General features: G+C 41.8%; 9 protein-coding genes, 1 long non-coding RNA gene and 1 pseudogene across 27 annotated transcripts in view; 8 read left to right on the top strand and 3 right to left on the bottom strand.

Moving 5' to 3' along the window:
• LOC148686314 (uncharacterized) overlaps positions 1-4,956 on the top strand; it is a 7,310-nt gene extending 2,354 nt beyond the window's left edge. Inside the window, exons 2-3 of the long non-coding RNA XR_015949089.1 lie at positions 1,285-1,403; positions 4,857-4,956. This is a non-coding gene — a long non-coding RNA (uncharacterized LOC148686314). The remainder of the gene's footprint in view (positions 1-1,284; positions 1,404-4,856) is intronic.
• Positions 4,957-26,445: 21,489 nt separating this feature from the next.
• On the bottom strand, positions 26,446-33,165 carry NANP (N-acetylneuraminic acid phosphatase). Its single transcript, XM_035108275.3, has 2 exons — positions 32,223-33,165; positions 26,446-27,513 (listed from the first exon to the last, which is right to left on the bottom strand). Exons 1-2 carry the CDS (start codon positions 32,310-32,312, stop codon positions 26,791-26,793), a joined length of 813 nt encoding a protein of 270 aa, XP_034964166.1. The 5' UTR covers positions 32,313-33,165; the 3' UTR covers positions 26,446-26,790.
• Positions 33,166-33,452: 287 nt separating this feature from the next.
• On the top strand, positions 33,453-46,659 carry RNF212 (ring finger protein 212). Of its 8 annotated transcripts, XR_015949090.1 has the most exons (11): positions 33,453-33,582; positions 35,451-35,512; positions 36,023-36,097; positions 37,458-37,514; positions 38,870-38,937; positions 39,621-39,690; positions 40,384-40,447; positions 41,666-41,738; positions 42,976-43,175; positions 44,467-44,610; positions 46,508-46,659. XR_015949090.1 is itself a non-coding variant. In XM_035108274.3 (10 exons), the coding sequence occupies exons 1-10, from the start codon at positions 33,471-33,473 to the stop codon at positions 46,573-46,575; spliced, it is 825 nt and encodes a 274-aa protein (XP_034964165.1). In that variant the 5' UTR covers positions 33,453-33,470; the 3' UTR covers positions 46,576-46,659. The 8 variants fall into 8 exon arrangements, 7 of the variants coding, with proteins under 7 accessions (XP_034964165.1, XP_060128886.1, XP_088522663.1 ...); XM_035108274.3 differs by lacking the exon at positions 44,467-44,610 and having other exon boundaries at positions 39,645-39,690; XM_060272903.2 differs by lacking the exon at positions 44,467-44,610 and having other exon boundaries at positions 39,645-39,690; positions 42,976-43,184.
• A 3,859-nt stretch (positions 46,660-50,518) lies between these two features.
• LOC148686313 (sulfotransferase 6B1-like) lies at positions 50,519-61,452 on the top strand (annotated as a pseudogene). Its single transcript, XR_015949266.1, has 7 exons — positions 50,519-50,720; positions 51,686-51,830; positions 52,372-52,477; positions 54,113-54,240; positions 55,674-55,756; positions 56,421-56,577; positions 60,854-61,452. The product of XR_015949266.1 is annotated as a sulfotransferase 6B1-like (transcript).
• Positions 56,440-80,205, top strand: LOC118081807 (sulfotransferase 6B1). Of its 5 annotated transcripts, XM_088666532.1 has the most exons (11): positions 56,440-56,577; positions 63,688-63,822; positions 64,454-64,552; positions 64,748-64,992; positions 71,881-72,366; positions 73,711-73,829; positions 74,072-74,161; positions 75,637-75,763; positions 76,186-76,280; positions 77,479-77,635; positions 79,954-80,205. In XM_088666532.1, exons 5-11 carry the CDS (start codon positions 72,165-72,167, stop codon positions 80,082-80,084), a joined length of 921 nt encoding a protein of 306 aa, XP_088522658.1. In that variant the 5' UTR covers positions 56,440-56,577; positions 63,688-63,822; positions 64,454-64,552; positions 64,748-64,992; positions 71,881-72,164; the 3' UTR covers positions 80,085-80,205. The 5 variants fall into 5 exon arrangements, with proteins under 5 accessions (XP_088522658.1, XP_088522659.1, XP_034964167.1 ...); XM_088666533.1 differs by lacking the exon at positions 63,688-63,822 and having other exon boundaries at positions 56,441-56,577; XM_088666531.1 differs by lacking the exons at positions 56,440-56,577; positions 63,688-63,822; positions 64,454-64,552; positions 64,748-64,992 and adding exons at positions 67,911-69,181; positions 69,298-69,759.
• A 3,045-nt stretch (positions 80,206-83,250) lies between these two features.
• On the top strand, positions 83,251-92,867 carry LOC118081809 (sulfotransferase 6B1). The gene is made up of 7 exons (XM_035108278.3): positions 83,251-83,492; positions 84,858-84,976; positions 85,219-85,308; positions 87,583-87,709; positions 88,144-88,238; positions 89,123-89,279; positions 92,129-92,867. Exons 1-7 carry the CDS (start codon positions 83,294-83,296, stop codon positions 92,257-92,259), a joined length of 918 nt encoding a protein of 305 aa, XP_034964169.2. The 5' UTR covers positions 83,251-83,293; the 3' UTR covers positions 92,260-92,867.
• Positions 92,868-99,153: 6,286 nt separating this feature from the next.
• Positions 99,154-122,168, top strand: EIF2AK2 (eukaryotic translation initiation factor 2 alpha kinase 2). Of its 2 annotated transcripts, XM_088666528.1 has the most exons (18): positions 99,154-102,183; positions 104,614-104,754; positions 105,730-105,850; positions 107,734-107,864; positions 108,957-109,083; positions 109,502-109,587; positions 110,815-110,892; positions 111,977-112,073; positions 112,815-112,849; positions 113,001-113,072; positions 113,660-113,779; positions 114,533-114,658; positions 115,824-116,004; positions 116,819-116,953; positions 117,716-117,814; positions 120,281-120,343; positions 120,433-120,586; positions 120,970-122,168. In XM_088666528.1, exons 2-17 carry the CDS (start codon positions 104,633-104,635, stop codon positions 120,571-120,573), a joined length of 1,734 nt encoding a protein of 577 aa, XP_088522654.1. In that variant the 5' UTR covers positions 99,154-102,183; positions 104,614-104,632; the 3' UTR covers positions 120,574-120,586; positions 120,970-122,168. The 2 variants fall into 2 exon arrangements, with proteins under 2 accessions (XP_088522654.1, XP_034964172.2); XM_035108281.3 differs by lacking the exon at positions 120,433-120,586 and having other exon boundaries at positions 99,156-102,183.
• A 6,308-nt stretch (positions 122,169-128,476) lies between these two features.
• Positions 128,477-137,076, bottom strand: GPATCH11 (G-patch domain containing 11). The gene is made up of 9 exons (XM_035108284.3): positions 137,011-137,076; positions 135,565-135,649; positions 133,549-133,775; positions 132,458-132,499; positions 132,249-132,369; positions 131,522-131,612; positions 131,002-131,115; positions 130,289-130,370; positions 128,477-129,823 (listed from the first exon to the last, which is right to left on the bottom strand). The coding sequence occupies exons 2-9, from the start codon at positions 135,612-135,614 to the stop codon at positions 129,768-129,770; spliced, it is 783 nt and encodes a 260-aa protein (XP_034964175.1). The 5' UTR covers positions 135,615-135,649; positions 137,011-137,076; the 3' UTR covers positions 128,477-129,767.
• Positions 137,077-137,116: 40 nt separating this feature from the next.
• Positions 137,117-180,719, top strand: HEATR5B (HEAT repeat containing 5B). Its single transcript, XM_035108283.3, has 36 exons — positions 137,117-137,270; positions 139,134-139,300; positions 139,804-140,015; positions 141,818-141,926; positions 142,445-142,594; positions 143,479-143,650; positions 144,160-144,317; positions 145,313-145,562; positions 146,399-146,554; positions 147,265-147,515; positions 148,442-148,553; positions 149,639-149,791; positions 150,310-150,409; positions 151,030-151,139; positions 152,128-152,291; positions 153,131-153,306; positions 154,332-154,437; positions 154,980-155,170; positions 155,752-155,911; positions 157,324-157,513; positions 158,770-158,939; positions 161,066-161,210; positions 162,887-163,126; positions 164,728-164,979; positions 167,546-167,727; positions 168,645-168,713; positions 170,351-170,530; positions 171,773-172,013; positions 172,691-172,951; positions 173,298-173,425; positions 173,969-174,113; positions 174,637-174,909; positions 176,783-177,007; positions 177,978-178,129; positions 178,752-178,965; positions 180,138-180,719. Exons 2-36 carry the CDS (start codon positions 139,175-139,177, stop codon positions 180,440-180,442), a joined length of 6,228 nt encoding a protein of 2,075 aa, XP_034964174.1. The 5' UTR covers positions 137,117-137,270; positions 139,134-139,174; the 3' UTR covers positions 180,443-180,719.
• A 6,054-nt stretch (positions 180,720-186,773) lies between these two features.
• Positions 186,774-237,641, top strand: STRN (striatin). Of its 3 annotated transcripts, XM_035108286.3 has the most exons (19): positions 186,774-187,251; positions 197,616-197,719; positions 201,126-201,199; positions 201,987-202,065; positions 203,368-203,535; positions 211,181-211,316; positions 211,754-211,889; positions 215,575-215,685; positions 219,595-219,681; positions 220,209-220,352; positions 225,511-225,647; positions 227,787-227,962; positions 228,527-228,574; positions 229,882-230,003; positions 230,428-230,595; positions 232,146-232,286; positions 233,618-233,725; positions 236,354-236,440; positions 236,530-237,641. In XM_035108286.3, the coding sequence occupies exons 1-19, from the start codon at positions 186,958-186,960 to the stop codon at positions 236,697-236,699; spliced, it is 2,490 nt and encodes an 829-aa protein (XP_034964177.1). In that variant the 5' UTR covers positions 186,774-186,957; the 3' UTR covers positions 236,700-237,641. The 3 variants fall into 3 exon arrangements, with proteins under 3 accessions (XP_034964177.1, XP_060128883.1, XP_034964179.1); XM_035108288.3 differs by lacking the exon at positions 219,595-219,681 and having other exon boundaries at positions 186,821-187,251; XM_060272900.2 differs by lacking the exons at positions 215,575-215,685; positions 219,595-219,681 and having other exon boundaries at positions 186,820-187,251.
• An 8,327-nt stretch (positions 237,642-245,968) lies between these two features.
• On the bottom strand, positions 245,969-286,855 carry VIT (vitrin). 3 transcript variants are annotated; one of them, XM_035108289.3, is made up of 18 exons: positions 286,594-286,855; positions 273,792-273,856; positions 273,168-273,230; positions 272,623-272,779; positions 270,912-271,045; positions 268,340-268,414; positions 265,527-265,748; positions 264,506-264,556; positions 263,288-263,326; positions 263,105-263,161; positions 262,309-262,371; positions 260,002-260,049; positions 257,268-257,330; positions 253,645-253,792; positions 251,945-252,048; positions 250,864-251,090; positions 249,037-249,550; positions 245,969-248,428 (listed from the first exon to the last, which is right to left on the bottom strand). In XM_035108289.3, the coding sequence occupies exons 2-18, from the start codon at positions 273,823-273,825 to the stop codon at positions 248,250-248,252; spliced, it is 2,178 nt and encodes a 725-aa protein (XP_034964180.1). In that variant the 5' UTR covers positions 273,826-273,856; positions 286,594-286,855; the 3' UTR covers positions 245,969-248,249. The 3 variants fall into 3 exon arrangements, with proteins under 3 accessions (XP_034964180.1, XP_088522652.1, XP_088522653.1); XM_088666526.1 differs by lacking the exon at positions 286,594-286,855 and adding an exon at positions 285,475-285,576; XM_088666527.1 differs by lacking the exon at positions 260,002-260,049 and having other exon boundaries at positions 286,594-286,732.
• Positions 286,856-287,091: the final 236 nt, after the last annotated feature.

Here is a 287,091-nt window from a genome sequence, read left to right as displayed (position 1 = left end):
TTTCGTTAGAGCACAGCCCCCAGTTATCTAATTAATTTGAGCAATCCTTTTTACATCCATTCCATTTTTTAAATCAGCCTGCCATGTCACAATTACTCAGTTTGAATAATGCAAGTTTCAACTCTCAGGATTCTGTAATTTCTATGATATAGTTGGCCACCCACATTAGTTGTTTCCCAATCAAACGAATAATCTTTTTAAGGACTGGATCGTCCCCATCCAAGAGCTGAGACTAGATTGCCAGTTGTTTTGAGTAGACACATCCATAGCTGCCAAGTTTTCCCTTTTCTCGCGAGGAAGCCTATTCAGCATAAGGGAAAATCCCTTAAAAAAAGGGATAACTTGGCAGCTATGGACACATCTAGGAATGCACTACTATAAATCACTTTTATACCAGTGCTTTATTTGTCTCTTTAAAAATATTCACTTACTTCATGTGGTTTTGCTTGGGGCTATCTAACAGGAAAGTAACTTTGTTTATCCAACTTGTGCAAAATACCATTAAACATTTCACCATATAATGAAAAATTAACCACAATTTCTCAAATCAATACGCTTCTAACACATCTTGTTCTCTGTAGAACTGGCTACGCATGAAACAGTTGCAAACCATGTTTATTGGTTAGAGATTTTTTTTAAAGAAAGTTTTAAAGGGATTGAAAATTTAGGAACTGAAAATGTAATAGAAATAATCTTTATCAAGTGTATGCATTTCATTACTATGGGGGGGGGGGGGAACCGCTGATGCTGGAGCAGTTCTGAATGGCTGTGAACACCAGCCTGAAGACCCTAATTGCAGCCTATTAGAAATAATGAGATTTGCATGGCAGAAGCCAGATTATTACAAGGATAAAAGGGGGAAATCACAATGCAAAAGGTTATTACAAACATATACTGCCGAAAAAGGCAAAAGACCCATCAATTGGGGCCTCATTACTGAAGGCTGACTCACGGGTAAAAGTGTCACACCCAGTTCAAGAGACTTTCCCAGGAGGTTTGGCTGTAGAAGTTACAAAATATAAGGACATAGCTGTGGAAACTTCTAAACTAATGAGAGTTGAAAGTCGTTTGAAATATCCCAATGGCCTCACAGATGGGATGCTGATTAAGGTATCTGGATCAGACTCTGTTTTTGTCTAACAGGCTCTTGCAAAGCTGTGCCGAGGCGTAGGCAACAGTCCGTGAAGGTGTCTCTCTGCTTTCCAACGCAGCTATGGCCGGTCTGAATGAATTCAGAATCAAAACCAATATGCTCACCCAATTTCTTTTTTGTTTCGTTTGCAGACATGTTGGTGGGATAGTGCAACAGAGACAGTCAACTATGATTACTTCATCAACGTTGGCCTCGCTCCTACCTACGTGACTATCTGCTTGAGTGCGCTGGTAGCGAGCCAACTCCAAATGTAGGTCTTGAAAGTCCAAAGAAAAGCGCTTTATATGTATGGGTTCCATGAGGGCTTCAGAAAACAATTAAGCCATTTCTTTTCTCTTTTTTTAATAAATAACAAAAGACCAGCCACTGGGATGTGGGATGGACTCAGTAATTAAAACACCATCCAAGAAGATAAATGTGGGCTTTTTTCTCAATTTAAAATAATTTTGAAACCTGTGGTATGATGGCAACTGTTTGTTGAACCTTAGACGAAATATTAGTTGTGTGTTTGTGTGTGTGTGTGAAAAATTAAACCATTTAACATACAACACTTGAGACTTTTTGTTATTGGTCTCAAGGTTTGTGGTGTACTGTAAAGACTTGTGGGTGGTGCAGTAATATCATAAGGGGGAGATTGTAGGGGTTGAAATGATGGGATATTTGTGAGAGGTGTCTTTGCAATGATACAATTTTAATGGCATTCAAAACCATTATTATTGATCAGATTTTGTACACATATGAACATATTTAGTCACTGATGAAGGATGACTTTTATTCAGTATGCATTAAAAGCTGAATTTATTAAATTTTCAAGTTCTGAAACAATATGAAAACCAAAACGGCTATCCTTTAAAATTCACACTTACCTGAATTTTGTGGTATTTACAAAAATGCATATATTGGGAGAAAGTGTGCATAGAAATGGATGTTAGTGAAAATAACATACAAAACTGCATGATATCCAGGGAAATTGCTTGCCGGATATGTGTGCATCAGTGTTTTTTTTAAAAAAAAAGTTAATTAGGAAAAAGTCACACTAAAATGCTGGTGAATTTTCATGAGGATTTGGTGGTGTTTTTTTTTCTTTTTCCAAAATTGCTGCAAAATGTGGAGAAATGAGAAACTGAGAGAACAAAAATTGGCAGCTCTTTTCATCCCTACACTAAAGTAAGCTGTATGAAGAATGCAACCTAAACAATAAACCATAATGTCAGGGAATTTTAGGATATCACACAAAAGTTTCAGGTGCCACAACCCTGTATATAATCAGTTGCCTGGATTATATAATCAGGCAACTGACATATTGCCTGATTATATAATTTGAGTGACATATCTTATATGCAATATAGCCTTTTATAGAAGTGCAAATGTGAATTAAAAGGTTTGTGCTTATCCATCTATTGAAAGGAGTGGGTTTCTAAAAGAAATTTGTCAGTTTCATCCAGAGTGAGCTGTTATATGAAAGTGCTAACTTGCTTCCTGACAGCATAGCAAAAATAATGAAAACTTTGATTTATTTTTTTAAGTAGCAAAATGTAGCAAGTTAGAAGTTTTGTATTGTATCTTAATTAATAATCTGATTTCAATTCATCAGTTAAATTTAAATGTACATATTGCCAAGATAGCAATAATATCAATCTTTTGGAGAATATTGTAGGACTAGAGTAATTTCCCTTAAAATGTGAAATAACTTACAAATTGTTAAACGAAATTAACTGCTCATTGTAGAAGGAAAGAGTCTCTTTAATGTTTTCTCTTTGATTATTTTGAGAATTGGGAATAGACATCATTACAGTAACATACCGGGGTAAAAATGGGCTAAAAATCAATGTCAGTGATGTGCTTGCTTTAATCTTCAAAACCTTTAAGGACTTGATACCAGGTTACCTGGAAAACTGCCTTCTTCCACATAATAGCTAGCAGAACATTAAGAGCCTCACACTCTCCCTATGGTCTTTTAGGTAACAAGTGAAAACCTTTTAATGACCCAGATCTTTTAATAATCTTTTGTACAGCTTGCTACTTTTAAAGAAAGTTTTCTAAAAAATGCTTCAGATTATAATCTGAGCTGCTAATTGGTTTTATTTTTCTGCTGCTAGAAAGGAAACTTTTTCTAGCTGCATTTTACTGCTTTTATCCTGAACTTTGATCATAGCCATACATTTTAATATAGTATTTAATAATAATGTCAACAACAACATTCATTAAAAGCCTTCTGATACAGAGCTACCATCAGATGTCTATGAGAAGTTGTACAATTATTTATCTCTGACATCTGACATCTCACAGACGGCCATTCAAGTTTGAAAAATAAATAAATAAAATATGCCAACTGATCACTTCATTTGCATAGTTCATATAGGTGGAAGGAAACCCACAGTAATTCTGTCCTGGAATATTACCTAATTCAAATTACAAACTGGATAGAAAAGTTGTCTTTAACATGTAGGAAGGAACTAGCATACTATGTGGGCTGCACAATGGTATGTTGCTCAGTCATGGCACCAAAGATTAAGGGGAAGGGCTGTAATTCAGTGGCAGAGAACCTGCTTTGCACCCAGAAGGTTACAGGTTCAATTCCTAGCATCTCCAGGTAGCAGTGGAAATGTTTCCCAAAAGTATTATAGACAATGTTGTACTAAAGTGACCATTGTTCTGACTCAGTATAAGGCATTCTCCTATGGAGACGAATTTTAATCTGCAGTTCATTTGACTAATTTAGGTTGATTAAATACTTTAATGGTACAATCTTGTGTTAGAAGCAAATCTCACTGAGTTCAAGGGGACTTACTCACAGGCAAGTGTGTATAGGATTATGCCTTTAGGTGATTAACATACTGGTTAAATTAATTAAATTGATTTATTAGCTCTAGAGTCAACCCTTTGTTGTTGACTCCATCATCATCATCATCATCATCATCATCATCATTTATTTCTACCCCGCCACTCTGGGTGGCTTCCAATACATATAAAAACATAACAAAATAGCAAACATTGCTAGTAACAATCTGATCCAAAATAAAAAAGTCACAATAAATTTAAAATAAACAACTTATATCAAATAAAGTAATATTCAATAATCCACTAAATTCTAATAGTAAACAGTAAAATTGAACACCAGCAAATAATAATTGAAGAGTTTACACTTATCAATATATAACAGACTTGCTTCAACAATATTGCACTAAGTTCACTACCGCACAACCGACACCTTTGGGGAGTGCTTTGTATTCATAAGATATGGTCAGCATAAACAAGATACCAGAACTTATTTTTGGTGGCTCCTCAACAGCTTCATATCTTGCTTTCTCTCTAGAGATTAATCAAGTCCAAACCCAAAGGCAAAGATTTGCGCAGCCTTTTCAATGTCTAATGTGCTTGGAATGTAGGTTAATTTAGGGCCAACACGGAGAGAAATGTCTAAACTTTGGGAAACCACAAGGGTGGAAGAACTGCCTTTATATGTCCAGGTGAGAGAATGAAGGTCAAGTTCTTAAGCATGATGAGACCCAGCTGAATACTCCTGCTGTGTGCAAGTCAAAAGCTCTACACTGCGGCAGTCATGGAAGCCCACCCTTCCCCCTGCGCCGGTGGCTAACATGTTGTCTGCTCTCTGTGTGCAAAGCACTTTGCCATTCCTATCACATTCACCCTCACAATAGCCTTTGGAAGGAGGAAAGTCATCATTATTTCCATATTACAGCTGAAGTGCTACAGCCCTACACCAGCAAGATAAAGGTTTTTCTAAGACCACATGATGAATCCTGGAGTGAACTGGGATGTGAACTCTGGCCTCCCACCAGGTTAGTATATATTGGGTCACACTAGCTTTTTAAGTATTTGAGTTAGTGGAGGAATGTATTGTTTGCAGTGCTTTTGCCAGTTTGAGGCCTATCATTTCCGGGCTTCTGGTCCCACCTGCCTTAATGGAAGCAGCCTCCACAACAGCAGGGGATCATCGGTGAATGAAAAACAGGGATGAGAGAGGGTAAATCCTTGCAACTTCCCCCCAGGGATGGGGGAATGGGTTTCACTCGCAGTTCATCTCGGTACCTGGCTCTCGCTCTGGCATGGAATGTGGGAGGCAGGGAGGCGCTGATTGCAAAAGCACCTTGCCTGGCATAAACCCTCCTACGCCACCATTAAGAAGCAGAGGTTTCCCATTTAATCGGATCCTTAATTGGCTTTAAAGAACTGGTGCGTGATGGGAAAGGGTTGAAACAACATACTGCCAAATATACCAGCTACATGGATCAAAGGTTTGAATTGAGATAAGATTTTCTTTGGCGCGAGAGTTGCTTGGGGAGGAGGAAGCCCACAGTTTGTTTACTCTAAGTTTCTTTTATATATTTATGAACCCTCTCCAGAATATAAGATAAAAAGATATTTACTGGTGAGGAAAGGACATTGGAGTAATATTGATTTTAACAAGCAAAAATGGAAACTGTGTGTGATCTGAAATGAAGAAAGGAGGGAGAGGGGAAGATCAAGTATGACTATGTTGGAAAGACAGTAATTTCCCTCACCTACGTTTAAAAATAATAGACAAGGAAAAAGAGACTGAGATTTTTGTGTGCTACTGAAGGAATGTAATCTAAGATGAAGTTTAATTGGGCCAAAAATCTCTTGTGGAAGGAAAAGAATTTGGGGGCTGTGATAAGAACTGCCTACCTTTTCCTACGCTGAGGGGGAAATGGTGAAGATATGCAACATGTTTTACTAGTGAGACAGAATGGTTTCTAGCAGACTGTCGCCTGTTCTGAGACATCGAAACAAGGGACGGAAAGATAAGACCTCTGAGAAACTTCAAGATTCAGTTCCGCCCCAAGGCATGATGGGAGAAGACAACAGCTGGGAAGTGAAAGAGACAACACCATAGATGGACATAAAGAATCTCCATGAATATAACAATTTTCACACGCAGAGCAGAATAAAGATAATTGTTTGAGTTCCTCACTTGAAGCTTTATAAAATTATATATTGCAACATCACGAACTGTTGTTGTTGTTTATTCGTTTAGCCGTGTCCAACTCTTCGTGACCCCATGGACCAGAGCACGCCAGGCACTCCTGTCTTCCACTGCCTCCCGTAGTTTGGTCAAACTCATGTTCGTAGCTTCGAGAACACTGTCCAACCATCTCGTCCTCTGTCGTCCCCTTCTCCTAGTGCCCTCAATCTTTCCCAACATCAGGGTCTTTTCCAGGGAGTCTTCTCTTCTCATGAGGTGGCCAAAGTATTGGAGCCTCAGCTTCACGATCTGTCCTCCCAGTGAGCACTCAGGGCTGATTTCCTTCAGAATGGATAGGTTTGATCTTCTTGCAGTCCATGGGACTCTCAAGAGTCTCCTCCAGCACCATAATTCAAAAGCATCAATTCTTCGGCGAAAGGAAACATCACGAAAGGAAATCATTAATTATGTAGCTGTTGACTAAGGGATTATTATTATAACTGAAATGTAACTGACGTTAATTAAGATTATGGAACGCAGTGATATAAGATTGGAAATGCACCCCAAAACCATCAGGCGGGGAGCTACTTTAACTTCAATATATTAAATGGAAGTTGACTGGCATTTTGATAATTGTATAATTTGGGAATTAATTGTTATTGTTATAATTTGGTTATTATCGGGGGGCATATTGGAAAACTAATAAAATAAATAAATCATAGAGGCATATCATTTCCTGGCTTGACCCAGTTTGGATCCCGTTCGTTGGAGCAAAAAGGGAACTGGACAGAGCAGGCTTGATTCAGCAGGCAGGCTAAAATGGCAAAGCAGCAAAAATTTATTATGCTACAATTTGGCAGCCTGCAGTGAGTTTTCTGTCTCACGCTGCTTTGTGTACCCAGGCCCCTGTTGCTGAGTAGCTTAGAATGATTAATTTAGATGGAAACAAGCCTGTTCACAATGCTGCAACCTGGAATGGTTGAGATGATGAGTTCCTGTTCACATTTAATCACAGCATGAGGGCAGTGCTGTTTTTTTAACCCTAACAAGATCTGTCATTAAAAGTTACTGGAGCTTGACTTTTCTTCATTCTCTGCTAGTCACCCACATCCAAGGCTGTGGGTCAAATTTTCTTTGGAGGCAGCTGAGCTTCTGCTCTGCTGTTCTGCAGTCTTTGTTTCCGCTTTTGCTGGATAATGAAGATCGGCAGTTCTAGTATTCAGTAGTGGATTTGTTCTTTGCATAAAAGGCCTTGATGAATTACGGCTCTCACAAAGGAGGCAAATATATCAGGTACTGGTCATTCTGGAAACGTCTTTTCCCCTACCCCTGCCTATTAAGTTGAAAGTTTGTCAAAATTAATTCATATTTCATCCTCATTTTTTTAAAAAATCCACATTTACTTATGCTTAACTGAATATATTTATATCCTGCATTTTTTTGGGGGGGGGGACTTTCTTACACGGCAGCGTACAATAATATACATAAATTGCAGCACTATTTAAAAAATCATAGTTAAAAAACACACATAAAATCAAACTAAAACACATAAAATAAAACACACAATAAAATCAAATAGCCGCGGCCAGTGATAAGATGAAAACAGCATCTAGCCCAATAAAAGCAGAGATCACAGCAGCACAATAACATCAGTCCAATGAAAGTCATTAAAATGAAAAGGAAACAGTAAACAAATGTTTTTAGGGGCTTTTTAGTTTAGGGGGAAAGTGGGTAAGGGGAGCCATGATAGAGGTGCACGAAGTGGATAGGGAGCAGTTTCCCCCCCTCTCTCGTAATATTAGAACCTGCACCATCCAATAAAACTGAATGCTGGAGAGACAAAAGGAAGTGCATCTTCAGACTGTGCATTGTTAAACTATGTGCTGCGGTGGGAAGGTAAAATGCATTTCTGTGTGCTCTGGCACTCGTCACAGTCCTCTGTGCGCCAGTAGAAGTTTAGTCATGCTGGCCACATGACCCAGAAAACTGTCTGTGGACAAACGCCGGCTCCCTCGGCCTGAAAGCGAGACGAGCGCTGCAACCCCATAGTCGCCTTTGACTGGAATTAACCGTCCAGGGGTCCTTTACCTTTTACCTTAGTTAAACTATGAAAATCACTCTCACAAGAGGTAGTGATAAGCACCAACTGAAATGGCATTGAATTCATGAATGATGAGGCTATTGATATCTACTAGCCATCATAGCTGTGCCACAAGATACCTCCACTTCCTGCTTAATTATAAGCAGCAAGAGTGCTCTTGAATTTGGATGCTGCCTGAGGGCCTCTGTTCTTAATCATCTGGATGCCCACCATGAGAACAGGATGCTGGACTTGATAGGCCTTTGATCTGTTCCAGCCGGGATCTCCTTATGTTCTTATGGGTGATAGCCAACATCCTGCAAGCAGAAGTCCACTTGCTCAATGGGACTTCCTTTTCCTCTCCTGCTTCAGCAGCCCCACACATGCCCTCAGTTCTGCTCCGGATAGTCTCCTCTCTGAAGCCAGTTTGGGACACTCATGGAAGTCCATTATGCTGGCAGGCAGACACAGCTGGGTGCCTTGTTTTAGACCAACTTATGCTGCTGTGAAACCACTAAGTTTCACAGACGTCATGTGTGTGCTGGAAGTTTTTTTGAAACTCAAAAGCTTGGGTAGTTGCACAAGTTGGTTAGGTAAGAGAGATAATTGTGCTCCGTCTCCAGTCTACTACTTGTTCTTTTAAAGCTATCCTTAAGGCTGTCAAGTAAGTAACAATGTTTTACACCCCAATTCTAAACACATTGGCCATAATCCAGAAAGGCCTGACACACCTACTGGAGATTATATACTATTTTTGGTCGCTTTTGATCTCGCACAGTTTTCCTCAACCCAACCTTCTGCTAGGCTGCAAATCATTTTTTTAAAATAGAGAAGAATTTTAAGTACTGTTTCTTTGACTTTTGCTTCCCCTGTGTTGGCATTGAAACGATATACTGACCCCAGTCTTGGTTGTGATCCTTGTGGTAGCAGTCTTGTTCTTTGGGGCATTCTCCTCTCCTGCCCCGCACACCCCCTAAATCTGTTCTGTACAAGATTTAGTTTAATACTGCCCATCTGATTTAATACACAATACCTTTTTGAGTTGGAAGCTGGTGATAGTTAAAGGGGTAAATGGCCTAGCCACCTGCATAGTCCGCAGGGCCAAAATCTGCTTTGGTTTTGAGCAATTTTACAGAAACTCTTGCTTTGTTGGTTTGGTTCCGATAATTTCATGACAAATAAATTTCTCCGAGGAGAAACAAGGGGGTATCGTCTGGATCTAGATCCATGCTGTTCCGATGAACCACCCAGTTGTATCTGCATGTTCCACTTCAAAGCCATAAAATTAAACATCAGAATCTGAAGCTGTGTTGCTTGAAACCCAGAGCTAACTGCACATCTGCACACACACGAAAAGCCAAAACTGCAACCTGGACCCATGTTTCTCATGGCTAGTTAGAAATCGAGCAAAGAGACGGACTACTCTTATTGTTTGCGTATCAAAACTTTCCCCTGAAGGAAAGCAGAAAGTCAAATAAATTCCTTGAGTGAAGGTGGTTTAAGAAAGTGCAATTCAAGCATAATTCTGGTACCATTCAGCTGCAGACTCTAGTGGAATGGAAGTTTCTTGTTTTTTACACGATATAGTTCCATGTGTGGCTCGGAGCTGTGTGTGAATGATTCTGCCATAGACTCTGCACCACAATTTAGCATCTTCAAGCAGTTGCTGGAATCCCAGGATCATGGCTAATTTCAGGGTTTTGTTTTTACACAAATCACCAGTGTAGCGGACATGATCTGAACTGGGAGCCAAGTATTTGAGGTAGTTGGGCTTTAACCCCTATTCTCCACTATGGTCCGAATTCAGATTGGGAACCCTGTGCCTGCTATTTGCATTGGATAAAACCCACCCCATTCACGGCTTTGTATAGTAGGTAATGTGACTTCAGGTTATTTTGCGCAAAATAAACTGAAGTTTGGATTCAGTTTACAAGCTGAGCGACAATCCTTGTGACACCTAGAGGCTGGGGCTTTGTAGTGGAACCTACCCCCCCCCCCCAAGTCACAGCAGGGATTACCAGAGGAAAAGTGGCAGAATCTGAATTCATACTTTAAAAGCTAAACAACTGACCTTTTCTTTTCTTTTCTTTTTGCAAAGTTGTATATTAGTTGGAAGCAGGGCTTTTTTCAGCCGGAACTTACTGGAATTCTGTTCCGGCACCTCTCAGGTGTGCACTATTTCCATTCTAAGAACACAAGGTGAGTTCATGGCGAATTCCAGCATCTCTTCTTCTAGAAAATTCGGTGTTGTTGTTGTTAACAATATTATTGCTATTATTAACAACAACAAGAACAACAACAACAATTTTATTATTTGTACTCTGCCCATCTGACAGGGTTACCCCCAGTCACTCTAGGGGGCTTCCAACAAAATATAAAAACACAGTAAGACACACATTAAAAACTTCCCTATACAGATGTCTTCTAAAAGCCATGCCGTTGTTTATCTCCTTGACATCTGATGGGAAGGCGTTCCACAGGGCAAGGTCTTTCCTCCAAGCATATGAAGGCAGCATATGTGGGTCTCCCCTCCTCACATTTTATCCTCACACCAACCCTGTGAGGGAGTTGAGACTGAGGCCCAGGTCACCCTGTAAGTTTCATGGCTGAATGAGGATTTGAACCTGGGTCTCTTCGTCCTAGTCCAACACTTTCCCTCCACCCTCCAATATCATTCTGACTCTTTGCTAAAATATTTCGAGTCCTCCCTTGCTTTTGAAAAATGATTTTGGTATAATTTTTCTGAAACAATACCCACAATCTGTGATGACCCTTCTTTGTAACTTCTTCCATTCATGATTCAGTACTTCCTAAGGAAATCCAAGCAGATGAGTTTGTCTTCACTGCACATTCATCAGTAGGTTATGGGTTAAATAGATTCATAATGTTTGTTTGAGAGAAACATCTGCCTCATTATCAGTGCAAAATACTATGTTTGCTATAGAACACCAGCCTAGTGTTAGGGTATACTTATAAAATGTTAACCACAGTCTTGTGGTGTTAAACCAACTTTTAATATACTATTTAAGCAACACCTTTTGAGCCTAGAGACAAATTCTATTTTTATTTTGAAGTATGTTCCAATGCAAAGGTGCATAAATATAACGAACTCATTAATGCATGAACTGCCACACAGGTAAAGTTATAAATGAGTTATACTCTAAAGGCAAAAACACACCCTTTCTTGTTTTTAAACTAAGCTTCTTGTGGCATATAAATAGCTCTTTTTAAACCACACAAGACTACTTAATTGTAAAAATGAGAACAAATAGCACGATGCAATTGGAGTAGGGGCCAATATATCTTCCTTTGGCAGCTAGACTAATTCACAGAGGATAAGACTATAAATGACTACTAGTTGTAATGGCAATAGCATTGTGAAACCATTGCCCTCATATCCTGCAAAAATTGGCACGAATAGAAAACTAAACATTAAGGGCACACTTCTTCAACAAGTCCCCAGTAAACATCAGCAGAGTACAGCATCCCAGCCTATGCAATGTGTGAACGATGCCTTGCTAAAGAATACATAATAAGCTTCAAAAAGAATCCATCCCTACATTAATGGTCACAGTCTGCTGCCACATTTTCCCCAAAGTCTCAGAGATGCGAAAGACAAAAATCAGGGCCCGAGTTCTGAAAGGTGATGCTATACTAAGCTAAACCACATAGCCAGCATAGCGTGACTGGCGTGATAAACTCAAGGTGTAGTGGCCTGCCAGAAACTGCCAAGTCTTCTGAATAGGCTTTTGTTATCTCTTAGGCTGTAAGCTGCCAACATATGTGGTTTGGCAGACTGGAAGCGGGTTTCTTGTTTTGTTTTGTTTTTGTTCCCCTGTGTCAACACATTGGACTCGTAGAGCAGAAATGCATTCTTATTAAGTTCTTGCACGCATGAGTTGTTGGCAAATAAAGTGGCTTCCTTATCATTTCAGCAACTGAAAGCCACAGGATATGGCCATGTGATAACTGTTTGCGCTGAGCATGCTGTGGGTTTTCAGACGGACTGAAGTGATTTGCTGATTATAGCCCAAATGAAGAGTACCAAAGTCCGAAAGAGAGGAAAGTGTTTCTCCTTTCCAGCATTTGCCCTTGAGAGAAGTTAAGGATGCCAATCTCACTTCTCAGAGAGACAGGTCATAAATAAAAAAGAAGTGTGCATGCACACGAAAGCTCTTACCAATGACAAACTTAGTTGGTCTCTAAGGTGCTACTGGAAGGAATTTTTTTATCATAAATAAACCTACACTTCTTGTTGCATTTTGCGGGGTGAGATTGTACCAGCAAGGCTGTGTTTGTATCACATCCTTCCAAGTTATTAATCCATTATGGAGTGAATCCTTCCAAGTTATTTGTCCATTGTAGAAGGGCGAATTTTGAAGGATTTTTGTTCTTCACTTCATATATTTGTTTCAGAAAGTGCAAATTAAGTATATTCGCCTTTAATTGTTAATTTAATCAAATTTCTCCCCCATCCCTACTTACAGGGAAGTGGATATGGGATTACACATTGCCTTAGGCTGTAATCCTAGACATATTCTGAGGTTACAAATTACAAACAAACACATATTATACTTACAAACATAAATTATACATTCCAATAACAAATAATACACAACAAACAATGAACATAAAACCAATTATTCTGTTACTTTCAAATTTATATTCTATTATCTAAATTTTAAAATGACTTCCAATTAAACTTGCTGTATTTTGTCTATTATTTAGATGTTTTTGCACAGTTAATATACATATTACTTTTTTCTCACTTATTCATATATTTAAACATTTCTAATATAAATTTGTAATATACAAGGTTCAATCTAGCTCTGCCAAAGGGGTTTATTTTATGTTATTGTTTCTCAAATATTCCTTAAATGCTCCCCATTCCTTGTTGACTTCTTGTTTCATTTGACCTCTCATTCTACCTGTTGTTTTTGCCAGTGAGGTTAGTAAATCCCATTGAATTCAATAGGACTTACTTCTATGTAGAGATGGTTAGGCTTGCACTGTTAGTTATGCAAACTTTCTTCCACATCCTTAAAAATGAAGAAGAATGCAGTAACAACACAGCCCTAAGTTAAGACAGCCTGACAGCTACTTGCATGAGGCAAATAAGCCATTTATTTTGGGCAGGTGGATTTCCAGATTTGCTACTCCAGCTATTCTGAGCAGGCAGACTCTAAAAGTCATTTGGGATCTTTTGGTTGATGTTTTGCAATTATTTGCAAAGCCAGATTGTTTCAGAGTCAGGGTGGAATGTGGGTATTTTAATATTGAACATGCAGAATGAAGCGCTTTCCCCCATCTAGATCTACTATAAAGAACCTACTTTAAAGTCCCACTGATACTTGGCTCTTAATATATCCCTTGAAGGATTAAAAAGTATGTCAAATACATCATTTACTTCATATGCCGGAAATAACATCTCAGAAAAGATAGCTTAATTTTGGTTTTCCCTTTTGTTAAGGGAACACATTATTTAGGTCTGTCAAGATGGGTGTGGTTGGCTGTTCTTCAAACTAAAATGTGCTCAGAAAGATTAAAGCAGAGCTTGGCACGGTTTCAGACAAAAAAAATTCTAGCTGTGTACAAAATGCCACCAAATGGCATGTAGAACAGCCTTCTCCCTTGCAATTACATAAGGTCTTTACACCACATACAAAGAAATGAATTAATTGACTGGGGTTCTTCATACCCTAATGAAACACAGTATGTGAGAAAAACACTGTATATCTCATTGTTTATATGAGGTTTTGGTGCCTATATAGTGAGACCGTGAGAGAAGCTGAATGAGTACATGGGCTACAATGCATCAATCTGATTACGTTGTAAAACTATTTGAATGAAAGCGTAGGCGGAGTAAGCATTGCAAACAATGGTTCGTCTCACAGTTGTGACTGCATCGCAAGCTGAGGTCTCTAGTCAGGATACGAATTCTGTCCTTTCTCTCTCGTTTAATTTCCATCAGAACTGGTACTGATTCAGATTCTCCACCACCTTACTGGGGGAAAGGGGGGCACAGGCGCCTTCAGCGATGGCACGGAACTTACACAACCTGCATGGAATGAGCATAGGGACAAGATGGTACCTCACAGCACCTGAAAAGACAGTTCTTGTGGAATGTAACCATCTTCTGAAAACAGCTTGGATCAGAACCACTACATTCCTATCCTGTTGGAAGTGAAACAGCAGAGATCATTGCATGTGCAACTTAATTCTGTTTGTGTGTATAAGTCAACTAGCCAAAAGGGGGATGAGTGGAGGTGTTCTTAGCAAACAGGCAGAGTGGCATGATCTTTGCTGAGGTAGCACATGCCCTGACTGGTTTTAAAGGAGTTTTCCTCTGCATGTTTGGTTGAATGTCTCCCTGCTATGTATGAGACCTGAAGTAAGAAAGACAAAATTACTCTGTTTGTTTCTGTTCAGTTTTCCTCAGTAAAGTGTTATCAGGACGTTTCTCTCTTGACTCCATACGCATTATTTTTGTGACTTTGCTAACATTTCTAGCTTAGCCAAAAGGATTAATAGTACAGTATTAAAAATTGCTGAGAAGCCTGAAGAAATCGACACTATCTGCCTCCTGACTAAAGTTTTTCAGCCAGCAGAACCAATATGGTTGGTCCCAAATCTAGCCAAAGTTAGTGTCCAGTTTATCAGTTCCCTTCAAGACAACCCGGACCTGACCCGTTACAACCCACCCTACCATATTGCATGTGAAGAGAATATTTGAACTTAGCTTGGCTAAATAAATCTAGTTACAACTTCTTCACTGAAGGTCTTATAGTGGTCTTTTTCAAGGGCCTTGGTGGAATCATCTTTTCTTTCAGACATACATTAACCCAGAAAACAAAACAACATTCTAGAGCTTGTTGCAAAAACTTTATCCACATCTTCGGGCCACAAAAACAAATTCAGCCAAGCAACTGTGGTAGCATGAGGTTCCCATGGGACAATTCTGCGACGACTGTGAACCCCAGGATAGAAGGGATGCAAATGGTTTAATAATAATAATAATAATAATAATAATAATAATAATAATAATATTTATACCCCGCCCTTCCCAGTCAAGACCGGGCTCAGGGCGGCTAACAACAAAAATATCAACACAAGTATAGAAAAAAACAATTCAGTTAAAATGCAGATTAATACAATGTTAAAATTCAATTTTAAAATTAAAAATCTACAAATAAGATAAAACCATTATGAGATAAAACCTTGGGAGAGGGTAATCCCGGGGTCAGACTGCGTCAGTCCAAAGGCCAAACAGAACAGCTCTGTCTTGCAGGCCCTACGAAAAGATGACAAATCCCGCAGGGCCCTAGCCTCCTGAGACAGAGTGTTCCACCAGGTCGGGCCAGTACTGAGAAGGCCCTGGTCCTGGTCGAGGCCAGCCTAACCACCTTGTGACTCGGGATCTCCAGTATGTTATTATTTGTGGACCTTAATGGCCTCTGCGGGTCATACCGGGAGAGGCGGTCCCGTAGGTTATCTGCCATGTGTTTTGCAAATAGGTCCCACAGTGACCAACTAATCACACGTTTCTGGAAATTCATAAGCAGAACATGACGATGGTGGACAATCTCTACTGTTTGGCACTTGCATTGGATCCCCAGAAGTATATCTGAATGTAGAATATTCCTCTTCTCTCTTCTTGCCTTCAGTCCTAACTCCGTTTGGCTGCTTTAGATATGGGCCTGATAAATCCCACAAAAGAGAAAGGCTGGTCACGAGAAGCATGCAGAAGTCTGCATACGCCACCTGCTGTATATTATATCCATTGCAATAAAAATCATGATTAATGAAGGTCTGCATCCAAAATCTGCATGCATCCACCTCAGATGAAAAATTAAGTTATCTAAACATTTCTGAAGCATGTTACAGTAGCGGGTATGCTGAATCCCAAAAGGATATTTTATCCTTTTGAATATTTTATAGTTTATATATCCCAGAGCATAAAAAATGATAAAAGACAGTCTTCCAATTAACTGTGAAGGTTGCATCCTCATACACTCTTTTCCTGGAACAAGTCCCATTGAGCACAGTGAGCAAGTTTACAGATGACACCAAATTGGGAGGGGTGGCTAATACCCCAGAGGACAGGATCACACTTCAAAATGACCTTAACAGATTAGACAACTGGGCCAAAGCAAACAAGATGAATTTTAACAGGGAGAAATGTAAAGTACTACACTTGGGCAAAAAAATAAAAGGCACAAATACAGGATGGGTGGCACCTGGCTTGAGAGTAGTACATGTGAAAAGGATCTAGGAGTCTTAAAGGTAAAGGTAAAGGGACCCCTGACCATTAGGTCCAGTCGTGACTGACTCTGGGGTTGCGCGCTCATCTCGCATTATTGGCCGAGGGAGCCGGCGTACAGCTTCCAGGTCATATGGCCAGCATGACTAAGCCACTTCTGGCAAACCAGAGCAGCACATGGAAACGCCATTTACCTTCCCGCTGTAGCGGTTCCTATTTATCTACTTGCATTTTGATGTGCTTTCGAACTGCTAGGTTGGCAGGAGCTGGGACCAAGCAACGGGAGCTCACCCCGTCACAGGGATTTGAACCGCCGACCTTCTGATCAGCAAGCCCTAGGCTCAGTGGTTTAACCACAGCGCCACCTGGGTCCAGCTAGGAGTCTTGGTAGACCACAAACTTGACATGAGTCAACAGTGTGATGCAGCAGCTAAAAAAGCCAATGCAATTCTGGGCTGCATCAATAGGAGTATAGCATCTAGATCAAGGGAAGTAAGAGTACCACTGTATTCTGCTCTGGTCAGACCTCACCTGGAGTACTGTGTCCAGTTCTGGGCACCACAGTTCAAGAAGGATACTGACAAGCTGGAACGTGTCCAGAGGAGGGCAACCAAAATGGTCAAAGGCCTGGAAACAATGCCTTATGAGGAACGGCTTAGTGAGTTGGTTATGTTTAGCCTGGAGAAGAGAAGGTTAAGGGGTGATATGATAGGCATGTTCAAATATATAAAAGGATATCTGTGAGGGACGAGGGATACAGGGAAGTCCCTCCCATCTTAAGTTCCAGCCCATCCCCAAGCGGGGGAGAGAGTAAGGAGAGCTCTGCCTCCAGCGGAGAGTCAGGAAGTGGTGTCCGAGGCTCAGGCAAGGTTGTGGAGCCCAGGCCGCAGGTGGGACAGGAAGTTGGACGCACAGGGGGGAGGCCAATTCCCCCAACTCCCGAATTGAGACGCAAACGTAGGGGGAAGAGGTTGGGTCTGCCAAAGCTGTGGTGCTGGAAGAAAACGCGCCAATCGCCATTCGGGAGTTCAGACACCTCACCTTAAGGATGCATTTTTACTGCTCTGAACACTGTAAATAATCAGCACTTAATAAAAACCTTAAAAGACTATGCTGGAGTCGTTACTCTAGAGTAGCCATACCAGGCCCTCTGACAGCAACTCCCGAATCTTTTTTTTGGCTACTTTGGAGTGCAGCGATGAGCGCTCAAGAGGCTGAGCATTGGAGGCTGGAGGCCGAAGCAGCGAAGCAGGAGCTGCAGAACCTCACAGCGCACGCACAGCAGCAATTGCATGCCGCTCAGGAGGAAGCGCGAGGGGCGCAGGAGGAGCTGAACAAGCTGGTGGACCAGGTGAGGACAAAAGAGGAGACTGAGAAACAGCTAAGGGTGATGGTTTTGGACCTACAGAAAAAGTTGGAAGAGGAGAAAGCCGCTAGAGGTGGGGGGGTGCCCCAGCCGCAGCTAGTCCAAGTGAGAAGGGGACAGAGCCTAGTCACCAAGTTTAGCGGCGACCCTAGGGAGTACCTAGGATTCGAGACAGAAATAAATTATGCGCTGGAATTGCATGCAGCAGAATTCCCAGATGACGCGCACAGAGTCTCCTTTATCATAGAGCATTTGACGGGGGCCGCCCGAGAATGGGTAAGACCGCTCATCGCGCAAAAAAATCCTTGCATGAAGAACGCAAAATTATTTCTAGAAGCTTTAAAAATAATGTACGCTAGTGACAGTGAAATGGAGGCCACTAAAGAGGAGCTTCATAACTTAACACAAGGAAAATCGACAGTTAGGGACTACTGGGCGAGATTCACCATGCTGGTGCACAAACTGGGGTGGGATCTGCAAAGTGAGCCAGTGAAATCAGCGTTCTACATGGGTTTGCACGCAGACGTTAAGGATGAGCTGGCAAGAGGTCCCAAACCGCGAACTATGGATGAGTTAAGCAAAGCGGCGCTAGCGGTGGGGGTGAGACAGGAATCCAGATGGAATGACAAACAAGCGACGCGCGCAGCAAAACCTTGGTTCCCACGCTCCCAGGACAGACCACATCACCAAACCCCACCCCAGGGCCCGCCCCCACACCCGCCCAGGCCAAGCCCAGAGCCGGAACCGATGGAGATCGGAGGAGCGCGCGCGCGGGCTTTTCAAACCCCGGCGGCGCCAAGACGCAAGGAGGGAAGAGGCGGGAATTGCTTTCTCTGCAACTCCCCCCGGCATCGCGTCAGAGACTGCCCTCATCGCAGAGAGTGGCAAGGAAAGGCGGGAACGGTTGTACCTTCCCCAGCTGACGCAGCACCACAGCAGGGAAACGAGACAGCCTGGCTGCAGGAGACAAGGGGGAGCGGCCAGGCACAGTCAGCAGACAACAGCCCCCGCCCGCCCACCCGCACAGAGAGGAGCACAGCCAGCCCACCCCTCCCAGAGCAGGAGTGGTTCTAGAAGTCACGCTCACGCTCCCAAATGGCTATCCCCTGACAGTCCTTGCCTTAATTGACAGTGGTGCCTCAGCCAACTTCTTCTCGAGAAACTGCGGAAGAGCACCAGATCCAACTTCTGCAGCTGGATTTTCCCCTGCACGTGGCCACCATTGACGGCAGAGAGCTGCTGGGAGGGGCCATCACGCATCAACCCCCCCCCATGAGAATGACGGTGGGAAGGCACTCAGAGACACTGGCATTCAACGTCACCACCATCTCCGACCCCCCCATCGTCTTGGGCATGAGCTGGCTGACGCGCCACGACCCCTCCATAAGTTGGCACCAGAGATGCATCACTTTTGGATCGGACTTTTGTCTGGAACATTGCATGCAGCACCAACCAGGGGAGGGGCCTCCGATAGCCACGGTGGCCACCATGCACGTCAAGGGGGGTGAGGCAATACCCAAGCCGTACTGGGACCTGCAGGAGGTCTTCAGCGAAGCAGAGTCCGACCACCTACCCCCACACAGGCCTTTTGACTGCCAGATCAACCTGGTGCCAGGGGCAACTATACCCCCAGCCAAGCTGTACGCCATGTCAGATCAGGAACTGGAGGATCTGCGCGCTTTCATCGACAAGAACCTCAAGCGGGGGTTCATCAGAGAAAGTAAGGCAGCAGGGGGCAGCCCGGTCTTCTGGGTGGACAAGAAAGACACGCAACAGCGCCGTCTTGTGGTGGATTTTAGACGGCTGAATTCGGTGACAGAGCCAGTGGCTTTCCCCATGCCCAGAGTGGATGATCTCCTGACAGCGGCACGCAGGGGCAAGATCTTCACCAAGCTCGACCTAAGAGGGGCGTACAACTTGATCAGGATCCGGGAGGGTGATGAATGGAAAACCACGATGTTCACACCTCTGGGCTCTTTTGAATATCTGGTGATGCCCTTCGGGTTGCAAGCATGCTTCCAGGCCTTCATGCACCACGTCCTGGGGTCCCTCCTCTTCAAGAACTGCTTGGTCTTTCTGGATGACATCCTTATCTACTCCAATGACCCAGTGCAGCATGTGAAGGATGTCAGGGAGGTGTTGCAGCGCCTGAAGGACAACCACCTGTATGTGAAGCTGGAGAAGTGCAAGTTTCACACCAAAGAAGTGGACTTCCTGGGCTACAAGCTGTCAGACAAGGGGCTGGCGATGGACAAGGACAAGGTGCAGGCCATCCTGGACTGGCACAGCCCCAGGACGCGCAAAGATGCCCAACGCCTACTAGGCTTCGCGAACTTCTACAGGAAGTTCATCAAGAACTTCTCTCGCGTCACGGCTCCTATCACCGACTGCCTGAGAGGCAAGCAGAAGTTCCGGTGGACACCAGAGGCGCAAGCAGCGTTCGAAAGCCTCAAGAGGGTATTCGCTTCAGACCAGCACCTGTTCCACGTGGTGCAGGATGCGCCCCTACGCCTGGAGACAGATGCTTCGGACAAGGCTCTGGGAGCGATTCTGTTGCAACTGGACGCCAACAGAGAGTGGAGACCCTGTGCCTTCTTCTCCAGGAAGCTGACCCAGCCGGAACGCAACTACACAGTGTTTGACAGGGAACTTCTCGCGATCCACGCTGCGTTCCAGCACTGGCGACACTTCCTGGTGGGCGCCAAGCACCCCATCCAGGTGTGCACAGACCACAAGAACCTGGAGTTCTGGAGAACTGCCAGGGTGCTCAACCAGCGGCAGATACGGTGGGCAGAGTTCTTCTCGAACTTCAACTTCTCCATCCACTACATCCCGGGAGAGCAGAATGTCAGGGCGGATGCCCTCTCCCGCAAGCCAGAGTACATGGAGGAGGAGTTGCCACCGGCACCCAGGCATATTTTCCCCCCATCAGCATGGTCCTGCGGAGCAGCAGTGGTGAGCGAGGCAGAACTCACAGCACTGACAGCAGCTGATGAATTTGCCACCCGCATCTTCAGAGAACTGAGAGGGGGGGGGGAGCAGGCCAAAGACTTTGAGGAAAGGAGGGGTTTGCTTTTTTACAAGGGAGCCCTGTACCTGCCAACCAAACAGCTGAGAGGTAAGGCCCTCAAGCAGATGCACGACAACCCAACGGCGGGTCATTTTGGAAGGGACAAAACCACTCACCTAGTCATGAGACACTTCTGGTGGCCAGGGGTGCGGGAGGATGTTCGGGATTATGTAAGGGGATGTGACACCTGCCAGCGAGCAAAGGTGGTCAGAGCGCCACCAGCAGGTTTGCTGGAGCCCTTAGCCACACCGCACAGGCCGTGGGAAGTAGTGTCCATGGACTTCATCACAGACCTGCCGTCGTCCAGGGGCAAGACCGCAGTGTTGGTGGTGGTGGACCTCATGTCCAAAATGTGCCATTTTATACCGTGTGCCAGGGCGGTCTCGGCAGAAGAGACGGCCAAACTGTTTGTTGACCACGTATTCAGACTGCATGGATTGCCTTTAAGGGTTATTTCGGATCGTGGCCGCCAATTTGTTTCCAGGTTCTGGCGGCGGCTCATGAACCTCCTGCAGGTGGAGGTCAGCTTGTCGACGGCTAGGCACCCGCAAACCAATGGACAGGCGGAGCGGGTCAACGCCATTCTGCAGCAGTACCTGAGATGTTACGTCAGCCAGAGGCAAACGGACTGGGTGGATCGCCGGCCACTGGCAGAATTTGCCTACAACAATGCGGTGCACGTCTCCACAGGGGTGTCGCCCTTTAAGGCCAACTACGGGCGCGACCTCAGATCTTTCCCGGAGAGGGAGGGGGAGGAGGAGGAAGAGGGCCCACAGGCAGAGGATTGGGCAGAGGACCTGGAGACGGTGCACCAGCAGCTCAGAGAACACTTGGAGAGGGCCAAGGAAGCGTACAAGAAGGGGGCAGATCGCCACAGGCGACCGGGAGAGGTCATCAGGGTGGGGGACAAGGTTTGGTTATCCTCGGAAGGTCTTCCCACCAGGGGGCGATGCAAGAAGTTAGCACCCAGGAGGCTGGGCCCCTTCACGGTCACGCAACAGGTCAACCCGGTAGCCTTCAGGCTAGCACTGCCGGAGGACATGAGAGTGCACCCAGTGTTTCATAGATCGCTGCTGTCGCCGTACAGGGAAAGTACCAGGTTCAGGGACAGCGATCAGCCTCCAGAGGGAGGGGGGGAGACGGGAGACGCCCGACAGCTCAATGAGGCAACTGAGATTTTAGACTCAAGGAGAGGGGTGAGAGGACTGGAGTACCTGATAGCATGGGAGGACACTCCGCCGTCCCACAATGAGTGGATACCGGCCACAGAAGTACCGGAGGAATTTTTAGTGGAAGAGTTCCACGCCCTGTTCCCCCACAGGCCCAAGCCCTGGCACATGGAAAGGGAGGGAGAGGGGGAGGGGCAGGAGGAAGGGATAGCAGGCAGCAGCTCTCCATGGAGATGGGAAGCGGAATTTGAGGACACGGAAGAAGAGGTGTGGGTTTCACCGAGGTCAACGACGTCAGAGGCAGGAGAGGACTGGCAGAACATTTTTACTCCCACCAGCTCTGACGCCACTGACTTCTTGGGATTCCCGTCTTCTCAGGGGGAAGGAGAAAGATCGCAGGATTGGGGGGAAATTTTTACACCCACAGGCTCGGATGCCACAGACTTCTTGGGGTTTCACTCGTCCCCAGCAAGCGGAGAGCCACTAGGAAGGGGGGGAGAGGAGCCTGGGAGGGGGATGGATGTGAGGGACGAGGGATACAGGGAAGTCCCTCCCATCTTAAGTTCCAGCCCATCCCCAAGCGGGGGAGAGAGTAAGGAGAGCTCTGCCTCCAGCGGAGAGTCAGGAAGTGGTGTCCGAGGCTCAGGCAAGGTTGTGGAGCCCAGGCCGCAGGTGGGACAGGAAGTTGGACGCACAGGGGGGAGGCCAATTCCCCCAACTCCCGAATTGAGACGCAAACGTAGGGGGAAGAGGTTGGGTCTGCCAAAGCTGTGGTGCTGGAAGAAAACGCGCCAATCGCCATTCGGGAGTTCAGACACCTCACCTTAAGGATGCATTTTTACTGCTCTGAACACTGTAAATAATCAGCACTTAATAAAAACCTTAAAAGACTATGCTGGAGTCGTTACTCTAGAGTAGCCATACCAGGCCCTCTGACAATATCATATAGAAGAGGGTGAAAGGTTGTTTTCTGCTGCTCCAGAGAAGCGGACACGGAGCAATGGATTCAAACTTCAAGAAAGAAGATTCTACCTAAACATTAGGAAGAACTTCCTGACAGTAAGAGCTGTTCGACGGTGGAATTTGCTGCCAAGGAGTGTGGTGGAGTCTCCTTCTTTGGAGATCTTTAAGCGGAGGCTTGGCAGCCATCTGTCAGGAATGCTTTGATGGTGTTTCCTGCTTGGCAGGGGGTTGGACTGGATGGCCCTTGTGGTCTCTTCCAACTCTATGATTCTATGATTCAAACATGCAGTTTGTTTAGTAAATTTCAATACCATTCTTCACCTGAGGATTACACAGCAGATTCTAGATTGCAATGAATCGTGTCCAATAACAATATGCCTTATCACATAGGTCCGGTTTTTGGCCACCCCTACCCCACACCATATCCAATTCTTTCCAACCCTTGGAAAGTCCAAAACAGCCAAAATCAGAAAAAAACACATTTAAAGGGGAAAAGGTTTGAGGCAACACTGAGATGGGGTGGAAATCATAATTAAAATATGTTAAGTAATCCTGAGTATGCATAAGGCTCTTACTTAAGAATACAAATATTTTATGAGATCAGATCAGAATTCTATACAAGGATTCCAGTTAGTTGGTCCACTGGAAATTTACCAGCAGTCCACTAGTTCAAAACATTTGGAGGGAAACATGAAAGAAAGAGTGTTGTTAGTATCAATGGAATGAGAAATATACTTAATAACCTAAGCAAATCTGGAGCCTGCCTATGATATTTTACCGCCTGAGGCAAAAAAACAAAATGTTCTTCCATTTATACAGAAGCCAAATAGACTGGCAGTTCAATCTTACTTCAACACCCACAACAGGAAAGCACCCTTTAATGCACCTGAAGGAAGGATACTAATTTCGGGAGTGCAGATGTGCTACATGGTACACACAACTCTGCCCCTCAATACCTCTCTACCACTCTCTGCTCCCTACCAGCCATATGCCGTGCTAGGTGGCTGCCTCACACTACCTACGGTAATGGCAGGACCTGGTAAGTGTATGCTACATGGAAAGCTGAAATTGATTCACAGCCAAAAGACAATCCGACATGCTGGGGGTTTGGTGATGGCAGAGAATCATTCAGAGAAAGTTTGGTTTGACAGAGAGTGCAGTATTTAATTAAGTTTCACTTGGCGTGGACATGACTAAGTTAGGTCCCTTTATTTCAGTGGGTCTAACTTGAGTAAAACTCGGTTGAATGCCACCCAGATTTTTTTTTAATAGTTCACCCTAATTTTAAATGCAGACATAAATAAAAAAACTGGATACAGAATAGTTTTACTGCTTTATTACAAACAAAAAGATTTCCGCAAGAAATGGTTAATACTACAATACTGAAATAACATTTCACAACAGAATTATTGAAAGGTTTTAAACACTGTACAAATGCATTAGAAAATGCATCTGTGACTCAGATATAGACAAATCAGTTACTTTCAACGTAACAGATTTAAGTTTAGAATAGAAGCAAACAGTGTGGTTGTTTCATCCAGTTGCAGGCAGGAAAGAAGCTAGTCACTTCTGTTGTTGATGCATTTTCATACTGAAAACAAAAAAGAGAATATTCAGGACCCTTCTCAGTAAAATGCCCGCAAAAAGACAGTGGAAAACATCAACAGTTTGGAAAACAAAAGCTTGCAACATGTTTGTGGCAACTGCTCTCATCCCTAACGCTGGCAAGAAAGCCTATATATATAATCATGAAAAAGAAGTCATGTTAGAGCATAAGGGAACAATAATTAAGGTACCATAATATGTAGTTAATTTAGAAAGGATGAAAAGTTAAATACTAGAACTTTGGGGTGGGGGGGGGGGGAAGACTCCAAATACTTTTTAAAGAGTAATGCTCATGGAAAGTAAAAGTTTAAATAAATAGACAGACAGACACCCTAGTGATGTGTTCTGATGCACATACGGGCAACTTCAAATACTCACAAGTGATTTCATATGCAGAGGGGCATCGGCATCACCCTCGATTGCACCAACTGTTGTCACCTTCTCACCAAGTGTCTTGTAGTCCAGCCCAGCCTTGTGCAGGTCTACAATCTTGTCCCTGGCATCCTTGGACAGCTCTTTGGTCTTGGTCATGGTGGCTACTTTGGAATCTGCTGGATTGATTGCTTCTGTTGACAGGTGTCTTTCGTACAGGCATTGTAACGAGCTGGGATTACCAGGGCCGTCTTAGGCACCTTTGGCGCCCTGGTGCCATGGTGCGACGGATCCCTCCGCCGCCCCCCACCGCCCCATTTTCCAGTGCAACGGGCGGGCGGGCGGGCTCAGTGCACAGCACGGCCGAGGGCACTGCTCTGTGATGGGCGGGCGGGAGCAGCTGCGTGGCGCCCCCCCCCGGCGGGCCTGCGCCACCCAGCCTGGCCGTAGAGCCGGCACTGGGGATTACAGGTAAAACCTCTCCCTTACAGCAGGTGCTTCTAATCTCAGCTCGTTACATACAGTGAAGATACCAGGTAGCCTGACATCTGGCTGGTTGATAGGGGATCAAATACTCATTATAATGCACATCAATCTCTGACTTTTGTCTTCTGGGCTTCTGGGGGTTTTCCTGTTGTTATTCTGTCTCTCACACAGGGCCGTCTTAAGCATATCTGGCGCCCTGGTGCGAAGATCCCTCTGGGCCCCCCCGCCCCATTTCCGAGCGCGGCTGTCTGGCGGGCGTCGCAGCACGCCCCCCCCCCCCGGCGGCCCGGCGCCACCCAGCCTTGCCTTAGAGCTGGCCCTGCTCTCACAGCTACAATAAACCTGCCATTAAAATTATGTACTGGTCATTTCTTCACCAGAGGGCAAACGGGCAAATTTAGCAGGGGATCAAATACCTTTCTCCCCTCACTGTAGCCATGCTGGCCAGGACTGGTGGGAATTGGACTCCAACATCTGAAGGGCCCCACATTCCCCAGTCTCACTTTGCATTATTTTCTGAAGCATGGCATAGTCCCAAAGCAATCATTGCTATAACTCGTATTATAACTAAGCAGAAGTATGTGTAAGTGAAGTAATAATATAATATGTCCTTGTCTTACCCATGCGTCTTAGTACTCCCTTCTTCTGGGGCCACCCTGTGCTTGTTTTAGACTGCAAGCCCCTTGCGGCAGTGAGCTGCCTCACCTACTGGTATGGTTTTTCTAAAGCATCACTTATACATAGAGGGCACACAAAATTGCCATCGTAAGGTGGAATAAGCTGAACTCCAAAGAGCCACACATTTGAGGAAGTTTGAGCAAGCCAAGGAAGGCACGTCCTCTCGGATTATATCACATAGGGATGTCATCTAAAATGCTAGAATTAGTCAATGTTAAATATCTCACAAAAAGCAGATTACTTAATATCTCTGATAAATGGGTCTGCATATATACAAGGGCAGGGACTATTTCACTGACGATGTTGAGACCATTTTATTTGAGAACCATCACTGCAAAACACAGTAAAAATGAATGAGAGAACCCAGAATTACAAGAATATATAAGAGGACAAAGCTGGAGTGTCCAAACAGGGTTTCGAACAATTAGGATTTAATTCCACAATCATAAAATAGATCTTTATACTGCCTTCTACATTTCTGCATGTAACTGAGATGCTTTTCATTCTGTTTGTGCTACATGCAAATACTCCTACTGTAACAATGTAGAAATCAAATGTACATTGAAACCAATTGAAGGTATTTTACTTAGTAACAAGCTGGTTCAAGCTTCATGCATAAAAATGCCCTTTAAAATGAACCCTAGCAGGTTAAAGTCCTAGGTTCATCAGTGGAATTATCGCACACGTTAGAAATACCAGCCAACCGGTTAATTTCTAAGTTAGCATCTCCTTTGTTTAGTAAAAGTCCTGGAAGATCAAGAACAGAAGAAATAATATAGTGAGGGACTGGAGAAGTGTCTTTTGGGGGTGTGACAGTTTTATTTATCCAAACTGTTGCTTTAAAACCTGCATTCAGGCCTCCTTGAATGTCTGTATCTAAAGAGTCACCAACCATCACACAATCCTCAGGCTGAACCCCTAGAAGTTCACAACAGTGACGAAATATAGACGATGCTGGTTTCTCTTCTTTTTGCTCTCCCCCCACAACAATGGCATCAAAGTATGGCTGGCAAGCACAGGCTTCAATCTTTTCTCTTTGTGTCTGAGTGTCTCCATTTGTCAGTAGAAGCAAACGGACATATTTTCTAAGGTTGCTGAGCATCCCCCGTGTCTCTTCTGCCAAGGTCAGATGTTGCAGGCGGGTAGTTTTCCAAAGGAAATAACATTCTGTAGCTAGATTGCGGTTGGCTGTTCCTCCCTTTATTTCTTGTATAGCTTCTTCCCAGTGCTGAATCCTTAAGTCAGTAATACACATCTTAGAAGGATCGTGGCACTCTTTGAGGAGTTTGGCTTGGACTTTATCACAAATCAGGCGAGCTTCTTTTTCATCACAATGATGCTCTGACTGCAAGACATTTATCACCTTTGAAGTGAAAGTTAAAACAGAACAGGATCAGTTTGGTGAAGGTTCTACTGGTTTGCTCTGTACTGGACAACAGCTTATTTCTAAAAGATGTTCCACCGGCATGTGCAACAGCATGGATCCAATAACCTGCCACATTGAATGCAATACATCAAAGACCGCCTCCATAATTACTGACCTGCAATCATCATCTGAGGGCCTTCTTCATGTGTCTCCTCCACGAGGGGTCTGGAGGGTGGTAACATGCAGTGGCTCCCCATTTGTGGAATGAACTCCCTAGGGAGGCTTGCCAGGCACCTTCATTACATATCTTTAGGCGCCAGGCAAAAAACATTCCTCTTCTCACAGGCCTTTGGCTAATTAAACAATCTATGGCTTTTTAAACTTGTGTGTGTGTGTGTGTGTGTGTGTGTGTTTTGTTTGTTATTATGTTGGCCGTTGTTGTGCTTTTATATTGTAAACCACCCTGTGATCTTCAGATGAAGGCCAGTATAGAAATTTAATAGGTAAAGGTAAAAGGGACCCCTGACCATTAGGTCCAGTTGCGGACGACTCTGGGGTTGCAGCTTCATCTCGCTTTATTAGACAAGGGAGTCGGAGTACATGACAAAGCCGCTTCTGGCGATCCAGAGCAGCGCATGGAAACACCATTTACCTTCCCGCTGGAGTGGTACCTATTTATCTACTTGCACTTCGTGCTTTCGAACTGCTAGGTTGGCAGGAGCAGGGACCGAGCAATGGGAGCTCACCCCGTCACGGGGATTTGAACCGCCGCCCTTCTGATCGGCAAACCCACAGCGCCACTCACGTCCCATAGAAATTTAATAGATAATACTAAATAATAATATGACGATGAATGCAGCAATGCCACACAGCCCATATTCACAGACACCATTTTCAAGAGCACAACTCCTATTGTCTTGTCTTTTAGTACTCATTCAGCCATTACTTTTGGATGCTTCATCAATTCCAGGGGTAATCTACAGTGTAACACACATCGAGAAATTCATGTATTTCAGCCGTAACAACTTATAGCTTATTTAGAAATTGCTACAGCCCATACCTACAAGTTCTCAGTTGTCCTCTTATATTGTCCAACCGAGTCAGCAAAGCAGCAAAAACTAAATTAAAGGACCCTGCACCTGCAGTCCTCTAATCCACATCCTGAAACAGCAATGCTGCTATCTATTCTATTCTACATTTACACAAGAGCTCTCCTTTTGTTACAATGTGAGTTAATTTCTGCAAGGTGGGATGTTGGAACACTAGAGCTTTCTCTATGCAAGGACACAAAGCCTTTTAACCACTACCATAATAGAGCCCATGTAAATGACATTAACCCCAGTAAGCATTTTGATTTAGAATGCCCAAATCAAATCATGGCATATTTTGTGAAATACAATTATGCTGCATATCCAAGGAGCGACACTATTTTCAAGTTCTTCATGTGAATTCTAAACTACTCTGTCTCTCACACACTGCATTTTTTTTTTAAAAAAAAGCAAAGCCTTTATCCTACTGTGCATAAAGTACATAAAGTATCAAGGTACATTCTCTTCTTCTGAAAAGAGACCACCAACTGGAGAGTCACCCACCAGTCAGTGTATCCAATATGGATTAAGCTAGACCAGGCATGTCCAACAGGTAGATCACGATCTACTGGTAGATCACTGGATGTCTGTGGTAGATCACTGGATGTCTGTGGTAGATCACTGGTAGATCACCAGCTCCCCCCAAAGAAGCTCACCAACTTTGGCTCCTAAAAAAAAGCACATTATCTTTGCCCTGCACCCCCCAAACAGGGCTTTCCTCCTCCCTAGAAAAGCTCAACAACATTGACCTCAACCCCAAAAAACAGGGCTTTCCTTCCTAAAAAAAAAGCTCTGACCTGATCACTGCCAGTTTTTAACTCTCTTGGGAGTTGGCCACCCCTGATGGTCAGATTCAGTATAAGGTTGCACCCCGCGGGGTATCCCTAAACTTGTCAGCATTCTTCACATGGCCCTCAGACGTGAGCCGTTCAGGTACAAAGATGCCCTAAGAGAGGACATGCAAAATACCCACAGCGCTTCCTCCCCTACAAAGGGCAACAAGGGCCTTTCCTTGAAAATCTTCAAGAAAGAGAAAGTCGTGTCTGGGAGTGAATGCTGGCTGTGTGACATTTCTGCATTCATCATCATCATCGTCACATTATTATTATTCTTTATTATTATCTATTAAATTTCTATACTGCCCTTCATCCAAGGATCACAGGGTGGTTGACAATATAAAAATACAAAAATACGTAACACAGGGCCTCTCCCCCCCCCCCCCGTTTAAAAGGCCATATATATAGTTTAGGTAAAGGTAAATCTTTCGAGAGTGGATTTAAGTCCACTTATAAACGCCATCTCCAACTCCTCAAAAGATTCCATCAACGGTGTCTCCGAAAATTTTTACACATCGCTTGGGAAGACAGGGGTGGAGAGCAGGCACGCAGCCCCCAGTGACGTGGTGCGCGTTCTGGGGGCGGGGCGCACCATGCGCAATGACGTGGTGCACATTTTGGGAGCGGGGTGGGCAGCGGCGATGGCTCCCCTGGGATCGCATTGCTCAGGGCGTCCCACCCCCACTGCCCCTATCTTCCTATGCCCCTGAAGACAGGCGAACTAATATCAGTGTACTGGAAGAAACAAAGATCACCAGTCACAGTGTTGAAGCAATGATTCTTCAACATCAACTTCGTTGGACTGGTCATGTTGCGCGGATGCCTGATGATCATCTTCCAAAGTAACTACTCTATTCCGAACTTAAAAATGGAAAGCGTAATGCTGATGGTCAACAAAAGAGGTTTAAAGACCGTCTCCAGGCAAATCTTTAAAAATGTAGTATAAACACTGACAACTGGGAAACACTAGCCCGCGAGTGCTCCAGTTGGAGAACAGCCTTTACCAAAGGTGTCATTGGGCTTTGAAGAAACTCGATCTCAGGAGGCAAGGGAGAAACGTGCTAAGAGGAAGGCACGCTTGGCAAATCCACACCGTGATCAACTCCCGCCTGGAAACCAATGTCCCCACTGTGGAAGGACGTGTGGATCCAGAATTGGCCTCCACAGTCACTTACGGACCCATTGTTAAAATCGTGTTTATGGAAGACAATATTACTCGGCTACGAGTGATCGCCAAAGAAGAAAAAAGATATATAGTTAACTAAAGCCAATACTGATTCAACACTGGGTCCCCTTAGCACGAGATGTCCGGGAGATGGGAGTCGCAAAGTACTTTACTTCCTTAAAAACCCTAAAATCCACAACAGATTCAGAGCAGGAACTCTCTGGCAATAAGGCTTTATAGCTTACTAGTGGTTTTCAGCCCGTTCAATAACGGGCGCTAGAATCCTGGGGTTCGGAGAAGCGCTTGCGCAGCGCTTCTCCGAACCCTGGGACCTGTCCTTGCTGTCGGCGGCAGGGGGACAGGAACGGAGGAGGAGAAAGCGCTGCTTTTTCCTTCTCCGTTCCTCTCCCGCAGCCGCCGACAGGAAGCAGACATCCCAGGGTTCGGAGAAGCGCTTGCGCAGCGCTTCTCCGAACCCTGGGACCCGTCCTTGCTGTCGGCGGCAGGGGGACAGGAACGGAGGAGGAGAAAGCGCTGCTTTCTCCTCCTCCGTTCCTCTCCCGCAGCCGCCGACAGGAAGCAGACATCCCAGGGTTCGGAGAAGCGCTTGCGCAGCGCTTCTCCGAACCCTGGGACCCGTCCTTGCTGTCGGCGGCAGGGGGACAGGAACGGAGGAGGAGAAAGCGCTGCTTTCTCCTTCTCCGTTCCTCTCCCGCAGCCGCCGACAGGAAGCAGACATCCCAGGGTTCGGAGAAGCGCTTGCGCAGCGCTTCTCCGAACCCTGGGACCCGTCCTTGCTGTCGGCGGCAGGGGGACAGGAACGGAGGAGGAGAAAGCGCTGCTTTCTCCTCCTCCGTTCCTCTCCCGCAGCCGCCGACAGGAAGCAGACATCCCAGGGTTCGGAGAAGCGCTTGCGCAGCGCTTCTCCGAACCCTGGGACCCGTCCTTGCTGTCGGCGGCAGGGGGACAGGAACGGAGGAGGAGAAAGCGCTGCTTTCTCCTCCTCCGTTCCTCTCCCGCAGCCGCCGACAGGAAGAAGACATCCCAGGGTTCGGAGAAGCGCTTGCGCAGCGCTTCTCCGAACCCTGGGACCTGTCATTGCTGTCGGCGGCAGGGGGACAGGAACGGAGGAGGAGAAAGCGCTGCTTTCTCCTTCTCCGTTCCTCTCCCGCAGCCGCCGACAGGAAGCAGACATCCCAGGGTTCGGAGAAGCGCTTGCGCAGCGCTTCTCCGAACCCTGGGACCCGTCCTTGCTGTCGGCGGCAGGGGGACAGGAACGGAGGAGGAGAAAGCGGCGCTTTCTCCTCCTTCCTTCCTCTCCCCCAGCCGCCGACAGGAAGGACGCGCGCACTCTTCCCCCCCCCCGCCTCCTCCAACCGCCGCTCCGGCGGGAGCGGCGGTTGGAGGAGGCAGAGTGGGGGGAGAGTGCGCGCGCGCAGTCTCTGCTGTCCAATCCCTGTATCCCTGGGGCACATGCGCAGTGACCCAGGGACACACGGGACATCTGGACGCAGGGACAACATGGACATTATTATATAGGATTATACTTGCACTTTCTAGTCGATGTGTTTTTTAACGGAGGAAGACCCGAAGGGAGGAGCTGGGTGCAACCGGTACCTCCTCAATGGCTCTCCTGCCTGCGGCGGCGGTGTCGATCAGCGTGTTGTCCAAGTCAAAGAAAACAGCCTTGACCCCTTGCAGCCCCATAGCAGCAGCAGCAGCAGCAGCCCCACTGGAGTCGCAGCGGGTCTCGCAGGTGGAGGAAATAGCCGCGTCCGCCTCGCCAGCTATGCAAGCTCAGCGGGCCGATTCATTCGCTTGCGTCTCGCGAGAACTGGCAACGCCCGAGAAAAAGCGAGACCGCTCTGAAAGGGATGCGGGACGTGCCCGTCGGGACTTCGGTCGCTGTGGGATTCTCAGATAGACCCAGACGTATGGACTTGTAAGTTTAGAGTAACGCACACAGCCAATTTCCGGGTCCTTCCGGGTTGCGTTTTTGGGAAGTGTTGGCATGGGCTCCGTTTTGAGCTGGAAATGTAAGCCAGCCTCAAGCCCCTTAACGGTGGTCCATCGTAGCCTGACCTCCCCCCCCTCCCCCTGCAATATGGTCAACGGATCACACTGTAAGGTTATTATTTTGTAAGCTTCTCTCAGCTTTCATACAGCACTCCAGGGCGATACAGGGGCCAGAACTGTTGGGACCGGATTTGGACAGGCAGAGGAGACTCAAAAATAAAATAAAAAATACGACAATAATAAAATAAAATAAACTACGATTATTTCCCACACGGCCTGACCTTGTGTTAAAAGAGAAGGGGCGGGGAACTTAATTTACTCCCCCCTGTTGCCACATCACATTTCTCCATCGATTAACATGTAGCAGCTCTCAGTTCCGCAATGGTGGGCATTGAAAAAATGCTTTGTCCCCCCTATCTGGATCCAGAAACGACCTGTCGCAGCAGTGACAGAGTCACTCTATATTTTTAAGCCGTATCTCTGCGGCCTCCCTTCACGAGGGAGGAGCCAAAACTTTCGCGTCACCTTTGCCTCTTCCCCGCTCCCTTCCTGACTCAGCGCTCTACCTGGTCTTGTCGGGGAGGGGCGCAGCGGCGCTGCTCATTCTTGCGGGGAGGGGGCGGAGGACGAAGGCGGCTCTTCCTTTCTACCTCAGGCGCGCTGCCTCGTCCGCGCGCGACGAGGAGGAGGAGGAGGCGGGTCTCCTGGGCGCCTCGGGAGGGGTTGGAGAAACCCTTTTCATTTGAATGACCTAAGGGGCAGCGCAGGTTTCCTCCTGGCCGTGGCTCCGGCTATGGGTTGTAGATAAAAACCCGCCCGCCCGCCCGCCCGCCTGTCTTCCCTTCCTTCATGGCTGCCCTGGTGTTCTGCAATGCTTGCTTCCAGAAGCCCCAAAGAGCCTCTCAAAAGTTCTGCCTGACCAACTGCGGCCATGTTGTCTGTGAGCAGTGCCTCCGGAATGGTAGCCTCCCTACAGCTCCCTACTCTACAAATAGCTACTTTTGCGAGAAAATACACGATTTGGGGGAGTCTTGCCTCTTAGGACAGGTGTGCTGAGCCTTTGGCCCTCCAGGTGTTGCTGGACTACAGCACCCATCAGCCTCAGCAAGCATAGCCAACGGCCAGGAATGATGGGAGTTGTAGTTCAACAAACATGGAAGTCTCCCCCCCCCCCCACAGCTGCTCTAGAGGAATATTACATTGTTGTTGTTTAGTCGATTAGTCGTGTCCAACTCTTCGTGACCCCGTGGACCATAGCACGCCAGGCACTCCTGTCTTGCACTGCCTCCCGCACAATTTGGTCAAACTCATGTTGGTAGCTTTGAGAACACTGTCCAACCATCTCGTCCTCTGTCGTCCCCTTCTCCTTGTGCCCTCAGTCTTTCCCAACATCAGGGTCTTTTCCAAGGATTCTTCTCTTCTCATGAGGTGGCCAAAGTATTGGAGCCTCAGCTTCACGATCTGTCCTTCCAGTGAGCACTCAGGGCTGATTTCCTTCAGAATGGATAGGTTTGATCTACTTGCAGTCCATGGGACTCTCAAGAGTCTCCTCCAGCACCATAATTCAAAAGCATCAATTCTTTGGCAATCAGCCTTCTTTATGGCCCAGCTCTCACTTCCATACATCACTACTGGGAAAACCATAGCTTTAACTATATGGACCTTTGTCGGCAAGGCGATGTCTCTGCTTTTAAAGATGCTGTCTAGGTTTGTCATTGCTTTTCTCCCAAGAAAAGGAGAAAGCCTCAAGTGAAGGTCAAAGGCAGAACCTCAGTATGAACCCAAGTCTACCTTTTAATTCTCAAGGCAGTTCATGGCACAGGATACTGGCAGTTATTGGAGGGTGGGTCCTTCATAAAAATTGGTCCTACAAACTCGCCCTGAAGTACCAGTAGCTGCAGCAATGCAAACTATAGCATGCGCCACTCTCAATCTCGGGCATCCTCACTTCTATCTTTTTTGTGTCAACAAGCTTGTCCATTGTGTCCAATAGTATTAAGCTTTTAAGATGAGTCAGTCCTTTTAATTATTGTTCTGTATTGTTTTTAATAGTATTTTATCTCATCGTGAATCTTGTTGTATACCACTCTTTACGTAAGGGGTTAATCTATAAATAATTTTATACTGTAAATAAATGTATCTGAGAAGTGGGTAGAGTTGCATGGCTTTAACAACCTCCATCCCAACTCTGTACTCTGAGAAACAAATACTGTAAACTGTTGTTTCTTTCCTGTGGCTGAAAAGTCATGAAGATATCGCTTAGGGGCATCAGTTATTACAATAACCATTATTTACTTATCCCACTCAATTTTTAGCATTAGCACATACAAAATAAATTAAAACCATTTTTTTTGTAATTTATGTGCATCTGTCACATTTTAAGAGTAACACCAGCATTGTCCGTATTTTAAGTCAAGACAGACTTCAGTGGGAGTATTGCAATATCTGGACTTAAAATATAATCCTGTACATGTCTACTCAAAAGTAACTCCCAATGGTGCTTACTCCCAGCTAAATAGTTACGACTGCGGCCTTAACATCCTGGCTTGAATCCTAAATTCTCCACTTGCAATGCAAAAGCATCCCATCTGCAGAATTCTGCTCACAGGATGTCTTGCTGGCAAGTGAGGTGATTTTCAGCAGCAAAACCAACAAGAGTCTGGTAGCACCTTAAAGACTAATATATGTTATGCCTTAATAGATTTGTTTATCTTTAAACAAATCTAAACAGGAGTTTCTGATGTATTTATATTTTTAATTCATCAAAGGTTACAACACACATTTGCTAATCAAAATAACATTTACTATGCATTGATATTTATTTTATAGGTAAAAAAGATGAGTGTGTGATTTGCAGAGCTCCTTGTCGTACAATAGTCCTTTCCAAAAAGGTACAGAAAAGCAGTTGCTTGAAACTACAATGTCTGGTGATTTACAAATGCTTAGTAACATAAATATTTTTATTGTTATCTTAAAACTTAGTTAATTTGTCCTCTTGATTCTATTGGAATCAACAGGAGAATTTGTCCTGTTGATTCCACTGGAACATAATTTTTTAAAAAGTGTATTTTGATTTTGATCCCAGACCAACTACCTAGTTCTAGAACTGTTCTGTAACTATTTTTTAGTGGTTCACAAAAGAAACACGGGAAAACAAATAAATGTACAGTGGAGTACTCAGGGTTGGTTGTAAAACCTTTTCTAGTGTAATTCCAAAGTTGTGCTGGCACTGGGACTAGAGCCTAGATTCAGTATTAGTATCATGGTAGCATTTTGAGATTGCCCCTTATGTTCTGTATGCAAGTGAGTGTTTTTGTTTTTGTTTTGCAAAGTAGATTATTTTTGTATATTTCAAAAACATTGATAGCCTTTGAATTTTTGGGGGTCATGTTTCTCTGCAGGTGAATTCAAATATCCAGTTGCTGTTTACGGAAATAGATGGATTATGCAAAACATATTCCAAAGAAATCACACAAGTGAGTTGTTTGTCATCCACAGGAGTGATTTTTCATCAGGAATATGCTAGAGATGATTTTCACCATCAAATTGTCAACAACCCAGAAGAGGAAATTCTTTAATTGATTTGGTATTGCCAATGAATATAGAATACATCAAATAGTTATTAGAAATTCCTTACAATGTAATATTTTGTGCAATAAAATTGCATTTTGGTATAGAGCATAGGTATGAGAAGTTTAATTTAGTTTTAAGTGAAAAATTAACACAGTTATTCTCATCTGAATAATATTCGAGTTTATTTCATTTCTTACATTAATGGTTTGTTGCAAATTTAAAATATGTTAATAAAAATGTAGTTAAAATAAGAACTTGAAATTATATATAATCCAGTAATTACGAAGTGGCCTTCATAATTTGATCCAGCAATTAAAATTTCTTTGGTGTCCCCTCAAGAACAATTCAAACTAGTTTGGAACTTGACCTTTAGACATGGGTAGTATATTATCAAGAGATCATGAAAAAGTTTCCTAAAATGATTTTTAAAATGGTTCTTAGGATAAAGGAGTGAACAGAAGGTTTCACACACACACAAGGCACTTCCCCAAATTGGAGCAAAGGTACAGAAAAGAAAACTAGGTTTAACTGCATCCAGTATTTTGATCAAATTTACAGTTCTATGCTGTAACTTTCTTGCATAGACTTGTGTTTATTCATTTCCCTCCTGCATGGGGGTGTGCCTCTTTGTCTTGCTCCTCCTTGAATCTGAAACTCAAAGAAGTTCCTGACTAATTATAGCCTGCAGATGCCTTTGATTTGTATTGCAGTACAAAGGCTTCAAAGAAACAATGGCCACTGTCCTTGATAGACAGGGTTTAATTATGACAAACTTTTCTAATTAAAAAGTGACATCTATCAACTTGTTTTTTCAGATGGTGAGAAAGCCAACAACTTAAACCCATAATCTCCAAACAAATACAAACAATATTTTTTAATCAGCTCACTTTCTTCACAGTTCTTAATGTGCATGTACACACACAATATTCTCAGGAGACACTTGAATGCTGCCACAAGTGGAGGCCTTGAGACGAGCAGGTCACTTGGTGATCCATTGTGAAGTATGAGAGGTCCTGTCCTTTAGCGAAGCGCGGCCATAGAAAACTTTGTCTTGCAAGTCACCAAAAACATCGCAAAACGCTTTTGTCTTGCGAGTTTTTCGTTGCGCGAGGCATTCGTCTTGCGAGGTACCACTGTACGTGCTGCTGTTTTAAAAGAAAGGATATGCTAATTAGCATTAGGTATATAATTTCTGTTGTTTATTGTTGTTCATCATGGCAACATAATTAAATGACATGTAATCTTGTTTTTCTTCCTTTCTAGATTGCCCATTTCCAAGAAAAACACAGAAGACGGTTATTAGCAAACTACAAAGGAAAGGTATTGTTATATATATATATATATATATATATTATACCCCCTTTTCCCCCCTGACGGGACTCAAAGCAACTTACAGATAAAAACAAGAACTACTAAAAACATAGAAAAATAAATCATTAAAATGCAATTGAACACTGATTAAAATGATATACATATATAAAATATGTGTAAAACATGTCCACAATTACAATAAAAACAGCATGGCTCCAGCCCTTTCATTAAAAGCAGATAATTCTCCAAAGCCAGTTGTATCAAGATAGTCTTCACTTGCTAACGGAAGGACAGCAAGGAGGGAGCAAGTCTAGCTTTCCTAGGGAAGGAAAGTTTGGGAGCAGCCACCGAGAAGGCCCTCTCCCACATCCCCACCAAGTGTGCCTGTGAGGGTGGCAGGATGAGAGAAGGGCTTTCCTCAAAGGTACCTTGAACTCTGGTACCCAGGTGGCGCTGTGGGGGACCCAGGTGGCGCTGTGGGCTAAGCCACTGAGCCTAGGGCTTGCTGATCAGAAGGTCGGTGGTTCGAATCCCTGTGACGGGGTGAGCTCCCGTTGCTTGGTCCCAGCTCCTGCCAACCTAGCAGTTCGAAAGCACATCAAAATGCAAGTAGATAAATAGGAACCGCTATAGCGGGAAGGTAAACGGCGTTTCCATGTGCTGCTCTGGTTTGCCAGAAGCGGCTTTGTCATGCTGGCCACATGACCTGGAAGCTATACGCCGGCTCCCTCGGCCAATAATGCGAGATCAGCGCGCAACCCCAGAGTTGGTCACGACTGGACCTAATGGTCAGGGGTCCCTTTACCTTTACCTTTACCTTGAACTCTAGTTGATTTGAAATACTGGAGGGAGGTTAGGGGAAGTTATATTTATAGTTTTATATTATACTACTAAAATGCAACAGATTGACTAACACATTCGTATTATTAATATTACATTACCGCATTGGCCTGAATATAAGCTGCACTTTTTTCCCCAAATTCTGACTGTGCGGCTTATATTCTTGACTTTATGCTGCCAGCAAAGCGGCACAGCTCCCCCCCCCCCCCAGTAGCAGCCCAGGTACTGTATTGTCTTTTTTTTCTTTTCCCCTCTTCAATTTTAAAGGTGCAGCTTATTTGCGGCTTATATTCGGGCTAATATGGTACATGTCAAGAGATGGGATAGGTGCAATGGGTTCTTGTTTTAGAGATGTGATTGCCCAGTCCAGCTCTTTGTTTCATCCACTGGTCAGAATATTATGACTATGAACTGCAAGCCACTTGCTCTCAATCTCGTTAAGGACAATCGGACATTTGTAGTGGGTTGTGGATGACAAAATAAATCACAAAGGTTAAATTACTGAAATACATTATTCTATACAGATTACAAAATTGGAAGGATATCTTAAGAAAGCAACACAACAAATGCAACATAAACAGCAAGTGCAACAGTAAGCAACATTTTAATTATTAGCCTGACCACTTAATTGTTGATAGTATGGGGTAAAGTCTTCCTACCCGTTTTGTCTACTTCTTGGAAAATATTACACTGAATTGGATGGAACTTTGGTATGATAAAACAGAAATAATGTACATATTCTTAAATGGAAAGGAAATGTATTAAATCCCGTCAACATTCAATTACAGTCTCATGAGAGTTTTATTTTTTGTGTGCAGTTTTCAAAATCAACTGCAAAATTGCTTCATTGGAATTCAGATAAGATATATATTGTGATCTAATGGAATTGTTTGCTTACCATTGATAGCAACTTTAAAAGTTGCAATCCCACATCCACTTAACCGTAAGCACCATTGAACTCAGTAGGCACACTTCTAAGTAGGCATGTAAAGGATTGTACTGTAAATCTCTAATGGAATTATTAACCACTGAATTATTCATGAATGTATTTGAAGAGTGCAGATATGCCTGTAGCCTGTTAGAAAGAGGGCAAATGGCACAAGATCTTATATAGTTTCATATAAGAAGTTCACTCCAAAAAAGCTTTAATAGGGTATAGTTTTACATAGAGATGCTGCAATATTCTATTGTTTATAACTAAACAAATTTAATATAACATAGCAAGCTTAGTTGTTTAAAAATTCTTTAATTGCATTATTTTATTTTAACATTTAGCACCTTGCAATCTCAAATCATTAGGTCTTCACCAATGGAAGCAGATTATGTGCCATCTTCAGTGAGGAAAGTAAGTGTCCTTCTCTTTTCAGTATCAAATAGGTGTAATTAGAAATCTTCCACTCTAATTCCCAGATAGATAAAGTGATGTGTCAGCAGGGAGAGTGGCTTCAATATGAGGGAATACTCAGTTTGGGCAATAGCAGCGTATGGATTTGTGCTTGGGGGTGACACTGGAATAGGTTTTCTCCATGTGGGTCGCTTTACATATTCCAATCTTCTTTTCCTGATCCCATTTGCACTTGGATTGTGAACATTCAGAAAGGTGTTTATCACCTTAGTAACAGTGAGAAACAAGAGTTACATTGAGACTGTGAAATGAGCTTTGTAATTGCTCTTCTTCTGGAGGGTATAAAACCTTCCCCTTCCATTCTGTCTTCCATTCTGCTGGCTAATTGTTTTGCTTAGTGCTGTTTATGTTGTTTTTGCTTTTTAATTTTATTTGTTTTACTTTTTTGAATGATAGCTTGAGCCTCTTGGAAGCTGGATAACAAATTATTTAAGTAAATACACAATATGTTAATAAAGCACTTTATTGAATTTAAGTAGTAGAAGTTAATAATATCTCTCCTTGTCAAGAAACAATCAAATTACTGGCAAGCTAAAATGTCCATGATACAGCAGCAGTTTTTTTAAAATACAGAAATTATTTCTTTTCTATGTTTTTGCATATTATGCTGTCAATTTTTCTGAATACATCTAGACTGAAACAGCTGCTGGACCAACCAGGATATCATTGATAAGCCCGCCTCAGAATGGGCATATGGGTAAGAAGATATCATGACCATTTTTAAAAAGCTGAGTAAGAATAGGTATAATTTGGCTTGCACCCTGATAATGGTTTTGTTCATGCACGCCTACCACTCCTTGCTACCCTTGAGGATGGGACAAGGTAGAAGGTAGCCAAGGAGATATTTTAAACCAGGGCTCCCCAAACTTACCTCGCCAAGGGCCGGTGCTGCCAGCACCGATAGCGCTGCGGGCCGGAGCGCATGCCCATGTGCATGCGCACACGTGATTTCTGGTGCACCTCTGGGTTGTCGGAACACCGGAAATAGCTTATGCGCATGGGCCTCCTCCGGCCCGGAAGTGAGCTGGAAATTGCGCATGCGCATGCGCACAAGCTATTTCCAATGCTCCGGCGACGTGGAAGTGGGCAGCCGCGCCACGCTGCGTCAGTGAGAGCGGGTGGTGGCGGGGGTTGCCGGGGGCCACATAAATGAGCCTCGCGGGCCACATCCAGCCCAAGGGCCTTAGTTTGGGGAACCCTATTTTAAACACTCAAAAATTCCTTGAAGGTTTTCAGGAATTCAGACTGAATACTTGAAGGAGCCAATTGCTTTTAGAGAATCATGCAAAAATTTGTTCACCCAGCTCTAGAATAAATGTCTAACAACCCTACATTCTGTTCAAAGAGTAGCTTGGCTAGTCTGCTCAATACTTTTATATCCTATATGTCAGCCTTTAGATACTAAAATTCATACAGGTGAAAAGTTTTCAGACTTTTCTAATAAATATAGTGCTTTGGATTATGTCGATTTTAGTTTCTAATTGTTGCGGTAGAAGGACTGTTCTCATTTTCATCATATGTAGAAGTATTTTAACAAATTTGATCCATCAGTATACAGTATAAGTGAGGTCCAGAAGAACATAGATGGTTAGGAAGATACTAAAAACCCAAATTACAGAAAAATAATATAGGAGTAAATCATGGTTTTTTATGTTATCATTGGATTTGTAACTTTTTACAAAACCATGGCCCATTTGTAATAGTAAAAACATTGTTCCTGAAAGTTTTGCTGTCAATCATCTTGCTGGCTTCAAATGTAATAGATAATTTCAAGTAATCCAAAGGATACATTGACATTTCACTTTTTCAAGAGGTATATTATGTTTATGCATTTCTGGATACGTACTTTCAAAATAATGTAGTATGCCATCTAAATTCTTTAATGTTTTAATATAATCAGGAATGTTATTTACAGGTAGTGTTACATGGAGAAGTTCTCAGTTGTCTGGAATGACTTCTTCTCAAAGTAGTACATCAGGCTCTGTAAGGTAACTAAAACCAACTTAGCAGTAACAGTCAACTTTTGAAACGCAAGGGGCATGTTTTCTCACCTTGGGCTGCAACCCAAGCCCCCTTATGCAGGACTGCGAATGCAGGGCATTGGCTTGAGTGTAGGCATCCCTCCACTCAATTTTGCCAGCCAGTGGCGCAAGCCTCTCCCTTCTGCCTGCCCACAGTATCCACATCAAGAGAGCCTGGTGGTTGGCCCGAAAATGGGGTGTTTTGAAGACAGGGTGGGGGCAGGGTTTCACCTGTCCAGGACCCCAAGCTACTCTCACAGCCAATGCTGGCTGGCATTGGGCCTGATCTTGGCCCTGTTGCTTCACCAGCCTGAAGCTGGCCTAGGGATCAGACCCAATCTGCCTGGCACTCACTCATGTGTGAGTGGCTAGGCTGTGGGTGCATCAATAGCTGTGCAAAGCAGCAGTGGATTGAAGTTTTATTTATTTATTTAACACCTTTCATCATAAGATCTCAGGGCGGTTCACATATAGGAATTTTGTTTCTCCAAAGAAAAAAGTTATCATTCAAATTGGCCTCCGTTTTCAAATATATCCTGGTTGAACTTTTTATTTGTGAAACTTTTATTTATTGTGTTAAATATTAATAAAATGTTTACTTTGTTGAAAACTAAGTCCTAATCTTAATATTGCCATTCTTTTTTATTCTGACGGAATAAAACTTCCAAGAATACATTCACCAAATACGTAGAATGTATCTTTGTATTTTTTTTCTCTTGTGGGGTATCTCCTAACAGTACAGTACAACCTCTACTTACAATCATAATCTGTTCCGGAGGCCCGTCTGCTAGGTGAAACCGGACACTAGTAGAGGCACCGCTGTGCGCATGCATAGAGGCAGCAGCCGCTTGTGCACACGCGCAAATGGCAGAAGCTGCTGCTGCGCATGTGCAAATCACGGCAAACCCAGTGTTTACTTCCGGGTTTGCCGCGGTCACAACTTGGAATGTCTGCGAGAAGAGGCGGATGTAAGTCGAGGTTCCCCTTCAGGGCTCCACCAGCCATATTTATCACTTTTTCGTTTCGTCATTTCCATAATACACAAAGTTTACTAAATATTTAACGGGCTATAAATGAGCAAATAAATAATAAAAGCCATGCCTCTTGCTAAACAAAAATGTACATCCTGCTAGAATTGATTATACAATAGGCCTACCTTTCTCAAGATGTGATATAGACACAGTCTTGTCCTTCTACTTTTTAGGTCATTGTCCTTAAGAATGCCAAATAGGGAGACTTCTTATATGTCACCATTCGTATCAACACAAAATAATAGAGATCAGACGCCAGATGGATTTGGACAAAGAACTATGCAGCATTATCGATGCACCTCAACACCTTCACACTCATCAGTGACAAGACATCCAATCAGCCTTCCCAATCTTTTACAAAGGCAGAATTTAGGTAAGCAAGGTTAGTGAGTGACAGAAATGACCATTTCAAAAATTAAATGTATATTTAGGGTAAAGTGCACTGTATTGATTGGTTGGGGCAGTAATACCACTGTGTGAGCCTGGCAAGCAATTGCCTTCTGAAAATAATACAAGCGAGGCTACCATCCTGTGGTCCCTGGAGTGGCGGCAACCTAGAGCCCAAAGGATAGAACACCGCTCCCTCTCTGTATATCATCAGGAGAGGCCCGTGGACAGAGGAGAAGGTCCATCCTGGGAAGCCTCCCTGTGGCAAGAGCAGGAACCTCTGCTACCCATGATGCATTACCGTTGGTGCTCCTATGGTGGCAGCAGCAAAAAAAGGGGGATACCATGGGTGGATTAGGAGGAGGCTTTTCTAGATCCCCTGACACGGAAATAGACCCTGAATAGGGAAGGGAAACACAATAGCCTTGTGTCCTTATTTTTCTGCCAATGAATGAATGAATGAATGAAGTTCAACAGTTTATATACCACTTAATTGTAAAAGTCACAAAGTGGTGTACAGATAACACCATCCCAGTAAAGAAAAAAGAAAACAGTCAAAACTAGGGTTAAAATACCTGCTGCTGCTGCAGCAGCAACAACTAAAGTCTTCAGTAGGCACCAGAACTTCCATTGGCAGGAGAAGATAATGGGAGGGGAGATCCAAAACAACTCTCACATCCAGTGGAGGAAGAAGAAAAGCAGAAGATCTACCTCTTGCACTGCTGGTGTAAACCTTGGATTCTCCTCCTCCCACACCATAGGATTGCTGCGCTGCTCTGCATCACAAAGAACCCTATCTAGCATCTTCACAAGCCTGCAGCCACCAGAACTATAAATCAAATCAAATCAATAACCTTTATTAGGCATGACAAATTCAGAAGCTTCAGAACAAAGTTATGAATAAAACATTCGCATTATAAACTTCATGAAATAAAATACATATTAATTGAATTAATATTTTAGAACAATATATCAATTTTCAATTAGCATCCCCTGGTCCTCTCCACAGTGGCCCAATCTCTCTGCGTGAACCGAGCACAAAAACTCAGCCACCACTAAAGTAACTCCATCATTATTATCTGACAATAACCCCTGAATAGTTGGCATTGCTGCGATCGATGCATCCACCTGCAAAGCATCCAGCAATCGTCTTCTTGCATTAATACCGTAATTACAGGAAAAGAAAATGTGGTCCAATGTATCTGGTTCATTCTTCCCGCATTTACATAAACATTCGGCTTTTGGGAGAGCTAGATATCTTCCTTCTGTCTCCATAGAGGGGAACACATTGAATCTAGCCAACATGAAGAGCCTGCACCCTTCCTGACTCTTCAAGTTTGCCATATATCCCCCTTTAAAGTCTCTGCACATTGGGAGGTTCAGGTGTAATGGGGAGCAGGTGCTGCGCCCCGCCATCTCAAGTAAGTAGAGAGTGCTTTTCCCTATAAGAGTCTTTCTAATAATTTTCCAGACGTCTTTGGGGTCAACGTTTTCAAAATCAGTTATCTTTAGTCCTATTGAGTTCAACTTTCTCCTGCAAGTCAGTGATAGGTTATAGCTTGTATTATCACTTAAAAGGTCGTAAAGGAGAGAGTTAGGAGATAGGGCTCTATTATGAAGGAAGATCCAGTATTTCAAAGTCCTCAGCCATGCTCTTATTGATAGAGGTAGTATTCCTAGCTCGCAGCATATTGACTCATAATTAACAGAATTTGTAAGTCCAAATAGTGACCTCAAGAGGGATGCATGGAATTTGTCCAACTTCTTGAGGTCACCTGAAATCCATAGTGGGGCGCCATATAAAAGTTGCGGGCCAAGTTTCATATCAATTACCTGCAATGCCGCTGGAATATATCTATTTCCTTCAGGGGAGAAAAAATGAGATTTGATATGGTGGGCTGTCCCTTTGGCCTTGGCTATTGCCACAGAGATATGTGCATTCCAGTTCATGTTATTTTTAAATAGAATCCCCAGATAATTAATCTGCTTCACTTCCTGTATTAGATGTCCACTAATTATATAGTCTTTTGGGTTTCCTCTCTCTTTAAACTGCACAATTTTGGTCTTCCCGTAATTGATTTTTAGACTATTAGAGGAGCAATAGTTTGAAAAACTCTTAAGTAATTTTTTTTAAACCCAGCGCAGAAAGTGAAATAATTACTGTATCATTTGCATATAGCAAAAGAAAAACTGGAATATTATTTAAATGAGGAATATGAGAAGTTACATTCTGAAGAACGATTGGTAAATCGGATAAAAATAGGTTAAATAGGGTAGGGGCGAGGACACATCTTTGCCTAACTCCTCGATTATTCAAGATTGGACCAGCAAGTCTACCGTCTTTTGAGACTTTAACATATATTTGGTTATTAGAATGTAGGCTTTGAATCAGGGCAAGTAGATTCTGGTCTATGCCAAGGTGTTTCATTTTAGTCCACAGTTTGTTACGATCGATAGTGTCAAAAGCACTTTTTAAGTCTACAAATGCCACAAAGAGTCTTCGCTTATTTCTCACGACATATTTGTCTACTAGATGGCTTAGGACTAGGCAATGGTCGAGGGTTGAAGAGCCTGTCTTAAATCCAACTTGTTCCTTGCCAGGCAGACCTTTAGTTGACATCCATTGATCCAATTTGATAAGGAGGGATTTGGCGTAGATTTTACCTATACATGGTAACAGGCTGATAGGCCTGTAATTCTCTTGGGAGTTCCTATCGCCTTTTTTAAAGATCGGAACCACTATTGAGTTATTCCATGATTTGGGTACAAGGCCTGTGCAGAACTATATATTAATTTATTACCCAATATAAAAACAACAATAACACATATTGCAAATGTGTTTGTTCATGTCTTTGTATGTGCACATGTAAAAACTAGTGCATGATAAGGTCTTGATATAAGGAACTCCAATTGTAGGTGTTTTCTTTATTTAATACAAGTTGCTTTCTTACATGTAAATAACTACTGCATGTCATTCCTTAAATAAAGTACCTGGTTTAAAAAATGTAGTTCGCAGAACATTACTGTACTTTACAGTTGATCAACATGCAATATGACTATTTGGAGAAAAATATATTAAATGGCATTTTATGATGTCAAAATTATATCTGGCATTGGCCACATGCAGAATTGATGCTATAAAAATGTGAACCTTCCTTGTTTTTAGGTTGAAAGCGAGTTTTTAAGAATTTGTGGCTCAATATGATTTCTTCCATTTTCAGTTTGTTTATTTGCTATTACGGTAATTAATGTGTATAAATGATGTATTTAATTTTGGGTAATGAAATTTATTCTAGTTTTAATTCTCTCCTTTTATAGGTTCCACTAGTCTTCCAGGGCATTCATTACACCTGCAAACGCCATTCAACAGAGAACGCATCCACTGAATATTTTAAAATGTATATAAAAAGCATATAAAGATTCAAACCACTGTACAGTATCTAGCTTGATTAAAAAGTTATTTTTTGTCATTGCTTTTTATTGTGCTATTCTTTCGGGGAAAACAAAACTACAGTATTTATTCCTTTCCTGAGACCTTGCTCTTCTTCACTGGTTAAAAGTTCCTCAATAAGACTTGCTAAGTAGGCTGGAAATATTATTAACATTTCCTTGAGAGGAGGGAGAGCAGGTAAGCAAAGGAGTGTCCTCTCCTCCTTTGCCAGACCCTGCACCTCTCTCCACCCCTCACTGGAATAGGGAGAAGGGGGTCATTCTTGCTCCTCGCACCCCAATCAGTTGTACTAAGTTCATTGGGTCTTATTCCTATATAGGTTAACTTTAGTACTGCAGTCATAGATGACTGCCCATCATCGTTTATTTCAATAATCAGAAGGTATGTTCACACATCATACTAAGTCAGGCTTGCTGGTTTATTGATCAGGCTTGAACAGTATGCTGATGCTTGTTTGCTCCTGCTTTGCTTAAGGTAAAGGTAAAGGGACCCCTGACCATTAGGTCCAGTCGTGACCGACTCTGGGGTTGCGGCGCTCATCTCGTGTTATTAGCCGAGGGATCCGGTGTACAGCTTCCAGGTCATGTGGCCAGCATGACAAAGCCGCTTCTGGCGAATCAGAGCAGCACACGGAAACGCCGTTTACCTATTTATCTACTTGCGGTACCTATTTATCTACTTGCACTTTGACGTGTGGTACTTATTTATCTACTTGCACTTTGACGTGCTTTTGAACTGCTAGGTTGGCAGGAGCTGGGACCGAGCAACGGTAGCTCACCCCATTGCGGGGATTCAAACTGCCAACCTTCTGATCAGCAAGCCCTAGGCTCTGTGGTTTAACCCACAGCGCCACCTGCGTCCCTCATCCTGCTTTGCTCGCACCCCTGGTAAAAGTGGAGAAACAAAGCAGAAAGCCTCCATTAAGCTGGATTTGTCTAGCCAGGCTCTGGGAGGTGCCGCTTGAAGGTAGAGCTCATTCAGACCTCACCTTTCAGGATACAAGTCCTTAGAAGGTGGCTTAGAGGTAAGAAAGATACATGAATGAAATCACATTAAAATATAGCAATTCATCAGGATTATTTCTTATAAGGCCTTGACCACCAGCTGCCCTGTGGAAAAGGGTTAAAGATTAGCTGGAATTTGCTCTAATGTCGTCTTTGCCCTCTCCCTCACCCCCAATCTTTGCTGGGATATATTTTTAAAAATTAACAGTACTTCACAACTTCTTATTACAACATAACATTTTTGAGTGGACCTGTTAAGCTTTACAAACTTAATGTTGTTGGCACACTTTTTAGACATGCATCATTTCGCGACACAGTAATTCAGTTTTCCTAGCAAACCAGAAGTTAAACTAATCCCTTTCCAGCCCCCGGAGCATTTGTGTGACACATCTGCACACTGCAGCTGACACACTAATGTATCACAACACACAGCTTTGAAAGCTCTGGCCTAGTCTAATTGTCAGCAATTGTGAATATTGTAGTTAATTCACATTTGTTCACCCAGGATGCAAAAATAAGACGTGTGAATTTGGACAATTCTATCAAATTAGTTTAAATACAAGATCTCCATCTGAACTTACTTGCAGATTAGAATGTTTGTCCTAAAAGGGGTGGGGTGGGGTGGGGTGGGGGGTAGCAAAACCTTTAAAAGATAAATCTGATGAATGAAAATGCAGAACATGGCCAGTTTCAGAGGAGGTTTGGTTTCCTTGAGAAAATCTTAGTGACTTGCTATTTGTTAATCCTCTGTTACTTTAAAGCTTGCTGATATGCTGAGAATTTCAGCTGTAAAGCAAACATGTTTTTTTTAAGTTACTGGATGCTGTTACGGCCTTGCCAGTTTGATATATACCTTCATACTTCTCCTTTTTCAAATACTATTTCACACTGCAAAGTATGCAGACTTGTTACCATCATAAAAGTTTGTAAACATACATTGCAACCCCGTGTCTACTCAGAAGTAAGCAATGTTGAGTTTTTATGTCTTTCTCTGAGGCATTCCTTTACCTGGGAGTAAATCACATTGAGCTCAGGTTTATTTCTGCGAGTCATATACTGTATACTGTATGTAGGAAGCAGCAATAATATTTTTAATTGTGAAAGATGGATTTTTGTGTGTTTGTACCTACCAAAATTCTGAGAGACGGGGATAAATATTTTGTATTAAGAAATCCTTAATGTCTGAACAATCATTTAATTTTATCCTCTCTAAAAATAAAAATAAAGCAGCCATGTCTAATTTACCCTGTTGAGTAAAATGCCCCTCAAATCTGGGCCTTTTTAATTGCATCAGTTTTGAACGTGAGTAAAGTGCTGCAGTATTGGCAGACACATTTTAAGAAGGAATAATATAATAGCTATAATAGCTATTAAAGACTAATTTAACTTCTCCAAATCTTCCATGCTCCATCCATAAAAAGAAGTCTTTTATTTATTTATGTTAAAAATTATTATTATTATTATTATTATTTTACAAACAGGAGCTTATGGGTGGAATTCAACATTGCACTAAGGCAGACATGTCCAAAGTCCGTTTCGGTGACCTAATCCGGCCCACTGGTTGGTTTAATCCGGCCCCTGTGGCAGTTTATTTCCTGCGGTAAAATCTTAAAAAAAAACCTCAACAACTTCAATCCTAAAAAAAGGTCAACAACTTCGGTTGGCCCTTTGGTTGGCCCCCACGGCCCTTCACTTCATCAAATCTGGCCCTCTTTGAAAAAAGTTTGGACACCACTGCACTAAGGTGATAGTTCCATCAATGAGGTATTTCTGCATGGCAGACAGAACAATCTCCCTGCCCACCGGTGTGTTTGAGCTGATCTTGCCCTCCAAAACTGATTTTACAGCACAATGTGCATAGCACAGCCCAAGACAGTGAGCATAGTTCCAAACTCTTGCATTAATGTACACTAAGTAGCTCTGCTGCTGCCTAAAGCATTGGCCCTCATCCATATGGATCATTCCTGACAATAAGGCAACAACTGGTTTCACCAGAAGCGGCTTAGTCATGCTGGTCACATGACCCAGAAAAACTGTCTGCGGACAAACGCCGGCTCCCTCGGCCTGTAAAGCAAGATGAGCGCCGCAACCCCGGAGTCGTTTGCGACTGGACTTAACTGTCAGGGGTCCTTTACCTTTTTATGGGTGGCGTTACTGGCACACTACGGCTGTAATCTTAAACACACTTAATAGTTATTTCTTTAGTAGAATATATAGCTTCCCACCCCTCCAATATACTTCCCAGAGTGGTTAACAAAGGGTGCTTCCAGATGGATGGTTAGGGCTCTTGTGCATGCAAGTTTTTTTCAGGAACCAAATGATGCCATTGGCAGCAAAAATAAGAGCCTGCATTCTCACCCCATCCCATATAATTGGAAATGAACCTTTCTGTGGGAATCCAGTAAGTGGATTCCAGATATGAATGCCAGAAACCTGTTTAATATCTCACTATGCACTTTCAAATTCTAGAGCACATTCTTAAGCTCGATAATGCTTGTGTCACAGAGTTCCCAAAGGATCCCAAAAGAAGAAAGGATGCACTCTGCTATAATTATATAAAGAGACAAGGAGCTACTTAACCTGTCAGAGTGAATTCAGGTTGTTTTTCTCCCCCTACAGGGCCTCCGGTGTTGCAATATCATTCCCAAGTGATTTTCCCCCTGAGCTCAGCCAATTTTGTGTACTTCATGTTTCCATAAAATGGGACTGTTCCAAGTCAGAGGCGTAAATGGGAACATTGTGTACCAGCTCCTGTGATTCAGAATTGCTACGTCCTCCAATATAACTTTATAGTGCAACTACTGGCCATGCAGAACTCAGTCTGTCTCTTGAAAGGGAATGTGACAAGACCGCGGCAGCCTACAAGAGAAAAACATGGCTAAGAAAAAGCCGCGTTTTGTGGAAAATATAGACAATATTTTAGCTGCAACTCAAACAAAGGAGAAGAAGGAGCTGCTGTTTACATTCAGAGGAGTGCTGTATCCAAAACGCCTTTGGAGTCTTGAGACCTTTGAAGCAGTGGCAGCCATGGAAGCCAGGAAGGACGATAGGCTGATTGTTGCTTATCCAAAATGCGGTGAGTATAGAGTTTTTAATGGAATTAAAGGGGAATGGATTTGGTTACCAATTGCTATTTGACCACATACGATTCATATGTCTATTTCCCCCATGTAATCTGGATTTACAGTTTCCATGTTCTGTTGTGGCTTTTCATAAATGGTAAATGGGGATTTTATATGCAAAATCAGCAAAGCTGAGCAGGTGACTCCACAATGAATAAGCTGCTGTGTGGAAGTGCCCTCTATTAAAGTTTGAACAAGGAAACCAGTGTGTATTTGATACCCAAAATGAACTGAAATGGGTCCCAGGTGAATACGTTTTGGGGTGCCTGGATTCACTCTTCTCTCAGTGGCTGAGCACCCCAAAACAGCCATGAGCAGCAACTCAAGGCCCTCTTTTATGTGGAGAGGAGATGTATGCCTCATAAGCCCTTGGCTACAACCCATCCTCCATGTGGCTCAGTGAGGCCTCTGAAACTGAAAGGATAGTCTCTTCCAAAGTCAGGCAACCTGTTAGCAACAGCAGGTGGGGAGGAGGCTGTGGCAAGGCTGGGCTGGGCCCTAGTGGGGAGGAAGCTCTCTCACATAAGATAAAAGACTGCAGTCTCCAGGGCCAGCCAAGGGGCTTGCATGGTGGCGCCAGCCATTTAATCTGGATTTATCATTTCCATGTTTTGTTGTGCTTATCAGAAATGGATTTTGGATGCCGTTGAAAACCTGCATGCATGAGTACCTGTGTCCACAATGAATAAACTGTCATTTGGAAGTACCTTCTGTTGCAATTTGACAAACAAACCTTGCCTGGTGTCTATGGCTTTGTTGTGACACCTGGTGTGGTCTTGTGACCCACCTCTGGATACCAACCCACTGGTTGAAAATCTGTGCTTTAAATTGACTGGCATATATGAACATAGCTTTGCATTTGGTTGCGTAACTTACGCTCCAGCAAACCATATATGTCTCAATTGGTTTTATGTTGTAGGTACTAACTGGATGCTCAAAATAGTAAATGACATGATAGCTGTGATTCCAAGTTACAAGGACTTACCACCACTAGAAAACTGCCCGATACTTGAATTCGGACCGCCCACAAAACTTCAGGTTGGCATGATTTCCAAATTACTCTAGCAAATTATCAGTGCTTACGACTGCAAGAAGATCAAACCTATCCATTCTTAAGGAAATCAGCCCTGAGTGCTCACTGGAAGGACAGATCGTGAAGCTGAGGCTCCAATACTTTGGCCACCTCATGAGAAGAGAAGAATCCTTGGAAAAGACCTTGATGTTGGGAAAGATGGAGGGCACAAGGAGAAGGGGATGACAGAGGACGAGATGGTTGGACAGTGTTCTCGAAGCTACGAACATGAGTTTGACCAAACTGCGGGAGGCAGTGCAAGACAGGAGTGCCTGGCGTGCTATGGTCCATGGGGTCACGAAGAGTCGGACACGACTAAACGACTAAACAACAACAACAACAACATGTGCCAACCAGAAGGCGGACACTTTACAGCTATTATATGTGATTGTGTAGCATACATAAGAGTTAGAGTTAGATTTGTTGAACATTGAAGCCAATTTTCGATAAACACAGAAACTATACTTCATTTATATCAAATTTTTATAGACCTCTTTTCATTAAAAATCACAAATCAAATTACAAATGGAAAGCAAAATGGAATATGCATGTCATCCTATGTTCCTCAGAGGACATAAGCATTCACTTGATGGAGGTGCTTCTCAAAACAGTGAATTATCCCTAATAGCTGTACTTTCTGTATTTCATTTTCCCCCTCACACTGCTTTTTACAGCCACACCGCTCAAGCATGTATACTGTAAATATAATTGCAACGCAGGATAACAATGTTATCTGATGAAATGGATTGTAGTCCACAAAACTCATGCTAAAATCTGTTAGTCTTTAAGGTGTGGTAGGGAAGTTTTTAATGTTTGATGTTTTATTGTGGTTTTAATATTCTGTTGGGAGCCACCCAGTGTGGCTGGGGAAACCCAGCTAGATGGGCTGGGTATAAATAAATGATGATGATGAGTCATCATTTTTGCTGTGAAAGGCTAACACTGCTATTCCACTGGGAATCCTTGCTTCTAATATTCCTGTGCTTCCATGATGGGGGAAATGATATTTAATAAGTTTATGAGATAAAATGGGAGGGTAGGAGTATTTAGAATCATACTTGTATAATTGTAGTAGTGCTAATACTCCGAACGCATTGTTTACTTTGTTATTTTCTATTTTCATCATGAAACTCAAAGTACTAATCCCCCCCAATTGTATGAATCAATAAAAAGGAGGAAATAACAACTTCCCTAGACCCCGAAACAGTGATGGGCAACCTTTTGAGCTTGGTGTGTCAAAATTCGCCCAAAAACCGAGCATAACTCAGGTGGTGTGTCACTTCGAGAGAAAAACCATAATTTTGCAATATTTATAGTTTGAATAACAAAAATGTATAATTGTAATATATAACTGTATTTAATAAACCAAAAACTAATTATTTAACCAAACCAAACCAAAAAACCCTTATTTATCATAAAGTGCCCAGAGTTGTTGAGCTTTTTGGGAAGAGCTGCTGACCAAAGTTTTGGAACTTTTTTTGGGGGTGCAAAAGTTGCTTTGCCTTTTTGGGGGGATGCCCCAAAGCTGCTGCGCTTTTGGGGGGGGGGAAGAGAACAGAAATAAATGACGAATAATACCTTCACTGGAACTAACACGCAGCACTGACATAGCCTGCCAAAGCGCCAAAAAAACACAAAAAAACAGCACAGAAAGGGTTAAAAAGCGCCAAATAAAAACAGCACAGAAAGGGTTAAAAAACAAACCTGCTGCACCCAATCAGAAACATCCACTGACTCAGCAAATTGAATAACAGACCAATCACTGAACACAATCTCTGGCTACCAGGAACAACAACAAAAAAAGGGATTCGAGGAGGAGCGAGAGATCAAATGGGGGAAAAACAACAACAGCGCTTCGCGTGTGCCAGCAGTGAGGGCTCTGCAAGCAAGACACAGGCATCTCCAAACTGCGGCCCTCCAGATGTTTTGGCCTACAACTCCCATGATCCCTAGCTAACAGGACCAGTGGTCAGGGATGATGGGAATTGTAGTCCAAAACATCTGGAGGGCCAAAGTTTGGGGATGCCTGGCATAACAGCTCTCTGCCTTGCATGGGTCCATTAGCCTACTTGATGCTCCAGCCCTGGAAGGTTAGGGGTGTTTACACAGGGGAGGTTCTGGGTTTGTTGTGGCTACACAAGATTTCAGCTTCATATGCAATTCTCGGAACCTAACCCCTGTGCAAGTTGCTAGTCGACTGTAGTTCATATCACCGGATGACATAACTTGCTTTAAGCAACAAAATCGAATATCTCTTTCTTTCTTTTTAAATAGATGCTAGTGGTATTCCGAAATCCCAAAGATGCCGCTGTATCCTATTACCATTTTTTACAACAAAAACCCTATTCTTCCAGATGTCGGTTCTTGGGGTGATTTTTTTCAAAAGTTCATGAGTGGCGAAGGTAGGTTAGAAGTTCTCACTTTCCGTATTTCTGAAAATTCCCACAAAGTATTTGTGTACAATGGCCTTTCAGATGAAAGGGAAACGGGTTTCAAATTACCAGGGCTCTTGATTGCAGGAAAAAGCCCACAGTCGATGTTCCTTTTACTCAGACTTGCATCATCAGTTGATAATGAGATTGTGTTGTTATTATTATTATTTATTAGATTATATATTGCCCTTCATCACAAGGTCTTAGGGCAGTTCATATTACGGTATATAAAAAAACTGGAATCTTACAGTGGCACAGAGGGCTATTTCCTACCACAAAGGAGGAACCCAATTAATTTGAAGGAGAATTGGAGCTCAGACTGATTCCCCCCCCCCATGTTTCTAATTTCAGATTAGTCAATGCTGAACATAGTTATGCAGGATTTCCCCCATGACATCAGGACTTCTGCAGCAATCATATCATTTGTTTTAAGAGCTTAACAAATGGCAAATTCTAAATAGTCACAACCACCTTTGTTTTGTGACCTGTCCATTTTAAGAGACACACGCACGTTGGTCTCAATAACTGGACAACTTAAAAATAGTCAACAACCTCAGCAAGCAAAACTCTGGCTGCACTTGCCCTCTTCTGCATGTATAATATCCCTTTTCTTGAGACATTAAGCAAAGGTATTTTATACCAGCCCTTTAGTATAATAGGTATAGATGACCCTCATGTCCCTTTCCAATTCTACAATTGCATGGTTCAATCATAAGAATGAACATTATGTTCATTTATATGAGCAGCAACAGTTTTAAAAAGCCCTGCAGACAGGCCACATAGGGTAAAAGACATTCCCCTCGCCCTTCTTTCTATTCCGTTAGGGGCCCAGGCACCTACAGAAGCTCCGTGGTAGCATCTGTTTCGTATGCAGAAGGTTCCAGGTTTAATCCCCAGCACCTCCAGGTTCGCTTGTGGAAGAGCCCATCCAAAACCCTGGCGATTCACTGCCAGTCATAAATGCCAAAGTGAATTTAGGCATCCTTTCAATTTCTGATGATTTGTGTACAGATTTTACGTCATGAAAATAGCTCCAGCGTTGGGTTAAAGTGAATGAATGAAGCGCTGTACCTTGGTTCTCGAACGGAATCCGTTCTGGAAGTCCGTTCGACTTCTGAAAACATTCGCAAACCAAGGCACGGCTTCCGATTGGCTGCAGGAGCTTCCTTCACTCAATCAGAAGCCGTGTTGGACGTTCGACTTACAAAAAAATGTTCACAAACCAGAACACTTACAAGGTTTGCGGCCTTCGGGAGCCAAAACGTTCGAGTAACAAGGGGTTTGAGAACAAGGTACGACTGTATTCTTATTGTATGATATGTGGAGCTTGTGCCAGAAACTGATGTCAAATCCCCCCCCCCTGCTCCCAGTCTTTGAAATATGCTGTTTGCATTTCATTTCAGTTTGCTGGAAATCCTACTTTGACTATATCCTTGCTTGGGATGAAGAAAATGTCATGATCATCACATATGAAGAGCTGAAAGAGGTGAGCATTCTTAGAAACTGAAATAATAATTTGACTTTTCTTCTGTTGTGGTTACTTTTAAGTACGAATATTTTATTTTATTGTATCTGTCTGTCTGTCTGTCTGTCTGTCTACCAGTATCTATCTATCTATAATTCTATTTTGTTAGCAGGTTTGGATATTTAAATGTCTTAAAATAAATTTTAAAAAATATGGTCCTGCAGTTCATTAAATACTAAGCACACCACTATGCCAGTGTTTTTTTATAGTTTATTTGGGACTTTTTTCATTGTTTATTTGGGACTTTGAATAACTAAGTTTATTTTTTAATTAAAAATAATATGGTTGATTGAATATATGACACACTGGAAATGGAAAAGATCGGTAGCAGATATTTCAGGGAAAATGCTTTTCAACGAATCTAAGTTACAGAAGAAAATAGAAAGTTATAAATGATGCGCCTTTGCTGTGACAATGTTTCTGTGCTTCCTTTCACGTTGCACTTATTTTGCTAATATCAGATGTACCTCTTTAGCATAGCTATAGCACATACATTTATGAATATAATTATTCAGATGTTTAGCCTGCCCCATTCTTGAGTCCTAGGGCAGATTCTAAATTAGAAATCTACCTTAGTACCAAATATATTTATGAAGTCATAGCTAACTTTATTGTTATTTTCCAGAATCTTCACGAAGGAGTGAAGCGAATAGCTGACTTTTATGAACTACCTCTGTCTGATGAAATGATTAAGTCTGTTGCTGAGAGCTCTACCTTCCAAGCAATGAGCAGCAAATCTGAAGAAACACATGGTCGGTTTGCTCCTGTCCTTTTCAGGAAAGGTACTGCAGTGTTGATTTTATGCCACTCTCATAGTTTACACTGAATTCTATTTCTTCCAGTAACACAAGCACCCTCTAGTGGTGCCATTTATTGGGGGTGGGGTGGGGGGGGGACAACTAAACATTATATTTAGTCAATATCTTGAAAATAGTTTTGATCCATTTCCCTCTTCCTCACTCCCATCCCACATATAAAACCAAACTTCAGAAACACTAGAATCCCTTAAAAGACCATTCTGCTTTTCTTGCTATAATTAGAACAAGGAAGCCTTATGGTCCAGAAGAGTTTGCACGTGTCACGATTTAAATAGGCCAAATCAGCTGTTTATAACAAAACAGCTTCTGCAAAGGTGGAAGTTACCTGTGTCATGGCATCACAGTTTTCTGCATTGTCTCCTGCCAATAATAGCCAGTTATGTAGAATAAGAAGCATTAAAGCCATGAGCCAAGAGCAGCAAATAACGAAGCAGTACAGTTTAGAAATTAAAAAGCAGTTTAAAACAACTTTCTGAAAAGAGTTTTGAAAAATTCTAAACACGGTGGACTGCAATCCTGGCTATGGATGATAATCTAACTTTCCACAATCTATGTCTGGTTCAGGAATATTAGTGTGCTGCTAGGTGAAGTTTGCTGGTATTAAAAATGTTAGCACTTGGGTGGGGCTTGGAAATTAAAGTATTTCAATCAAGGAACAGAGCCCAAAGCAGATCCAGGGATGGAATTGGAGCCAGTGGTGTAGCGTGGGGGGACCATAGGGGCTGTTGCCCTGGGTGCAAAATTCGTAGGAGCACAAAATTTCCACTTCTGGCTCATCTGAGCTCTTGAAACTGCTGAGCCGCAGCTGCACCCCAGAGAGAGAAGCCACTCGGAGAGAGAAGCCACTCAGCATCCTCCCCCCCCCCCGCCACTCCCCTACAGCCACAGGAACCTGGTTCTGCCTCAGAATTGAAGCTGTGCAGCAGCGGCAACACCCACATGGTGTTTAAGGTGGCATGGAAGGAATCCCATTTATTTACTTCCTCTTCACCCCCCCCCCACTTTCTGGCCATCCCTCTGCATCACAGCTAAAAAAACAACCCCTCTGCGCTTTTTCCATTGAAGCACCACAACTCCAGAACTTTGTGTGCCTCCAAATAATAAACCCGCCCCCATATGGAGGGATATGTGGGGTGTGCTGTTGTCCTGGGTGCTAGCAACCCACACTAAACCATTGGTTGGAGCTCAGAACCAAAAAGGTTTTCAGATAATCTAGAGGCTGGGTGGCCTGGGGCAGCTCCAGGGTGGGGAGATAGTTGCAAAACTATCTGTTATCTAAGAGTAACAAAGTTAACCAAGATGGGAAAACTGGTCTTTCCACATTGCTTCACCAGCAACTTACCTAAAAGCAAAATATTAAACAACTGCCAACACCCAATCTAATACACTCCTTAGCCTTAGCTTCTCTCAAAGATATTCCGCAAGGCAGCTGAGGCTTAGGATCAAAGTTTTCCTTCCAACTCCCATCTCTTGTAGGGGCTCAATTAGTTCCAGCGCCTTCTGTCAAGAGTTTGGGTGTAACCTTCGACGCCTCCCTTTCCATGGAGGCGCAGGTTGCAGCCACAGCTAAGGTGGCATTTTTCCATCTCCGCCACATCAAGCAGTTGGTCCCTTACCTTTCTCGCCCTGATCTGGCCACAGTGATCCATGCGATGGTCACCTCCAGGCTTGATTATTGTAACTCGCTTTACACGGGGCTGCCCTTGAAGCTGACCCAGAAACTCCAGCGGGTGCATTCATCCCAGTGTTACCAGCTGCACTGGCTCCTGGTGGAGTACAGGATCAGATTTAAGTTGCTGGTTTTGACCTTTAAAGCCCTATGCAGCTTAGGACCCTTGTACCTACGGGACCGCCTCTCCTGGTATGCCCCTCGGAGGTCTTTAAGGTCCACAAATAACAACATTTTGGAGATCCCAAGCCATAAGGTGGTTAGATTGGTCTCAACTAGGGCCAGGGCCTTTTCAGTACTGGCCCCTACTTGGTGGAATGCTCTTTCACAGGAGACCAGGGCCCTGCGGGATTTGACATCTTTCCGCAGGGCCTGCAAGATGGAGCTGTTCTGCCTGGCCTTTGGGCTGGACTCAGTCTGACCTCTATGTTTTCCTCCCTCGTGGTTTTGATTTGGCCCACTTTAAAATGAGGCTGCATTTTAAAATTTTAAATTTAAATTGTATTTTAACCTGTATTTTGACCTTGAGCCAGACCTTGACCTTGAGCCAGACATCTTGGAGAGTGAAGTCAAATGGGCCTTAGAAAGCATTGCTAATAACAAGGCCAGTGGAAGTGATGATATTCCAGCTGAACTATTTAAAATTTTAAAATATGATGCTGTTAAGGTGCTACACCCAATATGCCAGCAAGTTTGGAAAACTCAGCAATGGCCAGAGGATTGGAGAAGATCAGTCTACATCCCAATTCCAAAGAAGGGCAGTGCCAAAGAATGCTCCAACTACCGCACAATTGCGCTCATTTCACACGCTAGCAAGGTTATGCTTAAAATTCTACAAGGCAGGCTTAGGCAGTATGTGGACCGAGAACTCCCAGAAGTGCAAGCTGGATTTTGAAGGGGCAGAGGAACCAGAGACCAAATAGCAAACATGCGCTGGATTATGGAGAAAGCTAGAGAGTTCCAGAAAAATGTCTACTTCTGCTTCATTGACTATGCAAAAGCCTTTGACTGTGTCGACCACAGCAAACTATGGCAAGTTCTTAAAGAAATGGGAGTGCCTGATCACCTCTTCTGTCTCCTGAGAAATCTCTATGTGGGACAAGAAGCTACAGTTAGAACTGGATATGGAATAACTGATTGGTTCAAAATTGGGAAAGGAGTACGACAAGGTTGTATATTGTCTCCCTGCTTATTTAACTTATATGCAGAATTCATCATGCGAAAGGCTGGACTAGATGAATCCCAAACCAGAATTAAGATTGCCGGAAGAAATATCAACAACCTCAGATATGCAGATGACACAACCTTGATGGCAGAAAGTGAGGAGGAATTAAAGAGCCTTTTAATGAGGGTGAAAGAGGAGAGCGCAAAATATGGTCTGAAGCTCAACATCAAAAAAACCAAGATCATGGCCACTGGTCCCATCACCTCCTGGCAAATAGAAGGGGAAGAAATGGAGGCAGTGAGAGATTTTACTTTCTTGGGCTCCTTGATCACTGCAGATGGTGACAGCAGTCACGAAATTAAAAGACGCCTGCTTCTTGGGAGAAAAGCAATGACAAACCTAGACAGCATCTTAAAAAGCAGAGACATCACCTTGCCTACAAAGGTCCGTATAGTTAAAGCTATGGTTTTCCCAGTAGTGATGTATGGAAGTGAGAGCTGGACCATAAAGAAGGCTGATCGCCGAAGAATTGATGCTTTTGAATTATGGTGCTGGAGGAGACTCTTGAGAGTCCCATGGACTGCAAGAAGATCAAACCTATCCATTCTGAAGGAAATCAGCCCTGAGTGCTCACTGGAAGGACAGATCATGAAGCTGAGGCTCCAATACTTTGGCCACCTCATGAGAAGAGAAGAATCCTTGGAAAAGACCTTGATGTTGGGAAAGATGGAGGGCACTAGGAGAAGGGGACGACAGAGGACGAGATGGTTGGACAGTGTTCTCGAAGCTACGAACATGAGTTTGACCAAACTGCGGGAGGCAGTGGAAGACAGGAGTGCCTGGCGTGCTATGGTCCATGGGGTCACGAAGAGTCGGACACGACTAAACGACCAAACAACAACAACCCGTATTTTAATTAATTGCTTTTCTTTCTTTTACATCTTATTGCAATTTTACTGGTGTCAGCCACCCTGAGCCCGATTTTGACTGGGGAGGGTGGGGTATAAATAAATTATTATTATTATTATTATTATTATTATTATTATTATTATTATCCTAGATGGGCTACCTTTCCAGGCTGAGAAACCCAATCTGCCTCTCACTTCCTTCTACAGCACATGCAGAAACCGCCTCCTTGACCATTGGACCCACTGTTGGTCTCATCTGCTTATATATCCCTCAGTTGTTTCTGTCGCTCATGGTTGACATCTCCAAAGCCCCAATCTGATTCATGTTAGTAATGCCTTTTCTTGGTTACTCCCAAGCAAGTGTGTATGGGGTTGCAGGATGAGAAATATGACAATACATTCACTTGTTTCAACATTCAGAAACCATAAATCTGATCTCTGAATCTCCATACAGGAAGGCACATATAGAGAGATTCATTTTTCATTGTTTCTTAATAGGTGCTGTGGGTGATTGGAAGACATTGTTCACTGAAGCTCAGAGCCAGGAAATGGATGCAAAATTTGAAGAGTGCTTAGCAGGAACTAAACTGGGTGCAAAACTAAAATATGACCAATATTGTAAATTTTAAAACCTTGGATTTGGATTTGAAGCCTTTCGGTTAAGAATAAAATAATGTTTAAGTGCTAGATACATTTATGCACAGGAAAAAAAATGTTCTCATTCTTTATTGCTTTCAAATCATGTACTCAAATTATTACATACTAAATGGGAAGAACATGAAGATGTGCTATGAAAGAATTTTGTGGCAGTGATCTCTTCTATTCTTTAATGACTATGTCCTATTTCATATCCTATTCTTCTCACGCCTATTGTGGAGCGAAAACCCACTGTCCCATTTTGTTGTACAATTCTGCTGAATTACTATGGCAAGTTCTTAAAGAAATGGGAGTGCCTGATCACCCCATCTGTCTCCTGAGAAATCTCTATGTGGGACAAGAAGCTACAGTTAGAACTGGATATGGAATAACTGATTGGTTCAAAATTGGGAAAGGAGTACAACAAGGCTGTATATTGTCTCCCGGCTTATTTAACTTATCTGCAGAATTCATCATGCGAAAGGCTGGACTGGATGAATCCCAAACCAGAATTAAGATTGCCGGAAGAAATATCAACAACCTCAGATATGCTGATGACACAACCTTGATGGCGGAAAGTGAGGAGGAATTAAAGAACCTTTTAATAAGGGTGAAAGAGGAGAGTGCAAAATATGGTCTGAAGCTCAACATCAAAAAAACCAAGATCATGGCCACTGGTCCCATCACCTCCTGGCAAATAGAAGGGGAAGAAATGGAGGCAGTGAGAGATTTTACTTTCTTGGGCTCCTTGATCACTGCAGATGGTGACAGCAGTCACGAAATTAAAAGACGCCTGCTTCTTGGGGGAAAAGCAATGACAAACCTAGACAGCATCTTAAAAAGCAGAGACATCACCTTGCCAACAAAGATCCGTATAGTTAAAGATATGGTTTTCCCAGTAGTGATGTATGGAAGTGAGAGCTGCACCATAAAGAAGGCTGATCGCCAAAGAATTGATGCTTTTGAATTATGGTGCTGGAGGAGACTCTTGAGAGTCCCATGGACTGCAAGGAGATCAAACCTATCCATTCTGAAGGAATCAGCCCTGAGCGCTCACTGGAAGGACAGATCATGAAGCTGAGGCTCCAATACTTTGGCCACCTCATGAGAAGAGAAGAATCCTTGGAAAAGACCCTGATGTTGGGAAAGATTGAGGGCACGAGGAGAAGGGGACAACAGAGGACGAGATGGTTGGACAGTGTTCTCAAAGCTACGAACATGAGTCTGACCAAACTGCGGGAGGCAGTGGAAGACAGGAGTGCCTGGCATGCTCTGGTCCATGGGGTCATGAAGAGTCTAACACGACTAAACGACTAAACAACAACAAGGTACCAAGAAGAACTGCGAGTGAAGCCCATTTCCCCCATCCCTGGGGGAAGTTGCAAGGATTTACCCTCTCTCGTCCCTGTTTTTCATTCACCGTTGTATCCCCCCTATATGTTTAGCATAGTCTTTATGGGACTGAATTGTAATCAGTTCATGTCTTACATCGGCTATCAGCTAGGTGGTCTTAGACTAACCATTTTCTTTCATCTTGAGGCTTTAGCTTTTCATTTATTGATTAATAATCATAATAATAATATATTTATACCCCACCCATCTGGCTGGGTTTCCTCAGCTACTCTGGGTGGCTTCCAACAAAATATTAAAATACAATAGTCTGTTAAACATTAAAAGGTTCCCTAAACAGGGCTGCCTTCAGATTTCTTCTAAAAGTATGGTACCGTAGTTGTTTTTCTCTTTGACATCTGGTGGGAGGGCGTTCCACAAGCAGGTGCCACTACCGAGAGGGCCCTCTGCCTGGTTCCCTGTAACTTGGCTTCTTGCAGCGGGGAACTGCCAGAAGGCCCTTGGCACTGGACCTCAGTGTCTGGGCAGAACGATGGGGGTGGAGACACTCCTTCAGGTATACTGGACCAAGGCCGTTTAGGGCTTTAAAGGTCAGCACCAACATTTTGAATTGTGCTTGGAAACGTACTGGGAGCCAATGTAGATCTTTCAAGACTGGTGTTATGTGGTCTTGGCAGCCACTCTCAGTCACCAGTCTACCTGCTGCATTCTGTATTAGTTGTAGTTTCCGGGTCACCTTCAAAGGTAGCCCCACATAGAGCGCATTGCAGTAGTTGAAGCGAGAGATAACTAGAGCATGCACCACTCTGGCGAGACAGTCTGCAGGCAGGTAGGGTCTCAGCCTGCGTACCAGATGGAGCTGATAAACAGCTGCCCTGGACACAGAATTGACCTGTGCCTCCATGGACAGCTGTGAGTCCAAAATGACTCCCAGGCTGCACACCTGGTCCTTCAGGGGCACAGTTACCCCATTCAGGACCAGGGAGTCCTCCACACCTACCCGGCTCCTGTCCCCCCAAAACAGTACTTCTGTCTTGTCAGGATTCAACCTCATTCTGTTAGCCGCCGTCCATCCTCCAACATGACTTTCATTGTTCAAGGTCTTGGGTATGAACCATGAAGGCACGTGAAATAGCAGCGTTACTGAAATTGAGATGTGGGATGGGAGGTTTTTTTTGAAAGGCACAGCATTTAAAAAGAAAAGAAAATAAGAAGTTGAGATGGTTCAGACTCTGCAGGATAAGTGTTGAACTGGACTGTGCTGACTCATCCAAATCTTATTAATTTGTATGTCTGAATATAGGAGTGGCTTTTAAATTTTGTTTTTGTCACACACACCCCAGCAGCCAATCAATAAATTCATGTCTGGAGAGAATAAAATAAAAATTGGTGGTTTGGGGCTGGTAACCACAGGTGTAGATGACCTTTCAGTACAGAGGGCAGAAAACAGGGGAACAGTACCATACATGGCTCCTGAACAGGTAAAACTTTTAATATTTGATCCATGTGTCTGCATTGACTTTTTTTTAATCTCAGGGCAGTTGTTATTTTGTTCTGTGTACACATGTATAGCGATTTGCAGTATTGTGTGATTCCAGGTCATATTCTCTACATAGTAGACACATGTGATTGCTGGTCTGATCACACACCAGAAACCTTAACCTAAAAACCACTGGAGTTTTGTACTTCTCTAAATCATTACAAAAACTACGGGGGACTCCCAGGATGTTCCCCAGACACTTTCTGGTGATGTGCATCACATCATGTATTGGTTTAAAAAAAAATGGATGATGCCATTCACCCTTCCTCGAAGGGCCTCATTTAGGGCACAGCAATTTCTCCTCCATCATTCCCAACACACACACACTTTATTATCGCACCAAACCCTGTAAGTTAGGTTAGACTGAGAGGGAGTGACCATCTCAAAGCCATTCTGTTAGCTTAAAGTGGGGATTTGAAGCACTCATTTGGGAAAGAACCAACTACCTTGACCCTGTAGTCAGTTTTCAGAATAAAATGCCAAAGTGTACTTTAAAGTGCTTATGGTTAAGCTCTATGAAAGTTTCCTGTTAGAGCATGTTCTTAATGTGTTTAGGTTTGCATTGTCCACAGCTGGGGAACATTTACGGAAAGGAAGTGGATATCTTTCCGTTAGGATCAATTTTATGTGAAATGCTTTACAGATTCCAAACTGATCATGATAAAAACAAGGTAAATCTGAAAAAAAGCTTTTTTTAATGGCATGTACTTTATCACAGAAATGTATAGAAAATATGTACGCACAACTGGGGCTCCAAAACAGTTGGAGTGGATGAAAAGGGGCAGGACAGAAGGGAGAAAGGTCATGGTAATTAATTATACAAAAAGTTATTTTTAATTGCTTTTTATTGTGTCATTTTTTTTCAGAGAGAAAAAAGTACAATATTTTGCTACTATTGAATACTTTATTCCATTCCTGAGACCTTGCTCTTCTTTGCCGGTTGAAGTAGCTCCGGAAGACTTGGCTAAACGGGCTGGAAGTATTATTAACATTTCCTTGTGAGGAGGGAGAGCAGGTGAGTGAAGAGGTGCCCTCTCCACCTTCGCCAGAACCTCTCTTTGCCACCACAGCAAAGCAACTCCAGTAACTCACCCTTCACCAGAAAACCGAAGTGAGTCACGGCACGCCAGTCAGTTGCATTGATTTCAATGGGTCTTATTCCTACGTATGTAAGTGTACATTAGGATTGCAGTCACAGATTGATGTTCACCATCATTTATTAGAATAATCAGAAGGCATGTTCACACATCATGCTGAGTCAGGCTTGCTGGCTTCTTGTTCAGGCTTGAACAGTATGCTAATGCCCGGAAGCTGATTGCTCCTCTTTTGCTGCGCCCCTGGGAAAAATGGGAGAAACAAAGCTGATAATCGCCATTAATCTTGGAGGGTGTGTGCAGCCAGGGCTCTAGAAGGAGGTTGCTTGAAGCTAGAGCTCAGTTGGAATATCTGAATCTATCGCCTAGCACAGGGGACCTCTCTTCCCAACATGCCAAAAGGGTAAAGGCTGGGTGGCCCTTGTGGTCTCTTCCAACTCTATGATTCTATGAATGCCAGTGACTTTCAAGGGAAAAGAACTCAAGAAAATGCGAACAGGCTTCAGCAGAATAGGCAGGGCCTCATCTAAGAGGGGCCCCCCACCCCCCACCCCACCCTGTTGAATGCAATGGAAACTCTGAAAGAACTAGATTTAATCTTGGCTACTTGTTATACTCAAACCTAGGATTATGGTTTGTTAATCCCTAAAAAGCCTCATCAGGTAAGCTATCAACAAACGCCTGATTTAAAGGTATGATAAATGATAATGTTGCTTTTTCACATAAGTCATAATGCTGCATCAGCAAGACAACTTCAGAGAGCCCAGACTGGCTTAGTTAGAACAGCTTGTGGATAGGATGCTTGTAAACAGGACAGCTTGCGGCTGGAATATGGTTTTTTCGTAGGCTTCAGCAGGTAAAGAACTTGCTTACACCTGTAACTGGGACAACTGGTATCTGACGAAGTGTGCATGCACACAAAAGCTCATACCAAAATAAAAACTTAGTTGGTCTTTAAGGTGCTACTGAAGGAATTTTTTTATTTTGCTTCGACTCAGACCAACACGGCTACCTACCTGTAACTGGGACAACTAGTGGTCAGGATGTGGCTCTGTCGCTTGTGTTGGTGAAACAAGAATATTGAGGAGTCCCTTCAATGGGTTCAGCTTCTTAAGGGAGACTGGACCTTCGGAGAGAGTGTACCTTTTAAGGCTCAAACTGGTCGGGAAATAAACAGAGACCAGGCCAGGATATACAAAAGCAAAGTGGCTAAAAGCCTGATCTTTATTAAAGCTGTTAAAGCTTTATTAAAGCTATTAAAGCAACAGGGTGCTCCCCACACATGCAGGAGCGAGGAGGAGGACCCCAAGCCATGTGCGCAAGCCCTTATAATAGACATTTTAAATTGCCCACCCTGGAGTCCAAGACCACCCCCAGAAACATCATACATACATCACAGAAGGGGCGGACTACAACAGAAATCTGAGTGCGTTATTTTTTCTCCTGTCTGCCAGGTTACCTGATTGGATTACCTGGGCATCCTTGTGCTGATGGAACAATCTAAAGAGTGTGACATTGAATTCTATTGTGTGTAGACTCTGCAGATAATAATAATAATAATAATAATAATAATAATAATAATAATAATAATAATAATATTATTTATACCCCGCCCATCTGGCTGAGTTTCCCCAGCCACTCTGGGTGGCTTCCAGCAGAAATATTACAATACAACAATTTATTAAACATTAAAAGCTCCCCTAAACAGGGCTGCCTTCAGATGTACTCTAAAAGTCTGGTAGTTGTTTTTCTCTTTGACATCTGGTGGGAGGGCGTTCCACAGGGCAGCTGCCACTACCAAAAAGGCCCTCTGCCTGGTTCCCTGTAACTTGGCTTCTCACAGCGAGGGAACCGCCAGAAGGCCCTCGGCACTGGACCTCAGTGTCCAGGCAGAACGATGGAGATAGAGACGCTCCTTCAGGTATACTTCAGATATAAAAACATGAGAAGACTTACAGTTAGCTGCAGGCCAGTCTGACATATTAGCCAGCATAGCAGAATTTCTCACCAAATAATTATCTGGTGAGAAATACTGCTGTGCTAGCTAATATGTCACACATTATAATGTGTGTTTTTAATTGTGTTTTTAATATTCTGTTGGGAGCCACCCAGGGGGTCTGTGGAAACCTAGCCAGATGTGTGGGGTATAAATAATAAATAAATTGTTGTTGTTGTTGTTGTTGTTGTTGTTGTTGTTGTTATGTGTGATGAAATCGGCTGGGTTGTCTGAGAAAAACCTCTGCCAAGTGAAAAATGTAATAATGGTGAGTAGAAAATGACTACGGGATAATTTTGCTCTATGACATGGCCTTTAGGTATAAGTAATCATTAACTAGTTTTCAGCTTTTGCTCGGAAGACAAAAAGATTAATTCATTGGTTATGTTGGGGGAGGGGAGCAGCAACATCATCATATTTTGGTGTTATCAACATGTTACCAATGAGATACAACCAATTTGATTTGCAAACAAGAATGTATTAATTCAAGAATATGGGACAAACATTCAGACCCAACCTTTCAGAATACAAGTCCTTACAAGGTGTCTTAGAAGTAAGAAAGATACATGAATAAAATAACATTAAAATATAGCAATCCACTTCCCACAGGGACATTGACCACCAACTGCCCTGTTGGGAATGGGTTAAAGTTTAGCTGGAATACGCCACCTAACCCCGCCCCTATCTCTTCTGGGATATATTTTTAAAAAATTAACAGTACTTCACAACTCCTTTGTATCTAACATCAAGTTCATAGAACAGGAGTTTGAAAAATCCTATCTTTGTCCCAAAAGGGGGTTTAACAAAACCTTTAAAAGATCAACCTGACGAATGAAAATGCAGAATGTGGCTAGTTTCAGAGGAGGTTTGGTTTCCTTGAGAAAATCTTAGTGACCTGCTATTTGGTGTGTATATATATATATATATATATATATATATATATATATATATATATTCCCACTGCCTGTGCGGATGTAACACCCTTCCTCCATGACCGCTGAACTGAATTCCAACAAATTTGGCCACAACATTCCATGCCCATCAGGGAGGGATCTGGCGTAATTTCCCCCCCAAAAAAGCACACCTTTCACACCTAAAATAATGATTAAACACAAAAAGTGGCGCCCAAATTACACATCACCAGCAGAAGGTCTGAAGATTCCAACAGCATCCAAAGAAAGACAGGTCGCATGCTGCTGCCTCCAAAGCTGCGCCACCAGATGACACCACAAAATTCCACAGCAACCAACTGCAGCAATAAGGCCCAGCATTGCCCAGCAGACTGAATAGGCCGCAGCAGACTAGGCCGCTTTCCAGACTAGGCCAAGTGGAGGTAGGGGCCTGCCTGGGGTGGGGATGGGGCCCCCGAATCGGTCATAGGTTGGGACAGGGAGGGACAGAACGGGGTGGGGGGAGACACAGGGATGCGCCTATGTAAACATAACACACATAAAACTGGGGGACTATGAAGGTGAGGGGAGTCTGAAGTGGGACTCTGAGGCTCCATTTAACAAACTGAGCCACCGCAACGCGTGGCAGGGCCAACGTGTGTGTGTGTGTGTGTGTGTAAATGTAAAATGTCCATGTTTGTGTACGATGACTTTTCTCTAAAACTGCTTGACCAATTGCGTTCAAATTTTGACACAACATTCTGTTCTAATATGTGAGTGTTTGCATAACTTTAGATTATACAGATGTCACACCTGTCACAGGTAAAAACATGATTTTTTTAAAAAAACTTGCACCCTTACATTACCATAAACATCCACAACCACATTCCCCCCCACTAACCTACAGACACACAATATGTCCGGACCCCTGACCAGCTCCATGTTTGAGTGAGTCTCCAACAGCAATGACACCCCACCCGCCCCTCCTCCTACACCTTCTATCTCCCTGTCGAGGCCTCCTGCCCTGGCCGCAATGGCGGTGACCCCACCACAGAGCCACTCTGGCCACCACACCCTCACTCCCTCGCTCACTTGGTCATTTGGAGGGGACTTTGGGTGCTCCTGCACAGGCACACCCTCCGAGGTTCACGGACACTGTGCCTACACAGGAGAACCCAAAGCCGCCTCTGACTGACTGACTGGTCCATGCGGAATGCTTCGTCTCCAAAGGCACACGCTTGCCACAGGATGTGGGGGACAGCCTACAGGAGGCCGGGATCGGCGCAGGGAGAAGGCTGGGACAGGACGCCTCGAGTTGAGGTAGGAGGAGGAAGGGGGGGCGGGTGTGGGGTACCGGTCCTGCTGGAGACTCAGGGAAACATGGAGGCGGTAAGGGGAACTTCCACTTTCTCTTTCCATTCTTCTCAATTTCACAGACTTAGCCACAGCAACGCGTGGCCGGGTACAGCTAGTCCTGTTATATTAAAGCTTTTTGATATGCTGAGAACTTCAGCTGTACTTCCGCTTGGATCACCGTAGAAGATGGTTGAAAATTCCATCTCTCCGACCCCCATGGGGAAATTTACAAGGCTGTAAAGGGGAGTATGCAGCCTCCCGAAGTCTCCCCAGGGTATGGGGAGATGCACTCTCCTCCGCAGTTGCCCACTACCAGCTTCGACTTCAGAAGGAGGGAGAAGCTGGAGGCTCTGGATGGTAAGCCCCCATTGGAGCCCGGATCTCCCAGACGTCATCTCTATGAGCAAAAACAGGCTCCACAACAAGAGAAAGATTGGATATAAGCTGTGAACATGCTTCAGACAAGGAAAGAAGATTTATACTGCCAAGCTTAACCACTGAGAGAACAAAAGATAACAGAGGAATGCAATCAGCAAGAAATGGTATGTGACAGACTGAAGGAGAGAGTGAGAACTTTATAATTCTGCTTTATTGTGCTTTACAATTCACTTAACAAAACTCTCACCTGAAGAACCATAAATAACATTTATAAAGCAAGCGAGATTGGAAAGTGGGAAATTTACTGAATTAATATGGTCTTTTTAAATATATAAACTGTGTGAATTGAAAACATAAATAATCAAAGTTGTACTCTAGGATTCGCTTGGAATGCATAGCTGCCAAGTTTTCCCTTTTCTCGCGAGGAAGCCTATTCAGCATAAGGGAAAATCCCTTTAAAAAAGGGATAACTTGGCAGCTATGTTGGAATGTGGTTGGGGATTCCTCATGATATATCAAAGAGAAGCTTTCACATTAGCGGTTGGAAACTTGTCAAGAAACTTTTGAGTTATGACGCAGCTATAATTTAGAGTCCCCCATGTTGGTAATAAAGCCGGCTATGATATTAGTCAAAGGGGGAGAGAGCCATAAATAAGACATTAGATTCGTGTTTACAGTTTTGGTCTGGCAAATCTCCCCTAGAAAGACTATATTGAGTAGCAATCTGGAGCGATCTGGAGAGAAACATCACAGGAGCTTAAAGATTTGATTTATGGGGACTGCTCGAAAGATGGCTGCTGCTGGCTGTGAGAAGGATCTTTGGATTTTTGGATGGATTTGGCAAGATACCAGCGTGCGAAGAGACAGTGCTAATTTATAGAGGAATCATAGGCATGAATTCACACAGAAATATATGGGTTTGGTTAAATTTGCTTGCTTGAAAAAACTCAGGGGCTTGAAAGAAGATAGAAGGATTTTAAAAGATTATTGGATAAGATCTGGATTTTATTGATTAGAAAGCATGGCTTTCTAGGCCTTTCTAGGACTAGGCTTTCTGAGTCTGAAGCATGGGAAGTCAAATTTAAATTAGTATAATTTGGCAGAAGATTTGGATTAATTGTTTAATTGATATTTGCATGGGCGTAGGAAGATAGGGGTGGTGGGGGTGGGATGCCCCGAGTGGCGTGATCCCGGGGCGCCATCACAGCTGCCCACCCCGCCCCCAAAACACGTGCGCCACCCCTGCATGCGGTGTGCCCCATCCCGCCCCAAAACTCACGTGAGGTGGCGTCACGCTTGTGGGTGGCGTGACGCCCCTCGCTGGCCCACCCCTCACCTCCGTACAGGGAGAGCACTTGTTGCAGCAGGGAGAGCACGTGTTGGCTGAGCAAGCCCCTGCAGCGCCTTAGTGAGGTTTTCGCCAGGTGGCTGCCGGGACCGGCTTCCTCGGCCGACGCACGCTCTCCCTTCCTGCTGCCACGCGCTCCCCCTGGGTGGAGTTGAGGGGCGGGCCAGTGAGGCGACGCTTGTGATGCCCCTCGCTGGCCTGCCCCTCAACTCCGTCCAGGGAGAGCGCGCATTGACCGAGGGAGCAAGCCAGTCCCGGCATCCGCCCGGCGAAAACCTCGCTAGACGCTGCAGGGCTTGCTCAGCCAACGCACGCTCTCCCTGGATGGAGGCGAGGGGCGTGCCAGCGAGGGGTGTCATGCCTGTGCGTCGTGATGTCATGACACTGCAGAGCAGCACCCCACACCCGGGGGGGATGCCTCCGCTTTGACGCCCCGGGTGCGAAAGCGGCTAGCAACGCCCCTGGATATTTGTATAATTTGAAAATGGATTAGATGTTTAAATTGGAAAATCTAATAAAATGTTTATTTAAAAGAGAGAGAGAGAACTTCAGCTGTAAAGCAAACATTTTTTTAAAGTGACTGGATGGTGTTATGGCCTCACCAGTTTGATATATAGTTCAGAATTCTCCTTTTGCAAATGCTATTTAACACTGCAAAGAATGCAGACTTGTTACCATAATAAATATTTGTAAATGTACATGGCAACCCAGAAGTAGGATTGAGCCATGAAAGAATTCAGTTTACTTTGTGTTTTTCACCATTTTTAATGCACTTTCAAATACTTGAGAAAATGAAAAATGTCCAGACTTTTAAGACCTATGAAGTTTGTGTCACAGAGTTCCCAAAGAATCCTAAAAGAAGAAATGATGCACTCTAATTTATCATTAGCTACTTAACCTGTCAGAATGGTTTCAGTCTGCTTTTCTTCCCCTACAGAGCCTCTGGTGTTGCAATGTCAAGTGATTTTTCCCCCCTGAGAAAGCGTCCTGCCCAGCCCCTCAAATAGTGGGTAATTTACATATCCAGAAAATGGGGCTGTTCCAAGTCAGAGGCAAATGAGAACCGAGTTTGCAAACTCTCAGAGGTAAATGACAGCATAGTGCTTGTGATTCAGAATTGCTACCTCTTCTGCTATATACCTTTATTGTACAACTTCTGGACACACAGAAGCAAATCTGCCTTTTAAAAGGGGTTGTGACAAGACTGAGGCAGCCAACAAGATGGCCCAGAAAAAGACAAGTCTTGTAGAAACAATAGAGAATCTTTTAGCTACTATTCAAGTGGCGGAGAATGAGGAGCTGCTCTTTACTTACAAAGGAGTGCTGTATCCAAAACTTGTTTGTAGTCCTGGGACCTTTGAAGCATTGGAAGCCATGGAAGCTAGAAAGGATGATAGGCTGATTGTGGCTTATCCAAAATGCGGTGAGTATCAAGTTTTTAATGGAATTAAAGGGGAATGGAGTTGGTTACCAATTGCTATCTGACCACATATGATTCATATGTTTATTTCCCCCATGTAATCTGGATTTACAGTTTCCATGTTCTGTTGTGGCTTTTCATAAATGGTAAATGGGGATTTTATATGCAAAACCAGCAAAGCTGAGCAGGTGACTCCACAATGAATAAGCTGCTGTGTGGAAGTGCCCTCTATTAAAGTTTGAACAAGGAAACCAGTGTGTATTTGATACCCAAAATGAACTGAAATGGGTCCCAGGTGAATACGTTTTGGGGTGCCCGGATTCACTCTTCCCTCAGTGGCTGAGCACCCCACAACAGCCATGAGCCCTCTTTTATGTGGAGAGGAGATGTGTGCCTCATAAGTCCTTGGCTACAACTGATCCTCCATGTGGCTCAGTGAGGTCTCTGAAACGGAAAGGATAGTCTCTTCCAAAGCCAGGCAACATGTTGCCAACAGCAGGTGGGGAGGAAGCTCTCTCACATAAGAAGAGGGAATAAAAGACTGTGGTCTCCATGGCCAGCCAAGGGGCTTGCATGGTGGCGCCAGGCACTTAATCTTGATTTCTCATTTCCATGTTTTGTTGTGCTCATCAGAAATGGTACAGGGGGATTTTGGATGCCGTTGAAAACCTGCATGCATGAGCACCTGCGTCCACAATGAATAAGCTGCCATTTGGAAGTACCTTCTGTTGCAGTTAGAGCAAACAAACCTGTGCTGTTCCTTTTTCAATCAGGGGGAATCACTTCTGAAGGGGCAACTGGAGTATCGGTGAGGGTTTTCTGCTATTTGTTGCCCCTTTGTGGGAGAAGCAGTTCTTTCTTTCTCAAACGTTAGTGCCCCCTTTTCGCCTTCTTTTACTTCCTTTTATCTGCTGGTATTGTCTTTCTGTCGCCACCTTCTCTGCCATTTTAATTCACTCCTCTTTGACTCTTGTTCCTGCGTAATGTCAACTTGCCTGAAAACAAACAGGATTCATGGGAAAGGTTTCTCACCCTTGGAATCTAATGTAAGTGGCAACTGCTCTTTGTTGCCCCTTTGTTGGATGAAATGTGAAGAAGCTCCTTGGATTCTTGCACAATGAAGTTTTTGTTCCAAAAGAATCCCCCCCTTCATTTTCAAAGTCTTGACCATTTCCAGCTTTGTCGTGGCTTTCCTGGTGTCACCTTGTGACCCACCTGCAGGTCCCAACCCACTGGTTGAAGACCTACGATTTAAGCTGACTACCATATACGAACATGACTGTGCATTTGGTTGTGTAACCTATGCTCTTGTGATTCTTATAGGTCTCATTTGCTTTTATGTTGCAGGTACTAACTGGGTGCTCCAAATGGTCAATGACATTGTAGCTGCAACCCCAAGTTACAAGGACTTACCACCACTAGAAAACTTACAAATGCTTGAATTTGGACTGCCCACAAAAGTTCAGGTAGAGAAAAGGTGGGAGGGAGAGAAGTGAATACCTAGAATCAAAGAATTGTACAACTTGAAGAGACCCAAATGGTCATCTCCTCCCAACCGCTTTGTTTAGTTTGTTATTCTTCTTCTGTCAATACGTAACTCAAAGTGATTCCCCCCCCAATTATAAAGCTCAATAAAAAGAAGGGGGGAAACAGCCCCTCTAGATCCTGAAACAACAACAGGGTAACATTCCTTTCATTCTTATTCTAGGACATGAACAAGCAGCCTTCTCCACGTATTTTTTCTACACATTTTCATTATGATAATATTCCCAAATCTTTTTTTGAGAATAAGGTGAAGGTAAGTGACTAGCTTCACTACTATTATGATTGCCTAATATTCTAACAGCATTTAACCATAATCCTGAGTACTTAATAGATGTATCTTAATTTGACGGCTCTTGTCATATTGTCAAAGCAAATTCTACATCAGTTGGCCTAAATCCAGGCTAACAGAGCATGCCAACCCTCCCTTGGACTGGGCTGAGGATTTGCGTGTGGACTTAGCAGTTTTTCCTCTGCCTGGCTCTCCTGGCTGCTTTGGATTGCTCTCTCCTGCTTTGGCTTAGTTACTCATGACTAAACCCATTGATTGCAATGGGACCTAGGTATAACTAAATCTGGATCCACTGGATTCACTGCATTCTTTGCATTTGCTTTATGTTATCTCTGTGTGAGGTAAGGGGCCTTTGAAACTCTTCTCTTCACATGCGGGTCTGTCATAGTTCTGTTTCAGGCATAGGCAAATTGGCCCTCCAGGTGTTTAAAGACTACCATTCCCGTCATCCCTAACCACTGGTCCTGTTAGCTATGGATGATGGGAGTTGTAGTCCCAAAACATCCAGAGGGCCGAGTTTGCCTATGCCTGTTCTGTTTCATGAGCCAATCCATAGAATAAAGTAGACAATCTCCTTTCTCCGTCTTCTTCCTCAGAATAGGTACCGGTAGTCAGGTTTACCTGGGGGAAATTCAAAACACTATGAAGCAAAAGCTATCCCCCAAGTCTCTCCAAGGCAAAGTGTTATTGGAAGTGATATCTACTCTGCTAAACTTCCTGCCTTTTGTTGTGGCAGTTTGTGATGTCCCAGAAACACAAGCAACTAGTTTAAGTGAAATGGGCAAGAACAGGGTATATTGAATATACAGTACATTGGGTTCCATTGGTGGTTGGGACTCCCAAAGTCATTTTCCCTAGAACCCTGTGCCCCCTTTTAATTTAATAAAATATTTTGCCAATTCCATAATAATAATAATAATAATAATACTTAATAATTTATTACTTATACCCCACCCATCTGGCTGGGTTTCCCCAGCCACTCGGGGCGGCTTCCAAGAAGAGATTAAAAATATAGTAAAGCTAAATGAGCATAAGTTGCAGGCTTACTCTATATAAATACTGTTGACTTGCAACTTGTCTGCATTTAACTTGTGCAATCACAGCTTTACTTGTTTGGTCAGCATTCAATGGCACGAATTAAACGCACACAAGGCAGAGAGCTCTAAAGCACTTTTCCTGTCACAGAAAGAGCTTTTAAGCTCTCAGCCTTTCTTATTGGGCTCTGGGAAGGTCTCATATATGGGCTGTGGGAGGCTCCTGGGAGAAACTGTGGGAGCCTCCTAGAGTCTGTGTGAGAGGCTCCCTTGCAGAGCAAGGCACAGAGCTTAAAAGCTCTCCACCTTAGGTAGGGGAGAATGTGCCAGCTCCAGAAAGTTAGAGATGTTTGCACAGGGGAGATTCCAACAAAATCTAATATCTCTTTCTTTCTTTTTAAATAGATGTTGGTAGTATTCCGAAACCCCAAAGATGCCGCTGTATCCTATTACCATTTTTACAACAAAAACCCTGTTCTTCCAGATGTTAGTTCTTGGGATGATTTTTTTCAAATGTTCATGAGTGGCGAAGGTAGGTTAGTAGTTCTCACTTTCTGTACTTCCCACAAAGTATTTGTGTAGACCTTCTGTTCCGATGAAAGGCAAACAAGTTTCAGATCACCAGGGCTCTTGATTGCAGGGGAAAGCCCACAGTCGATATTTCTTTTACTCAGACTTGCATCGTCAGTAGATGTCCTTCAGATAGTGGTGGATAGCCAGACTCATCACTGGTGGGTAATATGAATTTAGGCATCTTTTTAACACCTGATGATTTGTGTACAGATTTTACATGTCCGTAAAATGGCTCTGGTGTTTCTCGGTGTTGGGTTAAACGGAACGAGCTAAGTGTTGTATTCTCATTGTATGATATGTGCAGCTTTTGCCAGCAACTGGTGTCATTTTGTGTTCCCCCCCCCCCCGGCTTTGAAATATGCTGTTTGCATTTCATTTCAGTTTGTTGGAAATCCTACTTTGACCATGCTCTTGCTTGGGACAAACATATGGATGACGAAAATGTCATGATCATCACATTTGAAGAGCTGAAAGAAGTGAGCATTCTTAGAAACTGAGATGATGATTTTGTTGTACATTCATTTTTCTTAGATGGCCTATATCAAGCAATATGTGGAAATTAAGACAGATGTATTGATGGTTGCTGAATTGGAAAAGGGAGAGGTGTTGTTTTGGTTTTCTGTTTCTGCTCCCTTTCCCCCTCCTCATTGCCTTTGGTTTTCTTTTTCTTAACAAACCTGTAGTTACTATGATTAGAATATATAGATATATACTGTGTGTGTGTGTGTGTGTGTGTGTGTGTGTGTGTGTGTGTGTGTGTTAAGTAGTTTTGGATATTTCAAATGTTATAAAATAAAAGAAAAATTACAAACCTGGAGTTTATTAAATATTAAGCACACCAATATGCCAGTCTGAATAAGTATTGTGGTGTAATCTCTCTGGGTGTTCTCTTTCACAGGCTAACTAAGTTTATCAGAAGTAGTGTTCCAAACTTTTAATCATCTCAAACATTTCTGAGTTAAAAGAAATATACTGTAGATGATTAAGCATGACACGCTGGAAATGGAAAAAAATGGGTAGCAGAAATCTGAAAAAAAAAATGCTTCTCAAATCTAAGTTACAGAAGCAAATAGGTAAAGGGTAAAGGGACCCCCGACCATTAGGTCCAGTCATGACCGACTCTGGGCTTGCGCGCTCATCTTGCATTATTGACCGAGGGAGCCGGCGTATAGCTTCCAGGTCATGTGGCCAGCATGACAAAGCCGCTTCTGGCAAACCAGAGCAGCACATGGAAATGCTGTTTACCTTCCCGCTGTAGCGGTTCCTATTTATCTACTTGCATTTTGACGTGCTTTCGAACTGCTAGGTTGGCAGGAGCTGGGACCAAGCAACGGGAGCTCACCCCGTCACAGGGATTCGAACCGCCGACCTTCTGATCAGCAAGCCCTAGGCTCAGTGGTTTAACTACAGCGCCACCTGGGTCCCACAGAAGCAAATAGAAAGTTGTAAATGTTGTTGTGACAATGTTTCTGTACTTCTTTTCATGCTACACTTATTTTGCTAATATCAGATGTACCTTTTTGGAATAGCTAAAGCACATACATTTATGAATATATTTATTCAAATGTTTAGCCTGCCCCATTCTTGAATCTTAGGGCTGATTCTAACTTAGAAATCTACCTTAGTAGCAAATGTATTTATGAAGTCATAACTAACTTTATTGTTATTTTCCAGAATCTTCACGAAGGAGTGAAGCGAATAGCTGAATTTTATGAATTACCTCTGTCTGATGAAATGATTAAGTCTGTTGCAGAGAGCTCTACCTTCCAAGCAATGAGCAGCAAATCTGAAGAAACACATGGTCTGTTTGCTCCTCTCATTTTCAGGAAAGGTACTGCAGTATTGATTTTATGCCACTAGTTTACACCGAATTCCATTTCTTCCAGTAACACAAGCACCCTCTAGTGGTGCTATTTATGCAGGGGGTGGGGTGGGGGGTGGGACAACAACTAAACATTATATTTTGTTAATATCTTGAAAATAGTTTTGATCCATTTCCCTCTTCCTCACTCCCATCCTACATATAAAACCAAACTTCAAAAACACTAGAATCCCTTAAAAAGCCTGTGTAAGACCATTCTGCTTTTCTTGCTATAATTAGAACAAGGAAGCCTTATAGTCCAGAAGAGTTTACACATGTCATGTTTAAAATAGACCAAATCAGCTGTTTATAACAAAACAGCTTCTGCAAAAGTGGAAGTTACCTGTGCCATGGCATCACAGTTTTCTGCATTGTCTCCTGCCAATAATAGCCAGTTATGTAGAATAAGAAGCATAGAAGCCATGAGCCAAGGGCAGCACATAATGAAACAGTACAGTTCATAAATTAAAAAGCAGTTTAAAACAACTTTCTGAAAACAGTTTTAAAAAATTCTAAACACGGTGGACTGCAATCCTGGCTATGGATGATAATCTAACTTTCCACAATCTATGTCTGGTTCAGGAATATTAGTGTGCTGCTAGGTGAAGTTTGCTGGTATTAAAAATGTTAGCACTTGGGTGGGGCTTGGAAATTAAAGTATTTCAATCAAGGAACAGAGCCCAAAGCAGATCCAGGGATGGAATTGGAGCCAGTGGTGTAGCGTGGGGGGACCATAGGGGCTGTTGCCCTGGGTGCAAAATTCGTAGGAGCACAAAATTTCCACTTCTGGCTCATCTGAGGTCTTGAAACTGCTGAGCCGCAGCTGCACCCCAGAGAGAGAAGCCACTCAGAGAGAGAAGCCACACAGCACCCCCCTTCCCTGGTGAGCCCTCCCCCCTGTCACTCCCCTACAGCCACAGGAACCTGGTTCTGCCTCAGAATTGAAGCTGGTGTTTAAAGTGGCACGTTTCTTTAACCAGAACCATTTTGACAGGGATAAGTTTCCAATTTTGTTTTTGTTTTACCATTGGTTTCAGTCAACATAGTATTTCCACAGATGAAAGCAAGCTTCTCTACTCTTTCTTGTGTTTGCATTTTTCTTGATTGGTATCAAACTCCCCCCCCCAAAAAAAAGAATAGTTTTTTTCACCTGCTGCAAATATAAGAGCCATCCACATCAGGTGAGATGGTTTGAGAGCTCTACAAGTTTACAATACAGTGATACCTCGGGTTACAGATGCTTCAGGTTACAGACTCCGCTAACCCAGAAATAGTACCTCAGGCTAAGAACTTTGCTTCAGGATGAGAACAGAAATTGTGCTCCGGCGGCGCGGCAGCAGCAGGAGGCCCCATTAGCTAAAGTGGTGCTTCAGGTTAAGAACAGTTTCAGGTTAAGAACGGACCTCCAGAATGAATTACTGTAAGTTCTTAACCAGAGGTACCACTGTACACTGAAATTATAATTATGTTAAATTCTTATATAGCTACTAGAAGAGCAGCCGGTGCATTACAAGGAAGTTTGAATGATATTTTTAAAATCTTGCCTTAAGAATACGTCGGCCATCATTGTAAGATCATATATTTTATGATGTTTGTGTGTGTGTGCTTCTTTTAATTCTCAGAAATCTCTTAGGCTTGGGAGGAAATGCTATGTTTCTTTAATAATGGTACGGCTGTATTATTATTAAAGAAACATAGCATACCTCGAAAATCAAATAGAATCCATTCTGGATGTCCATTCGACTTCCGAAACATTCGACTCCCAAAGCGCAGCTTCAGGAAGATCCTGCAGCCAATCAGAAGCCACAGAAGCCCTGTCGGACGTTCGGCTTCCAAAAGAACGTTAGAAAACTAGAACACTAACTTCCAGTTTTCGATCATCCAGGAGTCAAAACATACAAGTTCTGTGGCGTTCAAGAACCGAGGTACAACTGTAACAACAACAACAACAACAACAACAACAACAACAACAACAACAACAACAACAACGATGTTAAAAGAAACAGAAATATTTGAAAATGAAAACATTGCAACTGCATGCACATGCACGCATATACCCCTCAAATGTTTCTGTCACTCACTCTTCACATCTCCAAACAGCCCATTCTGATGCATGCTAGTAATGCCCTTCCTTGGTTACTCCCAAGAAAGTGTGCATAGGGTTGCAGGATGAGAAGCATGACAATACACCCATCTGCCTCAACATTCCAAAACCATAAGTCTGATCTGTAAACCTATATATAGGGAGGCACAGATAGTGAGATTCACTGTTCATTGTTTCTTTATAGGTGCTGTGGGTGATTGGAAGACTTTATTCACTGAGGCTCAGAGCCGGGAAATGGATGCAAAATTTGAAGAGTGCTTAGCAGGAACTAAACTGGGTGCAAAGCTAAAATATGACCAATACTGTAAATTTTAAACCTTGGATTTGGAGGTTATTATCTGAAGCCTTTTGATTAAGAATAAAATAATGTTTAAGTGCTGGAGACATTTATGAACAGAAAATAAATAAAATGTTCTCAGTCTTTCTTGCTTTAAAATCATGAACTCCAATTCCTAACAAACTAAATGGGAAGAGCATGAAGATCTGCTATGAAATATTTCTGGGGCAGTGATCTCTTCTTTAATGGCTATGTCCTACTTCGAAAGATATGCTGTACTTGTTTTACCTTCTCAATCATATTGTGGAGCCAAAACCCACTGTGCCAATAACCACTACACCACATTGGCTTACCAAGCAGTGCATGATGGTCCTGAATACTTGAATGGTCATCACAGTAACAACAAATGTAGAAAGCTACCATGGCAAAGTATGTCAGGTGTTGAGAATCGTTGACCCTCCAGATGTTGCTCCCACCATCCCTAGCCATTGGCTGTGCTTGGAACAACATCTGTAAAGCCAAACATTCCCCACACCTGAAGTAATGTGGCACCCTAGGCATGCTGCTGAGATGGAAGACAGCTAGGATCCCTAATCCCAATACTCAAGCCAGTTTCGGCAAAACATTCGTTCATTGATACATATCTATGCTGCTTTATAATTTTAAGAATAAAATCTCCAAGAGGTTTACAGCCTGCATCAAACCATCAAAGAAAGCAATGCAAAATAAAACATTGCAGAAGAAAGTCAAGCTGCATTCAAAACAACAAAATAAAATGAAGACATTACCATAACCATTGCAAAATAACATTTTATGAAAGGGAGTCAGATAAAGTTGGATGACCAATGATTCAGTCAGGTATGCCCCCGTTATGTCTCTGAACCAGAACCCCTTTTGAGGCGCAGTTATAAAAACAACCAAGAAGGGGGGGGGGGCTCTGCTAGAGACCAAGTGAGGAGACCAGGCCAGAAGCTCTAACAATGGAACTGGTTTTTCTTGTTGGGCAGGGCGATATTCACCTAAAAAATCCCACCAGTGGAAGCCCTGGGCAATGACTTCTGCCTGCAAAGCAAGGCTTTCCTCTCTCTCCTCCCCCTGCGCACCCCCATGCCCTTTCCAAAATTTGTTGTGGGGGAGAGCCAGGTGAACCGCCAGAACAGCATGTGAGGGAAGGAGAGGAGGGATTGTTCTGTCTGGCAAACTGAAATGCTTGTGCTGATGAAACAATCTATAAAAACATGAGAAGACTTACAGTTAGCTGCAGGCCAGTCTGACATATTAGCTAGCATAGCCAAATTTCTCACCAGATAACATGTGTTTTTAATTGTGTTTTTAATATTCTATTGCGAGCCGCCCAGGGTGTCTGGGGAAACCCAGCCAGATGGGCAGGGTATAAATTATTATTATTATTATTATTATTATTAAGAATATGTGAAGATGAAATTGGCTGTGTTATCTGAGAAAAACCTCTGCCATATGAAAAATGTAATAATGGTGAGTAAAAAATGACTATGGGATAATTTTTCTCTATGACATGGCCTTTAGGTATAAGTAATCATTATCTAGTTTTCAGCTTTTGCTCAGAAGACAAAAATATAACTTCATTGGTTATTGGGGGGGGAGCAGCACCATGAATAAAATAACAACATTAAAAAATAGCAATCCACTTCCCACAGGGACATTGACCACTAACTGCCCTGCTGGGAATGGGTTAAAGTTTAGCTGGAATACGCCACCTAACCCCGCCCCTATCTCTGCTGGGATATATTTTATAAAATTAACAGTACTTCACAACTCCTTTGTATCTAACATCCAGTTCATAGAACAGGAGTTTGAAAAATCCTATCTTTTGTTCCAAAAGGGGACTTAACAAAACCTTTAAAAGATTAACCTGAGGAATGAAAATGCAGAACATGGCCGGTTTCAGAGGAGGTTTGGTTTCCTTGAGAAAATCTTAGTGACCTGCTATTTGGTAATCCTGTTATATTAAAGCTTTTTGATATGCTGAGAACTTCAGCTGTAAAGCAAACATGTTTTTTTAAGTGACTGGATGCTGTTACGGCCTCGCCAGTTTGATATATAGTTACCTTCATACTTCTCCTTTTGCAAATACTATTTAACACTGCAAATATGCAAACTTGTTACCATAATAAAAATTTGTAAATGTACATGGCAACCCAAAAGTAGGTCATACTTAGTTTATATGTCTTACTCTCAGGCATTCCTTTACCTGGGAGTAAGTCACATTGAGCACAATTGGGCTTACTTCTGAGAGTCATATATATGTAGGGAGCACGGTAAATGTTTTTAATTGTGAAAGATTGACTTTTTATGTGTACCTACCAAAGTTCTGAGAGACAGGGGTTTAGATATTTTGTATTAAGAAATCCCAAATGTCTGAACAAACATTTAGTTTTATCCTATCTAGAAACTAAAATAAAGCAGCCACGACTAATTTGCCCTGTTTGACAAAAACAGGGAGGGGGAAACAACTGGGTCTGATTGCAATTGGAAACAAACTATTAACCCTTAGCAAGCTGCTTCAGAACAAATAATTGCACCCACAGAACAACTCGCATAAGCACAAATGCAACTTCCCCTCCCTCCTCTCCTTTGAATGCTCCTCAAATCTGGGCCTTTTTAGTTCCATCATCTTTGAATGTGGATACGTGGCTGCAGGATTGGCAAACACATTTTTACAAATAATAGTTTAAGTTCTCTGACTTTTCCAAGTTTAGTTCCAAGTTTATGTGTCTAGGATTGAGCCATGAAAGAACTCAGTTTACTTTGTGTTTTTCACCACGTTTAACGCACTTTCAAATTCTTGAGAAAATGAAACATGTCCAGACTTTAAAGACCTATAAAGTTTGTGTCACAGAGTTCCCAAAAATCCTAAAAGAAGAAATGATGCACTCTAATATCATTAGTTACTTAAGCTGTCAGAATGGTTTCAGATTGCTTTCCTTCCCCTATACGGCCTCCAGTGTTGCAATGGCAAAAGCTTCGTGCCCAGCCCTTCAAATAGTGTGTAATTTACATATCCAGAAAATGGGGCTGTTCCAAGTAGGAGGCAAATGAGAACAGAGTTTGCGAACTCTCAGAGGTCAATGAGAGCATAGCGTGCGAGTGCTTGTGATTCAGAATTGCTTCCTCTTCTGCAATATACTTTTATTGTACAACTTCTGGTCACGCAGAAGCAAATCTGCCTTTTAAAAGGGGTTGTGACAAGACTGAGGCAGCCAACAAGATGGCCCAGAAAAAGACAAGTCTTTTGGAAATAATGGAGAATCTGTTAGCCAAGACTCGAGTGGAGGAGAATGAGGAGCTGCTGTTTACTTACAAAGGAGTGCTGTATCCAAAACTTTGTAGTCCTGGGACCTTTGAAGCATTGGAAGCCATGGAAGCTAGGAAGGACGATAGGCTGATTGTTGCTTATCCAAAATGCGGTGAGTATCGAGTTTTTAATGGAATTAAAGGGGAATGGATTTGGTTACCAATTGCTACGAATTCATATGTCTATTTCCCCCATGTAATCTGGATTTACAGTTTCCATGTTCTGTTGTGGCTTTTCATAAATGGTAAATGGGGATTTTATATGCAAAACGTGCAAAGCTAAGCTGAGCAGCTGACTCCACAATGAATAAGCTGCTGTGTGGAAGTGCCCTCTATTAAAGTTTGAACAAGGAAACCAGTGTTTATTTGATACCCAAAATGAACTGAAATTGGTCCCAGGTGAATATGTTTTGGGGTGCCTGGATTCACTCTTCCCTCAGTGGCTGAGCACCCCACAACAGCCATGAGCAACAACTCAAGGCCCTATTTTATGTGGAGAGGAGATGTGTGCCTCATAAGTCCTTGGCTACAACCCATCCTCCATGTGGCTCAGTGAGGTCTCTGAAACGGAAAGGATAGTCTCTTCCAAAGCCAGGCAACATGTTGCCAACAGCAGGTGGGGAGGAAGCTCTCTCACATAAGAAGAGGGAATAAAAGACTGCAGTCTCCAGGGCCAGCCAAGGGGCTTGCATGGTGGCGCCAGGCACTTAATCTGGATTTCTCATTTCCATGTTTTGTTGTGCTCATCAGAAATGGTACAGGGGGATTTTGGATGCCGTTGAAAACCTGCATGCATGAGCACCTGCGTCCGCAATGAATAAGCTGCCATTTGGAAGTACCTTCTGTTGCAATTAGAGCAAACAAACCTGTGCTGTTCCTTTTTTAATCAGGGGGAGTCACTTCTGAAGGGGCAACTGGAGTATCGGTGAGGGTTTTCTGCTATTTGTTGCCCCTTTGTGGGAGAAGCAGTTCTTTCTTTCTCAAACGTTAGTGCCCCCTTTTCGCCTTCTTTTACTTCCTTTTATCTGGTATTGTCTTTCTGTCGCCACCTTCTCTGCCATTTTAATTCACTCCTCTGTGACTCTTGTTCCCGCGTAATGTCAACTTGCCTGAAAACAAACAGGATTCATGGGAAAGGTTCCCCACCCTTGGAATCTAATGTGTGGCAACTGCTCTTTGTTGCCCCTTTGTTGGATGAAATGTGAAGAAGCTCCTCTGATTCTCCCACAATCAATTTTTTGTTCCAAAAGAATTCCCCCCCTTCATTTTCAAAGTCTTGACCATTTCCAGTTTGCATGGTGGTGACAGCTTTGTCATGACTTTCCTGGTGGCGCCTTGTGACCCACCTGCAGGTCCCAACCCACTGGTTGAAGACCTACGATTTAAGCTGACTGTCATATACGAACATGACTGTGCATTTGGTTGCGTAACTTATGCTCTTTTGATTCTTATAGGTCTCATTTGCTTTTATGTTGCAGGTACTAACTGGGTGCTCCAAATGGTCAATGACATGGTAGCTGCAACCCCAAGTTACAAGGACTTACCACCACTAGAAAACTTACAAATGCTTGAATTTGGACTGCCCACAAAAGTTCAGGTAGAGAAAAGGTGGGAGGGAGAGAAGTGAATACCTAGAATCAAAGAATTGTACAACTTGAAGAGACCCAAATGGTCATCTCCTCCAAACCCCTTTGTTTAGTTTGTTATTCTTCTTCTGTCAATACGTAACTCAAAGTGATTTCCCCCCCAATTATCAAGCTCAATAAAAAGAAGGGGGGAAACAGCCCCTCTAGATCCTGAAACAACAACAGGGTAACATTCCTTTCATTCTTATTCTAGGACATGGACAAGCAGCCTTCTCCACGTATTTTTTCTACACATTTTCATTATGATAATATTCCCAAATCTTTTTTTGAGAATAAGGTGAAGGTAAGTGACTAGCTGCTTCATTTCTATTATGATTGCCTAACACTCTAACAACATTTAACCACAATAAGGTAAAGGTAAAGGGACCCCTGACCATTAGGTCCAGTCATGACCGACTCTGGGGTTGCGCGCGCATCTTGCATTATTGACCGAGGGAGCCGGCGTATAGCTTCCAGGTCATGTGGCCAGCATGACAAAGCCGCTTCTGGCAAACCAGAGCAGCACATGGAAATGCTGTTTACCTTCCCGCTGTAGCGGTTCCTATTTATCTACTTGCATTTTGACGTGCTTTCGAACTGCTAGGTTGGCAGAAGCTGGGACCGAGCATCCCTTTAACCACAATACTGAGTACTTAATATGTGTATCTTAATTTGACAGCTCTTGTAAGGGGCCTTTGAAACTGTTCTCTTCACATGCTGGTCTGTCATAGTTCTGTTTCATGAGCCAAGCCCCAGAATAATATCTCCTTTTCCCCTTCTACTTCCCCAGGGGCGTTGCTAGCCGCGCCGTCACCTGGGACAGCAAACACGGAGGCACCCCCGGGGGCGGGGCGCTGCTCCACAGTGTTGTGACGTCATGACGCATACGTCCTGACGTTGGCTGAGTAAGCCAAGCCCTGCAGCACCTAGCGATGTTTTTGCCGAACGGCTGCCAGGACCAGTTTGCTCCCTTGGCCGACATGTGCTTTCCCTTCCTGCTCCGGTGTGCGCTCTCCCTGGGTGGAGTTGAGGGGCGGGCCAGCGAGGTGATGGTTGTGACGCCCCTCGCTGGCCCGCCCCTCAACTCCGTCCAGGGAGAGAGCGCGTCGGCCGAGGGAGGGAGCAAGCTGAGCCCGGCCCGCCGCCCGGCAAAAACCTTGCTCGGCGTGCGGCGGCGGCTGGCTTGTGATTGCTCTCTCGCTCTGCCACTGCCGGCTCACACTTTCATTTTTTTGTTAGTTTTTCCGGCTGGGGTGGGCCCTGGGCGGAGCCGCGTGCAGAGGTAAGGGGCATGCCAGTGAGGCATCACGCTTGAGGCTGGTGTGACGCCCCTCTTTGCTGGCCCACCCCTCGCCTCCACGTGCGGCTCCACCCCCAGGGCCCACCCCAGCCAGAAAAAAGGAAAGCGCGAGCCGGCAGCGGCAGAGCGAGAGAGCAAGCACAAGCCAGCCGCTGCCTCACGCCGAGCAAGGTTTTGGAATCGGCTGAGATGGCGAGTGTCTGTCACCCCCTCCAGGGCGGTGCCTGGGGCGGCCCGCCCCCCCCCCCCCCGCCCCCTGTAGTGACGCCCCTGCTACTTCCTCAGAATAGATTCTCTGTTTTACTTGGGGGAAATTCCAAAGAGGGAATTATGAAGCAAAAGGCACGCCACAAAGTCTCTCCAAGGCAAAATGTTATTGGAAGCAATATCTACTTTTGCTAAACTTCCTGCCTTTTGTTGTGGCAGTCTGTTATATCCCAGAAACGCATGTCTCTCCCCACAACCAGTTTAAGTGAGATGGGCAAGAATAGACAACATTTTAAGGCACCAGCTTTTGCAACATTTCAATTTCAGTTTGCATTGTTATGTTACTTTCAGTACACTATGTCTGCAACCTACCGGTATTTTCTGGGGATTGCACCTAATGCCAAAATTGCATATGGTCAAAACACATTGGGTTCAATGGTAGTTGGGACTGCCCTCCAGAACCCTGCCCTCCTTTACTTTTTTAAAAACTATTTTGCCACTTGCGTAAAGCTAAATGAGCTCAAGTGGCAGGTTTACTCTATATAAATACTGTTGACTTGCAACTTGTCTGCATTTAACTTGCACAATCGCAGCTTTACTTGTTTGGGGGCTGGCCAGCATGCAATACCACAAATTAAACGCACACAAGGCAGAGAGCTCTAAAGCACTTTTCCTGTCACAGAAAGAGCTTTTAAGCTCTCAGCCTTTCTTTATTGGGCTCTGGGAAGGTCTCACATATGGGCTATGGGAGGCTCTTGGGAGAAACTGTGAGAGCCTCCTAGAGCCTGTGTGAGAGGCTCCCTTCCAGAGCAAGGCACAGAGTTTAAAACAGGCATCCCCAAACTTCGGCCCTCCAGATGTTTGGACTACAATTCCGACCACTGGTCCTGTTAGCTAGGGATCATGGGAGTTGTAGGCCAAAACAGCTGGAGGGCTGCAGTTTGGGGATGCCTGGTTTGAAAGCTCTCCACCTTAGGTAGGGGCGAATGTGCCAGCTCCAGAAAAGTTAGAGATGTTTGCACAGGGGAGATTCCAACAAAATCTAATATCTCTTTCTTTCTTTTTAAATAGATGTTGGTAGTATTCCGAAATCCCAAAGATGCTGCAGTATCCTATTACCATTTTTACAACAAAAACCCTGTTCTTCCAGATGTCAGTTCTTGGGATGATTTTTTTCAAAAATTCATGAGTGGCGAAGGTAGGTTAGAAGTTCTCACTTTCTGTACTTCTGAAACTTCCCACAAAGTATTTGTGTAGAGCTTCTGTTCAGATGAAAGGCAAACAAGTTTCAGATCACTCTTGATTGCAGGGGAAAGCCCACAGTCGATATTTCTTTTACTCAGACTTGCATCGTCAGTAGATGTCCTTCAGATAGTGGTGGATAGCCAGACTCATCACTAGTGGGTAATATGAATTTAGGCATCTTTTTAACACCTGATGATTTGTGTACAGATTTTACATGTCCATAAAATGGCTCTGGTGTTTCTCGGTGTTGGGTTAAATGAAATGAGCTAAGTGTTTTATTCTCATTGTATGATATGTGCAGCTTTGCCAGCAACTGATATAGTTTTGTTTTTTGTCCCGTCCCCCCCCCCCCTGGCTTTGAAATATGCTGTTTGCATTTCATTTCAGTTTGTTGGAAATCCTACTTTGACCATGCTCTTGCTTGGAACAAACATATGGATGACGAAAATGTCATGATCATCACATTTGAAGAGCTGAAAGAAGTGAGCATTCTTAGAAACTGAGATAATGATTCTGTTGTACATTCATTTTTCTTAGATGGCCTATATCAAGCGATATGTGGAAATTAAGACAGATCTATTGATGGTTGCTGAATTGGAAAAGGGAGAGGTGTTGTTTTGGTTTTCTGTTTCTGCTCCCTTCCCCCCCCCCATTTCCTTTGGTTTTATTTTTCGTAATAAACCTGTAGTTAATATTTATTAGAAATGCATTTATTTTTGACTGAGGTTTGGAAGTTCTTTCTCATCATGCTGTGAAGTCTTTTTCTGCCAGTTTTATATTTCAACTTTTCTTCTGCTACAACTATTTTTTTTTAAAGAGCATGAGAATTGTGTATGTGCGTGTGTGTTTCTTTAGCAGGTTTGGATATTTTAAATGTTTTAAAATTAAAAAATAAATTACAATCCTGCAGTTCAGCAAATACTAAGCACACCAATATGCTAGTCTGATTGTGGTGTAAACTCTCTTGGTGTGTTTGTTCACAGGCTAAGTTTATCAGAAGTAGTGTTCCAAACTGTTAATCATTTCAAACATTTCTGAGTTAAAAGGAATATAGATGATAGAACATGGCACACTGGAAAAGGAAAAAATTGGATAGCAGATATTTGAGAGGGATGCTTTTCAAGGAATATAAGTTACAGAAGCAAATAGAAAGATATAAATGATGCACCTTTGCTGTGACAATGTTTCTGTGCTTCCTGTCACGCTGCACTTTTTAGGGCAGTAAACCACATACATTTCTGAATATATTTCTTCAGATATTTAGCCTGCCCCATTCTTGAATCTTAGGGCTGATTCTAACTTAGAAATCTACCTTAGTAGCAAATATATTTATGAAGTCATAACTAACTTTATTGTTATTTTCCAGAATCTTCACGAAGGAGTGAAGCGAATAGCTGAATTTTATGAATTACCTCTGTCTGATGAAATGATTAAGTCTGTTGCAGAGAGCTCTACCTTCCAAGCAATGAGCAGTAAATGTGAAGAAACACATGGTCGGTTTGCTCCTGTCCTTTTCAGGAAAGGTATTACACAACTAGTTTACAATGAATTCTATTTCTTCCAATAACACAAGCACCCTCTAGTGGTGCCATTTATGGAAAAAGCCAAACCTCCTTCTTTCTCTCTCCCATCCCACATATAGAACTGAAGTTCAAAAACACTAAAAAAAAACCCCTTATAAAGCCTCTGTAAGACCGTTCTCATTTTCTTGCTATCATTAGAACAAGGACATCTAACGGTCCAGAATAGTTTACACATCTCATACTTTAAATAGGCCAGGTTACAGGTAGGTAGCCGTGTTGGTCTGGGTCGAAGTAAAATAAAAAAATTCCTTCAGTAGCACCTTAAAGACCAACTAAGTTTTTATTTTGGTATGAGCTTTCGTGTGCATGCCAAACTTAGTTGGTCTTTAAGGTGCTACTGAAGGAATTTTTTTATTTTAAATAGGCCAGATTAGTCTGCAAAAGTGGAAGCTACTTGTGCTGTGACAGCACAGTTCTCTCCTACCAATTATTTCCAACTACCGTGTTTCTCCCAAAATAAGTCACGTCTTATATTTATTTTTTCTCTAAAAAAACACATTGCGGCTTATTTTCGGGGGATGTCTTATTTTTTTATTGAGCATGGTACGGGGCTTTCTTGCGCCGCCCGCTGAACCCGCTGCCGGGTCCCTGGGCTTCGTGCGGTGCGGCGCGTCGTGGCTGGGGCTGCTGCCGGCTCCTGCCGGCTACTGCCACTTCGCGCGCCGCCCGCTGCCGGGTCCCTGGGCTTCGTGCGGTACGGCGCGCTGTGGCTGGGGCTGTTGCCGGCTACTGCCGGCTACTGCCACTTCGCGCGCCGCCCGCTGAGCCCGCTGCCGGGTCCCTGGGCTTCGGGCGGTGCGGCGCGTCGTGGCTGGGGCTGTTGCCGGCTACTGCCGGCTACTGCCACTTCGCGCGCCGCCCGCTGAGCCCGCTGCCGGGTCCCTGGGCTTCGGGCGGTGCGGCGCGTCATGGCTGGGGCTGTTGCCGGCTACTGCCGGCTACTGCCACTTCGCGCGCCGCCCGCTGAGCCCGCTGCCGGGTCCCTGGGCTTCGGGCGGTGCGCCGCGTCGTGGCTGGGGCTGCTGCCGGCTCCTGCCGGGTCCTGCGGCTTCGTGCGCCGCCCGCTGAGCCCGCTGCCGGGTCCCTGGGCTTCGGGCGGTGCGGCGCGTCGTGGCTAGGGCTGCTGCCGGCTCCTGCCGGGTCCTGCGGCTTCGCGCGCCGCCCGCTGAGCCCGCTGCCGGGTCCCTGGGCTTCGGGCGGTGCGGCGCGTCGTGGCTGGGGCTGCTGCCGGCTCCTGCTGGGTCCTGCGGCTTCGTGCACCGCCCGCTGCCGTGTCCTGGGGCCCGTTCAGTCGGAGCTCGGCGCGTCTCTGTGCTGGGGCTCCCGCTGGGCTGGGGCTTGGCGCGCGCTGCTGCGTTTGCCGGCTCCCGCTGGGTCGGGTAGGTACCGGTACCCCCAACATGTCTTATTTTTGGGGGATGTCTTATATATTTTTGCCTTTAAAAGATCGTGCCATGGCTTATTTTAGAGGCACGTCTTATTTTAGGAGAAACACGGTATGTAGAGCAGGGTTCCTCAACCTCAGCCCTCCAGATGTTCTGAAACTACAATTGCCATCATCCCTGACCACTGGTCCTGCTTGCTAGGGGTCATGGGAGTTGCAGGCCAAAAACATCTGGAGGGCCGAAGTTGAGGAATCCTGGTGTAGAGTAAGAGGCATAAAAACCATGAGCCCAGGGCAGCTCATGTTTTATTATGTGAATAATCAAACAAGATAGTTAAAACTGTGAATAGTGGTCTAAGTGATCTGGGAGTTGATGGTCCTATTGAACTTGAAAGGTTCTAAGTAGAAAAGCAAAGGACTGCACAGTGGGATAGTTGGAATTCAGTGGGGCTTATTTCCAAGTAGGCTGGGAAATAAATACGTAATGCCTGAAGTGCTATGACTGAAAACAAATTAGCCATGGTATAAATTACTTCACTGTGTAATTTAAACAACACTATTGTTTACAATACTACCACATCACGTTACTTTAACCAGAACCATTTTGACAGGGATAAGCTTCCAAGTTTGTTTTTGTTTTTCCATTGGTTTCAGACAACAGAATATTTCCACAGATGAAAGCAAGCTTCTCTACTCTTTCTCGTGTTTGCATTTTTCCTGATTGGTGTCAAACTCCCCCCCCCAAAAAAAAGAATAGTTTTTTTACCTGCTGCAAATATAAGAGACATCCGCAGCAGGCGAGATAGTTTGAGAGTTCTTCAGGTTTAAAATAGACTGAAATTATAATTATGTTAAATTCTTATATAGCTACTAGAAGTGTAGCCAGTGCATTACAAGGAAGTTAAGATATTTTTAAAATCTTGCCTTAAAAACATATCAGCCATCATTGTAAGATCATATATTTTATGTTTGTGTGTGTGTGTGTGTGTGTGTGTGTGCTGCTTTTAATTCTCAAAAATCTCTTAGGCTTTTCTTGGGAGGAAAAGCTGTGTTTCAATAATAATAATAATGATAATGATAATAATAATAATAATAATAATAATAATAATAATAATAAAATATTAAAAGAAGCAGAAATATTTGAAAAAGAAAACCTTGCAACTGCACGCATGCATGCATATACCCCTGAAATGTTTCTGTCACTCACTTGTTACATCTCCAAACAGCCCATTCTGATGCATGCTAGTAATGCCCTTCCTTGGTTACTCCCAAGAAAGTGTGCATAGGGATGCAGGATGAGAAGCAACCCATCTGCTTCAGCATTCCAAAACCATAAATCTGATCTGTAAACCTCTATATAGGGAGGCACATATAGGGAGATTCACTGTTCATTGTTTCTTTATAGGTGCTGTGGGCGATTGGAAGACTTTATTCACTGAGGCTCAGAGCCGGGAAATGGATGCAAAATTTGAAGAGTGCTTAGCAGGAACTAAACTGGGTGCAAAGCTAAAATATGACCAATATTGTAAATTTTAAACCTTGGATTTGGACTTGTTATCTGAAGCCTTTCGGTTAAGAATAAAATGATGTTTAAGTGCTAGATACATCTATGCACATAATTTTTTTTAAAAAATGTTCTCAGTCTTTTTTTGCTTCAAAATCATGTAATCAAGAAAGAAGAAGGTGGAAGAGGATTGGACGAAATTTAAGATTTATTTGGAAAAGAATTATAAGTTAAAAAATGGACAATAAAGGTTGTGGAAGTACAAAGATGCTATAGAAGCAATAGTTTAAAGAAATAAGGAGTAAGATTTGTGATTTTTAGATAATAAGAGTTAACATATAAATGTATAGATTTATAACAAGAATTGGGATGGAAATAGTTATAAGAAGTTTGGTATTAGAAAACATGAAGAATATTGAAAATGTGAGCGCTGAAATGGTTACTAGTAGAAACGTGGAGGGGGGGGAAGGAGGAAGTCACTGATATGAGAATTGTAATAGTAAATGATGTATGAAATTTTTGGTTTATTTTTTCTTATTCTTTGTTATTGGTTTGTGTAGTATTTTTCTTGTGTGTTTTTCTATTTCTATTTTGTATTCCTTTTTGAAAAATTAATAAAAATAATTATAAAAAAACAAAATCATGTAATCAAATTCTTAACATACTAAATGGGAAGAGCATGAAGATCTGCTATGAAATATTTCTGGGGCAGTGATCTCTTCTTTAATGGCTATGTTCTACTTCGAAAGATACGCTGTACTTGTTTTACCTTCTCAATCATATTGTGGAGCCAAAGCCCACCGTGCCATTATGGCATACACAGTCTATGCCAATAACACTGACCCACCTTGCAGCAATGTTGCAAAGATGACTGAGGTACTCTCTGCAACGTGCTTTATAAGCACTTATAATACTGAACATTTACTTATTTCCACAAAACATTTGTCCTCAAAGACAGCAATCCTAATTCCACATCTCACAACTGTCTACATCCAGCCCATACATTTAAAGCACATGGCTCCCCCAAAGAATCCTGGAAACTATGGTTTACGCCCCACCGCACAATTCCCAGCACCCTTAACAAACTGCAATTCCCAGTTACAGGTAGGTAGCTGTGTTGGTCTGACGTAGTCGAAACAAAATAGAAAAAATCCTTCCAGCAGCACCTTAAAGACCAACTAAGTTTTTATTTTGGTATGAGCTTTCATGTACATGCACACTTCTTCAGATACACTGAATTAGAAGTCCCCAGACGCTTATATGTAGAGAAAGGGTGGGGAGGGGTGGTGGAAATGGGTGATAGACTGACTGATAGCTGTTGACGACTGCAAAGGACTGCAAATGGAGACTTCCGGTTTCTATCGCCACCGAGACGGCAGCACCCTCTGCGAGCTCCGCAACAGGGTGATTGCTGAGAGAGGATTTTTGGGGGTAACGAGGGCTGCGTGACCCCAAAAAAGACCAAGGGGGTGACTCTTGGTTGATCGTTTCCAGCGGCGTCGGACGGGGCTCTTGGCATTCTCCAGCCTGCGGCAAGAGAGCGAAGAGACCCAGACGCAAAAGGGAATTCAACACCTCTCAGCAAGAAGCCCCTAAGCCTGAATCGGCGTGAGAGCGGTAAAAACCCCTTTTAATGTTAAACCCGAGACGCGCTCTCAGCACTGAGAAATAGCAAGGTGGTGAAATACGGAGGAAATTGGAGAGTATAAAAGGGAAGGGAAGGATAAAACAAGCAGTGCTGAGCTGAGAAGAAAGACTTTTAAAACCGGGGGATAGCGATTGCTAAAGGAGTTCACTTCTCGGTATACAAAACAATCGGGCACGAAAACTAGAGGCTCAGTTTTTGTTCGAAGGCCGATAGGAGAAAGACTCTCTGGATTAGAGCTTAAAGTTGGAGAGCACAGACTGTCGTTATTTGCTGTTAACAAACTATTTGTGAAGGCGGTGGAGGATTACTCAGCGTATTGCCTATAAACTGTAAAAATAAAGGAAGGGTCCCGCAAAGCGACGGAGCTAAACGGTGTGGATCTTAGAATGGAGAGCTATTAAAGTTGCGAAGTTAATCCAAGAGTGTGGGGAAAGCTGAAAGAGTTACCTGAGACAAAATGGAGCAGCGTGGGACGGAGTTGGGCGGAGGCTATTAGAACAAACAGGAAATTAAAGGACTAACAAAGAACAGCGACGTCAGAGGCGGAGAGAGGAACGGTGGGGAAGAGAAAGACTGTGTAGAAAGGATAAACAACGGGAGAGCAGAACAGCGACACCAGCGACCATAGCCAGAACTGCAACAAGAGTGTGACAAGGGGATTAAAGCGGCAGGAGGAACTGTAAAGGGACTTAAAGTCTTAAAAAAAAAAAAGAAGGAGCAACAACATCAGAGGTTAAGTCGGAGGCTTAAAATGGGAAGCAAAAAACTCAACCAAAGCACACTGTTTAACCTGCAACAAGGAAGAAGGAACTCCGGACAAGAAGGAGATATGGAAGTGAAAGAGCTCATCCTTAGCTTGAAGGGAGACATAATGGAGATGAGAAAAGAATTTGGTGAACTCAAATTAGATGTAAATGAAAAGATGAGGGGGTTGGAGGAAAAATTGGATAAAGTGAATGAAAAAATAGAAGGGAATTCAAAGTCTATAAGGGAATTGGATATGCAGGTGAAAAAGTTAGAGGAAGAAAAAATAGAGATGGGGAAGATAACCCAAGAGAATAAAGAGAAGGTGCAGCAGGTGGATGACTTGTCAAAAAAACCTTGAAAGAAGTAAGGGATGGTAAAAAGGAGTGGGAAAAAGCTAGGAAAGAAAGAGAGGAACAAAGGATACGTCAGGAAGCTACATGGGATGCGTTGGCCTTGCTGCAGATGCAGGCCCAGGAAAAATCGCTCAGATTGAGGGGTGTCCCAGAAGAGTTAGGGGGGAATCTGCAAGAGGTAATCATAAAAGAAATAGCAGCATGGCTAGAAATAGAAGAAGAAGTGATGACAGGAAGTGTAGAGTCACTCTTCAGAGTGAACTCAAAGAAGGCCAAAGAAAACAACTGGCCAGGGGATTGTCTAATCACCTTCTATACAAAAAGACTGAGAAATAGAATGTTGCAGAAAAAAAAGGAAAAGAAATTAAGAATTGGAGGACAAAAAATTATAGTGATGAAGGAGGTGCCTCCCCGCCTCTTGAAAAAGAGGGAAAAATATCAGTTCCTTGCAAAAGCGCTCAGAGCCAACTCCATATTCTTTAAGTGGGAATACCCTCAGGGTTTGTCATTTAGCTACAAAGGAAGGTGGAGAAAATTTGTAACCCCCGAAGACGCTGATTTATTCTACAGGAGATACAGGTCGCAACTAGGTGGAGAAAAAACCCCAATAGAAGGAGAAATTGATCAGGAAATAGAGGAAGGGGAGGAAAGCGAAGAAACTGAATAAAAAGAAGAGTTCCAACCCCCTTTTCCTATTTCTAATTTTGGCTCCCCCTTATTTTTATTTTTAAGTTAAATCAATAAATAAACGAGTAAATAAATATACAAAATTTGTGAAGGTAACGCGTGTTGGAATTAATATTAATAACAATATGAACCTTAAACTAACAACGTGGAATGTTAATGGCTTAAATGACAAAAAGAAAAGGAATAGAATAAGACATGTATTAATCAAACAAAAACTAGACATCATATGTCTTCAAGAAACACACATTAAAAAAGAACATCAAAGATTGTTGATAGACCCAAAACTAGGAGTGGAGTTTATTGCAGCGGACGAAAGGAAAAAAAGAGGGGTGGTGATTTATGCGAAAGCGAACCTAGAACCACAATTACTATACGCAGATCAAGAAGGCAGAATAGTAATAATTCAGATTAAATATTTGGGAGAATCAATTGGTATAACGGGTATATATGCGCCAAACGAAAAAAAGACGGAATTTTATAAAAAAGTTGAGGAGAAAATACAAGAATATATTGAAGGGAAAATGCTATTAATGGGGGACTTTAACGGAGTCTGTAACCCGATGATAGATAAAACAGGGACTGGGAAAGGGAAAAAGAGGGGGAAGTTACCCCAGACGTTTTTTGAGATGGTGAAGACGCTGGATTTGATAGATGGTTGGAGGGTCAAAAATGAATTTGAGAAGGAATATACTTATTTCTCCAATGCAAAAAATGTGGCAAGTAGAATCGATACAATATGGTTGACATCTGAATTGCTAGGAAGGATACAAGAGGTTAAAATCTTACCTAAAACCTTATCAGACCATAATCCAATAATTTTACAGTTAAAACCAGAGTGGAAAACCGGAATGAGGAGGTGGAAATTGAATGAATCATTGTTGTATGATGAGAAAATAATAGAAGGAGCCAAAGAAACATTAAAAGAATTCTTTGAATTGAACAATAATAAAGAAGTGGAAAATAGAACTGTGTGGGACGCCAGCAAGGCAGTAATCAGGGGCTACTTCATAAAACAAAATGCCATAGTAAATAAAGAAAAAGAAAAAGAAAAAAAGAAAATAATAGAAGAGTTAGAGAAAAAGGAGAAAGATTTTAATAAAAACCCGAATAACGAAAGATTAAAGAAAGAAATTAATATGTTACGAGTAGATTATAAAACCAAAATAGAACAAGAAATGGATTGGAAGATAAGGCTATGGAGACAGAACACTTTTGAATTTGGTAATAAACCTAGCAAATATCTGGCCTGGCAATTAAAGAAGAGAAAAAGTGAGAAAATGGTAAATAGAATAAAAGAAGGGGGAAAAGCAATAGACAAGCCACAGGAGATTATGAAGAAATTTGTAAATTACTATGGAGAATTATATAAGCAAAAAAAGGAGAACAGGGAAGAAATAAAACAGTATTTAGAGGCACATAGATTGAACATAAATATAGAGGAAAAAACAAAAGAGATAGAAAGCCCAATCACAATACAGGAAATAAAAAATATAATGAAGAAAAGCAAACCAGGAAAATCGCCAGGCCCAGATGGGCTGCCGGTAGAGTATTATAAAAAATTGGAAAATATTCTCCTTAATCCGTTAAAAGACCTGATGAACCAGACACTAGAAAAGGGATTAATACCAGAGTCGTGGAAGGAAGCATATATCACGTTATTACCAAAACCAGACACAGATACAGAAATAATCGCAAACTACCGACCGATATCCCTCCTAAATAGCGATTATAAAATCTTCGCAGGAATAATAGCGCAAAGAGTAAAGAACATCCTAAAAGAAGTAATACACCCGAACCAGTCAGGATTCTTACCAGGGAGGCAGATAGCGAGTAATATAAGAAATGTAATTGACATCTTGGAATACTTGGAATTCAAAATTGATAAAAAAGCAGCATTAATGTTATTAGACGCCGAGAAGGCATTTGATAATGTCTCCTGGGAGTTTTTAAGGAAACAGACAGAGATGATGGGATTCAAGGAAAAAATACAAAATGCTATAGGAGCTATCTACAACCAGCAAAAAGCCAGGTTAATATTGAATGGAAGGGTGTCGGACAGTTTCTTGATAACAAAGGGCACAAGGCAGGGGTGCCCATTATCCCCGTTGCTATTTATAATGGTACTAGAAGTTCTATTAAATAGTATCAGAAATGAAGAGATGGTAAAGGGCATAACGGTCGGTAAAAGGGCATACAAGGTTCGTGCTTTCGCGGACGACATAATAGTAACATCGCAGGACCCCATCCAAAGTATCCCGAAAGTATTAGAAATTATCAACGAATATGGGAAGGTAGCGGGGCTAAAAGTGAATTATAAGAAAACTATGTTATTAACTAAAAACTTGGATAAGAAAGAAAAGGAAGAACTACAACAACTAACAAGTCTAGAAATAAGAAAGAAAGTTAAATATCTGGGGGTCTGGATTACGGCAAAAAGTCTGAACCTATATGAGGACAACTACAAAAAGGTGTGGAATGAGATAAAAAAGGACATGGAGAAATGGAGTAAGTTACAACTATCACTATGGGGCAGGATATCTGTAATTAAAATGAATGTACTCCCTAGGTTAATGTACTTATTTCAGGTAATACCAATATTGGGAGGAATGAAATGTTTTGCAGAATGGCGTAAAGACATGTCGAAATTTGTTTGGAATGGTAAGAGACCCCGTATTAAATATCAATTACTCACAGAAAAAAAAGAAAGGGGGGGCTTTGCGCTACCAAACCTTGAACTCTATCACGCAGCAGCAGGCTTGGTATGGGTGAAAGAGTGGATCACCTTGGAAAATCAAGAACTACTAGACTTGGAGGGAGCGGATAATCGCTTTGGATGGCACTCTTATCTATTACACGAGAAAGTTAAAGCGCACAGGGGTTTCCTAAATCATTTGGTAAGAAAATCTTTATATGCAATATGGACGAAATATAGAGGAATCTTAGAAACAAAAATACCTCTGTGGGCCTCTCCAATAAACATGATAACAGTTAAAAAAACAAACATGGATGAGAAATTGGCTACCTACAATGATATATTGGAAATTAACCAAGATGAAATTAAATTGAAACGATATGACGAAATTAAAGATCACCTTTCAGTCTGGCTCCAATACTTCAAAATAAACCAAAGATTTAATGAGGATAAAAAATTGGGTATTGCCAAAGAAAAATCTAAATTTGAAAAAATCATAATGAATAAAGAAGGCAAACAAATCTCACAAATATATGACCTGTTGCTTGAATGGGACCTCATGGAAGAACAAACTAAACCTTCAATGGTGAGATGGGCCCAAGATTTTGGGTATAATATCCTCGTGGAGCAATGGGAGAGGCTGTGGAGACAGGACCTGAAGTTTACCGCCTGTTACAATCTAAAAGAGAATATTTTAAAAATGATGTACAGGTGGTACCAAACACCGGATAGATTAGCCAAAATATACAAAAATCAATCAGATAAATGCTGGAGGTGCGGAACAGAAACAGGCACGCAAATACATATGTGGTGGAAATGCCCCATGATAAACAACTACTGGAATGTGATCTATGAGGAACTTAAGAAAATGACAAAAACAACAATTAAAAAGAAACCAGAGGTATTTTTATTGAATATAATGCCTGAAAATGTAAAAGGCGCGAACAGAACGCTGATGATGTATGGAATAGTCGCGGCAAGGATCCTGTTAGCGAGAACCTGGAAAAGTAACATCATACCCAGCAAACTTGAGTGGCAACTGTTAATGAAAGAGTATGCACAGCTAGCAAAATTTACAGGAAGAGTCAGAGGACAGACGAACCAAAAAATTAAAAAAGAATGGAGGTTATTTTACGAATATTTAGAATCTAATTAAATAATTAAGCCAACCAGCAGAGCGTACCTGAGCCCAAATGGAACATTTGAGGAATAAGATGTAAATGTAAATTAAGATTCGTGCCATGAAATAGAATGTAATATATGAGGTACAGAGAAGTAACGGGAAGTCAAATTTTAATTTTTCTTTTTCTTCTCCCTCTTTCTCCTTTTCTTCCCCTTTTTTCTTCTTGATTTCTTCCTTCTGTTCATCGTTGCTGTTTTCTTCTTTCCCTCGTCTTTCCTGAGTGTATCAGACGAGGCATACACTTTCACTGGTTTACTGGTTTACATTTCGTTATTGTGACTATGTATTTTTTTTCCTTTGTTAGATTTGTACATGACAGAATTTTTCTTTGGTTCTTTTCTTTGTAATATTGCTGCAATACTGTTGCATTGTGTGATTTTTAAATGGAAAATAATAAAATACTTTTTACTCTGAAAAAAAAAAAAGGACTGCAAATGGACTTGCATGAAAAAGCAAGGGGTGAGGTGGCTGAGGATCGCTTTATCATGTATAATGAGATAAAAATCCAAAGTCTCTGTTCAAACCAGGTCTCTCCATGGTTTTAAGCTTGGTGATAAGTTGCAATTCAGCAACTTCTCTTTCCAGTCTATTTCTGAAATTCTTTTGTAGTAAGACAGCTATTTTGATATCTTGTATAGAATGTCCTGGGAGATTGAAGTGTTCTCCTACTGGTTTCTCTGTCTTGTGATTCCTGATGTCAGATTTATGTCCATTTATCCTTTGGCGTAGGGTTTGGCCTGTTTGTCCAATATAGAGAGCTGAAGGGCACTGTTGGCATTTGATGGCATACACAATGTTAGAAGATGAGCAATTAAATAGTCCTGAGATGGTATGTTGGATGTTGTTGGGGCCAGTAATGGTGTTGTCTGGGTGTATGTGGCAGCAAAGTTGGCATCTGGGTTTATTGCAGGCTCTGGTACCAGTATCCATGTTAAATCTGGTGGTTGTCAGTTCCCAGGATTCTTTGAGGGGAAGCCATGTGCTTTAAATGTATGGGCTGGATGTAGAATCGCAGATGCACTTATTCTCACAGCAACTGGCAAAAGCATAACTCCTGATAGAAGCTTACCAGGCAGTGCATGATGGTCCTGAATGTTTGAATGGTCTTCACAGTAACAACAGATGTGGAAAGCTACCATGGCAAAGTATGGAAGGTGTGGGGAATCGTTGACCCTCCAGATGTTGCTCCCACCATCCCTAGCCATTGGCTGTGCTTGCAGCAACATCTGAAAAGCCAAACATTCCCCACACCTGAAGTAGGGAAATAAAGGCATTCTGTGCATGCTCAGAGGCACTTCTCTGTATTTCACTCTTTCAAGCTCAGCTCAGAAATGATAAACATGTATTAGGTTTCAGCCTCCAGAAAATCCTATCTTAAAGTAAGCCTTGTATCAATCTGGCTTTGCTATTAGATGACACTGACAGGTTTATTAACCAATTCTCACTGACCCAGTTACTAGCACAATTACATTCTAGGACTGATTCTTCTAGCTTCCTTCACAGTTAGACCTAACAGTGCCATTACAATACTTTACATTACAACCCTTCAAGGCTTGTATCAGATCTGTATACAGTGCAACATGAAGCACAGTTCTAACCATGTTTAGTCATCCCATTGACTTCATTGAGTTTTACTCCCAGGTTAATTGGGGTTAGTACTGTGGCTTGAGCTGTTCAATCCCTACTGATACATGATGATCATTGTTCATGGTCTTGGGTATGCATATAAAGGCACATGAAATAGTGACATTATGGAAACTGAGATGTGGGACAGATGAACGTCACAACAGGAGATCACCTGGGAATACCCGGTGCAGTTTTTTGTCGTCCCCCCCCCCCTGCTGTCCTGGGCTCCTTTGAGAGGAAGGCCAGGGTATAAATCAAATAAATAACAACAATTCACATTAGTTGAGCCTTGAAATCGAGGGATGGGTCTGCTCAATGCCAGATTAAGCCACCTGACTCCCTAGGGCTGCTGAGATAGAAGACAGCTAGGATCCTTAATCCCATTACTCAAACCAGTTTCGGCAAAACATCCATTCATTTCTATGCTGCTTTATAATTTTAAGAAGGAAAAAAAAATATCCAAGAGGTTTACAGCCTACATCAAACCATCAAAGAAAGCAATGCAAAATAAAACATTGAAGAAAGTCAAGCTGCATTCAAAACAGCAAAATAAAATGAAGACATTACCATAACCATTGCAAAATAACATTTTATGAAAGGGAGTCAGATAAAGTTGGATGACCAATGATTCGGTCAGGTATGCCCCCCCCCCCAATGCCTCTGAACCAGAACCCCTTTTGACGCGCAGTTATAAAAACAACCAAGAAGGTCGGGGGCGGCGGCGGGGGCCGGCTCTCCTAGCGACCAAGCTGAGCGGTGAGGAGACCAGACCGGAAGCTCCAAGGCCGACACGTTCCCGGTACCGCCAGCGGCGCGTTTCAGTTTCGATTCTTGCGGTGGCCGCTTGTGCCGGGGAAGGAGCGGAGCCCGTTTGCTACGGGACGGCTGCAGCAGGGAAACGAAAGCGGAGCAGCAGCGCTTCCAGCAGACGGACGAGTCTCCCGCTCGGAGCCAGTCGTCTGCAGAGGGGGCTCCGCCGCTCTTGGCCCGGACTTGCCCACCAACCACCCCGGGGCGCTGGTGAGTACTCCGAGGTGGTCCTGACCCCGCTCTGCAGCCTCTGACAGGAGGCATCCAAAAGTCGGCTCCCGGGGGCGGGAGGCGCGATAGGAATCCCACCCGATTCCTCGCTCGTGCCAGCCTGCTTAGTTCCCGCGGGGCTCCTTCCGAGGACGTGGGCTTTGGGCAGAGGCAGGCGGCCGCCCTCTCGACACCTGGCCCTGCAGGGGCGCGCGAAGTAAATAAGTTACTTCGTGCTTAATTGCCTTTTTGCTGCCACTTCTGGAAGGTTCTTTGCCCAATAATTTTCACGACCTCGCACCTTGATTCGGGCAGGAAGGGTGAAGGGCGCGCCGCTGTGCCCCAGGGCAGGCGCTCCTCCTGTGAAGAGCATTGCGGCCGCTTTGGCCAGCCTGGGTCCAGGGGACGGCGCGGGTGACCCTGGTTGGCTTCCCCCCTGGAAGTTTGTTTTGGCCATAGCGTCACCAGTCACGGGGCGCTGTGCTCCTTATCAGTTGGTTCACGATGTCCCAGGTCACAGGAAAGCGAGTTAACGTTTGAGTTAATCTGAACTCTTAGGCTGGATAGATAGAATTGTCGAGTTGGAAGGGACTACGAGAGTCATCTAGTCCAACCCCTGCAATGCAAGAATCCTTTTGCCCAACGTGGGGCTTGAACCCACCACCCTGAGATTAAGAGTATCACGCTCTACCGTCTGAGCTATGCCTGCGGCTGCTCAGTAATAATAATAATAATAATAATAATAATAATAATAATAATAATAATTTTTATTTATACCCCGCCCTTCCCAGTCAAGACCGGGCTCAGGGCGGCTAACAACAAATAATATCAACACAAATATAAAAGAAACAATTCAGTTAAAACAACAGAATAATACAATGTTAAAATTCAATTTTAAAATTAAAAATATACGAATAAGATAAAACCATTATAAGTAAAACCTTATAAATAAAACCTTAGGGGAGGGTAACCGTGGGGTCAGACTGCGTCAGTCCGAAGGCCAAACGAAACAGCTGTGTCTTGCAGGCCCTACGAAAAGATGACAAATCCCGCAGGGCCCTAGTCTCCTGAGACAGAGCGTTCCACCAGGTCGGGGCCAGTACTGAGAAGGCCCTGGTCCTGGTCGAGGCCAGCCTAGCCACCTTGTGACTCGGGATCTCCAATATGTTATTATTTGTGGACCGTAATGTCCTCTGTGGGTCATACCGGGAGAGGCGGTCCCGTAGGTACGAGGGTCCTAAGCCGCATAAGGCTTTAAAGGTCAAAACCAGCACCTTGAACCTGATCCTGTACTCCACCGGGAGCCAGTGCAGTTGGTAAAGCACTGGATGAATACGATCCCGCGGCTGGGACCCTGTAAGGAGCCTCGTTGCGGCATTCTGCACCCACTGGAGTTTCTGGGTCAGTTTCAAGGGCAGCCCCGCATAGAGCGAGTTACAATAATCAAGCCTAGAGGTGACCATCGCATGGATCACTGTGGCTAGATCAGGTTGAGAGAGATAGGGGACCAACTGCTTAATGCGGCGGAGATGGAAAAATGCCACCTTGGCTGTGGTTGCAACCTGTGCCTCCATGGAAAGGGAGGCATCCAAGGTTACCCCCAAGCTCTTGACAGAAGGGGCTGACACTAATTGGGCCCCAGCGAAAGATGGAAGTTGCCCCCCCCCGTCCCATGTCATCCCGACCCAGCCAGAGGACCTCTGTCTTCGAAGGATTTAGCTTCAGCCGACTCCCATGTAGCCATCCAGCAGCAGCTTCCAGGCACTTGGTCAATGTGTCCAGGGCCGAGGCAGGACGGCCATCCATCAACAGATAAATCTGGGTGTCATCAGCATAAGGAAAGGGAAGGTTGAAAATTGTCTATTGAGAAGTTTGTAATAGAATTTTTCTTCTTGGCATCTAAGCTCTTCTCTGTATTCTTCCTATAGAGCTGCTGACAAGCTTTCTGATAGGGGAAAAGGGAGAGGATTGTGGGGGCTCCTGGAATGTTATGTTTAGAGGGAGCAGAGAGAGCCACTCTCATGCCCCTTTTGGCCCCACTACATGGACTAGCAGATTGTTGCTAGTCTGGGTGGTGGTGGGATAAAAGAAGTGTGAGAGAGTCACTGTTCATTTCTTTTCTTGGGGAAATGTGTTTGCTTCCACTCCCAGTTTCCCAGTGGCAAGGCTTCTGAGCAGCTTCCAATTCTACAATTCTTTGATTCTACGATTCTGTGTTTGTGTTTGGGCCTCCTGGGGAAGTGGTGGTGGAAACCACTCTTGTGTGCGGTGCCTCTACCGCCATGGTGTGAATGGGAGGGTTAAAAGGGAACCCCTCATGGTCTCTTTCCCAGAGGGCTCTGGTTTTTCCCCTGGTTTCTATACTTATAACGTAAGTGGGGTGGGGAGTGTTGTTAATAATGCAGTGTTCCTCCTTCAAATTTATTTCAGTTTCCTAGGCCGTACCAAAATGGCAGACAACCAAGCTGTTCCAAGATTTTACATGGCGAGACTTAATGAATATTGTCAGAGACAACGTTTACGATTGGACTATAGGGATCTTGGTTTTGAAGGCCCACCTCATAATCGTGTGTAAGTGAATGAAGAATGTTGGGAAGTAGGGACAGGGAGGAGTGAGGAAATTCACACTTCTCTCTAGATGCGTTATATGCAGCAAGTAAGCAGGGCAGGAATATTGGTATGGCAACTAAATTAAAGGATCAGTTTTTTTGGATAGCCTTTTCCCCACACCTATACTGTATACAGTCCTACTATTGAAACACTTCCTTAACCATCCCAGTTTCTTAGTCCACTAAGATTTTTCAACTCTAGAGATAAAGCATAACATACCGTAGAACCAGGCTTCCCCCGCTCCCAAGACCTGACATTGCTTTTTATTTCTCATTCCAGTTATAAGGGTGGGAGAAAGTAGTGCACTTTCTGTGTTGTTTTGCTTCCTTTCCCCTCTCTTGCAGTCAGTGCTTGATTGGTGGAAGGCATCTTGTCTTCTTTCCCACCTGAAAGAGAACTCATGGTATGATGTACACTGGGATAAACCGAGAGAGAAATATGTGCCTGTTGTAAGCGCTACAGAGGGAAAGGGAGTCTGTTTCCTACAGCATTTCATGGACCGCATAGGTTTTTCTTGGCCTAATACTTGCAGATAGGTTAGCAAACTTTCATTAGAAGCTGCACTGTTGAACCCTCCTACTCGCCAGACAGCTGCTTGAAACAGCATCTAATTTAGTAGGATGGCTCACTTGTTCCTCTCCAGATGTTGTTGGACTCTGGCTCCCAAGGCAGCATGGCTGATTGCCAGGGATGATGGGCATTGTACTCTAAAACATATAGAGGGGCATGGTTGGTGAATGGAGCCTTATAGGACAGAAAAGGGAAGCTAGCATTAGGCACACTTTACAAATAATAGGAACGAGAGATTTACAGTAGCAAACTAGCCAGGTATTTCCCATTTCTGTTTATCCAGTATCCAAGACTTAAAGCATAGAGTTCAATCTGCAAGCATATTTTGCAGACTGCGGGCATTTAACTCTCTCTTTTTCATTGCAGATTCACTGTAGCAGTTGAAATAGATGGAAAGCAGTTTAGCCAAGCAACAGGTAAAACCAAGAAGGAGGCAAAAGATCAAGCAGCATTCTTAGCTTGGGAGTCCATACAGCAAGAACTGCCAGTAAGTAGACCATAAAGGATACATGTTGTGGCATACAAATAATTAGAAAACAGAAAAGAAAGAGCCTTTGATCTTGAGGTATGCTAAAAAAAACCAATCTTATATCTCATTCTGTTTTAACATCTGCCTGAAGCTGCAAGGATATATGCCATCTGTGGGCAGGGGTAGCTGGAAAATTTTTGAGTTGATAGGGATGCACCTTTTAACCTTGCTGCTTCCATCACAATAGGATTTAGGAAAGTGTGCCATTGTACATGTGCAGAGTGCCATTGTCTCCTCTCTTTAATAAACCCAGTTATTATCTATGGATAGGGAAAAATATTCCGAGTACGATTTTCAGACAAAATTGACTTGATGCATCTTTTTTAGAAATTCAGCGATACCACATGTGATAAGTTTTTGAATCAACTTTTATTATGTCTGAGATTTGGGAAAATATATTCCAAGTTTGTGGAAGGGTGTGGCTTCATATCTAGACAGGCATAGAAGCAAAACTTTTCATTTTAGAAATTCACTGAGAAACCCACAAAAGAACAAAGTAAAAATAATACTGATAGGATTTTGCTCCATCCCTGTGCATTTAAGATATATCCCCCATGGGTGGGGGAGCTTGTTGAAAGCAGATCTATACAGCATTTCTGGAAAATACTCTGGAACTGCTTGTGACTCAGATTTGCTTCAATTAGTCATAACAGTTTTTCTGTTTTGAGACTCATGGGAGGGACCTCTTTGCCATAGATCAGGATTGGCTGAGTGCTGCAGAGAACAGGAGATTGACAAATGTGCCTCTGTAAAGTCAAGGAAGTGTATATATAATGTCTGTGGACCAGGAAAGAGTTTATCTAGACTACACTACTACTTCCAGGGGCTGCCTTGGAAGATGGTTTGGAAATTTCAACTGGTGTGTTATATTACAACACAGAATGTCATAGAATTAATATTACATTACAATAAAATGCAATGTAAGAAGTAAAATAAGCAATAAAATGCAATTAAAAATCAGTATTTAATGTGAGCATGCTGTGGACCACTTGAATGTAGCTTGTGGACCATTGGTGGTCCACATACCAGAGTTTGAGAACCCATGTCCTTCTTACACAGCTGATGGTGATGAAGGTCTTTCAGGAAGCACTGCCGTCTCTTAAGTTGTACAATCATTCTGGGTCTGTAGATGCATACTATGTTGTCTCTCTTTGACCTGGACCTTTTGGTGTCAGCGTTCTGGCAGGTTGTGGGTGGCGTCACCACCTCCTTTGAAAACTCTTAGTGTTCTTCTGCAAGTCTTTCTGTGGAGGGTCCCTCAAGGAGATCCTCAGTGGCAATTCCAAGGGACGCTGCTTGCTCCCCTAGGTCTTCAGTCTATGGGGAGTTGGATTCGTATATACCCAGTACCAGGTCAGAACTAGGAATGACACACACCTATCCTGTATCAGGTCTAGCCTTCTGGCCTTTGCCTTGGATGTGTATTGTTGTTGCCATGTAACATTGCTAAATAAGAATAGTATTTTATGTGTCCTGCTGCCAACTTGGAACATGAAACCCAAGTATAGATCTCCCCATACCATGTAATAAAGAGGAATTCAGTGAGAAACTGCTCACTGTTCAAGCAGACTGATTTAGACCTATTGTTTACAGGCAGATCCTGTTTTAAGAAAATATAAAGTAAATTGAATTAAAGGAAGTAATAAGAGAAATTAGGTTAAAGAACGATATATAGTATGATTTAAAGATGTGATTTTGAAATTGCTAAAGATGAAATATGATGAAGCACAGATAGGGGGGTTTCAAGGAAGTCACCCTAAAATGTTAAGAAAAGAATAAGAATTGAGAAAGTTACATCCTTTTCTTTTTTATGTTTTATTTGTATGTCTCCACTATCTCAGTTGCCTGAGCCTGCTGCACTACCAGCTTCTTTACCTAACTTTCTTACCTTGCTCAATGAATATTCATCGAGGAACAAAGTGGTGGTTCGATATGATGTGGTTTCTAAATCTGGCCTGGATCACATGCCAATGTAAGATGTCAATAATTATTGATTATTATTTTTTTGACTACTATTCTTGGCAACTTTTTTTTTAGTTATACCTAAAGCTCTTAGTGATTTGTAGACAATAGTAGATGTCTTTTTGTAGTATTTGGGTGCCAGCTCATAATGTGGCTTTTTAACTCAGGCTTTTGGGAATGGTCTGTGACGTTTAGTAATTTCACCACTACTACAACTACTACTGGGATGTGGGTGGCACTGTGGTCTAATCCACTGAGCCTCTTGTGCTTGCCGATCAGAAGGTTCGCAGTTCGAGTCCCCATGACGGGGTGAGCTCCTGTTGCTCTGTCCCAGCTTCTGCCAGCCTAGCAGTTCGAAAGCACACCAATGTGAGTAGATAAATAGGTACCGCTGCGATGGGAAGGTAAATGGTGTTTCTGTGCGCTCTGGCTTCCGCCACAGTGTCCCGTTGTGCCAAAATCGGTTTAGTCATGCTGGCCACATGACCCCGAAAGCTGTCTGTGGACAAACACCGGCTCCCTCGGCCTGAAAGCAAGATGAGCACCACAACCCTGTAGTCGACTTTGACTGGACTTAACCGCCCAGGGGTCCTTTACCTTTACCTTACTACTATAACTACTTTTATTATTGATTAAATTTATATACTGCCCATCATTTATCTACCACTTTTGGATCCCCGGGCCTAAATAAAATGAAATGTAGGAAAATGATATGTGAGACAGGTGGCAGTGAATTTGTAGTTTTCCATAGCCAAAGAAAGGCTTGAGGTCCCGCTGCAAGGCTTTTTATTTCCCTCCACTTCCCTGCAGCTTCCCACATGCCCTCAAAATGGAGGACCCTTCAGAGATTTTTGGAGCTTGTGCAGGGTGGAGAGAAAATGGAAGTGCCACTATGCCTGTGTGGACTCTGCTCTGGCCACCCAATTTCTGACTCCTGACCATATGCACACTTTTGTAACATGGACACCAAAAAGTTTTGCTTGAGGTCATTAGAACTTGGTATGGAGAAAGGGTTCCTGCCCAAGGTCTATAGGATTGTTGCCTTCGTCTACAACAGTGAATGCTAACTTATTTCCCCTCTCCCCTCTGTTATGCCTTCTAGTTTTCACTGTGTCTGTAAAATTGATGATAAAGATTTTGGTGAGGGAACAGGAAATAATAAACAAACTGCAAAACGGATTGCAGCCAGGCAAGCGTATGAAAAGTTGAATGACCAAGCAACTTCCAGGGTATGTATTGCATTTTAAAGGAAAACAACAGACTGTGTTTATTTGTCAGTGTAGCAATTTTCTTTGCAGGAAGTGTCCTATGAACGGTTTTGCCAGCTCTCGCTAGCCCTGCCAGCAATGTGATACTCGATAGGGGTGATGAGAATCTTGGAGTCATAGAATTGTAGAGTTGGAATCTACCACGAGGGTCATGTAGTCCAACCCCCTGCATTTCAAGAATCGTTTACCTGATGTGGGGTTTGAACCCATGACCCTGGGATTAGGGTCTACCGACTGAGAGTTATAGTCCAGAACATCTGGAGTGCACTGGGTTGGCCAAGGCTGGTTTAATCCCTTTCATTTCGTTGCCATTGTTACTTTTTGTTGCAGTAGATTTTTTAAATCCATGATTAAGGTATAATTCCGAATTGTTTTCCAGGCAGAAAGAAGTGCTTCCCTTACAAATAGTTCTAGAAATCCACCACACAGTAATTCCCAAGAATCATCACCAGAGGCATCTGGGACGTAAGTTAAACATTTAATGATGTCTCTTTAAAGTACTCTTATTTTAATTTTTTGTTGTTGATTTAATAATGATGCTGTACAATATAGCATTCCATAAGGAGCAAAAGGGACACTTACGTATAACATAGCCTTGTAAATGGCAAGGAAGGTGTGATTGGTAGCAATTGAAACAGTGCCTTATTAATGGTAATATCACAGCTGCAGCCCTCCTTCCCATGGGAGGTTAGATTATCCTCCTACTTATTTTGCAAACTTCTAATGTATTTTAATCTTGCCTGCATGTGGATCTCTTTTATTTCATGCCTTGGGGCCCTTTCTAGGCCTTAAAAGCAGTACGTAAGTGGGCTTTTAAAAACAAAATAAAAACAAAAAGTTTACAACGTTCATAAGCCGAAATAATCCCTAGAGAAGCTTTAGTCTCGTGCATGCCCTCCTCTGATCTCCCCAACTAAGAGAAGGACTTTGCTAGTGTTTAATTGGGATTCACAAAACTCCTGCTGCATGTTACATATAATGAGAGATCACAATTTAAAGCCAACTCTGGTTAGTTAAAACAAGCCAGCTTCAAGACCCATGGGTTGAAGTCTGCTTCTTCTGAAACTGAGCAGTTTCTTAGAGATTGAAAGAAAAAGGGTTTGGCTTTGAGATAGGAGAGGCCATAGGGGCTCCTCATGAACCCAAGGCTTTGTTTGCAATGATTCTAGCTCATTCTAGCTGGTGCACGTAGCACCAAACCATGGTCTAGAGTGAACTGGGCTGCTCTTTCGCTTTATACAGTAGTTAAAAGTTCTTCAAATGGATTTTATACCTGTCTAATCTTTTGAGTTGTCTGTTTTTTGGAAAATATTGAAACAAGCTGAAAATATGTAAACAAGCTTAGAAAAACCTGTTCATTATACACCTCAGTTAATGTTGTTATCACTGCTTGAAGGTTTTGATTCAGACATTAAATCCATGGAGTTGCTCCTCATCCTCTCTATGGTTTTCCCCACAGGATATGCAGAAGTGAAGAAAAATAATTAATTAACTTTATAACCCAAACTATTAAAATAGAAACTTAAACGGTATTGAAGAGTACTTGAGAACCATTGAGAATTGGTTTTACTTCATCATTTATTGTTTACTTAAATCATTTTTGTTCCTATCTTCCTTTGGTTATAAATTAAAACCAAAAGGAAGGAAAACACTAAAGAATTCAAAACTGCTGTTTGGAAACTTGTATTTCAGGTCTGCTCAAGAGGCTGTGGACTTTGCTTCCAACAAATCGGATAGTGTAGTTTTCCAGAGCTCCGGTATCTATTCAAAGTAAGGAACCATTTCATTGTCAATTTAAAAGTGGAGAAACAAATGGTGCTTGAGGAGAGAGTCTGCAGTCTTTATCTAGTCTACAATTTCTGTCATCTTTTTGGAAGGATTAGGAGGAGCATAAGGAAAGGTTTGCATCCAGACAGGCAAGGGGATTCCTGTAGTTCAAGAATACATTCCAGGCTAGGCAAAAGAACCGGGGGAGAATGTGGAGCAGAGCTAGTGAGGGATGTCATCTAGAGAGGGGCCCAAGGGCCAGCTAGCGAGACCTGCACTAGTATAAAAACAGACTTCTCTTGACTTCAGAGCATTTATGGCCCTGAAGTGGATTTCTGGTTGTTCAAAATTAGGAGTTCTTTGCATGACCTAGAGCAGGCATGGGGATCAAATGCACCCCTCCAGGCCTCTTGGAAATCTCCCCAGGCCACATCCCACATTGGCCCAGCTTCACACATCCCCCCCAGTGTTTCTGCCTGGCTGGAATACATCATTGAACTCTGGTGATGCCTTGTGCTAGTCTGGGTGCAGGATACAGAGGTGCATGTATGTGTGGGTAGAAACTAGCTTCCTGTATCAAGGTAACATTTGCATTCCTTGATCTGCCAACTTTTGCCTCTGGTGCTGCTGGCCGTGGGCATGTGGCCCTCCAAAGGTTGCCCAGTAGGGAATGCGGCCCTCAGACGGAAAAGCGGTCCCCACTCCTAAGGTAGAGGAGATAGCGAATGTGGAAGAGCAAGTGTTTTCCAAAAACGTGAACTAAAAACAAAACCTAAGAGAGCCTGGGCGCAACCGAGGGCTTAATGAAAATGCTTTTATAATGTTAAGTTACACTGTGGTGTTTTTCATGTGCTTTGTCTCGCTTGCATAGTTGAGCAGGCTTAAGTAAATATGTTAAGCTCACAGGGATCATAATGGGCATGCTTTCTGGTGCCTATATTTTATTTGGTGCACCACTTTTATACTTTACCAAAAGAAAAAAAACTGAGCTACCTTCCCACCCTAAACTTCACTTCAAGATAGCACTCCATAAATGGCAGATAAATTAAACACATAATGCTGACATTCGTTTCAAATATTTCTGTAGTGGTACAGGTCGGGATTCCAGCTGTAACCATGCATCTGACAAACTTGCTAATCAGTTTGGTGCCATACAGCTCAATGAAGCTTCTCCATCCTCTCTGGTATGAAAACTTAATTTTCTCTTGCCATTACAGTATTAACTATTTCTTCTTGTTTGTGTGCGCTAAAATATTAATCCTGCTATAATTTCTTATAGGCCAGTACTGAATTGAAATACATTGGTCAGTCTGATGTAATTTTGAGTATACTGCCATTGTGCCAAATGGCTCCTAGGGTGGTACACCAAGGAAATAGACAGAAGGAAAACTGGCAGGCAACAGTCTGGTTCCCCTCAGTGATGAGCAGGGGATGGGCTCATTCCATTCCATTGGAATATCAGAATATGCCTTATAATGAGTTAGACCAGTGGTCCATCTTGCTCAGTGCTGTACACATTGACTGGCACAACCCTCCAGGGAAGTGTGTAATCCAAATGGGTCAAGTCTGTCCATTACAAGAAATGGATCAAATGAACTTCTACATCCCTAGCTAAGGGGCAAAGTGCAGAAGCTATAAAGCAGCTAGTGGCATGGGGTTGATTTTCCTGGGTTGTTTAACTCCTCAGATCTGGGAAGTTTGAGTTGAGGACTGTGCAGCTCCAGCCAGGGGGAGCTTCCTCCTAACCAGGACCTCGTATGGTTCAGGAAACAAGAAATTATTTCATGATCTGTAGTGGTTCTGTTTTTGAACTCTGATGCCTGACAATAACTGCATTCTGATTTTGAGTGGTCTTTTTAAGTTTTAAGCATTTGGCACTGTGGTAGAACTTCAACATTAATTGTTTCTTCTTGATTTTGCCATAGGCAAGTCCCAAAGATTCTGCTGTGAGACCTAAAAAGTATGTATTTATCTTTTGAAATGGATGCCCTTCATTCAATTGATTTATCCGTTAGTTAAGGGAAATTATTTAACACCTCAAAGAAAATGGGTACTTACAGGTGTGCTTAAGTGTTACAAAGTTTCATTTCCACTTTTTTTCCTTTCCTAAGAAGAGAGACGCCATTGGCACCGAAATTTTCAAAGCCGAATCGAAAGCAAAGCAAGTACACCATCAATGAAAAGTAAGGGTAGCCTTCAAAAGTCCTGCTGATTTATTTATAAGTTTCGCCTTTTATACCTTTGACGTTTGAATTGAATTGAGACTACCTGGAAAGATGGTTTGTGAAGTACTGAGAAAAATGCAACTAGTCGTGTCCATGTTAGTGGTAGCTGGGGATTTTAACGCACGCATTGGTCCATGTCCAAGTACACACAGGCCTTTCCATTTGCTTTCATGAAAAGGTCTGATCAAATTACAACAGTTGATCTCCTTTAACAAACTGGTAGTTTTATTGAGTGGCTGTTCTCTGTGTGTGAACTATGGTAGTGTGTGTGGTTGTTTTTAATATTGTGTGTTAGGTTGTGTGTGTGTGTGTGTGTGTGTGTGTGTGTTTGTTTGTTTTTTACTACCGGTATTGATTACTGATAGCTGCCTTGTGCATTCCATGAATGACAGCAAATATACCCACTCCTAGACTGCTTGGATACCTCAGCTGTGTGCCTTTATTTCATCATTAAATTAATAATAGTTGCAGGTATATTGCCATTGTAACCCTTTTCAAGAATTTTGACATTTAACACTAAGACTTGCATTCATTTTTGGAACCAGGTTTCTGGACGATTTTGAAGATATACAGAAAATTAAATCTGGTGGATATGGAACCGTTTTCAAGGCAAAACATTTCATTGATGGTCGATTATTAGCTGTTAAACGAGTCAAGCTTCTTGTGTAAGTTATCTTGTGCTTCTTATTATTTTAATTAAGCTAATTTAAGCTTTAACAATTTGTGCTGTTTTGCACATGTGAAATTATTTTAGTCCTAATTTTAGAGGAATTGCGGGGCACTGTAAATCAACATTTAAAAGAGTTAGGCTTAACCGTGGCTTAGTTGCTTATGCAGGAGTTGTCAATGTAGTGCTATCCAGATGTTGTTGGACTCCAGCTTCCATCATCCCTGGATGACCAGGGCTGATGGGAGTTGAAGTCCATCAACCACTGTCCTAATGCATGAACAAGTGACTGGGTTAAGGACATGCCATTTTCCTTTCTGTTGCTGGGCTCTATGTTGTAACTAGAATAAATATGGTTGTATCCAAGTAAATTCTATTCAGAGTCAACCTAGGCATTCCAAATCAGAAGCATTTTTTTAAAAGAAGTGGTATAAAAATAATCCTTTTTCTTCTTTACAGTACAGGCCACTCTCAACTTAAGCTGGGGTTACATTCTGGGTATAGCATGTAGAACCAAAATCACATATAGTCAAAATACATTGGGTCCAATGGAAGGTGGCATTACCAAAGTCTCTTTTGCCTGCCCCCTTTTTATTTTTTATTTTAATTTGCCACACACATAAAGCTGAATGCACACAGGTTAAATGCATGTAAGTTGTGAGTTAGCTGTACAAGTATTCAGGGTTTGCTTTGCATACATTTTAACAATACTCTTTTCCCCTTCTGACCCCCTTCGGCCACCCCACACTAGAGGAGAAGAGGAATCAAAAAAGGAAGTACAAGCCTTAGCAAACCTTGATCATGAATATATAGTTCGATATTTTCATTGTTGGATCGGGAAAGATAATATCCCATCGCCAGAGGATAGTGAACAGAGGTAATTCCACTGCGTATTCAGAACCTCTCTAAGGTGACATGTATTGTTGTTTTTTGCGTAAACCAGAGGTGGATCAGATTTTGGCTCTATGGGCCAGATCAGCTTTGTGACATCATATGTTGATAGTTGGGTTATCTTGCCCACCTGTCAGAATCACTTGCATAGGGTTCAGAAGTGCCTGACAGTCAACTGGCTGTCAGGCCTGTGCTTAGTACTCAAAGGACCGAGCAAAAGGCTGGCAAACTCGCTTTCTCCTCCTCCACCCCCTCCCACTAGCTGACGTTTATTATTTTTGTGGGTGATCATTTTTATTGGGTTCCTATTCTAAATTTTGCATTGTTAATGTTATTGCCCAAAGACCCTTAGAGGCCTTAAAAAAATAGAGACAAATTAAAGAAATAAATAATAAACAGCATTTTGGCAGTGGCTTCACTTTAGGAACTGGCATTTTTTTTATTTAATTTTATTTTGCTTGTCAGCTCACTTCCTAACTCTTAAGAACAGTTGTAGCTGTAGGTAAATTCTCTTGGTCCCAGAATCAATTTCCATAAAGAAATATGATGCTGCTAGGATCCAACTCTCACTAGAGGCCTTGGTGACCTCAGTGGCTAGGCGGACATGTTACCAGCTGAACAATAATAATAATTTAGAAAAACTTAGACTGAGTTTTAGCAAACATGAAAAACTTAAAACAAATCCTTATTTCATGATGAATAGCCTTTAGACTATAATGTAACTTAAATAGAAAACTATTTTAGAAATATTTACTCCTCCAAAAGAATTTTATTTTAATAATCTGATTAAAATAAAAAAACTGATTTTTTAAAATAAACTTAATCATTGATTTTTATCCACCCTGCTTTGGTGCCTCAATTGCATCCTCATTGTGCCATCCAGCATAGATTTTCTGGGTAGTGCAGGGCCTCTTATAGTCTGGCCCAAAGGAGGTGGCAAAACTGATGGTAGCTGTCTCTGACTTGTTTGCAGAGTGTTTTGAGGATAAAAATCGCTTGCACCCCCCGGGATCATGACTCTGCTGTTACAGCAGATGAATCTAAAGGTTACAGAGCACTGTTTAGTCTTGTCGTGTTGGATGAGTTAGTAAAGCTCGAGGATGTGAACTAGGTGCTTGGATCAGTCATCTGTTTTATTTTATTTTTTGCAGGGTGCAAGGTGACTGCCTTTTCATAGTGATGGAATATTGTGAAGCAGGAACACTTAAAGATTGGATTAGTAAGGAAAGTGCAAAGGAAAGCTATCATGAAGATGTCAAAATTAAATTCCAGCAAATAGTGGAAGGGGTAGCATATATCCATTCTAAAGACTTAATTCATCGAGATCTCAAGGTATGCAGATGAGACAATTACAATATCAGGTGTGAATGATAAAATGGAAATATGAACAGAAGCTGCTAGCTAGGAATATTCTTACTGAAAAGTTCAATTAGTCTTATCATAGGTGCTTGGGAGAGGGTACATATAAAGGAGAACACAGGAGAAAAAAGTATCTTACTTAAACTATTTCACTTCTTCAATTCCAAATAAATTGATGCATTTATTTTATTTTATTATTTCAGTTGCATGGGGGGGGGTCTTAATCTGGAATATACTTCGAGTACAAGGTGGATGTTTTCATCTGGAGGGGAAATTGAAAACACAGCAGATTTTTTTTTAAGCAAATAAGAAGCTGAGGGGGTTCAGACTCTGTGGGATAACTGTTGAGGAGACTATGGTGACTTATCCAGAGCTTAATGACTTGTAAAGGTAAAGGGACCCCTGACCGTTAGGTCCAGCCAGGGTTGACTCAGGGTTGCGGTGCTCATCTCGTTTTACTTACCGAGGGAGCCGGCGTACAGCTTCCAGGTCATGTGGCCAGCATGACTAAGCTGCTTCTGGCGAATCAGAGCAGCACACGGAAATGCCATTTACCTTCCTGCCAGAGCGGTACCTATTTATCTACTTGCACTGCGTGCTTTTGAACTGCTAGGTTGGCAGGAGCAGGGACTGAGCAACAGGACCTCACCCTGTCGCGGGGATTCGAACCGGCGACCTTTTGATTGGCAAGCCCTAAGCTCAGTGGTTTAGACCACAGTGACACCTGCGTCCCTGAATGACTTTTATATCTGAATATTTTGGTTTTTGTTTCTCTCTACCCCCCCAGCCAATAAATATATTAATATCTAGAGACAATAAAATAAAAATTGGTGATTTTGGGCTAGTAACCACAGGTGTAGATGACCTTTCAGTACAGCGGACAGAAAAGAGAGGAACAGCACAATACATGGCTCCTGAACAGGTAATACTTTTAATATTTGATCCATGTGAATGCAATGACACTTTTCTCCCAGGGCAGTTGTAAATTTGTTCTGAGTACACAAGTACACACTCATAGTGACCACCACCACCACCTCCTCCATCCCCACAATGCCCCTGTGGAGATGGGAGTACCGAATCGGTGGTGTATGCCCTTCTGGCTTACCCTCTTTATTAAGACTTGAGGAATGAGATTATCACCCCTCTTTTATTGTCCATTCCGGGTCGCCCAACCACTGCCAGAGTGTCCTTTCTATTGTCAGATCAAGATGAGCAGGTGACAGCAAAGGTTGCAAGGTTTTTAGCTGGGGCAATCAGAATAAGATCCACTATTTGACTAGTGATTCAAAGCCCTAAAATGTATTTTATATAATTGACTTTTTATTTCTATTCTTTTTATATTATATTGTTGTTTTATTGCTATGGCCGATGGCTGATGCAAATAAAGATTCATTCATTCATCATCAAACACCCCCACCCCCATTATTATTACAACAACAACAACAACCCCTGTAAGTTAGGTTACACTAAGAGGGAGTGACCATCTCCAAGTCATTCTGTTAGCTTAATGACTGAGTGGGAATTTGGGAAAGAACCAACTGCCTTGATCCTGTAGTCAGTTTTCAGAATAAAATGCCAATATATGCTTTGAAGTGCATAAGGCCTATATGATTAAGCTCCATGAAAAGTTCTTGTTAGAACATGTTCTTATGACCTAATGTGTTCATGTTTGCATCGTCCACAGGAGGGGAACACTTATGGAAAGGAAGTGGATATCTTTCCGTTAGGATTAATTTTATTTGAAATGCTTTACACATTCCAAACTTATCATGAGAAATACCAGGTAAATGTATTTTTTTTAATGGCACATATTTTTTCTCAGAAATGTATAGAAAATATGTATGCACAACCGGGGCTCCAAACAGTTGGAGTGGATGAAAGGGACAGGATAGAAGGATGAAGGGGCATGTTCATGTGTCTATGCATTCTTGCTAATGGACAGTGGTCTAGAAATGCTGACCTCTTGGCACTCCTTCCTTCATAGTCTGGGGAATAGCAGCAGAGTTGTTAGGGGGACAGGGGAGGTTTTGTTTGGGAGAAAAACCAACTGGCCACTGCCTCCCCCATCCACTTACTACAGAGCATGCCGGAAGCAGGTTTGTTGCCTTAGATGCTGGCAGTTGTTTTGCGTGATACAAATGCAGCTTGTATGAATGGTACATTTCTACTCTAGGTCGCCAGAAAGTTGCTTTGCTCTTGTCTTTCTTGCTCCTGCTCTGTCACTCACTCTCGCAGATATACACCATGAGAGAGCAGGCCAGATAGAGCTTGTTGTGCAGGGGGATGAAAGGCAGTGGGTTGCAGACGCATTGCCTCCCCCTTCCCAATTTGAGACCAGGAATCTCCACTACACCACCGCCCATCAAACATCATCATGGTTTTTAGCAAGCAAATTATATTTTTAAAAACAGATATCTGAAAAGCATTATGTTTTAGATTACTGCTTTCTAAAGAAACCCAACACTTTTCAGGAATTGCCACCAACTGACCTGCTCAAGGAAAGGTTTGCTTCTATAAATTCAAGAGGTTGCTTCTGAGGCGGGTGCCTTTTTGCAAAAGGAACCTCAATGCAAATTTATTAAGCTCCCAGTACCAACCTTTCCTCCTGTTGAGGAATGGGAAATGCAAACCAGCCATTCTCTCCTTCCTTCAAACAGGTCCTTAAGCAATGTTGTTTTACTAAATTGGAAAATGGAATTGAGACATAGAACATTGAGAGTCTGCAAGTGTTCCAGCTGTTATGGAGTCCTACTAATGTATCTCTTTCAAAAGCATTTTTTTTTTGCAGCCCAGTATTTTGCTCCCAAATACTATTTTTTTAAATAAAAAAAATGAAAAACATCCCATTTGCAGACTTTGTTGTAATCATTAACTCTCCCTTCAAGCATTTTTCTCACTTGATTTATGAATGGGCAATGGCACGCTCTGCCCCTCCCTTTTCATGTGTCCATTAAATTCCTGAAGGAAGCCCCTTTGAGTACACATGAGGACCCTCCAATAAATGTGTGACATGAAGGAGTTTTTTTATGTTTGTTTGTTTATTTAAGACCTTTATATACAGCTTTTCATTTACAAATTCACACATCTCAAAGTAATTTGCTCTCTCTCCCCCACACACTTTATTAAAACTAAGTTAAGTAACCTTGAAATAGCAAGTTTTCAACACAAGTGGAACAAGGATGTCTCTGTCTTTGGATGCCAAATATCAGGGCTTTTTTCAGGACTCTTAACTCATTAGGAAGTTCCTTATCTATTTCAGTATTCCTGGTGTGTTGAACCTCAACTGAATCTTGAGTTGCTTCCTTCATGTATCACTGCTACAAAGTTTTATTAAACTGCCGTGAAACTTGGGGCATTGTGTGTTTGTAGGGAGAACAGGGTAATAAAATGCAGGACCTTCAAATACTGTTTGCGGTAAGTGCTGTGAGTCTCTGTTGCTGAAAGAACCCAGGCTTCATTTTGAAGAGAGTGGTGCATGCTCTAGTTATCTCCCGTTTGGATTACTGCAATGCGCTCTATGTGGGGCTACCTTTGAAGGTGACCCGGAAACTACAATTAATCCAGACTGTGGCAGCTAGACTGGTGACTGGGAGCAGCCGCCGAGACCACATAACACCGGTCTTGAAAGACCTATATTGGCTCCCAGTACGTTTCCGAGCACAATTCAAAGTGTTGGTGCTGACCTTTAAAGCCCTAAACGGCCTTGGTCCAGTATACCTGAAGGAGCGTCTCCACCCCCATCGTTCTGCCCGGACGCTGAGGTCCCGTGCCGAGGGCCTTCTGGCGGTTCGCTCACTGCGAGAAGCCAAGTTACAGGGAACCAGGCAGAGGGCCTTCTCGGTAGTGGCACACGCCCTGTGGAACACCCTCCCACCACATGTCAAAGAGAAAAACAACTACCAGACTTTTAGGAGACATCTGAAGGCAGCCCTGTTTAGGGAAGCTTTTAATGTTTAATAATTTATTGCATTTTAATGTTCTGTTGGTAGCCGCCCAGAGTGGCTGGGGAATAATAATAATAATAATAATAATAATAATAATAATAATCTTTGAACTTTGCCAGTGAAAATTGTGTCACGCGAGGTATTCTTAAGTGACAGTTGAATACACTAAAATAAAAAAATTCCTTCAGTAGCACCTTAAAGACCAACTAAGTTTTTATTTTGGTATGAGCTTTCGTGTGCATGCACACTTCTTCAGATAGGATTGAATACACTGTAGTTGAATACACTGTGTATTTATTTTTCAGATATTCAAGGACATAAAAGAAGGCAAATTACCAGAACCATTTACAAAGGAGTTTCCAATAGAGGTATACTGAGGCAAAGGATTTTTATAGGTTGTCTTTTCCATGCTTGTTGTAATTTAAAATAAAAAAAACAATCTCTCCTTTGTTTGCAGGCATCCCTAATTAAGAAACTGCTTTCAAAAGTGCCGTCTCAGAGACCATCGGCATCTAACATTTTGCATTTTTTAAGGAAAAAGCAGTATCGCTTTTTCCTTGACTTGTTAACTAATATCCGTCCAAACATAACTGCATAATTTTGGTCTAAAGGTAGTGGTTCCTTTTGCTGTTGCTAATGTTGAAAATCTCATCTGAATCAAAACTGGCACATGGATCCACCAACTCCTTGGGAAACTTAAATCTGGAATTGCCTCTTCCTATATGTTCTGCTGTGGCCTTTGAGGGGATCTGCAAGGTGCTCTTGTGGAGGCAAAATTTCTCTGAAGCCAGAACTAGACACCTGTGCCTTGAACGTGTGGCTGCCTTTAAAAACTGTCCTGCTCTCTCATGGGAGGCTCAGCCTCAGTGGCTAGAAGCCCATTTTACAAGCTGTGACAGATATGGTCATGGTATACTGAGGCAAAGGATTTTTATAGGCTGTCTTTTCCATGCTTGTAATTTAAAATAATAAACGATCTCTCCTTTGTTTGCAGGCATCCCTAATTAAGAAACTGCTTTCAAAAGTGCCATCTCAGAGACCATCGGCATCTGACATTTTGCGTTTTTTAAGGAAAAAGCAGTATAGCCCACACACTTGTTAACTACTAATACCTGTCCAAACATAACTGCAGAATTTTGGTCTAAAGGTAGTGGTTCCTTTTGCTGTTGCTAATGTTGAAAATCTCATCTGAATCAAAACTGTGGCAGGTGGATCCACCAACTGCTTGGGAAACTTAAATCTGCATTGCCTCTTCCTATATGTTCTGCTGTGGCCTTTGAGGGGAGCTGCAAGGTGCTCTTGTGGAGGCAAAATTTCTCTGAAGCCAGAACTAGACACCTGTGCCTTGTACGTGTGGCTGTCTTTAAAAACTGTCCTGCTCTCTCATGGGAGGCTCAGCCTCAGTGGCTAGAAGCCCATTTTACAAGCTGTGACAGATAAGGTCATTCCTGGACTGAGAGAACTTGACCACAGTGGTTCAGGCATTGGTGACTTCAAGGTTAGATTACTGCAGTGCACTCTGTGAGGCTTCCCCTGAACTTGGTTCACAATATGCTGTTAGTGTACAAGAAGAGATGCTCTGCATAGAACAGCTTTGCTCAAAGAACTGCACTGGCTGTCCATTTGCTACCAGGCCAGGTCCAAGGTGTTACTATTAGGGGCAGGATCACCTTACAAGATCTGCATTAACTGGCACTGTTACAGGTGCCACATAATAAGAAATCAGTCTTTACTGCAGTGGCACCTTCACATTGAAACTCCCTGCCTGTGATGCAGGTGCTTTCACGACATTCTTTTTGGCATCTGCTTAAAACACATTTCTTTAGGTAAGCCTGTCCAGATACGTAGAAGCCACGTGTGCTTTCTCTCTTTTTAGGTATAGGTTATTTTAATCAACTTTTCAATGTTTTTAAATACTTGTGCTTTTTATTGAGAATTTTAAAGTGTTTTATTTCTTTTTTTGTAAACTGCTTAGAGGTTTTCTTATAATCAAGTGGTATATAAATTTTGTTCTTTTAAAAATATACGGTCTTCAGCTGAGCTGCAAACTGATTTATCTGGCGTCTGCAAGGAGAGTTCTGCAAGATATCTGCAAGATTAAGTGTTTGTTTCCAAAATTCCACCTATTTTATTGACATGCATTTAATTATTACTTGTAATAAATAATAAAGGAAAATAATAGGAGTGACATAATATGAGGCTTTTGAAGTAATCTAGGTTCCTGCTTGGCAGGGGGGTTGGACTGGATGGCCCTTGTGGTCTCTTCCAACTCTATGATTCTATGAGGTTTTGGAGCTCTCTCTGCTTAGAAGCCTGTGTTAAAATCCTAGCTGCGGTTTGGTAAGACATAGGAAGCTGCTCATACACATTTGACCCATTGGTTCATCAATATTGTCTACTCTAAAAGGTAAAGGTAAAGGGACCCCTGACCATTAGGTCCAGTCGTGACCGACTCTGGGGTTGCGCGCTCATCTCGCATTATTGGCCGAGGGAGCCGGCGTACAGCTTCCAGGTCATGTGGCCAGCATGACAAAGCCGCTTCTGGCAAACCAGAGCAGCACATGGAAACGCCGTTTACCTTCCCGCTGTGTTGTTGTTTAGTCGTTTAGTCGTGTCCGACTCTTCGTGACCCCATGGACCATAGCACGCCAGGCACTCCTGTCTTGCACTGCCTCCCGCAGTTTGGTCAAACTCATGTTCGTAGCTTCGAGAACACTGTCCAACCATCTTGTCCTCTGACGTCCCCTTCTCCTAGTGCCCTCAATCTTTCCCAACAGCAGGGTCTTTTCCAATGATTCTTCTCTTCTCATGAGGTGGCCAAAGTATTGGAGCCTCAGCTTCACGATCTGTCCTTCCAGGGAGCACTCAGGGCTGATTTCCTTAAGAATGGATAGGTTTGATCTTCTTGCAGTCCATGGGACTCTCAAGAGTCTCCTCCAGCACCATAATTCAAAAGCATCAATTCTTCGGCGATCAGCCTTCTTTATGGTCCAGCTCTCACTTCCATACATCACTACTGGGAAAACCATAGCTTTAACTATACGGACCTTTGTCGGCAAGGTGGTGTCTCTGCTTTTTAAGATGCTGTCTAGGTTTGTCATTGCTTTTCTCCCAAGAAGCAGCCGTCTTTTAATTTCGTGACTGCTGTCACCATCTGCAGTGATCAAGGAGCCCAAGAAGGTAAAATCTCTCACTGCCTCCATTTCTTCCCCTTCTATTTGCCAGGAGGTGATGGGACCAGTGGCCATGATCTTGGTTTTTTTGATGTTGAGCTTCAGACCATATTTTGCGCTCTCCTCTTTCACCCTCATTAAAAGGTTCTTTAATTCCTCCTCACTTTCTGCCATCAAGGTTGTGTCATCTGCATATCTGAGGTTGTTGATATTTCTTCCGGCAATCTTAATTCCGGCTTGGGATTCATCTAGTCCAGCCTTTCGCATGATGAATTCTGCATATAAGTTAAATAAGCAGGGAGACAATATACAACCTTGTCGTACTCCTTTCCCAATTTTGAACCACTCAGTTGTTCCATATCCAGTTCTAACTGTAGCTTCTTGTCCCACATAGAGATTTCTCAGGAGACAGATGAGGTGATCAGGCACTCCCATTTCTTTAAGAACTTGCCATAGTTTGCTGTGGTCGACACAGTCAAAGGCTTTTGCATAGTCAATGAAGCAGAAGTAGACGTTTTTCTGGAACTCTCTAGCTTTCTCCATAATCCAGCGCATGTTTGCTATTTGGTCTCTGGTTCCTCTGCCCTTTCGAGTTCTCGGTCCACATACTGCCTAAGCCTGCCTTGTAGAATTTTAAGCATAACCTTGCTAGCGTGTGAAATGAGCGCAATTGTGCGGTAGTTGGAGCATTCTTTGGCACTGCCCTTCTTTGGAATTGGGATGTAGACCTATCTTCTCCAATCCTCTGGCCATTGCTGAGTTTTCCAAACTTGCTGGCATATTGGGTGTAGCACCTTAACAGCATCATCTTTTAAAATTTTAAATAGTTCAGCTGGAATATCATCACTTCCACTGGCCTTGTTATTAGCAGTGCTTTCTAAGGCCCATTTGACTTCACTCTCCAAGATGTCTGGCTCAAGGTCAGCAACCACACTACCTGGGGTGTACGGAACCTCCATGTCTTTCTGGTATAATTCCTCTGTGTATTCTTGCCACCTCTTCTTGATGTCTTCTGCTTCTGTTAGGTCCTTACCACTTTTGTCCTTGATTATGGTAATCTTTGTACGAAATGTTCCTTTCATATCTCCAATTTTCTTGAACAGATCTCTGGTTTTCCCCATTCTATTGTTTTCCTCTGTTTCTTTGCATTGCTCATTTAAGAAGACCCTCTTGTCTCTCCTTGCTGTTTTTTGGAAATCTGCATTCAGTTTCCTGTATCTTTCCCTATCTCCCTTGCATTTTGCTTGCCTCCTCTCCTCCGCTATTTGTAAGGCCTCGTTGGACAGCCATTTTGCTTTCTTGCATTTCCTTTTCCTTGGGATGGTTTTCGTTGCTGCCTCCTGTATAATATTACGAGCCTCCATCCATAGTTCTTCAGGCACTCTGTCCACCAAATCTAAATTCTTAAACCTTTTCCTCACTTCCACTGTGTATTCATAAGGGATTTGATTCACATTGTATCTTACTGGCCCAGTGGTTTTTCCTACTTTCTTCAGTTTAAGCTAGAATTTTGCTATAAGAAGCTGATGATCTGAGTTACAGTCAGCTCCAGGTCTTGTTTTTGCTGATTGTATAGAGCTTCTCCATCTTTGGCTGCAGAAAATATAATCAATCTGATTTCGATGCTGCCCATTTGGTGATATCCATGTGTAGAGTCGTCTCTTGTGTTGTTGGAAGAGAGTGTTTGTGATGACCAGCTTGTTCTCTTGACAGAACTCTATTAGCCTTTGCCCTGCTTCATTTTGAACTCCAAGGCCAAACTTGCCAGTTGTTCCTTTTATCTCTTGATTCCCTACTTTAGCATTCCAATCCCCTGTAATGAGAAGAACATCCTTCTTTGGTGTCATTTTTAGAAGGTGTTGTAGGTCTTCATAGAATTGGTCAATTTCACTTTCTTCAGCTCCGGTAGTTGGTGCATAAACTTGGATTACTGTGATGTTAAAAGGTCTGCCTTGGATTCGTATCGAGATCATTCTGTCATTTTGAGATTGCATCCCATCACAGCTTTTGCCACTCTTTTGTTGACTATGAGGGCCACTCCATTTCTACTACGGGATTCTTGCCCACAGTAGTAGATATGATAGTCACCCGAACTGAATTCGCCCATTCCCTTCCATTTTAGTTCACTGATGCCCAGGATGTCGATATTTATTCTTGTCATCTCATTTTTGACCACATCCAGCTTACCTCCATTCATGGTTCTTACATTCCAGGTTCCTATGCAATATTTTTCTTTACAGCATCGGACTTTCCTTTCGCTTCCAGGCATATCCGCAACTGAGCGTCCTTTCGGCTTTGGCCCAGCCGCTTCATCAGCTCTGAATCTACTTGTACTTGTCCTCCGCTCTTCCTCAGTAGCATGTTGGACGCCTTCCGACCTGAGGGGCTCATCTTCCAGCGTCATAACTTTTATATGCCTGTTGTCTTTGTCCATGGAGTTTTCTTGGCAGGGATACTGGAGCAGCTTGCCAGTTCCTTCTCCAGGTGGATCACGTTTAGTCAAAACTCTCCACTATGACCTGTCCATCTTGGGTGGCCCTGCATGGCATAGCTCATAGCTTCTCTGAGTTATTCAAGCCCCTTCGCCACGACAAGGCATTGATCCAGCTGCAGCTGTAGCGGTTCCTATTTATCTACTTGCATTTTGATGTGCTTTCGAACTGCTAGGTTGGCAGGAGCTGGGACCGAGCAACGGGAGCTCACCCCGTCACAGGGATTCGAACCGCCGACCTTCTGATCAGCAAGCCCTAGGCTCAGTGGTTTAGCCCACAGCGCCACCTGGGTCCCCTATTGTCTACTCTGATGAGCAGCAAGTCCTGAGGGTTTCAGATGATGTTTTCCCAGCTCTGCTAGGAATTGAACTTGGGACATTTTTTGCATGCAGAGCATATGCTCTGCCCCTGAGCCCTTTTTGTCTGGACACTAAGCTTTCAAGCATAAGGATGACAAAGGGAAACCTGTTTTTCTGTCATACTTAATTCCTTTCCTGCAATACAGCCTAGAAAAAAAATGGAAGGTATTCAAATCAGAACTTAGTTTTTTTAAAAAAGAATGATTATGATTTGGAATAGATTATATTTATAAAAACGGGATGGGGGTGTGTGCTGTGGGTTAAACCACAGAGCCTAGGGCTTGCCGATCAGAAGGTCGGCGGTTCGAATCCCCGCAACGGGGTGAGCTCCCGTTGTTCGGTCCCAGCTCCTGCCAACCTAGCAGTTCAAAAGCAGTTCAAATAGGTACCACTCCGGCGGGAAGGTAAACGGCATTTCCGTGCGCTGCTCTGGTTCGCCAGAAGCGGCTTTGTCATGCTGGCCACATGACCTGGAAGCTATAAGCCGGCTCCCTCGGCCAATAATGCAAGATGAGCGCCACAACCCCAGAGTTGGTCACGACTGGACCTAATGGTCAGGGGTTCCTTTACCTTTACCCTTATATTCATAAAAAAAATTGTATACCACTGCATCATTTTACACACACACACACACACACACACACACACACACACACACACACTGGTACCTTGGTTTACAAACTTAATCCTTTCCTAATGAGGCCTCCCTCCCACTGCCGGTGCCCTTCCACCGTTCGGATTCCATTCTTAGACCAAGGTAAAGTTCTCAAACCGTTTTGTGGAGTTTGTAAACCAAATACTGTAGTTCTTAAACCAGACTGTTCTTAAACCGAGGTACCATTGTATATCAAAGTGGTTTACAGCAAAAAAAATTATAATACAATAAAAAGTTAAACGGGCATTAACTGACCATTGCGGAAAGATGTCTTGTTAAATGCCTTCATAGGCTGAGAGGAACAGAAACATTTTCAGCAGCCGTTTAATAGTTGGCAGAGTATTCCACAAGATTGGGGTGATGACTCTAAAGGGCTTCTTGTCAAATGAGCCTCACCAACTTTGGGAACAACCCAAGATGCTCCTGCAGGTGATCTCAGTGATTGAGCTGGGATAAAAGAGTTCCAGGCAATCCCTGAGGTGCCCTGAACCTAAGTTTTTCAGGATTTTGTAAACACACACAAGAATCCTGAGCAGTAATGAGAAGCCAGTACAGTTGTTGAACGATGCTGTGTTGTGTGCTCTCAAGCAGAGCCCCAGCAGGAGCTTCTGAACCAAACCCAAGGGCAGCCCCACAAAGAGCAGCATTACAGTAATCCAGCCTTGAGGTTACCAACACATGAGCTACAGTAGTCAGGCTATCTCTGTATAGGAATAGCCATAGGTTGTGAAGCACACGAAGCTGGTAAAAGGCACTCCTAGCCACAAAGTATGCTTGAATCTTGGGTGACAAAGATGTATCCAGGAGTATCCCCAAGCTACATGCATACTCCTTCACAGGGAGTGCAACCCCATCTAAAACTAGTGACTTTCCAAACATGGGAATCACCCATCCAAAGAGCCCCGGTCTTGCCAGGGTTCATGTACACTTTATTGACCTCATCCAGTCCACCAGTGCATCCAGACAACAGTCCAAAGCTTTCATAGTCTCTCTTGATTTGGATTTTACAAGCCATGTGAAAATAACTTGAATGGTGAAATCTGTGCAGCTTGTGCTGTGAACAATTCATTGCAAAGGGATGTTTTTAACAGCTAGGATTTGATGAGTTTTTTATACCATAAAGCTGCAGCTGTGTCAACTTACTCCTGAGTAATTCCATTGCACCTAGTTCACAGGGAACTGCTTTTTGGTGCCATCATCCAACACTAGAGGAGAATATTTATACTGGATTCTAAATGAAACCTACCGGTAATCTATTCTAAGTCTTTAACTTGAATTCTTTCATGGAACTTTGTAGTGAATATTAAATTTGTTTTTAAATCACTGGTACAGTATTGAGAAGCACATTTTACAATATAATTTTTCAACCGAAGCATGTATTTCCCATATCTTGGGAAATTGTAATGTTTTTATTGTGCATGCACAGCTTATGTTACTGTTCTATAGCTGCTTTCTTTCCTAATAAATGACGTGCATTTAAAATCCCCACATTGTTCATTTCTTTTAGAAGCTACATGGCATACAAAGGAAGAGGCATGTCTGTATGCAGGAAACATCGACAGCAATGATTACCTTAAAGCGCATCTTGGCCATGCACTTGAACCGAGACACCTCTCGGGTGCAAATCTTGGTAAAAATCTATCCCTGTGCACAATTAGTAATGAAGATGCCAAATGCAGCCAGCAATGGGTGCTACACCGTGACTGCTTAATGCAAATAATTGTGTTCTATATAGAGTCTGGCAGGTGGCCCACTTTTAGATTATCGAGGAAGGTACAGTGAATCACATTGTATATAAAGGAAAGGAATCAAACTGTAAGGAGATGTGTTATTTCCTTTTTAATGCACACTAGTATTACGTGCCACCCTTCTGCTTTCATTAGTACTGTCACAAATTCTTGCTCCTGATAACTTGAGGCACAATCTAGCCAAACCTGAACACTTTGACAAGCCATTGAGCGTTTCATCTACTTGAAACTTCCCCACTGAAAAAGACAACACTTTTACTCGGGTGTAAGGGCTACTGAGTCCATTAGAGGTTACTTCCATGTAAAGCTAGCTGTCTGGTTCACACTTTACCTTAATGTTGGCTTGATCTTGCCATTTTCCATGGGCAGTAAAGTGGATTAACCTTAAACAGAAACTACTCGAGCCCACCAACTAATTTAGCCAGAAAGGCATTTAAAAAAACCTTTTAACCAAAGAACCAACTCAGAAGAGAAAGGGAGGCTGGCAGAGTCAACATCAGATGGACTACAATAACATTAGTTACCACCTCCTGTTTCAGTGCAGGTACCATAGTTATTTTTGTTTTCAGTACTGTATGGAGTTCTCAGTATGCCTAGTGTATTTTTTATACATTTGAGCCAATTTGCAGATTAGTAAAAAAAGAAGATATAAATTTGTTTAGACATACACACACAACAAATGTATTCAGCTGTAAATAGTGATACAGAAACTCAAAGCTACTGAACAGTTCCAACATTTGCTGTTTTAAGCCTTTGCTGACATTAGGAAAGTGGATTGAAAGACCTTTGGTATAAAACACCAAAAATTACAAAACTTAGCAGTTTGGTCAACAGTAAAAGGCATATTTAGAATATTTACAATGAAGGTCAACAGGACTTACTCCTAAGTTAGTACATGTAGTATTTTAACCAAATGTCCTGATCTTATTTTTGGCCTCTATATATACACATTTTGGACCTTTCCAGCCCTCCTGTTCTATTTTCTGCACTAGATCAGTATTCCACTTCTTCCATAATTGATTGGGGTGTAAAGGAGGATCGACCCAATCCTGTTTGCTGCATTTTTCACAAAAATAACAAATGAGCTTTGTTTTTAAAAAAGAAGAGTACCTAAAGTTCACAGCTCAGAGTCAACCGATTATGCAGCTCCTAGAAGATTTTCTTAGTGTACAGCTTTGGGAAGGAGCACCTTTATATCCATACTTCCAAATGAACAGGACTTCAGCACAATTCCAGTGCTACAATATATACATAAATACATTTCAAAAACCTTTCCCCTACAAAAATATATGTGGTCTTCTGAACTGATCGATATCTTTATGCTGGATTGTTCTTGCAGCATTTACTGTTCTTGCTTTAGGAAAGTTATTCATGGTCTGCAAAAGTGTCTCCAGGACAGTTTGAGGATAAATCTTCTTTATCTGGAAGATTTTTTAAAAAGAGCATTATACAATTGTCTGAAGAAAAGCACACTGGACTGAGATACTAAGCCTTTTTTTGGGGGGGGGGAGAGCTGTAAATTAGAAAAGATAAAACAAGCCACACACAGTGATACTAAACAGGTTGTTGAAAATAATTGCAGATATGGCCTGCAGTTATCAAGAGCAGGGGGGGTTTCCATTTATGGTGAGCATCCCCAAACAGAAGTACATTAAGAGCATCATTCCTTTTCCTCTTGCAATCAACTCAAAAGAAAAAAATTGGGAATACAATAACCTTTAAGGTTCTCAAAGAAACAAATTTAGGTTTATATTGCATGAAGACTTTTGTTGTGCAAAGGTGACTCATGCATCTTTTGGCCAAGGCATTAGATACTGTTAAGTTTCCATTAACAGACCAACTAAAGAGGAGGGCTCAGCTATATTAATACTTGGAATTTTTCTTACCATCATAGGTTGTTCCACACCAAATGCAGTAGAGGTGTTCTTCCCTTAGATATGCTGTCAACATGATTAACTTTTCTGATTCCTGTTTGACAAATGAAATACACCTTTAAGAATAAACGGATTATGCATTAATTTTGAAATTATTTTAGCTTATTAATTTAGATCAGGGGTCAGCAAACTAAGGGCCGCAGGCCAGATCAGGCCCAATTGCCTTCAGGGGATTCTGCTCGTTTGGGTTGTGCCATTTCCACCCCTGTGCATTCCATTCCCCCCCTCTCCCTCACACACACTGTGGCCGTGCCTTCTCCCTCCCTCCTCCTGGCTTCTCCCCACCCTGCCTAGAGGAGGAAGGGGGCTGGGCTGAGCTGAGCTGGCTGAGCACCATTTTAAGCAACCCCTCTCCGGACCGAGCCCTTTCATGCTGCTCATCTTCCTGCTGCTGCCGCTCTAGTGGGCCAGAGAGTGGAGCGGAGCGGACAAGCTTGCTTTGCCTACTCATGAGAAGCAGCAGCAGCAGCGGCAGCCCCTGGGAAGGTAAGCGCAGTGGCTGGGGCTGAGGGGTGGGGAGGAGGACTACTAGCCCCCCTCACCTGCTTCTCCGGCCTGCCACAAGGTCCGAGGGACCAGCCCATGGCTAAAAAAATTTGCCGACCCCCGATTTAGATTATTGAAGTGCAATGCAGTTTTCAGTGGTATCTAAACCCTACACTTACGTCAAACTCATCTTCCTCTTTTTCTTCCTCCTCCTCGTCCTCTGCATTCACGTCATCTTCTTTTTCCTCCTCCACCCTTAACCAGAACCACATCTCTTTGGGGGATTCAAGGCCCTTTAAAGCAAAAGTTTGGCAGTAACAACCAAAATACCCCACCCCATCAATTTCTTGGCAATTTGGAAAGAGAAAAAGGTGCAACTTTGCACTCCTGGAAAAGCATAATGCTCAAAAGCTATTTTCTGGAAAAGATGGGGACCGTGTCTAAGTTGTATGTAGTTCTTAGACAATAAAAACAGGAAGGCAGGCAGGGAAGTAAACCAGAAGAGAGTTGGTTCTTTTTTGCTTTCAGCCTGTCAATGCAGCACACTTGACTTACGATGATGTGGGTGGATGGACAAGCTCATTAAAAAGTTGGTCTGGTAGGCTATGCATAATTACTTTCAGTAAATGTTACTCATCCAAAGTCTTTGGGTCACAAATGCACAAAAACGCTTGAAAAGAATTATTTATTTAAACTTACTTTCTGCATATCTAGTTGCTGACAGGCTTTCTGACTTTTCACAAGGTCTCGTTTTACTTGCAGTTGCTCCTGTTTGGTCTTCAATCTCAATCTTAAAAGTAAAATGAAATAATAACCAATAAACATAACTTGGACTAGCTGAGATATTACACTGATAGTTTATATGTAGCTATCAATTTGTTTTGTTCACCATCGTGGGAGTTGTACGATGGGCAGTTTAGAAGTGCTACAAAACCAAACTACTATATTACACACACCTTATAGGACCCAGATCACTGTGAGCAGCTCCCATCATCCCTGACCTTTGACCATGCTGGTAGGGGCTTGTGGGAGTTGTAGTCCAATAACATGTGGAGGACTCTATGCTAACTACCCCTGGTGTAGTTCATACTGGCAATACCTGATGGCGATATTTGATGGGAAAGATAACCCCACACAGCACTGTTCCTCAACCTAGTGCTCTCCTGATGATGTGGACTCCAAATCCAATCAGCCCCAGTGGTTCTAGAAACCACTACGCTGGCTGTCGCTGGCCTCAATTGACTGGCAGCAATTTTCAGAGTTTCAGACAAGAGTCTTGCCCGGCCGTTTCTGCAGAGGTCATGGATTCAACATGGGACCTTCTGCATGCAAGCAAGTGCTCTACCATGAAGGCACAATCCTTCCCATAAATAATACAATTCTTCTTCGCAAAGAGAAGAGGAGGAATGAAGCCCTTGCACATTACTTGAAGAGGTCAGCCGTCTGTTCTTCCGCTTGTTTCCTCATATGCATTTTTCTCCTGTAGTTTTCCAAGTTTTCTTCAGCTTTCCGTTTCTTCACTTCTTCATGGCCAAGCCCACTTCTGCCTGTTCCAAGTTCAAAGCGCTAGTTAACACTTCAAGAGGCGCCGTGTTTGAACTTTACAACATTAAAAAGGAGAGAATGGACACAAACCTGTGGTAATGTTCAGAGGAATAGGCTCGACAATCCCCTTTCCTGCAGAAAACAAGAAAACAAGAAAACACATGATCATTGCTATTAGACGCATTTGTGTTCCTTTCATCACAGGAGCTCAGAGTGGCTTGTAATGGGGTTCTCACATTATCTTTACAACAAACCCTGTGAAGTGGGTCAGACCGTGAGTTAATGACACACCTTAGGCTATCTGCTTGGCGTCTGAACAGAGATTTGAGTCTACCCTGGTCAAAGTCCACACTGCAAGTATTGTTTTGCACAGGTTCTCTGTATCTTTCATGTACATGCATCATTTCAAACAATATCTACTGGAGAAATGAAATTTACTGAACAGATAACAGGCCTTCGCCATAACTTGAAAAAATAACAATTATATGATTAACAAAGGGTACGTGAAAGAAAACAACGTGAGAAACTACATAACTTTTACATAACGTGGTACTCCTTTATTACGGTACATATGCATCAAAGAAAGAACATGCATTTAAACCACCTAAGACACATGGAAGCATGTGGAATGATATTTTTTAAACCAGCAACTGTAGAAATAATTTTTTATTTGACTATATTACTAATGTGAATATCTGGATGTGGTTGGGGCTGTTTTTGAGGGGGGTTGGGGAAAACTGTATTTGATTGCTTGTACTTGATTATATGTTGTTCTTATATTCAACTAATAAAATATTTTTAAAAAAGGAAAGAAATGATAGGCAAAAATTATAGGTCGTCTTATACACGGACAGTGACAATTTGGCATGTGATTGGTTGCTGCAGCAAGGCCTGCTGATGATTGGCTGTGGCAAAAACTGAACGATATATTGAAAAATCACTCAGGTCTATTACACAGACATTCCCATGATGTCTCAACCCAAGCCTTCTGTTTTAATTGGATTGTTTGTGTATTTTAATTTTATATTTTTATATTTTAATGCTTGTGTCATTGGTTTTTATACTTCTAAACCACTTTGAAGCCTATTTTGGCATTAATAGGTATATAAATTAATAATAAAACAACAACAATAATACCATGAAACAGTCTTATTCTGAAAAAGGGAAGCTGAGAAACTCACCACTTTTGCCAAGAGGTTGACCACTTTTATAACCCATCTTCTGAAGCATAGCAAAGCCTTTATTCTCGTTTCCCAAAGCAATGTTTAAAACAGTATCACGTTGTTCTTTCTCCTGCTCTTTTATACTCTTTTGCCGACTTCTCTCGTTAGCTTCCTTTTGCTTTTCTTCTTTCTTAAACACTTCCTTTGTACGCCTCAGCATTGGCATGCCTGGTCTGATGTCCTGACTGAACAAGTCCAAATATCAAACTATTATATAGCAATTACAGAGAGAAATAAATATAGTTTTAAGAGCATTTTCAGTGAACCACATGTAATGCTTAACAGTACATTCCTCAATGTTTTATGGGGCTCACTTCCAGGTAAGGGTACATAGATTGCAGGGTGAATACAGTTTCCAAACAGAATACCACCAATTTTTATTGGAATGATCATTCTTGCATTGGAACAAGGATAGATTACATGCTATGATAAAATCACCACAGTGGTAATTCTGTTGCTGTAATATGCTCACAGAACACACTGTTATATGAAAAGCATGGCAAGGAAATTGAAGGGAAAACCTAGGTGGAATCAGTAGGGAGTTGTAATCCACAGTAATATATTCTGGAATAAGTGTGGGAAGCTTTTGGCACTCCTGATGTTGCTGAACTACAACTCCCATCAGACCCAGCAAGCATGCCCAATGGTCAGAGATGATGGGAGTTGTAGTTCAGCAACATCTAGAGGGTCAAATGTTCCCCATACCTGTTCTAGAGGCTGCTACTTCTGTGCTAGGTCTTACTGAAGGAGACTATAGAAGGGGAATATATTAGAGGTTGACTAGTTCATTGCCGACAAGAAAGGACGGTGGGAAAAGCAGTTGCTGTTGAGAAAGAGTGTAGTCGAAGAGTTAGTCTATGCAGGGATGGGCTTAAGATGGGTTAGGTGGCAGTCTGAATCTATTCTGCCCTCCAGTTCAAGTTCATTTCCCTGGATTTAGGAATAAGCAATTCCTATGCCAGTTTCATGGGCCACTTAAAACATACTCCTCAACCACTTAAAGCCATGTAGCTGGGCTAGAATCATTGAGTTCAGTCACTGTGGCACAGAGGAAGGTATCCTACATTATATGAGGGTGCCAAACTGGAGCTGTAACTCAGGAATTGGATAGCTCTGAAGTGGCAAGAGGAAGGGTGCACAGTTCAGCTTTCAGTTCCAAATGTCACTGGTCATGTTTGATCAATCATCCAAGGCTTCACAAACCATGGGTTATGAAGCTGTAGACAAGCATCATGGCCCTGCACCATTCCCTTGCTCCACCTGATGATCCTCCAGCTGCGCCCCAGATTGAGCACAAAGAGCCTGGGTTGCAGTAAGCCAGAGTTCCTGATACACCAGAACTAGGAAGCTCTGGCTTAAAGCAAGCCAGGATCTTCACACCTCAGCCAGTATGCAGCCAGAGAGTGCAAAGCTTTGGCACTTGGTTTATTCTTTATAAGGTTTTGGATGATCACACATATGCAGCCATTGTGCCTCTTGGAAAGTCCTTTTCTCTGGTTTCCAAAAAAAACATGATACATCCAATTTAGAGATGGATAAGTGATTAACACTCTTCTTGCCCAAAAGAAAGGACTGGTGGAAAAGTTGTTGATGCAGAAAAAGAGTGGAGCAGTCAGTACAGTTAGTCCATGCAATGGTGCACTAAAGGAACTGACAGAAGTCAGAACAACGTTTGCACATAGTTTGAGACTGCAAGACCTGGGTCCCCAGATGTTGTTGGACTACAACTCCTATCATCCTTAGCCAGCTTAGCCAATGGTCAGGGATGGTGGGAGCTATAGTCCAACAACATATGGGGACTCATGGATGAAGAACCCTCTTCTAGGTGATATCAACTTGAAGCATTTTAGCCAGACCTCTTACTCAAAAATAATTGAAAAGTTCTGTATCTGAGACACCACAAATAGCTTCAATTATTAGTGTACGTGTGAGGCACTGGCAAGTTTGATAAGTTTAGAAAAACATTGCACTTACTTAACATTAATAAAGGAATCCGACATGTAGTCATCTTCTTCATCACCCATGATTGGTATTAATACTCCACTTGCAGCCCTCTTGCCTATAAACAATATTTTTCTAGCTTTTAGAATGCATTGAAAATAGCTAAAGTTTTCACTGATTTTTTGGGGGAAAAATTATTTCGTGTACAGTATTTATATCTAACTTTCTCTCAGCTTGGGAGAACTTACAATTAAAAACATTATTATAAAATACAAATTAACAAAAACAAACTGTAACTTTGTTACAGCTAATAGTTGCCACAATTTTCAGAGTGGTCTGGTGGGAGAAACAGTAAGCTGTAAACTGCCCAGAATGGCTGGGGAAACCCAGCCAGATGGGCATGGTATAAATAAAAAAAAATAAGAATAAAAATTATAATTTCATTTAGTGTTCCTAGAAAGAGAGTGAACTTTAGGGGCACTGAACCTTTAGATAAATGTGGTGGCTCAGTTAGATGAAATCCCACCTAGAAACAACTGAAAAGCAAAAGCAACAAATAGCCTTGTGGCACCATAAATACTAGAAAGTTTATTATGACTGATGCCCAACATCATCATGCCAATCAGGCTGCTCACCCCCAAAAGCCTTATACATCAAGTGGGATTGTAGCCTGGCATATACAGCACAATTCTGGTTTATCTATCAAATGAGCAAGTCCCACTGGATTCAAGAGGACTTGCTCCCTGCTAAGAATGCACATTAGCAAGGAAGAGGTGTCATACATTTCAGATATTAAACACAGCCCCTCATTATTACCCGTCTCTCCATATTAACTGAATATAATAAGAGCCCTGTCCAATCAGATGAAAAGTCTATCTAGCCTAACATCCTGCCGTGCATAGTAAAATAACAGAACAATCTTGCTTAAGGACTAATGCATTATTAGTCCTTAAGCAAGTCCTTAAGCCACCCTCTGATCTCTGGATGGAGGGCAGTATAAAATAAAATGATCCAGAGATCACAGGGTGGCTTACAATATACAAAAAAACAAGAATACATACTACAATAACAAACAAGTGCAATTACACCCCCTGCCCCTACACAGGTGTTATTATTATTAACAGCACCAGCTTTCGTGAACTACAGTCCACTTCATAGGATACATGAAGTCGTATCCTCTGTGCTGCAACTACGCGCGCGCGCACACATATATAGTGGGGTGGAAAACAGCCCTCTCGCCCTGGCGTTCCCCCAGCAACTAGTATTCAGAAACACGCTGCATCTGATCGTGGAAGTTGCATACAGCCATCCTAGCACCACAGAATTGCAAGGGAGCCTTAGGGTCATCTAGTCCAACCCCCCTCCAAGCAGGAACCCCGTGGCTAGCAGCTGCCGATAGCCTGACCGAACAACCTGCCCAACATTCGCCAGCAACGCTCAAATCTGCACCATCAGCTCTTTATCATTGGTATTCCCTACCAGCCTCCGCGCGCCTCTCCCATCCACCGAAGTCTTGCTCCCTTGTGTTCCAGTCTCTCGGCAACTGCGCAGGTGCGCATGCGTACCTCCTACCGGCCAGCTTCCGGGTATGGAATGCGCTTGCGCGGCGGCCGGCGCTTCCTCAGCTGGTGGGGAGAGAGGGATTCGGTTACTGAGCGGTGCGCTATGGCGACGTCAGGTGTTTGCCCCTTTCTGTCAAACGTCGCAGTGGTCTGCGGTGCCGTGAACTGTCGGAAGAGGTGGGTCTGGGAGACGAAGGACTTACTTGCGGTGGGGGCGGGGGAGAAGAGCCGCAGGGCCAATATGCAGGGGTGGCGGTTGGGTGGCGTAAGGGGGAAAGCACTTTAACTGGGTCCCTGTGGGGGGGGGGAGAACAACGGTGGCTCCTACGGGTGGGCAGCGGGGTCAAGTTAAGGTGGTGCGCTGCTTTCGCGGCGGGGTGCTCCGGCCTTTAGGGCAGGCAGGCGCTTTCGAGAGGGGCGGGCAGGTGTTTTGAGTGGCGGGTTTCCTTATCGCTGTGGCTGCCTGCCCTTGACACCAGGGTGGCAGGCCTTGGGGCTGGATATCCGAAACCGCCGTTTCCTCTGACTGGCAATGGCCCCTCGGGGATCTCTTGCCACTGGGGGTTGATAACTCGCACCTTCTGCATGCAAATCAAAACACACGAGCTTATTTATGGATCTCCCTCCGAAACTGAGCGGGGCTTTAAAGCGCTGGGGGGGGGCATCCCCAGGAGCTACAGCAGTTTCACACCATTTATGCAGCAGCAAGCACTAAGCAGGCAGCTGTCGATAGTCTGGGCTCTCTGTTGCTGATTCCAGTGGTGCAGTTCTCAGTTTATTATTATGTCCCATTCATAGCTCACCCTGTCCTTATGAGGTGGGAAGCGATGAGCAATGGAGCCTTTTCAGCAGCAGTACTCATGGCAGTGGAATCCTCTCCCGGGAGACATTTAACTGGCACTTACTCCTCCTAGCTTTTAGGCACCTCGCGACAAGCAATTTCCTTCCTACAATTTTGATGCTTCAGGGTTTAATTCCGCCTTCATTGCCTTGCAGTTATTCTCCCCGACCCTCTTTTTTATATCCATGGTTTATTTTGTTCCTATCTTTTTGTATACTGTATGCAAATTGATATTTTATTTTATTATGGTTGTTATTTGACTTGGAAGCTTCTGTGGAGAATATTTTAAATAAATTCAGCAGAGGAAACTGAGATCACAAACTCTGGTTTCACTCTTGTCTGAATAATATTTTACTTATAACAGTAGCGGAGGATCCCGCATCCCTTAGGTAAATGAATACAGGACTGCAAAATAGAAGTTCCATAATCATTATTACTAGCCTGGCAGTGCGCTCTCTCTCTCTCTCAACACTTTCCTCAATTGCACTATTATCTTTAATTAACCCATGTTTACCCTTGATCCTGTGCCCTCCTAATTACCATCTCTCCTGTCATTATCACTCATTATGTTATCCTATCTTTTTCTTCCTCTCTTCAGCATTTGAATGCACCACTGTTTTCCTTATTAAAACAAACCAACTCTTGATCCCTTTTCTAGGTCTGACTACTCCTGCTTACTTTCATGAGCTAAACTTCCTTTTTTCCAACTCTGTTACTGGCCCCCTTCCAGTCTTCCAGCTGCATGTCACTGCTTTTGCCTCCTCATCACCAAATCCAAAAGTCTCTACTCAGTTCTCTTCCTCTTTGATATCTAGGTACAGTACATCACTTTCTCCTACTTGTTTCACTTTGCTTTATGTCCTGGATCTCCTTGATTTTGTTTTCAGATGGCTCTCTTTCTGTCTAGTTGATATTTTGGTGTTTCTAGAGGGGGGAAGCTCTCTTTGTTTTCTTTCTTCATTGTGGTTTCTCAGATTTCTGTGCTTGTATTTGGCTATCTGCTATTCTGTCCCTATACAATGTCCCTGAGTAACGTTATCACATATCATGGCTTTCAGTACAATACACTGATGACACCCAACTCTACCTAAGAACTTTCTTCATTCTAGTGCATTTCTAAGTGTGTATTTGATATTTAAACTGCCATTAGGAATAAGAAAATAATAATAATTATTGTTCTATGTTATGTTTTCTCATAGGAAATAAGTACGCCTGTAACAAAAGTAGATTTTAGCCAGCCATGGAGCTTGCTCACAGTTTGTTATTAAATGAAGAAGCTTTGGCTCAAATCACAGAAGCAAAGCGACCAGTTTTTATCTTTGAATGGCTGCGGTTTCTTGACAAAGTGCTAGGAGCGGCTAACAAGGTATGCCATGTCCCCTCCCACCAGTCTTTGGTTTTTATATAGTCCTTTTTCACTGAGTTTCATGGGGCTTGCTCCCAGATCAGTGTAAAGGATTGCAGTCTAACTCCATGACATTATTATGTAGTTCACTAATTCATATATTTAAAAGATCTGATTTGCCCATAATTTGAGATGAATGTTATGTCCTGAGCTGTAATTCCCTTTCCAAGTTTGTTTTAAGTGAATTTGTATCAGCAGTTTCAGAGAAATGCCAGAAGCATTTAGGCAAATGGGCCAGTGGATTAGGCCAGTACCAGCTTCATTAAATAAACCTCCAAATATCATGAATGTCAGGACATCTTACTGAAAAATAAAATGACTCATGAGGAGTGGCTATAGCTCTACTAGCAAAAACATCCCAGAAATAAAAATACTTGAATAGCAATCATCTGAAAGAATTAAGCATTTGAATGTTGAATTGTGAAAATCAGAGCAAATAAAATTTTAATTTGTTTTGTTAACAGACGGATGTAAAAGAAAAACAAAAAAAGCTTGTTGAACAGCTAACTGGTCTTATCAGCAGCTCTCCTGGGCCACCCACCCGGAAATTGCTTGCTAAAAACCTTGCCGCTCTGTATAGCATTGGAGATACTTTTACTGTATTTCAGACACTTGATAAGTGTAATGAAATTATCAAAAGTAAAGATGATACATCAGCCTACTTACCAACCAAACTGTAAGTAACATACAGGACGAGAATGTTGTTACAAGTGACAGTTAACTTGTTAATTTCTAAGAACACCGAAGAAGTAGCTGAGCAGATTTGAATGATTTTTGTGATTCATGCTTACAGAACCCTCAGGGGAATATACCTGTTTAGAAATGACTGATGCCTTGAAGTAACAATGGAATCAATTTCCTACTGTTTTTTGTCACAATATTGGTTGTGACAAAAATGATGCAACTGAGGGTGGGAGGGTAACTGAGAACATAAGATCCTGCTAGATCAGACCATTTAGTTCAGCATCCTAGATGATGGGCAGTAATATTTAAAGCAGGATTATGTAGATGCTGCATGATATCAGTGGAAGAAAGTGTTCGTTTGATTAGCATTAGTCTTTAAGCATCCACACTACAGTGAAACCTCTGGTTACGTACCGTCCCCCTTATGAATGCTTCGGGTAATGCGCTCTGCCAACCTGGAAGTACATGCCCCTAGTTGCGACCTTTGCCCCAGGATGCAAAACTCCATTAGCAAAAGCGCGCCTCATGTTAAGAACGCATTACGTTCATAACCGGAGGTACCACTGTATTATTGCAGGAGGAGGGAAGATGAAACAATTCTATAAATGTCTACTTGGAAATAAATAAATTCACTGGGCCTGTAAATCTCCGAGTACATTGCCCACTTCTAAAAGAGCTCTGTTTAGTTTTGTCAAATCACTGTGCTGGCAACATGCAGGACTTGATAGTGTATTGTTTTGCATGTTTACTAAGAAGCAAGTCCTATTGGGGTTTATAGGCAGGCAAATGAGCATAGGATTGCAATGCCGAGGAGTGCTGCTGCATTCTGGATTTGTTATGTGCAGCCTCTGATAGAGAGGCTTTCTTCCATGTGAAAAAGCATGCTTATTGTATTTCTAACACAACACTGTCAAACCGATAGTTACATAAATTCAACTAACGAGTTATGTTTATATGATGTGTGAAGAATTTATATAGTTAAACACAGCCAGTTACGTTGTGGATATATTTGTTATTGTATTTCTAAGTCTAAACATACCTGTGTTTACAGAAGAATTGCAAATGTTTTCTAGCTGGAATATCACTAGAAGTTGTTCTTGATTTGGCTTTTGTGCAGGAGGACAGCAAAAATAAATCTTAATTGAGCACAGTTATATTCCTTCACATGCAGCAATCCAGACTGGATTGATATCTTAGTTTTTCTAAGTGATTACTGAAAAGCAGTTTGAAGGAAACTGAGCCAACCCATTACGTGACATAATTTTACCAGTCACTGTGAAAATCACTTAGGGAATTCTCAGGAGCATCTTCTAGGAACTATATAGGTTATCAAACTACTTGGAATTAAATTCCATGCTTTCAAGACTAGTATGTTATCATCAGACATAAAAAGTCTGAGAAGATTGCATTCTATCCTCATAAAATACTCTTAAAATATTCCAAACTACAGTTGGTGAACATGCTACATTCATTTTGAAATATGTGAGAAATGTGAGTCATTCTTTGGGCGAGAAAAATCCTAATGAGCCTGAGAGTTGAAAAACTTAATGAAACTTGGCATTCGTTTTATCTGTCACCTAATTGCTAATGCATGTGAATTTTTACCTTCTCATTTCTAAAACTATATCTGTGGCCAAAATATAAGTTTGTAGTCTCTGATTTCCTTACAAAGTATACATATCACATAAAACTGCCCTATCTTGCCTGAAGATATTTAAGTTTTGATTTGATGCTTCTATTTGCTTGCATGTTACCTAGAGAAAAAAGACTAATGCTGATTTTGCCTTTTTGTAGCACTGCAGTGGCATGTGTTGGAGCATTTTATGAAAAAATGGGGAGAATGCTGGGTAGTTCTTTTCCAGAAACAGTTAACAATCTCTTAAAGTCTCTGAAAAGTGCTGAGGTGAGTGAAAGCGGTGTTGTAAAAAAACACAAAATCATATTTTTCACTCTTTTCCATATTTAGTTTGTTAGTCTATTTTTTAAAGGACTAAACCCATCAATTAAGGCTTAGAAAAATGTGACTTAAGGCTATTCTGCTGTGTTTTATTTATAATATACGCTTTGTTTAATTAGGATGGCTACATGTCTGTAATTTCCAGGACATACCTGGAATACTGCAGTTTGAACCAGTATTCAGGTGGAAATTGGCAAAAAAATGTCTGGGAAAACCTGGGCATATGGCAACCCATGTGGGCAGTGTCATTTTTTGCCAAATTACCTTAAAAATACTTCAGAAATGCGTCATGACACCAGTTGTGTGGTATCTCTCTCTTTCATACATGAATTATGAGCCATCTCCCTTTGCCCCTCACTTTTTAGATAATTCTCGTAGTTACATTATGAAGACACAAAACAAGTTGTTTCTTATTTCTGCTTCATTCTCTCTTTCTCCCTTTCAAATCCCAATGCAATTTGTAGTCACAGGGCCGGAGTGAAATATTAATGAGTTTGCAGAAAGTCCTAAGTGGGCTGGGTGGTGCTGCAGCATCTTGCCACCGTGATATTTATAAGAATGCGAGATCTCTCCTGACAGACAGAGCTATGGCTGTGCGATGTGCAGTAGCAAAGGTAGGTTTATATTCTTTTGCTATTTATAAACATGCAGGGTTTGTTTGTTCACTAAATCTTCTGTTGATCTTTCCTAAGTGTGTTGTATTTTGACATTATTTAAAATAATAATAATAGTAGTAGTAGTAGTAGTAGTAGTGGTAGTAGTGGTGGTGGTGGTGGTGTCTGGGGTCAACACTATTTCTCCTGTTGCAACCATCACTGCTAGATGTGTCACAGAGTCAGTGTGCACAGTGTAGTTGGGATGTGGGTTTGGTGGCTAGCTTATCTAGAAAGCATTTGGGCTGCCACAGAGCAGTTCCCACATGACATTTTTATTATTTGGCATTAATCTTTGTACAGTACAGTAATGGGATTCTGAATTGTAGCAGGAAGGACTTGTTCCTCTTACTGAGGAGAGAATGCTACTAAAGCAACAATGTAGCTTTCTTCTCCCTTCAAAGCATTGAAACTGACATTTTATGCAGGGAGAGAGAAAAGTGGACTGTTTCTTTATTTTTTTCTGGAGCTGAGATATTTTTTGGTGGGGACAGATTTTAAACTGAGAGGTGGGAGGCAGCCTCCCCTCCTCTCCCCCTGCAATACATTGAAAATTAAATGCCACTGATGTGTTTGTAGACAGGAATTGGATGCTTGCACCCTGTGATTCAGTATTACTCTCCAATCCCATATCTTATAATAATGTTTTTGTATGAGCACCGATGGGAAAAATAGATTTCAGTGTAACCTTTCTGAATGTTTTTTTAAAAGTCATTATGCCAATCATATCTCATAAGTGGGATAAATGACAGTGATGATCGTGCTGGCTCTATTCCCAGAGTGGATGGGTAAGCATTTTAGAAATATTAAACAATTATTGGTATGTTCTTCCTCCTACCCCTCAGTGCCTACTGGAACTACAAAATGAGGCTGTATTTATGTGGACAGCAGAACTGGAAAATGTAGCAACACTTTGTTTTAAGGCTCTGGAAAACTCAAATTATGGTGTACGAGTTGCAGTATCAAAACTTTTGGGAACAGTTATGGCTACAGCACTGATACCAAAGCAAGCAGCAGGTATTAAATATTGAATTGTCTATGCAATCATTATTCTATAATTTCACAGCAATAAGCTGGATAAATTTGTGTTCTATTTGCAAATCCAGGCAGGGTCTGCTATGGTTTCAAATTGGATGGTGGACCATAAGTTGAGATTCCTGAATTGCAGGGAGTTGGACTAGAAGATAATCCTCAGGATCCCTTCCAACTTTACAATTCTGTTATTCTATTCTAGAATGGTATTGTGGAGATTGTTGTTTTCTCTGTTTTTACAGCTAGCCAAAGTTAAAGCAATTAATCTACACAGGGAAAGCATTGCGATAGAAACCCTTTGTGAATAAGTTATGTAATCATTTGTAATCGTCTGAAGGCTTTTACATATATTTAATGATTGGAAACTCTACTAGTTTTGTTGCCTTTGTTTCTGTAACAAGACAGGCTACTTGTCAAAATCACAGATGTAATATGAGTCCAAACAATTATTTAAAAGTATTCTATTAAATTAAATTACTTTTTTTTTCTTGAAGTGATGCGCCAGAATGTGAAGCGGGCTACACTGGAAGAGGTTTTGGAACTCATGGCCACTGGTTTTCTAAGAGGAGGATCTGGATTCTTAAAGAGTGGTGGCGAGATGTTAAAAGTAGGAGGATCTGTCAACCGAGAAGTGAGAGTTGGAGTTACACAGGTGTGTTTGCTTTCTTACTCTTCAATAATTTTCACAGTGTTATTTCTGCCTAGGCAAGGACTCAAATAGCTTCTGTTCCATAGAAAATGATCATTTTAATATTCATATCCGTTGACTAAGCATGTCACAAATGTGCAGTTTTTTCATGCCATATAAGTCAACCAGACAAATAGATTTAGCACATCAATAAATGAGTGAAACCTGTATAACCAATTGATGTATTCCTAGCCTCTCAAAAGAGTACCTCTGTGCAGGGCTCCAGTCAGCCTGGACCAAAGGGCCTTGTTTTTGGACTTGCAAAGGATGCCTCCCTCCTTCAGCGAACCAGCGTGGTATAGGAAAGCCAGCGTGGTGTAGTGGCTAAGAGCGGTGGACTCGTAATCTGGTGAACCAGGTTCATTTCACCGCTCATCCACATGCAGCTGCTGGGTGACCTTGGGCTAGTCACACTTCTCTGAAGTCTCTCAGCCTCACTCACCTCACAGAGTGTTTGTTGTGGGGGAGGAAGGGAAAGAAGATTATTAGCCGCTTTGAAACTCCCCCCCTTCCTCCTCTTCACACCTCCACAGAGGCCTTAGCCTGCTGTGCTAAAAGATAGAAGGTGATGTGAAAGATCTCTGAACTTCCTGCTATTAGAGAGAGTAGATGCTTACTGCACTTGTCTGACCTGCAAGTCCTTAAGATATTGTTATATTGTGGTGGGAGAAGGGGTTCTCCAGAGTCAGAAAAGGGGAAAGTATCCCTTCCTTTTATTTCGTTCATCATGAATCAAGGTAAGCAGTGAATCATAATGGTAGTGAGGGCTGCCCTTCCAAGACATCATATATGTGAATCCATCCCTAAAATACGGTCATTTTGCCTCAAAATCTTATAAAACCTGGGTCATTTAAGTCTTCTTTTTAGTGTTTCCCTTTCTTTGCCCCTCCCCTCCATTATGGAAATGTGTACAAATCCTCCCTTTCTGTGGCTGTAATATTTGTATTTTGAATTTGCAGGCTTATGTTGTCTTTGTCACAACATTAGGAGGTCAGTGGCTGGAGCGCAATTTTGCTACCTTCTTGTCACATGTTCTAGATCTGGTTTCTCACCCTCGCGCAACGCAGACTCATGTAGAAGCGGTGTACTCTCGAAGATGTGTCTCTTTCATCCTCCGAGCCACTGTAGGAAGTTTACTGGGGGAGAAGGCACAGATTGCAGCGGCCAAAGATATATGCCAGGCAATTGGTAAACAGATGAAGGCAGTAGGTAAGAATGTTAAGGTTAAGGTCCAAATAAACATAATATATTCCTGTCCCATAAGTATGAAGGAATTTTTAAAGCTGCAAAGAATAGGTCTATGACAGATAATCAAACAATATTATGTGCCCTCACAACATTGAGGTGCAGGCACAGTATGTAATAATCTGTAAATATGCTCTAAAATATCTCACTGTGCTGACTGAATATATCTTTCAAATGCTAATTGCACCACAGCAATGAAATACAAAAGTATGTTTACCCAGAAGATGAAGAATGTTTAGGGCAGGCTCTCAAACCCCACCCCCAACATGCATATGTGGCATATAGGCATCAAGCTACTTGTGCTTGAGATCAGAGAGCTGATTCTTAAAAATATTTTAAAACTGGTAGTAGGTAGGAGTCAAAACTTGGAAAATCAGTAATCATGAAGAGAATTTAATGCTTTGGTTCTCTCCCTTCAGTTTTCAGACTCATCACTATTAGACATTTTTCATAAGCTTTGTTTCCATGGCGCAAAAATAAAAACAATGGCATATTTCTAGACAATATTTTCTCATTCCTTCAGTGATTATCCAAAAAGTAGCTCTCTTGTGATGAAATATAAAATACTTGTGATGGAAAGGCAGCTTTTAATGTAGGTTGCCAGCAAGTCATCTGAATGTATGCTAAAGCAATCTCTGTTCTGTGGCGTCTCTGACAAACATATGCAGCTCAGTTTCTTAGCTACTGTGTACAAGCAACTATTGCATTTCTATAATTCTTTATACTGATATTCTTCTGAGTACACCTCAAGTTTACAAGAATGCTGGATGACACTCTCTCTTCTCCCACTGCTTTGCCAGAATCAGTTGTGAATGATGCTAATATTGAAAACAAATCAGGAGCAGCTGAAGTTGCTGCAAGCCAGCATGTGATGGTTTGTGCCCTTCAGGAGCTTGGGAGCCTAGTTCAGAGCCTAAGTGCCACTGCATCACCTCTCATACAAGAGCCTTCAATAGGTAAGTTGTTAAGACTGTAATTTAATATACAGTTGCCTGTATAGAATTGTACTGTTCAATATTCACTTCTGTCTGCCAGCTTACTTGATTACCACTAGATTCTGGCATGAAAAACAAACCCAGCAAGACGTGAAGATGTAATCTAGCAAAATGCAAGAGCATTTACTGCCACTGGTTTCAGCAGGATGTAAGCAATTCTGAGATTCTCTAGCCTGCACTCATAACAGCTAAACAAATGGCCTAATAAAAATGTATTTGTGCATACGGTTGTTGAATAGTTACAAAATTTCACCAAGTAATTATCAATATAGTTTTCCCATAAGAACCTAGAGTCTGGAGAGTTCTGGTGAATGCCTCATTGTGTGTTTATTGAAATGAGAAATAAAATGGAAATTTAAAAGCATAAGTGAACTAGTTTTAAATTTCATTCTGTTGAGTAAGATTTAGACAGCTTGACTTACTATTAAATGGAGTGAAAGGGGACTGAATGGTATAGCACAGGCACCCCCAAACTTCGGCCCTCCAGATGTTTTAGACTACAATTCCCATCATCCCTGACCACTGGTCCTCTTAGCTAGGGATCATGGGAGTTGTAGGCCAAAACACCTGGAGGGCCGCAGTTTGGAGATGCCTGGTATAGAGTATATCCTAGTATAGAAATCCATTACTGATTTCCTTTTAAGACTCACTGTTGTCTGTGTTGATTTCAGGATTGCTTGAGACTGTTACTTCAGTTCTTCTTCATCCAAGTATGGCTGCCCGGCTTGCTGCTGCATGGTGCCTGCGTTGTGTAGCTGTGGCCTTGCCTTTCCAAGTGACTCCTTTCTTGGACCGTTGTGCCGAAAGGCTCAACAATTTGAAGACCTCACCAGAAGCTGTTAGTGGTTATAGTTTTGCAATGGCTGCTTTGCTAGGTGGAGTTCATCAGTGTCCTTTGGGCATTCCCCACGCAAAAGGAAAGGTGAGATACTATGAGCAGATGTGGCTTCACATATTAAGTTCAAATCTTAATAACATAATGGCTACAGAAATAAAATGGACTTTGCTTCTGCTGCCCTAATGCTAAACACATTCACTTGTTAAAATTTGTTGTTGGAAAGGGTCTGGCTGGCTACCTCCTGACTATAAAATGCATTTAAACAGAAGAAGAAAAGATGCTACAGCAGCCAGTATAATCACCGGCGGGCCATGGTATATCCATGCCAGCCCAGGTGCTAATGTCAGCCCTGTTTGCCACTGCAACATCATCATCTGCTCCTCTCTTTGGGGGCCCTGTGCTGTGAGTCCCTAAACTCTGACCTCTCTTGTGTCAATGAGAGAAGAAAATAATTTGTGTTTCACTCCTTACATTACTCTTTCTCTTAAATCTGTTTCCTAAATTTCGCTATCTTTCTGCTTTCATTTGACCCAAAGAGTTCATTTGCATCCAAACACCCCCCTGGTTAATCTAGGCCACTGTTTCAGCTGCCAGATCCCTACTACCATTTCCCATTCCTTATTTAGTAATAGTAGGATTTCTCATTTCCTTGCATCTTTAAAATAAAATTGGTTTGGGTACCCTATATGTACACAGGTTTCTAGTTTTCTTTACTCTTTTGTAAATATTTAATTTTTGTTGAGTAAAGTCACACAGCCATTTTAATCTTTATGGCATTTTGGCGTAACGTGTCTTATTTTGAACCCAAATTGGAAGTGTTATTGCTAATTCATTAAGTAACTAAATAATTGAGAATACTGTGCAACTTCTTGTGACATACCACAATTCAGGTTTAAAGATCTGAAACTATTGTGGCCCCATGGTTACACATGTAAACTTTTGTGTTGGCACGTAATGTGTGATTAGGAATGGGTGCATAATTGGTAACAATCTCCTCCTTTTGTTTTCAGATGGTTGTTAGCATTGCAGAGGATCTCCTACGATCTGCTGCACAAAATAGCAGATTGTCTTTGCAGCGAACCCAGGCTGGATGGCTTTTGCTTGGTGCTCTGATGACTTTAGGTATGTAAAACAGTGGCTGGCTTTGTCACTGTGGTGTAGGATAGTCCTGGTATTCTTAATAAGGTTGTCTGATTAGTCTTGACAGTAAAAAATCCTTAAAGTTGTTATAGTCAGCAGAATAAACCAAGCTCTTCAGAACTTCATATTTGTAACTGGGGAGAGGCATGTTTGACTGGCACTTTAATAATGTGATGAGAGGCTCCAAGAAAACAAATCTAAAAAAGTCTGTTAAAATATAACTTTCAAGGAAAATAGAAATTACAGTAAGTGATTATATGTCTCTCTCTTTTGTTTCCCAGTCTTTTAAACATAGCTATAAGTAGTAGACATTTTATTTTTCTTTCGTCTTGTTTTCTTTGTTTGTTTTGGGTTGGAAGCATTGTGGTAAAAACATTGTCTTATGTTAAGGTAATCCCATTTAAATACAAATTGGACTTTAATAAAGAATTGAGAGCAGCATGAAGAGAAATAACAGTATTTTATCAGTTGATAGCAGTTACTACTTTCTAAAGAGTACTTGGCAGCCCAATATTCTTTAAATTACCTTTATTTGATTAAACTTTTAATGCTAAAGACTAATACATAATGTGTAAAAATACAAATATTCCTATAATCGTACATCACATGCATTGGTTACATTGAGATTAATTCTACAGTAGTACCTTGGGTTACGAACACGATCCGTTCCGGATCGCGGTTCGTAACCTGAAAAGGTCGCAAACCGAGTGCCGCTTCTGCGCATGCGCAAAGCGTGCGCGCCGCTTCTGCGCATGCGCGGGATGCGTGCACGCCGAAAACACTTCCGGGTTTATGGAGTTCGTAACCCGAAGTGTTCGCAACCTGAGCGGGTCGTAAACCGAGGTACGACTGAACTTGTATAGCAGTTTGCAAAAGATATTTAATTACTGACTACCTTTCCAAGTAAAAATGGCCAAAGTGGCATACAAAATGTGACTTGAAAAGAAAAGAAAAGAAAAGAATGGTACACAATAATGGCATTGGAATATTTTTAGTGTCATTTGGTTATTTTTTGTTTGTTTGTTGAGAATTGTTTAAAATATACAGTAATTTGCCTTCTTGGTTAGGTCCATCTGCTGTTCGTTACCATCTTCCCAAAATGTTACTGCTGTGGCGAAATGTATTTCCCCGATCTCTAAAGGAGTTGGAAGCAGAGAAAGCTCGTGGAGACTCCTTCACATGGCAAGTAACACTGGAAGGGCGTGCAGGAGCTCTCTGTGGTAAGAATCTCAGAGATATAGCTAACAGTTCCTGAATTATTTCAGTCGGTTTTACCTGTAACATTGTGAAAAGATTCATGTTCAAATCTGAACACTAAATGGCCTTGAACATGTCCCACTTCCAGTCTCACAGGGCCTTGTAAAATGCCCTGAGATCCTTGGAGAAGTGCTGGAATAAGTGTTTGGCTTATTCAGAAGGCTGAGAGATATATATATAAAAGATTCACTCATAGTGGTACATGTGACTCCTAAGGGAAAGATGCCTGATGAGGGAGACAGTTGGGGAAGTATTTGATTCTACCTGCCCTTCCTATAGCAATGCAAGCTTGGCTGAAATAATATAGACAGGTAGCAATAGTGGATAGCATGGGTTCACCTGGCTTCTTGAATGTCTCTGCTGATTAGGGGAAGCATTGGCCTTTCTTCCAGCAGCTGAACTGCAATTTCTTTTTGAGAGTTAACATTTCCTTGTTTGCTTACATAGTTTAAAATGTGACCAATGCATTTTTCATTATTAGCTATGAGAAGTTTTGTTGCTCACTGTCCCGAACTTCTAACAGAGGATGTTATTCGAAAACTGATGACTCCTATAGAATGTGCTATGACAATGATGTCTCAGTAAGTATAATTTTTACAATAGTGAAGTAATTTCCCCTCGAAATCCTCTGTAGTCTGCATAACCAGAAAAAGTCAGAGAAGTTCTCATTTTAAATTCAAAATGAAGAAACAATCGACACTAACTTCTTAAAGTTAATTTTATGTCCTGTCTTACTTTATTGATATTTAACATTTCCATTTTTAAACCAAATATTATTTCTTGTTTTATGGAAGGCACAAATCTTCTTTAAAAATACTTTTAAAAATAATTTATTCTGCATAAAATGAAATTGTGTGCATATCACATAGCAACTCAGGGATAGACCTTGCTTATAACAGTATTAAAGGTTAGACTCCAACCTAGTGCATCCTACCAGAAAGGTTACCACTAGCACAATGGGACTTCCCCCCACTTCTCTCCCCCCCCATGTGCTCCCTATGCTGTCCCCAGATCTTCTCTAGATGGTTGGAGGAACCTCCAGATTTTGCGGGGGCAGGGGAGTTCTGTTGTGCAAGGGGAAATCATTCCGCTGATGGAACCTTAGTCTTACTGTTATGTTGAATACAACCCATTGCATCAACAGTTTACTATGTCATGATTTTTACTAGTAATTAATCTGGACTTCTTTTTAACACAATAGCATTCCCTCTGTGATAAAAGCCCATGGAGCACATCTGAAGGCTAGTGCAGCAATGGTCCGATTAAGACTTTATGACATCTTGGCTTTGTTACCACCAAAAACATATGAAGGTACTTGCACTGAATTGTTGCTTATTGCTCTTAATGCTTGGGTCCACATCCCTTATATTCTTATGTAGGCTTTTAAAAACTTTAAAGTAGTCACAAAATTGAAAATAGTCACAAGATTGGTAGCATTTCTATGAACAAATAATGTATTTTTCTAGAGGACATCTGACAGAATCACAGTGCTCACATATACACATCTGCACACCTTTACAAAGATTAGAAATAACTCTATACAGTAATATTCAGTAATGCATATACCAGCTATGCCTCTAAGCAGTGGTCCTGGGTAACTCACAAATACAATGTGGGATTGTTAATGATATCAAGCAGCAGGAGTCTCCCTGGCCTTGGAGTGCAGGGTGTCTAGTTAATATCTGAAACTTCAGTTTCTCTCCAAGCCCCTCTACTCTCTCTCTGTCTCTCTATACACACACCACCACCACCAACAACAACAACAATGTAATAATAAATAAATAAATAGAAATAAAAATGAGCACACCACCCCCGAGACCATTCCATTATAACTATCTAACTCCTCTACTCTTCTATTGACTGAACTCCAGCTTGGAGGATAATTACTGGATAGTACCTTTGATTTCTTCAACCCCAGTCTCAGTGAGGTTTAGTTGGAGACATAAACTACTTGGAAAAGCTTTTACTTTTCTTTCTGGTATTTGGCTGGTTTCCGCTAGATTTTAGTTTCTTGGCACCATGCCTCTCTGGTAGTACTGTAGTAAAGCAGTAGAGTTCTCTTCGCCAGTGGACACTAGAATCACTGCATCTAGCTGTACAAGACTACATGACTTTTCAGGCAGGTGAATGTGGGCTTCTCATGGGCTATATCTTCCCAAGAATAATATTAGTACTGATTTTCCTGTACTGCACCATCCTTCTTTGGGAACTATTTCTGTTTCATACAATGTCTGTTGATTCACAGGATGTAAAATGTCTTATATTTTGCCATTTCCCCCTTCCAATTATTTTCCTTCAGGGTCATTTAATGCACTTCTTCGGGAGCTGGTGGCAGAATTTACTTTGACAGACAACTCTGCTAATACTACGACATCTCTGCTTAGATCACTTTGCCATTATGATGACAGTGTTCTTCTTGGCTCCTGGCTGCAGGAAACAGACCATAAATCAATTGAAGATCAGGTATCAAACCCTTAAAAAGCATTCCACAAACATCTAGTTTTCTGTCTTTTTCAAGGCTCTTGAGCAAATCCACTGTTGTTATTTTTACAGTGCCCAGGACATATTTGCAATACTTCTACTGATTTTTAAATATAAAAGTTTAAGTTAGACTCAGTTATAATTTGCATTTCCTTAGAGTTATGAAAAATGTTGGATCTTGTAGAGTTTGTGGGAGATGCCAGAACAGAATCAACCCTAAACTTGAGCTCTTAAGCATGCTATAGCAGAGCAGGGGAAGATGCCATAGAGTTAGAAAAGAATAAAGTCACATAATAAGCATGTTTTTGAAAAAGAAAAAAGGCAGTGGACCCTGCTGCTGTTGCTGCTCAAAGTATTACAGTAGGACATCTAATAGCGTAGTCATGGTGTGCGTTTCCTTCTCATACTTTCCAAATGAAACTCTTTATGTGAGACTGCTTGATCTGTAATTGCCCTTATTGTGTGTTCCGTGCAGTATTGGTAAACACATGACTGGGCACAAGCAAAACAATTTTACTTGAATTATACATATTGGCTCAAACCTTCCATGGATGTAGTTAGTTTGATGAACTGAAGCTCCTTCCATTAATACATCCATGGAAGAACCCATTCCTTTAAAATGAGCATCACAGCGCTAAAAGCTAGGATCCATGCCTTAGAGTTGAATCTCCGTTTTTGTACTTGAAATAATGGAGACACTGCAGAAGTAGATAGGTTCCCTTGAACAAGAATAATTTAGAAAAAAAACCTTAGAAAATGTATAATACGAAGTGATAAATGTTACATGTTTATCATATTTCAAGTGTTCTGATGCTTTACAGCTCCAGCCAAACAGTGCCTCTGGGAGTGGTGCTCTAGAACATGATCCATCTTCCATTTATTTGCGCATCCCTGCTGGTGAAGCTGTTCCTGGTCCTCTACCTTTGGGAGTGTCAGTCATAGATGCCTCAGTTGCTCTCTTTGGAGTGGTTTTCCCTCATGTTTCCTACAAGCACAGGTTTGTTTATAACCAGGGTGGCTAACCTTTGTTGGCCTTAGAGCCACAATGACAACCTTCTTGAACTTACAAGCCACACACACATAGATACACCATGCAAATTAGCTGAGGAGTGTCATTATTGCTGCGTCCTCTGCTCATCAAATGACCAATCAAATGATTGAGAAAAGGCTGACGCTTGTACCGGTATTCAGATCAGGGCACTGGATTTTGCTCAATGCAGCACTGTGTTTACTTTAATTTTTGTTCTTTTTGCTGCTGCTACCAAAATTAGTAAGGGCCAAATTGGGGGGGGGCAGGAGATTAGGGCCCCTGAACCTAGGTGTAGCCCCCCCCCCCAGCAAAGTCTGTTTGTGAATATGTCATTATAGTGTTATTTAATTAAACAGTTGTTGTTGTTTAGTCGTTTAGTCGTGTCCGACTCTTCGTGACCCCATGGACCATAGCACGCCATTAAACAGTATCAAGCACGCCATTAAACAGTATCAAGCACGACATTAAACAATATCAAGGCTTAAATCCTATTTAAAAGTTAGCTATTAAGAAATTTGTCGACCTTTTAAAAAGTTTGTGTTATCTTTTGACTTACAATCTTCATTATATTGGGTTTTATCCAACACTTACTGTTGTTTTGACGCAACGTAAAGTTCCCCTCCTCCCTTCTTTCCTCTCCCCTGCAATCCCACACCCTTCAAAATCTTCTCCAGAGGGTTGAGGTGATGTTAAAGAGGAAGGAAAGTCACATTATTTGAGTGGGGACAGTTATTGCCAAGCCTAGTTATGAATCCTACCAGCAGCTTCCCTGGTGAATTCGTTTGTTGGCACTGTTAGATGAACAAATAGTCCAAGAGCAAATTTTGCTTGAAAGCACGGTAACATAATTTGAAGTACATTATATCACATTGTGGCATAGTCATTTGCCACACTGAGGCACCTTACAGCCATCACCTTTGGAGCCTGTGGGTTTTATAGCTCTTTTTCTATTACTTCAAGGAATATCTTTCTCATAATGTATGTATTTACAGGCTACAGATGTTGGATCATTTTGCAGAATGTGTCAAGCAGGCAAAGGGTGTTCGTCAGCAAGCTGTGCAGCTTAATATTTTTACTGCTGTTCTTAGTGCATTAAAGGTAAACCTGCTTTAAGAGGTATAATGCTGTCTTTTTGCTGTGTGCTATATATTTCCTATCCTACTGTAACTATAACAAGGCTGCAGTTGTGAGGCATAGAATGTTAATGTATGCATACAAATTTATTTCTGATCACTATTATTGCGCTAATATCAGTGCCCTCATATCAAAGGATCAGAGGTGCAGAGATAACTTTAAAATGGAGTCCATTAACACTGTTCCATAAACTTGTTATGTGATCCTTAGTGGAAGACTTTGCACAATGATGTATCAGGAGCTGAGTCATAGCATGCAAAATATGATGTATCACCTATGCTACAGTTTGAAGGTGTTGTGCCCTTTTTACCAAGTCAAAAAAGCCCCACTTTGAGTGGAAGAGCACTTTTATGCTTCTGGTTATGTGACATCTGCCAAAACGTGTGAAAGCTTAAACCTTTCCCTGACTGGAAATGTAGGAAAGTCATTTGCAGAAACAGTAGTTGTGGATATGGGTATTATATGGTGTGTATCTGTAAAACTTTTTATGTTGTCTTCTGTTAAAGGGCTTAGCTGAGAATAAAAGTACTTTAGGGCCAGAAGAAGTTCGCAAGTCTGCCTTGACGCTAGTTATGGGGGCCCTTGACAACCCTAACCCCATTCTGAGATGTGCTGCAGGAGAAGCTCTTGGCAGAATGGCACAAGTGGTTGGAGAAGCAACTTTCATTGCCAGAATGGCTCAGTACAGCTTTGACAAGTACGTTGAACTTTTTGCTTGAAGCAAAAAGAGAACTTTGTTTGCTACATCTATTTTCCCTGTGTGACAGGGGAATATAGTTTTATATTGAATATAGTTTTTATGGAATATAGTTTGTTTTGCTATGCATGCAAATATGAAAATGTGCACGGCTTAAAAACTGCATATAATTTCTAATTTTGGTTCTTAATACCTTAAGAAGGAAGTAACATGACTGTAAGCATTTAAGTGTAAAGAGCTAATTGCTTTTGCCCATCTTGGTCATTTGAAATGTTTTCTCTTTATGTGATCTTGAAAAATAATACAGTACACATTTAACTTGTGCACATTCAGCTTTATGCATGTGGCAAAAGGGGGGATGGGTGGGGTTCCAGGAAGAATGACTTTGTCAATCCCACCTGCCATTGAACCCAGTGGGTTTTGACTATATGTGATTTTGGCTTTAGGCGCAATCTCTGGGAGGTAACCCTTATGTAAGTTGTGGACTTGCTGTATTGCATTCTTTGCCTTTATTTCACATCAACAAAAATGGTATTAGCTACAGATTTAACAAAAATTAAACTTTACCAAAATCTTGATAGGCTGAAATCTGCTAGAGACGTCGTAGCACGAACAGGCCATTCCTTGGCTCTTGGCTGTCTCCACCGCTACGTTGGAGGAATAGGTTCTGGGCAGCACTTGAAAACCAGTGTCAGCATTCTGTTAGCACTGGCACAAGATGGAACGTCCCCTGAAGTCCAGGTAAAGCAGATATATAATATTCAGCACAGTATAATAAGCATTATACACTTTTTAATGCTTCATTCTGTATGCAGATGTTTTTTAACAATATTATGAATGGCAAAAGAATCAGGCATAAAATTCTGCAAACTTTTTTTAAACAAGGGTTTCTGAGCATAAGCACCCATGTTTTGCTGCTTCAACCGTTTTTCAGTTATAAATAGCCTTGCTACCTATTTGGTAAACAATCTGAAAATGTTTCTCTGTAAGCACTACCGGTACTCTAAGCAGGTAGTACGCACAACCCAGCCATAGTTTATTTCTCTATTACTTTCTGTTCAACTGTTTCTCTAATGAGCTCTAGGTAACATATATGATCATTTTGTGCCCCTCCCTTTCATATGTTCTAAACAATCTTGCAAAATAGAATGCTCTTCTAAATGCCTGAATTGGGAGACTGGACAAGTAACTGGACAAAGTGCTTTTCACCCTTAATAATCCCCTTATAGCTTCCTTCCTTCACCAAGGTCAAACCTGCTTGGATTCAGTCTGCTAAATCTTGTATTGTGCACTCTCTGTTCCAACTGAATTAACTGATAGCATTCTACTTCATTTCCCTACCATGGAATTCTCAAATCTTTCTTCAAGTGGGCATACTTAGAAGTCACACATGCTTATTTCAGTATGGGGGAGCCTGAAAATTATCATCTTCTTCTTTGGCAATCACTCGTAGTCGAGTAAGATTGTCTTCCATAAACACAGTTTTAACAACGAGTCTGTAAGTGACTGTGGGGGCCAATTCTGGATCCACACATCCTTCCACAGTGGGGGCATTGGTTTCCGGGCGGGAGTTGATCACGGTGTGGATTTGCCAAGCGTGCCTTCCTCCTAGCACGTTTCTCCCTTGCATCCTGAGTTCGAGTGTCTTCAAAGCCCATGACACCTTTGGTAAAGTCTGTCCTGAAAATTATAACACTTAGAGTAAAAGCATTATGATAAAAAATAAATAAATACTAACAGCTTGTTAATAGATAAATTTTAATACTGTTGCTGTGGGTGAAACCCCCCATTATCAAACTACTGAAGTCTCGGGGAATAAAAATGACTTTATAATTTGGGTATGCCCACTATTTGTTAGTGTTTCATTAACGTTAGTGCTGGTGGTCCACTTCACAGAAACCTTAAACCATGTTGTGGGCCCTGATGGCTCTGCTTCCTCCCTTTTTAGTTCTGTGTGACATGAGCAGGGTCTGTGCTTCGATTTCCTTAATAATAGTCAAAAAGTGGGGCTTCAGAGTTACTTTTCCAAGCCAGAGAGAGAGAGAATGTGATGAAGACTGGGAACCACTGTGCTAAAGTGGCAACCATACCCTACCAAAGTCTTAGTGAACTGTGCCAAAGGTATATGACTAACCTGTTAATTATTCTTCCAGACATGGTCTCTTCATTCACTTGCTTTAATAGTGGACTCTAGTGGACCAATGTACCGTGGATATGTAGAGCCTACTCTGTCTTTGGTTCTCACACTACTTTTGACAGTGCCTCCATCACATACAGAAGTACACCAATGTTTGGGTCGATGTCTAGGTGCTATAATAACAACGGTTGGCCCGGAGCTGCAAGGTTAGTGTACAAAACAATAAAAGTGAGGGCCGTAATACTCCAGTTAAGTTGCGTGCAAGTTATATTACACATTTTAAAAAATAAATCCAACTTTTTTCAACTTCCAAACAAAGATACCTAAGATTGCAGCCTTAAAGCAAAATCCTATTCATGTTTACTCAGAAGTCAGTCCTATTGAGTTCAGCGGGGCTTACTCCCAGGCAAGTGTGGTTAGGATTGTGGCTTTAGTCCTGTTCCAGTCTCTCTCCATTTTATATCTTCTGCCTGAGGCCATTCTGGTTGCTGGTGTGAATCCTAATGTAGCTGGTTGCCATAGCTGTCAACCCCCGGATTTGAAGATAAGGAATCCTATGGGGTTGTCAACTCCTGGATATGAAAGTAAGGGTGCTGAATAAGGGAATTTCCCACAAAAAAGGGAAAGTTGACAGCACTGCTGGTGGCACTGTGTGGTCTAAACCACTGAGCCTCTTGGTCTTGCTGATCGGAAGGTTGGTGGTTCAAATCCGCATGATGGGGTGAGCTTCTGTTGCTCTGTCCCAGCTCCTGCCAATCTAGCAGTTTAAATGCATGCCAGTGCAAGTAGATAAATAGGTACCGCTGTGGTGGGAAGGTAAATGACATTTCCATGCACTCTGGCACTCCTCGCAGTGTCCTGTTGCGCCAGAAGTAGGTTAGTCATGCTGGCCACATGACCCAGAAAGCTGTCTGTGGACAAATGCTGGCTTCCTCAGCCTGAAAAACGAGATGAGTGCCGCAACCCCAGAGTCACCTTTGACTGGACTTAACCATCCGGGGTCCTTTACCTTTACCTTTTACCTTCTGGTCTAACAGGGACAACCAGCAATAATGTGCAGATACTGTAGGTGTGCTATAAGGCTCCCTTGGCTTCGATTTATGGTTTTTTTCCAACTTTCTCTTTTTTTATTATATTTTTATTTGTTGGAGTCTCAGCTGCTCTTTTCTTAACATTTTTATTTGTGACTGGGCTGCAGTTTTCATGCTGCTGTTTCGGGAATGTTGGTGTTTTGTCTTTTATATAGTTGGGGATATTATTATCATCATCATCATCATCATCATCATCTACTTTGTGAGACCTATGCCCTATAATCAAGCAATTAAAGCTTATAGCCTTGGTGTATATTACATTTTGAGGCAAGTGACAAGATAGAAAATTAAATGCATCCATGGAATTGTGACTGAAATAGAAAATTGTGTAGATATTTTAGAAGTTGATTTGATAACTTTAAATTTGATAGGTAATGGAGCTACCATTTCCACCATCCGCTCCTCATGTCTGGTGGGATGTGCAATTACACAAGATCATTCAGACTCTCTTGTTCAGGCAGCTGCCATTTCCTGCCTCCAGCAACTTCACATGTTTGCACCACGACATGTTAACCTCTCCAGTCTCGTTCCCAGCCTTTGTGTGAGTATAAGCTATGCCTCTCATTTATGTTTCAGTACTATAACATTTATATAGTCTGATACTTGGGGGTGGGTGGGTGAGAAATGTTTGTCAGAATAATCAATTGTATTCTCTAGTAGTGGAGAACACACAACCTTCTTCACGCCTTAACCCTTTCTCTGAACTACTGTGGCTTCTTAAATAGCCATGGTCCAACCAAATAGTTAAACTCTAAAAATAATAATACAGGTTTTATTGCAAATTTTCAAGAACATAAATACAGAAACGGACAGGTCATTCAATTATAATCAGCTGTAGTCTCACAAAATAGCAATAACTAATAACAATAAAGCTTTCAACCTAGCAACTACAGATCACATTGCCATTTCTCCCATGAGTATTAGGGGAGATGAGTGGAGGAGGTAGAAGAGGGGGAGGGAATCAAATACTGTAAAGTTATATGATTCTTATGAAACGATAAATAGATGTACTTCTTTCTTTTATTTATTAATTGCATTCATATGCTGCCTTTCAGCCAGGCAGCCAAGGCAGGTCACAGTTTAAAACATTTCTTCATTAGGAAGAAAATATTTACCATAAATGTTTGACTTTGTCTCTAAAGCATATTTAAGTTTGCTATAAACAGCAGTTTGCACTCGATAGTGGAAGCTGTTGATAACATATCATGTGAACTTCAGCTGCTCTTTGTTGGTTTTCTTCATAGAGCAGTACTGTTCTTAGCAGCTGATAGCATCATTCAGATCAGATGATGGTAAAATACTAACCCTATTCATGTGTTCAAAATAATGCATGAAGGCATTATTGAGGGCGAGTGGATATGCACGCACTAGTCAAAACAGACAAGTGCCTACACTTGAACTCTGGTGAATCTCTGGTCATAAAGAGTGCATCTCTGAAAGCATCACTCTATGGGTGCAAGGGCACAGCTATGGCATCATAAAGAGACATTTTAGGGGATGGGCTGTGGCTTAGTGGTAGAGTGCATGCTTTGCAGGGGGAACATCCAGGGTACAGTCATCTGTAGGGTTGGGAGAGACCATTGCCTGAAATGCTGGAGAACCACAGCCAATCACAGAGATAGATGGTCTGTTGGTCTGACTCAGTACAAGGCAGCTTTCAATGATCCAATGTAACAGGCACCAACTGCGAGGCAGCAAGGGCCCAAAAAAATTTTCAAGGAGGCATAACACGTCAGTACGTGTCATGACCTTGGCATGCCCCACGGCATGCACAAGTGATGTCAGTATGCCCCATGGCCCCCTCATTTGTAGGGGCAAGCCAGTGTGCTTGCTCTGACAGTGGAGGTAGAACTTAACCATCAGATGCATTGTCTTAGTTTCATGAAGGCCGTGTCAGCATTTCTGTTGTCCATGGTCTAGAGTCCAGGCAGATAGACAAATTTCTGCCCTTATAAAGACTTTCAGCCTTGTGCAGCCACAAGCCAGAGTTTCTTGAACAAAGGTTGCTTCTACTATACTCCATAGCTTGCTGTGGCAATCACCTAGAAGCCATCCGAGCCACTACCACGCCGCCAAATGATCCAAGTAATATGCACAAACACAGAGACCCCAAGCCCCCTTTTCGCAGCAATCATCATATTGAAATGTGTATTTGGTTTCATGTGAACATAAGAAGAGCCTGCTGGATCAGGCCAGTGGCCCATCTAGTCCAACATTTGGTGTTCACAATGGTGAACCAGATGCCTGTAGGAAACCCACAATATGCTAAACTGCTATTTTAATTGATTCATGTACAGTGCTACCTCAACTTACAAAGGCGATCTGTTCCACAGCGCTCTTCGTAAGTCGAGGTTTTCGGTTGTCGAAGCGCCCGTTTTGTGCATGCGCGAAGCGTGATTTTTGCGCTTCTGTGCATGCGCTGACCGCGCACGCCACTTCTGCACAGGCGCAGAACGTGCACGGGGTGAAAAGACTTCCGGGTTTGTCGACTTTGGAAGTCGAAACCTTCGGAAGGCGAGTTGTTCAGATGTCGAGGTACCACTGTACTTTTTCAATTAATAAAAATATTGGTTTACTGAGTAGCTAATTTTAATTAAGCAACAGTACCTATGGGTTCTTTCAAGTCACCCAGCAAGTTTGATTGCTGATTTATGACTGTGGTTGCAGGTTCACCTATGCAGCTCCCATCTTCTACTTCGTCGGGCTGCAGTAGCATGTCTGAGGCAGCTTGCTCAGAGAGAAGCAGCAGAAGTGTGTGAATATGCCATGAGTTTAGCCAAGAATGCTGGAGACAAAGAAAATAATGGGATGAGTAAGTTTTGCTTTGCATGTTTACTTTCCTAAAGACCAAATGAAAACAGCTAATGCTGTAAACTTTTGAAGTGCATTTCCTGAACTATATTTTCACCCGCATGTTGTCCGACTTCATAAAAATGATATAAATTTGTTTCATAATAAAGTATTCACTTTTGACAGTTTTTCTCCCATGGTAGACTATGAAAGTGCACACTTTCCACATATGATGGCCAGATTGGATCCCCAGCATTTTGAATTGTCTTGATTCTGTGTAGCAGAGCTGGGAAAGATGTCTGCCTAAAAGCTTCAAGAACTGAGCTCAAGGCCCATTGTAAATTATACTTGACAGGACAAGGCTAGAGGTGCCTTTGTTCTAAGTTTGCAGAAAGCTTCCCTTCCCTTCCCCCCTTACATTCGGGTGGCTAACCTTTGGCCTTCCAGATAATGCTTTACTGCAGCTCCCATCATTGGCCATGCTTGCTGGGATTGATGAGAGCTGGAGCACAACTTCATCTGAAGGGTCACAAGTTAGCTACCTCTGTCTTATGTCCTAAGTATGTAGTGATACAGTTTTTGATTGGGTGACATTTTTTCTACTGTCCGCCATCAATAACTTTTTTGAGTTGGACTAATTCATGTATATGTTAATTTATTTAACCCTTTTAAAAGGATTTGAATAAGTTGCCCAAATATGGAGCACTTTATTTTATATAAATAATTTGATGGAATATGCAACAACTTTGGACAGGCAGGTGTGTTTAAACAGCATTACATGGCATTACATACATAGGTTACTTATACTGGTATCAGATAATTTCCAGGGAATCTGACCTTTATATCTTAAGATTTTCCACAGTTGAAACTAAGCTGAAGTATGCGCAGCTGAACTTGTTTGTCGCCCGTTGATACTGCTTTTCCCTTCCCTACTTTTCACAGGGCAGGGACTGGCCTTTTTGCCAAATTGCTCTGTACAGTGTAAGGAACATTTATAGTATTGTATAAAAGGAATTAGAGGGAGATTTGGTGTGCTCCTACTAATTCTTCATAAATTAATTTTATATTTGTGTTTTGTCTGATTGGGACTGTTCTTCAATACCTTTCAATTCACATCATACAATTGATCTTCCACTGGATTGGAGATAGCAGAATACATTCTAGACCAGGTATGGGGAACCCTTTTCAGGCAAAAGTAGGCAGATTAAGATAAAGTTTACCTTTGTACAGTAGGCAAGTTTCTGCACATGCTTGCATACCCCTCTCTATTGTCCATCCAGACAAGCAATAGGCATCATTAGAGTTCAAGTTCACATTCCAGACAAGCAAAAACACTCAGGGAGGTGGTCTGAGGAGTGTGGGGTATGGTATTGGGAGTGTTGGCCAGATAGACTGGAAAGCCCCACTTGGCTGTGGTTTTCCATTCCTGCTTAAAACATAGAGATATAACATTAGCTTTAGTTCAGGGGAGGTTCTCTAAAGTCCAAAACTATGCCATATACTTCTCTAGACTACTAACACATTAGTTTCTGCATTGTTGGTGTTTTATCATATTAAGTACTGCATTTTAACGCAGATGTCATTGTGTTAGTTATTTGGATCATATGGAGGCATAGACTTTTTAGAAAAATCTCAAGTTGCTATTTTGAAGGGAAAAAATCCTGTTAATGTAAAATGCCTTTACCATCTGTTTTGCAGATATGAATTCTTTTGCTCCAGGAGTAGGCTCCCGGAGGGATATTCATGGCCGACATCAGGGAATCAATATCACAGAGACTGGACTTGAGGGAGTCCTTTTTGGAATGCTAGATCGGGAGACTGATCGGAAGTTGTGCTCTGATATTCATGATACCTTGGGACATATGCTTTCATCTTTGGCAGTAGAAAAGCTCTCTCACTGGCTGATGTTATGTAAGGATGTCCTTGCAGCATCCAGCGGTAATTATCTGAAAATGACTATGTAAATCAGGCACCCCCAAACTGCGGCCCTCCATATGTTTTGGCCTACAACTCCCATGATCCCTAGCTAACAGGACCAGTGGTTGGGGAAGATGGGAATTGTAGTCCAAAACATCTGGAGGGCCGAAGTCTGGGGAAGCCTGATGTAAATTATATTGACTCTTGTAATTCCTTTAGAAGCTTTTTATTTAGCAGACTTTTCAATCAAGTATGCCTATGGCATTAAAGGAAGTCATGGTCCAGCCTCTACTGAAGAAAACATTGTTAGACATCTTGCAACAACCATTTTCCAATGTCTAATATTCATCTTTTGGGTTGTTGTTGTTGTTTAGTCATTTAGTCGTGTCCGACTCTTCAAGACCCCATGGACCAGAGCATGCCAGGCACTCCTGTCTTCCACTGCCTCCCGCAGTTTGGTCGAACTCATGTTAGGTCTTGTTAGATGCATAGGTCACGTCAGTGATGAGGAGTGCCTTTTTCCAGCTATGACTGGTGCACCAACTGCTACACCCCCACCTAACAAAATTGAACCCTTCTATTCATGCTCTAGTGACCCCCGATAAGGCCACTGGAACACGCTGTAAGGACTAGATGCACAGTAATCTAACTGAGGTCACATCCGTCTGGAATGATGTGTTATTGGAAGCTATTTTTCCCAGGCTGTAAAGGTCAGCCTTTAAAATTTTATTTAGGTGCTGATTTGTGTTTTCACTAATACACAAGTGCCTCATAATTTCAGTGGAGCCTGAAGCATATTAGAAAGTCACTGCTACAGTGTTTTATAAGTAGCTTAGGAGGTGCTTGGTGTGTTGATAAAACTGTCTTCAGAGGGTTATTTATGAGGTACTAATATGCAAATGAAAGAACTCTTGAGTTATTGATCTGTTGATCCCAGTTTCTTCTAGGAACATTTCTTCTAGGAACATTTCAAATAGATGTTTCTGCTTGGAGCCAGGGTATGAATTGGGCTATTGACGTCTCCTGAATTTTGTTACCGGTAGCTTGTATTAAACAGTGCTATGGAATCATTCTAAATTCTTGCTAAATATTTTCTTGTAAATATAGTGCCCTGCAAATATTTGTATCATAGACTAAAAGAATTGTGGTGAGACTTTACATATGTTTTAAAAGGCCCTGATATTGTCTTGCTAGATTGACTTCAAAGCGCCATCTTCATCATTTTTGAGGTGTAAGCATGCATTTCTTACTATGTCTCTTTAGAGAAATAATTTTTTGCTGTAAAATACCAAAATGTTTCTGGGCTTGATTGTGAAAAGAATGATAGTTCAACAAGTTTCCCACTGTTATTTCTTGCATTTGTTACCTAGTGTCAGTTTTCCCCAATGCAAGAATAAAAACTTTGCTACTCTGATATTGGACTGAATTAAATTGATATGTCCGCTGATTTTCAGTGGGTCTACTCTTAACTAAATTTAACTATTGTTTATTGTTTTTTAGTACTGTTGAACTAGTTTGGTATTTTTTCTGTAAAAAAAAGTCCTATGGAAAGGTTTTGTTATGCTTTTTTAACTGGGATAAAAATGTTTTAAATAAATAATGGATCCTTTCTTATTTTGCAGATATGACCACTACAGCTCCTTTGGGAGGTGAAAAAGATGAAGATTCAGAGAAAAAAGATGAAATGGATGATGATATGATGTTTACTACACTGGGTGAAGAAGACAAAACAAAGCCTTCTGTAGCTCCTCGCTGGGCTACTCGAGTTTTTGCTGCTGATTGCCTGTGTCGAATTATTATGCTCTGTGAAAATGCAAATAAAGCCCACTTTGATCTAGCTCTTGCCCGTTCTGCCAAACTCAGAAATCCTAAAAGTAAGAGAGACTGGTGTCTTTTTCTCTATGTGTTTCTTCTCTAGAATAACTACAGTAGTTAATTATAGGTAACTATAGCCCCTTATCTGATTCTACTCTAATAAAATCCTATAAGGGAGACAGTTGAAAACTCAAGGTCCCTTAATGAGCCTCATCTCTGATCAGGGATTCAGTGTGTGTTTGTTGTCCATGTTTAGGTTTCAGGTGACTTTTTCCTGTGGATGTAGACATGTTTGCACTCACACAGAGAGGCTAAGTGTTAACAATCCATTGATTCTGGCATTTTTATGAGCAGAGGCATTTTTTTTGTCCAGTTATCATTTTTTTCTAAGATCGGCAATTAAGAGACAGTTGGAATGACTATTAGTCTGTGAAAAACCGTTGTGCCTTTTCATTGTGACATTTTCTTGCTTTACCTTTTGCCTGTTGTTTCTGTTGAGGGGTCCTGGGGCAGGGAAAAGTCCATTCTGTCTTTCTGCTCTCTCTGCTCATGGTTGCCTTGTCAGCCAGGATGCTGCTGATATTTCCAGAGGAGGAGGAGAGTGGAAACAGCTGCTGCTAATTGACTTGCATTCCAGCCCACAGACTGAGATAGGAGGGCCAAGGAAGTGCAGACCTTTCTGAGGTTGCTGTGAAGGCATCACCATGTTTTATTTTGTACTGTTGAATGTGCTCAGTAGGAGAATGTAAGTAATGTATCATAGGGTGGCAACAGGAATTATATATTCGCTGCCCAGAGTAAGAGACTGAGTTGTAATGCTTCTGTGTTTCAAAGTTGCTTAATTCTAGTTTGGTCCTAACTGGGTGAGAGATGGAGTGGTTTGGGAGTGGTTATATTGCTGTTTCTACAGTACTGCATTGCCCTAGTAGGTGAATGAGCTGGTTGTAAACTATGCTTAATACAGTCATGTATTCTTGTAGACCAGATGTTCACTTTGTAATAAATAGTTAGGGATAAGCTGTGCATTATCTATATGGTTGGTGGGAATGCATGAGGTATGTTTGTATGTGGATGGTTGCTAAGAATGTATTTGAGATATGTTGCTGTGGGGGAGTGTAGGAGCAGCTTCTATTTCAGTCATTTGTGTGGTTGCTAATGCTGCTGTTTTGTAGGGGTTTGTTGTATTTTTGTATATATTTTTAGTCTGTAATTTTTTATGTTTGAGAATTTTGTATTTGATTTTCATGTGCAATATTTTATTTTGACATTTTGTTATGCTTTATGTGATGTTTTAAGCTAGGTTGTAAACCACTTTTATTCTAATTTAAATAAATGGAAATCATTTAAATAAATACTGGTAGGAAAACAGAAGAGTCAACGGGAAAAGCAGTTTGTAACCTGAAAGCTAAGCTGCTGTTGTGGGCATAGGCTGTGGCTACTCTTGTAAATATCTGGAAGGGAAGCTTCAGTTGGTACATCATGATGACGCGGCTCCTTCCATTGGCCAAATATGTTTTGACATAGTTATATTGGTGTATTATGTATGTGTCTTGTGCATATGCCCTTCTGATCTCTGATCTCTTATTTCATTTCCTCCTCCCAATGTGTAATTGAAGATATCTAGGGTGAATTAACCATTCCCTGTTATCTGAACCAGGAAACTATACTTACCAGATTTGGATGAAACTAGGGTCTGAAACCACAGTTTGAAGTTGGTTACAGTTCATGGTTTAGTCTAAGTCCAGTAAGCATAGGTTCCTGGTTCAGAAATAATGGGAAATTATGGGTAAAACATCCTGGAAGTGATTGCTGACTTATATGTCCAGATTCGGAGGTGGTATGCCTCTTAATACCTTTTCCTGGGTGGCAAAAGCAAGGAGGTACAGCAGCGGGTTGCAAGCAAAGCAGTTTACTTCAAATCCTGCTTGTGGGTGTTTCAGAAGCATCAGATAGGCTACTATTGATAATATGGATTGTAAAAGAATTCTAAAAAAGTTAGGCACATTTTACAGTTTAGATGAAAATAATGTTGGAAATTTTGATTATTGCTTTTAAAGCCTGCATATTGAAATAGGTCATTCCACTGACTCCTTGTATTGATGATTTCTTTCAGATTCAATTAAATGGCAATAGAATTATCTGCAAAATCCTATGCAAATTCAGTTTAACATTGAATAAGTGTGTGTGTGTGTGTGTGTGTGTGTGTGTGTGTGCCTCCTGGCATTCTTTCAATAGATCTGTTTATGGTCTGAATTAAGCTTTTGTTTCTTGTGTGAATGAATTGTTCCTTTAATCTAAAATATCCAATGGGTGAACCTTAGAAGTGATCACATGCTCTGTTGTAAACAATAGGCACTGTGAATTTGTTAACTGCAGTTTAGATTTTCCGTAGATGCAATGTTGTTATCATTTCAAATCCTATTTTAAGAAGGATAGTTCAGAATTCATGAGAGATATTAGCTCTTAAGGTGGTACTGTACTTTTGCTCATTTTTTTCTGTTTTGCTTTGCTTAGACTATATAATATGTGTATTTTATAATGTAGTTCTTTGGGGTGAAAGATGTGTGTAAGTTTGATCAACAGATGACTTTTGAAACTTCTGCTTTTTCTTGTGTCTCTTTTCAGATGACCTTCTAGTTCTTCACCTCTCTGATCTTATTCGCATGGCATTTATGGCGGCAACTGACCACAGCAACCAGTTGCGAATGGCTGGTCTCCAAGCACTTGAAGACATTATCAAGAAATTTGCAGCAGTTCCTGAACCAGAGTTTCCAGGCCATGTGATTCTAGAGCAGTATCAGGCTAATGTAAGCTTATCTATGTGCTTATGCCATTGCAAAAAATCAGTTGTGAAACAAAATGTATCCCAGCTGAGAATCATCTTGCTTTTGATGGGCATGAAAAGATCCTGTTTGTCACAGGTGCTCTGTAGGCATGCATGAAGCTCTCATACAGGTCTAGGCTCATTATATGTGAAGATTTACAGCTCCCCGTTTTAATCTTCTCAACCTACCAATTCGCATTTGGAAAGTCATAGAAGTTGAGTCAGTAGCCATGGCTAGGTCAGCCTGAATGGTGGTGAGCAATTGACTCCCTTTCTCCATGATTTATAATGTTACCACAGTCAGCATTATTTGCCATAGCAAATTGCAAAACGAAACATGTGACTTCTTTGGAGACACATTTGCTTCTAAAATTAGATGTCTTTTTCCACTGAAAAAAATGATTAATAGTGTCTGTCATATAATTATGACAGCTACAAAGGTTAATTGTAAGATCTACTCTTACTTCTGGTAAGATCTACTCAGGGATGCCCACTGGGGACGGGATTGTATGGGGGAGGCATACAATTCCTTGATTTATTAGCTCAGGCTCCAATACTTTGGCCACCTCATGAGAAGAGAAGAATCCTTGGAAAAGACCCTGATGTTGGGAAAGATTGAGGGCACTAGGAGAAGGGGACGACAGAGGACAAGATGGTTGGACAGTGTTCTCGAAGCTACGAACATGAGTTTGACCAAATTGCGGGAGGCAGTGCAAGACAGGAGTGCCTGGCGTGCTATGGTCCATGGGGTCACGAAGAGTCGGACACGACTAAACGACTAAACAACAACAACAACAACAAAGGTTAATTAGCTGCAAAGGTTAATTAATGCAGTGTCTAAATTCCTGTTACAAGAGTGGGTGTAGGGCATGGTTTCATCAATTTTTCTTTCTCTCACAGGTTGGAGCTGCTTTAAGGCCAGCTTTTTCACAGGACACCCCTTCTGATATTACAGCAAAAGCTTGCCAGGTACAAAGAAAAACATGGTTGCTTTTAGAAAAAAAAGGTGTCATGTGGAAGGAGAAATGAATACTATCCAAACATTTAGTTTTGGATATTGTAAGACTCCTGGGAGGGTGCATCATATTAAGAAAGCATCTTATCTCCTTGTGAATGAAGATAGGCCTATGCTGGCTCTTAGGACTGGCATTTTTAAAGGTTTTGCAGTAAATAGTTAGGTTTTGCAGCTCTTCAGAGTTGAGCCAGTTGGGCAAGCTAGTTGGGCAAGAAGTGGCGAGGAGTGCAAGAGCAGAAGACGTAGAGGAGGAGAGGAATGGAGCATGGAGCAGGAACAGAAATGCAGGCAAAAGGGGGGCAGTGGGAGAGGAGAAGAGGGTCCCTGGGCCAGTCTCAGATAGTGCAATGTCTTGCACTGGGTCTGTGGAGGTGATGTGAAAGACTTGTGCCTAAGAACCTGAAGAACCATCTGCCAATCGGAATAGATAATACTGGGTTTCGATGTGCAATGAGCTGACCTGGTATAAGTCACCTTCCTTTGATCTCTAGCCAGATAAGGGTTGTGAACCCTCTGCATTGTTGAGCTGTATTTGCCCTATGTGCATTTTCTGGTAAGATCTACTCAGGGATGCCCACTGGGGACGGGATTGTATGGGGGAGGCATACAATTCCTTGATTTATTAGGAAAATGAGGAATCCAGTTATATAGCAAATTCATGATCTGACTTCAAGTTATTTTATTGTGTTCAGTCATATAAAGGGAAGAAGATCATTAAGCACCACTGGATTTCCCTTTAGCTAGCAGGTAAACTGTGCTTAGGATGCACCATCTGATCAAGGAAGGAAGGGATGCTTTGGAAGTAGGCTGCTCCCATGATGCACTAGTTTGCATCTCGCTTTAATTGAATACAATCACCAAGTGTTTACGCTCCCTTGTTATTTGTCTTCAGGCTTGTCTTTCTGGTTGTCTTCTTCCTTTTTACTTCTGTTTTATATTTTGTCTGATCTTTCTGGTTTGCCTTATTTTCTGGTTTACTTCATGTTTCTTTGAATCTACACAGTATCATGTTCCTTCTCGGTCCACCCATCATGTTTGGTTGCACTGTTTTTCTCCTGTTCACCATTTTGTTTCTCCACACTTTCAAAAAGCATTTTAAAAACTGCCGAAAAAATTCATTTCCTCCCAGTTTATTGTTCACTTTGTGCCTATATTTTTGGCCATTTTCCCCCTTTGCCTTCATTACATTTGGTACACTTGGGCTCAGTTCCCCATAGTACCTTGCCAGTTGTGAATTGCAGATAGTATTGTGTAATGCAGTCACATTAATGTTTGTAATTAAAAAGAACCATGAAAGTGTTTCTTAAAACAATTTGTCAGAAAATATTCCTGTGTTGAAAGTTCTTAATTTTTCCTTAAAACTGCTCTGATCAATGCAGATTTGTCTTACCTCAATTGTATTGGAATTTCCCATTTTATGATTGGGACATTTTGGTGAGTTGGGCTAGGTTGAGAAATGGAAATTAGCTCTAGCTCACACTCTGGTCTTAATATTTGGGTGGAGTTTTGAGCCTAGACCAAGACTGATTGGTTCTCTGTGTGGAGGAATGCTTTCTTAAAAGGCAAGCTGGCTGTTTATATTGATTTTTAGGTGTGTAGCACCTGGATTGGAAGTGGCGTAGTAAGCGACCTTAATGATCTTCGCCGTGTTCACAACCTCCTTGTCTCTTCACTGGACAAAGTGCAAACAGGCAAGGGGTCTTCCAGCCAGCTTTACAGGGAGAGCGCTACTACTATGGAAAAACTGGCAGTACTCAAAGCTTGGGCTGAGGTAAATATTTAAAAATAATAATATAAAAGCAGTTGCTTAGTCTTGCTTTTCTGTGGATTGGAAGGCAATAGATGAATAAATCAGTTGATCTGATATATTGTTTATTTGTTACATTGCATGGAACACACACAACTACATGTAGTAACTCAATGGAGTATATAATACAGGTTGGCTTGCTGCTGTTTGTAAACATTCCAATAATATTCTTCAGACTTTGAATGCAAGACAATGTATCTTGAGGTTATTTGAAAAGGTTTCTAGCTGCTACTTGAAATGTCTGCATAGAAGTTAACATATGAAGACATAAAGTGATTTATTACATAGAATTTCATTGCATATAAAAATAAAATAATATGTGAGCTAGCATGATCCAGTATGTGAAGTGTTGAATTCAGAACTGGAAACATTCTAGCTCAGGTGTAGACTTGTTGTATGATCTTAGATAAGTCACTTATCTCAGCCTCCCTTGCCTCTAAGCAAAACAATGTCAACAAAACAGTGAACTACTTGCCAGGATGAATGGAAGGAGGTAATGAAATCAGTTTTCCTGGTAAAAAAAATGCTGAAACAATACTTTAACTATATTAAGTATTTCTGCTGGTTTTTATATTTGCATAAGACACTTTATTAACATGTTACTTTGTGGTATTTCCTAGAGTTGCTGAGGCCATCAGCCAAGTTCTCTTTTTATTGTTTATAACTGGATATATTCAGTTGGAGGAATTCAATATTGCACTAAGGCAAATGTTCCACTAGCACAATCATTTCAGCTTGCCAATTCTAGGGGTTCTTCCAACACACACATCCCAAGCCATGGGAAGCATACAGTGGGGAGGAGAGGGGCAAAAGCCCTATTGTGCAAGCAGAAGTCTTTGCACAGGGCTTCCAGTCAGGACTCGTTAGGTGAACTCTGTCCAGGGACTTTGAAATATACAAAAGTGATTCTCTTGATCACGACTTTTCAACACCTTGAGGATATATACTTCTTTTTAAAAGGGTTTGTTAAACCTTATGGGTTTGAGAATGGGGTTGAAAGTGTGCTGCAGAATTAATCTTTCCAACATACAATTTGGGTGACCATATCAAGAGGTGTGGGTTTTATTAGTGCAACGTGCCTGGGATTTAAGTGAAACATATATTTTAAGGATGGGTTACATTAATGACACTTAATGGCACACAGGGAAGCTTTATTTGTGTTGTCTATATATGATTGTAATACTTTGCATGGATTTTTATCTAAAGGTGTATGTAGTAGCTATGAAGATTAAAAAAGAAGCAGAAACTAAACCAAAGAAAGCAGTGAAGAATGGAGGTGATGATGATGATGATGATTATAGCACAGTAGATGAACTGCCGCCAGACAGTTTAATAACACTTGTGCAACCAGAGCTGCCTACTCTCAGCCGCCTCTGGTTAGCTGCACTTAAAGATTATGCTCTTTTGACTTTACCAGCAGAATTTGCAAGTCAACTTCCTCCAGATGGTAAGCTGTTAATTTAGTTTAGAATACAGTTATTATAATAGTTTTGACATGTGGGTAGAAACTTTAAAAGACAAAGTTTGGGAAGGCTGAACATTGTCCATACCCTTGTTTTGCTGTCATTTATAGGAAAAGACACAACAGCACATTCCCATGGCACATAGCATAAGCCTAATTTTCTTAACTCTGTAGCTCTTGAGCCAGAGTTGGAAGGTTTCCCTGACCATGGTTTGGAAGCTATCTCGAGTTTGTTTTTTCATGTTTGCCAAATCAAATAGTAACCTTTAATGTCTGAATGAAATCAAACAGATTTTTCATATCATCCTACATAACCTCAAACATAGTGTTCTTCAGTAAATTTGGTTCTTGCAATCATCTCTGAAATGGTGGGATAAATGAACAAGTGATGGATTGTAATATGTGAACTACGGTAGCCCAGGGTGCCATGCTTCTGGCAGTGGGACGGTCAGAATGATAGACTGACTTCACTGATAGTAAGCCACCATGTGAAGAATTCTATAAGCATGTGAGTTTGGGCCTAGCTTGCACACGCATGTTAGCAGAAATTCTAAGGTGTAGTTGATATTAACAAAATATTTAAAATGATAATGCACTTTTTACTCAGTTCCTTTCTGCCTCCATCGCCATGCTGAAATCTAGTGTAATATTTTGCCTGACAGGTGGAGCATTCTACACTCCAGAGACAATTGATACAGCTAGACTGCATTACCGGAATTCATGGACTCCAATTCTACACGCAATTGCACTGTGGTTGAATAGTACAGGATTTAATGCTTCTGAATCAACAGAAGATGTGTCAGCAGCAATACCAAATCCACAGAAACGTGCCACATCCATTATGTTAAACCCAGCACCAGGAACACCACCTTCCACCAAACCTTTGCAAGAGATAAACAAAGATCGAATGCATTTGATTTTGGGTAATACGTTGTGCTGTTGTTTCAGAATTCTGTAGTGGTACTACTACTTTATATCATCAGGTAGCAATATTTCCCATTTTGATGGACTCTAGCTTTGTGACAGCACCAGAAACAGAAGCATTCTAGCTTTCAGAACTTGGGATGCCTAAGTGTTTGGGTTTCAGCCTAAGACTCTTGACTTGCTGATGGCTGCAGTAGTATTGTGCGCAGTCATCTCATGTAAAAATGATTAAAACTAGTGTTTTGTGTATGCACAGCAATATGCAATAATAGTTTTTTTTAATAAACCCTTTACTAGTCAATGTTCTTCTGTTTTGTCTAAAATCTAAAATACTTTGCTTTTCAGGTGTTAGTATACAGTTTCTCTGCTCTCCACGACCAGAAGAGCCTGTTGAACATGTTACATCCTGTTTACAAGCTCTGCACACTTTATTGGATTCCCCTTGTGCTAGAACCCACATTGCTGAGGATCAGGTATTATTATTGAAGTCTGTAACTGCAAGCTAGGATAGCCATCTGATTATGCAGGAAGTAAAGCAGATTGCTGGAACAATCAGTTAAATGAAGGTTTCATGTATTGGTCATGGAGTGGAAAAGTTTGTGAAATTGACTAATTGATTAACATTGACTAATATGTTTTGTCCTGATTTTTCTCAATTTAAATATTAATTATGAGAAAAAACAGAACCAAATTTGTACTTTCAACCTTTTATTCAATAAATGCCAGCTCAGACACACTGAAACAGGTGCAATGGTTTGAACCTAATAAATGTTTGGGCAAAATCTAATCAAGTTAGCTGAGGAAGTTAAGCATATCGGAAATAAAAATGCTTAACTTTGGCTGAATGATGCATTTGGTGAGTGCTTTCTTTAAAGTGGTGAAATGCTCAGAATAAGTCTTTCAGATGTAGATTAAATGAGACATTATAAGGGATTACAGCAATGTAGGATAGCTTTATTATGAAAGCTCATGATCATAGGCAACTTTGGGGAAAAACCTTTTTTTTTCCTTGCTAGCTCCTTGGTGTTGAACTTTTGAGTGTGCTGCATCGACTTCTCTTGACCTGCAATCCTCCTTCAGTCCAACTGCTAGTTACTGGTGTTGTGCAGCAGATCATAAGAGCTGCTCAGGATCATCTACAAGAAAAAAGAAACACTCTGAGTAAGATATGTTACCTTAATTTTGGGTTTCAGAAATAATGAAGTACGGTATATTAGAACAAAGTTTTGTTTGTGAAGATAGGATATTTCAAACTGTATCCTTTTCCATCCTATTTATATTCTTTATTTTGCACACTTAACAAACCTAAACTAAGTTGAATCATTTAGTATACTTTCATGCATTTGAATGCCACAAGAGAATCAAAATATTTCTATATTTCCTTACATTAGTAAAAGGAAACAGCATTAACACTATTTCAGTTGTTTAGCTGATAGCATAAGCAGAATTGTGGCACCTTTGATTCTCTACCCACAGTTTCTAACAGTAAACAGAAGCTGTCTAGTTACTAAATATTAATGTATACATTTTAAACAATTTTATTGTTGTAATACTATGTGGCTATATTTACACTTTCAGTATTTATTATGCATTATTTTGAATCCTTTTCTGCATTGGCATTTATGGATTCCGTATGATAGTCACATTTTTAACACATACTGCCTTTTATGTTCTTATTTTGTAGATGAAGAAGATGTAAAAGAAAAAGACACAAGCACCATGTTGGGCGAAGGAGGAGAAAGTGGGGGTCTTGTGCCAGGAAAATCTCTTGTATTTGCTGCCATGGAGCTCCTAATGTTTATCCTAGTACGGCACATGCCACATTTGAGCACAAAAATGTCAGATTCTCCGAGTCATATCTCCAGCAGAACCCAACAGCTTCCAGAAGAAAGTGCTCGTCTTGTAGCTGCCACAATTGGAATTCTGTCTGACCTGCCCACTCTCTGTTCCCCAGCTGGTAATGCAGTAGATCTTTCTTAAGATGCATGGACAAGTAGGCTTTGCAGAAAGTGTATCCTGGATAGTGAAAGGAAAGCATGACAGGTTGAAACCTGTTTTAAAAATGTGGAAAGTGTTCGGAGAAATGTTTATGATGGTGGCACAGACAAGCAGAACAGGCTCTAATGCAGCCTTTCCCAACCAGCACTGTGCTGGCTGAGGCTGATGGGAGTTGTAGTCCAAAACATCTATTACTTATTAAATTTGTATACCACCCATCATCTGAAGATCTCAGGGCGATTCACAGTATAATTTCCCCCTTCCCCCGTGGTTCCTTGAAGGGACAGAATTCCCATTCCTTTTTTTTTAACCCCAACTGCACATCAGTTTATGGAGTACCTTTAAACTTCAGAGATTTGCTTCAGTAGAACATTCTTGAAATCTGTACGCATTCATTTCAATAAACTGCACCCAGAACTTACTTGGTAAATGAAAACATTATATGCAGCTTTGAGTCAGATTTTAATATTATAAAGGTAAAGGGTAAAGGGACCCCTGACCAATAGGTCCAGTCGTGACGGACTCTGGGGTTGCGCGCTCATCTCGCATTATTGGCCGAGGGAGCCGGCGTTTGTCCGAAGACAGCTTCCAGGTCATGTGGCCAGCATGACAAAGCTGCTTCTGGCGAACCAGAGCAGCACATGGAAACGCCGTTTACCTTCCCGCTATAGCGGTTCCTATTTATCTACTTGCATTTTGATGTGCTTTCAAACTGCTAGGTTGGCAGGAGCTGGGACCAAGCAACGGGAGCTCACCCCGTCACAGGAATTTGAACCGCCGACCTTCTGATCAGCAAGCCCTAGGCTCAGTGGTTTAACCACAGCGCCACCTGGGTCCCTATTAATATTATATCCATGCACAATCAGGAAATGCAGCTATTAGGACATAAGGTAAAGCGACCCCTGACCATTAGGTCTAGTCATGACCGACTCTGGGGTTGCGGTGCTCATCTCACATTATTGGCCGAGGGAGCCGGCGTACAGCTTCCAGGTCATGTGGCTAGCATGACTAAGTCGCTTCTGGCGAACCAGAGCAGCACACGGAAATGCTGTTTACCTTCCCAGTGTAGCAGTACCTATTTATCTACTTGCACTTTGACGTGCTTTCAAACTGCTAGGTTGGCAGGAGCTGGGACCGAGCAATGGGAGCTCACCCTGTCATGGGAATTCGAACCGCCGACCTTCTGATTGGCAAGCCCTAGGCTCTGTGGTTTAACCCTCAGTGCCACCCGCGTCACTGCTATTAGGACATAGTTACTTCCAAAACGACATACGTATATAGGATACTTTAGTTTCACTAGGAAAGTGAAAGAGCAATAGAGTGCATAAGAGAAGTCATGTCAGAGGTTCATCTAGTGGGCAAATAGATGCCCACAGGAAGCCTGCAAGCAGGTGCTGAATGCAGTAGCAGTAGCAGTCTCCCCATTTGTGATTCCCATCAACTGGTATTCAGAAGCATGCTGCCTCCAACAATAGAGGTAGAACATAGTAATCATGCTTACTTCTATGGTTTGATATGAGCCTCTCTTTCCCTTTAATTCCACAATGGTAGTCAAGGCGCCAGGACAGATTGGAAGCATCACGTGTAATGTTGTATTTTAACACGTGGTGTGGGATGGACACACAAACAAAATCCAGTGGTTCTGGAGTGCACAGGTAGCTGTGTGCCTACAGTGGCTTTTCTGTTATATGACTCAGATATGCTTTGTGTGTAACAGTGGGCCGTACTTGCTCATGTGAAATGCTACATAGAATATAGCACTATGGATCATGCCTATGGTGTAGCATTTTGTTCTTACACTTGTGTGCAAGTAAATATGTTTTATCTTTCAGGATGCATGACAATTTTGCCCACAGTCCTGTTTCTATTAACTCAAGTGTTAAAAGATACTGCAGTGAAAACAACAGGAAACCATGTCCCACCGCCAGTCTCCGCAGCACTTCAAGGATTGAAAAATATTGTAACTCTTCCAATGACAATGAATGAAGAAATACACAAACAGTGGACAAATCTTATCCGCAGCACCCTGGCCTCAATCTTGGAATACTCTCAGCCAGGTAATTTGCATACAAACACAGCTACTGAAAAAATAAGCAAAAGGGAAAGCCAGTGTGGTGTAGTGGTTAAGAGCGGTAGACTCATAATCTGGGGAACTGGGTTCGCGTCCCCGCTCCTCCACATGCAGCTGCTGGGTGACCTTGGGCTAGTCACACTTCTCTGAAGTCTCTCAGCCCCACCCACCTCACAGGGTGTCTGTTGTGGGGGAGGAGGGGAGAGGAGATTGTTAGCCCCTTTGAGACTCCTTCGGGTAGTGATAAAGTGGGATATCAAATCCAAACTCTTGTTCTTCTCATAGGAACCAGAACTGGTGTACTTATTTCAATAATCACATTGCTATTTCTGTTAGATCTATAGAATTAAAAGAGAAAGGAATAAAGATGCACATGGGGGTGTCCAAATCTTCTTTGATGTATTAGTGCTTCTTTGTAGAGCCCAGCATCCTCCTTTAATGCCTTAAAAACCCTATGTTTGTTGAGTTTGAACTTCTCCATATACGGCATAAGTATTAGGATACATGAGCAATTCAGCTCTTTTATTAACAAAAGGGGACTAATTTGACAAAATAAATGTGTGTTGCATATTTTTAATAACAATAAAAAATCAGAACAAACAGGTATACTGGATTATTAAATATATCAATATTTTTAACAATTACGTTATTGTGAGTCATTCTGTATGTTGCATATGTCTGTGGAATGTAGTTTTTAAAATCTCATGTGGATCTGCTTTTCAGAAACATATCAAGTACAAACCACTTCCATGTTATATCATAGGGTGGTGGTTGTTTTAACCACAAAAAAACTAGGCTGAAAGGGTTGTGCAATAAAATATCATTACTATTTAAATCAGAAATATTATGTTTATTTTCCAGTATTTTCTTACTTTGTAACTGAGCAGTTTCATTTTGCCTATTTCAAAACCGTTTTAGTATAAGCTCTCAGCCAGTTTTTACTGGATTTTTTTCAGAGGCCTCAAGGCCTATTGTGGATGAAGTCAGCATGCTTACAGCTATTGCACTTTTCCTTTGGTCTGCAAGCACAGAAATAATTGGAGTGCAGTCATTACAGAATGGCTGCATGAACAGATTCAAAATGGCACTGAACTCATCTGATCCTTGGGTGAGTATTCCATTTTTGCCCCAATGACCCAGCATTAATTAAAAGTTCACTCTCCCTAAAGCTACCATTTGTGCAGTTAAAAAAACCCCTACATGTAGTCTAATTCCCCCGTGCATGTAAGATGTTTGCAAGTGGGACTTCATTTACACAACTCAACCTATGTATAGCCATATATTAACATAAAAAACATTTCTGTTTTGGCTTCTGGTTCAAGATTGGTTAATGTGGTGTAACATTTTAACAAACCTAAGCTACCATCTTACTCGAAAAGACAGGGATTCACTTTATACTAGCTATGCTTTCTTACAAAACTTGCTGTGTTACTAACTGAATCCTCAGCAGTAAATGAAGTTTTACCATGTCTTGAACTGTGATTTTCAAATATGGAACAAAATCAATTATCCCAAATTATTTGCACTCTGTGTAGTTCCAGAGTTTGTACCATGACAGATACTGTTTATTAAACAGATGAAATGACCGAGGACATAATGACCAAGTAACAGTATTTCTTGACCATTTGAATTGCCTTGTTTTCACTTTTCTTTCAGGAACCATTATTAACATTGTGATGGTTTCACTACCAACTATAAACTAACACAGCAATATTTTTTATTGTGATTAGGTTCAAGCCAAGTGCTACCAGCTTCTACTTTCTGTATTCCAACACACCAATCGAGCCCTCTCAACCCCATATATCCATTCACTGGCACCAATAATGGTTGAGAAACTGAAAAGTGTAGAGATCAACCGCCCAAACAACAAAATGGAACTTTTAGCAGTTCAGGAAGGAATCAAAGTTCTTGAAACACTGGTAGCTCTTGGAGAAGAACAGAATAGTAAGTAGCTTGAATAATAATACTCAAATTGTACAGTAATAGTTCTTTTTCTAAAGCTAATTGTCACAGTGGGAGGAATGGTTTCATAGACTGTGGCTGGGGAGAGAAGGATTAAACTTACACCTGGTATTTAATTTTAAATGCCATACAGCATGATTGCTAATCATGTCATTAATACACTGAGGATATGCTGGAGTTTCCTAGTCCAATCAGTGTCATTGCTAACAGACCTAGTGGACTCCCAAAAGTAACATCACCTTCAATTTTAATGAAGAAAAATAAGTAGTCCCAGGTTTGGAGCACAGTACCCTAGAATGTGGCATTTCCCCACAGAAATTAGGTCTTGGAAGTTATGAATTTATAGATTATGGACTGTATCCAATTGTGTCCCTTCAATCACAGTAGATTATTTGATCCAGTGAAGGCTTCCATAAGTGGAAGAGTGAGTCAGCAAAAAATACCTGCCTTCCTTTCCCACTGTGTGTCTCCATCTCTGCCAAGAAATATCTGCTCCAGAAGATTTGACTAACTCCAAGGAACAGTGTAGGAGGAAGCACAGGCAGCTGCAGGAGAAATGGGGGAGGGTGTGTGAAATTCACTTTCCTCCCTCTTCTGTTCATGGGAGATACAATTCAATATATCCCATTCACCCTAATCTGAATCTACAATAGGCATGGAACTCTCAAACTCTAAAAAGCTAACATATTTGTTTCAATTGATGAAGCAGATGTGCATTATTGATTTTTTAAAACCAAGATGGTTCTTTCAGTGCAGAATGTTCACATGTGCTTCAGAGTGCACACGGCAAACAAATCTGTAATAATACGGGTTACATGCTTTGTGATATGCTATGATAATTCAACAGAATCAAAAAGAAGATATAATAAATGCCACCTGTCCTTTTTCTTCTATTGCTAAATGTAGTTTTATCCTATATCTGCCCCCATGGTAACACAGTACCTTAGGGAAACATTTGGCTGTTCTGGAACTGAGCACAGTGTGGAGTTGCGAGGCGGTCCTAAAAATAGTTCTTCAACTTTCCTTTTTGGATTTGTATTAGTCAGAAATGGAATGAGATTTTGGAGTTTTTATTTTTTTAACAGAAATAAATGAACATGATGCTCTGAGTTCAAGTCCATAATTTTAAATCTGTTCTTTTTTTCTCTCCATAGGAGTCCCACTGCTTGCGCTTCTTGTTCCCACCCTTATTTCTTATTTACTGAATGAGAATGCTTTCTCTTCTGCATCTATGGTCTCAAAAGAACTTCATGAGTTTGCCCTCCAAGACCTAACACGGATTGGACCCCTTTATCCTCATGCATTCAAGACAGTCATGGGAGCAGCCCCTGAATTGAAAATACGGCTGGAAACTGCAGTGCGAGCAAGCCAGGCGAGCAAAGCAAAGGCAGCTGCCAGGCAACCACCACCCACAGTACATTCCACTCCAACAATTAAACTTAAAACTAGCTTTTTCTGATTTATTCTTGTTGGAACCAATCATAAAATCGATCACCATGCAATATATCATTCCTTTTGTGTTACTGAATAGCACTCTCTGTATTTTTGCATTGTTTGTCAATGGCTATCCACTAGGGGTTTATGTTCCTAGGTGTGTGTTATAACTTGAAATCTGTGCATTTTAAGGGACGTAATATTATCTATATGTACATAGATTTTTATGAAATGGAATAAGTTTGATCATGCATCTGAGTCTGTGTTAAACTATCTCCTGTAACTAAGTGTTTTGTGTATTACTTGGTGGCCTTTATTTTTAGACTTCTAGAAATATCAGGTTCAGTATGTGATTATAAAAGCTGCGTATATATTTATTTTCCCTGGGCAAATTCACTGATGTGTGAGGGGGGAAAGGGCAGGCCTGCCCATAAGGCCAGGTGAGGCAGTCGCTTTGAGTTCTCCACTGCTAGCAGAAAAGCCACTGGTTTCCAGCAACACAGGTAAGGGAGGCGTGTGGGGTGGCAGCGGGGCACCAGCAGAGTCCCTGAGGGGGAGAGTAGGAAATTTGTGTACATTAGTATTTATCTAGTAAAGTCAGATGCGGTAATGCATTTTTGTACTAAACATGCACATACACAATTTGTCAAACCTGTTATGTCATGTAGAAAAAAGAACCACTGGCTATAGCCAGATTCGACAGGGATAGCCATATTTGTCTTGCTACAAAAACAAGAAGACATCTTTGGTATCTTTTAAGACCAACACATTTATTGTAGTATAATATTGCATTACCTAAAATCCACTTTGTCAGATGCATGCTATGGTGGATAGATACCTCTTTGTAATGGGCATAATGTGTGGATATCATTTACAAAAAATACACACAACATTGCAATCAAAACTCCATTGTGAAAAATACTTAATAGAATGAAAATGTGACAAAATTGCACTTATTTCTGCCAAATGTTCCTGTCAAGACTACTATAGACCAAGATGACCCATGGAAAGACAAACAAGAGGCCAAGACCCTATGTTTCTTTCCCCCCACATTATTTGGTTCTTTACTAAAAGAGGTGTACTCTTAGGCAACAAGTTTATTGCCAATTATATGACACAAACACAGTTGACACCAGCAGCTTGTTATCTAGTACAGAAAGCGTTTTCTATAAGGAGATAAACTTGATTTTCATAATACTTCTATGTCCTCTGTTAAAAAAAGGACCAGAAACAAAAACAGTTTCACTGAACAACAGAATCTTCTGCTTCACAAAGGAGCCTTGCTTTCCTCTGGTAAAGCTAGTACAAGATCGTGAAGTGAACGGGCAGTGGATGGTGTTCATTCTCTGCTAACACTAAGCCTCTGTTGTCTGAGCTTTCCATAATCTAGTGTGATCTTAGAAACATTTTCATGCTTCTGGTTGAGAAATGTCTGCAGGCCTTGCACATTACGTAAGATCAGTCCTCCAAGTTATGGATTTTTCTGAAGGGTAGGGCTGTTTTGTTGTCATAGATTCCTGAACTGTTTGCAGTAATAGTGGGGGAGTTACTGAATGATCTTCATAACTAAAACAGGCTGGACAAGATTATATATATATATATATATATATATATATATATATATATATATATATAGTCCAGCCTGTTTCAGATCATATATATTTTTAATGATTCTCAAAACTTACAGATCCCTGACAATTTTAAAGATGAAATTGTTATTACCCAACTAGCCTGATAATCTATTTTCATACTTTAAACATACTGAAAGTGTTCTATGAAAAATGTGAACCATTGTGGCCCACAATGAAGATAAGAGATGAATGCAAACAGCGCTTGTATGAAAGCCAGCTGGCAGGGCTTTTTTTATATGCATAGAATTGCAACCAAACTGCACAAAGAATGCATGTAGGAGACAGAAGACTGGATATGGTTGTCACAGCAACTCCTAATACCAAAATAGCTTATTGGAAGGAGACTGGTTCATGACAGTGGTAGGCGTAATCCGCTGCCCTTCACCATCTCTGGTGTATAGCTTTGGTCTATTCCTTCTGATTATGAGACATTATTCCGACTCTGCAAGCTTCCTAACCAAGCTTCCTTCAAGTAGGATGGGGGGGGCAGGGCTTGAGACTTCTGAACACCCTATCCTACTTGAAAATCCCTGCTTGTCAGAGCTCTAATTGTGACAGCAAAGCACATACTGCAGTACTTAAGCAAACCAACTGTGACAGTAAATGAAAACATATATTTTCTTAATAAGTGATCATTACGTAATAATTGCAACTCTTTGAAGTTAATTTTGTTTTTAACTTTTAGGCTGTAGTTTTTTGTTTGTTTTTAGTCTACTAATTCCAGTTTTCCATTTATCTCAGTAAAACCACCCTATAAAGTGGGACTGGATGACTGGGAGAGGCTGACTTAAGCTGTGTCTTTGTTGGCACAAAAAAATCAGGTCAGTTTAACAATGATTGCACCATAATATGCAACTTGTTGCGATCTTCAGGAATAGTGTTGCATGGTCATTCTTAATCTTAGTATCTAGATTCTAGAGTTAGATGTTCCTGACCCAAAACCTCTGTGGTCCAATCTAGCGGTAAGTCTATTTCTACTCAAATCTGCCCAATATAGCATATAAATAGTGAAGGACCAAATTTTAAAATAAAGGAGACAAATGAATGCGGGTGTCTAACCACTGTCTACAGTTTACTCCCCGGAAGTCTCTTCTTTTTCCTCAGCTGAGCTCCAGACCAGTAGTCTCTGCTAAAAGGCATTGCTAAAAGAAAGGCACAGAGCCACTTCCTTGGTTGCCTTAACAAAGCTTAGCTAGAAGGCCACTATCACATCAAGAAGCGAGCCTGGTTGTTTCAGGAATTTGAATCCTGAACTCAGAATAGTTGCACTGGAGTACAGGAGGAGTTAAAATGTAGTTTGCACACTTTTAAAATGTATTCATATCTGGTGGTACACAAAGGATAAGCAAACCAGAATAGCTGTTATGAATACAACCAAGTTTTTTAAAATGCAGTATTTCTTGCAAACAAGGTTTAAATAACACAAACGAATTTTAGATGCTTTGAAACTGCTGTGAGCTCAGTACTGCAGGAGGAGCTCAGTACTGCGGAGGAGGAGTCGAGGAGACAAATCCAGGAAATCAATATAGAGGAATAAAAGAAATAAAAATACCCTAAGAATATCTCACAGCTGTTCTATGAAGAACTAACCCACAACCTGAAGGGTGGCTGATCTAATCAAAGAAGAATGTGAAATTCTGCATAGGATTAGTTCTCCAGACCTTCTCTTAGTCAAAGAAATGAACAAATAACTAGTGAAGATTTTCAGTAAAGTGTCTGGATTGGGCTGCATTGTGAAGGTCTTTCGTGGTCAGGCTGTGGTTTAGTGGTTAGAATGTTGGACTAGGAGACCAAAGCACAAAATCCTGCTCAGTCAGGAAGTTCATTGGGTGACATTGGCCCAGTTTTAGCTTAACTGACCTCACAGCGTTGTTTTCTGAGGAGAAAATGAGGAAGAGGAGGAGAACCATGAAGCTTAGAGGAAAGGTGGATGCAAACACAACAAAAGTATTGGAGCCTCAGCTTCAGGATCTGTCCTTCCAGTGAGCACTCGGGGCTGATTTCCTTCAGAATGGATAGGTCTGATCTTGCAGTCCATGGGACTCTCAAGAGTCTCCTCCAGTACCATAATTCAAAAACATCAATTTTTCAGCAATCAGCCTTCTTTATGGTCCAGCTCTCACTTTCATACATAGGCATCATTTATAGACTTAGCCCCTTCATGGATCAATGCCTTGTCGTGGCGAAGGGGCTTGAATAATTCAGAGAAGCTATGAGCTATGCCATGCAGGGCCACCCAAGATGGACAGGTCATAGTGGAGAGTTTTGACTAAACATGGTCCACCTGGAGAAGGAACTGGCAAGCCACTCCAGTATCCCTGCCAAGAAAACTCCATGGACAAAGACAACAGGCATATAAAAGTTATGATGCTGGAAGATGAGCCCCTCAGGTCGGAAGGCATCCAACATGCTACTGAGGAAGAGTGGAGGACAAGTACAAGTAGATTCAGAGCTGATGAAGCGGCTGGGCCAAAGAAGCTACAGTTAGAATTGGATATGGAACAACTGATTGGTTCAAAATTGGGAAAGGAGTACGACAAGGTTGTATATTGTCTCCCTGCTTATTTAACTTATATGCAGAATTCATCATGCGAAAGGCTGGACTAGATGAATCCCAAGCCGGAATTAAGATTGCCAGAAGAAATATCAACAACCTCAGATATGCAGATGACACAACCTTGATGGCAGAAAGTGAGGAGGAATTAAAGAACCTTTTAATGAGGGTGAAAGAGGAGAGCGCAAAATATGGTCTGAAGCTCAACATCAAAAAAACCAAGATCATGGCCACTGGTCCTATCACCTCCTGGCAAATAGAAGGGGAAGAAATGGAGGAAGTGAGAGATTTTACTTTCTTGGGTTCCTTGATCACTGCAGATGGTGACAGCAGTCACGAAATTAAAAGACGCCTCCTTCTTGGGAGAAAAGCAATGACAAACCTAGACAGCATCTTAAAAAGCAAAGACATCGCCTTGCCTACAAAGGTCCGTATAGTTAAAGCTATGGTTTTCCCAGTAGTGATGTATGGAAGTGAGAGCTGGACCATAAAGAAGGCTGATCGCCGAAGAATTGATGCTTTTGAATTATGGTGCTGGAGGAGACTCTTGAGAGTCCCATGGACTGCAAGACGATCAAACCTATACATTCTTAAGGAAATCAGCCCTGAGTGCTCACTGGAAGGACAGATCCTGAAGCTGAGGCTCCAATACTTTGGCCACCTCATGAGAAGAGAAGAATCCTTGGAAAAGACCCTGATGTTGGGAAAGATTGAGGGCACTAGGAGAAGGGGACGACAGAGGACGAGATGGTTGGACAGTGTTCTCGAAGCTACGAACATGAGTTTGACCAAACTGCGGGAGGCAGTGCAAGACAGGAGTGCCTGGCGTGCTATGGTCCATGGGGTCACGAAGAGTCGGACACGACTAAACGACTAAACAACAACAACAACATAGACTTAGCAATAAATGTCTTCTGTTTATCTAGGGCAGTGTTTCTCAACCTTTTTTGGGCCACGGCACACTTGTTCCGTGAAAAAAATCACGAGGCACACCACCATTAAAAAAGTTTAAAAAATTAACTCTGTGCCGCCCTATATTATAATTATGACTGTAAGAAACACTTGCCAAATATTGCTTTCCGGTGGGTCAGTGTTGTGCATTGGCGGCCGCCAGGCTCGTTTGCACTGAGCTTTGGGAAAGAGGAGGAGAAATATTGCTTTCCGGTGGGTCAGCGGTGGCCGCCAGGCACGTGACAATGCAAATCGCCCCTCTCGTCGCCGCACGTCGCGGCACACCAGCCAGCGTCTCGCGGCACACTAGTGTGCCGCGGAACAGCGGTTGAGAAACGCTGATCTAGGGGAAGAGAGGAATCAATAATCAAACAATGTCTCCATTAGACAAAAGCAGAAGCAGCTACCTCAGGGAGTCAGGTGCTGGGACCAGGGGCCAGCTTATGAAGGACAGAGGTGTGTGCGCAGCTAGGTGGCCAGTCCTTCACCTGCAGTGGAGGACACTGTTTCCGCTATTGCCAGTGGTGTAGAATGAGTCAATTCCCAGTTTGATCAGATTCTGTACTGGAAAGGGGAGACCTTGTGTCCTTTGTGCCGGCGCCAAACATTCATCGCTTGTAGCAGTCGCCTCTTTTTTTGCCTAATAGCACCAGCCTTGATTTTAGTTTCAAAGAGGCTCCTAGAGTATCGATAGGTTGTGTAAACAGGGATCAAATACAAGCGTCTGGATAATTTCTTTTGTAAGATGCCATGCTTGTGCACGTGTAGCCTCTTTTTTTCCTTTTTAAAATATGTGTTTGCATTTAAAATATTTAAAAACCCAGTACACCCGACCGTAGACGATTCAGAAGTAGCATGTTCAGTCAGTCCTCAATGAAACTTCAGAGCTTTTAAGTGATATTTGGGGACGGGGCTTTCACCAGCATAGCTTCCTTCCTTCCCGACCATGAATGATGCGCAGTCAACTCTTTCCTGTTTACAGCCATTTAATCCTGAGCAGAGAAAACGGTGCGGAAGGACAGTTGGAGAATCCACTTGCGACTTGAGACCTGCATATAATAGCCTTCGGACGCTTTTACCACCTCGCTCTCGATTTTAGAAACCGGAGACGGAAAACAAAACGGACTCCATTTCCCAGCATGCCCCGGGCCCGCCGTCTCAACGCCCGTTTCCCTCCCTCTGCCATGTCCCTAGCCGCGCGCCGTAGCAGCCGGCGGGGGCGGCTGTCAGGCGTCTGACGGCGGGCAGGACGCGCCCAGTTTGTTGCTGCTTCCACTGAGACGCGGCTGCCTGACTAGCGGGGCGCGGGCGTCGTCGGTCGGCGTCGTCAGCGGCGGCGGCTCCAGGGGCTGCTCGGCGGTGGGGACTGCGTGGCGGCCTCGGGCCGCGACGACGGCTCCGGCCATGGACGAGCAGGCGGGGCCCGGGGTCTTCTTCAGCAACAACAACAACAACAACGCGCTGCTGCTGCCGCCGCCTCCGGGCGGGGCCGGGCAGGGGCTGGAGCCGGGGGAGGCGGCAGCGGCGGCGGCTGCAGCCGTAGCGGCGGCGGCCGGAGGCTCCTCGGCGGTCCCGGCTCCGGCCTCTGCGGCGCGGGCTCAGTACAGCGTCCCGGGCATCCTGCACTTCCTGCAGCACGAGTGGGGCCGCTTCGAGGCCGAGAGAGCCGAGTGGGAGGCGGAGCGGGCGGAGCTGCAGGTACCGTCCGGCCGCTTTCCCTTCGCCTTTCGCTTCGTCCGGGCCGCCGCCTCTTCTCGCCGCGCCTGAATGCAAACATCTCCACACGCGCGTCTCTTCCTTCCCCTTCCCCGCCCGGACGTGTCTGCTGTTCTTCTCTCCCTCCCCCCATCTCTCTCTTCTCCGTGCTTCCCCATCGGTTGGAGGGTTTAGCCTCGGAACTGTGGAGGAGTAGTGTGCCTCTGAGCATATGCAGAGCGCCTTTGCCGTGAATGATCATTGTCAGCGCGCACTCGCAGCCTGGGGTTTGCGGGGAGGGTTTCTAGCTTGTTGTCTAAGCTGGCGGGGTCTTTCTTCTGAAGAAGCAAAGCCCTGGTTAGTGCTAGGTGGGAAGGGGGCCGCTAAGAAGAGAGCTTTCTTCTACAACTGTTAGCTTGGGTCAGGCTTGCCTACAGGATGCACAGATGCTTGGTGCCTCGATAATATAGTTTTGGTCCCAGCAGAACACGAGTTGTGTATGTGCCTCCTTGCTCCACATGGGAATAGAAAAGGAGAGAGGATGTGATCTGGTAGTTGCTCTCCCAAGTAGGCTACTACCCTTTTGAGAAGGAAATTATCAGGGATTTGTGTGATGTCTGTTAGTTATCTTTAACCAATACGGTGTAGAATTGATGTGTCCTGCATGTAAAACAACTTTGCTTTGGAATGTTGACTCAATATGTGTGAACATTTTTCAAAGCACATCACATACATTGTCTGAGAAGTACTTAAAACAGCCCTGTAAAATAGAGCAATATTGTATTTATATCCTCACCTGCTGAAGGCAATTTCATTCAAATGGCAAGGGCCTGCTCCGTGTTTCTCTGTGCCCATTCACCCATCTTTCATGGAGGCCAGTAGTGGTGTAGTGGTTAGAGTGCCAGACTAGGACCTGGGTTCAAATCCCCACATGGCCATGAAGCTCACTGGGTGACTTGGGGCCAGTCACTGCTTCTCTGTCTAACCTACCTCACAGGGGTGTTGTGTGGATTAAATCAGAAAAGGGAAAATCATTTACAGATACCACTTTGTACTCTTTGGCAAAAATGGTTGCACCAAAGCGCCACAATATGTTGGCTGAATGAGATGCAAATTTGGCAGTTGGTTTATTATGGGGAAAGTGTGAGGTCAGTAAGGGTTTTTTTCTGATGCGGCATTTAGTTTCTTTGGATGATGGAAACAGGGCTCCCTATTGTAAGGAGTTGTAGCAAGGTTTAGGATTCTCAAGCATTTCAGAAGCACTTCATTGATGTGTTTGTACCATGTGTGAAAAATCTTATGTCAGACTAGTTGGTAAAGAAGTGGAATGGAAGGATATACACATGCATGTTCTGTCAGTATGGGCATACATGTGCAAAATTAGACAAAACCTGCAAGGTGTGGAGTTTGCTGCATGTTCTTAACATCTTGGGATATTGTGACAAGCCTTTGGACCCTAAGTTGAAGGAAGGTGGGGGAGAATCACTGACGCTTGTGATAGAAGGCTTTAAGATCTCCAAACAGCATGCTCTGTAGTAGACACACCAGCTACAGTGGGAGTTTTGCTCAGCGGGTAGTTCAATTACTGTGGCCTTTATGAGATATTTCAATTTTTAGTGGGTTTTTAAAAGCCTTAAATGTACAAGTGCAACAGGATGAAGATTCCTTCTGCATTCCAGAATGTGCAAGAAGCTACCAACATAACTTGGAATTGGTAATATAGGCAACTCCCCATTTATCCAGGGATTGCATTCTGGGTCATTGTGTATGAAATTGGGAACCCATCGGAAAAGCCTGCATAAAGGCCACCCCTCCCCAGTTCCTGTTCCTCCCTTTTAGTGATATTTCAGTGATGTCATTATGACGTTTCTGGGTTACTTCCGGGTTCGGAATATGTGCACTTGTGCATGATCGCGCACGTATCAGTTGCGTCCAAAACGGGAGCTGCCTATAAATCTTCGAGCCTAACTTGTCATAGGCTGCATAAAGTCCCTGGTGAAGGTACTGATCTCTGCTGTGTCTCCTTTTTTCAGGTTGAGCAAAGACTGATTGAGCAGTTCATGGTTATCTAATATTGTAGAATAGTCTCTGCTATTATTCCACATGAGAGGTTGTTGTGTCATTTGAAGCAAAAAAAAAAGTGCACTTCACTATCATCCATAGATAGCATGAGTTCTGAGATGCTCATTAGCTGTACAGCGGATGGTAGGTTGCCACAGAGATGGTTGGAAAAACAATCAAGGATCAATAACAGATTTGCATTGAAATGGCAAATGTGAATCATGTAAGCAAGTATAAGCCACATTGGGGCAAAACATTGCAACTTCACATACAATATGCTTATATGTGACTGGCCAGGAAAGAGAGAATTAAGAAAGGAATTGAAAATAAAACTGCCCATGTCATAATGCCATTTTCAAATCTATGATACAACCACACTTGGAGTCCTGTCCTGCCCTGCTTGCAGACTTCTTGCAGACTGTGAGAACTTGCAGACTGTCAGAACAGGATGCTGGACTTTTCATCTGACCCAGCAGGGCAGATAAATGCTAGTATAGGTGCTAGCTAGCATTTGAATATGCAGAGAATAAGGTTATAAACCCTTTCTCTCCATCATTCACTGTATTTTGTTTGTGCTGCTGATTGGTTTAAGTGTTTGTTTATCTATTAGATTTTTTTTCATAGAATCATAGAATTGTAGAGTTGGGACCCCAAGGCATAGCTGCCAAGTTTTCACTTTTCTCATGAGGAAGCCTATTCAGCATAAGGGAAAATCCCTGTAAAAAAGGGATAACTTGGCAGCTATGCCCAAGGGTCATAAACTTGAATTCATTGCTTCCTAGCCTCTGGAGTAGGAGAAAACAAGCTTGTTCCATCCTCCGTGTGGCAGTCCTTTAGATATTTGAAGATAGCTATCATATCTTCTCTCAGGCTAAGCATACTCAATTCCCCCAACTGTTCCACATAAAGCTTGGTTTGATCATCTTGGTCACCCTCCTCTGTACACATTCTAGCATGTCAGTATCCTTTTTAAATTATGACACCCAGAACTGGACGCAGTACTCCCATGTATAGTCTGACCAAGGCAGAATAAAGCAGGAAAGTTATTTCTCTCGATCAGGACACTATACATTTGTTGATGCAGCCTAGAATAACATTAGCTCTTTTTGCTGATGCATCACACTATTAACTGATGTTAAGCTTGTGGTCTACTAAAATCCATAGATTCTTTTCACATGTACTACTGGCAAGCCGGGTGTCCCCCATCTTATATTCGTGTAGCTGGTTCTTCCTGCCTAAGTGTAGAACCTTACATTTGTCCCTATTGAAATTCATTTTGCTAGTTTCGGCCCAGTTCTCCGATCTGTTATGGTCATCTTGAATCCCAATTCTATCTTCTGTGGCATTGGCTACCCCTCTCAGTTTGGTGTCATCTGCAAATTTGAGGAGCATCCCCTCCACACTTTCCGTCCCATATTGTGATCCTGATTATTTGAGCTTTGAAAAGTGGAGGAATGTACCTCCATGTTTGCTCAGTGCTACTGGTTAAGCTTGCTGTAAAGGTGCAGTCCTTTATACATTTACCAAGGAGTAAGCCCCATTGTACACAATAGGATTTGCTTTCAGAAAAGCCACGGGTATGATTCTGTTGCAACATTACCAAGACAGATAAGAGGTGACAATAGTGTAAAGTGTACTCTCTTATGGGGTTATTGTGTTCGTTAAAATTTCATAGCCCGAGGCCCTACAAGGTACTATAATTGTAGCAGAATTAAGAGTCCTAGTCTGTCTGTTGTAAGCTTCATATTTTTAGTTGCCTTCCTACAATTGAAAGTGTGCAAGTAGAAATAGAAAAAAATCAAATATTCCTATTGAACTAAGAAGTGAAAAATCAGGTTAAATTATGTTTCTCACCTGTGAAGAGTAAGTGACATGCAATTTGTGGAATAGTTCTGTGACTAGCTGCCACTTCTCTGGTATTCAAAACTGTCATTCTAGATTCAGGATAATCTAGTTCAGTGGAAAATTAAATTTTACTGCCTGTGCAGGCGAGTAGTGTCATTTCAGGCAGTGACAATAGGGTTTGACTGACATGTGCGTCCATGTTTGTGTTCTTTGTATTATGTGCACATAGGAATATAGGAAACTGCCTACTGAGTCAGACCATTTGGTCCATGTAGTTCAGTATTGCCTATACTGACTAGCTTCAACTCTCTGGGGTTTGAGGCAGGGTTCTCTCCCAGACCTACCGGTACCTGGATAGCAGATACTGTACCTACCACTAAACTACATCCCTTCACCTAATGCAAATAGAGAAATCTAACATGCTATATTTCAGCTTATGCTGTGTTTCTCTTTCACAATTACGTATTCTACATGAGCAAGTGAGACTTAATTGAGTGCTTTTAATATTAATGGGCTATAGAGGAATCTCCTACCTTGTTTGGCACATAGGACTACAGACTCCTATTTTCTGGGGAATGGCAGACCCCCATGTCACATGATCAGTTTTAAAACTTGAGGCAGATGACTTAGAGATCTGCTTATTTCTGGGAGATCCCAAGTACCATAGGATTTTCTAAATTACCAGAAGTAGCTTTCAGGATTGCTGTGGTTGATTTACTGCCATCATCATTCAATGATATTCTTTTGAAGTCAAAGCATTTAACTAAATGCTATTCTATGCACATTTATTTAGGATTAAGTTCTACTGAAGTGGGCTTGCTTTCGGAGCACTGCATAGAATTTCTCTACCTGCTAATGGTTCAAGAATGAAATGGAATAAATAAGAGTTAACACTAGCGATAGAATATTGGAAGGTTCTGCTGGAGCAACTGCTACTGTAATTGTGCAGATTTTATTTTATTTTCTCCTTGGGAAAGTACATCAGATTGGAAAGGTGACATCTGAAAGTTAATTTTCCTCCTCTAGAAATAGCACTCTGTAGATTACAGGCAGATGGTACTATAAATGCAGATGTACTGTTTGTCCCACTGTTTGTGGGAGTGGGAAATTCTCATACCATAATAGTGATGGTTTTTGAGAACACTGCTTGGTTTAAGCAGTCTTTGGTCACAAGTGAATGGTAATTTATGTCTTCAAAAAAATCCTCTTGATGGCTGCTTTTGCTTCGGTGCCGAGAAAATGAGTTTTTTTGTAGAGGTTTATAGCCCTATGTTGGAATAGTGTATTTATTACTGGAGGAGAGCCTGATTTACTCCTAACAGTGTGCTCCTGTACACAATCAAGCAAAGGGTTACTTCCTCTTAGAAAGCAGAACAGAAGACGGCTCATGCAAACAGTATTGCCCTGTTTATTTACTTAATACATTTATCCCCCACTCTTTCACAGAGTAGCTTACAAAATAAGGTAAACCATCCATATAAAATACAAAACAACAGAGTAAACACAACAAATGTTAAAAGCACCAGGGAAAAGCACTGCCATTTTTCAGGGATAAATACTGTATGTTTTTTTTTAAAAAAAGCTTTTTTCCACATGGCAAAAAAAGACAGCAGAATTTCACCAGCAAGTTGCCATCATTCAAAAAGCCTTCTGTTTGATTACTACCTGCCACACCTCAATCAGCAGGCATATATGAGAAATCAATTCAAAGTTGACTTCCTTCAATGGGCAGGCCAACATTGAGAGGTACTTAAGGTATCTAGAAATTGATACTGTAATTACAACCTTAAACTTTATTTAGTTTTTTATTATTTTAAAAATATGAGAAAAAAATAGCCTTTTATAAACTGTGGGTGTAGGAAACCAGCACACATTTATCAAAGATAGATTAGGGTTAATGCTTTCCTGTGCTTTAAAAAATGAAGCAGATTTTGTGTGTGTGTGCTTTGCACAGCAGCACATATACTCAAAACTCAAATTGCCTTATGGTCTTTGTTTCTTATAATATGCATATTAGGGTCAGTCAAGTAGTAATCCTTTCCATTATTGAATTATTTTTTACTGACCCTTATTCAGACTTGTCCCTCCACTAATGGAACGGCTTCTTCCATTTGTGGAAGGGATGAAGATCCAGCAGAGGCTCCCAATGGATGAAGCGAGGAGATTATTTGTATTGATTCCCCCAGCAGTGTATCCCATCCTTTTCTGGAGGGTCACACAATCCTTCTGAGCAGCACTGTAGGGGAAAGGAGGAATCAGTAACAATGGCCTTCCCTTTCCTTCATTGAGAGTGTCCCAGGAGCATGGCTACCTCAGGCAGCTGGTTTTGGGTGTCATGAATGGGCAGGAGGTGGTTAGTTACCTGGTTAATTTTTATTGTGTATTTACTCAGAGGGAGAAGCACTTAATGACATTTTCTGTCTCGGGTGCCAAAGTCAGTTGGCCAGCCTTGCACCTTGATGTGGGGTTGAGGTGCAATTTCCTATTCCGCCTGTGGCAGCATAATGTCTTGGGCCATCCCTGCTCATGAGAACTCTGGATCTAACCCAGACTGTTAATTGCTTTCCAGATAAACCTTCAAACAATATAAATGCCTTGCGCAGGTGCTGTGCAAAAGCTGCATTTTGTATGCAATAGCATACGAAAAGGACTACTGTATGTACTAGAATTGAATACAATAAAAACTGGAGATTTAAACCTGAACACTTCATTGACCACAGCCCTTTTAGTATGAGTGGCTCTGAATGCTCTGCAAAAGATAGCAAACTACACTCTTAGATTAGTGGGAGAATCATTGGTTGATCCAAGAGATCATCATGGGAAAGCTGCACTTAGAATAAGCCTTCCACACATGTATCCACCAGGGTAGTTTCAAATCTGCGTCCCTGTTCTTATTGCTAGCTCACATTGGGGTTTCTGTCTGATGGAGGTGCATGCCCCTATCTAGACCCACCAGTTTTTAAGCTACAGGTAGGTAGCCGTGTTGGTCTGACTCAGTCAAAATAAAAATAAAAAATCCTTCCAGTAGCACCTTAGAGACCAACTAAGTTTGTCATAGGTATGAGCTTTCGTGTGCATACACACTTCTTCAGATAAGCAGATTAAGCACAACTGAAAATGGGGCTTGTATCAGTTTGCGATTTAATGCTGTTCTGGCATATACTTGCTAGTGATGTTTTGTTTATTTGATTTTATTTATTAAATTTATATCCCACCCTTCCTCCCAAATGAGCACAGGGTGGCAGACAGTAAGTGATAAAACATCTTTAGAACTATTCCAGTACTGTACAGATGCAAAATGGGAAAGATGCTATAACCTGAGCAATTTAATGCACTTTTCCTCTTTCTAATGTGACACTTTAAAAAAAACACACACACAACTACCTGACCCAAGCCAAAGCTGTCAATAAAAAGCATTGGAATAGAGTGTGCTCTGCATCGTTCAAAATCTTATGTATTGACTTAAAATGCAAATGTATTTGAAGCTTTTGCATCAACTCTTTAGATCGCAATTTATTCTGTCTTCTCTTGTTTTTGTAATCATCGCCTGTTCTAATAATACCACAGTCCTTCAGGCTATATATAATAAACACACTGCTGGCAAACAGCATTGATAGCACTCCAGTCATGTGATTCCCCCCCCCCTAAATTTATTGCAGAAATGATTAAATGTCTAGAGCACAATTAAATGCATAGTATGTGCACATGTGTGTATGTACATGTGCACAAATGCCTGTACTGTATGCATTTGGCTAAATATGGAATCACTTTGGTTCTTTCTGCTAACACAGCAAAAACAACACGAGAGGCAGCAGTTATAGGTTCCTGGTCTCTGCAGGTGCTGTGATTCTCCAGCGGCACACTCTATTGTCTCTTTAGACAGCTGGATACCAACAGGGCTGGCTCTAGGGGTAGGCTGGGTGGTGCAGGGCGGCAGGCCGCTGGGCTGGCAGGGGGGCACCGCACGGCGCCCACCAGGGCGGGGGCGCCAGAGCGATCTCCGCACCACGGCGCCAGGGCGCCTGACATGCTTGAGACGGCCCTGGATACCAACAATTGGCAAGCTAGACTGTGTGCAAAGGAAGGTGACCAAGATTATCTAGGGTCTGGAAACTACATGAGGAACAGTTGAGGGAGTTAGATAGGTTTAGCCTGTAAAAGAGGAGATAGAGATAATAATAATAATAATAATAAGAATTTATTATTTATACCCTGCCCATCTGGCTGGGTTTCCCCAGCCACTCTGGGCGGCTTCCAACAGAAAAATGAAATAAAATAATCAATTAAACATTAAAAGCCTCCTTAAACAGGGCTGCCTTCGGATGTCTTCTAAAAATCTGGTAGCTGTTTTTCTCTTTGACATCTGATGGGAGGGCATTCCACAGGGTGGGCGCCACCACCGAGAAGGCCCTCTGCCTGGTTCCCTGCAACTTGGCTTCTCGCAATGAGGGAACTGCCAGAAGGCCCTCGGTACTGGACCTCAGTGTCCGGGTAGAACGATGGGGGTGGAGACGCTCCTTCAGGTATACTGGACCGATGCCATTTAGGGCTTTAAAGGTCAGCACCAACACTTTGAACTGTGCTCGGAAACGAGAGAGGTGATATGATAGCCTTCTTCAAATATCTGAAGTGCTGTCACATGGAAGATGGAGCAAGCTTGTTTTCTCCTGCTCCAGAGGGCAGGACTGAACCAATTTATTCCAACTATGAGAATGGAGAGCCCAAGTAAACATTAGGAAGATTTTTCTGACTGTAAGAGCTGTTTGACAGTGGAACAGACTCCATTGGAAGGGAGTAGACTCCTTCAATTGAGGTTTTTAAGCAGAGGTTGGATGACCATCTGTCAGAGATCCTTTAGTTGTGATTCCTACATTGCAAGTGGTTAGACAGATGACCCTTGTACAATTCTATGATTCTATTAACTGTATAAGGAATGTTGGATCTTAAAGCTTGGGCCATATGCTTTAATAATTGAAATTTTAACGAGACTTTGTTAGATTGTTTTGCCCTTTAAACATTTTTTAATTCTGAAATTCTTACTATCCATTATTCTTCTCTCCCCACCCTCGTCCCCTGATATTGAGCTGAGAGAGATTCTAAGGTGTATTTTATCTTTGATATTATTGAATGAGGTTGGACTGGAAAAAATGTAGAAAATATGCTCTCCCCTGCCCTCCCCCCCAATGACTAAAGCAATTCAGTATCTCTGCTCCATCCCTTCCCCACTTCCAGGCCTTTAGGAATTGCTGCAACTGACTGAACAATGACCTTATAGCCAAGAAGCCTTTGCAAAACCTGTTGGTGATGTTTCTAGGGTGTGTGTATAAACTGGAATGTCGCGAACAGCCTTGGGAGTGGCTGCAAAACAACCTTAAGGGGCTGTTAGTCCTAGTACATTTCAAAATACAATTTGCATTCCTTTTGTTAAAATACTAAATATTCAAGTCTGATTTTGGTTTAGGCATCTTGTGTGCAACCAGACACTTGATGGTTAGGCCAACCTACCATATTGTAGTTTGCGGCTTTTCCTCCTCCTATTTTTTTTAAAAAATTTTTTTTAAAGTTTTATTACCAGGTTTACAGTTCGCTTCATTATTGCCAGTACGGCTGTTTATGAAAGCCTTTGAAGCTTGCTTATCACTGATGCGCTGCTTGTCATTTTGCAGTTAAACCATGTCTTCCCATGCCAATAACTGCCTTACCAACGCTTAAGGTTTAGTCCATGGTGCGTTTGCATGTATGGTGATCACGGTCGCAGGCACACCATACATCTGAAGTGCATTTAAAGCATATGGTTTCTCCCAAATTATTCTGGGAAGGTAATTTGTAAAGGGTGCAGGGAATTGTAGCTCTTTGAGGGGTAAGCTACAGGAGTCTTAGGCATAAGTCATAGACTTTAAATGTGTCACAGCCTAAACTATTGACCATGTGGCATTATAATACCACCTTTTACCTTTCTGTGTGCTAGGACTCAGTTGCTTTTTCTTAGTATTGGGACTGCATAATGTGAAGACCTTTCCTTTAAGCCTACTCTGAAAAGAAGTATCCTATGGTACATCTTTGATTTGTATTAAGTATTACATCTTCCTTCCAATATTGGGGGGGGGGGAATAAATCCTTGTTTCCTTTCCTTTCCTTTTAAAAATAGTAAAATATTAACTCCTGCCACTTAAGCTTCAAATGCCATCAAACCTCCCCAGCAAAAAGTATATAGGGAAATTCATGTCAGTTTGGTAAGTGGCAGGGCTTAGAGAACGTGAGGTCTGCTGTGGCAAGTGCATTGCCACTGCTTGAGGTACTGCTCCTTGCTTGGTTACAAGCGGGCAGACCTTCTGTTTTGCAATTTAACATGTTGAAGAGCGACTTAACTTTCAGATTGCAAAATTGTCCTGGAACGTCTGTGGAGAAGCAAGTTGGTTTTTTTCTTTGAAAACTGCAATGTAAAGTATTGTCTCTTTCAGGCCCAAATTGCCTTTCTTCAAGGGGAAAGAAAAGGTCAAGAGAATTTGAAGAAGGACCTAGTGAGGAGAATAAAAATGCTGGAATATGCTCTTAAACAGGAAAGGTATGTGCCAGTTTTCTAAACCCTGAATTGTTAACTGTGAGTATAGGAACTGCTTCTCAGTCTTGGAAAGGCAACAACACTGACCTTCTGGACCTATTCATGCCTTCACCACAAAACAGCCTGTAGCTACCGGTAAGTGCAGGCTTTTCCAAACCGTTCAGCAGAAAATATAATTTTGCAAAAAAAACCCTCAGCCATACTTAACTTTATAGATATTAATATTGTTGCCCATCCTTGAGGCCTGATGAGAGAGAAGGAGCAGAACCCATGTGTCAAGTTATTTTAAAAATGTCTGGTAAACTAGAGAAGAAAAGAAAGTACTGAATAGTCAGTCTGAAGATGCAGAAAATATGATATGTAAGGAATCATTCAGTTATTTTAATTTCCACAATGTAAGTTAGATGTGCTAAAATCCACAATAAAATTAGAACAGGCTAAGTCAAGATGGGAAAGTCAACAAATAAATTACTAATGTGCATTTAAGCCAGACAGTTGACCAGTGCACTTGTTTATAAGACAGTGTTGACAAATGGCATCCTGTATCAGAATAAATCAATTGAACTGCTATATTGATGTCAGTTGAGCTGCTCATTGCTGACTTGCAGCTGAACTATGTTTGGGAAAAGACCTAGGGCATAATTAGACTTAAAAAAAATTACTAGTCCAGAAAAGGCTTGAAAAAGCACACAAGCTGTCAGGTGATGTGGGAAATAACTCAGAAAAAAATAGAATCATAGAGTTGGAAGGGACCATAAGGGAATCTAGTCCAAACCTCCCACAATGCAGGAATCTTTTGCCCAGTGTCGAGCACTTTGCTTCCTTCCCAGAAACTAGGGCTGGATTCAGAGAAATGTCCGCCTCCCAGAAGCTTTCAGAATGTGCTCCGTCCAGTTTTCAGATACCCAGTTCCTTCCTCAGTTCGTCATGTCATAGTCCTCCCCATTCAACAGAACCATATAACCATTGGGAGAAGCTTTCTTGGCTGCTTGGAGGGGGATACCAGATGGAGGAGGAGAGTAGATCTCAGCTTTCCCATCAACTCCCTTCCATGGGTGTTTCTCTGGATCTAATTATTTGCTTCCAGTGTAAATAGAGTAAAATCTAGACCCCTAAAGAAAAAAAAAATCTAGTAGAGATTTGCTTGAGAACACGGAGGACCACATCACAGACCCTGTACTAGCTAGTTGTGATTAAGTTCTTTTGAATGGGATTTAAATCAGATGTGACTTAACATGTTCCATTAATTTAGCTGGAAGTAAATTCCACTGATTTCAGTGGGGTTTATCTCACAGTAAATATCTTCAGGATTTCATCCTTAATCACAATGAACTGTCAGATTCTACTCACAATTAGTTACACTTAAACTCATTTGCTTCAGTAGCCTTGGGCAAACCTAACTCTGAATATGATCAGGCTGCACCTTAGCAGGATCAGAGCCAATATACACAACTTGGATTTTACTGGATTAGATACTCTTATCACATGTGCACATGATTTTCCTATATGAAATATCCTGTGCTTAGGAATGCCCTAAGAAAAATTGCACTTGCAAAGCAAAGCGAAAGATTCAGAATGGTTTTTTTTAAAAAAAGAATTAAGAGGAAACTAACGTTAGTTTCCAAAATCTCTTGCTCATACACACACACACACATGCACACAGAATATGCCAGGTTCATTCAACCTTTATTTTGATTATTGGACCCATCCTTTCTTTAAGAAGCTCTGGGTGGCATAAATGGGGTATCACACTTCCCCCCCCCTCATCACAACCCTTTGAAGTAGGAGCTGCTGAGAGTTAGCCAAGGCCACCTACTGAGCTTCATGGATGAACGGAGATGTGAACACCTGTCTCCCACCATTTTTCAGGATGTTGGCTAGTTCTGCATTTTGCATGATCGTTAGGTGACTGATCTATCTCTGTGTTGTGGAAAGCTTTGAGTTGCAGCAATCAAGGAAAATGCAAGCTTTGGTACTGGTGTTCTATCTTTTCTAATGCCTAAACCCAGAATGCTCTAATATAATTTAGTTTAGGTTTGTTGTTGTTATTTAGTCATTTAGCCGTGTCCGACTCTTCGTGACCCCATGTACCAGAGCACGCCAGGCACTCCTGTCTTCCACTGCCTCCCGCAGCTTGGTCAAACTCATGTTGGTAGCTTCGAGAACACTGTCCAACCAGTGTTTATATTCCCATTTATATCCAAAATTGCTGCTTTATGGTTACCTCCAAACTGAAACTGGCATCACCTCTGTGATAGGCAAACAGTTAGCAGTATGTTCAGATGGTCTCCAGGCAGGAGACTTAAATTGCTTGTGTGAACTCTCAAATTGACCAATTCCTTTGGGGTCATTTAGGGTGACTGCTTTTACTGAACATTTTGAAGATTCATAAAGGACAAAATTTGTAGAAGTGTTTTTTAAAAAAACATTTCTTTATAATTTGTGACTCAAAGAGCTACTTTCAGCAAGCCTGTGGACTTGAGCTAACCACATAGAAATGTTGACTTGGAGCAGCAGATTGTGATGCTGTCATAAACTGCCTCTGTAATTTTCAAGTTCCATTGGAGGGAACTGTTTAATTTAAAAGTTCACTTTCCATGACAGCAAAGAAGTAGCTGCATGGCTCTTTGGATTCTGGGCTGTATTGTTGGTCTTGTGAGTAATTTTATGCATAGCGTTGGATCCAGAGTTTCTGTGAGCAGAGCACTGCTCCCAGGATACTCCAGCAAGTTACAGTACTATATCTGTTCTAGTACATTTCAAAGCTGCTCTCGTATATTTCAGTGATAACATTGTCAGGAGATTAAAATGTAACAATAAATAACCCTTAAAAGACACCAATCTTTTTAGATGTCATACATGCCCACAATCAGTCTCACTCACTTTCATACCTTAAGTACGATACTAAAGAAACCCAATACCCATATTTGTATGTAAGCCTTTTGGGTTATGTTTCTGGTCAGTGCGAGATTAGAAGCTTCTTCTTGAGAGAGCTCCTGCCTCAGTGCTTTTCCTGGCAGCGTTGCTTGTTTATGTCTCTTGGTTTGGCAGCAACTCCTGCATGTTTGGCAGACTTGGTGAGCACAGCTGGATTGGATTTTTCAGGTCTTTAGATTGCAGGTTTGGCAAACTAAACTGGTCCTTTCAGCAGAAGCCGGCCTTGTGAGATTAATTTGCCCATTGATAGTTATTCATATGTCAAGCATATATGAATGACAAAAAAACAACAGCAAAGGCTCATAATGCTTCTGATGTTTAAAAAAGAATGATTTAGAGAAGGCATTTCTAGGAAAAATGCATGTATTTTACACTGAAGAAACAAGTGGGAGCAAAATATTTTCATGTCCTTTTTCTAAAGGACAGGTAGCGTTTTCACACACTAATTTACTCCTTTTCTTTTCCTTTAAAGAGCTAAATACCACAAGTTAAAATATGGCACAGAGCTGAATCAGGGAGACATGAAGCCTCCAAACTATGATTCAGGTAAGGATTGATTTGTGTAAAGGAAAACGAGACTGGGCAGAAGAGAAAAAGCTGCCATTTTGAGAAATGCATTGACTTAGTCTGATATGTATGTAAGGGGGGTTGGGTGTGACTACTGGCCCTGCACATCCTCTGCCTCTTCACGTGCAAATCTCTCTCTCCCTCTCCCTCTCCCTCTCTCTCTCCAATTAAGTCTGTCTAAATTTAACCTTAGCCTCCATAGCTAGCTGTTGTCCCCCTTGGCTTAAAATGAAACTGCCTGTATGCTGCCAGACCCATAATATATAAAACAATGTTAAGGAGGATTCTTATTGTTAGTTTTAATTCTTGTACGCTCTTAACAAGCAGTTTGCTGGTCCTTCTGTCCTTAGTGGGAGATTTAAGGAAAGTTACATTAGGAAAATACTTATTAGCTAAGTATTCTCCTGTGCTGGCATGCTGCATATGCACCCATTGCTTCAAAATTTCCTCATTACCGAAAGCAATTTGGTTTCTTTCTCTTTTTGAGGGAACATGAAGCTTTGTGAATAGGTGGAGAAGGTAGACTGTTGTTAAACTTATCACAACTTTTTATGTTCCTGCTCTGAATTCTTATGTACAGTTTGCATTTGTTCTCCTGTGTTGTATAAGTCCTTGCAAAAACACAGATATATAGGAATTAAATGTGTATTATTCTACAGATGTAAATAATTAAGAGAGTGTAACTATTTTATTTTTTAAGCATGCTATAATGCACAAGACTGCTTAAGAAAAGTGGGTTTCAAAACTATTGGTTTTAATATTTCAGATGAAGGGAATGAAACTGAAGTTCAGTCACAGCCAACTAGTCAGTTAATATGGAAACAAGGACGGCAGCTGCTCAGACAGTAAGTGACCTAAAAACGGGTTTCAGATGAGGGTCTTTCAGGGGTCAGCAACCTTTTTCAGCTGTGGGCCGGTCCACCGTCCCTCAGACCATGTGGTGGGCTGGACTATATTGTGGGGGGGGGGAGAAATGAACGAATTCCTATGCCCCACAAATAACCCAGAGATGCATTTTAAATAAAAGCACACATTCTACTCATGTAAAAACATGCTGATTCCCAGACCGTCTGCGGGCCGGATTGAGAAGGCGATTGGGCCGCATCCGGCCCATGGGCCTTAGGTTGCCTACCCCCTGGTCTTTCCTATCTGGGACTAAACCTTGGACCTTTTTACAGACAAAACACATGCTCTACTGCTGAGCTTTGCTTCTTCCCTGAGGATATATAGCAAAATTATAACGAAGGCAGGATGAGGTATTGATTAAAACTTGAATAGCTTGTGATGAGAAAAATAGGGTGGGGTTAAAGCGTGTCACACTTGATGGATGGTTCTTAAATTAGTTCTGGGTTGTCCTGATAGCAATAAGGATTGGGTATGGAAGGCTGCTCATTCCATTCCTCCCCACTTGAAAACCCCATGTTAAATGTTCCTGTTTGGAACTTCTGGTTCTAGATTGAGAGAACTGGAACTCCTTTCACCAAGAGCCTTGAGTTTACTGGAAGTGACCAGCAGGGCTGGGTGACAGGTGAGGGAATTCAGAAGCATGACAATATTTATTCTTTGTGGTCATTGCAATAATGTTTGAAACCTTTTTGCTCAAAAGTTTTAAGGATTGCAAAAAGATTAAAAACAAATTTAAACAATTCCTGACTTTATTGTAAGGCAGTATTCATCTGAAAAGGGAAGCTAGAAGGAAATGCCGTTTGGTGGAATAGACAGTTAAGAGAACACAAGTTCTTACAAAATTGCCTAATGGCCAAGAACGCTTTGGTAAGGCATTGGTTTTGATTGTGAAAAATTTCTTATAAAGAGCTGCCTATATAAAAGTAACTGTATTTATGATAAAAAAATGGGTTGAACATGGAGAACTTTTGTTTCTTTTGGCAAGTATAATGAATAAAGTATTGTGTATATGCAGACAGCAGAGCTCTTTGCCTTTCTTGGGGGCTGTAGAGACTGGTACTGCAAGAGACAATCCCCTCTGAAACTGGTACAAGAAGATTTCTAAGCCTGTTGTGTCAGCACACAGCTACATTCTTCTTCTTACCCCAAACTATTGGTTGATTTTGGGTGGATTGTGACGATTGACTGTAACATCTTTGCTGACAGCTCACAAGCAATTGGCATGGTTTCTATATATACAGATATCTGCAAGAGGTGGGATACACTGACACCATACTGGATGTGAAGTCAAAGCGGGTACGAACTTTACTGGGTCTCTCAGGTGATGGTCCAGACAGGGAAAACGACAAAAACCAAGAATCAATGGTGAATGGCACAGATGCTGAGATTAAAGAAAAGGTGATGATTGGGTAAGTGCTTTTGACAGTGGGTTGCTTCCAGTGGTACAAATTATGCTTTTGAACATAATGTGCTTAAGTACATTTTCCAGTGGTGTCATATACTGCACCAGTTTATTACATTTCAACTTTGTGTGTATATATTTGCTGGATTTTTCATTCTGTTCCTTGTAAGCTAAGCAACTAAATTTGCTTAGTCTAGGAAAATTAGTGGACTCTTTTTTTTCTTTTTCTTTTTAGTATTCTAGTGGGTTACATCAAGCTCAGTTTTGGCTATTGTTAGGTTTGTGAGTAGCCTGTTCATCTATGCAGATAATATGCAAGTCTTGAAAGAAGTGTCATGTCCTGAGATGTAACATGCCTCTTGCATCCCAAACTGTAAACACAACAATTGAGTGCACTTTCATAATGTATGTTAGTAGTTTTGCTGATGGCTTAGAGCAGATTTGGACGGAAACTGGAGGGAGAAAAGACTTCAATTGTTCATATGAACTTTTGGTTCAGGGGAATCCACTCCTGTGGAATTCTTTATTTTTCTTTGGTGACAACTCTGTTGATAAGAGTGCGTGCTTATTTACTATTATGAGAGTAGTTCTAAATCAGCAAGGATAAATAACAAAAGACAAGAAAACATTTTCAAGAGCATTTCTTTAATTCTGCTGCTTTCTAAGGTGATGTAAAAATGTCATAATGCTTCCTTAAAGAAGAATTACTTGTTCTGTCCATGGAAAATTTTATGCAAGTCAATGTATTTGCTAATGTACAGATCCCAGTGAAAACTTTTGCACTCAAGAGCATCATGTGGACTTGGGATGTATCCTGGAAGATACTGAATCCATCAGTGGAAACATTATCTTGATAGTTTGACAGTTATAATCTTACTCACACATGTTTCATAATGTTTACTGAAAGAAATGGTTCACTACTTCAGATCAGCACACTGGTGCTATAAAAGATAAGTACCACAGCTCAGCATGACTGAACACAGCAGGGGACACTAAAATAATTAACCTTTGTATTAACATCTAGCATTTCCAGTGTTTGCCGTGGATGTAAAAGATGCACTTTGTCATTAACATATTTGGCAGAAGAAAAACAAATGAAACCGGGTGTAGCCTTGCGTGGGATACCAATTAGTTCTCATTTTAATACCCGCTTCTTTAGTTTAATGATGTTACCTTTTCCTTTGCAAGTTAAGTAAAAAGTTGGGGGAATTGCATTGTTCTGCTATCTGATGCACAGTGTGTAGTAATAAAGCCCAGCCCATGTAAAATTTCTGATTTTCAAATTGACTTTGGAGCATTGTTATAAACATTTGTAAATCTTATTGGGTAATATGTTTACGGTGTTTTTCAAGCAATAAATGCTTCTTTTTTTGAAAATGCGCCTTTCAACTGTCTTGCAAATTGACATACTGTAACGTTTTAATGTGTTTCGTAATTGATAAAAGTTGTTAGTTGACTCAACTCCAACTTGGAATTCCTTCAAAGTGGTTCATGGTAAAGCTGAATGTACACAAATACCAGAACTTGTTTTTTTTTTTTTAACATACTTTTTATTAATTTTACAAAATACAAAAAAACAAAAAAACGGTACATACTTAAACCCCTTTTCCACCTCCTTCCTACCCACCCACATGGGTCCTCCCCTGCCACAGAAGTATCCCATGTTTGTGAACAGTCAGAAATGGTCCATTTTATGCTTGGATTTCTGTCCTCCTCCCCCTCCCCTGACCCCAAAGCCCCCCCCTGCCACCAGGGAGCTCCAGCAAACCAGGGCAGTACGCAGGAGGACATCCATCCAACCATCTATTGTTATACCAAAAAAAGAGAAAAATAGAAATAGGAAAAAAAGGGGAAAAAGAAAGGGCGAAGAAAAAAAAGAAAAAGAAAAAAACAATACAAAACAGAAAAATTTTTCTTGCATTCATAGTTGAAAAACCATATTTTATGGGCTTCCCCTCCCCCCCTTCCCCGGTTTTCATCCCTTTTTTATCATCTGCAACAGTTTCTTACTTTATAAAAATACACCTTTGTATCTTATACAACTTATAAATCAATTGTTAACATTTTCATCTAATATTCAAATCACTGAAAATTCAAACTCCCATTTTCTCTTCCCGTGCCTAATTTTTTTTTCTCCCTCTATAAGCCTCCATATTTTCACATTTTCCAAAATCCATTCACTTTTAAAACTATAACTATTCTCAATTTAACCTTACATCCCCGATTACCGGCTCCACCCCCCCCAATCCAGCAAATTCCAAAATCAGCAGACCAGTTATAAACCTGTTAATCCATCCTTATAATCACAACATCACTTTCCCTTCACCCCACCCCCTGTTTACAGTCTCTTGCCATCCAGGTCACCATACAGGACCCCTGAATTTCTTCTCTTCTCTGCATATTTTTTCCTTCTTCCCTGTGGGCGTTCTGGAGTTCCAATAATACCAATCGTGCCCCCCTCAAAGGCAGGGCACTCCATCCAACTTTTTGTAGAGTAGAGTCATCATTTTTTTCATGGTGTGTTTCATTTTGTGTTGAATCATCACAGTCCTCATCTTCATCTTTTCCTTCCCCATCATTGTCATTCTCACATTGCTCTTTTTCAGTGTCAAAAGCTTCATCTCCTAGAAAATCATATTCCGCCATCACCTCCTGAAATTTCTGCTGTAACTCCTGTCGTCGTGTCTCCTCTTGACATAACTCTATTCTTGTTTCCCACATTAAGGTCAAAACAGACCGCTGGAACTCAGGGGAACACTTTTTTGTTGACATATTTCAGTCCTGCCAAGGTCAAAACTTATCACGTGGGGTGGAATATGATCACAGTTTATTTTCTCGACTCCATTTTAACAAGCTGGCTGCATTCTTCAAGTCTTGTTAACAATAAAGTTCGAACTCACATTTCACAAGCACTTAAGCCAAAAAAGAAATTCCACAAAGTCCAGAAATACAAAGTGAAGTAAAAATTGACTTATAAATCCTGATCAACTCACTGAATTGCCTAGGCTGCCGGCTCCCGAGGGAAAGAAAGGTTTTTCTTAGGCTTTACCTCATTGCTGCAGGGCAGTCATAAACCACAGTCTCTCTCCCCTTTTCACCCTGCATCAAAGGGGATATTCTCTTTGATGCCTTTGAGGGATCCTTTTGAATTACAAATCTTCTGTTTATGGCTTCGGGTTTCTATTTACTGTCTCTTTGTTGCCGTGGGGGGGGGTGGCTTCCTCTTTTCTCCCCTCTCTCCCAGACCAAATTGTTTTATAATCCAAATCGTGAGGTTACTTACAGTCTTTTCCAATCATTTTATTTTCGGAAGAATCCAGCGCTCTCCGCCTTCGGCTTGAAGCTTCTCCCTGCTAGAATAACGTTGCCGCTCAAAATGGCCCCCGCGACTTCTACCCTCCTCGCTCCAGAGCTCTTATTAGAGCTAACCGAAGAGTTGGGGAGTCCGGATTGGGTCTGTGCCGAGCGAATTGCCCTCGGGACGCCCTTCCCGAGGTTCTAAGGGGCGCAGCGTTGCTCTCGCTGCCCTCCCCACTCCTAGCAGAGACGGGCCGTCTCGGAGACGAGACGAAACCCCGCCGATCGACGCTGGCGCTGAACCCGGAAGCCAAATACCAGAACTTGTTAAAGGATCTTGCAGTAATAGTAATGTTAGTTTTAAAGTTTTCTGTTCTAGAAAGCTGAGACTGATTTTTTTAAGCTTACATTTTAAGATTAGGGTTGTGCCAGGTATTTTCCAGTTCATACTAACATGCCCAAGGACTAGCGCTTTGCATATATTATTTTCATTTATCTATTTGATTCTGTTTATAAATCACTTCCCATAAATATGTCAGAACCCTTCACAATGAGAACTTCAACAATGAAACTAATTAAAAATGAATTCTGTATATATAAAAAAATTCAAATCTGATACAGACTGGGATTAAAACCTTGAAAAAGGAAGGTCTTCAACAGGCTCCAGAAGAAGATAGTGTCTCTCTGTTGTGTAACGGGAGGCAGTTTCCAAAGAGTAGGTGCTACCACTCTGAAGACCCAGTTCCAGACTTCCGGCTGTTATTTGCTGCCTGAGGTTCAGCTAAAACAAAATAACTTGCATGAGCTGAAAACACTTCCAGTTGCCCAAGGGGTGACATAGGTTTCTGCTGATCTCATCCACCCTGGCCAATAGCTGCAGATTCTTGTACGATATGAAGTGTGCTCTGAGGTCACAAGATGCTGCACAGGCAGGAGGAAGTAGGAAAGCCACTTTCTTTGAGCAGAACATTAGGGTTCTATATTGCTATTTTAGTGCTTTTTTTCCTTATTACTGCCACTTGATGTTCCTGGGACTGACCAAAAGCCAGTCAAGAATCATGTTGTAAATGAGATGACATCACTTAGCCAATCAGATTTAGCTGCATTGCAGCATCAGAAAGCCAATTCAAAGTGAAGATCATGTTTCCTGATCTCACATGGAATGGTCTTAGTGATGACATCATGCGACAGTTAGATTTGGCTTTGTGACATCACAAAGTCGATTAGCTGAATGCCAGAAAGGGTGCGCTTGTTCATAGCATTATTGGAAATATTAATGAGCACTTAGGCTTATAAATTGATTTAAAGCACAAATAATAAAAGTTGTAGCTGTATCAGAGTCTCTTCCACATTCATGCCCTTTCTGATGTTTTAGGGATTCTGCTGTTGTGCTGTCTCTACTCTCCACCTCAAGTCTTCATCTGACAAAGAAACTATAGAATTGAAATCCTTTTTAAAATTTTTGAGATAAGACCTAAGGAAGGTGTATAGAAAAGATGTAACAAGCCCTTTTCTGTGTAAATCATAAGTACTGTATGTAATAGAAGAATAAGTGTACATGTCATATAGTTATTACTTTTAAAAGATAAACCTTATGATACTTCTTGGATTTTGCTGTGTGATGTTATCTGATTTTCAGTATTAAGGTTCTGCACATTGTGATATTTCTGTTTATCTGGGCAGTAAACTTTAGCAGCATTTTAAAAGAATTTTGCATTAATCAATATTGTGATATTTGCATTATTTGTTGGGCAGTGTTATAAAAGAATTCAGAATGTGTTCATCACTTGAGACTTGTATGGGACAGTGAATATCATTTCTTTAGCAAGATTTTCGCTTTAACAGTGTTAGAATGATTACTGTTGCTTCATGTCCACCATTTATGCATACCTGCCAGTGTGTAAAGTCTGCATAAAGTGGAGAACAGGATCACTTTGTGTGCACCTATCACTTCCATAGACTGCCTTGTGTTCACATAGAAATCTTTACCTAAACTCAACTTCATATGTATGTGGGCCTCATCGGCATTATCCTTACCCCTAATATTATGTGTGTAGGGTTGCATGTGCATAAATCCCATTTAAATGTTATATCCAATTCATAGGTTCCAAGTAGACATAACTTAGGGGCAGGCAGCTATTATAAGAATTTTCTGCCACCACATCTCTGAAAAAGGTTATACAGTTTTGTAATGTTTCTACAACAGAAGGCAACTTGTTTTATGACGTTTATAGGACACACAATAGCAAAGTTCTCTGGGTGGCTTACAGTTAAATCCGAATGTATGTTTCCAGAACCTTTGAGACAAATTGGGCTGCAATCTTATGCACTTTTGAGCATCAGCTCCATTGAATACTTCTGAATAAACACACATAGGATTGCACTATTAATATATTGACAAACATGCATGGGATTTTTTAAATTGAAATTTCAGATTTTAAAAATTGTAGCCTTGCTAACTTTCCTTTCCTTTTTTCTATACCCTGACTGACATGGCATTAATTATGACCTGGCCCATTTTCCTTGTTTTACTGCCTTTTGTTACATAATGAAAAATTGCTTGTCTGCACTGCCTTGGTTACCCACACAGCCTCCTAGTATGCTTGAGGCTAGATTTTAAATGAAAATGCAGCATAGAAATAATAACAAATCCTCTCTCATTTTAGTGTTTAACTAGTAATTGGAATCAAGTGACGGGTTACATTAGAGAGGCTTGTAGCTTGAAACTGTGCACATTTAAGAACAAAATAACAAACTCTGGATCCAGCAGTGTTATATTCTCAACTTTCTTCATAGTTTTAGACAAAGAAATAATACAACTATCTGGATAAGAGAAAATGTATTTAATAGTTACCAAGTGAATGAAGAAAACAGCAATTAGCTTCTTTAGGAAAACCTGCAGAAAGTATTAGTAAAGCTAGGTGTTTGGGGAGCTGTAGTTGCAGCTTCATTTATTTTATTCTTGTCCAAGAAGGTCCCCCTCACCGTGTGTTGAGAATCTTGAAACCCAGCAAGTTCTGCTTCTTCTTCTTTTTTTAAAAAAACAACACTCCCCCACCACTGTCCCAAGTAGTAATCTAGAAACTTGAGGTTTAAGCACCGAACTATATCAGTGAAGACATTACTTTCTAATCTCAAGAAAAAAGAAGACAATTTCAGGTATCAATGTGAGAATTGTGATATTGCTGATTAGTAGTAGTTGGCTAGGCTGTTGAAATGTTGTGGATTCATATATGCTCACATTCAAAAGTGCTTGTGGTGCTGTGTGTGGTGCTGTGTGCGTGTGTTTTCTTCTAAATGTGGATAATTTCAAAGTTTCACTTTTCACAGTATTTACTCAAGTGGAGTCCATGTTAAATGAAGTGTGGTAAATAAATTTAAAGAGTTTGGATCAAGAGGTAGCCTTCTGCAGACGGAAGAGCTGACAACATAGTGGAGGCTGCTATTCACAGAAAGAGGAAGAGGGAATTCTAACTTCCTAAGCACATTTTTAGGGGCACCAGTGGACTCTGCTCATGCGATCTCTGGATCCAGCCCAGAATGTAATAAAAGGCCCCTTCATCGTCATTTTTCATGGGAATAGCTGTTTAAGTCTTATTCAAGACTAACAAATTCATTATGTCACAAGCTTTTGTGAACTCCAGTTGCTTGAACTGCAATCCTAAGTAGACTGAGGAGTGTGTATGTGTATGTATGTACACAGACACAGACACACACACGTAAAAGAAAATAGGGAAAGCTGGAGTTAAGTGGTAATGAAACACATTAATTGTTGAGTAATCAACCAATTGCTGCTGTGGTGAAGTATCACTGCATATTTTGCATACATTTAAGTTTTAATTGAATAATCGGAATATACAATTTATATTTCACTGTAATTTAACTCAAAACATTTGCAGTTTTTTCCTTTGCTTGTGTGTGTATACCTTCAAAACAAGAGTTATTCTTTGTGCATTGAATTGAGTGGACTGTAGTCTATAAAAGAGTGTGTACTGTCATTTTTTTTAGTCTTGATGGTGCCATGAGACTCATTCTAGTTTTTGTCGTGCACCACAATATACATTTATGAATTTGAAACTGAAGTTCCAGTAGCACACAGAGAGAGATCGCTTGGACTAATGATAAAACTCTTTCAAACCAATGCTGTGTATGGATGCCAAATTTTTATTGTTGTAAATGTTTGGTTTTATTATGAAAATAAATAAGAACATTTATATATAAAAAAGAAAATGCAGATCCAGTGGAGAATGATATCATTTCCCTTATATTTTTAGGTGTGTTTGGCTTTGTTAAACATAATGAAGATAGAAAAACAGACAAAATAACCCTTTGCTGCTATTTTAATTTTTATCTAGGAAACCAGATTTGACAGACTCTGCTTCGCTGCTAGAGACATTTAAATTCCTTGAAAATGCTGCAGCAGAATTTAGTGATGAGGACGAAGATGATGATATTGATGGAAGAGAGAGAACAATCATGGACACTTCAACGGTGGGCTGAGAACTCTTAATCATAGAACAAGACTTTCTGTTATGGGATCTTAAAAATCATGATATGGCATATATTCCAATCCTTATGTGTGAGCAAGTGCAAGGATTTAATCGTGGCACATTTTTGCAAGTCAGTCTGATAAATAGTATTCTAGTACTGTATTGCTACCTCCTGTCCAATTAAAAGAAGCCTAGCTTGGCCTCCTCCTCTACATTTGTATGATGCAAGTACAAATTACACATGGCTTTGATTAAATTAGATTAAATTTCCTAGTGTCCTACAGATTATATAGTACATTAGTATTTAAGTTAGATCTAAAATGAACAGTGATGTATATATTCTACTCTTCTGTTCACCCCCCTCCCCCTGCTAGAGTGCAGGGATATGTAGAAATAACATAGACAAAAATGTTTAATTTCATTTTCTGTCCTTCATAGATTGTGAGGAAAAGGGTGATATCAGATAGCAGTGAAGACAGAGATACTGAAGAGGCCTTGAAGGAGTTTGATTTCTTGGCTACATCCGATGAAGGAGATGGAGAGTCAAGAAGTTCAGGAGACGGCACAGACTGGGGTAAGGAAGTAGAAAGGAATTCTTCAGAAATGCAGGAACTTGGTTAAATGGGAAAAAAATTATAGCGGTTGTAATATTGTTAAGGATATGCTGCTGTAGCTCTGGGGTGACCCAAGTCCTGCCAGATCCTCCCCACCTTTATATTTTATCTAGATAGAATAAATAACTTTATTGAAGCTATTATTTTCTATTAATAGTTTGAGTTAGTTGTAAGGTGTAACTTTTAAAACTCTATTCTGTAAGGAAATTGGCTATTCTTTTGGGATGCCACTAAAACATTATACAAAACCTTCTAACTCCTTAGGAACATGACAAGATACAGTGTCTTAGCCATGCAATGCTACGGAAACTGGCTATAGAGGTAACCCAGTAGGAGAACGCTATCATGACTTTATGTGTTTCATTGGTTGTCCAAGAGTGAAACAACTCTTGGTCCAATCTCATTACATAAGAAACGACCAAGACATAGACCAACTCCACTTCTTGATACTTCTCAGCGTTAAAGCCCTTGGGCCAGAATAAGCCCCACAGACTCTGCTTTGGCATTGGCTTCATGACTTCAAGTAGTGAAATGATAGAGTAAAAAAATAGAATAAAATGGCAGACAATTTGAGCCTGTGTCAGGGCAAAGTGGCAAGATGGGAGTCTGACATACAGTGTCGGGGCTTCCCATTCCTTCTGAAGCCAGTTTCATATGTTGCGTTCACTTTCATTCTCCGTACTCCCTTTGCCTACTAGACCAAGATTTATTTTTAAGAATGTATAAAATGCTTAATATAGAATATCTGTGAGTGGTGAACAAGAGGACACAAGAATAAATAATATAAGATCAATCAAATCAAAGCTATGAAGCATAATTCAGCTTCTTTTGTAGATTGTAACTCTGCAAACTCAAAATACAACTGGGGAAGACCAGAGTAATAAGAGAAGTTTTCAGCAGGTGTCTAAAATGCAGAATATCTGTCTCCTATCTCCTTACATGTCAGTTGTTATATACATTATTTTTACTTGGCACTTCCTTGATGGCATCCTTGATGGCATTTCACTTCTTCCAGAGTGGCCAAATACAAATAATTTGAAACGGGATTGAAATGGTGCCTTTGCCTTTACAATCTGTTTCTGAAGAGTCCATCATACTAACCCATTTCCTGCAGATATTCTTGTAATCCTTTATAAACTCATACTTATCCATATTTACTGTTCCTCTGAGGCAGTGTGTGTGTGTGTGTGTGTGTGTGTGTGAGAGAGAGAGAGAGAGAGAGAGGGAGACGTTTCTTTACTTGGGAGCTATCCTCCCTGTCTGATACTCCAGTTGCTTCACTCTTAGCCAGTTTCTGTTGCAGTCATGATGGTTTGGTCCTTCTTATCCGGCATTGTTGTTGTAAACTCTGCACCTGTTCCTACTTTATTAGCTACTTGCTTCCTGACGATCACTTTTTGCTTAGTTTCCCAGCCTTTGTAACCGCCATTTGCTGAACTTCCTCTGCTCCATCCTGTCCACATCTGGCTATGTTTTGTTTTTCTTTCTCCCACACCTGTTCAAATGGCATAGGTTGAATCCATCACACCTTATGCTCCACTGACTCTGGCAGCCCAATCACATGCATGCTTTACCTGGAGGAAGTCCCACCAAATTCTGTGGGGCTTAATCCTAGGTAAGTATGCATATGCTATGGACGTGAAATCTGAGAGCTGGATACTGTTGTGCATCAGTATTCAGAAATGGAAGAAAGAAAACATCTGAGTCATCTGTATACGGTAGTTTATTAGAGCAAGATTTGCCTCCTGTGACAAACAGACTTTAAAAACAAAACGAAACGCTGGAACGGGTTACTTTTCAAAAAGCCACTTGAATGGATTTTTAAATGTGTTATCACAGGTGATGTATAACCAGAGGTAAAAACATGTTAGGACAGGTCAGAATTCAATTTCTACACAATATCTGGGGTTATGTGTAATTATAGCAGCTCCCTTTTCCTTGTGACCCTCCCAAAAAGGTAGCAACAGGTGGAATGCCATTTCATAAGATCTACAGGGGTAGCAGCAGTGTTGGGCACCTGACACGAACACAGTCAGGTGGTTGGCACCAGGGACATGAAACACAAACAATCTATACCTTTTTATTGGCTTCCTGCTGATGAGAATAAAGAATAATAATAATTGGGAGGGGGTGTTGGTTTTTGTTATTATGTTATGCATTTTTGTGTTTTTATTATGTAAACTGCCCTGTGATCCTTGGGTGAAGGGTGGTATAGAAATTTTAATGATGATGATGATAATGATGATGTTACAATGCTCCATGTTGGCTTCATTGTGATACAGACAATTTTGTATAAGCAGATGGCAAGTTGCAAAATTATTCTGAAGTTCAGACTGCACTTGGAAAACAGTTCCCAAAATGCTGTGTTACATGTCATTACAGAACGTACATTGAAGTGTGCTTTCAGATGGAATCCTTTGCAAGTGTTAAGCATGCTCACTTGGCTTATGCGACACCAGCATGACATATGAAAATGTGCCAAGTCCTGTGGTAGACTTTGCTGCTCTGAATTGACTTGCAGGATCAGTAATGTGGCACTCTCCAAATCGGTTATTAAACGAACCTAATATTAGATGATACCTCTGGGCTTAAAGTACCTTCATTCCACTTGCTTTCTCATGTTACACTAGTTGGGAGGTGCTTGTCATTTTGATGCAGCCTAATATTAAGCCTTGGTGTAAAGTGTGGTTTGTGGAACCATGAGCTGTACAGGACCACTGGGTTGTGTGCCTTCTGCTATCTATAGCTGGTGTAAAATGTCATAATTTGAACTGTATGAATGAGACCAGGTTATTCTTACAGCTCTTGAACACCATTATTTTCTTACTAAATAATCTAAGTAATTTATTTTTATCTATGTTGTGCAACATTAGAGAGACCCAGTCAAAAGTAAGTGGGTATTCAAAGACTCAAGTAACATAGACAGTGAAGACTGAAAGAGGAAATGTTTGAAGTGATTACCAATTACATTAAAAATGAAGTATTTTCACTCAGAATGAATAAAGGGTTGGGATCAGAAAGTGGCTATTACTAACACCAACCCCCAATTACTTTTTTGAAGACTTCTGAACAAGTGAAGTAGAAGGGCACTTGGGATCAAATGAGCTGTGGTGGAGCCAGCTTTCATATTTTGGCTCAGTCCACATGTAAAGCGGAGAGGGGTGGGTGGATCTTATTTTTAACAGTACAAGCTGTGCAGCGAGGGGGGGGCACTGAACTTTCCCCCCACTCTCTGCAGTCAGTTGCTCTAGCAGCTTTTATCCTATTTCTGACTCTGATAACAGCAGTGAGCCGAGAACAGAGAAAAGGAGCTGGAACAACACTGAGGGAAGGCATGGCATTGAGTGGGGAAGCGTTCAAGGCTCTTCTCCTGTTGCTCTGCTAAACAACACTCCCCCTTCCTCACCCATATGAACAAGGTGAACATGCGAAAAGAAGCACATACCTTTTGCATCTAGTTTGGCCTTCAACTGCAGCACTGTTTATTGTTGCCTTACAAAAAACCCCAAACGTATAGATCAGCAACCTCTGCCGCCTTCAGTGCAAAATAAACAAATTACTTATAGATCAGCAGCTGCTGCCTTCTTCAGTATCAAATAAATAAATGACATAAAGAGGATGTTTCATTTGTTTTACTTTGTCTAGAAAAGGAAGACCAGTGTCTCATGCCTGAAGCCTGGAATGTGGACCAGGGAGTAATAACCAAACTGAAGGAACAATACAAAAAGGAGCGCAAGGGGAAAAAGGGGGTGAAGAGTAAGTGGAAAACATTGCACCTTAAAATTCATAAATTCCTGCCTCTTTTCACTTCACCAATACTATCTTTCTTTCAATGTTTTCCTCAAACTACTTACTCTTTTACTTTGCTGCTCCTGACTGCTTTCCTGTTCACAGTTACCAGGGGTGGAAATTAATGATACTTAAAATCCAGAGGTGTTGGGGTCATTGCTTTTATCCATTTGGATAAAGTATGGGGGGGAATGCTTTTAAAATATTAAATATTTAATTTTTGGCTACCATAAAACACTTCTTGTTAAGGTTTGTCCAAACCAGTCCATTTTTGCCTGACTTAGAGACCATAGAGGCTGTAGTTGATTGTCTGATCTCTCCTGGTTTGTATTTCTGGGAATCTTTGTGCGGAACTTAATGCTTCAGTAAATGATTGCTAATCATTCCATCTAATTTTTGAAGTTAGTTTAGTCTGTGCGTGCACCCTGTCATTTACAGTGGGCAATGCAACTTGGTTCAGGAGAACCATTCAGCTATTTCCATGTACCCAAGGATTTGGGTTTGCATTTGTTTTTACTGAACAGCCTTCCCCAATGCTACCTGGCAAAATGCTTTTGTAACTGAGGGAGACTGAAAAATGTTTTTGGACTAACCTGATCCCATCACTCGGTACATTCAACTGTTTATTTCCCTTTGGCAGCCCTGAGACAACTCCTTCCAAACAAAGCAAACAGCTTTGTATGAAGTTATAAACTTTGCCATCCAGTGGAAATACCTCATTTCCCCCCGCCCCCCAGCACACCTGAGAAGTTAGGGTGTGTATATAGGAGGGTGTACAGTGCATATATTTAGCAGTAGTTGTTTTTTTAAAAAAAGAAATGATATAGTTCTGGGAGGAGGAGAGGATATGGATGTACTGGAAACCTGTAAAGAGCAGCTCATGAGACAAGCAGACAGATAACTGAATCTTTGGTCTGGACATCCTCTTAACTAGAAGTGAAAGATAAAAGCAAATTAATTTCTACCCTTGTTTCTATGTAATGTTTGCTACATGCAATTCATGCTATCCTCATAATTTGAATGCAGGGCTCGAAATGGGGGAGGGGAGGGGGAATCTTAACAGGCTTTTAGTAATGTCAGTAAGTCCTCATCAAACTTCACCTAATTTGGTTGAGTGCTATTTTTATACCAGGCAAACAATTGGATCAGTATTTGAAGTTTAATTTCTAGCCCTGTGTGTCATACTTCCTTTCTGTGTTACATCTCTTACAATATAAATCCATTACGTAGAAGATGTGCGCTCAAAATGTGCAATGCAACCCTTTTGGATGTTTAATATGGAAACCCTAGGTTTATATGTCATAAACAGCAGTTGTATTCTGAAAATTTGGGTAGCAATTATATGGAACAAATGCACACAGAAATCAAGATTTACAAAATAAAATGTAAGATGCTTAATTTTTAATGTTAGTCTTTGCAAAATTGATTTTAAAATTACAGTATTAGCTTTCCCCATTATTCTTGGGGAGGACTTTGCTAAATGCTAGCTTTCAGCATGTTGCAGAGGCTTTTGGTCTGTGCAGCCTTGTGGTGTTAGCACTGTTAAGATAATAGAATAGATAATTTTTCAGCTAAAAAGATTATGATTGGATCACAGTACCAAATTTTGGTAGTGTTAAAATGTATTTAGTGATTACTTGTGGGCCTAATGGCAAAAGGCATGATAGAGTCTGAAATTTGGGTGAATATACTTGGTATATTCCTCTATTTTGTTGCTCAAATTGGAATACTCATTCATTATGCATTTACAAACCTGAGAGAAAGTCCTCTTTACAGCAGCTATTTCTTCTGTGTTTACTATGGTAAACTCTAAAATATGATACCTGGCAAATTACCTGTATTTCCCCTAGATGCAGGTCTCCCTCCTTGAATTTTTTGAGAGTGCTTTACTGAAGCATAACCACTTCATTGATTCCCTGTATTCTATATATGAGTATTGAAAAGATGGAAGTGGATAATCCTATTTATTAAGTTTTTTGGTTATGGAGAAATGCTTCAGCAGCAATAACGCAAGTAACTTGTCCCAGTCACCTTGCAAACCATTCTTTCAAAATGCTGTACATTGTGTATTCCTGCTCCAAAACATAATTTAAGGGTTAGCCACTTTTCTGGGACAATGTCCAGATCTCCTGGCAGCCTGCCACATTCTGTTTTGTTTTCAAACCCTAAGGCTTCTGCCAGCCCACCCAGTTCAGCTAAGGCAGGCATCCCCAAACTTCGGCCCTCCAGATGTTTTGGACTACAATTCCCATCTTCCCCGACCACTGGTCCTGTTAGCTAGGGATCATGGGAGTTGTAGGCCAAAACATCTGGAGGGCCGCAGTTTGGGGGTGCCTGAGCTAAGGAGACTGAGACAGGATTTACTCTGGCTGAATGAAGTCCTATCCACTGATCCTAAGGCCTACTTCAGGGGTATTCATTCTCCTGTTCATCAGTGTTAGCCCATAGTAAGGGGATATGCTCTTGCCTTAGTCATTGCTACAGGATCTAGTAATTCAAGTTCTTTACTAGATTCCCCATTGTGAGGTTTGACAAATTGCTTTCCCCTTTTCCATACATTCCTCGCCACCCAAAAAAATCTCAGAATTTGGGACTCACTACAAGCTTGTTAAATGTTGAGACTCATGCATAGAACATGGATGGATACGTGGTCTGAATATCATAGGTAGCATAGACCACAGGAGTTTATGGCACTTTGCATTAGAGCATGGGCCTCTGCAACTCGGCATGCTGAATCCAGCCCACTAGCAACATAGGCTGGAGCTACATTGATCTGTAAAACCATTAATTAAAAATAACGTTATATAGCAATCAATCCATTTTTCCATTGCCGGCTACTCGCAGCTCTGCAGCGCCCCCTAGTGTCACATTTTTATAACACATTTTTAACGTTATAACCTACCAGTGTAGGTTAGTCCCTAGTGTAGCCTGCCAGAGGCTCTCATTTTAAAACTATTTTTTGCTCCCTACCTGAGACTACAAGAACTGAGGTGGGGGCTGCCAAATGCCAGGCAGATCATGGTTGGTGGAATGTGTTTCATTTGGTGAGTAGCAAACTGTTGATCAGGATGAGATAAAACTAAAACACAGGACTGCATGAAGGTGGTGCTCAGTAGAGTGGCACACCTAGCAGAAAATAAATAAATTTTTAAATTTGAGATGAAACATTTGTTTTGACTGGAAATTATTATGTGTATAAGCGAATTGGGTTTTAAAACCATGCCACTATTCTTTCTGAACTAAAGAGCTAAATGTTTAAACAAGAGTAATGGATGAAAGAATGGAATTTGCTTTCCCCTCTCCCAGCTTTCCCTGATATGAAAAATAACTGGTTATGAATCTTAATTAAATGAAATCAAGTAGCTTTTTGCCATTACAGAAATTAAGCATCTGCTCAGGGCCAACACTCTTGGAAGATGCATCAGTTATACATAATCTAGAATAGTTTGTAACTGTGATAAATCAGTATTATTTGGTGACAGAAAGGTTAAAAGTGGAAATCTAGGGGCATGAATGTTCAGCTGTAAAGCATATATAACTTTTAATGAATGTGCACACCTATAGAATTTTGTATATTTGCAGACAAGCACTTCTGTTATAGTCTTGCAAAATTCTGAATTGTTTGTCTGAAACAAATACCAGTCGTTACAAATTGTTGTTATTATTATGGCAGGATTTAGACCGAATAATTTGAGGAAAGTGCTGTGATTTTGCAAGGCTGTTGTAAAAAAGTCCTTGTGAAGTGTGCTAAGTTCAGACCTGTCTTAGAATACACTTTAAGGTGACTAGAAATAGTTGTATTATTTAGTAGATTAGGAAAAACGGTTATGGACTGTGGGTAAGATATTTTCCCATTCTTAATTAAACTTACAACAGGAAAAACTACCGAAGATATGTTTCAGCCTCAGTCCTATATAAAACAGTCAAAACAGGGATGTGGGAAAATGATGGAGCAAAATGCAGGTAAGTTTTGAGAAGGGCATTGGGTTTTCACCACATGTAGTTTCAGGAAGAACAAAACCAGCGACTCTTGCTTGATTGTTTTTGTTTTTCAATTTTTTAAAAAGTAACTGTCATTGTTTAGATTGTGGCACAGTCACAGTCCTGCACAATTTTGTGAAAGTTTGAAAATTTGTGCAAAAAAATTAATTCACAAGTGTTACAGTCTTTGGAAAAATAAAATTGATTTTTGTTTTATTTGCTGTCACTTGGATGCATTTTACATTTCTCAAGCAAGTCCATGCAGTGAACAGAATTGTGTGTGCAAAACCTCAGTTTTCATCACTTCCTTCTTAAAGCACTTCATTTCATGCCATAAATTTAGTTACTGGTGGAAGTAGGAATCATTATTTGACTCAAGTTCATCTTTTTCTTTTGCTATAAATAGCACTCATTGTCATTATTGTTGGTGCAACATGTTAGTTAATAGTAACACTACTTTTATTAATGTTTGCAAAACCTTTTCCCCACATTTTGTTGTTTTTGGCCAGGGCCCAACAGGTCAAAACTACAAGATATGCTTGCTAACTTGAGAGATGTTGATGATCTGCCTGGATTACAACAGTCAGCCATGTCTCTCACCAGATCCAGTACTTCACGGCTTATTGAACAAGAAATCAATAGAACAGATGAAGGTGAGGGCTCTGTGTGTGTGTGTGTGTGTGTGTGTGTGTGTGTGTGTGTGTGTGTGTGTGTAGGGGGTGCATTAGAGCTATTGCTTGAGAAAAGCGAGGCCTGCCAGACCTCTCCATTTTGGCCAAACGACACCCTTTGGGGCCCTAAATTGAAAGGGTGTTTTGCAGGCACCTTTGATGGGTTGATCAAGTGGTGCTTGCAAAATAGGGCTTTGAAAGGTGCTTCTGAAGGCCTCTGCAGTCACCTGACATCATTGTAGCATTCAGGCCTGACAGGTCTGATGGCTGGGGAAAATAACAACCTGACATTTTTGGCCAAAAAGGGTCCCTACTCCTGAATTAAAGGAATCTGAACTAGTTGATACTTGAGCTTTTGCCTATTATTCTGTCAGCTTTGTATATGTGTTCTGAAGTGAAGATGATTTTTAGATGATGTGTGTTGTAGCAAGCATAACCTTACAAGAAGTATCCTTCCAGTAGCACCTTAGAGACCAACTAAGTTGGTCTCTAAGGTGCTACTGGAAAGATTTTCTTTTGACTACGTCAGACCAACATGGCTACCTACCTGTAACTTACAAGAAGTAATAATCCTTCCTTTGTGAAAACAAAGGGGAAATCACAGGATGGAGCTTCCTACCTGTATCTTTTATAATTATTTGTATTACAAATACATATGCTATACATTTCTCTTTAAAAAGAAATCTCCCCCAATCTGTTGTCCGAATATTTGGGGGCATCTTTTTAGCTGATCAAATGTTCTTAACCAGGTACTCCAACTAATCAGTTGATTAAATGCACCATCCTTTCTTTGTATACATACTAGCAAACTTCCTTGCTTGCAAATCTGCTGTTGTGCATGATAATTCTTCTGAGTAAAGTGCCCTGGGAAAATCCCAAGACTACTATGTCCTGAAAATTTTAACTTTGCTAGCAATTTTTCAAGCACATGGCGAATTATAGAACCAATGCTTAATGCACCTTACCAATACATAAAGCAGGAGTGGATTGGTGGTAGATCTGGATCTACTGGAAGCTCTGGATGATTAGAAGCAGAGTGACAAGGATTCTGACTAGTAATGGCAACAAAATGACCTCCTTAAGTTATCCTGCTTGAATGAAGAAAATTGGAGGCAAGGAGTATATTAGAAGAAAGGAAGGAAGGCGGGTGGGTGGGTGAAGAGAAGCAAGCAGCCAGGAATAGATTTTTGTGTGGAAGGACTGTGAGCTTACATAAGTTTTGGTGCTCAGAATAAATGTTTGGATTCAGAAGACTTTAATTCTAAGGGCTTATCTTTTGCACCAGTCTCTAGTTGATAGATATTGGAGGGAAAATTAGGCAAGTCCTGAAAACCTGAAGACAGTTCCCCTTGGCTTATATAAAAACGTCACCATTCCACTGTCAACAAGCTAAAAAATTGGTTTTCTTTAACATGTCTTCCAAGAAAACCCTTTTGATTTCATGTTAAACTTAACCTTGCTAAGTTTAAGGGGCAGTTTACACTTGATGAGTATCTCCTGACCAGCATTCAAATGAAGGTACCATTTGTGTAGACCGGCATGTCCCCATGGGGGCTTTCCATTTCTGTTATTGTGGGTGACACTTTTTGAGAGGCTGCAGTGCAGTTGCAGAAGTTGCAGCTGATTCTGCCTCAGAGATAATAGTGCCTCCAACTTGAACGCTGCCAGATACTGGCCCTGAAATCTCTCAGTTGCCAATTGCAAAGCCAACTCTAGTCGTGAACTGGATCCAACTTCCTCTGTTCAAAATTGCTGTCTAGGCATATTTATAAATAGAAAATATGTATTTGTCATGTAATGGCTACTAGTCTGATTAAAACAGCTTCTGCTGGCTGCATTTTAAGAAGTGGATGTAACACACTACATAGAACAAGTGCAACAGAACGATCAACAGCCCCCACATGCTTAAAATATATGCTTTGAAAGACAAAATGTTACTTAACAACACTTTGACAAGTGGGGGGAAATCTCCTTTTGCTTGGAACATTTTTTTTCCATCCCACGTTGGGTTCACTGCTAGAAAGACCTAGGTGGTAGCTTTTCCACGATTGCTCAGTTGGATAAATGAACCCCCTGGGTGTCTTGAGCTTTCAGTCTCAGCATTGCTTTGACCTTCACACAATTGGGCTGAAGGCTACCTTCAATTTTTGAATGGGTGTTTGATGTTTTGACAAACTTTATGGCAAGATTTAGTGCTTTTACAGGTGACCCCCCCCCCCGCCCGCTGCCATGTGCTGTTTTTACTGTGTTGCATTTTCCTAGCATTCAGAATGCAATATTTTTATTTTTATGAAAATATTACCGGTATGAATGTGACCCACCCCCTTTTCAGCCCCATTGAATTTTGGGCTGAATATTTCATTCTCCCATTGGAATCAATGGGACTACCTGAAAACATAAGAGTGAACTTGGATCAGGCCCATCTAGTCCAGCACTCCGGTCTCACAGTGGCCAACCAGATGCTCCAAAGGATGCTTACAAGCAGAACCTGAGCACAGCACTCATCCTACCTGCGATGCAACTGGTATGCAGAGGGTGTGGTGAAACTTAGCCTCTGTGGCTAGTAGTCACTGATAGCCTTTTCCTCTATGAACTTGTCTAATCTTTTCAAGTCATCAGAATTAGAGTGGCCACCCCTGGCTCTTATAGGAGTGGGTTCCATAGTTTAATAATAATAATAATAATAATAATAATAATAATAATAATAATAATAATAATAATAATAATAATAATTTATTTGTACCCCGTCCATCTGACTGGGTTGCCCCAGCCACTCTGGGCGACTTCCAGCATATATAAAAACATAATAAAACATTACACCTTAAACAGCTTCACTATACAGGCCTGTCTTCAGATGTTTCCTAAAAGTCATATAATTTCTCATCTCCTTGACATCTGAAAGGAGGGCATTCCACAGGGTGGGCCGAACGATGGAGGTGGAGATGCTCCTTCAGGTATACAGGGCCAAGACCATTTAGGGCAGGGGTCCCCAGACTTACCGCGCGGCGGGCCGGAGGGCAGGGGAGTGCGCGCGCAGCGGGCCGGAGGGCGGGGGAGTGCGCGCCCGTGCGCATGCGCACACGCACACGGTCGGGAAAAATCGCCGAAAATCGCTTGTGCGCATGCGTATGGGCCTCCCCCAACCCGGAAGTGCATCGGAAATGACCTCTTCTGGGTCGGGAGAGGCCCATACGCATGCGCACAAAGGATTTTCGGCGATTTTTTGCCGATTTTTAAGATCGTCGCTGCGCTGTGCCGTAAGAGCGGGCGGCGGCAGCGGGCGGCGGGGGTCGTCGCGGGCCGGATTGGGAGGCCGATTGGGCCACATCCGGCCCAGGGGCCGTAGTTCGGGGACCCCTGATTTAGGGCTTTAAAGGTCAGCACCAACACTTTGAATTGTGCACAGAAATGTACTGGGACTGGTGGCCTTTCAAGGCTTTTCAAGACTGGTGTTAAGTGGTCTCAGCGGCTCCTCCCAGTTCCCAGACGAGTTCAACTATGCACTATGAGATAGAGCATAGTTCTGTAGAGCATGAGACTCCTAATCTCAAGGTTGTGGGTTCAAGCCCCACATTGGGCAAAATATTTCTCCATTGCAGGGGGTTGGACTAAATGACCCTTTCAACTCTACAGTCCTATGATTCTAAGTTCTTTCTTGTGTCTTCCAACATTTCATTGGCTGTCCCTGAGTTCTGAGTGTTATGCAAGGATGTTCCACCTCTCAAATCAATTCTACGGATGCCATTCATTTCTTCTTACTATCCCAAGATTACTTTTCTTCCCCTTAAAACCAGAGAAAGTGCAAAGGATTCTCCTTTGCCATCTCCTGACACTTGCTTTCTCCTCCTGCCCCACTGTACATATTTGTATTGGATCTGGCACCAGTGTTGTGCCAAGAATGCCCTAAAATTTTGCTGTGTGGAAATAATTTGTTAAAATATTTATATCTCCCCACTTGCAAAGTATATTGTAAATTTAAAATAAAACATAAAATACAAAATTATAAAACGCACAAAACAGGAGACAGTTGCATAAGATCAGATAGGAATAACAGATACTTTGTAGCAGTAATCCTATATAATAAAGTGCAAGTGTCTCTGCGTCCAGTCCCTGTGTCCGCGCTACTGCGCATGTGCCCCACGGACACAGGGATTGGATGCAGAGACTTGAGGCACACATGCGCGCGCTCTCCCCACCCCCCACCCCTCTGCCTACAGTTTCCCTCGCAGTCCTCAGAAGAATCGCGGCCTTCTCCTGGGCGCCAGCTGCGCTCAGCGGAGCGCCCGACAAAGCAGCGGCTGTGGGAGGGGCCAGCCGCCGCACCCCGCGCCGCTGCCACAGAAAGAGGCCGAAGAATCGCAGCCTTCTCCTGGGCGCCCGCTGGCCAGCTGGGCTCAGCGGAGTGCCCCGACGAAGCGGCGGTCGTGGGAGGGGCCAGCCGGCCCCCCCACGCGCTGCTGCTGCCGAAAAAGGCCGAATTTATTAAACAACAACAACAACAACAAAGCAAACTGCAGAGGGTGCACCACTACTGAAAAAGCTCTGCTAAGAAAAAATTATAATTGGGTTCTTCTTTCTTTTGAGTTACTAATTTCCATTAACAAAAAAATGAATGTCAGTTGTGATTTTGTTTTGTTTCAGTATTCTTTTTTATATATAAAAATCCAAATTACTTTTCACCTTTATTTATGTATGTATTAATTTTTTACACCTTGCCTTCCTTCAAAGGAGCCCAGGTTGGCAAATACGTAAATTCAAAAATATATATCCTTCCCTAGAACTACAAAACACTTGAAGGAATCAGGTGGGAGAGGAGTGGGCAAGCAAGAGTCAAATCCATAGCACCGTTTTCCTTTGTAATGAACCAATAGACCCTGGAAGTCTCTTGCACAAATACTAGTGCAATCAGCCAAACAGTATTTCCTTTTTTAGTGCTTAACAATTCTGAAGAAATCAGCTTCCGAGGTATGTGTATTCAAGAACTTTATTTCTGGCAAAAATTGGATTCTGCTGGTGCTGATTTGCGCATGTTAATTTCACTTTGTTTTGTAAAGAGCTTACTGCACTGAATTTCAATTGAACTGCTTATTCCAAGCTTCTGATTGTATGGAGTACTTAACTTTCATTTCTTCTCTTTCAGTGGAAGCTTTAACATTCCCTCCTTCATCTGGAAAGTCTTTCATTATGGGAGCAGATGAGGCCCTTGAAAATGAGCTTGGTCTTGGGGAATTGGCAGGCCTTACAGTAGCCAATGAGGCAGATTCTCTGACGTACGATGTAAGTGCTAGTTTGTCACTGTTGCCTCTATTTTTCAACAGGTAAAAATTGTGATAGGAAAATAGGAAGAACCTGCCTTATAATGAGTCATTGTTCCATCTAGCCCAGTCCTGTCTACACTGACTGGCAGAGGCTCTCCAGGGTTTTGGACCAGAGTCTTTCCCAGCCCTAATGGAGATGCTGGGGCTTGGACCTTCTCTGTGGAAAGCATGTGCTTTACCACTGAGCTATGGTCCTTTTGATCTACCTATAGGATTGTTACAAGGACATTTCCTTAAGGTAGGAGTGATGCATGGTGCTCTGAAAGTCATGATAAGCCCGAAAGTCTGGCTCACTGTGACACATAAGCATGGCCAGTGGCTGCTACGGCCTTCTTCACTCCCTCTGTTGCTTCCGTGATCTCTTTGGCCCCATAATAGTGGACAAAGTCAATAAGAGTGAGCCTGCGCCGACCTTGTCTGTCCACAGAAGTGGAGAGGTGCATTCACAGCATATGAACATGAAGGCCCACGTCCAGCGAAAAGATATCTGGAGATTCATGTTTTTTCGCCTACCTCATAGCAATCCATCACAACTTTTGGTATTGGCGGTTAGGCATTGGATTATTCAATATGTGATGTATCTGTGTTGTGTGTTGGAGGTCAGGTTAAGGCCATCACCTACCTCCTAGGGGTATCCCGTTAAGAGGATCCGGCGGTTAAGAGGATCCCGGTGACGTCAGCGGAAGCTTCCAGTTGTATTTGCATCAACAAGCTCCTCCCACTGTTTGTTAACCTTTAAGTGTCTCCACACCAGTAGGATGGAGTCATGTGTTGCGTTCCCATCCAATGCCTAAGCCAATACCACTCACATGCTATAACTAATAAAGTTGTGGCCTTTATTTACCCATTAACCTAAAATCACGTGTCCTTGTGTCTTATTTACTCCATGTGGGTGATGGGTCATCGACACGCAATGTTGCATTCCTGTACAATGCATAGTTTTTTTTGGGGGGGAATCACAATTTAACATGTAAGATTAATAAAACATGCAACCATGTAATTATCCCAATAAGGATATGTGAAAGCTTGCATTCACAAGGGCGCTCTGCCATTTATCTCTTTAGCAATTTATTCTCATAAGTATAATCTGCTTACAGCCCTACAAATGATGTCTATGCTGTGCTGATCCCTGAACTACCTAAAGCTGCCTTAAGTAGAGGATGTTCTTTTACAGGACAATACTCTGATGTGGCAGTGGTTATTTTAAAATTGGAAGTGGCTGCTCTTTCTAATGCATGGCCAAGATAAATGATTTATTGCTGACCATTTATTGCTTTTCAGAGGCACTGAATGGGTTACTTTCCATATGAATTTATCAACTTGTCATCAGCCGAGGCCTTCCTTTCTATCTCACCAGCATTGGTGTTGCCTTGAGACAGGGCTTTTTCAGGAGCAGTGTTCAGACTTATTTTGCCAGCTGTTCATTATTGATTAATGATTGCATTGTATTTTGCTGATCCATGCTGTGCTTTTATTACAGTTTTCATCTGGTATTTTAATGTAGTGATTTTGAAAAAGTGGAATATATATGAAATAAACGGTGAAGCGTGTTTTAAAGAAGGAATAAGAATGAAGCTATTTTTGCAGATATTTAAAGAAGCCACCTCTTGTGTGGATGAAATAGGGAGGAGGGCAGAAAGTATGCCGACATCCAAGAATATACATAAGCTTTTATGGGAAAGGGGAGGCAAGCATAATAATTCAGACCAAAGAGAAATTGATGAGAAGAGGGGAACAGGGAAATGAGGGGCAGAGTTTGAAGTCTATTGATACAGCTGCCAACTGTTCATAAGGCTGCTGTGTATTGCTTAAAAGAGAATGCTTGTCCCCTCAATGTTCCATCTCACGCTGTTTTGCAGGCAACACTGTTAGAATGAAGAGATACAGGTTGTACAGCTCTTGACGGTTTTTGTTGTTGTTGTTGACTTTAATGACTGGAGGGTTAACTTTAATAGGAAAAAACAGTTGCATCTCTGTTTTTTCTTTTTCTGCCACATGGTCCGAACTCTGCATTTGATAGCAGGAAAATGAAATGTCTGTTTTGATATTTCCCCGCCTCACATTGGCTAAACCGAAGCGGTTGTTTTTATTACCACAGATAGCAAACAATAAAGATGCACTGAGGAAGACCTGGAACCCCAAATTCACCTTAAGGAGTCATTTTGATGGAATAAGAGGTCTTGCTTTCCATCCAGTTGAACCTGTGTTAGTTACGGCATCTGAAGACCGTACATTAAAAATGTGGAATTTACAGAAAACATCTCCAGCAAAAAAGTAAGATTGTGATTGTTAAAAGTTATGTGGAGATTAAATTTTTTAGACTAATCTTTGTAGAAACATGGTAGCAACATAATGACTAGTTTAGGCCTGATTAATCCTCTCCAGGATAAATATTACCTGCTGACTCAGTTATTGGGTTAAGGAATATTGTTTCTCTTCCAAAATGCATGCCAGTTATAAACATTTATAAGTCTTATAAATGGCGCGTGTATATGTATATATGTGATCGTGTATCATATCAAATTATATAAAAGCAAATAAAGGTCCTATTTAAGTAATAACTTGTTGCCATTATAAGAAAAGGGAATTTACTCATAGTCTTCAGTATTCTTCTATATCTCAAGAATCTTAGGAAGGATCAGTTGGTATTTACAGCAAAAAAAGAAAAGAAAAGGGGGCAGCCATTGCTGCAACAAGAATTGCTTGGTTCTGTGAATATTCATTAGAATGCTGCGGGTAGTTTGCCTATGCCTGGTTTAGGCCAACCTGGAAGCTAACTTTTTCATGCCTTTCCAAATATTTTCTGAACCTGTGATTCTGCTTTTTATTTTTGTTTAGGAGTGCCTCTCTTGATGTTGAACCTATCTACACTTTCAGGGCACACAAGTAAGTAAACATTCAGAAACTTCTTTCTGTTATCAGAGAATAAAGCTGCAGCACTTGACAGAGTTCTCCTTTTATGGGATAAACAGTGTGTTGACTCAGCCTATCAAATGGTCATGTGGTTTCTTCATCTTGTGGCTCAGCTCACTACTCCTCTAGTATGCTAGTGAACTCTTCCTTCCAAAAGGGGTGGGGTTGATAAAAGCTGCAGCCTGGCAGTGTGATGGTGCAATCCGAACTGCAGTTCAGCCTCTGGTGAGGCAGATTGCATTAGCCTTTTTCTTTTCTTTTCTTTTCTTTTGCTTTTTTCTCCTTCCGCCTTTCACTTGTGTGGTGCTAGTGTTTTGCTATGTACCACGCAGGGCACAGATATAACACTTACTTACCAAGAGGGACTTTCTTCACATGTCTTCAGCGTGTGAATGGGAGAGGAATAGCCAAAGAGGTTGATAAGTGTGCAGCAGGGATAGGGAAGGGACAATTTAAAAGTGGCTGAGAACGGACTAAAAAGCGAGGTTATGGCCAGAGCCATCCCATGACAATGTGCCCCCCCCCTGAGGTGGGTTGCTGCCAGTTTCCTCCCCCTGAACGATCAGCATGAGCACCACCAGCGTTTCCAAGGCCATCTCATTGAAGAGTTCTTCGCAGCGCCAGGCATTGTGCGTGACATGGCCCTGGAGAGCAGCTTCACTACCTCCAGTGCTTTCTTGCAGTGTTGGCGCATACTGCTTAAATTCTTAATGTTAAACAGTATTTCCTGCAGTTGCAGCAGAGCTGTGCTCTCGTGAGGCCACCTCGCCCACAATGCTTTGCTCAGAGCGAGGTGAAGACCCAGCACTTGGGAGGCAGCCTATTTGAGTGCTGCTGGCCATTTCCCTGCAGAAGCAAATACTGTTTTACTTACCACAAGCAGCAAGAGTGAAAGTGGCGCTCTGCAGGTGGGTGGCAGCCGTGGCAGATAGCGCCATGGGCTGCTGATGGGGGTGTGATCCGCTGCCATAGCCCTGTATCTTATGACCTCATAGGCCCCGTTATGGCAGTTCCGTAAATACCTTGTCGAGGGGATCATGTAGAGGAGGAATGCATGCCAGGGGGAAGGAGGAAAAATGTTTCCTGTTAATGATGTTGCTTTGAAGGTATACTTCATATTTCATTTTCTTCAGTAATGTTTTATTGTGGATTGTTTTATTCGTTTTTTAATGTGTTGTAAACCACTTTGAGATTTTTTTCTTCTTAAAAATTTAAAGCGGTATAGAAATGAAAATATTTGAAATAAAACTCCACTAAATCAGTATTGCTTCCTCTTGCAGCAGTCCTGTGCTTTGTGTGGTGATGAGTAATACTGGTGAGCAGTGTTATAGCGGGGGAACAGATGGCCTCATTCAGGGCTGGAATACTACAAACCCAAATATTGACCCTTATGATTCCTATGGTAAGTGCCCCCCCTTTTTTACAGGTTTCTCTTTTGGGGGGGGCAAGGGAACACATTAAAAGTGTACAGCTACTTGTTGAATGCAGTGCAGCTCACTATGAAAAAGGAAAAATGGTTCTATTCAGAAACAAAATGCAGCTTGAACTGGGTGAATGAAAGAGATCACACGAGATAGTTCTGTAATTTGGAAGCAATCTTGGCTTAGGATCCCAGTAACAGGAAAAAAGATATGGAAGAAGGCCATGGTGCATTATTGCTTTGGAGGTAGACTGAGTCACCAATCAGTGTTGTCAGGAATTCTGCAGTTAAGGAAGGACTAGAGGGTTTGTAAACAGGTAACTGGCATTAGAGCATCTTTACAGCACACAATAATTATAAAGAAATCCCATTTCCTCTTGCATTGTGCATTTTTTTCATCCCACAGATCCTTCAGTCTTAAGAGGTGCATTTGTAGGCCACACGGATGCAGTGTGGGGCTTGGTTTACAGTGGAGCACACCAGCACTTGCTCTCCTGTTCAGCAGATGGCACTATCCGTTTATGGAAAGCTTTGGAGATCTCTCCAGCTCTGAGCATATTTAATGATAATCAAGGTATTTAATAAATCTCCTGGATTGTAACACTATCAAAAGGGACTTCGCTTTTAAGAATCCATGCTTCTGTTTATAACCGCACTGACATAATTGTGCAATACAGGTAGGTTTATTTTAGTATGCCATGGAGTTTTAGTGGATTCCCAGCATCACTACTGGGAAAGCATGAGGTGAGAATCAAAACCCCACTTGCTGGTTGCATTTGTTTTGAAGGATGTGTGTGTTGCAGAATCTCACAACTGTGTTTTTTTAATATATAAAGTAGCCACTGTTAATAGAACATGTTGATTGCTATATTTGTGGCATTATAATGAGAGATTCATTTTTTAAGCAATAATGCAATAGTAAGTTTACATAGCAAACCACTATATTTGAATCTTGCTGTTTTCCACCTGAGGCAATGCATTAGAAGTTTAAAAATGGAAAAAAATGTACAACTATTATTGTAGCACACACACTAGAGAGCAGTGAACACTTATTGATCGTTAGATTCTAGGTTCATGCTTAAGAAATATTTTGGCTTCAGGGAAAGCCTGGACAAAAAAGCAAGGCTTCACAAGATGTCTGAAACAGTTGACAACGGCTTTGCATATGGAAGAATGAAAGGCATTCCATAGTCAGGGGCAATATGAGAATGTGCCTGATTTGCGTCGGTCGGAATCCATTCACTGGTTGGCAGCTTTTGGGCCCCCCGAGACGGTTATCGTTCCCCTCCTATGGGAAGGAACCCCCCGTTACACCTCTGGGAAGACCATAGCATTCTGGGAGGCAGGCATCTCCTCTCTCCATTTTTTTTCTCCTGCCAATGGAAAATGCCTGTTTCCATTCAGGTCACCGCCCTATGATGTGTGGTGCATAGTTTACCAGATTTCCTGAGAGATTCTGCTAGAGGACATGGGCCTTGCAGCAGAGTTGCTATAACCTAGACCCGAGCTTTCCAAACTGTGTCAAACACGTTAGGGTGTCGGCTGCGGTGTGTTGCGCGAATGTTCCCCATGCTCCTCCCAGGACTGGAAAGGGGTTCGTTTAATCTCTGGTTTGCTAGTAAAACTGAATTACTGTGTTGCAAAATTATGTATGTCTAAAAAGTGTGTCATAACGTGAAAAGTTTCCAAAGCTCTGACCTAGACTCTTTTTCTTGTCTACCTAGAGCCCTTCTGCCTTCCCATCACCTTTGTACTTGCCCACCCAATATTAATACATATGACATTTGTGGTGCATTAGTCAGTATACTAGTTCTTGCTACTCTGCTCTTTTCGTCTTGCGCATGGTGGGTGCGCAGGACATCTCGGGTTACAGCAGGTGCTGATACCTATGTAAATGTAACGGGTTTGAGGATTGATTGACTCATTACTGAAACAGAGTTCTAATATTCCAACACTCACACATCTGTTTGGACACTTGAGAAACCATATTTATTGCTTTTACCAACTTGGCTGGAAAATTAGAAATGACTTCTAGATTAGTGCCAAGAAAATGAATGAATGTGGCTGCTTTCAGGTAGTGTCTAATGGACCAAGCTTCCTAACACTCTTCTGTTTTTTTTTTAGAGATGGGGATTCCATCCTCTGTGGACATTGTGAGCAGTGACCCAAGCCACATGGTAGCATCCTTTAATAGTGGCCACACAAGCATATATAATATGGAAACAAGACAACGCATCCTTACCTTGGAGTCCAATGCAGATACTAGTATGTATCCAAAGGGGTTATTTCTATGTGTTTTCATTGTTTGTGTTTATATTGATAAAGTTTGAGACCATCATGCATAGAAGGGAATTCAATGAAGTGTACTTCCATTTAGGATACCAATGTTTGCACCTAATCGTCTTTGATGGACTGCTGGCATCAGTCCACATGGGACTCTAATGCATACAGGGGAAACAATTCTGAAAGAACAAATATGAAGAAATAGCAGATTAGCTCTCTTATCCTCCCTGACCCTCATCATCCACTTGCCATGCTTCCTTATATGGACTTCCTTAAAGATTAGGTTTTAACCATCCTCTATGCAACTGTATGGCATTCCTGAATTACCATATTTTTCGCTCCATAGGATGCACCTGACCATAGGACGCACCTAGTTTTTAGAGTAGGAAAACAAGAAAAAAAATATTTTGCTTTCTTGAATTGTCCTAGGCATAGCAGCCAATTCCTAGAGGCCTAGGTGCCTTTGCCCCCTATTAAATATTTGAGGAAGCTTCTTTTGCAAAGGGGGCTATCTGCCTTTCGCCCCTGGGCAAGTTGGCTCCAGGGACCACGCATTCGCTCCATAAGACGCACAGGCATTTCCTCTTACTTTTTAGGAGGAAAAAAGTGTGCGTAGCTTAGTTTGAGAAGCAGGTTGACAGTATATTGAATGTGCATAGTAAGGTACAAGTAGATTGAGTGGACTGAACATGTTTGGATTTTTGCACCAGATTGGCCTGCTAAATTAGGTCGTTAGTTTTTCCAATAGCTTATGTCAGAGGTTTTCAACCTTTTTGGGTCCATGGTTTCCTTGACTAACCACATTCTTTTTGCAGCATCCCTGTGGAGCTCAGGAGCCCAGTTATGTCACCCCTTGCCTGCAGAGCCAGTAGTCCCTCAACCTTTTTCGAATACCCTCCCTTGTGGAGTGCCTCCTCTCTGCTCCCCTCTCCTTGGGGCTGTTCTCTGGGCAGCTGCAGCCGCTGCCCTTGGTCTTTGAGTTTCCACCCTGGCCCAAAGAGAGGTGCCTCCTCACACTGCCCCATAGCGGCCTGGGAAACACCCCCTGGCCAGCCCCAGAGGCACCTGGGGAGCTTGTAGCCAGGGCTGCTGCAACAAACAGCTGTGCAAATATTTGGCAGGCAGAGACGCAAGATGCCATCAGAGGGAGGGAGCGAGGGAGGGAGGGAAGGAAAGAAGGACAGAGGCCAGTGTTGCCTGCAGCACCCCTGATCATTCAAGGCACCCCAGGGTGCCACAGCACACTGGTTAAAAACCACTTGCTTATGTGAATGAAATAATTTTTCTGTGTTTGCACTTGTTCATTCCTTTAGCTGTCACCTCTTCTTGCCAAATAAACAAAGTAATCAGCCATCCAACTCTTCCAATTAGTATCACAGCCCATGAGGATAGACACATCAAATTCTATGACAATAACACAGGTAAGCACAATTCTTCCCTCAGTAGGTCCTAACATAAAAAATAAAAATATCATGAAATTGTCTGAAGTCTTAACATCTACCCATTTAGAGAGAAATTTTGAAATTGAGGTTTGAAAGTTCTATGACTTGTAAAACAGATGACAGGAATACAGTGGTACCTTGGTTTACAACCATAATCCGTTCCGGAGGTCCGGTTGTAGACCAAAACAGGTTGTAACCCAAAGTGTGCTTTCGCCAATGGGGCCTCCCCCCCAAAAAAAAAGGGTTCTAATAAAAAAAGGATTGTAATCCAAAAAGAGGGACACGCACTTCCGGGTTTGACGTGGTTGTAATCCAAAACGGTTGTAATCCAAAGCGGTTGCAAACCAAGGTACCACTGTAAAGGCTTATTGGCTGTGCAAAAGGAAATGGTGTGTCTCAGCATTTGAGTTACAGCTTTAACATCCTTCCCAGCCAATCCTGATGTTTGTCTTTGCTACAGAAAAGTGGATGGTCCACAGGATAATGGAGGGAAATTTATGCATCCCAAATTTCCACACTGCACAAGATGGAATTGCTGTCAAAGCTTATAGATGCTTGTGTGTGTTTGTCTTGGTGCGTGTGTTCCCTTCTAAATATCTGAAAGAGGAGCACTTAGACTCTTTGCCCTTGTTCTTAAAGCTCCATGTTCTCCATGTTCACCCATAGTGAAGGAAAATATGTAAATCATAACTGTTAGAAAACCTGCAGTCATTTCGATTGGTATCTTAATTATGTGCTTAAAACAAAAACACACACAATGCATCATTTTCCAAAGCTAGGCGCCGTGTTAATGAACTCTTAATTCTAGAAATTTTGGTCTAGGTGTTTCCTGCTTAGTTTGGCAAAGGATCAGTAGGCAGAGTTAATACAAGCAACTTTGTTAAACCTGAACCACTAGATAACTTCAGCCTTGTGAGGTTTGCTTTCAAAAGCTCATATCTAAGCTGCCCAGGAGTTCAGACTGTTTTCCATGAATTGAGCTACCTTTTCTTTGATGTAGCAAACTGAGCTCAGGGTAGGTTTTGCTTTGCACTTGGAACAAAACAAAACAAAAAATGAATGATTAACATACTATATAAAAGCACTTTTATAAATCTCTGCTTTATCTCTGCATAATATATGGATATGGCAACTAAGGCAGGATTGGGTCTTTGCTTCCATTTTAAAGGGGAATGTTGAAGGATTTATTTGCAAGTATTGAGCACAAATGATGGGTGGTAATTATACATTTTGTATCTGATTATGTGAGAATCCACCCTTCTGCAGTTTACTTCAATTGATAGTAACATTATTCAGGATAGGGATTTCAAAGATATGTGCCAGGACACACCAATCTGCTGTGAAAAATGCGGAAGTGCGCCTTGTAAAAACTCATGCACTATGATGAATGCATTCTACCTTTTCTCCATCAGAGTAGTGTGACCCAGTGCATTGTTAATTCTCCCACCCCCATTACTATATGGGCAGTGACATCACAAAAGAGTGAATAAGGGTGCGCTGGGATGTCGCCTGTCCAAGTAAAACCATTACCCTGAAACAACCTGTTCCATCCCTGATTGACTGGGCAAAGTAGGGAAGTGGGATGCAGAGCAGCAATGATCTGTATGGCAGCTGTAAGGAAGATGCCTGCTTATTTCTGTGGGAGCTAATGAGTAAAAACCTGTCTAGGCCAGGGGCGGAGCAAGCGGGGGCGGGGGTGGTACGCCCCGGGCACCGCCCTGGAGGGGGTGTCACTTGGGGCCGCGCCCCGCCCCGCGATTGGTGCCTCCAAAGCCATGCGCCTCGCTCCAGCTACAAATTGCAGGTAAAAAGCCTGCTCAGCGTGGCGGGTGCGCTGAGTGGGCTTTTTCCCTGGAGTTTGTAGCTGGAGGCGCGCGGCTTTGGAGGCGCGGGGTGGCAACGATACCCCTCCACGTAACGACGCATGCGCAGCATCCCACGCTGCATTGTTACATGGCAGTGATACCCCACCATGTAACGACACATGCGCAGCATCCCGCGCATGCGGCGTTACATAGTGGCGCATGCGTCGTTACATAGCTGCGCGGCACCCAACCGGGTGCATGGCAATTTGCTGCCCCGGGTGTCGCAGCGCCTCGCTACGCCCCTGGTTTAGGCTGTACCTAATGCTGCAGGAGCAGAGTTCCACTCTTGCCCCTAAAATCTGCTCCAGGCCCCCAGAGCTGATTCTGAGGGTGTGCAGGGGGCTGGAGGGAACAAGAGAGGAACACATGCATGCACAAAAATATTGTGCAAGTGGAGCTGCAGTGTTGGATAGAGCCCTTTGGGGCTTTTTTAGTGTGAAAGTGAATGCTGCTTTCACTTTTTTAACTGTGGGGAGGGACTTGAACCAGGTACCAAGTTTGGGAAGCAGAGTTCTAGGAAATAACAGTGAAAGTGAAAGTGACCAACTCACAGGGACACAGTCACGTGATCACTTTCCAAAGGGAAGGGGCTATGCTCATATTCAAAGATCCTCTGTTTCAGTGAGAATAGTTGCTAGTACGCTGGATATCAGTATTATTTCCCATAAGTTCTGTTAAAGCTCTGTATTGTATTAACTGATGACAAGTTGCTTTTAAAAAAAAATAATCTTCAATTTCAAAGGAAAATTGATCCATTCCATGGTGGCCCACTTGGATGCAGTCACAAGTCTCGCTGTTGATCCTAATGGCTTGTACTTGATGTCCGGCAGTAAGTACATCCCACATTCGATCTTAATCTCCTCTTAATTAAACATAACTGCAAATCTAAATGTTTTCCCTCTTCTTTGCCTAACCTAGGCCACGACTGTTCAATACGCTTATGGAACCTTGAAAGCAAGACCTGCATTCAGGAGTTTACGGCTCATCGCAAGAAACATGACGAATCCATTCATGATGTAGCATTCCATCCCACGAAATGTTATATCGCCAGTGCTGGAGCAGATGCGCTTGCTAAAGTCTTTGTATGACGCAATATTTCTCTTCCTCTCTAGCTGCCGTGTGTGTATATATATACATATATACAACAAGCTGTACAAATGACATGGGCAAGAGCCTCCTCTTCATGCCCTTTAATTCAGTGAATGTTAGCAAATGGTCTAGGGTTATTTTTCTTTTCTTTCAGGGTGCTCTTTTCTAAATTAGGGGGTTCCTTGGCTTATATGAGCTCAGCTAGTGCTGAGAACTGGGAAACCCTCTGTTTCAAATGGTCCATACAGAAGAACCGTTTTTATTTTTGAAGGTGTCAGTATTTGTCCAGGCCGGCCTTGGGCAAAATGAGATCCTCTGTAGACAATATGTGCAGTCCAGTGTGGGCAATAAGGAAGCAGAAAACTCAATTTCTGCAGGGTGTGGGTAGATATAAACTTTTCTGCCTGTTTTTCCCCCTTACCCATATATTTCTGTAAAATAAGCCTGAATTTGATGATGTAACTCTTAGAAATATCATATAAATATTATTTCTTCTCATTTTCTTTTCTTTTTACGTATTGTGCGGTTGAATGGTGTACAGGAGAATAAGGCTCGATTTGTCTCAGCCTGCTGGCTGTTACGTTAGGTGGATTGGGTTTAAACATCAAATATTTAAGAACATTAATGCAGTTTCCCTAAATTGTATTAAAGCAGATATTAACAAATGCTTTAAAATGTATGTTTTATTTTAAGCCTTTGAAAGAATTTGTTAGCAAGTGACTGGCACCACAGTTTACAACAGGGATGAGGCATACCGGTAATTCAGATGTTGATAACTCTTCCATTCATAGTTGAGCTCAATAAACTTATGAAACTCTTCCCTTTTCAGTAAACAATAAATGATATCTGTGTAGGCTTTAATAGCCTTACGGTTGAAATGCATGTTAATGGCATCCTAATAATTTTCATTATCTTGAATAAACCTGCTTGGATACCCCTCCCCTCTCCAAATCTTACTCACACACTCATGCATAGAAGTGACCTCTCTGTGATTCAGTCTTTGGCTGCTAAGAATAGTGTGTGTATATATATCTAGTGTGAGAGTTATTTAATCAACCATGTGGGTGGGGCCTGTGTCGAGATTTTCTGCTTGGTACTGACCCTTGTAATAGGGTGGTGATTGGCAGGAAAAGGGTGTAGAGTTGGCCAACGTGGTTGCCAAATTCACAAACTCCACAGCAGCAGGAAGCTGTTTTCATGGTGTGTGTGTGTGTGTGTGTGTGTGTGTGTGTGTGTGTGTGTAGCAGCCTTCACCAATTTGGTGCCCTCCAGATATTTGAACTACAATTCCCAACTGCCCCAGCTGACACAATGGGTTGGAATTGGTTTTTGGTGAAATTTGGAATTCATAAAAATATGCCTTCAATATTTTTTTAAAAAATAACTACTTAAGCTACACCAATCCAGAAAAGAAATCATTTATTCTCCGTCATTACATTACCAGCCTTAGGTTTGAACATGTTTTCTGCATTTGGTACTAAAAATATGTGGCATACCTATTGGTAGATGTTTCCACTCTTGCAGATTCTGATGTGCAACATGGAATCAAATGAAATAAAAAAAAATCAAATGGAATCAAAAAAATTACCAATATATCTCAAAATGTTCAGCTTTCCTTAAACCCCAATTTTTAGTCAAAGCAGAAAGACCATCTGCATCAAACATACAGTACTTATCTATATGTGACTTCTGTGTATGTATCCCTTCTCTCTGTGATCTTATTTTTAAAAGGATATTGCAAAGATTTATTTAGAAAAACAAATACATAAAGTTGTGTATATTGTGTGTGTACATATATATATATATATATATATATATATATATATAGATATATATATATAGAAAGAGAAATTGTAAACAGTATGTATTAAATGTGTCTTAAGGGAAGATTCTATGGGTAATTTTAATGTTTTAGTATTAAAAATTCTCCAGACTTTGTTTCGTACAAAGGATAAAAGGTATGGTTATTGTGCTTTTTGCTTAAGCAATATAATACGTAGTTGCTGATGTTTAAATTGCTGTACATACAACTAATAGACCAGCATGCTTGTTTTGGAGACTCCCATTTTGATTAAATTATGAATGTAAGAAAAAAGTTGCTATTCAAATGTGGATTGGAAGTTGTTCAGTCCTGCTTAGTGAGTTCCTGATCCAAGCGAAGCGACTTTAAAAATAGGCAAATAGCTAGAGGCTGAGGTGCCTTTTGACAAAAAATGTAGCCTTACCACGAGGTTTGTGGACTCTGTATATTTGTGTTCTTCTCTAGACTCTGTTAGTGTCTGTCAGTCTTCTCTGCTTGTGTACTATAGACTGCATTGTACTGTGCACAAATATAACTTCTTCAAAATGCTATCTTCAGTTAGAGATGAAAAAGACCCTTTCTAACCTTGACTGACCTGTTCTGTTTACCTGCAAGTATTGGGTTGCACTACCATTGTGGATTTATAAGCATTTGGTTAACCTCCAGACCACATTCTTTCCTTTCCCCTTTTGCCTTTACATGACCCTATTGCAGCTGGCCGAGTGAGCTGCCTTCATTCGAATGTTAAGATCATGTCCAGAGATATCAAAGTTCTGCCTGTGGGTTTGATCTCTGATTGTACATATGCCTGTTATCTGATGCTGCGATTGTTGAGCGGTGAACCTGCATGCATGAGCTTAATTCTAGAAGAAACTTGTGAACCAGCAATGCACAGGTACCTTCTCTGATTTGTTACAAGAACACACCATAGCATAACTTCCCCTCCCTTTCCTCCTTCCTTTGTAAACAAGAGGAGGATATGAGAAACACTGGTTTGTTCAAAACATGGATGCAAGCCACAGTTGGATGAAACAGTTTGTTATAAACCACAAACGGGTGCTTAAAATGTTCCCACACATGTGGGTGGGAGGGAAACAGTGCTTCATCCCAAGAGACTACAGCTCCCATCATCCCTGACCATTGGCTATATAGTGGCGGGAATTGTTGGGAGTCAGGAGTTCAACAACATCTGGAAGGCCAATAGTTGGCCACCCCTGATTTAGATACGGTGAAAAATGTAGGAAAATGCTGAAGTTTAAAAACATAAGAAGCACTGCACACAGACAGAAAAGGTATGTGGTATAGTCCTTCTGGTCATGTATCTTTTCATAATGCAAGTAGGAAATGGAATATTTCATTGTTACCCCACATAAAGAAACCCTGCATGTAGAAATATTCAAGAATAAGGCTGGGCTACAACTCTTCTTGAGACCTAGATTTTCCACAGGCAGGGTTCTTGGTGTGCAGAGCTTTCCTCACTGACATTCTGAATGGGCACATATCTCTGTCACAAAGCCCCAGATTCAATAATCTGAAGAATCTGGACTGGGAAAGTCACCAGAGAGCTGCTACCAGTTATTATCGGCAGACTCGGTATAAGGCAGCTTCAAATGAAGTGTAAAGGGTCCAGGAAGGTTGTACCAGATGCTGCTCTTAGGCTTTGATTGACCTTAAGATCTTTAACCAAAGCAGAGCTACTTAAATAATAATCTCTCCAGTTTCTCAATTAGGATATCCTCATATTGAATTCTCTGTATGGAAGCCTCGGACTTACTTTAATTTATACAGACACGATGTATTTATCTACCGTAATTCAGATGCATAGTTACGAATGACTTTGAAGTCAAATGCATTAAAGATTGAACAGCTTAACTTCATAGGTGCTTTATTAAGACAAATCTTACATTGTTTACTTTTAGAGCAGGCATCCCCAAACTGCGGCCCTCCAGATGTTTTGGCCTACAACTCCCATGATCCCTAGCTAACAGGACCAGTGGTCAGGGATGATGGGAATTGTAGTCCAAAACATCTGGAGGGCCAAAGTTTGGGGGTGCCTGTTTTAGAGCCTAAGCACCTTTTTTGAACCCTTGCTTAGAATCTGCATCGCAATGAATTTGACAGGTTGTGAGCTTAGAACAGAGTTATGGCATGCTCCCTGGCCATGGGAACTCTCCCCAGCTCTCGCTCTTCCTGCTTTGCCTAGCAGGAATATGTGCTTGAACTCTGATAACGCCTCTTTCTTTTCTGGATGCAGGATGTAGAGGAGGGTGAGGCAAAATTACCTTTGATGAAATTTACCTTTGTTGCTCCTTCCACTTTTTATCTCCTGGCCCTGCACACCACTTGCATGTTGCTCGGAAGGGCTGCAAAAGTTCCCCCACCCCTGGCACGGAATATACTCAATGGAGTGCACCTCCAGGGGTGAAGGCAAACCGCTGCATTAGGAGCACTGAAGTGACCTCCCTAGGGCACAAGCCTGGGCTGCCCAGACAACAAGACCCCCCTCGGCATTGCTGATATGGTCCAAAGGAAGACAGAGCAATACATTTGGCCTAAGCAGTGATGAAAATGTTGGCTATTTCAGTAGTCTTGGGGGGGGGAGCAGTTTTAAAAATCAGAATCTTCTGCAGCATAGTGAATACCATAACATTTTAAAAGTTCAATTTCCCCCAATAAGCTTTTAATGCATAGATTGATAAATCCACACTGCAGTTGATCAGCAGATATGCTTTCTGCTGTTCATGTATTGGACACACACTGAAGTTTACATAGAAGTTAAGTGTTTCATAATTGTCTTTAGGTTCTGAGTGCATGAGGTCTGAGAATTCTAACTTTTTTGCACTCAGTTTGAATGGAGAGATCCTAATTTGATGTGAGTTCTGCGGCATATTTGTCCCAGTACCCAGAAATGTTACACAGCTTTTTGCCAAGTAAAACACACCATTGCTTACATGGATAACTTAATGAAAACCAACCAAATTATATAAGGAATAATTTGAGGTTTCAGACTGAACCATTTTTCTTGCTCCTTTTGGAACTGGTATTCTAATATAAGTTGGCTTCTAGGTGGACACCTTCCAAAATATTTCCTGCGATAGTCAGATGTCCACGATAAACACAGATTTTAGTGGTGCAGCATCTGTGCCATTTTATATAAAGCACAGGACAGCTTTTGAAACCAGACAAAATATGCAACATCTTGTAACTGGGCAGCCCAAATTAACTCAAAGGGTCTCTTGTACTGTGTTCTTGGCTTTCTGAAACTCTGCAAGCTGAAAACAAAGATTGACAACAATATTCACAGTAATGTGTGCTGGGCAGATTTACCAATAGCAGTTCTTTTGAAGGGAAAGGAAACTATATTAGAATACTTTGTCTTACTGACTAAACACAGTCAGTGCAGAGGTGGGTTAGATCTGCATGTTGCTGCATGCAACTCTGGGTCCAACACATTTTATTTTAGTCTGAAAACTTGTGTTAAACTTTGTTGAATGTCTTGCTAGATCATCTCCATTTATTTTAATAGGCTAGTTTGTATTTCCCCCATGTTGGCCAGCTGTTTTCTTTTTATACATGCCTCCATGCTAGATGTTAGCAAAATTGCTAGGCCACCACTGGCTTTTGTCCTCCTGCAGTGCTTTTTCCTTCTCTTCCAAACACTGAAGAAACTTGAATTTTATTTTTACTGTTTGTTCTTTAAACGCTTGTATTTTAAAGTCCCACTTTCATCTTTAAAGTAGAGGCTGCTGATGGTAGCCTGGAAGCGCAAGGTGTGTTCTTCATTCCTGACAAGGTAAACTATACCTTGCTTCCATTGCTTAAATACAGTTGAACTTAAATTGGAACCAATTTTGAAAAGGGATGTGGAAACGTAACGGAAGTAGGCATCCTTCTGCACTTGCATAGTGTTTTGTTTCATGGGAATGTTCCATCTGGTTACTAGGGATCATAACATTTGACGCTTTTATCATGTTGGGAATGGCAGCAAGATATGTGTGTATATGGGAATAGCTGAAATATGAATAGGCTACAGAATGCATGTGTGGAATGGATTAAATTAGGACCAGTGTGAGGTGTGTACTATCCATTTTCTGATGCATGAATGGTCAATTGCACCACAGAGTATGGCTGGTTGCTTAGTCTAGTCAATCTTTCCAAGAACAGTCATGCTGAACTGTCCTCATGGTTTCTGTCTTTATCATGGGTAATAAATTGCATATTGTTCATAGATCAACCGAGAATAGTTCTTGTAGTAAATGATGGAGGGATGTTCCTCAATGAGCATGTGACAGTACTCTTTGGTTAAATACAACCAGCCTTTTTGCTTGTATACAGAATAGTCATTTTGGTGAGAAATATCTACAGTGCAATCGTATGCATGCATACTTAGAGGTAAGCCCCACTGCGTTCAAAGGGGTTTACTCCCAAGTCAGTAAATATAGGATTGCTACCTTAGAATTGATGTGGAAGTTTTAAAGTTACAATGTGATATATTGATTCTTCCAAATTTTGACCAAAATAAGTTATCTAGGGGTGTGAATCAGTGTTGCCATTGTTTTCACTGCTTTAGGAAGATTTAGCATTAATGGAGAAAGCAGTGTTCGTAGTACAGTTTAGGCACGAATTTCTTACCAGAAAAAGACGCTTTGTACTCTAGAGTTGTCGCTTTCCTCTGAGAGACCATTATTTCATCCCCAAATGTTCAAAAATCATTAGCAGCAGAGCAATGTGTGTTTGAAGAACCAATTTCAATATTTCGCTCTTTTTCTCAAAACCAGATAATTTGCAAAAGCATCAGTCATACCTGGTTTTGTTTGTTTTTCAGTCTTTTAATATTTAACTGCCTTTAAAAGTAAAGAACAGCAAACCAGTTGGTGGAAGATTTTGAGTAAATTTGTTCTAGTGGTTGAAAAAGTTGTTCTCATTATTAAAGACAAAAATAACTTCTGTTAATACCTCACATAAATGAGGCAATGCTGAGGTACTAATGAAGGCAGTGGCACTGCAGAGATGCAAAGTGAATTTCTGTGTACAGTACCTGCATTCTATGTTGAGTAAAATCAAATGGACCTTCCTGAAGTAACACTATACAGAGCAGCTTTACTAAATATTACCGCAGCAAATAAATGTCCTTTGTACTATGTATTTATGTAAATTGGGTGCTAATAAATACTATTTTTCAACATCTTTGTGTGTGTTCTAAATGTATATTATAGTTTATGGAACCTCTCCGAAAATACAAGTCATAGGGTGAAAAAAGCCTCTCTATATGTCATCATTTGCTTCACAGACTTTATGAATTACATTTTTACTTCAGAAAACTCAGAGGTAGCCATTTTAGTCCACTGGAAAAGAAAAAAATCAAAAGCTGTCTTTGAATTCCTGTTTTTGTTTGTTTTTATTTTATTGTTATGTGGTACACCACTTAGATTTTTTAAAACATTAAGCAGTTTATAAGCACTTTTAAATTAAAAAACCCTTTTAATCATTACCAAACAGAATATCTTAAAGTAGTAAGTATTTGAATTCTCTAGAACTCTAAGTTGGGTATTAGGCAGAACAAGGGAGTACTGTATTATTATTATTATTTAAATAAAATCAAATAGTTTTTATTTATGCAGCATGCATTATGCAGGCTAAATTAATTAAGAATCTGCTAAGTACAGCACAGATTGCAGTTTGCATTGAGGGCTGCTGGATAAGAGAGTCAAAATGGTGGTTCTCCCTTAAAAAACAAACATGTTCTGCCTTGTCACAAGAGAAAATGTGATGTAATACAATAAGTAGACAATTCCATTCTCTTGGAATTAATTGCTAAAACGGAAAATCCTGGTGTTTGTAACTTGCCTGACCCATCAACAAATACTGATAGCATATAGGAAAAAACTATAAAAAAAACTAAAAATAAAATAAAATAAAATAAAAAGGAATGTCTTGGGTTGCTCTATATTGCACTTTAATACTGAAGTGAATAGGAGATTTCACACTGATTATGAAGTGCAAATAATTTCTATGTTGTTTCCCCCCAAAAAACAAAACTATGTAGAGCCCTGTGTGTTTCTCCCCTTATAGCATGAGGTATGTGAAGCCAAGATGGTCCTGTCCCTGCCAATTATTTGTAGGGATAAACTTACAAAGGAAGGAAGAAAAGTGTTTAAGGTCTCTCTGTTTCCTGCTGCATTTTAGTGTCTGTGAAACTTACAATCACTCCTATAGCCCTCTTTGGTTCTCCATGAATGCCAATGCGTGTAGCTTGTATGAGTTCAGCCTCTTAGGTCTAAAAGTGTGTTGATTATAGAAGGGAGTTTACTTAGGATGACCCTAATTCTTGTACACTTGGTTAACCCTTGCTAGCATATCATGATTTTTCTGGCAGCTGAAGGGCTCTGTCCGTCTTTGTGTTGGAAGTGATATGAGGAAATTTGCAAGTTTTGTCGGTGGCACACTCATAGGCTCAGGTGAGTGGATAATGTTGCTGTCTTGCATGTGAGCTAGCTTATCAGGGTGATCATTTAAGACCCCATCAGTGTAAGGATTTCCTCTTGTGCAACACAACTCCCCTCTCTCCTCTCCTGCCCCACTTGTGCCCCACGTCTCCAGAGGGTTGGGGGAATCCCTAGAACGAGGGGGGGAGGGGATGCTACATTGCACAAGCAGAAATCTTTATGCTGACAGAACTTTCATATAGCATGGAGGCATAATGGAGCATGGAGGCATAATGCTGGAGGCAACATATAGTTTCAGTGGTGCACAGTATTTAATTTGGGGGAGCGGGAATGACTTGGGCTCAATTCACCCATCTAGAAATAGCACTTTGGAAGCCCTTTCCCTAACGCTTCATGCATGTGGACCATAGGTACTGCAAGTAAATAAAGTACTGCTGAGAGTAAACACATTTGAAGGCACTTTCATACACTGCACCAGGTTAAGGCCCATGAAAACATGTTGGGGTTGAATCCTGGCACACAAGTAAGCTTGAGAATATGCTATTGGAACGCAGTCTCTAAACTCAGTGCAGGCTTGTTCAGCCATTACTTTAATCCCACTGTAAAACTTTCAGCACTAATGCAATGTAGAATAATTCTGTAGTTGGAATTATAACACAAGCTATTTAAGAATGGACCAGTCTGGATGTTTGAGGAGGGTCCAAGCTTGGAGTGGAACACATGCTTGGCTTACTGAAAGTCTCCCTCCCATTTAGGATTTTCAGTAGTATTGCTGCAAAAGACCCTGGCTGCAACCCTGGAGAGCTTGGGAAAGCCAGACTGAACAACGTGAACTAATGGGTCTGATGAAGCACAAGGCAGCTTCTTATGTTCACAACCCTAGGAAGCAAAAAGGGTCTACTCATGCCTTCTTTACAAGGAGAAAAATCCATAAGCAGGCTTTAGTTTCAGAAGTTAGAAAAAAAAAGTTTTATTGGGTTTGTGTAAGCTTTTACCTCCAAAGCAAATGAGATCTAGGACACCCTTTTTGTAACTTTTATTGCAAAAGGGTAGAGCAAGTTATTTTTTAAAAAAGCTCTTTAAAGTAGGTGCATGTGCAGAGAGGGGAAAGTTAAAATAATATTTACAAACTCATGTTTCATCCACAAATCCTTTGCAAATGTTTGCATTCAGCTGCATTCTTTGCACTTGTCTTTGTTGCAGAAGATGCGGAGAAATACCATGTGCAAACTGACTTTTTCAGGGAGGCGAGGCAAATTATGATGATGAGATAATAAAGTTCTAAGTCCTAATGGTGATTTAAAAATAAATCTCCAAGCCTGGATGGTGTAGACACCCAAGAGTTCTTAAAAGAACTCAGATGTGATAGTGCTGCTCTTATGTAATAATATGTAAGAGGCCTCTGGGAAATAGGCAACACACCACCACTTGTGGGGGAGGAAATCTAGGAATTTACAAGCCAAAAAGCCTAACATCTGTTCTAGGAAAACTGATGAAAAACATGAAAGATAAAACTAGCAGATACACAATCGGTAGGGAACCTTGGACCCTTCAGCTGCCGCTGAGCTTCATCTCCCATCAACCCCAACCAGCATGGTCAATACTCAAGGTTGATGGGAGCTGTGGTCCATCTAGAAAGCCAAATGCTCCTCAATACTGATATTTTGACTCACAACAAATTCTTTAAAGGCTAAGTCCTGTCAACAAGCACATAGGTGTGATCCACTACTAGACAGTAAACACTAGGGTTGCCATATTTCAAAAAGTAAAATTTCTGGCACCCGCAAAGGTGTTGAGCTTTTTTCAGGAAGACCCCAAAATTGTTGGGCTTTTGGGGGGGAGAAACCTCCCACCAAAATAGTGATTTTAAGCTTTTGGGGTTGTTTACGCTGCTGTGCCATACATCTGGGGTTTCTTTGACATTTTGCTGGCAATTTGGATGACGCCAATTTGGATGACGCCAATTTTACACCCGAAAACCTGGACATGTCAGGAATTTTCCTGACATATGGGAAGCCAAAGGCTCCTGAGTAAACTTAGCAGTCATGGGGTAAGAGAACAAGCTCTCTTGTGGAGTAGCAGCTGGTTAAAAAACAGGAAGCAGAGAGTAGGAACAAACGTCTATTTGACATCTTATGCAACACACCAAAAGCCTGCTTCAGGACCAAATTGCTGGTAAAACTATTCTTGGACCTGAGTGCTAATAGCTGTATATTACAATCAAAGAGAATTGACAGGGTCCGTTAATTGTGAAAGTTGTAAAATCAGCAGAGGGCATTTGATGCTGGTGTCCAATGATAAATACTCTGGCTCATGAGATATAGAAAAAAATAATAGATTGCCACTGATGCATTTTGTAACACATCACAGCACCAATCCTAGAAGCATCTGTAAAAACTGCAGATTCCCTCTTAGGCTGAGGCTTGATTTTAGAATCTGAAGAGATGGAAGGAATATGATGTCACTGAACTAGGCATGTGGGAAGGTCCTCTCTGAGCTTGTTCATGAAGACAGGAAGGAAACTGGTAGGAACCATATATATAATTTACTGCCTTGCTCTTTTGGTGCCAGGTTACAGACTCTGTCTGCCTGGTCTGCATTGCAACTAACTTCAGATGAACATTCTGTGATGTGTAATTAAACAATCTGTAAGCTTCAATTTGCCCCAAACTATTCTTTCAACACTTGTGCTATTATGGCCAACAAAGGAATTGTGGACAGCTGGTGTGAGTGCCACACTCCATCTTTGTTGACACTGAATTATTTTTCCCTAGAACCAAATCCTGTTTCCAAATTCTCATCTGCCCTGCTTGTTGTAGTCTCTTGTCCTTTGCTTGCTTCCTGTCCTCGTGTGTCTGCCAACAACTCTTAATTAAAGGCCAGGTTCCAAAGCACCATGGAGTATTTTAAAGCCAGCTGTTGGTTAGCCATTTACTCCCCTCTGCATCACTGGAGAGTTGAAATGGGGTGGTACCCAACAAATGCCATCTCTGTCATGCCCACTAAGTCCAGTGCCTCTGGGTTACAGCCTTAGACCTATTCTATGTGGAAATTAACTCCAAACTATAGATTTGAGTCAAGTGAATTATCTAACCAAGGGCTGTAGCCAGCTCCTCTATTGAATCAGTTTTGAAACCAGCAAGGGTGGGGGGGGGGAGATTGATCAGTCTACACCCATTATTGCCATGCATGGAGAATAGAGCTGACATTGGCTCTTAGCCACAGATGCCTTTGAGCCTCCTGGCTGGCATTGCTTGCTGGACATTTGCTCATGTAGTGATTCCTGGAGCCTGCTGCTGATTTCAGTTCCGTGGTTGCGAATTAAACTCGGTACAAATATTCTGGATGATTCTAGGAACGAATCTGTAGAGGCTGTCAAACTCGTCCACAAAGAAGGAGTGTTCTTTGTCGGGGTCAGTAGCAATGGCTTCCAGCTCATCTTGGGCAGCCCATGCAATTCCTACTGAATAGGCTATGACTCCTGAAGTGAGAAACATGAGTGCATAATGAGGTTAATGCCTTATTTGAAACAACATTGCATTCAAAGTACTGTACGGTAATATTCTAATAAGGGCCCAAAAATATCATCAGAAGTGGCGAGGTGTTTAAACTTAAATAAATGAAGCATTCCAATCCCCAGACTTGTTGATCCCCATTTCCTATTGCCTTGTTGAATGACCCCTACATGTCCTTCCCGTGTTTCAAAAATTGAAGGGCTTAATGTTTACCAAGACTAGACAAATACACTACTTTATTTTTTTATTTTTTTTATTTTTACCAAACTTGGACTTCTGGCTTGCAAAACTTAGGTGCCATATTCTAGATCCAGAGCCCCATTGTTTGGGTGCTTTATGCAAAGCTTTTTTAAAAAAAATAAATGAGGGGTTCTGGAGTAGATGGGCCTTAGTCTAATGGAACAGGACTCTTCTGTTCTTCAATGCTTTCCAGATGTTGTGGGACTCCAAATCCCATCACCCCCAGCCAGTATAAGCTGTGGTCGGGAATTATGGGAGTTGTAGTTTAGTGACATCTGGAGGGCTACAGGTTGCCTACCCCTGAAATAGGTGTTTATAGGGCCTTCTGGCTTACCATTCTGATGTGCTGCTGCAGCCGGCCCTCGGACATCATCGTAGGATCTGCCATCTGTAATAAGAATCATTATCTTCCTCTTGTTTGGTTTGGATTTGCTGAAGAGCTGATCAAAGGCGTAGTTGATGGCTGCTCCGGTGCTGGTTCCTCCGCTCCAATAGTTGATTCTCTTGATAGCGTTTAGGACATCCTGCTTCGTTCTGTGCTTGTCAAAGCCAAACTCCAGCCTCTGTTCGTAGGTGTACTGCACAGCTCCAATGCGGGTGTCTGTATCGGAAATCTCGAATTCCTTGCTGATGTTAGCGACAAATTGGAGGAGGGTGCGGAAGTTGCCAGTGCCAACGCTGCTGGACCCGTCAATGACAAATCCAATATCCGCTGCATTGAGGCAGGTCTTGCTGCATGCCAGGCGATCAGAGTCACAGACTCGCTTCACTAACTGCTGCACTACTTTGTGTAAGCTAAACCAACTGGGCACGTGGATGGAGTAGTACCCATTGGTCCTGCACACAGCCTGAAAGAGGGAAAACAAAAGCAATGAACTTCAAGAGCAGTTACATCAAAATTCATGGAGGCAACTTATTACTCTCAGTCGTTGATTTCACCTTACGACAGCTCTGCCCCTATGTATGAACCGTTTTTATGAGACAAATTGGCATTGCATCAGACTGGTAGAAAACACAGCTGAATAACACCCACCCTTATCGTTTCTTACATGTTGAGGTCTACATCCAGCTTAAAGGCAGCTAAATGGTAGACCGTTGCGTTTATACCTGTTACTCAAGTACCTGCCACATTGCAAAACTAGCATCTGAATTGACTCTACTTCTGTCAACAGGCTTAACATTCATTGCAGGCGTGTTTGCTCTCATGTCTTGAAGTTATTTCCATTTTCTAAGATACAGCTACCATTAAGTCACTATGTATGAACACAGGGCTTCTTGCCTCATTCTACCTTCCCAGCCTGGCAGTTGCACAGAGGCTTACTGTGGCTCTTCCCCCATTCAAACCTAAAGGAAATCGAGACCATCAGCCAGTCCAATTCAGTCTGGAGGCTTCCCAAGTTGAAGGCATTAAGGGGCTTTGAAGTTTGTAGGAAATGTATTTCATGGCACAGACACAGTGGAAAGTGCACAAAAGTATCTGAAATGGTGTCCAGAGGGGGAGGGGGAGAGATGTATTCTGAAGGACAGTTCTCAAAGTCCACTTTGCTTCCTGAACTTGGGCTCATTTGCCAACCTTCCAGGAAAGACTACATGCATGCCAGACTAACACCACACAGTTGAAGAGGCATTTTGTCCTGAGAACCTGACCTAGACTACATAGCTTGTGAGAATGAGTTCTAACTGAAGTGTATCCAGAACTTTTGTGTGTTTTGGAGGAAAACTGGAGGCAAGAGTACACAACGTTCAGTAAACATGATCTAACTTGATTGAGGCTTTGAAGTGAGTTGATTGCTTGGGTCTTGCAGTCCCACTCGCTGAACCTTCATAATCTGCCCTGTGTGACTCCACTGAAGAACTAAGTGTACATAGTTGCATCCTGTTTATACCGGGGATCTTGTAAACCTTTGCTGTATTGAGTCTCAATATGGTAGCTGTTGTAGCATGTGAATATTTCAAAGATAGAACTTTATAGCTATAGCTGGACGTTGTTGGAACAGAGTGGTAGCCAGTTGGCTCACTCACACTTGTGGGTGTTGGGCCTGGCAAGGATGTCTCACTTTTATATTGACTCGCCTACATGTGATGAAGAGTTCGGATCCCACTTTCCTTCAGAATCAAGAAATCTTGCCTCTTCCTTGATGCATCCCAATGTACCCCTTACCTTGTCCACAAAGTTTGTTTCAATAACATTCTGCTTTTCATTTTCATCTGGTCCTTCAATGGTGACAAAGAAAATGTTGATGCCAGATTCCCTTGCCAGCCGAGAGGCCTCTTCCACTTTATCAGTAGGCCACCCATCCACCATCACTATAGCAACATTGGGTGCACCACCTCTGTTCCCATTAGCATCCTCAAAGAAGTTTTTGTTAACAAAGGACAGCGCTCTGCCTGCAGGAAGATGGGGAGGGGGGAGTAAAAGTCATAACTTGCTGAGTAAAACAATGAAAATGAGTGTTAAAATCTCTTAGAACCTAAGTCACTGGTTGAGGATACATTTTTCTATCCACATGGAAATGGACATATGGTATATGCCCCCACCAGAGCCATGTGATGTCAAAGGGTTGCCTCACATCCAAATGTGCATAACAAAGCTGGTGCAAATCTCATTTGGGCATTCACATCCCACATCTGCATGCGATCCCTCGTCCAATAATGGAACCTGCTGTGGAATCTTCTTGTGTGTATGTGTGTGTCTGCCTTCCTTCCTTCCTTGGTCAAATGTGTCTCTAACTTCTGCCTGATATGTTTTAAAAGCCGAAAGAGGGAATAGATTTGCAATAAGGGATACTGAACTAAGGTCAGTGTTTCTTTTTCTGGGGGTACGCAGGGGTACACATACCCCTAAACATTTTGTGAATCTGCGGTAAGTTTGGCCTCATTTAAGGGCAGTATTTCAATATGAGTAGGAAAATGAGAGTACCCCTAAACATTTTTTAAAGAAAAAAAAGCACAGACTAAGGTATTGGGTATTTTAATTTCTGTTTGGAACTCTATGGTGGTTGGTGTCTCACCAATCTGCTATATCTGCACTGTGAAAGGGACAAGCTATTCAGAGAAAACTTTCAGATATTAAATCATGATTTTCTAGAAGACAATGTATTTTCCAAACTAGAGGAAGAGGAACGAGAAATGTGTGAGGACAGTTTGTGGTCTTGACCTCAATCTGCCTAGAATATCTAGCATACCAACATCTTTTGATTCTTAAACTCATTAGCTGTGGATATATTGTCCAGGATACATACCAACATTGGATAATCCTCCTTTTTGTAGTATTTTCTCTATGGCATTTTGCAGATCCTTAGAGTTTGTATAGGTCTTCAAGTTAAATTCAGTCGAAGGGTCATCACTATTCGCAAAATAAAAATGGAGCAATTTCGTTCCAGGAAAGGAAGGTCATACACAATATGGCATTAACTCCTAACACATTAACGATACTAGTTGTAATTTATAGTAATTTCTTTCAATAAGGAACCAATGTGCATGAATATTTCCTGTGTTTTCATGGAAATGTGTAAACATGCCATACACGAAATTTATTTATAAGTTAAATAAGCAGGGAGACAATATACAAGGTTGTATATTGTCTCCCTGCTTATTTAACTTATATGCAGAATTCATCATGCGAAAGGCTGGACTAGATGAATCCCAAGCAGGAATTAAGATTGCCGGAAGAAATATCAACAACCTCAGATATGCAGATGACACAACCTTGATGGCAGAAAGTGAGGAGGAATTAAAGAACCTTTTAATGAGGGTGAAAGAGGAGAGCGCAAAATATGGTCTGAAGCTGAACATCAAAAAAAACCAAGATCATGGCCACTGGTCCCATCACCTCCTGGCAAATAGAAGGGGAAGAAATGGAGGCAGTGAGAGATTTTACTTTCTTGGGCTCCTTGATCACTGCAGATGGTGACAGCAGTCACGAAATTAAAAGACGCCTGCTTCTTGGGAGAAAAGCAATGACAAACCTAGACAGCATCTTAAAAAGCAGAGACATCACCTTGCCGACAAAGGTCCGTATAGTTAAAGCTATGGTTTTCCCAGTAGTGATGTATGGAAGTGAGAGCTGGACCATAAAGAAGGCTGATCGCCGAAGAATTGATGCTTTTGAATTATGGTGCTGGAGGAGACTCTTGAGAGTCCCATGGACTGCTAGAAGATCAAACCTATCAATTCTTAAGGAAATCAGCCCTGAGTGCTCCCTGGAAGGACAGATCGTGAAGCTGAGGCTCCAATACTTTGGCCACCTCATGAGAAGAGAAGAATCCTTGGAAAAGACCCTGATGTTGGGAAAGATTGAGGGCACTAGGAGAAGGGGACGACAGAGGACAAGATGGTTGGACAGTGTTCTCGAAGCTACGAACATGAGTTTGACCAAACTACGGGAGGCAGTGCAAGACAGGAGTGCCTGGCATGCTATGGTCCATGGGGTCACGAAGAGTCGGACACGACTAAACGACTAAACACGAAACTTACATTTGTGGCTGCTTTTAAAAATCAATTATTTGACAAAAAAAAGTTTGTAGGTGGGGCAACTGCCCTTGATGGGTGAGGGGTGGGAAACCTGTGGTCTCCCCCAGTGTTGCTGGACTCACATAATCCCTGAAGTATGGGCTATTAGAGAAGTTCTCAAATTGTGGGCTACACACTCCATTCATGTGATCTGCAGAAAGGTTGTGGAACAATCAAGAATCTCTATACTTGGAAATCTTTTTCTGACAATGGAGATTAAGACTGGATTTTGACCATCATAGGATATATCAAATAAGCTAACAAGATCCTAACTTAAGATCTAGTAATATGGGATACTTATCTGCTTCAATTTGTAGGGGGGGGGGTGTATTAAGTAGTTCGCCACAGGAAGTTCCTGTGGTGTTGCTACAGATATGGAGATGAATGTTAGACAGCACAAATGTTATGAAAATACGTAATACTCTCTTACCCATACTGGATGATGCCCATAAGAGGACCAGCTGGGCCCACATCCAGGGCTTGAGCAACATCTTTGAGGAACTGTTTTTGGATCTGAAAGCGGCGCTTACCAATGCTCCAGCTGCCATCTATCAAGAAGGATAAATCAACTTTGCAATCTGAAAAAAAGAGTATAGATTACAGTAACATTGGAAGTCCTTTTGCATATATTTCGTGTTTTTCCTGTATGACATCTAAATACAAAAACACACCACGGACCATGATAACAGAGCATGTACTCAATCATTCACAGAATTTACCAAAGATTACAAAGCTTCACTTGACATAGATAACAATAACCCTACCTGGCAAGTAGAAAAGAACTAGTGTTTCTGTTTCTGTTCAGAAATAATTCTGTTTCTGTAAACGTTCCATCCACAGAGCTGGGCAAACTTCAGGACTGTTTAATCTACTTTTCTCCCCCCCCCCCAAAAAAAATACCTCAAAATTTCACCAACCAGAATTGAGTAGAAAAAGACACACATGATTAATGAACATGGTGCCTTGGAGCGCAGTATGAGATTTGAAATGTATTTTTATTACCAGAACTGAACCAAGTTTACAGTCCTTAAACCCAAAAGTTCTCTTCTCCTGGTCCACTTACTTCATTTCAGCAGGCTAATCTAGGTGGGGAAAGTTGTTTGGCTGTTGCTTTGGTTTGACAATCAGAAGTCAGAAACCCTTAACGATCTACTGCAGACTGCATCCATATCTACCAGTGGTTCCCAATCTGCCAAGGTTGCAGGTTCAATCCCTGCATGGGACAACTGCAATATTCCTGCATTGCAAGGGGTTGAGCTAGATGATCCTCAGGGTTCCTTCCAACTCTATAATTCTATGATTCTTCCTTCTACTTCTGCTATATCAGCTGATACAGGCCACCTTGAAATCACACAAACCTTCTAAAGAAAAGCTTAGCTCAGAAGGCACTTTTAGGAGTCCCCAAATACACTAAGGATACAGTCGTATAGTGCACACTAAATGGGACTAAATCCCATTTGAGACCAACTTCTCAGAAGATGTATAATAGGGTTGAGCTCTCATGTGGGCTATTTGAATACATCAGGAGCAGTCATATTCAAATCATGTCATTAAATGATTGTGTAAGATTTGACAACTTTGCAAGACTTGGACTTCAGAGGCACTTTAGACAAGCAGTTATTTATATGTGACTCATGCGGACTGAGCTACTTCAGGATGCTGGTGTGAGGTTGAATAATTCATTGCGTCTCCACAGAACAAACCCAAACTAATAAACAAAATTTTCCTTGCGTCTATAAGATGAGCATGTTGTGAGTTAGCAACAGTAGAATTTTTTCCTCTCTGCTAATTTTCTATATGCACTGTGTGTTTTATAGGAAGGAGCATTCAACTGTTCTACCCCCCTCTCACCAAGTCTCAAGTGGTACAGCCCAGCAGCAGTTTTACCACATGAAAGTTTTACCACACTGAGTGCCTCTCTTTCCTTCCTGCATTTTTGTGTGCATTGTGGTTGTATTCTCCATTCCTGCATTCTGATTTGTATAGCTATTAAAAAAACAACAATCCCCTCCCACACATACACAAAAAGTGTTCTTTAATTAGTGCTGGAACAAAAATCTCCTCCTTTATTGAAGTGGGAATTGCTATTTTGCCAGACATGGAAGTAATTCAAAGAATGATAATCTCCTTTGTGGCTTTCAGATCTGCCTCTCCAGTCTGGATATTTAAAAACTTGATTGTAGTCTTTTAAATGCACGTGTCCTCACTCATCTTGCTATTTTGGCTCCCAGAACAGTAGACAAACACCCAAAGCTAAAGGAACCTCTTCTCTCTATTTTTTTTTAATTTAAAATAACCAAATTTATTCATTCTGACCTGCAAGGAGTGTCTTCAAGAAACAGCAGTCTATTCTTCTTTTGCTCTAAGCTGCTGAGAAAACTCTCATTTCCTTGAAAGGGATCAACATTTGGATGAGCTTAAATGGCAATTAATGGGTTTTTTTCCTAGTCAAGCTTCTTGTATGGTTTTCTTTGAAACTGCTCCCACCAAGACAGGTGTGCCAATAAAGGTATACTTCACTGTGGAGGTGCCAGGCTTGTAAAAATTCCCCCTGCCCTTTACAAAACCCTTTGTAAGTGGTCTTGTTCCGAGTGTGTTCCAACTTCCTTACTCCAAATCAGGATTTATACTAAAATAAAAAAAATCCTTCAGTAGCACCTTAAAGACCAACTAACTTTAAGGTGCTACTGAAGGAATTTTTTTATTTTACTTCGACCCAGACCAACACGGCTACCTACCTGTAACCAGGATTTATACTGTGTGCTGAGATTTTTCCTGGGTCCTACATGGCATTCCTTTCATTACAAGATCCAGCAATTATTTGCGGAGAACTGTGATAAAATCTGGTGAGGCAGATACACCCACCTTGCTATTTTAGGAGGAAAATTACCACTTTCCTGCAGCTATTTAAAGGTGATTCATAAATTTTGTCCCTGAGTAGCCATAATCTAATATTGATATTGATGGCATTAAGAGCAAGAAATTGGAGGGCAAGTTTTGAGAATGAAATTAATGCCTCTGGGGCAGGGAGAGAGGATCAACATGCTTGTGGCCCATGATGGCTATGCTCTCCCTCCACAGCTGGAGTTGCGTGCTTCTGAATATCAGTTGCAGGTAGCATACGCCTGTGCTTGAGTCCTGCTTGTGAGCTTCCCCTGGGCATCTAGTTGGCCACTGTGAGAACAGGATGCTGGACTAGAAGGGCCATTGGCCTAATGGAGAAATCAGTTCTGGCACCTCTCAGGTGGATGCCATTGCCATTCTAAAACAATGAGGGAGGCATGAGTTCTGGCACCTCTCTTTCTATTAAAATGGCACTGTTCTTATGATATACTAGCTGGCCCTGCACGCGTTGCTGTGCGTTAGTCTGTCAGATGGAGGGTAATAGCCCCCTTCAGATCCCCCTGAGTCTGGCGGAGGCGGGGTTTGTGGGTGTGGGCTAGACTCCATGGGGAGGGGGGAGGAGGTGGAGGAGGAGATGTGGGAATAACACCACTTGAGGGCGCTGTTTTAGTTTGTGGAAAAGTAGGTTTTAACCTGCGCAGGTATGAGATGTGAGCAATCCGAGGTTGTGCAAACACTCGGGTAGTGGCATGGACCATTGTGTCCAAATTCCAGGACAATCGGTCAAGTGGTTTCGGAGAAAAGTGGAGCCCACAGTTTCACCTTTTTTACATTTATATATATATAGATTGCAAAAAAAAAACCGCCTACTCTTGCATATAAACTAACCCTCATTCTGATTTGCCTGGCAGAAAAACCTCCACGCTTCCCTACACCAGGGAGCATTTTCTCCAATTGTGTTTGTACTTTAAGACAGGAATGGGGAATCTAAATCACATCAGCTCCAACCAGCATAATCAATGTTCATGGATATTGGAACTGTAGTCCAACAACATGGGGAGGCCTGCAGCAGTTCAACCCCTAAATTAGGATAAAGTGTCACTTTAAATAGAATTTTTTATTGGGTCAGGAAAAAGAAACCTTACTGTATAATTATATATATATATATATATATATATATATATATAATGACTGCTCAGGTGCACATACTTGGGTTTCCCTGTGAAACTGGTTCCAGAGGTTTGGGGACCACGTCTTCCTTGGAACTGAAACCTGGAATGATCAATAATGACACAGTTGGTTATTAAATACAAAGGACATGAGATTATGACATCATATTTTTGAGGGCCTTCTCGGTAGTGGCACCCTCCCTGTGGAAAACCTTCCCTTCACATGTCAAGGAAATAAACAACTATTTGACTTTTAGAAGACATCTGAAGGCAGCCCTGTTTAGGGAAGTTTTAAATGTTTGATGTTTTAGTATGTTCTGACACGTGTGCTGTGAATCACCCAGGGTGACTGAGGAAACCCAGCCAGATGGGCAGGGTATAAATAATAAAATATGCACCACATACAACTGAGGCTGTTATAAGTGTGGTTGATTCACCTACTGATTAAAATACCGAGCCCTACTTGCTGATATAAGAGGTGTGATAATTACATGTGCCATGAGGAAACAGAAAGGAGTTCTTGTCTCGCCACAATGAACTGTAAATTACCGCCAGGTATTCTTGCACTTTGGGGCACACCACAAAATGCTAACAAGGCACTGTTCCGCACATTAGACTGTGTTTATGCTTCATGTGTGAACCGCACTGTGTCATCCTACATGTCTGACTCTTCGTGACCCCAGAGCACGCCAGGCACTCCTGTCTTCCACTGCTTCCTGCAGATTGGTCATTTTGAAACATGAACAACTCAACATGGTCCATGTGGTGTTGATCTTTAATTGAACGTTGCACCTCTAGAAAGCTGAGAATTAGATCAGCAGTTGGAAATCTTCCCCTCACAGTATGGCTTGGCTCAATCTGTGCCCTTTACCCTCCTCACCCATCCATCACTAGGTGTCATATGATACCAGGCGCTGGACAGGTAAATCCACGAGGTAAAACGGAAAAGAAGGCATTGAGAGTGTGCTCTAGCTGCACTCCTATTCTTCCTTTCCGTGGCTGGATTGGTGCTTTTTGAATTTGGTGCCGATTCACGGCTGGAAAAGAGTCGGGGGTGCATTCTCATTCTGACTTTGCAGCCGAGGCCATTGTTTGGCTGCTTCCTTTGCAGCCTGGCTTTCAGGCCACTGCTTGAATGCAATTAGATAATTATATAGTTCTTTTTAATAAAAATGCCACCCATCATGTATCACTGAGAGCTAATTGAGAAGGGAGCCCTTCTAGGTTCCCAGGCTGGCTTGAAGACTGTATTGTCAGCCCTTGGAATTGTCAGTCCTGGGAATAGTCCCTCACTCTGCCTTGGTGCTTCACTGCAAGCCAATTAAGCTTTTTCACCACTGAGTTGTCACAGCTGTCCAGGCTCATTAAATCTCCACTCAGGCAATACTTGTCACATACAAACTAAAAATAATTCTCTTTGAAGTGATAATCAGCATGCATCAAACTTAATCACTGGGCTAATTTTTTTTTTTTATTGTATTCTGCTCCCTTGGAAAATTTCCCTTTTCTCACCTCAAGCTGTGTGATGAATAATCTTGCCTGCAAATAGATATCCAGACATCCACCTGAACATTTAGGCTGTTTTTACTTTCTGTTGATGGTAATCTCTTAACATCCTGATACATGTGCTGTGATTCAACTTGGAAATGTAAACCTTTCGGCTGTTCTGACCTGTGTATAGGAATGCATTGCCTATGCAAGCCCATCCTCGCACAACAACTCTCCCACTTAAGCAAACAAGAGAGGGCAAAGCATAGCTAAAACATTATGGACTAGGACTAAGGGTGTGTTCACATGCACCAGTACTCAGTAACTGCAACATACAGTCATACCTCGGTTTAAGTACGCCTCAGTTTGAGTACTTTCAGTTTAAGTACTCAGCGGACCCGTCTGGAACGGATCAATCCACTTTCCATTACTTTCAATGGGAAAGTTTGCTTCAGGTTAAGTACGCTTCAGGTTAAGTACAGACTTCCAGAACCAATTGTGTACTTAAACCGAGGTACCACTGTAATGACTTACATAACCTGCAAGATTCATGTGATGAATCTGCTTTTGGACAGATTAAGTTAAAAATCCCTTTCTGTTTCATGTACATATGGCAGGATCCTCCATAACTTTAACCCCTCAACCTGCAGATTCATCATTCCAACCTTCTGATCACGTTTCAGCTGTGACTATCTGCTTTCTGATTTTTTAGAAAGTCTTCTTTTTTTATAGCACACAGATGCAGACCTAAATATGAAAACAAATTGCCTCTCTTGCCATAGCTTAATATAGACTATTTTCTAAAACGCAATTTTCTTTTCCTACATTCCATTTGCTCCTGTCAGGGCTTGTCAACCCTTACCTTCCCTCCACACTTTCCAGGCATGGTCCACACTTTAAAGCTCCATGTCTGAGTTTTGCTCTGAAGCTTTCCCTGCAAAAACCCACTCCTCACCACTGGATTGGCACAAATGGCAATCAGTTGGAAACCCAAACTCTGAATTGCAAAAGAGAGAGTGCTCACAACATTTCTGTGGAAGTTTATAATGTGTGTGATGATCATACGGGTAGATTTCTTGCATATAGCATGCAAATGCTTCTCATGTAAAAAGGGCCTTGTAATTTCTTCCTAATGCAGCAATTGGGGGAGCTTCTACCCTGTGGACTTAATTAGGTATTGCAATTAGGTGTGCTAATTTGGCCCTATGAGGCAGGGAAAGATGCAGCTCCAATCGAAAGCCTTAAAATGACAGAGTTGGTGATTAGGAAATGTTGCGTAATACTACCTGTGTCAAAAAGGCTTGATCCCAGTTTCCACAAGTCTGTTTCTATAGCTTCCACACACAAGAGGGGAAAAACAGTAATTACTTAGAAGTAAAAGAAGCAAAAGCAAAGCACTAACCCAAACCAATCTGAAGTTAACAGAACAAATGCTGATCCTTTAGGTGAGACCCTTTGTAAAATAAAGTATATGTCAGAATAAGCAGAAGTATATGTAAGAAGCAGCATAAATAGAGCATGACAGATCCTTCCTTAGGTGAAATATAGAGTTAAGAGACATTCTGTGCCAGAAACAAATGAAATTGTTTTGAGTTTTGATATGAACTTTTGAGGAGGGTACTTATGTGGCTTTCTTCATACTGTTTGTTCCAACAACAAAAAAGGGACAAGCCAGCTCTTGCCTGGGACTTTGGCTTGTCCCATTTCTTTTACTGGTTGTTTCTAAAAGAATGGGCTGGTGCACTATGGAATTTGCCTTTTGTGCTGTTGTTTTTTTGTCAGCCTCAATTTCCAGTGTTTGGGCAGATACTGCGATGTGAGATGGGTGATTTGTGCTAATGATGCTATTGGGGCAGTCATATGTGGCCTCCCTTTTCAATACTGTTTGCACCTGCAAATGTTTCCCCCCCCCTCTTTGCTTCATTTCCAATCACAGCATATCTTGCCACTTCCTGTTGAAATCCCATAACTTTTATACCAGAAATGTTCTGATTTATTTTTGTCCTGCATTTATTGCAATGCAGCCCCTCCGGATAGCAATAATGTGATAGATAGCTTTGGGAAACACTGCAGAACAGACCAAAGCAGGCTAAACCCACTACTAATGCACTATGATCACATCAAGAATATGTTGCAGTACAGATCTGCAATAAAACAACAGGCCCTTAGGAACAATACTTTAATCAGGACTAAAGTTTATTCTGCATATAGGAAGCTGCCTGAAAAATAAAGCAAATTGTTGGTTGTGATTCGAGACCCCCCAGCACCGTCAAAAATTGAAACACAGTGACACGAGATTTTAGTTTAAGTTATTGGGCAAAATTTAGGCCACAATTTTATTGAATAGAGAATGTGACTGGTATTGGCTTAGTCACTGGCACCATCCAAACTATATCAGACTCCTACCCACTTTCACGGGGAATCCGATAAAGGGTGAATACCGCCAGAGGGAGCACCGCCAGAGAGTCCTGACAGGCGCTCATCCCCGGTGTCCCTGTGGGGTCCTGGTATAGCCCTAGCCCCCTCCGCGAAGACCCAGGCCAACCCCTAGATTCCTTTAATGCAATACCCTTGAACATGGGGGGCGGGCACCTCACCTCTCCACCATTGCTGATCCAATGCCTAACTGCCTAACCTTACAAAGTTGTGACGATTGCTACGGTGGTAGGCGAAAGCCAAATGGCCCCGCCATTTTCCCAGATGGAAAAATTCCTACCAGGCCCCAGTTACTGGCGTCGGTCCAGTATACCTGAAGGAGTGTCTCCACCCCCATCGTTCTGCCCGGACACTGAGGTCCAGCCCCGAGGCCCTTCTGGCGGTTCCCTCGCTGCTAGAAGCCAAGTTACAGGGAACCAGGCAGAGGGCCTTCTCGGTAGTGGCGCCCGCCCTGTGGAATGCCCTCCCACCAGATGTCAAAGAAATAAACAACTATATGACATTTAGAAGACATCTGAAGGCAGCCCTGTTTAGGGAAGCTTTTGATGTTTAATAGATTATTGTATTTTAATATTCTGTTGGAAGCCGCCCAGAGTGGCTGGGGAAACCCAGTCAAATGGGAGGGGTATAAATAATAAATTATTATTATCATCATCATCATCACCACCACCACCACCACCATCATTACAAAACAGGCAACCAATGAAGTCCATAGCAAGGCCAGACGGACCTAAATAAAGGGTGGGTGGGCGGGGGATCAGCTGTGCAAAGGCAAACAGAACTAGCAAACAACGTGCAGGGCTTAAATACGGTTTCGCAGTCACCCCCCAAGCCAAGCGATTGGCTTTAGGGTACAAGCGACTGCAAAACGACCAACCGGAGTGGAGCAGGGCATAACCCTGCCCACGCCGGGAGGTGGGAGGTGCTTAGAAATCCAATCACAAGGCGCTCCCTCCTTTAAGGGGAATCAGTTTGGTATCATGAGCACCAGACATAGGGAACTGGATGTAAAAGAATACTCAGATGACTCAAGCACTGCTCTGTTGAAAACAATAGATTTTTTTTGCGTATGAGGTGAGAGGAAGTGGTGCTTCTGGTTCAGACTAACAAGCCCAGAGAAATGTAGGTGTCAAAATCTGCCTTGGTTTGAAGCTTACCCAGATTGGAAGGAGAGGTGGAAGGCTTCCGGAATGAGACAACTGGCTCTTGCCGTTGAAGACCTGTGTGGTTTGTCAAAAGGGTCAACTTTAATACACAGAGGCATAATTCTAGTGAGTCTATTTCATTACCTGAGAGCCACCAGTTTTAAAATGGGGGTAGTATTATTAGGGACTTCCCTTTCCGTCAAGACAGTTTAGCTTCAGCAAATTTTAATAGGATGGGCTCTCTGGTCCTGAGCATTTACGGCCTGAAATGCTATCATAATGTCACACGGAAGTCAATTGGCGTCTCCTGGGCTTGGGTTGCAATCTAGACATGATTTAATCTGGTCAGTCCTGTTCACTTTATTAGAACTGCTCTGGTGATATAAATGGGTTTATGGATTTCGACTCCTACAAAATAACTTGACTCAAGTAGTTTGAACTCTGGAGGATAACTAGCAGACCACTACAGGCCTGTGGGTATAGGGTGGTATATAAATTTAGTAAATAAGAACAATACAGAAATGCTGCAAAATCAGAATGGCTGCAATCCAGCCAAATCTTATTTCAAATCCCAGCGATTTCACAGGGAGAGGTGAGCATGTGTTTCAATATCTTCTACTGGAATAACAGGGAATTAAAATTCTTAACTTGGGCTAAATTGTATCCAGTATTTCTTAGGTGTATTTCCTAAGTAGTAATTGTAGGTAACTCAGGGAAACTTACTTCCAAGAAAACGTCTTGAAGAGTGGGCTCTAGTTGCTGCTTTTCATAACCGGAAAACATTTTTAAAATCGTATGATGGTTTTACCTGTATTAGGTCGAGCGATATTTCTGTTACTTGCATGGCTGGAACTGCCTCTGAATGCTTTAAAAAATATTTTACTGGTCAACAAATAAACTTGAACATAAATTGTAATTAGTAAATGTGATTAGTTTAAACTAAACTTATTTTAAATGAGGAAAATATATATCTATTTAAGTTAGGACATACCTTGATTCTGGGTTCTTCCTTGTACAGCTTGAACCTGCCCTAAAATATGCATTAAAACAGAAAATGTTATTTGCGGTTCCCAAAACTATTTTTAAAGACTTTTAAAAAAAAAAATTGATATTTTTATAGCTGGTAAGAGACTCTTGTCCTAATCCTTTAGTTTTTAACATAGAAGCACATGGGTCATCTAGTCCAACCCCTTGCAATGCAAGAATCTTTTGCCCAACGTGAGACTCAAACCCATAATAATAATAATAATAATAATAATAATAATAATAATAATAATAATAATTTATTTCTACCTCGCCCTTCTGGCTGGCTTTCCTCAGCCGCTTTGGACGGCTTCCAATGAAAGATTAAAAATACATTAAAACATCAATCATTAAAAATTTCCCTAAACAGGTCTGCCTTCAGATATCTTCTAAATGTCATATAGTTGGTTATTTCTTTGACATCTGGTGGAAGGACCTCTGTGTCCAGGTAGAACGATGGGGGTGGAGACACGCCTTCAGGTATACTGGGCTGAGGCTGTTTAGGGCAGGCATAGGCAAACCTGGCCCTCCAGATGTTTTGCAACTACAATTCCCATCATCCCTGACCACTGGTCCTGTTAGCTAGGAATCATGGGAATTGTAGTCCCAAAACATCTGGAGGGTCGAGTTTGCCTATGCCTGGTTTAGGGCTTTAAAGGTCAGCACCAACACTTTGAATTGTGCTCGGAACCCATAACCCTGAGATTAAGATTCTCAGGCTCTACCAACTGAGATTAAATATAGGATTTATGAAACAATAATTACAGAGAGAGATAGATTACTTAGCAGGAATGGGGAACTTGTGCCCCTCCAGATGTTTGACTCCAACTCCCATCAGTCCCAGCAAGTGTGGCTTAATAGGAGTTGGAGTCCAACAGCACATGGAAGTCCAAAAAAGTTCCCCATCCCTGTTATGGTAGAGATGGGTCTGGTCACAAGAAAGATTCAAACTAGTTGAACAGTCATTATCTTTTTCCAGGGAACCTTGGGAACTGTAGTTCTATGGCATGGATGGAAGGTATGGAGAACATCTTATGAAACAGGGATGATTGAAGTTAAGCTACTTTTTCCTTGGTAGAACAACGGCCATTTAAAGACATTCCCGTGGTGTGTAATCAGACATAAGCTTCTGTGGGCTGCTCAGGATTGCGGTCTTGGTAATGCAATGTACTGCCTCTGTACTTACTTGATGCTACAGCTGCTACTGAGGAGTAAGCTGGATGGACGTTGCTAGAACCTAAGAACAAACCAGAGAAGCCCTCACTATAGCAAATGGAAAAGGAGAAAAATCAGTATGCAAAACAGAGGATGAGGCGAAATGGTCAAAGTGCACTGTTCTTTGCAGATGACGATCCTTCTTTAAATTGTAAGAGCAGGGGGTGGGGAGGGTGGGGAGGGGGGGTCAATGCACAGGAACCAGAGCAGCAAGACCCATCACCAGAGCCAGGGGGGCCCCTGTCCCCATGAACACAGCGAGCTCTGAGGTGTAGGGAGCAGCGGGAGTGGCGCTCTAGAAGGCTGAGACAGGCAAGGGCCCACAGCCCAGCTCCCTACTTGGCCAGCAGGTGGGGCTGCCTAGCTCTGGGAGGAGGGGTGTGATTCCTCAGCTGGAGTAGGCTTGGAACAGGTGAGGGTCACCTGCCTCATCAAGCCCAGGTGCTGCAATCAGCGTGGAGATGACAAAAGGGAAGCAGAGCTGAGGGGGCTGTGTTTGGTCAACTGCCCATGTTGATGGGCCTTGATTTGGGTGTTTCTGGACTGCCACAGGACTGTGCTTCGGGTTTGACTCTGTATTGTATCCTGACTACTAGACTTTGGACTTGGCTTGACCATGAACCTTGTTTCCTGACCTTTGGATTTTGGACTTTGGTTGTGTGAACTGACCCCCAGACGTTGAACTTGGCATACTGACTTGCTGCCTGGTATGGCCACCCAACTGTCGACCAAGCTGACATCCTATGGCATCAGGTAAATTATAAATTCAATCCTTTGCAGCCTTTGCTTGACTTCAGAGTTTTATGAATTCACAAAATGGCTTGAACACACTCTAGAGTCTTCCTTTTGAATTTAGCTGGGCTGAGATTTTACTTGTCCTGCTACAGGTGACAGCTTGGGGAGGCCTAACTAGACCCACAGGTTGGTTTCTTCACTCCTGTTACAGCACAAATACATTGTTAAGCCACTGTGACCTCTGCCATTCTGCTCACCTATGTCCCTGACCTTGTGCATCACAACTGGAGGTTTTGTAGCTGCACCAGTAGTCGTCTGGGTAGTGATGGTTGTAGTGCCTGTAGTTGGGGTTGTTGTTGGCTTTGGAGTTGTGCTGACATATTCAGTTGTCCTGATAGCAGCTTTTGCTGTTGTAAATGCACCTTGTGTAGTTTGCAATGGCACTGCAGTTGTCCGATACTCTTTCCGTTGTGAACCTCCTGTATTAGTATAGAAATATAGTGAATTAATATCAAAGAAAAGGCTATCTGCTATTTGCAGAGATGCAAAACTATAGATGCTGTGAATTTAGCGTCAGCTGCACATTTTTGGGGGGTGCTTGTGTGTGGTGGTTGCTATCAGCTTTATTGGACACTTGACATGGTGTTGCTGAGTCTCATATGGCAGCCTTTGCTCCCAGTCCCTACAAGTACAGTTGCAAGTCATGTTTTGTGAACTTTTGCAAGGTCTGTGAACCATGGCCTGGTTTGTACATAACACCAAGTCATAGTTACAACAAACCAATGTTCATAAGCCACCCCAAACCCCTATGAGTTAAGATCATGGTTTGTTAGCCATAAACAAACTATAATTAAGAAGCTGGGCAGATTCACAAGTAATACTAAGCCATGGCATTAAAAAAATGTGTAGCATTATGTGTGAACCAGGCACAACAGTAAAGCCCACTAATACCCGAGAGAACTGGGATTGTCATGGACTCTAGTTAGTGACGGGCCAAATCTTGCTTATGTGACATGGGTTAATATTACCCTGTGGAGGAAAGTGGCAAAAAGATGTTTATTTGAAACACTTATGGGTGAAGGTTTTGCTGCTTTTTAAAAATACAAATAAGTAACAATGTTTCTGGTTTAAAACAGCTTAGGAATTCTGACTGGAATGCACATTTTACTGCATAATGAGAAACTTGATTTACATGTAAATGATTTGATCTGAGGTGATATAGAATTAATTACATGTCCAAAGGAAACTACAAATTACCCACCACAGTTCTGCAGTGACTTATCATGATTGCCACTTTGAGGGAAATTATGATTCAAAGATAATGAGGAAAGTAAAAAAAAATCCAGTTTTGCCGCCTGTGTTAGAACAAAAGTGATTTAAGCTGTGGCCCTCTGTAGGGTGGGCATATGAAACCTCTCCTTCCCTCCCCCTCCTTTCTCTTGATTATATTCTGCATCAGTAGTAGCTGGTGAGAAGATCATTGGAAAAGACCCTGATGTTGGGAAAGATTGAGGGCACTAGGAGAAGGGGACGACAGAGGACAAGATGGTTGGACAGTGTTCTCGAAGCTACGAACATGAGTTTGACCAAACTACGGGAGGCAGTGGAAGACAGGAGTGCCTGGCGTGCTATGGTCCATGGGGTCACGAAGAGTCGGACACGACTAAACGACTAAACAAACAAAGTAGCTGGTACCCATTGTAACTAGTGGGGCAGAAAGCAGAGAGCACAGCAGTAGTTGGAGCCCAGAGGTGTAGCTGGGGGGCAGGGGGCTCTGGGCGCAACACCATGGGAGGCGGCACTAACCGCAGGGCCTGTAGTCACTCCCGAAACGGCAGCGTGGGGCTTGTGTCTGCCCGCCGCCTCTCCCTCAGCTGCCCTACAACTGAGGGGGAGGCGGTGGCGAGACTCCGTGCAGCGTGCCCTGCCCCAGCTCGCCCCACCCAATGGGCGGTTTTCTCTCCTGGGTGCCTGAGCAACAAGCTACGCCACTGGTGGAACCAGAGCCAATGACAGGCAGAGTCAACAAATTCTAGTTTTATCCCCATCCTCTCTCATGCTGAGTTCTGCCAAGGGGGAACACTGAGGCTAAAGAGGAGGAGGCAGGTGACAGGCAGCACCAATCCCTGGACTGGTTATAAGTAGGTAGGTAGGCAGGAAGATGGGGCTGACTGAGGGCAGGCTATGATTGGTGGGACAGTTATCCATGCATGCTAGTGGACCAGCCTCCATTGTTCTGCATCAATGTCACACTTTTCTCAGCTGGAGTGTAAAGCTTGTTAGTGTTGATGTGACAAACTGTGTGAGGCCTGGAAATTGCCCTAAAAAATGTTTGTGTGTCTGTTGCTCACTTCCAAAAATGAATTAGAATAATACCAAACCTAAACAATAGAAAAATAATATAATTATCTCTCAAGGTAGAAAACTTTTTAAAAATGACCTTTTCAGTTTTCTCAAGCAATTATTACTGGTGCAGAATACCAGAAATTTCTCGCAATAAATGCGAATTCCTCCTAATTTTGCACAAAATATAGGAACATGGGAAGCTGCCTTATACAGAATCAGACCATCGGTCCATCTACATCCATCTTGTCTACACTGACAGAAGATGCTGAGATTTGCACTCCTCACTGCATTGTAGAGTGTGGTTGTGTATAGGTACTAAATACTTTCAGCAAAGTAACATTTAAAACACACACACAAAACAAAAACGCTGCATCCATGTTTCATAGCACAAAGGCCCCATTCCACCTCTTGTTATGGCAACAAGTCATGTGTAACTTGGAATCGTAGAGCTGTTAGGATGCCTCTCTTCTTTTCACAGATCTACGATTCCTAGAGTTCATTGGGAAGAGGGACTGACCTTGAATTGTGGATTGTAGCTCTGTGAGGGGAACCGGGCCTCTTAATAACTCTCAGCGCACTTAACAAACTTGAGTACTCTGGATTCTTTGGGGAAACAATGACTACTTAAAGCAGTTAGATGCTGTTTTAAATGTATAGTGCAGGTGGAGCTGTATATGGAAGAACACAATACACACACACTCCCAGAAGAAAATCTTACACTTGCCTTTAACAGGTGTGTTTGGGGATGATGAATATTCAAGTGTTGATGGGTACTGCACACCTTTTTTGGGTTTGCCCTCTGTGGAAAACAAACAGAAAAGCCAAATCGGAGCGAGTACATGACCTTGGAATTAAGCAAACACATTTTAATCCAGTAGATCTACAGCACATATCCAATGCAGTATAGGATATACATATTTAGCATAATATAAGTTCTTAAATAAACCTTCAGGTAATTAGACCTTTGCAATTTCCCCCAGGGCTTTCAATTATTCACTGCAAGATCTGCCATGCCAGCTGCTCTGTGGTACAAAAGAACATGTGGGTGGCCTAGTACCTTTTATGGGTAAAACTGCTTTAATATTAAAGAACAAGCAACTTCACATTGCTTTGCCATTCATATCTCCTGAGGTGGTGGTTGTTGTTTGCAAGGCTAACATAACAAAACTCATTCCACTGAATTAACAAAGATTTATGTCATGGATGCAAGTACCTCACAAAAAAAAAACCCCACGCCTCTAGGTGGTTCCCCTTATTTACCACATACATAATTTTTAATCGAGTTCCGTTTCATTACAGATTGTTTTTTAAAGCCCATTATTTATCATGATAATAGTGAAAGAATTCAATGTGTGTGTAAGCTACATTTGAGTTCACATTTAAACCACATATGGGAGATCGTGACAGTTATAGTCTGGTACAAACCATAAACCTTTCATTGTGCCACATCATATGTTACCTCTTTTGACATTTCCCACCTCAAACTACATTGCAAAGCAACATTTTTAGAAACGGTAAATGTTTTTAACATTTACAGCAGTAAGTAAATGTTTTAAGAACCTTTATAGCAACAAGCAATCATATGCCAGACCTAGCCAGACATGTAGATGTGTTTAAATCACTGTTATTGTTAATTTTAACTATTTTTAAATATTTGTTTTAACTGAATTTTATCTTACAATTTTAATCCCTCGTGTATACTGCTTAGATGTTTTACTGAAATCAAGTGGTATGTAAATTTTGTTAAATCAATTAAATAAAGAAATATACCCAATAGGAGTAAATCCCACTGAACTCAATGTGGCTTACATCTGAGTAGGCATGTATAGGAATGCACTATCAAGCACCTTAATTTCAAGGGGCTTAAGTATACAAAACTCTGAAATTCAGGCTGATGTGTGATAAAACTACAAGATGCCCAAGACTAAGCATGTAATTAATCAAACAAAGAGGAAGTGAATTAGATTGGCTTGCCATGCAGCATCTAGTCCTTGGTTTTTCGTTTTAACCCTAAATGTGTAAATACTTTTTTAAAAAAGGAACAATTGGCAATAAAAAGAAACAATTGGTATCTGACGAAGTGTGCATGCACATGAAAGCTCATACCAAAATAAAAACTTAGTTGGTTTTTAAGGTGCTACTGAAGGAATTTTTTTATTTTGTTTCGACTCAGACCAACACGGCTACCTACCTATAATTGGCAATATAGTTAGTTTTGATCATTTTTTAATGCATACTTTAATTGCTGCATGGAAAACTAAGATGAATATAATGTCCATAACTTCCCCAAAGACATCCAGAACAGATTGTGTTACTTTAGCAGGGAGTTCTCATTGATCTGAATGGAGTCATTTGTTTGCACATAAGCCAGCACATTTCAATACTCTGAAAGTGAGTACCAGCCAATTTGCATACCTCCTAGTGTCCTCATCATTTGAATCCTGTGAACTTGCCTCTCTTCTTCACGCTTCACAATATCCTGCTTCCTAGCTTGGTTTCCTCGACCCAATTCTTTGTTTTCTATGGGCCTTTGTACAGATCCTGATTCACCAAGCAGGCAAATCCCACACTCCTAATTGTTTGCTAAGTGGAAACACTGCCAGTATGGTTTTGTTTGAAACTTTGAAATGCCACTATTTTGGCTTGTAGAAAATGAGCTCAGTTGCAATAGATGCAGCTCAACTGCTCAAGCTTAGCTTGGCTTGCTGTTTAGATGTCATTCACAGATGACTTACTGCAATTTTTGTATTTGCAGTGAATTATTGAGTGGAGGGGAAGAATTCCAAGTGATTCAGACTGGTTTCAATCTCTGGCTTGTCTGAATTATTTGAAAGAATACCCCAAAGCAAAATTATTCCAGATAACCCCTGAAGACTTAAACCATATCTGCATTAATCATTTAAAACACTATTATATCACTGATAACAGTCATGACTACCCCAAATAATCCTGGGGACTATAGTTAAGGATGCTGAGAGTTTCCTCATCGTAGAGCTATGTTTCCAGAATGGTTTAACAGTCAATTCCTCTTCCCAGCGGTCTCTGTGAATTGTAGCTGTGTGAGGAGGATAGGGGTCTCTTAACAACTCTCAGCACTCTTAACAGACTATATTTCCCATAATTCTTTGGGGAAAGCCATGGCTGTGTAAAGTGGTATGATAATGCTTTAATTGTATTGTGCAGATGGGGCCAGTATTATTATATGGGTATCAATGCTTCAGTATCAATAATCAGATCATCTGATTATTAGTTTTCAAAGTATGACAGTGAAACAAAGAGATTAGGTATAAAAATACCTGAAACAATGAAGGACTCCCGCCACCGTGGTAAAGACAACGATCGGATCCCATTGGAGAAACTACCCTTGTAGCCAGATTGTCCAGCAACCTTTTGAACCAGGATTTTCCCTCCAGACTTGTCAATTGTACCACTGCAAAAATAAGGCATTCAGTTCAGAAACACCCTAGAATGCTGAAAGGCTTTTGAATGGCAAGCCTAACCCACACAGGTGCAAAATTCCAGGTGCCTTACACATTTTCTCCAGACTCCTCTCAGAACTGGACTTGTTCTAACCCAGCAGATAGTTCTTGTTCTTGTTCTTGTTTGTGGTTTTGTTTTTTTAAAACTAGGTTCACCTCTGTCTCTGACACACTGAGATGTGCTTTCTGGTGCTCATTAACTCCACAGTGCAGCACTAAAGCCATTTGGCAAGCTACTTTATAATTACAGGACTAAGGATAATTCTTAGGTGGAATGTACCTAGTCTAAACCTCTGATGTGAATCACTTCCACATGCTTAATCTACCCTGATGCGCAAGAAAAAGATTTCAGTTTCCAAATTAAGATCAACGAGTTCTACCCACAGCACATACCGACCAACCAAGGCCCAAACATGGAATCCATCACTGTGGTTCCATTGTTTGACTGGCTCCTGTGATGCTTGTCAATACACCTCCTTCCACTAACAGTGGTTTACATGGGGCTGCCTCTGAAGACAGTTCAGAAACTTCAGCTGGTGCAGAATTCAGCAGGTTGCTCACTGCAGAAAGACAGTTTGAGCATATTACAGCAATCCTGGCCTGCCTGCACTAGTAGTCAGTTAGCTTCTAGGCTCCATTCAAAGTGTTGGTTTTGACCTATAAAATCTTGAATGGCTCAGGACCACAATACCTCAAGGGGACCCCCCCCCCCATATGAACAGAGTCAGAAGTGCAATCTTCATCTGAGGCCGTTCTATGTAAGGCCCCTCCATGAGGTCCAGACGGTGACAACAAAAGAACCACCCATTTCTGGAGTGGCTTCCCTCTTCTGGAATGCTCCCCCCCCTAGGGATGTTCACCTGGTGCCTTTGTTATATATCTTTAGGCATCAAGCAAAAATAATTCTCTATAACTAGACCTTTGCCTAATTAAACAATCTATGGCCTTTTAAATGTGTTTATTGCTTTTGCTTTTTCATTTGGTTTGTGTTGATATTTTGTAATTTTATGTTGTGAACTGCCCTGTATAAAGGGCGGTATACAAATGTTAATAATAATAATAATAATAATAATAATAATAATAGTTTTGCATTTAAACTTTTCCAGTTTTACAGAAATTCCACTTAAAATAACAAATGAGATAAACTGATGAAAGGTAAAGCTAAAGCTAAAGTTTGTCTGAAGGAGAAGCAAGACTGACGTTCATGCCAGTATTCAACCGAAAGGTATGCACACCTTTTGTGAGAAAGCCAAGCTCATCCTGCCACTGTGAGCTCTCTACAGAGTGCTTGCTGTTACCCCTAAAAGGTTGTTAGCCCAAAATAAATGTGCTACAATATATACCTGGTTAGCTATCAAGTGCAGTAAAGTTAAAGGGAGAGAAGGGATGATTAGTTTGAAGTGACTGTGGAACTGCTAAGCTTGTAGAATTATTTGCTCACACCTTGTGAGTTTCTACCACTGAAGCAACAATCATATTTCCCTGGGGTTCTGTGCACTGTCTTAGACTGAAGGACAACTCTGCTGACCTGTGAATAGCAGCGCCACATATACTGGAAAAAGAAGCGTAGATATCAGTGCCGTAGACACGATATTTGACATCCTGACATCCAGAGGGACACTTAGCGATAAATTCAGGGTTGATTATCTTTGCAGCTTTGATGTCACAGTCGATCTGAGGAACATCTGTGAAGGCACAAATGGAATGTTATTTTTAATATTGATGCTCTTGGTAGCATTGAAACCATGCAATTAACACAGAAGTCTTACGTCAGCAGCTGCTTGTTCTTTCTTTTTAGTACTTAAGTGGTGTACATTTGTAGGCAAAGAAGAGTAAGTCAGGATTCTGGACTAGACGGCCCTTTGTCCTGATCAAGCAGCACTTTGCTTACTTATGTATTTAAAGCTGTGTGATACAACCCGTTTTGGTAACTTGCTTTAAGCAGAAGAGCTCTGGTGTGCCCCCAAGATGTGCAGTGAATACCATACATGAAGCCTCTCCCTATTCTCACACAAGGTTGAGGTTCAAAGCTCCCATCTTCCATCAGGCAGGTGCATTGCTTTTTTCACTTACACAGTTTGGACTTTTTCTTCTTCGTGGCTTCTTTGGTGGCATAGATACAAGTCAGCAACAGAGCTGAAACAGAGCACGTTGGACAATGTGAGGGAAGCAGACATTTGCAGCATCAGTTTGCATGACATTGAAGGGTTTTCTGGAATGTACAGTGCAATCCTATGTGTGTGTACACAGAGATAAGCATCCCTTAGTTCCGTGCTGCTTACTCCCAGGATGTGTGCATATAACGGATAGCCAACATGATGTCCTCCAGAAATCCTTGAACCCCAACTTCCATCAGTCCTAGGCACTGCAGCCAAAATTCAGGGATGATAGGAGTTGGAGTCCCATCATTCCAATACCCCTGGTGTATAGGATTGCAGCCTCCTATTGTTTATACCAGTTTTAAAATTCTCCAGATGAAACATCAGTACTATTACAATCTACCTTTGTTACTCCAAACCTTGTATATCAAATTATCTTAGATTTTAAACTCGTTTGGAGGCAGTGGCTCATCTGTCTTTTCTGATGAAAGTGGTTTCACCCAACCTGAATCTGTGGGATAGGTTGGGCTATATATAAGCAAGCAAACAAAGCAGAGGTGGTAAAATATGAAAGTATGCCCCTTATTTGGTTACTTACCAAATATTGTTGCAATTGTTGTTCTTGACTTCATGATGAGAGTCTTGGAATTTTAATCAGGTTCACTGTAAAGTAAAATAAAACAAAATCCAATACTTCCTCACTTAGTTTAAAAATCTCATTTTCTTACCATTTATCTGTGGTTTGGTTTATCATTGTTTGAGTAGATTAAGGTTATGTTTCTTGAAGTCCTTTCAGAGTACCCTAGTTCCTTCCAACGTTTGCTTATTTATTTTAAAAACTGACACATTTATCAGAGGGACATTTTTTTAATTACTGTATTTTTCATTGAATGGCTATGATACATGCTGTTTTTTTAAACATGTTGTTTTCTTTTTGTTGGATTTAAATACTAAATAATAATAGTAGCAGCAGCATCAACATTCTAAGGTTGAAGTCAGTGATGAATGCTTTTTGGAAGGACATAGGTGTGGGAAAAACACAACCAATCTGTAATTCCATCTAGAGAACCATACAACCATTCCAAAGCCTTATGTCGATAAATCCTGGGACCCAACAAAAGGCTTTTTTTTACCTCCTTACTTGCTTCATATTGCTTCTATCACACCAGAGTATCAGTATTGGCACCCAAACAGCAAGCATACCTGGTAGAAGAGAGGCTTTTGTGGAGATTTTGACTTATTGTAGCTGATTTGGGGCACCCTGAAGATGTGCGACAGGACGGGAGTTCTGATTTATAGCATCGATGACCCACAAGCCCACTTAGCTGAAACTGCCCTAAAACCTGGAAAGGTGGTCACTTTGAACACACTGATCACACAATCAGATATCTCTTTGAAAAGAGATTTTATTTTTAAAGCAACCGTCTTTTCCTAATATTGGGAAAGTTGTAACATTTTAAAGAAAATAGATGTTTTGAAATCACACCTAAGCCCCAGAATGTCTTCCTTTTAAATTATGTTATTGATAGTCTGGCTTTTAGAATGCACTTTGAAGGCGCTGGAAGATTAAAGATCTTCTACCAGTGGATTGTTTAATCTCACAAGCAGTTTGGCCATGGCTAATCTTATGTTTTTAAATGGAAGTGCTGGTTTTCAGAATTTTATTTCCACCTGTGGATTACATGTGCAAACAGAAATTCTTTATGGGCACAATGTGATTATCCTGGGCAATGTAAGCGGTTTACTGTCACTAATCTTCTTCAGGAGTAAGTTTGCCCAGTCTTTTCTACAGATACAGATGTTTTTCTTCTCTCTCTCTCTCTCTCTAGACTGGTGATGATGTTGCTTCAGTAATAGCATAATAAACAGTAGCGGACTATGGTCATTTTAAAAATAGTTGGAGGAAGTGGCTTATTGGAAACACTCTCAGCTTTGCATGCAGGGCTGGAAGTTAAATATAGTTTTATATGGGATTCAGAGAATGCCTAGTATGGGAATAGGTGAATGAGAGGTAGATTAACATATGTTTTGATTACAGCAGACCTGCACAGCTAGTGATACAGCCACAACTTCCACACTGCAGTCTGCCAGGCGCTTAATAATTCCTGTTTTTGCAGTCCCAAGAGGTTTGCCAAGCATGAATGATTGGCTGCAGTTGGTTTGGAGGGTCACAAGATGTGATATTGGAGCCTTTATACCTGTGTGGCTATTATATGGCTTAGGCAGAACAAAATGTGCAAACATTTAAGATGAGCAGTTTCCTTTAGTTGGAACTATACTAAATGATGCTGAAACAGTACAATAAAGGAAAAGCTCACCAAGACAGAGGAGGTTTGTTTAACACTTGAACAAGACAACAGTCTCTCTGATTCCAAAGAGGAAAATTAGGCAATTATGGCCTGCAAACTATACAGCCTGCCAGTCCGAGCATCTTTCTAGGAAAGAAAAATAATTAAATGATTAGGGCAGCCATTGAATCTATGGCATGGGGGCTTTTACCACTGTTGAGTGCTGTTGTGACAATGGACCGCTTTGCTGGTACAGTGGTACCTCTACTTACGAATAACTCTACTTACGAATGTTTCTACTTACGAATGGAGCTCTGTCCGCCATCTTGGATGCGGTTTAGATAGGATTTTTTCTACTTACGAATTTTTAGATAGGGTTGCTTCTACTTATGAATTTTTTCTCTCAATGCATTGCTATGGGATTCGACTTACAAATGTGCGTTCGGAACACATTAAATTCGTAAGTAGAGGTACCACTGTACAAGGAAATAAGTCGCCCTTTTGGATTCTATTTCTCAATGCTGTGGCTTACATGACCAGACCGTTGGGCATAATCTCCTATGACACCTTAGAGACTCAATGGTTGATTTGGCATGTGGTTTTGTAGGCTCAGAGAGCCAAGAAATTATCAGGATTGTTGATTCAGTTACAGCTTGGCCAGAGAAGGTGGCTTAGTGTGTCAAATTTCATAGCCTATAAAATTGGAATGGCAAAAGAAAATACACCATTCAAACAAGGTGTGAGTTTTCAGCTGAACTTTCAGTTGCAAGGTTTGAAAGTGTGCAGCTGCTGAATAATTAGTTGGTCCATTAAAAAGGTATACATTTGCCTACTGTATAGATCCCATTTTTTGGGACCTGATCGTCTTCCTCTTAGAAGTTAGTCCTACACATCTGCTTCCAAGGTAGAGAAAAGCAGTTTGCCAGACGTAGTTTTGTATCTGTGAATATAAGCAGAGCTCGGCTTGGGAGCTCTATAAAAGAAGAAAAGACGGGAACAAAGTAGAACGCACACGTATCACTAGTAAATACTAAACATTAGTATAGCAAGCTTGCATTTTGTAAGCAAGGATTGCATGCTGCTGGCTACTACTTGGAGGTGTTCCCTCAATTCAAGTTGTAGGGTTGCAATGCTTCCTGCTTTAGCCAGTACTGCCCTCTATCTTAAAGGGCTGTCAGAAGACAGTCTTCTATTTAAAGGCACCCTCTGTTTCAGGCGTAGTCAGTGTGGTCCCTCCAGATGTTGTGGACTACAATTCTCAATAGCCAGGGATGATGGAGCTGTAGCCAAAAACATCTGGAGGGTATGAAGTTGGGTACCCTATTGCTATTGCTTGTGTGGTTGGTCTGTCCTGGGCCTTATCACACTGTTGACTGCTAAATGACACCAGTATTCCATCCTTAATCAGGGTGCACTGACTGAAGCTGAATCGGCTCCAGCCTGGGCTGCACATGAAAAGAGCCATTGTTAAAGCACTGCCGTGAAAGTGTCACAAACACTCATTCAGAGTGTCAGCTGTTTTCAAGCGTTGCCCTGAGCATGGGCTCTGCTATAGGATTTCATAGGAACACCTGACACTGAACTTATGGCTCCACATAGCAAACTTCTAAATGGCGGAAATGTGAAATCTCCTTAGGATGATTAACTCCTCCTCCAGCCCCTGCAGGCATTCAGCTTCCATCCAACTGGCCGACACCTGTGGAATGTTTATACTTTTATTCAAGCATCACTCACACACCTCCATCATAGGAACTTGCATGCTTCCAATAATTCTCGCCTAGATAGTCAGGAGGAGAAGTGCACATTAATTCGAAGCAGTTAAATGACTAGTCTTCCATGCGTTCAGAATGCTAAATGCATGAGGTTATTATTATTATTATTATTATTATTATTAGCGTAATTTTCCTTTGATCCTGCAAACTACCGCACTACTCCTTTTCATTTGCATATAAAATATTTTAAGGTTGCTCTTGCAATTACCCTGTATGTTATGATTCCAATTTTACAAATGGGGAACTGAGGCAGAGGGAGAATAATTGGCCTTTGGTCACACAATGTATCCACTCGCTCTGCTTCCCCCAAGTATTCTAGGAATGGGAGACCAGTGAGAACGGTGCTTAGAATACATGACTAGAGAGGTACACAACTACAGGTCCCAGGGAGAAGGAAGAATGATTAAACCAGTTAAAGAGCTGTTCAGGCCACAGTTCTAGGTTCTACATTTTAAGGACATTGACCAGCTGAAGCGGGAGGGGTGGTTGGGATGGTAAAAGGATCTGGAAGTCGCATCTTATGAGGAATGATTGAAGGAGTTGGGTATGTTTAGCCTGGGGAAAGAGAATATTAAGGGTAGCTGATGGCCGTCTTCAAATAACTGAAGGGCTGGAGCAGGCTTGCTCTCTGTAGTTCCAAAGAGCAGGACTAATGGGTGGAAATCGCAGGGATGCAGCTTTCAACTAATTCTAAGTGTATGATACAGACATGTCCAATGGATCCATGGCAAATGTATTACTCTAATTCGATAGCAACTCTAGGGGTTTCCCTGCTCACATGATGAGGGGGACTTCCCAGTAGTTCTGCCACTTCTCCCACATCCTAGTCCACATCCCACCGCTGTCCAGGAAAATGCCTGTATTGGGGAACCTGTTGTATTATCCATTGTGATTTAGAACTATACACTATTTGGGCTCTACATTGCACAGGAAGACTCTCCAAAGGCACCGGATCCCCCACTGCAGACCTGTTTGCTCTCCAATACTCGGAGGGTGGTAAGGCAAGGTGGCGGAAGTGCAACAGAAGGGGTGGATCTCACTAACTCAGCCCCACTGTTCTGTCATGTGATTCTCGCCATGCAAGTGGAACACCTGTCTCAGGCTACCGTTTTCATTGGCTGAAATCTAAAATGTCACATTTCTAGCCATTTTTGCTCAAAACGCAGTATAGAAAGGCACCAAATACAGAAATGAATGTATAGTTATTAGATTTATCTCTGGCCATGAAAGAAAGCAAAGCCTTGTACTTGCATTGTACTTTTTTGCAACCTAGGAATGATTTCACAGTGCCAACTTTCCCCTGGAGGTACATATTTAGTCTAGGGGAGCAAAGAATTCATGTCTAAGACTTTTTGCTCCTTGGAAAAAAAAGAAAACACCCCAGGGTTGATTTTATGAATTTTTCTTACATGTCCGCACAGAGCTTGACATCCCTCTGAAGAGAAGGGCTTAAGAGCAGAATTTCATATAACTCTGTGCTGTTTATTCAGTCTCCCCTTGATAGAGCTAATCATACACTATAATTGTCTCTTTAACTGGCTGAACAAAAATGATCTGTCTGGGTTCACCTGTTTTGTGCTAAATTCAGATTTATTAATGGAGCCTCTTCCATGAACCAGGGTGATATGATATTTGCTCATACTTGTTGCATATGCATCCAGTTAGATGGATGAACATGAAGCTAGGGAGGCTCCCATCTAGGATGTGCCTCAGGCTTTATGGGGCCCTAAGCAGCAGCTGGTAGTGAGGGGAGAAGCGGAGCAGAGGCCGGGAACAACAAGCTGCTCTTCAGAAATGGCTCTGGATCAGCAGCTATGTTCAGATAACACAGAATGGTGGGATCTATGTATTGGTGTGAAAAAATAGCAAAGGAAATCCTCTTCCTCAGTGCTATGTTTCTAGAAAAAGAGTGCTGGATCTCACCATGAACACCTCCCTGGTTCAGTTCCAGCTGAAAAAATGCCCTGCTCCTCCTCATTTCCTGTACTACCAGTACTTCCATCTGTTTTCCTTCTCTTTTGTTCTGGAAATGTCTGGCAGCCATTCTGGAAAGATCCTCACTACTGATTCATAGAATGGCACTGTCGTTCAGTCAGCTGTGGCCACATGAAACTCTGGGACCTGTAGTTGTGTACCTCTCTAGTCATGTATTCTAAGCACTGTTCTCACAGTCTCCCATTCCTAGAAAACTTGGGGAAGCAGAGTGAGTGGATACATTGTGTCACCCAAGGCTAATTATTCTCTCTGTTTCAGTTCCCCCTAAACATTTTTTAGAAAAAAGCACTGGGCTTAATAAACCACTCAGGTTCATTTGTGAAAGGAATAAGGGTCTCCTAACAATTCTCGGCACTCCACCAAACTACAGATCCCAGAGTTCTTTGGGGAAAACCGTGACTGTTTACATCCAGGTAAATATGCACAGAGTTGTACTATAGGGATATTTGAACAGCATTGGCAGGAATCAAGTCAAACAGGTTCCTTCTCTGGTCCCTTAAAACTCCCAGATAATTTATCACTGCAAACATGGGTGCAAACTAATAATTAGGATGGCAAGGTAGAAATGGGAATTGCCACGGAAATGCAGCCAGGACGGGATCTTTCTAAAAATTACAAGCAACTACCATTAACCATTTATAGCAAGGATGGATAACTAGTCCGATTCATGATTTGAAACAGGCTATCATTAAAAATACCAAGATCATGGCCACTGGTCCCATCACCTCCTGGCAAATAGAAGGGGAAGAAATGGAGGCAGTGAGAGATTTTACTTTCTTGGGCTCCTTGATCACTGCAGATGGTGACAGCAGTCACGAAATTAAAAGACGCCTGCTTCTTGGGAGAAAAGCAATGACAAACCTAGACAGCATCTTAAAAAGCAGAGACATCACCTTGCCGACAAAGGTCCGTATAGTTAAAGCTATGGTTTTCCCAGTAGTGATATATGGAAGTGAGAGCTGGACCATAAAGAAGGCTGATCGCCGAAGAATTGATGCTTTTGAATTATGGTGCTGGAGGAGACTCTTGAGAGTCCCATGGACTGCTAGAAGATCAAACCTATCCATTCTTAAGGAAATCAGCCCTGAGTGCTCCCTGGAAGGACAGATCGTGAAGCTGAGGCTCCAATACTTTGGCCACCTCATGAGAAGAGAAGAATCCTTGGAAAAGACCTTGATGCTGGGAAAGATGGAGGGCACAAGGAGAAGGGGACGACAGAGGACAAGATGGTTGGACAGTGTTCTCGAAGCTACGAACATGAGTTTGACCAAACTGCGGGAGGCAGTGCAAGACAGGAGTGCCTGGCGTGCTATGGTCCATGGGGTCACGAAGAGTCGGACACGACTAAACGACTAAACAACAATCATTAAAAATGTATGAATAAATGTAGCTTTATGCCATAATCAAGTTCTTGATCTTGCTGCCCTCTACATTCACACCTTTGGTTAGTTAATTTTTACTGTAATGTTTTTGATGGCCTTTAAGAATCTGCATAAAACAAAACAAACAAAAAAAGACTTTTGAACATTTTGCTATACTTTCATTTTTTTCAGAACTTTTTAGAAATCACAGCTTGTGGTATGACATTGATTTGGAATGGGCTCTTTAGCTGACGTAGGGTGCAAGTCATGGTTGCTGCTGATTCCCAGAGATTTTGGTCACCTGTCATATTCCTTTGCATCAGAGTGCAAAGGGCTGAGCCATCTCAGTTAAATGACAGTTTGCTGGCTATAGATGCATGATGTCACAGGGTGTGACCCAGGAAGCCTGAGCCAATCAGGAGGTGCTGGAAAAAAAAAGAACCCACAGGATAGAACCAGGGCTGTCCCTGCCAAGTGCCTCAGATGCTGGGGGCAGACAAGAGAGTGGTGGTGATGAGTTAGAAGATGACAGAGCTGTGGGTGCCATGTGGCTTGCTTGCTACCATCTCAAGCTAACTTGCTGCCGCCTAGTGGGTGCATTGCCACTGTGTCAGACTGATGGTTTTCTGTACTTTATCTCAGGCAGCAAAATGTTAGGGACTGGCCCTCGGGAGATGTCAACTATTTTGTAAAAAGCTAAGTGAAAACTGAATAGTCTGTACCGGTAGATTGATAAACTGGGGCATTGGCAGATAGATTAGGGTATCAGTTTCTGATGTTTCTGTTTAAAGAGTCAGGCATACTTTTATATATTAGGCCCTTCTCTCCCCCCCCCCCCCCGGGCATGCCACCAATCAGATTTTATGACAGCTTTCCAGCCTCCTGAAATAACATCACCTTCCCCTCCGCTTGGCATGTCTTCTAGCTGGCATGTGTGGGTGTGGGTGTCCATGTTAAGCAAGAATTATATCCTTGATTTTTGTATATCAGAAATGAGCACACAGGTGCTCTAGGAAATGGAAGAGCTCATGCTACGGTATCAATTGTATAACATGAGTTATTTACCCAAGGTAACTAACTGAGCCAGGAAATGAAACTTTCATTCATAATAGTGCTCCAGCTTACTAGATGATGCTAAATCTCTCTCTCTCTCTCTCTACACACACACACACACACACACACACACACACACACACACACACACACACTTTCTCAACCTTCAGGAGGTTTGGTGGAAGGTCCTATGGGAGTGTGAGAACTCAATGTTTACTAAACCCTCATCAAACAAAGCAGCAGACCTCCCTCTCTTGTCCACTGCCCTTGTAACGACACACAGCTCTCTCCATGTTGGTGGGATAATAACTGGCCACCTACACAGATGCTTGGAATGTGATAAGCTCAGCTGGTGACTGGCCAAACTGAAAAACTCAGCTCAGCATCAGTTTTCACAACCATCCACCTGTGAAAAGGTTATGCCTCTCGCATTGAGAACTGTATCCCAGAAAACAAACAGCACATGCCGGCTATATGAAGCATCAAGAAAGGGGTGGCAGGTGCTAGATATATATATTGATTCCTTCAAAAACATCCCATGATGAATGGGAAAGTTTCTTTGCCCATATATTTTTAACCAAAAACATAAAACATCTAGAATGTATGATATTAATAGCTCATTAGACTAACTGGATGCCAAATCAGAAGAGTGGAATGCCTGCGCTTGGCGTTGCCAGTAACAATAAGTGAGCCTAATCTCCCAGCTATTGCTCCCACAAGTACCACATTTTTTCCAGTGGAATTTGTGTGGGAACAGCATACGTTGGATTGTGCCCAATATATTCAGCATTGTGCAAAAAAGGGCTCCTCAGTGGAAGTGTTAACAATCAGTGAAAATCTTGGAATGCATTGATGCCAAGGTGTGAACACGTCCTTTGAGGTTTCCCAAAAAGTGCAGCATAGCTTGCTTTTTGCAGGTTTGAAAATAACATTTAAGAAGCATTAAACCTACAAAAAATAACCTTGAGGTTATATGGCGATTGCAGCCTAGGGCAAGAAGGGCAGTTCTAAGCTCTTCGTTTTAATAGCTTGTCTTGTGAATCTGCCACACTGTGAGGAAGGTTAAGCTAAGAGACACTGACTGGCCGAGAGTCACCCAGCGAGTTTCATGGCTGGGAGAGGGTTTGAGCCCTACTCTCCCAGTCTTAGTGCAACACTAACTACTATACAACCATAGCTCTCAATAGTTATTGGTATCAGAAGTAAGGTATAGAAACATTCTGATAAATTGGATGAGTAAGGAATAGGTTCTGAACGCAACTACAAACCATACATGGCATTTTTCTTCTTTTAAAAAAATCCATACCTGCCAATGTTTCGTTTGTAAGCATAATTGAACTGATTTTCAAGAGTAGGAATGTGTCCTGGTGGCAACATTGCATTGATATGTTTATATAGAAGACATATGATGCACAGTTGAGAACGCAATACGGAGCATAGAAGCAGTCTGAAAATGTATTAGGAACACATGATTTGAACTGGGTAACACTTCCATCGTCTGAAAATGGTATAGGCTTAATTTAAGATGGAGCTCATTACTGCTGTGCTTATCCTTATAGCTTGTCTTTATGTGAAGAAATGATGGACAAAAGTGTAGCTTTGAGCAACCACAAGCCCTTACACACCTGAGATTAGGGTTGAATATGGACATTCATTGGCAGGTGATAATTTATGCCATTGTGCATGGAATAAATGTTGAACATGGAAAGCTGTTTGCCTGAATTTCCCTTCCAAATGGTGCGGAGCATTCTATCACACCTTTCTTTCTAATCAGGTAAAATTCTCCTGATTGCTTGGCAAGGAGATGCAAGTGCTGGCACAAGTGCAATTACCCACATGCTAACTGTTTACATTAATCCTAGGGCTCTCTGGATGGGGGATACTCTTAGTGCTATGTTGACTACATCCCCAAGGCAGATTCCATATGCATTTACCACTGGCACCCCCAACCCAGTCTCCCCAGCAGCCATTAGCAAGAGACAACTCAAGACACTAGTCTATCCCCTCCAGGACCAAAGTTATTATTACATGTATATGATAAGGTATAGTTATTAAAAGTGTATACTTTACTTTATAGCCCTAAACGGCCTCGGTCCAGTATACCTGAAGGAGCGTCTCCACCCCCATCATTCTGCCCAGACACTGAGGTCCAGGGCTGAGGGTCTTCTGGCGGTTCCCTTACTACAAGAAACCAGGCAGAGGACCTTCTTGGTAGTGGCACTCGCCCTGTGGAACACCCTCCCACCAGATGTCAAAGAGAAAAACAACTACCAGACTTTTAGAAGACATCTGAAGGCAGCCCAGATTAGGGAAGCTTTTAATGTTTAATAGATTGTTGTATTTTAATGTTCTGTTCTGTTGGAAGCCGCCAAGAGAAACTCAGCCAGGTGGGCAGGGTATAAACAATAAATTGGTATTATTATTATTATTATTATTATTATTATTATTATTATGTTATTATTATTTTGTTATTATTATTTTATTATTACTGTGTAATTTGGTAAAAATCTCAAGGCATATTACATAAAAACAATAATATACAGTTAGCAATAGTCAATAAAGTCCTAAAAACCAGATTTTAAAAAAGCAAATAAATCTGAGCAGTGTACTGAACCAAAAAAGAGAGGTTAATTAAGTAATTCAGTTAAAGAAGTTTAATTAACAAACTTAATGGAGTCTTTTTTTAAATGTACTTTTATAGCCCAACTTGGCTTTTAAAGCACTGGCCAGTATGTCCAGAACCTGACAAAACTGAAATTCAAAACTGTTTTTGCCTGGCCCACATCTTTTTGCAGACATTTCAAAGAGTTTGTAGCAAAAATTTGTACTTTCACCTGGCAAAAAACCTAAACCAGCCTTCCTCAACCTGGACCCTTCTGTGATGGACTACAACTCCCATCAGGAGAACCAGAACAGCCTTCTCAAATTCTTTGATGAGGCTGCCACCAATATAATGAAGGAAGAGCAGCCAATGAGGGGTTCCCAAGTCCCCACCTCATGGCATGAAGGGCCCTTCAAAAGGAAAGTTATTTTAATCCCAGCAAAATTGCTTTACATCTACTCTCAGTACAACAGAAATTGATCCACTTCAAGCCATTGATGAATGCAACTGGTGGCAAACTTTCCAAATACCAACAGCAACATTAAAGTGTGGCAACAATTGTCCAGGAGAAAGAGGAAAGTAAGGAGGCAATCCCCCCACTTTCCCAACAACTCTAAATAGGCTCAACGATAGCAGCTACTGACTGAAATGTTCTGTTTGGGCAGAGTTTTGATAAGCAGCAATGTGGTCCTCCCTCTGGCTGCTTCAAACTGGCCAAACTCCTCATAGAGGGTTGGTGTCTCACTCTGCCACATCAGTTATGACCAGATCTCTGCAGGCGCACTTGCAAATGGCAAAATCCCTACACGACTCTTCCCCTGCCCCATTTTGGACACCATGTCCTCCTCCCAACCCTCATTTCAGCCCATCATCAGGGTCACATTAAATCATCTTGATAGTGATGTTTCCTCCATTTGTTTCCTTTTATGCATGCTTATTAAATAAAAAAATAAGACGTCTCAATGCATTGCCCTTTTTCTCCCAGAACCCTCACTTCTGCCAAGCAATTTGTCAGATTACATTAAAATGAAATGAGAAACATGTCTGTTCAGAGTCTGGTAGCAATCAGCATTCAGAAAACAGCCCTGTGTTATGATGTTGTCTTTGGGGCAATTTCAGCAATAAAACTATCTGTATTTCCTTTCACCTAATTATACCCTCCCCTGCCCACCACCCCACACACACACCAATAAGGATTGCAGGAACTCACTCTTTGTTTGATATACAAACACACTTTCTTTTTTTAAATTGTTTGTATCCATGGCATGGCGAAATGGAAGCTGTCTGATTCTGTTTGCTGTAAAATCCCTTTTGAAAATCTTGTGACATTGACTGAATTCCTTTTGGGGCAGTTTGACATGCTAATGAATGATGGGATTTTAGCTGCTTTCTGATTTGCCAGATTCTGAAGGATCTGTTTTGTTTTCTAATTAATGAAAGGCAGAAAAAAAGAAAGGACAACTCCCCAAGAACCCATGCCCAATGTGTGATTTCTTTATCAATCCAAAAGTACTAGAATTACCCAAAAAAAACCACCACCCAACTTTTTTAAAAATAAAACCTTTCTTTCTCTGAATTTTCGCTTGGGGTGATTGGTACATGTTGCTACTGGCCCGACACAAATCACATTGCAGAGACTTATCAAGAATCCAATCTCTCTGGGAGAAGGTGAGCTGCTGTGACAGGCTTGATAATGCTATTCCTCTTTAAAGTCTTACTAGCATAGCAGCCATTCAACACAAAAGGATATTGGGGGCAGGGCGGGGAGCACAGGGGTGAAAGGAGAGGCAGAGAGATGCGTGTGTAAGGCACTGGAATCATTGCATTATCAACCCTCTTTTTCCGCATAAACTTATATAACAACCAGTGAGACAATTGGAACCCCCAGCAAGGAGGAAAATATATCAGTGCCCAAAGTTAGCTCAATATTTGTGCAATTGTAAACTAGTGGTGGTAGTTCTTAAATGTGGAAAGAAAAATGAGAGGAAACCTACTGGGGGGGAATGAATATGGTTCTGAAAGGACTAAACAAAATTACACATTACTTGCCTGCAAAAGTACTTAAATGATGGATTTATCAAAGTTTTGTAGGTGTGTGTGTGTGTGTGTGTGTGTGTGTGTGTGCATGCACTTTGTGGGCATATAAATAATGCATAGAAATGATGGTATTTGTATCACAATTTCATTTTAAAGACACTTCTTACCCTCAGGGCATTCCCCTAACATGCAAAGCATTGAATTATCCAAAATATAGAATTATGTGCTTCCTCTCTCCCTTCCAAACTTAGATCTATAAATGAATCATACATAGGGAAACAATCAGTATTACCTTGCCGGAGGTGTGTGAATTTTCAAAGAGAAAACTCCTTGTCTTCAACCAGTATGCCTGGGTTATTTTTTCCAAGATATTCTGCAGCACAAACTTCAGACAATATTATTCTAAAGAATCAGAAATGAGCAAGAGAAAGAATCCAAGGCATCTTTTTCCTTTCTCATCAAATATTCCCGTCAAGCTCGCAGTAGTTTGAAAGACACACTAAACTCTCTCTCTCTCTCTCTCTCTCCACAAACACAGAGCTCCTTAGACTGATGTAGTTGCTGAATTAGGCGGTGCTCTTTTAAATTTCTTTTCCCTCCCACTTCCCCCCTCCTTTTCCTCTTGTGGGGATTTTTATATTGTGGAAACTAAATTGGCATGTGCTGTTTTATCCAGAGTGTCAAACCTTGAGGAAAAGTAAAAACCGCTTGTCTCTATTTTGGTTCTACTCAGGGTGCGTGCGTCTGTGTGTACATTTATTTTACCACTCCTGAAATTGATACTTTGCAA

Source organism: Zootoca vivipara, chromosome 3 (assembly GCF_965207765.1).
Source record: "Zootoca vivipara chromosome 3, rZooViv2.hap1.1, whole genome shotgun sequence".
Classification (NCBI taxonomy): domain Eukaryota; kingdom Metazoa; phylum Chordata; class Lepidosauria; order Squamata; family Lacertidae; genus Zootoca; species Zootoca vivipara.
This window is presented reverse-complemented; position numbering and strand designations above follow the sequence as displayed.

What these genes read in the sequence shown, in the direction of transcription:
- NANP (XM_035108275.3), bottom strand. Translation starts at nt 32,312, where the DNA reads ATGGGGCTGCAAGGGGTCAAGGCTGTTTTCTTTGACTTGGACAACACG. An exon ending in GCAGGAGAGCCATTGAGGAG is followed by an intron (nt 27,514 to 32,222) that starts GTACCGGTTGCA and finishes TTCACTTCAAAG; the next exon opens with GTGATAAATGTCTTGCAGTC.
- RNF212 (XM_088666536.1), top strand. Translation starts at nt 33,471, where the DNA reads ATGGCTGCCCTGGTGTTCTGCAATGCTTGCTTCCAGAAGCCCCAAAGA. An exon ending in CAATAGTCCTTTCCAAAAAG is followed by an intron (nt 35,513 to 36,022) that starts GTACAGAAAAGC and finishes GTTTCTCTGCAG; the next exon opens with GTGAATTCAAATATCCAGTT. An exon ending in AGTACATCAGGCTCTGTAAG is followed by an intron (nt 41,739 to 42,975) that starts GTAACTAAAACC and finishes TCTACTTTTTAG; the next exon opens with GTCATTGTCCTTAAGAATGC.
- LOC118081807 (XM_088666532.1), top strand. Translation starts at nt 72,165, where the DNA reads ATGGCCCAGAAAAAGACAAGTCTTGTAGAAACAATAGAGAATCTTTTA. An exon ending in TGTGGCTTATCCAAAATGCG is followed by an intron (nt 72,367 to 73,710) that starts GTGAGTATCAAG and finishes TTTATGTTGCAG; the next exon opens with GTACTAACTGGGTGCTCCAA. An exon ending in TTTTTGAGAATAAGGTGAAG is followed by an intron (nt 74,162 to 75,636) that starts GTAAGTGACTAG and finishes CTTTTTAAATAG; the next exon opens with ATGTTGGTAGTATTCCGAAA.
- LOC118081809 (XM_035108278.3), top strand. Translation starts at nt 83,294, where the DNA reads ATGGCCCAGAAAAAGACAAGTCTTTTGGAAATAATGGAGAATCTGTTA. An exon ending in AAAATTCATGAGTGGCGAAG is followed by an intron (nt 87,710 to 88,143) that starts GTAGGTTAGAAG and finishes ATTTCATTTCAG; the next exon opens with TTTGTTGGAAATCCTACTTT. An exon ending in TCCTGTCCTTTTCAGGAAAG is followed by an intron (nt 89,280 to 92,128) that starts GTATTACACAAC and finishes GTTTCTTTATAG; the next exon opens with GTGCTGTGGGCGATTGGAAG.
- EIF2AK2 (XM_088666528.1), top strand. Translation starts at nt 104,633, where the DNA reads ATGGCAGACAACCAAGCTGTTCCAAGATTTTACATGGCGAGACTTAAT. An exon ending in AAACGAGTCAAGCTTCTTGT is followed by an intron (nt 113,780 to 114,532) that starts GTAAGTTATCTT and finishes ACCCCACACTAG; the next exon opens with AGGAGAAGAGGAATCAAAAA. An exon ending in CTTATCATGAGAAATACCAG is followed by an intron (nt 117,815 to 120,280) that starts GTAAATGTATTT and finishes TTTATTTTTCAG; the next exon opens with ATATTCAAGGACATAAAAGA.
- GPATCH11 (XM_035108284.3), bottom strand. Translation starts at nt 135,614, where the DNA reads ATGGGTGATGAAGAAGATGACTACATGTCGGATTCCTTTATTAATGTT. An exon ending in GATTCCTTTATTAATGTTAA is followed by an intron (nt 133,776 to 135,564) that starts GTAAGTGCAATG and finishes GGACTTGTTCAG; the next exon opens with TCAGGACATCAGACCAGGCA. An exon ending in TCAACCTCTTGGCAAAAGTG is followed by an intron (nt 132,500 to 133,548) that starts GTGAGTTTCTCA and finishes TGTTTTCTGCAG; the next exon opens with GAAAGGGGATTGTCGAGCCT.
- HEATR5B (XM_035108283.3), top strand. Translation starts at nt 139,175, where the DNA reads ATGGAGCTTGCTCACAGTTTGTTATTAAATGAAGAAGCTTTGGCTCAA. An exon ending in TGTCCTTGCAGCATCCAGCG is followed by an intron (nt 163,127 to 164,727) that starts GTAATTATCTGA and finishes CTTATTTTGCAG; the next exon opens with ATATGACCACTACAGCTCCT. An exon ending in CTTGGAATACTCTCAGCCAG is followed by an intron (nt 177,008 to 177,977) that starts GTAATTTGCATA and finishes GATTTTTTTCAG; the next exon opens with AGGCCTCAAGGCCTATTGTG.
- STRN (XM_035108286.3), top strand. Translation starts at nt 186,958, where the DNA reads ATGGACGAGCAGGCGGGGCCCGGGGTCTTCTTCAGCAACAACAACAAC. An exon ending in GCCTCCAAACTATGATTCAG is followed by an intron (nt 201,200 to 201,986) that starts GTAAGGATTGAT and finishes TTAATATTTCAG; the next exon opens with ATGAAGGGAATGAAACTGAA. An exon ending in TGACCCTTATGATTCCTATG is followed by an intron (nt 230,004 to 230,427) that starts GTAAGTGCCCCC and finishes TTCATCCCACAG; the next exon opens with ATCCTTCAGTCTTAAGAGGT.
- VIT (XM_035108289.3), bottom strand. Translation starts at nt 273,825, where the DNA reads ATGAAGTCAAGAACAACAATTGCAACAATATTTG. An exon ending in TGTGGCGCTGCTATTCACAG is followed by an intron (nt 271,046 to 272,622) that starts GTCAGCAGAGTT and finishes TTATTTTTGCAG; the next exon opens with TGGTACAATTGACAAGTCTG. An exon ending in ATGGGCATCATCCAGTATGG is followed by an intron (nt 252,049 to 253,644) that starts GTAAGAGAGTAT and finishes TTTTGCGAATAG; the next exon opens with TGATGACCCTTCGACTGAAT.